Source organism: Trachurus trachurus (assembly GCF_905171665.1).
Source record: "Trachurus trachurus genome assembly, chromosome: 16".
Classification (NCBI taxonomy): Eukaryota; Metazoa; Chordata; class Actinopteri; order Carangiformes; family Carangidae; genus Trachurus; species Trachurus trachurus.
In genome coordinates, this window is record NC_139902.1 from 31,016,577 (window position 1) to 31,268,939 (window position 252,363).

The 252,363-nt window shown below is 40.7% G+C and overlaps 15 protein-coding genes and 2 pseudogenes across 18 annotated transcripts; 7 read left to right on the forward strand and 10 right to left on the reverse strand.

The window, feature by feature from the left end:
- Positions 1–15,536: 15,536 nt before the first annotated feature.
- isg20l2 (interferon stimulated exonuclease gene 20-like 2) lies at positions 15,537–22,665 on the reverse strand. The gene is made up of 4 exons (XM_083990563.1): positions 22,612–22,665; positions 20,585–21,435; positions 19,133–19,333; positions 15,537–16,532 (listed from the first exon to the last, which is right to left on the reverse strand). Exons 2-4 carry the CDS (start codon positions 21,344–21,346, stop codon positions 16,419–16,421), a joined length of 1,077 nt encoding a protein of 358 aa, XP_083846689.1. The 5' UTR covers positions 21,347–21,435; positions 22,612–22,665; the 3' UTR covers positions 15,537–16,418.
- Positions 22,666–23,592: 927 nt separating this feature from the next.
- Positions 23,593–32,276, forward strand: mettl25b (methyltransferase like 25B). The gene is made up of 9 exons (XM_083989262.1): positions 23,593–23,968; positions 24,923–25,041; positions 25,283–25,523; positions 26,302–26,364; positions 26,447–26,584; positions 28,640–28,997; positions 30,111–30,591; positions 31,109–31,293; positions 31,866–32,276. The coding sequence occupies exons 1-9, from the start codon at positions 23,822–23,824 to the stop codon at positions 31,973–31,975; spliced, it is 1,842 nt and encodes a 613-aa protein (XP_083845388.1). The 5' UTR covers positions 23,593–23,821; the 3' UTR covers positions 31,976–32,276.
- An 8,952-nt stretch (positions 32,277–41,228) lies between these two features.
- On the reverse strand, positions 41,229–103,979 carry LOC310999004 (NACHT, LRR and PYD domains-containing protein 3-like). Its single transcript, XM_083989290.1, has 9 exons — positions 103,937–103,979; positions 88,144–88,363; positions 84,239–86,033; positions 83,988–84,161; positions 75,562–75,735; positions 59,642–59,815; positions 44,080–44,253; positions 43,907–43,953; positions 41,229–42,791 (listed from the first exon to the last, which is right to left on the reverse strand). The coding sequence occupies exons 2-9, from the start codon at positions 88,307–88,309 to the stop codon at positions 42,259–42,261; spliced, it is 3,237 nt and encodes a 1,078-aa protein (XP_083845416.1). The 5' UTR covers positions 88,310–88,363; positions 103,937–103,979; the 3' UTR covers positions 41,229–42,258.
- Positions 45,207–68,134, reverse strand: LOC310999138 (protein NLRC3-like; the record flags this gene model as incomplete). The annotated part of the gene is made up of 5 exons (XM_083989464.1): positions 68,122–68,134; positions 48,845–49,073; positions 46,952–48,599; positions 46,576–46,749; positions 45,207–45,354 (listed from the first exon to the last, which is right to left on the reverse strand). The coding sequence occupies exons 2-5, from the start codon at positions 48,879–48,881 to the stop codon at positions 45,207–45,209; spliced, it is 2,007 nt and encodes a 668-aa protein (XP_083845590.1). The 5' UTR covers positions 48,882–49,073; positions 68,122–68,134.
- LOC310999139 (cathepsin L-like peptidase) lies at positions 54,718–55,976 on the forward strand (the record flags this gene model as incomplete). Its single annotated transcript, XM_083989465.1, has 5 exons — positions 54,718–54,741; positions 54,849–55,064; positions 55,327–55,492; positions 55,668–55,776; positions 55,877–55,976. The coding sequence occupies 5 exons, from the start codon at positions 54,718–54,720 to the stop codon at positions 55,974–55,976; spliced, it is 615 nt and encodes a 204-aa protein (XP_083845591.1).
- On the reverse strand, positions 92,721–142,928 carry LOC310999065 (sorcin-like). Of its 2 annotated transcripts, none has more exons than XM_083989375.1 (8): positions 142,619–142,928; positions 140,284–140,325; positions 140,003–140,072; positions 139,136–139,179; positions 138,833–138,980; positions 137,186–137,299; positions 135,015–135,073; positions 92,721–93,039 (listed from the first exon to the last, which is right to left on the reverse strand). In XM_083989375.1, the coding sequence occupies exons 1-8, from the start codon at positions 142,661–142,663 to the stop codon at positions 93,013–93,015; spliced, it is 549 nt and encodes a 182-aa protein (XP_083845501.1). In that variant the 5' UTR covers positions 142,664–142,928; the 3' UTR covers positions 92,721–93,012. The 2 variants fall into 2 exon arrangements, with proteins under 2 accessions (XP_083845501.1, XP_083845500.1); XM_083989374.1 differs by lacking the exon at positions 92,721–93,039 and adding an exon at positions 133,556–133,738.
- Positions 98,238–102,765, reverse strand: LOC310999140 (protein NLRC3-like; annotated as a pseudogene). Its single transcript has 7 exons — positions 102,752–102,765; positions 101,442–101,624; positions 99,827–101,411; positions 99,554–99,751; positions 99,217–99,504; positions 99,047–99,093; positions 98,238–98,770 (listed from the first exon to the last, which is right to left on the reverse strand). The product of its transcript is annotated as a protein NLRC3-like (transcript).
- Positions 112,579–113,608, reverse strand: LOC310999141 (stonustoxin subunit beta-like; the record flags this gene model as incomplete). The annotated part of the gene is made up of 2 exons (XM_083989466.1): positions 112,579–113,111; positions 113,533–113,608. The coding sequence occupies 2 exons, from the start codon at positions 113,606–113,608 to the stop codon at positions 112,579–112,581; spliced, it is 609 nt and encodes a 202-aa protein (XP_083845592.1).
- LOC310999142 (protein NLRC3-like) lies at positions 114,172–119,719 on the reverse strand (annotated as a pseudogene). The gene is made up of 7 exons: positions 119,676–119,719; positions 119,389–119,493; positions 118,120–118,183; positions 117,731–117,959; positions 115,184–116,966; positions 114,940–115,113; positions 114,172–114,271 (listed from the first exon to the last, which is right to left on the reverse strand). The product of its transcript is annotated as a protein NLRC3-like (transcript).
- LOC310999008 (protein NLRC3-like) lies at positions 123,641–128,124 on the reverse strand. The gene is made up of 6 exons (XM_083989296.1): positions 128,043–128,124; positions 125,979–127,776; positions 125,727–125,900; positions 124,739–124,912; positions 124,579–124,625; positions 123,641–124,233 (listed from the first exon to the last, which is right to left on the reverse strand). Exons 1-6 carry the CDS (start codon positions 128,077–128,079, stop codon positions 123,701–123,703), a joined length of 2,763 nt encoding a protein of 920 aa, XP_083845422.1. The 5' UTR covers positions 128,080–128,124; the 3' UTR covers positions 123,641–123,700.
- On the reverse strand, positions 129,349–132,305 carry LOC310999143 (uncharacterized protein; the record flags this gene model as incomplete). Its single annotated transcript, XM_083989467.1, has 5 exons — positions 132,269–132,305; positions 130,424–130,523; positions 130,031–130,138; positions 129,762–129,869; positions 129,349–129,460 (listed from the first exon to the last, which is right to left on the reverse strand). The coding sequence occupies exons 2-5, from the start codon at positions 130,507–130,509 to the stop codon at positions 129,349–129,351; spliced, it is 414 nt and encodes a 137-aa protein (XP_083845593.1). The 5' UTR covers positions 130,510–130,523; positions 132,269–132,305.
- A 6,238-nt stretch (positions 142,929–149,166) lies between the features above and the next one.
- On the forward strand, positions 149,167–157,539 carry snrnp48 (small nuclear ribonucleoprotein 48 (U11/U12)). The gene is made up of 9 exons (XM_083989346.1): positions 149,167–149,397; positions 150,143–150,256; positions 150,950–151,010; positions 151,384–151,464; positions 152,749–152,931; positions 153,098–153,219; positions 154,331–154,431; positions 155,188–155,313; positions 156,672–157,539. The coding sequence occupies exons 1-9, from the start codon at positions 149,260–149,262 to the stop codon at positions 156,760–156,762; spliced, it is 1,017 nt and encodes a 338-aa protein (XP_083845472.1). The 5' UTR covers positions 149,167–149,259; the 3' UTR covers positions 156,763–157,539.
- Positions 157,540–159,557: 2,018 nt separating this feature from the next.
- Positions 159,558–203,970, forward strand: LOC310999794 (uncharacterized protein). Its single transcript, XM_083990360.1, has 25 exons — positions 159,558–159,593; positions 165,441–165,525; positions 166,777–166,842; positions 168,041–168,222; positions 169,299–169,421; positions 172,651–172,704; positions 172,796–172,849; positions 174,032–174,085; positions 174,242–174,295; positions 174,953–175,006; positions 176,950–177,003; positions 177,111–177,164; positions 181,950–181,994; positions 188,944–188,997; positions 189,096–189,149; positions 190,725–190,778; positions 195,822–195,893; positions 197,624–197,659; positions 199,186–199,230; positions 199,376–199,408; positions 200,367–200,513; positions 201,497–201,673; positions 201,826–201,916; positions 202,865–202,942; positions 203,612–203,970. The coding sequence occupies exons 1-25, from the start codon at positions 159,573–159,575 to the stop codon at positions 203,815–203,817; spliced, it is 1,947 nt and encodes a 648-aa protein (XP_083846486.1). The 5' UTR covers positions 159,558–159,572; the 3' UTR covers positions 203,818–203,970.
- Positions 203,971–207,032: 3,062 nt separating this feature from the next.
- Positions 207,033–212,314, reverse strand: LOC310999066 (uncharacterized protein). The gene is made up of 5 exons (XM_083989376.1): positions 212,252–212,314; positions 211,371–211,489; positions 210,773–210,892; positions 209,241–209,331; positions 207,033–207,157 (listed from the first exon to the last, which is right to left on the reverse strand). Exons 1-5 carry the CDS (start codon positions 212,292–212,294, stop codon positions 207,105–207,107), a joined length of 426 nt encoding a protein of 141 aa, XP_083845502.1. The 5' UTR covers positions 212,295–212,314; the 3' UTR covers positions 207,033–207,104.
- Positions 212,315–213,190: 876 nt separating this feature from the next.
- Positions 213,191–219,256, forward strand: cd83 (CD83 molecule). The gene is made up of 5 exons (XM_083989191.1): positions 213,191–213,325; positions 213,627–213,766; positions 214,850–215,090; positions 216,932–217,026; positions 217,959–219,256. Exons 1-5 carry the CDS (start codon positions 213,292–213,294, stop codon positions 218,115–218,117), a joined length of 669 nt encoding a protein of 222 aa, XP_083845317.1. The 5' UTR covers positions 213,191–213,291; the 3' UTR covers positions 218,118–219,256.
- A 3,719-nt stretch (positions 219,257–222,975) lies between these two features.
- cfap418 (cilia and flagella associated protein 418) lies at positions 222,976–234,419 on the forward strand. Its single transcript, XM_083989370.1, has 6 exons — positions 222,976–223,126; positions 224,021–224,126; positions 225,058–225,131; positions 226,269–226,334; positions 226,476–226,571; positions 234,220–234,419. The coding sequence occupies exons 1-6, from the start codon at positions 222,981–222,983 to the stop codon at positions 234,389–234,391; spliced, it is 660 nt and encodes a 219-aa protein (XP_083845496.1). The 5' UTR covers positions 222,976–222,980; the 3' UTR covers positions 234,392–234,419.
- Positions 234,420–238,630: 4,211 nt separating this feature from the next.
- wdr73 (WD repeat domain 73) lies at positions 238,631–246,254 on the forward strand. Its single transcript, XM_083989336.1, has 8 exons — positions 238,631–238,719; positions 239,926–239,993; positions 240,173–240,258; positions 240,350–240,438; positions 241,059–241,126; positions 242,037–242,219; positions 244,739–245,152; positions 245,984–246,254. The coding sequence occupies exons 1-8, from the start codon at positions 238,658–238,660 to the stop codon at positions 246,241–246,243; spliced, it is 1,230 nt and encodes a 409-aa protein (XP_083845462.1). The 5' UTR covers positions 238,631–238,657; the 3' UTR covers positions 246,244–246,254.
- Positions 246,255–252,363: the final 6,109 nt, after the last annotated feature.

Below are 252,363 nucleotides of genomic sequence, written 5' to 3' on the forward strand. Positions count from 1 at the left end.
ACCTCCTTGACTTCTTTACCAATGAAGCTGGGGTTCACTTACTTTTTGCACATATCTGACTGTATGTTTACCTCGTACTGCTGGCTACTCACACACACCTCAAAAAACAAAGACATGGAATTGATAAACATAAGAACCAGAACCAGAACCAGAACCAGTACTGGTTCAGGAACCGGAAACAGGAGTGCACTGAGACATGAAGACATGAAATTGATAAACATAAAGTTGACATTTCATAGATAAAAACTGGTAATGATATACTGTAAGAAAATCATGGTAAAACTACAGAAAAATCTAAACTAATCAAGCAGCATTGTATATAATCCCATGAGCCTGCAGGAAACTTCAGCTCATCAAACACCTGGACCACCTCCACTGGCAGAGAAGGCAAAGAGGCAGCAGCAGATGTCTATCACTATCACTATCCATATCCAGCCACGTTCCTGAGAGATACAGATCAGTGGAGTTAGACAACAGGGTGGGTCACTGGGATCTTTGTTCTGACACCAGTAGAGTAAAGTTCAGACTAATGTGACTTTCCAACAACGTTCTAACAAAAAAGATGCACAAGAAGTGATACAGAAAGAATAATGCAACTCTTCAGTTTCTTTCTTTTGCACAATTATTAGCGCTCCAATCAATTCCCTTGTGGATTTGCACACGTAGCAGGTGTGGACTGTCTGTTCTGCAGAGATAGTTTTTAAAGCTGTACAGAAAAGAAAATTGAATTTGAGCCCACCGTGGGTCTTAACATTAGTGTAATAACTCATCTATCAGACGATGTAGGCCAAACTTTGTGCAAAATTCTATTTTTGAGTAAATCCGGGATGAAAGTGTGGTATTTTTTTTCCGCATTGGATAATGCAGGCGCACGGATTATACGTCACGTTGCTCACAATTCATCAACCACTGATATTGGATCCGTCATCTGTCAATCAAACGTCTGAGACAACACACACACACACACGGAGCTCGGTCTCGCCCCAAGCTTTGAATGTCCCGCCCGCTCGATAACGACCAATCAAATTAGTTTTCCTTACTCGGGTAAACTCGTGTTGCAGCTTGTGACAACTCGGCGCGACAAACAGGACAAACGGCCATTTCTGTACAGCTTTAACACTGTGATGAAAACTCTCCCCTCCCTTTGCAGGCCTGAGGTAACCAGCTGCTCACCTGCAGCAAAGGAAATTAGGCTGAATACAGTGAAAGTGGATGATTCTTTTCAGCCTGCGGAGACGATAGAAGATGAAAAAGACACGTCGGTCACGTCGGCGAGCGCGTCGCTCTGAGTGAAAGGAGAATTAAAGCTGCAGCGACCAAGGAAATTAAAGTTTGTTATGTGGGTCTCAGCAGAGACACATTTCCAATCAAAACAGGATTAATAAATAATCACTCAGAGGGTTTTTTTTCCTTTTTCTAATGCCTAAATTTGGCTCTGTCACTCCAAAATCAAAGCTTTGAAGAGAGAAATGCCACATGGGATAAAGCTGCCCACTCACACCACTTCACACAGCAGAGCTGAGGCCTGGTGGAAACACATCCACTGAGTTTAACAGGAAAAGGTCGAGAAAAAAACGTGTTCTAATGGAACAGACTCATGTTTCTGATGATGTTAAATCAGCTTCTTCTTTTCACAACAGAGAAACAAAGAAAAAATGTGATAAAACTAGAACATAAGTTAAATAAACTGGTGGTGGAACCCAAACCTTGGTCATTTGCCAACACACAAGAAACTCCAAACACAACAGTAAGTGTTTCTGGGGACACAATAAAGTGATGGACCCTCACTGACTTTAACAACATCAGCTCTAAGTGTGAGAGTCTAGAAGTGGGACAGAACCAAGACCAGGACCAGCAGAACTAGGAGTGAGACCAGGACCAGAAGAACTGGAACCCCACAGGACTGGAATGCTACCGGGGAAAGGATCAGAACCAGAACCAGGAACGGGACTGGGAATGTACTAGTATTTCATTATTTCCGCTACGATGGCATGTGCATGTTGAGAACTTGTGTTCTCATCTACAGCAGAGATGGTACTTTCTGCGCAGACTAGGAGTACATAAAGAAGACAAAAGTAGGTTGAGTACGTATGATTTTATTTTACCAGGCAGTGCTTGAGAGTTTAATCAGATATGGGATATCAGCATGTATGGCATATCTCTTCACAAAACACACACAGCCATGAACATTTACCTTTATGAACCCGGCAGCTGCACTGAGGACAGAGAAACGGCACCAGAGGAAAAGACGGAGACTGATGAGAGATGTCGAGTTGTTGGTGTTGCTGCGTCACTACATCATGCACTACGTACATTTGGTCCTGTGTTTAGTCCGGTGAGCTTTCACACTGCATACGAACCGCACCAGGGTTCTCTTGCAAACGAACCGAGACCCCCGTTTTCAAGCGGACCAGAGTTCGTTTGTTTGATCCGCACCAGAGTTTGTATGAGCTTTCACACCTGCCCAAACGAAGCGGACTATCTGAGGAAACGAACTCTGGTCCGTTTAAAGCGGACCAAACGAGGACAGTGTGAAAGCGCCCTAAATATCTTGGAGTTCACTTAGAGGCCACTTTTAGTTGGCATGTACATGTTGATAACTTGTGTTCTCGTCTACAGCAGAGATTGTACTTTCTTCGCAGACTAAGAGTGGGTAAAGAGAACAAAAGTATGTTGAGTATGTATTATTTTCTTTTACCAGGCAGTGCTTGAGAGTTTAGTCAGATATGGGATATCGTGGCAATCTCTTCACAAAACTCCGGCGCAGTAGACTGAGCTTGCTCATCAGTAGCCCCGCACACGGCCATGAAGGTCATTGGGAAAAGCAACAACTAGACCCTGCAGTCCATCTACGAGCAAACTGTTCCTAGGCAAGCCCAGAGGATAGTAAATAACCCCTCTCATATCCTTCACTCAGAGTTTGACCTCCTACCCTCAGGTAGACGATACAGAGTCCCTCGCTGTAAACTCAACCGTTTTAAGAATTCTTTTATCCCAACTTCCATCTAATTTCTTAACAATACTGCTTGAGTTTGTGCAATAACTCTTATAGTGCTCTTACTATGGTGAATTAATGAGGTGTATGTATGTGCTATGTTGTGGGATATGTGCAATATGTGCTATAACTTATGGGATATGTGCAATGCTGTTACTGTATGTCTTGTGTTTGCTGGGTTGGTATGGCTGAGGTGTATTGTTTTTTGTCATTGTGGCCATCAAAGCATTTATGGCGCAGCTACAGTGTCCAAGACAAATTTCCCTGAACGGGACAATAAAGTTTATCGTATTGTAACCAGTTGGTCCAGGTTTGCGTTCTCACCAGAGGGACCGCACCAGACGTTGGCATTTGGTGCGGACCCTGGTGCTTTCACACCGACGAAAACGAACCAAACTAAGAGCTTTTGGTTCGACTGCTGTTGGTGTGAAAGCGCCCTCACTTGCATTAATTCTGAATCTGTTGTGAATAAATGCAGTGGCTCATGTAAACACCAGATCAGACTAGATCATAATAAGCAGTTAATCCGAAAGACTTGTTCAGATCAAATTCAATCAAAAAGAGGAAAAAGTCTCCATGCCCACCTACTGACTATCACCATGAAAAAACCTCTTCAAAAAAAGGTTTGCACATTTACCTTTGTACATGATGGGAGCTGTAATAAAGCAGGTCCCTTGATGTCGGCTACAAAGGAACGCAGGTTAGCAACATGACGTCAGGAGAACGGCTTCTCACTCCCAAGTATGCCTGAACTGAACTGAACTCCTGATTGATCTAATCCCCATTTCACACTGTAAGTTCACCTGCTGGTCCAAGACGTAGGCTACAGTAAGTGGGTCTTGAGTTGATCATCAAGACCAAACTCAGCCACTTGTTGTGCATCTTCGTGCTACTGTAACATGTTAGTACTGTTAGCATGAGTGGCTCAGTCAGCGCCGGCCTCGCTCCGCTCACACTGGCTGAAGTGACAAATGGGCCAAACTCTCACAACAAAGCTGGAAGGTGCAGTCCTTTAAGAATGTAGTTCACACACACACACACACACACACACACACACACACACACACACACACACACCCACACACACACACACACACACTTGCAGCCTCAAATGACCTTTCCTGGCAAACGAGCGGTCAAACATTCACTCCCTTGGCCCCCACCTCCTTTTCCCTCAAGGTGAAGTCATTGACTATTCAGCCACTTGTGATGCTTGTCTTTGCACTCGTGGCGTTGCCTGGGATGCGTCCTTCGTCCGCTCGGCCTCCCCAGGGGAAAACCACCTCGTTCTCTCTCTCTCTGTGTCTAGCCCCATTTACAATCAGAAATCTGATGTATCGCCGATAAAGTGGAAATCTAGACGTGTATATAAAAGATACCACACGATTAAGATCCCACATAAACACAGTCGAGTATCTGATCTTATCTGAAAACAACTGCGATAACAGTAAAAACCTCACGCATCACTGCTGCCTCTGTACCAGGGGGAAACATGAGAGAGACTCAGTAACATGTTTGAGCCTCAGTCAGACTCAGACTCAGAGGAGGTGGTCGGTGGAGAGACCAGAACCAGAGACCAGCAGACGGATCAGAGCCATGAGCATCTTTTAGAGCCATTAGGCCTCCTGGGCTCCAGACTGACCCTAACTGGAGGCATTCTGCCCCTACATTATGAGACATTTGCATTTGCATGTAAATGTTTCATCTGCTTGCACATGTGCAACCAGCAGGGTTGGGCCTGAACAATTCTTCATGAACCCGTTCATATTTTGGGCAAAATCGATTATTTCATTTAAAAGTATGTTTTTCATTAACCAGTAATCCCCCCATCAACAAAGTGAAGTGTTCCTTTCAGCTCTGAATTAGCCGTTCATATCATTCATATCTACATGGAGCGGTTAAGCTCGGTGCTGCTGCCATGTGGTGTCTGGCACAAAGGGAGGAAAAGGACAAAAGGTAAATTCACATGTTAAAGCAGAAGTGAGTGATCCGGTCGTTTTCGCTAATGCTGCGTTCCAGGCAGGCTTTTGAAACCGTAAGTTACGGCTTCAAGTCACAACTTACGACTTTGTAGCGTTCCAGGCAACCCACTCGTGTTTTTCCGACCTGTTTTACCGGTGAAAGTCACTATAACGGCCACTCGTGTTTTTCCGACCCGTGAACTCGTACCAGATTGAACTGGTACGACTTCATGGGTCGGAAAAACACGAGTTACGGGTTGCCCTGAACCTACATGGAGCGGGTAAGCTCGGTGCTGCTGCCATGTGGTGTCGCCATGTTTTTACGCTCAGTGGCAGCGTGACGGTAGGAAACCACGGAAACTCAGCGGAGACACCGGAGCTGTCGGCTCAGGTGGAGGTGGCGTCTGTGAACAGTCACCGCGGTAACGCAGTGAGGAGGAATGGAGCGTTACACTGATGCTGCATTCACCTGCAGTCGGGCAGACGGCCGTCGCTAACAAACCAGATGTCATTTTAGTCACAGAAGTCCAGAGAAAGACGGTAAAACGTGAACAATACCACATTGCCATGACAACATATTGTCATGTGTATTGTTTTGCCTCGTGCTGACGGACCACTTGTTTACATAGAGGCTTGTTTATGCCGTTACGTGCAGCGGCTGTCGTCCGTCTGCCGTCTGCCCAATTTCAGGTGAATGCAGCATGAAAAATACGATTGAGTTGCTTGTGATCTACAACCGCAACGCTAGATGGGAGGAATTCCTACACAATGTACCTTTAAAGCAGAAGTAAGCGATCCGGTGGTTTTGTCTAACTCCCTGTCAGCAGATGGAGTTAGCAGTCCCCGCCCTCGTCCCTACGTCACCACATTCACGCGCATCCCTTGGCTGCACACACAGAGAGGACTGCCCCTTTATGCCGTTCTCTCTCCTCATTGGATAAAGGTTGTAGGATACAAGGAAAGTTTTCTCCTCGGCTTACAGCAGAGCAGAGTGACTGACAGACCCGTGTTTCAGACCAAACACTCTATGTAAGTGATTGCTGTCGGAAAATATAACTATTTAAGACTTATATAAACACAAATATTCCGCTTACTTCAGCTTTAATCACACATTAATAAACTTGTTTATTAATTATCAGTTGATCTATAATCAATAAAAGAACCACAAGGAGCCACCGTTAGTCAGATTTAAGAACCAGGTCCAAACCACTTGCTGAGCCGTCGTTGCATCAACCTGACGTCACCCCCCCCCCACCACTCTGCTTTCTCATGGCAAGAACCCTCCTCCCCGTTACCCCGCTGCTGCCCCCTCCATTATACCAGACCACCAGTCCCACGTTGCGCCACCTCGAACGACTCGGTCTGACCATCTCCAGGGGCAACCAGCACCCCCCCCCCACCCCACCCCCCTCCCCGACGGACACAATCTGACAGGAAGCAAGGAGCAAACCGGACAGAGGGAGGGAGAGAGGGAGGGAGGGGGGGGGGAGGAAGGCTGGAAACAAATGGGAGACCGCTGCAAAGAACCAGGTGGCGAGACAGGAGGAAGACGAAGAGAAAGCGGAGGAAGAGGAAGAAGAGGAGGAGGAGGAGGAAGAGCGATGCTCCAGTCGACCTGCAGCAGCAGCAACACGTCTGATTGGCTGTTAGCAAAACTTTTAATAAAGTGACAAAGGCCATAAGTTACAAGACTGTGTGTGTGTGTGTGTGTGTGTGTGTGTGTGTGTGTGTGTGTGTGTGTGTGTGTGTGAGCTGATTAAGCCGAGCTGCTGAGTTACAGCACACACATACACACACAGACACACAGACACACACACAGGGCAACACAACAACACGACAGCAGGCGACTCTCATCATTACTCAGCTGGAAACTTCTCTGCTGCTCTGAAGCCACAGACTCACTGAGCATCACTCACTGTGACCTCCACGACCCCCAACACACACACACACATATACACACACACACACACACACATACACACACACACACACACACACACACACACACACACACACACACACACACACACACACACACACACCTGCAGCCTGTACACAGATGCACCAAACACCAGCTGAACCTGGTTTATATTGAGTTTATTATAGTTGAACTGCTTTGTCCTTTTTATTCTCTGCGTATTCTTCCTTTATACAACTCTACTGTTATGTTTCACTTTCATCAGTTCTCTCTTTAGTTTTTTAAAAAATCATTTCATCTTCACTATTATGTCATTTTTATATCCCATTGATTTTACTTCACCACTTTTCATTACAGTAGTTTCCTTTCAGCCGGTACAACTTCAGTCAGAATGAATTTATTCCAGTAATTCAGTTCAGTTCTGTGGAGCAGCAGCTGAACAACTGAAGTTACGTGGAGATACTTTACAAACAGGTCTGTTCCCTCTCTTCATTATCATTAGACCCAGACTCAGTGGACAACAATGACTCAATGACTCATTGAGCATCTTCATCAAGAGGTGTTTACGTAACACAGTAGGGACATAATCTAATAACATTTATAAGAATGATAGTAGATATAGTATAAAAGCATCATAAAGCAGCCTGCAGAGGAAACAGGAAGTACTGGGTTTATATAGAGTGTCTTATATGAAGCTGCCAACGGGATGTTGAGGCTGTGTGATCAGCAGCAGACTGAGATTACATGAACCTGCTGCAGATAAACAGAGATAGAGATAGAGAGACCAGCAGCTCTGAGCTTGTTACAAAAGCTCTGTTTCCAGGTGCGAGGTTAAATGTGCAGAGTAGACCAACTTCAGCATTAAAACAAAAAAAAGTCTGCACCCTTCAGCTCCCTTTGCAGTGCATTTATTTAGCAAAACAACAAGCTATGCTCTTCTTCAGGCTTAAAACATGCCTATGACAGACGCTCTCTTTTTCTATCTGCTCCGATGATGGTCTCATTCATCGACACTGTGTTCTGGCCTGAGCAAAATAGAAACTACACAATTCACACTTTTTGTTCACCAACATCCTCTTTGATGACTTTCTTCCAAAAACCTTCATCATCCTCTTTTGATTTAGGTGTTTTTCTCCCTGACTTTGAGTTTTCTGTCTTTGTTGTGTCTCTGTGTGTTTGGACACTTCCTTAACTCTGGACGAACAGCTGCATGTGTTTCATGTTTCATCACACTCTGACTGACTGACTGACCTGAATATGTTAATCAGGGGGGAGTCGCCTACGCCTAGCATGATGAGTAGCAACAGGCTCCCATAGAGGTGGCATGTCATTCTCTCTCTCTGTTTCCCCATTTCCTGTCTCTCTCCAACTATCCTTTGCATTTGAGGCATAAAAACAAAGCCCCAAAAATACTTTTAAAAAGATAAAATTAAAAAATATATGTTCATCAGCTGAGTTATTGGTTTAATGTGATGCTCAAAATGTGAAGATTTCACTTTAGATGATTTGAAAATAAAGTTTGAATGAGTTAAACGGAGAATCTTTTTTCTTCTAGCTACTAAACTAACTTGATTATTTAGATGCTGCTACTTTAAAATCTACATGAGGATTACCTCGAACCACTTTACTTTCACTGAGTTTTCTCCTCTTGCAATCATTAACCCTGTGTTTCCTACGTAGCTCAACGTCGATGCAAATGAGACAAAACTCCATGAAGAATAAATAAGAAATAAAAAATATTCTATTTTTTCCTCTGACACCTGTAGATGTGATGCAGTTTAAACACAGAATAACTTCAAAACATGATGCAATCAGATTAAATTAAATTAGAACCAAAGAAGCTCCATTTTGATCAGCTTTAACATTAAAATGCTGTTTATATTAATGGACTACTAAAAATATATAATAACTACATAGTAACAGTTTTTTTTGCAGAATGAATATTGCACAGTTTAACTTCTGACACATCTGTTGATCATTTTTTCCTTTTTTATTGTTAATCCACTCACTTACACTTAGGCTACTGTGCTGTAATACATTAAACAGTGTTGTACAGTAGGTATAGTGGGCTATAGTGGTGAAAACGTGCAGTAGCCTACTAATGCTGCAGCAGGTGAGAATTGATGCTGTTACTTTCTAGATCCGCAGCTTTATCACGCACTTCTGCTTTTATTATTGATTATTATATTAAATTATTAAAAGTAGGCTACAGACGATGCAAACCTAACCAAGACTGATCAGAAATATCGGCTATGGGTTATTGATGAAGCCGCACCAACGGCTCACTCACGGAGGTAAATAAATGAAATAAAGCTGAATCTCATCTCATTCAGTTGTAACTCACTTCATTTTCTCCAGCTCCAGCTCCCGGTTCTCGGGTCTCTTCTCTCAACTTGTCCCCGGTGTGGGTGCGCAGCCTTCGGCCAGGTGCAGCTCTGTAAACCTCCTTCTGCTCCTCCAGCACCGACACGGCTCCAAGGCTTCAAGTCCGTCCGCCCGTCCCAGCGACCGTCGGGGAAAAGGAGGTGGAGAGAGGAGAAGGTGGACTGAACGCAGTTTTAAAAAGCACCCACACCTCCTCTTCATCCTCCCTCCTCCTCCTCTCCTCCTCCTCCTCTTCTCCTCCTCCTCCTCATGCTGCTGCCGGAACATCATAATCCAGCGGAGGTCAAGGACACCGTAGTGAGGAATAAGGAGGAGGGTGGTTATTAATTATCTCTGCAGTATCTGTCATTAATGAGCAGCTCAGGTGGCCGCGGACTAAAAACTTGCATCATTAAAAGATGTGGAGATTTGTTGTTGTTCTTTGTCCTTGAACTGCTCCAGAACAATAAATCACCATTAAAGCTGCAGCCATTAACTTTTTTCTTTTCAAATAGTCAACAGGAGGCAGAGGAGATCCACAGCCAGATGATAAGATGGCGAACTGAACAAGCTGAGTCCGAAATTAAAGCGGTCCAGGTGGGATTTTTATTGATTTAAAATGGGTAAATGTGGCTATGATTGGTCGTTAATTTAGAACAAGATGCAAACTTCTGAAACATGGAGGTTGAAGTCTGTGCATCGCAAACATTAGAAATCAGCAAATTTCGAGAGTTAAAAACTGAGTGACACTTACTATCAGAAACATGTTGGTGAGTAAAAAGTACCCCATAGCTATAGTTAAAGGGACACCGAGGAGTTTTGGAAAAGCTAAGCGTTTTCACACTACATTTATGAGCCTCCGCACCGTGAAATTCTTTGACCGGCGCAAGACAGACTCATGTTTTCATTCATCAATAATTAAAGTCAGAGGTTCGAAGACGATCACATACCGTCGTATTTCCGACCATAAACAGCGATTCGGCGGCGTTATTCTCATGACTCGCCGGGCAGCGTCCATGAAACCAAAGGTAAAGAAATGCTGGTCGGCTCGACCAGCATTTCCACCACCACTAATAATAACAAAATAACCATAGAGACAAAACTATATAACAATAATATTTATTGAAAATGGGCCCATTAACAAGTGTGGGTAGCGTAGATTCATCCACATTAATATGATACTTTTTTATTGTCGCAGAATTTTTCGTTATGCCGATGGAGAAACTCCTCGTTGTCCCTTTAAGACATTCTTCTCATAGTTTAAAATAATCATAATAATATGAAACAATGCGTTAATAGAGGAGCAGCTCCAGTCATGATGTCTATAGCCTATAGCTATTATCACAGGTACTCTTCTGCTTGGTGCTTTTATTTTGAAGGTCTGATTGCTCAAACTCTACGGATGCCACTTAAAACCAATTAAGAAACTCCGGCCCACTTATGCAAGCTGCAGCCATTACGCCGCATCTGTTAACATAGCACTGGCAGAGCCGCGAGCTGCTCATATGCTACGGAGGATCATGGGATTTCTTGGTTTCCCTCATCAAACTCATCAAATACACAATCCAACAACTCCACAACGCTCTGGTGGACAAGTTGTAACTTGCAACAGAGATGTTTTAGAGACAAGTGCAGAGACTGCACGTTCCCGTCAGCGGTTTTGCATGAATTTCCCTCTAAAACAACTCTGTCTGGTAACGTTCTGTTATCTCATAGCGTGGTGAATGTGCAGGTCACAACTTGTCCACCAGAGCGTTGTGGAGTTGTTGGATTGTGTATTTGATGAGTTTGATGAGGGAAACCAAGAAATCCCATAATGGGCCTCCGTAGCGTAGCTCTGAGCAGCTCACGGCTCTGCTCCGTCGTTCTAAAAATAGCTTGCACCGACAAAAGGTAACAAACCTACTGCTATGACTATAGGGATTATGGCAATGGGCCAATTTGCCAAAATGTTGAAATATCCCTTTAAACATCATCAGTGGGTTTGCTGTCTTCCTTCTCTGTCTGAGCTTCATTTTCATTTGGACGTTCAATTTACTGTTCGTATAAAAACATTGATAAGCAAAAACTAATCAATCCATGCACTCTATGAACCTTATGGTAGCCTAGCTACGTGCAGCTTTAACTCACACCGAAACTAATATAGTCAAACAAGATTAATACCGTTGGGTCCCTGAACGCCTCGTGGAAGTGACACAACCCCATAAACCACGAGACAGAATCAGACTTATAGTTCATTTCATTTGCATTTTTAAATATATCATGAAACATCTGTAGGTTTTAACCGAGTCCTTGAGATAATATCATTTATTGCATTGACTTCTACTCCTCTACTCGCTCCCAGCAGCTTCCATACCAACCAGTGTGAAGCTTTGATGCTGCCGCCCCGCGCCCCCCACCGAGCTCACTGTATGTACTGTATAAGGTCAACTAGCAATCTGCTCAATGGACAAATTCCTTATGGCTTGGCAGCAGGTAATAAAAACCGAATTATACACATGATGTGGTTGATGTTGTCGCTGTGTGTGTGTGTGGAGGGTAGGCTAATCTGCAGAGTCTTACTCCCAATAACTTGACCCGGGGGGGTAATAAAATCCATATTGTGTTGCCTAATGAGGCCAACGGCACTCTTTCAAGTAGTTCAAGGCCTTAATATAAATACAGCAGGTGAACACTTAATCTTCTTTAACTTCAGAACGTCCACAGTAATATTTAAATAAATCAATAACGCAGAATTATATTATTATATATAGTGTGAATGACAAGAAGAAAGAGGCAGAAGATGTTTCTGAATAAAGGTCGTCGGTTTGTTTTTCAGTCTCAGACCTGAAGCAGCAACTCTGGTTTTTGTTATTTAACAAATTAAACACGACGCGGCCGCAGAAGAAAATCCAAAGCCTCTTTTGGGGTTTTAAGCTCTGGCTTTCACTTATGGAGCTAATAAGAGGGAATAAAATCAAATTATTCACATTATTGCCCATGCACGAGGAGATTACAGAGGGATAAAGAGTATGGGATCATCTAGACTAGGAGATGGATTAAATCACATGTTGCTTTGTCATGTTTTTTGTCTGTAACCCCGAGTCACTGTACAGGTGAGTCAGCCTCATCATTCACCTGCCTTGATGCAAAATACAACCAAGTATCAACGTGAACATTTAATATATTTAATAGCATTTTATCAATCAGGTTCAGGTTTATTTGTAACTACAGATACATTATATTATAATCTATTGTTATGGCACAATTATCCTGCTTGATATTGAAACTGAAACTGTGTTAAGTTAAATGAATAACACTTTTGCAGACAGTGAAACTAAATCTGCTGTGCTAACGTCTTAGCAAAGTGTTTTAAGGGACGAGTTTTTAGTCTCCTGAGGAAAATTTGAGCTGTCAGATGTTCCACTTTCTCCACTGGAAACCGGGTTGATGAGAGTTTAAATAGAACTGGAAACCAAAACAATACAAGCTGAAGAAGAAGGTTAACACAAAGAAAAACCTCCATAAAGCTACGTGGTAGATGTTTGTATTAAAGCTCCATACAGTATAAAGGTAGATGTTTGTGTTAAAGCTCCATACAGTATAAAGGTAGATGTTTGTGTTAAAGCTCCATACAGTATAAAGGTAGATGTTTGTGTTAAAGCTCCATACAGTATAAAGGTAGATGTCCATGTGTAGTGTGATTATAAAGCAGCTCTAGGTTCTATATTAATACTGTGAAAGTATCAAAGCCTCAGTCCACAGAGAAATGCACACAGCCTGTATTCAGAAACTGAGCCTTAAAACCAGCCGTCAGGACTTCCTGTCACTTTGTGATGTCACAACTAAGCCCCGCCCCCTCACCACCTGGACCCACCATCAAATAACAACAACTTTGCAGGATTTGGTTTCTCTGAATGTTTTATTCTAAAATTAATATCAGCCAATCAGAAGAAAGACTCAGAGCCTATACTACTCCCCTCTTCTGATTGGCTGACACCGACCTGTCGTTACTAGAGCTCCAGAGAGAAGCTGAAAGAGAGAGGAGATGGAAAACTTACTACACTGAGATGGTTTTTTAGTCGGTGCCACTGAAGGAATTTGTTCTCTAAAATCTGGGTGAACTGGCCCTTTAAGCCTCCGACAGTCAGACCACAGTCGTCTGTGAACAGAGGGAAGAAGCTGCAAATCCACTAGATTTACAGTCTTTATTCACTTGGTTTCTCCTTGTTAAGAAAAAAAAAAGGCTTTTAATTATCAGCGAATTCCACTTTTCAGCTGCTTCCAGATTTCTACTGTGCAGTTTTTTTTCTCCGTCTTCTATTGAGGACCTTTAAAAAAAAACAAAAAAGAAAAAGAAAAAAGAAAAAACACAGTGGAGCTCACAGCTGAAGAATTTCCAGCCCAGGAGCCTGGTCTGCCAGCTACTTAGACTGTGACCATCGGATGCTTTGGCATCCTGCGGGGTGACACTGTGGTTTTCAGCTGCCTGTCTGAGACAAAGGACAAAGGACAGACACACAGACAGGACTGTAGGACTTCGTCTGTGAAACTCCTCCTGGCTGCAGGACGCTGCTGAGTTCATATCGCTAAGGAAGGCCGAGGAGGCGAGGCCGCACACACACACACGCTCACTGATCCCACACAAAGTTGTTGACAGCTCTAGTTGGGTACCTTGATTTAAAGGTGTACAGAAAAGAAAATTCAATTTAAGCCCACTCTGGGTCAGAAAAGTAGCGTAATAACTCATCTATCAGACGATGTAGCCCAAACTTTGTGCAAAATTCTATTTTTGAGTAAATCCGGGATGAAAGTGTGTATTTTTCTTTTCGCATTGGATAATGCATATCTGTCTGTGGAGTGAAACTTTGGAATAGCTTACCAGAAGATATTAAAGATAGTAAAAATGTTGCCCATTTAAAAACAATGTTTAAAAATAATATTTTTGAAAAGTACAAAAGTGAAAATGTTGAGAGCAACAAAGGGAAATAATTAACTTAATTTTGCAACAAACATGAAGTTTTCTTGTTTGATTCTGACTGTCTTTTAGCGTATGTTTGTAGTTGAGGATTGATATGGGTTGTATAATGTAACCTAGGAAATTTCGACCTGTTTTGTTTTTTGAGTTGTGAAGGTTTGTGGATATAGGATGGTCGGTGGGGGACGTACTGTGTAGGTATATGTATGTATTTGTGTATGCATATGTGCCATTCCGATCAGACTGCTTATGGTTTTTTATAATGAAATGAGAAACGAGGGTGCGGCAGCTATAAGCTTGGCTTCAGCCGCAACCCTTTTCGACCAGCTATATAGTATTTGTTACTACCTTGAATTTGTTTTGTTGAAATTTTGATGCTGTGATCGAAATAAACACTCATTCATTCGTTCGTTGCAGCTCGTGACAACTCGGCGCGACAAACAGGACAAACGGCCATTTCTGTACACCTTTGAGCGGAGAAGGTGGCGTGGTGGTGGAGGTCTGACTCTGCTGCAGTCCTCCCTCTGTCATCGGTGTGTGTGTGTGTGTGCTGTATAATTAATGTGCTGCTGTTGAGATGAGATCACAGTGGGGACTCGGGAGGCTCGTTTACTCACCTTTAAGGACAAACACTTCGCCAGAGGAGAGGGAAAGTGGAGCAGAGTCAGGTGGTCTGATGCTGCTGCAGCTCTGAGGAGAGCGAGGGGTTAAATCAACAGCAGACAAGTCGATTGATCCCGGTCTGGTCCGGTCTGGTCTGGTCCGATCGGACAAAACATCCTGTAAAGATCAATCACAACAGCATCTGACACTTTCACACTTTCAGAGCTGATAGGGCAACACAACACAAGCCGGAGGAGGAGGAGGAAACATCTCCAGATGATGAATCAGCAGATCAGAGTTTCTACTTCACTGGCTCAACATCTGGGACAGAGAGAGGAGGAGTTGTTGGTGTACAGATGTTCACAGCTGGGTCGTTCCCATCGGCCTCAGGCTATGATGCTAATGCTAACAGGCTGAAACACCAAACAGAGATGACACCTGCTGCTGAGCATGGAGTTAGAAATGATCCTCACATGAAAACACAGTTTAAACCCATTTACATACATTTCTATATTTTAAATATGTAGCAGAACTTCAGCACCGACAGATTCTGTGAAGATTTCACATTATAAAAATTTTAAAGTTAAATAAACTATGTTAATTTAACACAATAATAAACAGTAATGTCACCTAAATAATCTGTGATGTTTCCTCAGGTTAAATAAATACAATATTTATCAGAATGAGAATCAGAAATGATGAAAGTTGCAGCAGGTTTATTAGCAGAGAGAAGGGGATTGGATGGTTCAAGTCGTCATGAAAACAAAGAATAACTTTTTTTTTTTAAAACACATTTTTTAAAAACAATTGATAACAAATCTTTTCATTTCCACTGAGACAATAAGATTTTTTTTTGTAGAAATAACCTGTTGAAAACAACATAATTTTCAAAAATCCCAAAGATGATTATTAAACTGTTATAAAAGTGGATAAGAAGATGAGAGGATGACGTCACGGTCCTGTGTGTGACGCTGGTTACAGTCATGTGTGTTGATGTTGAAGCACCAAAACCGGCCTGATCCAGTTTGCATAGGAGGTGTGGAGCCTCGTAACGTAAACAATCAAACAGCTGATTGACAGGAGGTCGCTGCTCTGACCCTCAGTGTGTGTGTGTGTGTGTGTGTGTGTGTGTGTGTGTGGATGAGGAGTTTTTTTTATTGATCCGTTACCATGACTACATAACTGTAAGATTAAAACTCTGGGCTGAACGTCGCCCTGGAACAAGGTGATGATGAACAACATGAAACCTGCTGATTGATCTTTTCTGGAAGATTAAAAGTTTGATTTTGTTAAAAAAAAAGAAAGAAAGAAAGAGATGCACCATGTGAGCGCCCCCTGGTGGCAGCAGCACCGTATGAACACGAGACAAACCCTGAGGACGAGCTCAACTCTTCAAAGTGTGTGACCCTGCAGTGCATTGTGGTCCAGGTCCAGGTCCAGGTCCAGGTCCAGGTCCAGGTCCAGGTCCAGGTCCAGGTCCAGGTCCAGGTCCAGGTCCGGTTCTCCAGCAGCGAGTGCGACAGTTCAACCCACACAGCTGCCACAGCAACACGTTAGTTCAGGCTCTTTGTTTATTTTCACGTTGTGTCGGTGGACGCGACACGTCTCTAACTAAACTAACTAACTGGTCCTCTGGGTGGACAGCAGCCTCCTCTCCCACTCCACCTCCACCACCTTGTACAGCTCCATGGAGGCGCGGGCGTCCTCCACGGACGAGTGACCCCTCTTCCCCATCTGAGGACGCAAGAGAAGAGGATGAGTTCAGCTCAGAGTCACACTGAGACGCTTTTTAAATCACGATGAATGTTCGGCCTGAATGACTCCACACAGCTCTTTAAAACTCACTTTTATCATTTGGCCTTTTTGTTTTCTTATTCACAACACGTAAAGAAGTGGTAGCTCATCCCAAGTTCAAAGTTAAGGAGGAGGACAAAGTGCTCAAAGTTGCCTCTGTTTAACGTCTCACATCACAAAAAAACACAAACACTAATGCATTTCGGCACACGGCCTTCTTCAGAGTGTTTCAATTTCACTGCAGCTACATACATACAACAAAGTGACCCTCTGTTTTCTTTTTGTTGTGACTCTTTTGGTTTTTTATTCTCTATTCCTGTATTTTAAAGGGCCCATATTATGCAAAATCCACTTTCTACAGGTTTTGTAGTGGTCCTATGTGTTCCCGTGGACTTTCTATGACGCCTGGAGGTGAAAAAAGTCTGTTCACTCCCTTCATTGATTTCTACACTTTTTTGAGATCGTGTCTCCAAACGGGCGAATTGGAAGTGCTGGCAGACTTGACGTCAGGATGCGCTGAACTCAGGTGACTCCACCTCCCGGTACTTCCTCATACTCCCCCTGGACCAGTCTGGAAAAACGTGAGCTCCGCCCGCTGACACTTTTCCGGTACAGCGACCCCCCCCCCCCCCCCCAATCCACACACACACGCTCTCTCTCTCTCTCTCCCCGTCCGCCGTCCGTCATTTGACATGAAGCGGTCGGCCTACGGGAGGAGCGGTCGGTATTGCGGCGGCCAGATGATCATTTTGAATCACTGATTGAAAAACAGCCGCCTGTCATTAAAAATGAAATCGCGGATCAGAGAATATTGGGATGATACCGCTTCTCATCAGCGCAGCGGTCCTCATCACGGAATGAGAGATCTGAACGAGGAAGTCTCCTCTCCCGGCGCAAAACCGGGTCCATATAACAGTGCATAGTTTGTGCTGCGCTCCTCAGTTTCACTTGTTTTTTTTATTTGACAGTTTCACACAGAACTTTCTGATAGGAGTCTCTCCATGTTTCTCCTTCTGCCACAGTAAAAAAAAAAAAAAAAGAAAAGAAAGAAGGAACATTTACATTTTTTCAGACAAGATGCCAGTCTCAGATTTTTTTTTTTTTTTTTTTTCGGAAATCAATGCCCGACCCGTCCCAATGTCAACACTGGCACATGTACCTGTAGTGAAAACCACACCCTCTCCCTGTGACAGCTGTGGAGTGGACGTGGTTTACACATCTTATTTGCATTTCAAGGTGCAGACACAGAAATGGCTCGTTCTCAGGAGAGCTCTGGAGAGACACTTTTAGACTGCTGAGATGTAGAGCTGCAGATTGATTTGGGGACAATACACTAGGAATACTATATGGTTGGACAACTTAGAACCATGTGAAATAGTTGAAAAACAGCATAATATGGGACCTTTAATGGTATTATCATCTTTAATTGTTTAGCACCTTGTAACCTTGTTTTGAAAGGAGCTCTAGAAATAAAATTATCATTATTTCTAGCTGCATTTATTTTCCCATCTGACAAACTCTGGGTTTTTACCAAAGTGGATTCTACAAATCAAGGATTGATAATAACTTTGACCCTGAGCCTGAAGACGTTCCAGGTGTTTTTGTTGGGTAATGATCAGCCTTAGAGGGGGAGGGGCTTATAGGACGATTGGCTCCAGGTGTGACCACCTCGGTTCACCTGCAGCAGCAGAACTCTGAGCCGTTTGGCTGAGTGACAGGTGAGTTCCTTTGCCGCTTCTAACTTCAACATTATTACAGTAGTTAAATGTTCAGGACGCTGTTAGTTGTTTCACATTTAACTCATGATACATATTTTTTCTTTGGACATGAAATCAAGAGCAGGAAACCAGAAACAACTGAACCAAACAACAGAAACACAACCTCTGACTCTTTGTGGCGTCTTTTTCAGTTCAGTCTAGGGCTGCAACGAACGATTGTTTTCATTATCGATTAATCTGTTCATTATTTAAACGATTAATCGATTAGTTGTTTGGTCAATAAAATGTTGAAAAATATGTTTCCCAAACCACCAGATGACGTCAGATGTCTTGTTTTGCCCACAAACAGAAACTCAGTTTATTGTCATAAAGGAACAAAGAAACCAGAAATATTCACATTTAAGGAGCTGAAATCAGAGAATTTGGACTTTTTTTTTCTTTAAAAAAACGTTGAAAACCCTCAGGGGTCCCTCTGTCCTTTTTTGGACCTTTTTTCCATTTATCTTTTTTGATTTGCTGATCATTTCGGCTGTGTTACAGGTATGGATTTCTGCAAGAAACTTTCTTTTTTGTGATCTTTTTTGACATCTAGTGTCAATTACTCTTACAGGTCATTTATACACTGGTAACACTCTTGAATGTTGAACTTGAATGTTTGGTAGTTCTGAGCAGAGCTGAAGTGGTTTAAGAGATTTATGCAAAAAATATTGATATATGATTTTATAGCAGTTCTTTTGTGTCAATTTTTGGACAGGAGGGTCCCGAAAGGATGAAAACTGGAGGAACCCACAAGGGTTAGAAGCAGACCCGGAGGCCTCGTACCTGGATGTCGCGGTTGAAGATGGCCTTGGTGAGTCTCTTGAGCGAGGCGCACTCCCTCTCAGCGAAGCCGGCCTTCAGGTTGAGCAGCGGGATCCTGGACGTGTCCCGGGTCAAGGCCGCGGGGTGAGAGTAGCTCAGCACCTTGAAGTCGTTGTGGATGGCGTGGCCCACCACCACCTTCCCGTTCAGCAGCCGCAGGATCTGCACACACACACACACACAGTCATTAGGTCGACACAGACTCATCTTCTTCTCTCTGGACTTCTAAATAAAACCTGTGAAGCTCAGACTGAGGCTTTTGTTCCTCGATGCAGCAACGGTGAATAAAACATGACCCACAGGACGGAAACAGAGACGCAAGGTTAAACACAAGCTGAAGGACGAACCAGGAAACAACACACACACAGCTGATTTACATTAAACACACAAACACATCTTCCATGCCTGGACACAATCTAATGTGAAGCTGCATCTTAGTCCTTCTTATCAATTAACCTGCTGGTTGGTTATTCTTCTGATTAAACTCTGAATTTCCTGGTTACTACAGCACAACTGGAGCTGAAACTATTAGTGAATTCATAAAATCAGTTGATCAACAAAATTAATTACTTTGGTTTAATTTGTTTAAAAATAACAGAAATTTTCGGTAACCCTTTAATTTACAGGCTGTTAATTACATGATAATGTCAAGAAATAACGATTAATTACATAGTAATGTCAAGAAATAGCCTCGAAATAACAGTCAATTTCATAGTAATGTCATGTTTTTTATAAAGGCAACAGATTACACATGCTTATGCTTTGAATTTTTTGGGAAAGGCCAGAATTTTTCTCCACCAAGTCGTCGCAATTGACTGTTATTTCTGGGCTGTTTCTACGCAATCAATCGTTATTTCTCGACATTACTATGAAACTGACCGTTATTTCTAGGCTATTTCTAGACATTATAACGCAATTAATTGTTATTTACGGTTTATTTCTTGACATTATCATGTAATTAACGGTGTAAAGCAGAAGTAAGCGATTTGGTCGTTTTGGCTAACTTCGTTAGTTAGCAGCCCCCGCCCTCGTCATGGATCTATTGGTCCTCGTCCGTACGTCACCACATTCACCCTTGGCTGCACACACAGCCCTTCATGCCGTTCTCTCTCCTCATTGGATAAAGCTTGTAGGATACAAGGTAGTATACAAGACGTTTTCTCCTCGGCTCAGAGCAGAGCAGAGTGACTGACAGACCCGTGTTTCAGACCAAACACTCTATGTAAGTGATTGCCGTCGGAAGATATAACTATTTAAGACTTATATTAACACAAATATTCCGCTTACTTCTGCTTTAAACGGTTACCAGATTTTCTTTTGTTGCAGCAATAATTAGCATGACTGCTGGGCCCCTGAACGCACCACCACCACCAGCTGCTGTGAAGTCCCCCCCCTCGCCCCTCGCCCCCTCACCTCCTTGCGGGCCTCGGCGTACGGCGTGGCCCTCTCCAGGTCGGAGCGCCGGATGCCGCTCCACTTGGTCCGGTAGTCGGTGACGGGCGCCGCCGGGTTGATGAACTTGTCGAAGACGACGTCGCCGTGGTAGGACACGATGCTGCAGCGCGCCAGCTGGCTGATGCGCCCCTTCGGCCCCGTGCCCACCATCTCGCAGTCGATGGCCAGGTACTTGGTGGGGATGGCGGCGGCGGCGGCTGCTGGTGGTGCTGCGCCTGCTGGTGTGGCGGCGGCGGTGGGTTTGAGTCCGCTCGGGCCCGCTGCTGCTGCTGCTGCTGCTGGTTTCTCGTCGCCGTCCCGTCCTTTGCTGCTCGGGGCGATGGGACGTGAGACGCTGCTGCTGCTGCTGCTGAGCGCTGCAGGCGTGACGGGATGAGGAGCTGCTGATGGAGGGTGAGAGAAGTTCCTCCGCGCAGACGGGGGAGGCAGCGGAAACTTCGAGAACGTGCCGTTGTGGTGGGAAGTCTGGCCGCCTCTGAACTGACCCTGGGTCTGGTTCTGGTTCTGTTCCCTTTTACCCGTCGGCACGAGTCCCTTCTGCTCCCTCACTCGAAACCTCCTGTTGTTTTTCCTCTTCTTCTTCTTCGGCGGCGGCTGCGTTCCTGCCGTCGCCGTCACCGTCCTCTGCCCGCCCTCGCCACACGGGAGCACGTTGATGGTGATGCTCGACATGGCGGGCACAGTGATCCAGATTTCACGTGTCCTCTTCCTCTTTGGCATCCACGCACACAACGACTGTGTCGACCTGTTGTTCAGGTCCTCAGCAGGTTTCTGTCCTTCTCAACTGAAACCAATCTGACCGGCTCATCCTGCAAAACAAAACACAACGTCGTCGTCATCAAACCTTGTCACATATGTGTCGGATCGAAACTAACATTCATTTTATTTCATCTGAGTTAGATTTAGAGAATTAGATTATTCATCCCAAAGGGCAGCAGCAAATACATACAGTATGATATAAGGGTAGTGTAGAATAAAACAGAGATAAGAAAAGTAAGAAAATATTAGGGGTGGGAGAAAAAATCAATTCACATATATATCGCGATATCTGTTTTGACGATTTTTAAATCGTTTTTTTTTTTTTCAAAAATCTCAATGGAAAAGAAAAACGTTGCAAATACAGCTGTGCAAAGAGTTGTTTGTTATGATTTACTACTATGTATTGAGATGTCTTGTTATCCGTGTTTTTATCAACTGAGAATATGAAGCATCATAAAATGCTTTAAAAGTGTCGATCACAACTTCACAGCACTGAACTGCTGCTCTACTTTGCCCTGCTGTCACATCATATCTGCACTATTTTACTGTTAATATGTTTGAACTATCATGCAAGACAATAATGTCTATCCTCTGTCCATGTAGCAGGGTTGACAACTGACAGCAGTTTGTTATGGTTTGTCCAGAACAGACAGGTAAACATAAGCGTCACAAACCTGCTGACTGAGAAAGAATATAAGTCAAGTCTTGTTCTGGATTATCAAAATGGATTGTTATTGTTTTTGTCCCATGTACTGACTGTCAACTGTGTGTGTGTGTGTGTGTGTGTGTGTGTGTAAAGTCCTTGAATGCATCACCACATTTCCATCAGTTTTAGGTTGATTATTAGTCCTTTTATCGATAAATGTTATTATTACTCTGTGTGGCATGAAACAACAACACATTCGCCTTGGTTTTTGTCTCACAAACAACTGTACCACAAAGACAAAATGTCCAATTAATGTTGTGAGCAGAAAACTGATTAAAAAAAATATCGATTTTTACGCTGACAAGCCTGACTTCCCCCTTTCGCGTTCAACGCTTGTTGTTAGCTGTTGTTAGCTTTCTAGCCGTCGGTAGGTTCCCAGTGGCGGGGAATGAACTGTCCGTTAACGGGAAGTTCGGTTCAGAGAGGCCGTGACCGTCGGTGGGTCGGTACCGACAAGTTCCCTATTAGGAAATCTCTGAAAATAACTCGTGTCAAATAAAAAAACAAAACAACAACAGACCTGCTGCTGCTGTTCCTGCTGCTGCACAATGTGCGGACCACACGCTTCCGCTTCTCCCCCCAAAACAAAGCAACAACTTCCGGGTCATGCTGCATTCGCGAAAATCAGTACATTTTGGGACGTCGCTATATCAACACTATTTACCATTTTCTGTCCCACCGAAAGGGAATAAGACAAGTGCATTTTGAAACAACAAATTAGATATACCCAACTAGACAACTAATACACCACCACACATCTAATATTGATTTAAATGAATGTATATTTTGTAAAAACAAAACTGAAACACAAGAGCACCTTTTCTTCTCTTTTTTTGTCGTTGGCAAAATATTTCATACACAAATGTTAGCCCATTTTTTCCTACTTGTTTGAAAGAGCTCTCCGTATTTTGTGATTCACAAACGTACAATGTCTATATCAATATTTATTTGATCTTTCCCTTCATCATACCCCAGGAAACTATAATTGATTTATGTATAGTCATGTTTGTATTTATTTATTTACCTTCCTTGTATTTAGTAAAAAATAAATTTAAAAAAAAGTAAAATGTTTTACTTATTTCATTATTTTTTCCTGTTTCATTCGTTAAAACGCTGACGTGTTCTGCTCTGTTTTAAAGTATAATTTATGGAAATTATCCTGCTTGTAAGATTTGTATTATTATTATTTTTCTTTATTTTCTCTTTTCCTTTTAACGCTGTTTATTGGTTTAAAAGAAAGAAAGAAAATAACCTAACTTATAGGAAAACTGTTTACAAACACCATAAACAGTTCACCGCTAATTTGTACGACTTTATAACTGTCATCAAGTGTTTTCTTTTCTATTAATCAAGTATGTCTATATACAGGAAGATTATTCTTAGTTTAATATTTGAATAATGGTCTCCAGTACTCGGCCGCCGGTAAACTCCGCTGAAGACGAGGGACAGCTCGTTTGTCAGATTTACGGAGGGCACTTGAACGCCCCGTCATGTGGGAAGTTGACGGTTAGCTGCCGCGGCTAAAGGCTGAACGCAACAACCATTTCGCAAATAATACCAATAATAATAAAAAAGATAAACCTAACGTTACGACTGACTAGTATTTTAAAGAGCTCGATTTTAAGAGCGAGTTAGCATCTGTTTAGGAGCCCTTCCGTGCTACCGGGAGGAGTAGCAGGCTACCGTCGCGTTAGCATCACGTTAGGCTACATTAGCAGCATTAGCTTCGCATGTCAGTTGAGCCAACGGCAGCAGCAGCAGCACGAGATGCGGAGATGTTCGCACCGAGTTTGTCTCCAGGACAACAGAGAGAGCTGGCGGAGAGACTCACCACGTTTCTGTCTCAGTTCAGCCACTTGTCCGACTCCTTCATAATTGTGCGTATATCGATAATCATAATAATCAACCGATCGATTCTGTTGTGGTACCAGCTATTCCAATTTAAATTCAGTTTTAGCTGAGCGACCGTTTATTCTCTTTTGAACCAGAGCTGTTAAAACCTAAACAGTAACACGAACCTTCCATAGCAACGCCGGTTTCCCTGACAACAACGCGTTACTGAGTTGATATTTAGCTTTAGCTGTGTAGCTCATCTCTGACTGTAAACAATAGATTATAAGTCACTTTAAAGATAATTAAGTCAATTTAAAACTTAACAATTTGCTCCACTTATATATGATATTAACTGTAACTTTCAGAGAGTGTTTTAGCTTGTATTGAGACGTCTGTCTCTAAAATAAGTCACTTTGGGTTTCTTTTCAGAGAAAATGTAATTTCAAAACAGGAAATGAAACTAATGCATCACATTTGTCCATATTCTGGCTTTTACCACACTGCTCCTTTCTCTCTGCATTATATTAATATTTAGCTGTGATGCTATGCAATAAAGTCATGTTTATTAGTAATTGTAAAGATAATTTAGTCAATTTAAAACTTGATAACTATGACATCAACTACAACTTGCACAGAGTTTACTTGTGTTGAGACGGTCAATTTTGGTTTTCTATTAATTTGATAGAGAAAATGTAATTTAACATAGTTTCAAAACAGGAAATTCAACTAATGCATCACTAAAGTGTTCGACATGTCTATTTTATCACACTGCTTTTTCTGCTTGTCTAAACTGTAAATACCATCACTGTAAATTGTCTTTATATTTTTATCCTCAAGAAGGGTTAGGACTAGGGTCACAGCCCTGTATAAGGTGCATACCTGCTTATATGCCTTTCATATTTTATAATGAGCTTATATTCTGCATTTTGCTAAATTAAGTCGTTTTTCATGAGCTCACAGACACAGACAGATTATGTTAATGTGTTGTTTCCTGACAGGACTTCTTCACTGAGGATCTCTGGCACACGTTACCCAGGAGCTGGCAGCCGGCGCTGCAGGACCTGACCTACCCTCAGGTCGCTGACCTCCTGCTGGACGTCACACATGGAGACAGGAGGTAACAGCTGCTCATCTCATTAAGAAATCATTTACAAACAATTTTTTACGATTTACAATATTTTGGCCGCGAGGAAAATGTTAAATAATTTGGCTTCTGGTATTGTCACGTTGTCTCAACCTGTTCAACCAGACTTTTTCTCAGTTATATATAATAAATATCATCTCAAACCTGATTGTTTTTGTACTTTTGATGAACATAAAGTTGAATAAAGTCGTTGTTTTTGTGTGTGTGTTTGCAGGTATCCGTCCGTATGGCCTCTGTCTCTCCTGGCTTTCCGGGCCACAGCGCACGCTCTGGCGTTTCCCAGAGAGTGCACGGGGGGATGGGGTCGGGGTCGGGGCCAGGATCAGGATCGGGCCCCCGGCTCCATGAAGCCTGAGGAGTTCCAGGAGAACCAGAGCCAGAGCTCGCTGCTGGGCCACATCTTCAGGAAACACGTCAAACCCAAGAAACAGCACGAGATCCGCAAACTGGGCCTGGTACGGGGGCGGTTTCTCTTACCTTAAAGGAATAGTTCACCAAAATATGAAATTCAGTCATTAATAGTGACTCCCCCTCATGCTGATGAATACTCCGGAGTAGTTTTTTATTCCTCAAAGTGCATTCGTAGTCCAACGAGAACTTTATATGAGAGTAATAGGACCTGACACAAAAACGTCCATAAAACTACACAAAAACCATTTAATATTCCTCCACACTGCTCGTCCACTGCAATCCAAGTGTCCTGAACGGAGATAGTCCAGAGTTTACTGGAAAAGACGTAATTTAGGACATTTTTACAGCCTAAACAGTCCTGTATTGAATGTATCTCACGTGAACGCGAGAGCGCGCACCAGACAAATTCAATCTAAGACTGTTTAGGCTGTAAAAATGTCCTAAATGAGGTAGTTTCCAGTAAACTCTGGACTATGTCCCTTCAGGACACTTGGATTGCAGTGGACGAGCAGTGTGGAGGAATATTAAATGGTTTTTGTGTAGTTTTATGGATATTTTTGTGTCGGGCCCTACAGTATTACTCTCATATAAAGTTTTGGTTGGACTAGGAACCGGCCTCCCGGGTCTCCAGATGCACTTTGAGGAATAAAAAACTACTCCGGAGTATTCATCAGCATGAGGGGGAGTCAATAATGACTGAATTCAGTTTTTTGGTGAACTACTCCTTTAAGCTGCTACTCTGGAAATTATACTCCGGTTTTTTTTGTTTGTTTGTTTTTTATTGTGTTTGAATTGTTTTCTTTATTTGTGTTTAATCCTCAGCTGGTGAAACAACTGTGTGAGCAGACGGCCTGCAACAGAGTGGTGGATGTCGGCTCTGGACAGGTGATTATCACAACACAACTCTCATTAATCTGTATGTGGGACTATTTTCTGTGGCGGAGTTAAAACTCACCTCTCTGAACAGGGTCATCTCACTCGTTTCCTGTCGTTTGGCCTCGGCCTCTCGGTGACCGCCATCGAGGCTGATCGCACCCTGGTTGCCATGGCGTCCAGGTTTGACGGACAGCTGCTGTGGTCTCTGGAGAAGGAGAGGCAGAAGAAGGTCGGTAAAAACGTCTAACAGGATAAAATAAGATGACAGTGATGACGACGACATATCACATGCTGAAATTTTCCTCTGTCCTGAGATTCTTATTTTTCTTTCATTGTATCCAGTATACGTTTTGGAGGAAGAAGTAAAGCAATTATTTTGTTTATCATCTCAGGAGGGTTTCAGATGTTTCTCCAAGTGCTTTTGAGATTTTTTTGTTGTGGTTTCAGATTTCTTTTCTTTTTTTTCCATTTATACAAATTTTGATTTTAGTTTGTTTTGTGCACTGATTTTCTTGTGTTTATTTGTTATAAAGGGATTATTTACACAGTTTTATAACGGACCCTAAAGTTTTATACAGATACAACACAATTGATAGTTACTCTATAATTAGAAAAGTTAGAGAGCAAGTAAAAAGAAGTAAGAAGTTGATGTGAGGTTTGAAGAATATAGTTTCTCTCATCTTTAGCCACATGGGGGCAGCAGACACAAGCTGTCAACACAACAGTGATAGAATTTGGATGACACTGTAAATGCGTGAGCAAACAGATGATCTGGTGAAAACACAGAAAATGTACAGACCTTTAACCCCAAAATTATAAATTAAAAGATACTAGAGTCAAATGATTTAGATTTGATTCAAATTTAATGCATTTTTTGATACAAGAACACTGATTATAGGAGTCGGTGTGAAGGATTTAGTGGCTTTATCCATGTTGATAGCCGGCCATCTCACTCCTCATGGCTTTACAAGCGGGCACGATGAAGTACGGTGGCCTGCAGGTGACATAAAAACACATAACACCATCTCTAGAAACAGTTTGGTTTGTTATTTGTCCATTCTGAGCTACAGTAGAAAGAAACATGTTCCCTAAATGCTCATTCCCAGCTTTAGAATATAAACAGGAATTTCAAGTGTTATTATTATTATTATTAATAATCAAGTAAGGCATGTTTTCACTGCAGGAGTTCTTGGTAAAGAGAGGGGGTAGGAACTTTTACAGGAACCGTCCTCTCACTCGGTGGCATGGTCTCCAGGACCTGCCAGTCTCTGCGATGACGTGCAGCAGTTTTTTTGTGTTTTTTTTTTACTGCTTTTGTTGTTGTTTTTTCTGGCAGTATCAACGCTTTCCAAAAAAAGCAGGGGTTCATAATTGCTGTTTCGATCATCGCATAATAATAATAATCTCTTGGCATCACATCCAGCTTTGTTTTTCTGGGCCGAGGCACTTACCCCAAGGCAGGGACTCATTTTGGCCCCATAAAAGTTTCTGTAAATGGCCCTTTAGGGGAAGTTCCTGCAGTTGAAAGGCGCCTATACTGTTTTTTTTTTAAAGGGATAGTTCAACATTTTGGCAAATTGGCCCATTGCCATAATCGCTATAGTCATAGCAGTAGGTTCGTTACCTTTATTTGTCGGTGTAAGCTGTTTTTAGAACGGAGGAGCGGAGCGGCAGGCTGTTCAGAGCTACACTATGGAGGCTAATGGAATTTCTTGGTTTCCCTCATCAAACTCATCAAATACAAAATCCCAAAACTCCAAAACGCTTTCGTGGACAAGTTGTGAGCTGCACAATCACCACGCTATGAGATAATAATGGAACGTTACGAAACAGAGCCGTTTTCGAGGTAAATACAGAGTCTGCTTGCTGAAAAACTGTCCCTGAACGCAACGCGCATCAGCGGTTTTGCATGAATTTACCTCTAAAACAACTCTGTCTCGTTATTATCTCATAGCGTGGTGAATGTGCAGCTCACAACTTGTCCACGAAAGCGTTTTGGAGTTTTGGGATTTTGTATTTGATGAGTTTGATGAGGGAAACCAAGAAATTCCATTAGCCTCCATAGTGTAGCTCTGAACAGCCTGCCGCTCCGCTCCTCCGTTCTAAAAATAGCTTACACCGACAAATAAAGGTAACAAACCTACTGCTATGACTATAGGGATTATGGCAATGGGCCAATTTGCCAAAATGTTGAACTATCCCTTTAAGTAGGACATTATATTCTCATGTTGCCTCCTGCATGTAATCATAAATCTTAGTGACCGACCGTCTCTCTTCCTCGTAGAACTGTTCGTCTCGGCTGCCTCCTCTGCCACAGACGTCTCCCCGCCACGTGGCTGGATGGGTGAACCCCAAGGCATCATGGGAGTCTTTCATCCAGCAGCTGAGTTCTGCAGAAAGTTCAAGTGAAACTTCTCCGACTCCGTCCGGGCCGAGCAACAAGAGGCTGCGAGGCTCCGACCGCCGCCAGCAGCAGCAGCAGCAGCAGCAGCAGCAGCAACAAGGTCATGAGGTCACAGACTCTGATCCTGGACCTCAGGCCTCGTGTGAGGAGACGACGCCGTCCGCTGGAAGCTGCCGGTCGTGTCTGCACCCCGACGATCCTCCGGAGCCGGGTCGCCATGGAGACGACAGCCCGTCAGGTAGGCCTGAGACGAAATTATGGGCGATAAACGATATTATTGACACATTTTTTGAGAACAAATTAACCACTAATATAATAATAATATTTCATAATAATGCAAGTAGACCCTTTTAAATGCGATAAACTTTTATTTCTCATGAGTATTTTTTTTTTTAACCATTGTAATTGGAATGACAACAGTGCAGTGCTAGCCTGACTCTCGCCAGACCCTTGTAGTTCCGCAAAGCTACGCTGAGCTCCACACAAGGGTCTGGGACTGCTCCATAGGCGATTCATTTCAGAAGGCGGGGCCTTGTAAAAAAAATCTTGTATGTGATTGGATAAACCACTTGTCCGTTATCTTGAATGACGTGCTACTTCAGCCACTCACTGCGAGCCGCCATTGTTGTTTGACTCAAACAGTCGCTTCAGCGCTACGTCACACCTCAGAAAGTCCCGCCCGGCGATCCTGATTGGTTCATTATTTTTTGCTCCGGGGAAGAAGTTTGCATTGGCCTCGAGTCCAGACCCTTGTGTGAAGCTGAGCGTAGCGCCTCTGGTGGAGCTTTGTGGAACTACAAGGGTCTGGCGAGAGTCAGGCTAGTGCAGTGCAGCTCTTCTGTCCAATAACGTTACACACCTGAAGCTCCACTTTTCATTCAAACAAACTAATGTGACTTCCACAGATGTAAGATTTCATCAATGAGACTAGCATTTATCTCCTATAAAGTATTAAACCAGCCGGCGGTAAACCTCTAAAAACCTGCTGATAAGTTTTCTTAGTCGTTTTCTCCCCCAATGACGGAGGTTGACCGGCCCATGAGCTGCTGCAGACAGCTGCAGACTGTGGGAACTGTGACTTTCTCGCATGAAAAAATATTAAAACTTTTAAAAAGTGACGTGTTAACAGCGCTGCAGCGAGAATTACAGTAAAATAGCTTAAAAAACAAACAAACTGTAAAATAGCTTTTAGCTACTTAGTCCTGGACCTAGATCCTGGATAACTGACAAGAGGGTTCACTCCTTTCATTCTGCTATGAAACAAACGGCCCAGGTGCTGAGACCGATGCAAAATTATCGAGTTCATTTTCATTTATCGTGCGATTAATTGATTTATTGATTATCGTCCCAGGCCTACCGTCGGGTTACCCAGACTTCGTCCTGACGGGTCTCCATGCCTGCGGTGACCTCAGCGCCACGCTCCTCCGCCACTTCGTCAGCTGCCCGCACGTCCGCGGCATCACCTCGGTGGCGTGCTGCTACATGAAGATCACCACCAGAGAAAACCCCGCCCCCCCCGGACTGGTCGAACCGGCCGCTGCTCCTCCATCGTCGTCGGCGCCGTCGGGTCGGGACTCGGCGCCCTCGGGGTTCGGCTACCCGATGAGCCGCTGGGTCGGCGGGCTGCCGGGACATCGGCTGTCCTACAAGGCGCGGGAGGGGGCGTGTCACGCCGCGGAGGACTACGTGAGGAGGCTGAGGGAGGAGAGCGAGCTGCTGAGGACGCACTGTTACCGGGCAACGCTGGAGAGCTTCGTCAGGGACGCGAGGCCGGATCTCCGCAGGGCGGGAATCCAGACCATAAAGAAGGCTCATCTGCTACCGTTCATAGAGTGAGTGACACACGGGGAGACTCCCAGAATTAGGGATGTAACAATTCACTCAACTCACGATTCGATTCGATTCACGATTTTTTGTTCACAATTACGATTTTCTCACGATTCTTTTTAGATCAAAAATGAGCTACAGACAAATTATGACCTAATAAAATGACATTTTATTCATAAGAGAAAGATAGTCTGAAAATGTCATCTTTCATTACAGATACACACTGCACATCACCATTTTTCACCTTTTATCACAAGTAAAACTGGTCTTATTTACAAATAGTGGTTCAATTAAAAAAAAAAAATCATGGCAGACTCATGGTAAATGTAGTGTGAAAACACTTCGCTTTCCAAAACTCCTCGTTGTCCCTTTAATTTCTCAAATAAGATAATAAATATTTGAAATCTTTCAGTTTCAGTGTAATGTTTATTTCCACTCATTAACTCTGTCACCATCTGCTCCTTTGTAAAAAATCTATGTTAAAATATTTCAAAGTAAAAGCCTCTGCTTCCTTCTCCTCAGGTACGCCCGTCTGGGTCTGGCCCGGGTCGGCCTGCCTCCAGATTTGCCCCTGGACCCGGAGCGGGTGCGGGGCATGCTGGGGCAGCAGGGCCGGGTGGTGGTGTACTTCAGCCTGGCGCTGCTGCTGGCTCCGGTGGTGGAGACGCTGGTGCTGCTGGACCGGATGATCTACCTGCAGGAGAACGGTGAGCAGGAAACTCCAGTGTTGTTTTTGGCAGGCATTTTAGATTTAGTCTTAGTCTTAGTCTTTTTGACGAAAATATATATATAAAAAAATAAAAAGTCTTAACAAATTAATTCAATAAAGGAATGGTTTTACACATAATGTTTCCACCCAATGGCCAATACTTTATGGTCTAAGGATTATGCACTAGCCTACACACAGGTAAAGTGGTAACAGTAGTGCATTCAGTTTTTTTTCTGCTGGATTATATTTAAAATACTAAATGCTAAATCGTGTAAAGCTTAGAGTTATGACAATCCACAATATGAAATTTAGAGGCGTCACAGCCCTCCCACTAACATTTACGTCCGTTCTCGTCTCGTCAAGGAAAACTCACACACGTCTCGTCATGTTTTCGTCATCAGAGAGCCATGTTTATCTCGTCACCGTCTCGTTATCGTCATGAAAAAAAGGGGGCGTAAACGAAATATTTCATCATCGTCATCGTTAACGAAAACAACATTGCTCCAAACTCACTCTGTCTGTGTAGTTTGAATGGGTTTTAATGAACTCTGACCTCTCTCCCTGCTGCAGGCGTGGACAGTCAGCTGGTGGCGCTGTTCGACCCAAACTTTTCCCCCAGAAACTTTGTGCTGGTGGCTCAGAAGCCTCTAGAAGAAGGACCGAGTCTCACCTGTCTGTAGAAATGAAATGGACTTGTCTTTTATGTGATGAAAAGCACCAAAGTCTGGAGGTTTTATTGATTTTAAACCTCTGTTTTTAAAGATGTTAAGGAACGGACATCAAGGGAAGGATTTTTTTTAATGGTCTTTGAACGCCACCTGAGCGTCAGTGACACCTTCAGATGTTCACACTGCAGATCTGAGCATCTGGGATCTTCACACACTTCATCACTGTTACACCGTCCAGTTTTCTTCTTCCCATCATGCACTTCTCTCTCTGGCTCATCATGGCTCTGTCCTCCTGCTGCTTAGCACAAGAACAATCATGTGTTTGGTTTGGTTTTGTTTCCTTACATGTGTTTTTGTTTTGTTTAGTTTTGGTGTTTTCATTGTATTGTATTGCCATATTTTTATTGTGTTTTTATTTGGAGCAATAAACAAAAGCAGTGCTTTGAATTTTAGCCAAAGACGTTTGGGAACTGTTGTGCAACTGAGAAAGAGCCTGAAGTGTTTTTTCAAGGGGTTTTGGTTATTTATGGAAATGAAGCTGTTTTAAAGGATAATTTCCGTTTTTTACAACCTGGACCTTATTTCTAGCATAAAATAAGATCATTTTACTCACCCAGAAACTTTGGTGTCATTTGGAGTTGTTTTGACGAAATTAGCCCCAGTGGAGCGGCGCGTATATCCGTATAATGCGAGAACACGGGGCACCCAATGCAGCCTCTAAATAACACATTATCCGCTGCAAAACTCGTTCATTTCGCCAATATTTTGTTATGATACACTGGTGATATTCCCCTCCGAGCCCGTGGTGGCATGTTAACAACATGCTGCGCCTGTAGGTTGACTACTAACCTCCGACCTGGATGATGTCATCTCCGACCGCTGCCCGGCGCGGCTAACTTGCTACGGCTAATGCTATGGTTCGTTTCTGAGTGTTTCTGACTTGTCAGAACAAAATGAGCAGCTGGATGAAGTTCAGCTTCCACAGGCTTCCTCTCCACAACCTGGACTCACTAAAGCTCCGGCTAGTTGAGATAAAAATGGACCCGAATGCCGAAGCAGAATGATTATTATCAGAATGAGCCGGGCAGCGGTCGGAGAGATGACATCATCCAGGTCAGAGGTTAGTCAACCTACAGGCGCAGCATGTTGATAACATGCCACCACGGGGTCGGAGGGGAATATCACTAGTGTATCATAACAAAATATTGGCGAAATGAACGAGTTTTGCGGCGGATAATGTGTTATTTAGAGGCTGCATTGGGTGCCCCGTGCTCTCGCATTATACGGATATACGCGCCGCTCCACTGGGGCTAATTTCGTCAAAACAACTCCAAATGACACCAAAGTTTCTGGGTGAGTAAAATGATTGTATTTTATGCTAGAAATAAGGTCCAGGTTGTAAAAAACGGAAATTATCCTTTAATGACACTGACTAAAGCTCCACTTGTCTCCACTGGGGGGGCGGTAGATCTCCAAAACAAGCTGCCAAATATGATATCTGTTACTTATATACACAGGATAATATATTGTTTTATATTAACAACAGTAGTTAATATACAGTGTTTAGCACTGTCACCTCTAAGCATCAGGATCTGGGATTGATTCCCTGGTCTTTTTCATGTTCTCATACTGTAGTATCCAAGTGGCTTCTCTTCAGGTTCTCCAGCTTCCTCCCACAGTCCAAACCCAAACACATTATGTTAAAGCAGAAGTAAGCGGAATGTCTGTGTTAATATAAGTCTTTAATAGTTATATCTTCCGACGGCAATCACTTACATAGAGTGTTTGGTCTGAAACACGGGTCTGTCAGTCACTCTGCTCTGCTCTGAGCCGAGGAGAAAACTTTCCTTGTATCCTACAACCTTTATCCAATTAGGAGAGAGAACGGCATAAAGGGGCGGTCCTCTCTGTGTGTGCAGCCAAGGGATGCGCCTGAATGTGGTGACGTAGGGACGAGGGCGGGGACTGCTAACTCCATCGGCTGACAAGAAGTTAGCCAAAACCACCGGATCGCTTACTTCTGCTTTAACCCCCATATCAATTAGAATAAACTTTTCTAATACATTTGAGAGAGAGATTGAGATTTATTCATTTTTTTTCTTAAATGGCACATACTGAACATTTCATTTCGAGACTGTAGCCAAGGCTAATTTCCATCTCCAGTCCCACTGCCAGGTTGGTGTTCATGGAAAAAAGGCAACAACAAGATAAAGGAGCTAAAAAAAAAAAAAAAAACACAAAGGCAATACAATTGTTGAAAACAGGCCAGACATCATCTGTGTTATTGAGGAATTAGTAAAATGTTAAAATGCAAGGTGCTAAAGTGCTAGATACCTTTGCATACTGCTCGATTTCATTTGGTCTTAAAAGTGCTTCATGAATTGCTACAGCAGATACTGTTGTTACTGCACGTTGCTAGTCTAGCCTGGACTTTTTGTCTTGTCCATAGTTTCTCAGTGGTTCATTAAGTGCTGGACTTGAAGGCGACTGGACTTCTTTTCAGTTCCTGAAGACGCTTCAGTCCTCATCTAAAAGGCTTCCTCAGCTCTAAAAACCCTAAAGTCCAGTTGCCTCTGACTTCAGCACATACTCACCACCAGGACCTGGATGACCTCTAATTTTCACGGGTCACAGAAATAGTCAATGTTAGGTCATCTCTCAGCAGGAAGAGTCGACCATCGTCGTCTCGTCCTACACCAGAGGATCAGTAGAACCTCCTCATGGCTGCTTCTACTTCCACAAAACTGGAGACGTTGTTGTTTCGGAAAAACACAGAACAAACAACATGCCCCCGTCTTATTTGTGATGAAATATTTTCCATGCAGCAGTCCAGTTTCTCGGTGCCAGCTCTGTGCACAAACAGATGCTCCCTCCACACGGTACCACACACACACACACACAAAAAACCCAAATCACAACCAGATGTTGAGCTCCTCTCTCAGCTCCTGGTTCCTTGCATTCCTTGCTGTTCTGAGATCAGCTTGGCTCTCGCTTCGTGTGGAGCGTTTCATGGATGTGAGTCCTCGGCAGTGATCCGGAATCTGCGCCTTGTTTGAAGGAACTCCATTCGTGGACTGTTACTCCACCTCCAAAGAGCCGACCGGAGGAGTTGGGGGGTTAAAACCTCCATGGGCTTCGTTCTGCAGCACAGAGCAGTCTCAGAGGTCTTGAGAGTCGTTGCAGTCATGGCGTGTTTTGCTTTGTTGGTCTTGGTTTTGCTTCTGTCGTCTCCTCAGCAGGGCCACGGCGCGAGAGACGACAGGTCCAACTGCAAACCGGTCACCTCCACCTTCTGCCAAGGCGTGGGATACACCACCACCTCCCATCCCACCGGCGCCTCGGGCTTCATCCTGCAGCAGATCGGCCAGATCGTGGAGACGGCCTGTTCTCCGGGCGTCGCCACGCTCATGTGCCGCGCCGCAGTGCCCGAGTGCGGCTCGGAGGACGACAACCGGAAGAAGCCGTGCAGATCCCTCTGTGAGAAGGTCAAGTCGGACTGTGACTCTGCCATCAAGGCCAAACGTCTGTCCTGGCCCATGAGGCTCCGCTGTGAATCTTTACCCGAGTCCAACTGTGTCCAGGTGAGTCAGAGGGACATGTTTGTTTGACATTCATGGACGATGAGAAGATGAAAAGCAGTATGCGGCGGCTCATAGTGGCCTACAATGATGGACTGAGGTTGTTGCTTCAGGTGCCCAGGTGGCACAGTGCGAGCCAACTCTTTGTTAATTTAAATGTACCCAATTGTGAAGCACTTCTAAGAAATTTAATGTATCGTTTTATGTGCTGCCTGGATGACTCGGGGAACAGCATTATTGGGGCTTTGACCAGCCCTGATAGGAGCTGCTATAGGTATTCCTCCAGGCTTAGAAAACACTGGTGGGATAGCCTGCTTATGAATTATGTGGAGAATTGATTCTCTGTCTGTGTGTATGTCTTTTTCTCTCTCTCCTTCTTAAATCTGTTTTAACATGTCTGTTGTTGTTGATATGGACCGCTTGTTGTGTCTGCAATAAAGATTAATAATAATGAAAACCAAAGGTCAACCAGGAGACAAACAAATCCTGGTTGGCATTCTTCAGCAATGACCTTTAACCTCTGAGTGAGTCAAACTGTTTCTTCGTCCTCTTGTTGACTTTACTGGTTTGGAGATTTGTAGTTTTTATGTCTCCATTGTTTTCAGGTTCTCATTTCTTTTCTCTTGTTATCTTGAGAATGGAATAAAGAATAATATAAAAATGTCTAATAGGGTAAAATTAGGTAAAATGAAAACTTTTTGTCATCACATGTTGAGATTTGTTGTTTTTCCATTTGCAGTTATTTCATTTTCCGTTATCCTCACATTCTTACATGTTTTTTCTTGTTATTTCCAGAATATAAAGTAAAGAGTAATATAAAACTGTCTAACTAGGATAAAATAAGATCAAGTGTCAGCATTTAATTATGCTTAAACTTGTTTTGCCATTTTCACCGATTTCATTTTCTGTTGTCCTGAGATTCTTATTTTTCTTTCATTGTATCCAGAACAAATTTTGGAGGAAGAAGTCTTTATCGTCTTAAAGGGTTTTCAGATGTATCTCCAAGTGCTTTTGAGATTTGTTTGCTGTGGTTTCAGATTTATTTTGTGTACACTGATTTCCTTGCTGCATCCCTGGTGTTGGGATTATTTCTGTTTCCTCAGATTTCTAGATTGTTTTCAGATATGACATTTCTCTGGAGACAAAGGCAGATTGTTTATTATGCTGATGTTTCTGTTCCTCCAGGGTCAAGAGGTACGTGTTCCTCCGACTTTGCCTCCTGTCGTGTCCTGTCAGCCGATCACCGTCCCTCTCTGCGCAGACTTGACCTACACTCAGACAGTGATGCCCAATTTTCTGGGCCACAGAAATCAGGAGGACGCCGGCCTGGAGATACACGGCTTTGCACCGTTGGTGAAGGTGGGCTGTTCTCCTCAGCTGAAGCCGTTCCTCTGCTCCGTTTACGTGCCCGACTGTGTGGCAGGACAAGCTCGGACTCCCTGCAAGACGCTCTGTGAGCAGGCTCGCTCCGGCTGCGAGTCCCTGATGAACAAATTTGGCTTCCCGTGGCCTGAATCCCTCAGTTGTGACAAGTTCACCACAGAGTCGTGTCAACACGTAAGTTGGCCTTCTGGAGATAACTGGTAAAGGTAAACCCAAGGTGCTCCTGAATGTGATGTTTCTGTTGTGTTTATGGAGGCCCATGTTTGCCATGCCAATTTGTATATATTGATTGATCTTGTTGGTGTGATTCAGGCTAAGATAAACATTTCAAAGGACAATGAATCACATGAATCATATTTCTCTTCATCCAGTTTCAAGGTGCCGGTTTTTCTGATACGTCCCCGTCAACATGTGAGGCCATCACCATTCCTACCTGCAAAGATATGCCCTACACCGACACTGTGATGCCCAACGTCCTCGGCCACAAGACTCAGCGTGAAGCGGCTTTGGAAGTTCAAACGTACGCCCCACTTGTAAATTTTCAGTGTTCCCCTTACTTGAAGCCGTTCCTGTGCTCCGTCTACACCCCAGAGTGTGTGGAGGGAAGACCTCGGCCTCCCTGCAGGAAGCTCTGCGAGCAGGCTCGCTCCGGCTGCGAGTCCGTGTTGAACGAGTTTGCGGTCCCGTGGCCCGAGGCCCTGAAGTGTGACAAGTTCACCATGGAGTCATGTGAACAGGTCAGTCTGCTGTAATAGGGCAAATACATGTTGACATGGTGTTTATGTTTGTGTTTATTTAGGGTGTATTCAGATCTGGTCCAAAGATCGGTTCATTTGGTTCAGATGTGAACACAGCATGCAGAATAAAACAAGCGGGTCGAGATCGCTTAGAGGGGGTGGTCTCGGCTCGTTTCCATTCAAGCCATGGATCGGTTCATTTGCAGTGAGAACGTAATTGACTCAGCAACCATGCAACACGCTGCTGATGTCCCATAGTTGTCAATGGCCAGCGTTTTTGGGGGGAGTGTTGGGCCGAGAATATACACAAATGCCTCAGATCGGGTCTGGGCTACAACCACGGTCCAAACTGGGTCAGATTTTAATTTAATTGAGGCATCTATTCCATGTTTTTTGTTTTTCCCGGGTATCCTCCTCCTCCTTCTCTTTCCAGGCAAGATTTCTGACCATTAAGAGAACAGTTGGGTCACGTATGGCATTTGTTAACATCTTTGGAGCGCTAGGGACTGTGGACACTTAAGTAGTGGAGTGATTTTCGATCGGATCGTCTATCAGCGATCGAAGGGATGATCTGAAGATAGGGCCGATTTCCCATCCCTACACTTCAAGTCCTAGACAATCAAGTTGAGCTCACAATAAAGTGTCAGGAAGGAAAACACAATAAAATCTTTTGTGTTGTTGCAGTTTGGCGTGAGCAGCAGCGGGGGGATCTGTGAGCCCATCATCATACCCATGTGTCAGGGTCTGTCCTACAACGAGACCATCATGCCCAACCTCCTGGGACACAGGAGTCAGAGGGAGGCCGTGATGAAAATGTCCTTCCTGAACTCCATGGTGAAAACCGTGTGCTCCACAGACATACGCCTCTTCCTGTGCAGGGTGTACGCCCCCGAGTGTGCGGCGGGGGAAGTGCGGCGGCCCTGCAGGTCCTTCTGTGAGAAGGCCAAGGAGGGCTGCGAGAGCTTCATGTCCAGCTTCGGCGTTTCATGGCCACAAGAGTTGAACTGTCGCTCGTTCCCAGAGGAAGATTGTATATCAGTGAGTGATGCACATGTTTGATGACAAAATGAGAAATAAGAAGAGCTTGTTTTTGTTTTGTTGTCATCTGACATCCTCTCTTTTTCCTCTTCCTTTACAGGAGAAGAGCATGACCGAGGTATCTTATTTCATAACTTCTACGTTAAATCTTAAATCAGAAAGTTGCATCTGAACAATCACACTGTCAAAATGAAAGCTGTCATATTTTTCCATATGATTTAACTTTATCTGTTCCTGTTTCAGATGCTGAGTATTGAAAATGTTCTCGCTAAGCTGAACGCGGGCGGCCTCTCTGTTCACGGCAAATGTAAGTTTGGGTTTACAGCAGAGCGGTCTTATATATCATGCACTGTCTGAATGTTAAGTGTTTAGATTGGCAGTTAGCTAAACAGTCACTCCAATAAGGCTTCCTGGTTCAAGCCGTTTATTCGTCGCCTCCCAAAACTAATATACACAGAAAGAAAATGGTTTAACACTGCATTCAGTCATAAAACATGTTTAATCTAAAACTAAATCTAACTACTTCCAATACAGCTAGCATAACTGCTACAAGTAGGCTACAACAGAAAATACAAGACCCCGAGCTTAATGCTAACATACAGGCTAACGGAAATTAGCACAAAACAACAATAGCTATGTCCAAATTTGACACAGTGATACTTGATATGATCTTTGATAGATTTTTTTAAATCTTATTTGATTTTTTCTCTAAATCCAGCCCTGACTCTGAGGACGGCCCGACTCCTGCTGGTCCTCACGGATGTATCCTTTTACCCCTCATCAATTCAAAGCTTGTTTTTATACCAGTTTGTCTTCTCTTCGTTTGTATCTGTTAGTCTTATGCAAGTTGAATTGTCCTTTTATTTGGACACGTAAAAAGCAGAAAGAAAATTTCAGTCCAGTTCCGATCAAACCTTGATCTAGTACTATTTCTATTGAAGCCAAATCTCTGGCTGCATCAGGACGTTTTGAGCTGCACGTTGTCAGTTGATGTGAGTTCTTTAACAGCTCTCTTAGGCGGACCAAAGCGGAGACCTGGACGCTCTGGAGGTCTTCAAACTGGAGCACTACGTGGCCGTTGTCAGGAGGGAGTACGTGGAGAAGTACGAGAGGAGGAATCCACCGTCCGTCTCTCAAACCCAGCTGAAGAGGGCTCTGACCACCCACGGTAATATATTAAACATATTTTATAATGATCTCAGACAAACTATATCCAGAAGTTTCTAATGTTCTTGTTCTCTCAGACTTCGGTATAGATGATGACACCTTACAAATCGTGTGGCAAAAATACGGCTCCAGGAGTGGGATCGACTACGACGACTACGTGGCCTTGATAACAGAGCTTCAGATACTCAAAGGTTGGTGTCAGCAGCAGCAGAGGAAAAAGAAGTCCTCTACACTGTGTTTGGATGTTATTGTGTGTCACCTGTGATTCTGCATTGAGCTGAGGCTCCAAAGAAGATAATAAGAAATTTACCTGCAATATTTTTACAAGTGGGCTATGTGATTGAGAAAAATGACACTCCTTAAAGTTTTTGGCCTAAAATAGAGAAATTATTGTGCTGCAGGTGGTTTTATATCATAAAATATATTGGAAAATACTCATCAATCTACCTAAACAACCTCTATATAACTTTTGTTTTCCTATTTATGATTCACAACTGGTCCAAAATTAAGACAATTTGGTGCACGCCACTCACAGTATTCAAGGTTGAGTACACTCATCAATTAAAGCAGAAGTGAGTGGTCCGGTCGTTTTCGCTAATGCTGCGTTCCAGGCAGGATTTTGAAATCGTAAATTACAGCTTCAAGTCACAACTTATGACTTTGTAGCGTTCCAGGCAACCCACTCGTGTTTTTCCGACCTGTTTTACCGGTGAAAGTCACTATAACGGCCACTCGTAACTTCCGACCGGTGAACTCGTACCAGATCAAACTGGTACCACTTCACGGTCGGAAAAATACGAGTTTCCTTGAACGCACCATAACAGTCCTCGTCGCTACGTCACCACATTCACGGCGTTCCTTGGCTGCACACACAGCCCTGCATGCCGTTCTCTCTCCTCATTGGATAAAAACTGTAGGATACGATAAATGTTTTCTCTTCGGCTCAGAGCAGAGCAGAGTGACTGACAGACCCGTGTTTCAGTCCAAACACTCTATGTAAGTGATTGCTGTCTGAAGATATAACTATTTAAGACTTATATTAACACAAATATATCACTTACTTCTGCTTTAAGATCAATTGTGATTTCAAGGGAATGACCAATAGTAGCAGGTGTAGCACCAGAGTCAGTTTGTTATCACTGTGCAGCAAAAACTTCATTTTAAATATATTTTACACATTGTGTAAAAATCCAGTTCTCCATGTTCACATTATCAAAATATTTGCTTTTCCATCTCAGATCGTTTCAAGGCCCATCTGCTGAGTTTGCCGTGTGACTGCCAAGTGGCCAGCTTCTCTTTTAGACAGGTGAGTTGAAATGATCTGATTTATTTTTATGAGAGAAGCTTTAGACTTCCGGTAACTGTGATGTAAATGGTTTTTATTCACATGTTTGTCAAGTTACAGCAGTAAGAGTTCAAACAAACTCGGAAGAAAATGATTTTGTAGATATAGTATTAACCTTGGGTCTGTTTTCAGTGGTACAAAGTGTGAAAGAGATACACACAATCTGGAATAATTTTCTTCTTTTGAAAGTTTGAATACAAATTATTAATGGATGAAAAATCACATTGTTATATCATTAACAAAGTAACAGGTAGGCAGTATATGACTTATATTGGAAATAGATTATTGGATTATTAACTACGGTACTTACGGTAATTTTTTTTTTAACAAGTTGAAAACCAATTAAAAAGGTTTGGTATTTTCCACAATCCATTCAGTTACAATGCCAACATCTGCTGGCCAGTCTGTGGTATTACATATATAGGAAAGTAATGAAACTACAGTATCATACAACTGAATTATCCTCCATAATTAACTTAAGAATTGTTATATTCTAAAAATGACCACTTTAAAAATGTGTCTGTATGTAGTGCTTCATGTTAAGTGTGTTATTACAAGTTTTTTTCTCTCTCTTTGTCTTTTCAGTTCATGAAATCAGCCATAATCTAAGGATCCAGCAGGAGCTGAGTTCAATTATCTATTTTTTAAGAAGTTAGTGTTGTAACTGTTCAGTAGCTCAGAGCTGTACGGACAAATATTAATGTTCATGAATCCATTCATCATCTTCATTAACAAACCATTAGGACTTTCAATGGGATATTGAGTTGTTTCTTTTTCCTGCCTGAGGTTTTTGAAGTCTTCATTGTTCATGAATGTATTTTCAGCCATTTTGTGAAGTTTTTACATCTCACATTAAAACTGTTTGGCTGCAATGATCATGAAGCCTTTTCTGCATATTTCCAAATGAATATAGGTGAGAGGAGAATGGACCGACTGGTTGGAGGTGACAGAAAGGTTACTGTAGCTCTGATAACCACTCTTTATAACTGGGGTGAGGCGACAGTGTCTAACCCTGGTGAAGGTTTTTATCAATGAAAATAAGTGTCTTCATATCTCACACAAATACACTGAGGAGTTGAAGGGTTCTGTCTTAATCCTGAAAGCAGGGTAGACCGGCTCAGTGAACTTGGTGTGGTAAGTGTGGATATGGATCAGTTTGTTAGAGGAGATGGAGTAGAAAGACAGTGTGCCAGCATCCCAGTCGAGGTACACCCCAACTCTGCCAGAGTGGCGTTTACGGATGGATGATCTTTTGTTTCTGTGCAGGACAGAATAACCTTCATCAGAGCAGCTCAGACCCCAGGACTGATCGTTACGCCCAAGACAGCAGTCGTCACTCTCCCCTCTCCTACTGATCCCTTTGTACGTCACTCCTATGTAAACCTGTCCAACCCACTCAACTTCCCAGTAACAGCGACCAGTCAAACCATCTGTGCACAGCAGCTGTTCCCAGTAGTCAAATCTGTCTGGGTGATCAGGATACGGCTGCTTCTCCATCCCCATTGTCACTTTCCTGTTGTTGTCCGAGAGTATGAGTTTTTTGTTTGCTGTGTTTGGGTCCAGTGTGAGTTCACAGGCATCTGATGATGAGAACATATAATGGTATAGTGACTAGGGGTTGCACGACTTCAGGTTTTTAAAAGTCGACTCTAATGTTATGAAAGTCGAGTCGACGTCGACTAGTCGTTGATGACGTCATTCATATTTTTCCCATCATAAATCACAGGAGGAGGGAAATGCTTTGCAACAATCTGTGTTCACTGACAGAAGCTCATGCACAGAAATTAGTCCACAGAACAGCAGCTTTATAAACAACAAGCTGTAAATCAGTTTGTATTTTTGTAATATACACTCCTATACAAGTGCAAAAGATAATAGCCTACTCTCTGCTGTCCGTTAAACAATTATGGAGGAAAACGACACACAGGCCTCGTCACCATCACAGTCCTGCTCACTCACACTTTTTTCCTGGTTGGTTGTTGCTGTTGTTGGTTGTTGTTGTTGTTGTGCGCGACGTAAAGCTGTCGATATGAGCGGAGTTTTTTTTTTTTTTTAATTGCCGGCAGCCGGACACACTGCCCGCGGAAGCGCAGCGCCTCACAGGCGCGCAGCGCTTGGCGTCTCGCAGGCAGCAGTTTCTCCTGCTCTCTCTCTCCACGCCGGTCAAACATCGACCCGTCTGTAGGCTGCTCGGTTTTCCACACACAGATCTGTCTCTAGCGCTGTATGTATGGACGTGTGTCTTGTCTATAGACAGACAAGCAAACTTAATCATCATTTTATTTTATTTTGAAAATTGACCGGATTCTCTCGCCTTTTCTGTGCCCGACTTCCTGTCTGGTACGCACTCGTTCTATCCAGCTTGACGGCGCTCGTATTGTTTTCATTCAGCGCACTCAGCTGTTGTTTCAAGCCGCTACTCTTGGACTGTCACATGATCAGCGACTAGTCGACGTCAAGCTGAAAACGTCATTGTGGAGCAGTAAAGTCGACTAGTCGATTAGTCGACTAGTCTGTGCAACCCCTAATAGTGACTGTATATAGTGTATATACAATGAAAGTCATCAGTGAGGTATGCAATGGAAACATGTAGACTGTTGGCTTTCCATTAGCCAAGGCTGGCCACACATCATCCAAATAACTTCTCAAATAAAAAATTACATTACAAACTTCTTAAAAAGAAAAACACACTTACGCTTCCTCAGACCAGGTGTCATTGACTGAGAGTGACTATGGTCCAATCTGGTGCAAAAACAAAAACCAGTAACAGTAAATATATGTAAACATCCTGGTCAATCAAAACATATAGAACATAACACATAAATCTCCCACTGAGAGGAGGTAGCTGTAGAACCCATCTGTTCATACCTGAGTGTCTCCAATCTCCAGTCTGGGTCCTTCAGTCCAGCAGAGAGAGGTTTCACCCCAGAGTCTCCTGGATGGTTGTAGCTCAGGTCCAGTTCTCTCAGGTGGGAGGGGTTGGAGCTCAGAGCAGAGGCCAAGGAAGCACAGCCGTTCTCTGTTATTAGACAGCCTGACAGTCTACACACACACACACACACACACAAGCTTGTAAAGTCGTGTTTTGTAAAATTAGTACATTTGAAAGGAGTTCTAATGTATTAGTGTGACCGATGCGGTTGTTATAGGCATGCCTCAGGTGAGTCTTTAACGAGGATTGATGCAAACCGTTTCGCCAAGAGGTCAATGGCCACTGCACATTCGGGTTTGCACGTCTTTTTAATGGGAGAGTGAGTTTAACTTAAGTACCGCTAACTGCCACAAGTGGTCACTTCACTTCACTGGTCCCTGTGACTGTTACCCCCAATTCCAATCCGTTCCCTAAAGACTCAGGCCCTGAACCCTCACTGACTAAAGTGACATCAGCTCTAAGTGACAGAGTGTGAGAGTCTGTGAGGGTCCAGATGCTGTAAACATGAATGGAACAGCACTTACCCACTCTCACGACACGTTACCTTGACAACAAAATGTTTTTAACTCCGCCCTTGGACCGATAAATTTACTGTACTTTCAATACGCACAAGGTGTGCGAGGGAGGCGGACTCAAAACAAAATATTCCTGGATCAGATCTGATCAAATCATCATCAATAATCACAAACTGCACGTTAACACTGACAGTTAACTTCTTCTTTTCTTTTTATTTATTCCTTTTTTTGGCTCCTGTTCATTAACAATAAAGAGACCGACGGAGCTCTCTCTGACTACTTGTGTTAATTTCTTTTTTTTTTAACACTTGCGTTCCGACGGCATCCCCTGTGTTATGGTTTGACTTCACAACGCTATGAACTGTGGGTAATTCCCCTACCCAAAGTCAGCATCGGTGCTGACTTACGGTAAGGGGGCAGTAAGGGCTCATTCACTGACTCACTGACTTGATGATCTGACAATGGAACAGCCCTCACACACTCACGGACTTCCCGTGAACGCGCCTCTAAGTCAGTGAGTCCGTGAGGGGTCGGATTGGAATTGGGCCTTAGTGGCTATACCCTTGGACCTTTGTTACACTCACCCCCCTAAACTCACTCCACCCAGGGCACCCGGGTGGAGTGAGTTTAGGGTCACCAATGTGACCGATGTGGTTGTTATAGGCATGCCCCAGGTGAGTCTCGAACCCGGGTCTCCTGCACGATGCAAACTGTTTCACTGAGAGATCATTGACCACCTGGAAGGATCTTACTCTATCTGGATCAATCTTACTTGATCTTATGTTATGTTATGTTATGTTTATTTATTTGATATGGACATCACAAATACATTAAGACTGTTCCAGTGGACAGACCAGATGCTTTGCTTGAGTGTGTTTAGCACAAGTGCTAATTTTCAACACCAGTCCATAGGCGGCTAATCTAAAAATACAGAACATATTATCAACAGTATGAGATAAAACCAAGTGCATGACACTACATCATGATAGTAACATACTAAAAAATACAGAGCACAAGATCAGCGAGAGGAGATTGAGTAGACAGAATCATGATCGTAACAGTAAAAATAGTAACAATAAAAAAGTCCATATTTATACATGTGAGCATTGTTGTTTTGCTTTTAACCATGCTTTTAGTCCTCTATTAAACGAGTTTGTGTCAGTCTCCAGTTTCAGGTGAGTGGGTAAAGTGTGGACAGATCTTACCCTACCTAGATGGATCTTCTTTTTAAGTATAATTTTGGGGGGGGGGGTTTTACTTTTAATTGACAGGTTAGTTGAGAGACAGGACATAGGAGGGCAGAGAGATGGGGAATGACACACAGCATAGGGCCACCCAATGCGGGATTCGGAGCTGGCTGTAGAGAGGCCTATGCACATGCTCTACCCACTGAGCTAAACAGCACCCCACCTGGACGGCTCTTACCCATTCTGGATGAAACTTACTTGATCTGGAAGGATCTTACTCTAACTGGATGGATCTTTTGCTACCCAGACAGATCTTATTCCTCCTAGAGAGATCTTACTCTTTCTGGATGGATCTTACTTGATCTGGACGGATCTTACTCTATTTATATGGATCTTACTCTACAAGATGGATCTTCCTCTACCTGAACAAATCTAACCTGGACAAATCTGACTCTACCTGGATGGATCATATTCTATCTGGATGGATTGTATGCTAACTGGATGAATCTCACTCTACCTCAACTGATGTTACTCTACCTCAAACTCTATTTTGGTGGATCTTACTTTACATGGTTCCTTTCATTGGTTCACCACAGTTCTTCTGACATTTGAGTGCAGCTATTTACGACTTACAATAAACTAATGTTACTCTCATATTAGTAACTCACAGTAACTGTCCTGAGCAATGGTTTCAAAAGGTCATGAGATGAAAAAATAGATTAATCTTGACCTGAGAGTTTCCAGTTTGCAGTGTGGACTCTGCAGTCCAACACAGAGCAGCTCCACTCCTGCATCCTGCAGGTCGTTGTTGCTCAGGTCCAGTTGTCTTAGTCTGGAGGACTGGGAGCTCAGAACTGAGGCCAGAGCTTCACAGCTTTTCTCTGACAGGTTACAGCAACTCAGCCTGAAGAAGCAACAAAAATGTCATTTTTTTTCCTTTTTAAATTAAGTTAATTTATGTAGTTATTTCAACTTACAGAGCTTTAGTGCAGACTCTGACAACTGGCAGCAGCTTCAGAAGTGCCTCCTCTGTAGATGAATATTCCTTCAAGTCAAATACGTCCAGATCTTTTTCTAAAGATAGTAAGATGTGAACCAGAGCTGACCATTGAGCAGGAGACAGTTTATCTGTGGAGAGAGTTCCTGAAGTCAGGTATTGCTGGATCTCCTCCACTAGAGATTGATCTAAAAGTTCATTCAGACAGTGGAACAGATTGATGCTTTTCTCTGGAGACAGATCTTCACTGATCTTCTTCTTGATGTACTTGATTGTTTCCTCATTGATCTGTAAACTGCTTTCTGTCTTTGTCACCAGGCCACGTAGGAGAGACTGATTGGTCTCCAGTGACAGACCCAAGAGGAAGCGGAGGAACAGGTCCAGGTGTCCGTTTGGACTCTGCAAGGCCTTGTCCACAGCACTCTGGTAGAAAAGTGTCGGTCCAGAGTTGTCTTCGGACAGTCGGGACCCAAAAGCGTCTGATTGTTCCTCTGACATCAGATTGACTCCAGAGTTGATGAAGGTCAGATGAACATGAAGAGCAGCCAGAAACTCCTGAACACTCACACGGACAAAGCAGAACATCTGGTCCTGGTAAATGCCACTCTCCTTTTTAAAGATCTGTGTGAACACTCCTGAGTACATTGAGGCTTCTCTGATATCGATGCCACACTCTGTCAGGTCTGATTCATAGAAGATCCGGTTTCCTTTCTGCAGCTGCTCAAAAGCCAGTTTTCCCAGAGACTCAATCGTCTTTTTGGTCTCTGGACTCCAGTGTGGATCTGTCTCAGCTCCTCCATCATACTTGACCTTCTTCATTTTGGACTGCACCACCAGGAACGTGATGTACATCTGAGTCAGGTTCTTGGGCAGTTCTCCTGCTTCTCTGGTCTTCAACAATTCCTCCAGAACTGTAGCAGTGATCCAGCAGAAGATTGGGATGTGGCACATGATGTGGAGGCTTTGTGATGTCTTGATGTGGGAGATGATCTCTCTGGCCTGCTCCTCATCTTTAAACCTCTTCTTCAAATACTCCTCTTTCTGTGGATCAGTGAACCCTCTGATCTCTGTCACCATGTCTAAACACCTAGGAGGGATCTGATTGGCTGCTGCAGGCCTTGTGGTTATCCAGATACGAGCGGAGGGAAGGAGCATCCCCCTGATGAGGTTGATCAGAAGCACGTTCACTGAGGTGGATTCGTTAACATCAGTCAGGATCTCAGTATTGTGGAAGTCCAGAGGAAGTCGACACTCGTCCAGACGATCAAAGATGAAGACGACCTGGAACTGATCAAACCTGGAGATTCCTGCTTCTTTGGTTTCAGAGAAGAAGTGATGGACAAGTTCCACCAAGCTGAACTTTTTCTCTTTCAGCACATTCAGCTCTCTGAAAGTCAATAGAAATGTGAAGTGTATGTCCTTGTTGGCTTTGTCTTCAGCCCAGTCCAGAGTGAACTTCTGTGTTAAGATAGTTTTCCCAGTTCCAGCCTCTCCCTTTGTCATCACTGTTCTGATTGGTCGGTCTCTTCCAGGTGGGGCCTTCAAGATGTCTTCACATTTGATGAATCCTGTTTCAATGTGTCTGATCTCTTGTTCATCATTGACCTCTCCACTACCTCCCTCTGTGATGTAGAGCTCTGTGTAGATCTGGTTCAGAAGGGTTGGGTTTCCTGCTTTAGCAATGCCCTCAAACACACACTGGACTTTCTTCTTCATGTTAGATTTGAGTTTACGTTGACAAACTGCAGCCCGTGTTCCTACAAAGGCAAATACAAATAGGAACTCACAGATGTACCTCTACAACAAGATATTAATAAGAAACTGCTTACAGTGACTAAATTGGATGATTCAAGTGAACTCATCAAAGTATATCTAATTTCTACCATCTTTATTAGCTGGACAAAGAGCTCTGGACAGTTTACACAGTTAAGAAGAGGGAAATTCAAGTAGAATTTCACTGTTTTAGGGTACTTCTCTTCTGTTTCTGTAAAAAACCACCTACTGTTCTGCAGAGCGTCCGCCAGCTCCTCCTCCTTCATTGTCCTCAGGAACTGAAGTGTGATGTTCAGAAAAGCTTCTCTTCTGCTCCTCCTCTGCTCTTCCTCTTCATCATTACCCACCTCCTCATCCTCTCCTTGACTCTGGGGGTAGTCTGAGTAATCTGGACTCAGAAGCTTTTGGAAGTTATCAAGTTCTTTCTTCTCAAAAGCAAAAATCTTCTCCTGGAGAAGCTGGAAGAAAACAATATTCAGGAATTTGACTCAGATGATATACAATCAGCTGTGAAAGCTCATATGCAACACTCTGAAATTCTCTGCCGAGCTCAGGCTTTTTCCCTCTCAGTCAATACACTCCATACAACCACTCATGATGCAATGCCCCCCATACACACCAGAAACACAGAATCCAGGTGTTTTTGAGGACCAGTGGAAATCTCCAGTGTCTCCTGGTTGACCCTGTGGAGAAAACATGATGCATTATGATGACTGGACTGCTGCCCATATTGATGATGCAACCTACTACTAAATATGTGAGAGGTGGTGTCCCTCTATGTTCAACAATCTCCCGAGAGTACCTCCTCATCAAACCCCAACACTCTCACTTGCTTAACTAACAGTGTGCACTGCTTTACCTTAGACTTTTAGACTTTAGGCTATTGAACAGATATAGCGCTTGGTACTTCAGGATGCTAAAACTGGGGGAAAAAAAGGTTCACTTGACTTACTCTGAAGATGGCTCTCCCTCTTTGAAAATAGGATGCAATTCCTTGGATGTGTCACTCTTCATGGATACACAACTTGGTGAGGAAGAAACTGCTCTTTGCAGCTCAGGACTAAAATAAATTAAGAATTAACAAAATACAGATTGTGACAAATCAGAACAGATCAACAGTGAGGCTGTAAAATAAATGTGTGTGGTCATGATAGTTTTACATAATGTATTGTTTGATTGAGTATAATGATCATAATTCCATTCCATTGGAAAATTAGTGCTAAAACATGTTCTCTTGACTTACTTTGAAGATGGATCTTCCTCTTTGAAAATAGGGTGCAATTCCTTGGATGTGTTGCTCCTCATGGACACAGAGCTTGGTGAAGGAGAAACTGATCTTTTCTGCTCAGAACTGAAAGAAATGGTCGATCAACACAAGATATAAGAGAAACAAGTAAATGTCACTGTAAACAGACACTTTACTGCTTTTCACAAATGTGCACTTACTCCATCTCTGAGCCTGGAAGGTGACACAGCAATCGTGGCAGAACAACACATTCATTCTTCAATTTAAACACTTAAACACACACACACCTCTGAACATCTGCTACTTATTTACTTGTTTTATTGGTAAAAACGTTTCATATCCTTCTGACTGTCGACTTTCAGTGTATTCTCCCTCCTGGTTTTACTCTGGGCATTGAGCCAGTTCATGTCAATATAATGAAAGCAGTACATATTTATAATACTGTATCACATGTCACCTTGTCCTTTAGCTGCGGCCGGATAGAACTTAAAAACAGAGATGTACTTTGTGAGGTTTTCTTAAATAAACCAAGACAGAAATATTTGTTCCTGGAGTTGGACACAGACTTTTCTGAATTGCGTCCTTGAGGACAGGTGGACATACTGATCTTACCTGTGAGCTTCACTCTGGCTCTCCTGATCTTCAGGTAGAGGAGCGTCTCCCTCCACTCCTCCACCTTTATCCTCACACCGACTCATGTTAGGACTCAAACCTTTAGACGATGAAACCACATACACACTGTCATACAGATTGGAAACTGTTGGAAAACATGTTTTAACATTGTCTTTACAGGTGTAGAATAATGGACGATTATAGTCCATCCATGCCCAAAATGTAAAAGTCTTATTTTAAAACAAAACAACACTGTCTGAGGTCACTGTGTATTATGATCACTGTGAGTGATCACAAGTTTTAAAAACCACATAATTATCTGGGAAGTAAGTGAACATTGCACTTTAAAACAAGTAATGAGCTAAATGTACTTTTTTTATTCCTTTAAAATGTTGTTAACAAAAAAAAAAGGACATACCTCAAAGCTGAAGTTCGTATTTTGTTTCTTCAGATGTACAGAGCTCAGCTTTCAAATGTTCTTTTGTTTTCCACCAAATGAGATTGTAATAAAGAAAACTCCCCAGACACTGATGCTCTTTTATGACTTATTGCACAAAGTCCAAGCAGATCATATGATTCTGGTTTTATACAGTTAATAATTAAATCCCTCTTGTTACCATGGATTTTACTTTACTGAATATCCACATCTACACTTCTCAAGATTATCCTGTCTGTCAATCAATAATATAGAACAATAACATCACCAAATGAAGTCCCTGGACAACCTTACTGCAACCACCCAGTCAATGACACAATACAAACCTGCTCTGTTGTGTAATGTGAACCTTTTCTAAATGCACTATTTACACTGGATGCTGCTGCTAGATCTATCTATCTGTTATAAGAAGGAATGTCTTAACGGGTTCTGCAATTTTGCATGTCATATTGTATACAGGGTGAAAGAGAATTCACATCCTTTGGGTCTTGTTAGAAGCAGCACATTTTAAATGTGTGTGGATACTTGGTTGTATTAATCCTCAAATCTGTCTCAATGTTTTTTTTTCATTTTTTTTCATATTTCTGTCATTTTATGCCGTAGAAAAGCGGTTAAACTACTCCTGTGATCGAGAGACTCTCCTCTTTCAAATACGACGCCCTTGACGACCTGTCAATCAAAACAACAACTGTGAAACTTTGAAACCGCAGAGTCGTTAGGAGAGAGAGAAGCAGTGAGGAGGATGCCGGTGCATCAGAGGCTGAAAGTTTTTTTTACCCCTCAAACAGCACCACAGTGACAACACATGTAGCTAAATATTGTAAATTCTCTGTGTTTTTTGTCTATTTAGTTGATATTTTGTTTGGAGAAAAAAAAGCTCATTTCTCATTTAGGGCTACACACATCTCATGAAGTTTGAAATGTAATGTAAAGTCTATTCAGCTTATTTGATCTCACATTTGAGACATTTGGTGAAAATAGAATGACAGACAATATTTATGCTCAAAAAGCAATTTCACAAAATGTCATTTTAACTTGTTTTCTACACTTATCAGCCTTTATTCATAGCTTACATTCCACTGTTTTTGTGAAGCTAAGACTTTCGTATACCCATTACAAGCACCACAACAGGTTGTTCTCATGCAGAGACTAATTTTGTAAAATGAATGTACCGAAACTAACGCTGACTCATCTAACACTGTGGCAGCCAGGCTGTCCACGCCCTAATTTCCGCCACATCTGTGCCCTGTGCCCTGCGCCGATTCGCCCCAACATTAAGGGCGCAAGTCTTTGAAATCTCCGCCTCTGCCTCTGTGCTGGTGGTTAACAGAAAGTCAGTCGGCTGCGTCGGAGCTCCTATGCTTGGTAGTTAAACAGTGAGCTGTAACTCCTCACCACATTATCTGCCTCCACCGTCAACACCTGCATCCCGTCTCCTGGAGCCCCACATCTCCTCTCGGAGCAGACCCCCCATCCCTCCTCCCAGACAGAGACACAGACAGACAGACTTGACTGAAGTCCCAGGTACTAAGCCGTTTTTCCCCCCCTTCTTCTCGGCCTGTGGTTTTTTGTTGTTCCGGAAAGGTTTTTTTTCCTTCAGAGTTTTTTTCTCCCCCTGGGCAATATATTCACCAAAGTGGGTTGGTTTTGGTCGGGGTTGGTTGGCACACTCATGTGCCACGATTGTGTAGTCACATATTTGATAATACAGTGTTTCACTGTGTATTATCATTGAGTTATCATGTGTGTTGCTGTCATTTCAGGATGTTGCTCTGTGCCTTTTTGATGCTCATGGTGGTTTCAGATCTTGGTTTCTGTTTGGATGAAGCAGACTTGGACCTAAAGTGGGAAAACTGGAAGATCATGCATCAAAAAGAATATGTATGTACTGTATACTCTATGTGGGTAGTGTAGATTGACCATAAGCCTTTTCCTTTTGTAGACATTTCTACATGTCAAGAAAAGTACACAAGATGAGTAACATTAATGAGGATTCAGTTTAGGCATGCCACTCCCAGTGCTCTGATTAGTTGATTCTTGGTTCCTTCCACCCTCATATCAGACGGTCTCTCACAATACCAGGCACGACTGCCATTACAACGTCTGCAATAGGAACGTAGGGATTTAGGATGTAGGAAAAAATTTGAAGAAAGTGGTGTCATAAGAAACGTGTCCCACCCAAATTCAAAATATTTCTAGTCTCTATAAGGTTATGGGGTAAATATCATCATCATTCTAATGTTCATATTATATCAGTGGTTATTTTGGTACATGCATGAATGCACCTTTGTTCCTTTACAGGCCCAGATGTGTCAAAGTTTTTAGATGTGTTTTTCATTGTTATTGTTTGTTTGGGGTTTTTCTTCTCATTTATTGAATATGTGATCGATTTTGTTCAGTATTTTCTCCATGCATGTCGCTACATACAAAAGCACAGAGCACAAAACTAAATCTGTTACTTCTTCCAGCAACTTGTGGAGCAGTTCGCCTCTAGTAGCATAGCACTGCTACTAGTTGACCAAGTTGATCTCAGCCGTGGCATAAAGATGCAATACCGTATGTACATTTTTGTAATCACTTAAAAGCCAATGTAGCATTAGCAGCTACTCAGCTTTGAAGATGAACTTTTGCAAGATCAGTTTCCAAGTAAATTCCATTACCTTAAGAGTTGTATCTAGTGTGTCTTTTGTTGTTGCAAAAATGGGAGTGCAATGTAAATTTTGTTATTTGCTATGTCCATTAATGTCCAAACATTGTGACTTCACACATTAAGTGTGCATTACAAAAGTGAGTTGTCAGTCTGGACATTTAAAGAATTTGGATTTAAAATTTTGATGTTATATCGGGTTATACTATATAAAGGTTGCTGCTCCAAGTTGATTCTCTCTTAACTTTGCATGATACTCAGAGACCAACATTTTAAGTGAGAAAAGTGTATTACATTTTGTGAACATGATGTTTTAGTGTCAGCCAAAGCAAGGATTTAAAAAAAGTGACACCTGTGAGTTTGTCTGGAAGCTTGAAGCCAACTACCAAGAGAGGCAGGACAACCTGAAGCACTTTGGGGAGAACACTAGCTATTCAGTAAGTGGACTCTTCCTATTAAGGCTTAATTTAGTTTTGTGTTGCTTGTAAGTCCCTTTGAATTGTTCATCTGAGGGAGTTCTACTTGCTAAATCTCTGAGAACCTGAAATGTAACTTAAAGCAGAAGTAAGTGATATATTTGTGTTAATATAAGTCTTAAATAGTTATATCTTCCGACAGCAATCACTTACATAGAGTGTTTGGACTGAAACACGGGTCTGTCAGTCCCTCTGCTCTGCTCTGAGCCGAAGAGAAAACATTTATCGTATCCTACAGTTTTTATCCAATGAGGAGAGAGAACGGCATGCAGGGCTGTGTGTGCAGCCAAGGAACGCCGTGAATGTGGTGACGTAGCGACGAGGACTGTTATGGTGCGTTCAAGGAAACTCGTATTTTTCCGACCGTGAAGTGGTACCAGTTCGATCTGGTACGAGTTCACCGGTCGGAAGTTACGAGTGGCCGTTATAGTGACTTTCACCGGTAAAACAGGTCGGAAAAACACGAGTGGGTTGCCTGGAACGCTACAAAGTCGTAAGTTGTGACTTGAAGCTGTAATTTACGATTTCAAAAGCCTGCCTGGAACGCAGCATTAGCGAAAACGACCGGATCACTCACTTCTGCTTTAACATAATTTGTTCTCTTTGTCTCTTTACTCCAAAGCTTTACAATATGAAATGCTCATTGGAAGGACTACCAAAATGTCTTGACTACCGTGAGAGAGGGATGGTGACTCCAGTCAAACACCAGGTCAGAGGAAAGAGGGCAAGGACAATTATATAAATACCTGAGGTATCATATTTGGTAATCTTCCATCACACTGTCTTCATTAAACTACTGTACTCCACACCTTGTAGGCATTTTGTCGCTCCTGTTGGGCATTCAGTGTAGTAGGGGCCCTCGAGGGACAATTGGCCAAGAATACAGGCCAGCTGCTGGACCTCAGTCCTCAAAACCTGGTGGACTGCGTCCGAGAAAATAAAGGATGTGATGGAGGACTAATGACAAATGCCTTTGCATATGTGCAAAAACATGGTATAAACTCTGAGAAGGAATACCCATATAAGGCAAAGGTAATGTGTTAGTAGGCAGTGAACCACATTTTCTATTCTTTCATGTCAACACCTATAACATATTTTGGTATACCAAAATATGTATGTATGTATGTGTGTGTGTGTGTGTGTGTGTGTGCAGAAAACCCGATAGACAGAAATAGTTCATAAAATATGCTTATACTGTATATGTATAGCATCCTTTAAATGGGAGCAACTTTCACTGAGCAGGACAACACAGATCCATGCAAGCCAACATGTCAGACCTGTCTTGTCTCCATAGCAACAGCACTGCCACCACAAATCATCAGCCATCGCAGCCAGATGTAAATACTTTGGGAAGATTGTAGAGGGGGATGAATGTGCCCTGGCTAAAGCTTTGCATGACGTGGGTCCACTGTCTGTGGGATTTAACGCCAACCATGAAACGTTCTGGCTATACAAGAGTGGTCAGTCCTCATTCTATGTGTTGTTACTGTAATCATGTTCTTATATTATCTTGAATGTGGCATCATGTCATCTATCTCCACATGTCAGTGTTATGGTAAATTGTTTTATTCAGTGTTTCTTCTAATTAAATTTTTTTTAAGATCATTTACACTCCCTCCTATTGTATCTACATAGGTGTTTATTACAATGAACACTGTGACAAGAACAAGTTGGATCATGGCATGGTGTTAGTTGGCTATGGGGACACTGCAGAGGGAGAGAAATACTGGATTGTCAAGAACAGGTGAGACATCACTTTTAGCCTACAAACAATTGCTAATGTAGCAGCTCAAATGGGATTTAATCTGTGGTGTAATGATGATCAACACACTATTCCCTGACAGCTTTGGCATAACTTGGGGCGAGGACGGTTACATCCGGGTTGCACGTGACCGTGACAACCACTGTGGTATTGCCAGTGACGCCAGCTACTCAATCATATGAAAAGGACAAATGAAGAGCTGATGAAGGGATCCTTCCTGCATTAGACTGCTATACACATACCTCAGCCCTCAGTCAATTGAAATTATTTGCTTTTCTTTTTTAAATAAAAGAAATGTATTCAGGTAGCAGTGGAGTAAATTGTTTTTATTTGTAAAGCTACATGCAAAAAGGGGGCTGCCGCTTCACCCGGCTGGCTCTCTGCCAAGGTATCAAAAGTGCCCAAACTGAAGAAAAAGATCTCCGCACACTTGGATCTATGCAATTTCACTTCATTTGTAAAGCTACAGCATTTTAAGTTAAAACACGCTCAGTGGAAATGTTACAGAAACACACTAAAGGATAAAACTTTTTTTTTTTGCAGATTTTCACTGTGATCTCAAACAGTGTTTGTCTTTGTGTGTGTTTATGTATTTACCAAACAATTTGCGACTATGTGCATCATTTAAGTTGATCATCATGTCAAATAACCAGTAAAACCACCAGTCTGATGTGGTAGAATATATTCTATGGAGACACTTAACTGATGAGATCACAACTTTTTATTAAACTAGTTTAAAGGGATATTTCAATGTTATGGCAAATTCGCCTATTGCCATAATCCCTATAGTTTTAGGAGTACGTTCATTACCTTTAATTGTCGGTGCAAGCTGTTTTTAGATCAGCGGGGCAGAGATGTGAGCTCTGCACAGCGCGTGGTATTTCTGGGCTTTCCCTCATCAAATACACAATCCAACAACTCAACTCCAAGACGCTCTGAAATAATCATGTAACATTATGAGACGGAGTTGCTTTCGAGGCAAATACATAACCAGAACTACATCCCAGACACGGCTGCTCGGCAGAGTGATTTCAAAAGCGAAAGTAGTTCTGAGTATTTGCTTCATGTGTCATAATGTTATATAATTATAAGTTATTATCTCATAGCGTAGTGAATGTGCAGGTCACAACTTGTCCGTGAGAGCGTTTTGGAGTTGTTGGATTGTGTATTTGATGAGTTTGCCGATCTAAAAACTTGCACTGACAATTAAAGGTAACAAACCTAATTTGCCAAAATGTTGAAAAATCCCTTTAAGTAGACAAAAGGTTCTGTGTTTTCAATATTAGATTTATTTAAAATGGGGGCATCTGCTGGTTGGTCCATGCCATTGCATATATGAACAAAATGACACTCCACATCAAACAACAATTGAGTAAATATTAATATTCATATAGAAGGGCAATCAATGAAGTGGAACAAGTAATCAATCTATTTAAAAAAATTAAATAAAATCATAAGATTTATTCACTTAGACCCAAAATATAAGGAAACTATAGGCCCATGTTTAATTTGCCTGGAACTGTAATTTAAACAGATGTTGCTTATTGTATGACCATTTCTGAAATGGCTTTTCACTTACACAAATGGGAAGTTTGAACTGATTTTACAATGGATATAAAACAATAAAGCAAGTGGCAAGGCGAGGCAAATACAAATAAAATTGTACAGTCCATTTTTACAAACATTTTCTCTCCAAGGGCTTTACATAGCATCCGTACAACATCCTCTGCCCGTAGACCCTGACATCGACTGAAGAAAAACTCCCAAGAAAACCTTTAGCAGGGAAAAAGTGGAGGAACCTCAGGGTGAGCAACAGAGGAGGGATCCCTCACCCAGGACGTGCAGACGTGCAATAGATGTTGTATACAAACAAGAAAAGTGAACAGCTCTGTGGTAGAAAACATTTGAGAGATTATCAGATGACATTGGACAGGCTGGTTTGAGGTGACAGAAAAGCTAAGGAAACTCAGACAACCACTCTTTACAACTGTGGTGAGGCAACAGTGTCTAGCCCTGGTGAAGCTACTTCATATCTCATGCAAACACACTGAGGAGTTGAAAGGTTCTGTCTTAATCCTGAAAGCAGGGTAGACCGGCTCAGTAAACTTGGTGTGGTAAGTGTGGATGTGGATCAGTTTGTCAGAGGGGATGGTGTAGAAAGACAGTATGCCAGCATCCCAGTCGAGGTACACCCCAACTCTTCTAGACTGGCGTCTACGGAACGACAATGTTTCGTTTTTGTGCCGGACAGAAAAATCTTTACCAAAGCAGCTCAGACTCCAAGACTGATCGTTCTGCCCAAGACAGCAGTCGTCACTCTGCCCTCTCCTTCTGATCCCTTTGTATGTCACTCCTATGTAAACCTGTCCAACCCACTCAACTTCCCAGTAACAGCGACCAGTCAAACCATCTGTACACAGCAGCTGCTTCCAGTAGTCAAATCTGTCTGGATGATCAGGATACGGCTGCTCCTCCTTCCCCATTGTAACTTTCCTGTTGCCCTCTGAGAGTATGAGTTTTCTGTGTGCTGTGTTTGGGTCCAGTGTGAGTTCATAGGCATCTGATGGAGAGAAAATATAACTTTATAAAGCTGTTTCTAAAACGACTAACACTTATCATGCTTATAAATTTACTTCTTCTTCTTTTTATTTTTTTTTTTACGTTGCTTAGAATTTGTTGTGAAATTAGTTGTACACCAGAATTAGTGCCTCACTGTTGTTTGCCTCTGCCAACCAGCCAAGCTGCAGGGAGTATGGCAACAATCTCCCATACTGGAGATACAGCATCAAATAATGGCCAGACGCATTTTATGATACACCATGATAGCCCAGGTCCTTTGATCGTTTGGATATAATTCCATTTCATACATGCAGACATATTTGTTAAATTATGTCATAATTAGCATATGAAGTTGAGAGTTAAAATGAAGTTCAAATTTTACAACAGCAATGTTCACATAGTAGCTATAGGTTGCTAACCAAGTCTAACTAACAAACAAACTACCAGACGGAAACCAGTTAATTAACATACGTGATGTGTAGGCTTTAAAGCTGAATGAGATCAAAGAAGGGTAAGGGTAAGGATGGGTCATCAGTGGGCATTTTATGAAAACATGTTGACAGTTGGTTCTCCATTGGCCATTGCAGGCCACCCCTCATCCAAACAATTTCCTAATTAAAAAAATTAATTGTGAACTATTTTCATCATCATCTCAAAAAAGCACACTTACACTTCCTAAGCCCAGGCGACATTGACTGAGAGATATCATGGTCCAATCTGGGGCAAAAACAAAGACCATTATCAAAAAATAACGTACAAACCCCACTGAGAGGAGGCAGCTGTAGGATTTATCTGCTCATACCTGAGTTTTGCCAATCTCCATTTTCGATCCTCCCGTCCAGCAGAGAGAATTTTCTCTCCAGAGTCTCCTGGATGGTTGTAGCTCAGGTCCAGCTCTCTCAGATGGGAGGGGTTGGAGCTCAGAGCTGAGGCCAAGGAAGCACAGCCTTCCTCTGTGATTAGACAGCCTGACAGCCTACACACACACACACACACACACTTTGTGAGAGGCAAAAAAAAGCTTTCTAAGCCTGATAGATACACTCTTAACAAGCTAATTTACAAAGAGGTGTTTTGCCAGAAAAAATAGCACATTTGAAAAGATTTCTAATCTATTTAAACTTGACCTACAGAGGAAGTGGGAAATTCTTGCTCAGAAAATAAATATGCAAATAAGCATAAAGTTACTCTAATATTAGCCATTTTATTGATTTGTTTTTCCCGACACCTATCCCGTCCAATCCTGGCTTCAAATGCTCATCAGTCGAACAAAAACATGAATCCTGACCTCAACGTTTCCAGTTTGCAGTGTGGACTCTGCAGTCCACCACAGAGCAGCTCCACTCCTGCATCCTGCAGGTCGTTGTTGCTCAGGTCCAGTTCTCTAAGTCTGGAGGACTGGGAGCTCAGAACTGAGGCCAGAGCTTCACAGCTTTTCTCTGACAGGTTACAGCAACTCAGCCTGAAGAAGGAGCACAAAAATTGTCAGATTTTTAAAAAAAGAGTTAATCTATGTAGTAGGGCTGTCCCGATTATCATATTTTGATAATCGAAGCTTCGCGGACTTTCATGATCGATTACCATGGCAACGAACGAAGCTTCAAATTTTTTGGGTCAGCCCTACCATGTAGTTATTTTAACCTACAGAGCTTTAGTGCAGTCTTTGACGACTGGCAGCAGCTTCAGAAGTGCATCCTCTGTAGATGAATATTTCTTCAGGTCAAATACGTCCAGGTCTTTTTCTGAAGACAGTAAGATGAAGACCAGAGCTGACCACTGAGCAGGAGACAGTTTATCTGTGGAGAGACGTCTTGAACTCAGGTATTGCTGGATCTCCTCCACTAGATAACGATCATTGAGTTCATTCAGACAGTGGAACAAATTGATGCTTTTCTCTGGAGACAGATCTTCACTGATCTTCTTCTTGATGTACTTGATTGTTTCCTCATTGATCTGTGAACTGCTTACTGTCTTTGTTACCAGGCCACGTAGGAGAGACTGATTGGTCTCCTGTGACAAACCCAAGAGGAAGCGGAGGAACAGGTCCAGGTGTCCGTTTGGACTCTGCAAGGCCTTGTCCACAGCACTCTGGTAGAATACTGTGGTTTTGTCTACAAACAGCCAGGACCACAGAGAGGGGTATTGCTCTTTTGACATTAGATTGACTCCAGAGTTGGCGAAGGTCAGATGGACATGAAGAGCAGCCAGAAACTCCTGAACACTCAGGTGGACAAAGCAGAACACCTTGTCCTGGTACAGGCCGCTCTCCTCATTAAAGATCTGTGTGAACACTCCTGAGTACACTGAGGCTGCTCTGATATCGATGTCACACTCTGTCAGGTCTGATTCATAAAAGATCAGGTTTCCTTTCTGCAGCTGCTCAAAAGCCAGTTTTGCCAGAGACTCAGTCATCTTCTTGGTTTCTGGACTCCAGTGTGGATCTGTCTCAGCTCCTCCATCATACTTGACCTTCTTCATTTTGGACTGAACCACCAGGAACGTGATGTACATCTGAGTCAGGGTCTTGGGCAGCTCTCCTCCCTCTCTGGTCTTCAACAGCTCCTCCAGAACTGTAGCAGTGATCCAGCAGAATACTGGGATGTGGCACATGATGTGGAGGCTTCGTGATGTCTTGATGTGGGAGATGATCTCTCTGGCCTGCTCCTCATCTCTGAACCTCTTCCTGAAGTACTCCTCCTTCTGTGGGTCAATGAACCCTCTGACCTCTGTCACCATGTCAACACACTCATGAGGGATCTGATTGGCTGCTGCAGGTCGTGTGGTTATCCAGATACGAGCAGACGGAAGCAGGTTCCCCCTGATTAGGTTGATCAGAAGCACGTCCACTGAGGTGGACTCTGTCACATCAGTCAGGATCTCAGTGCTGTGGAAGTCCAGAGGAAGTCGACACTCGTCCAGACCGTCTAGGATGAAGACGACCTGGAACTGATCAAACCTGCAGATTCCTGCTTCTTTGGTTTCAGAGAAGAAGTGATGAACGAGTTCCACCAAGCTGAACCTTTTCTCTTTCAGCACATTGAGCTCTCTGAAGGTGAAGGGAAATGTAAAGTGTATGTCCTGGTTGGTTTTGTCTTCAGCCCAGTCCAGAGTGAACTTCTGCATTAAGACTGTTTTCCCAATGCCAGCCATTCCCTTTGTCATCACTGTTTTCATTGGTTCAACTTTTCCTGGTACAGGTTTAAAGATGTTCTCACATCTGATGGTTGTCTCTGGTTTGTCTGGTTTCCTGGATGCTGTTTCAATCTGTCTGATCTCATGTTCATCATTGACCACTCCACTCCCTCCCTCTGTGATGTAGAGCTCTGTGTATGTCTGGTTCAGAAATGTTGGTTTTCCTGCTTTTGCAATGCCCTCAAACACACACTCAAACTTCTTCTTCATGTTAGATTTGAGTTTACGTTGACAAACTGCAGCTTGTGTTCCTACAAAGAAAAAGGACAAATATTGTATAAGACTTCATATTGTACAGACGTACGGTGCTTGTACAACATCAAAAGATGATTCATCAAAAAAACTGCAAGGTTTACAGGAGTGCGAACAGCTAAGAGTGACTTGATGGAACCTCTTAAGGTATATCTTACTGAACATCAACTCTATTCTCTTCATTGGCTGGTTCTGCCGAGAGTCCACCAGCTCCTCCTCCTTCATTGTCCTCAGGAACTGGTTGACCCTGTGGAGAAAATATGATGCATCAGTGATGATATATACTTTATTCATCCCAAAGGAAATTCCTCATGACGACTGCACCGCTACCCAAATTAAGGGTGCAACCTAATATGAGAGAGGCAGGGTTGTTGTTCGATGATCTCCAGAGAGTACAGTACCTCCTCTCCTAACCTAACATTCTCACTTGTTTAGGTAACATTGTGCACTGCTTTACCTGATCTCACAACAAGAAGGACTCAAATGCACACCTCTGGGGTTGGTAAAACAAAATTATTTTATTCTAACAACAAAAGACACTCTCAAGGATGAAAAAAGCACAACAAAGAATGCGCACGTGGATGATTAAACGTACTCAAAACTTTGGCTTTTTATTAGCAAAAATCAAATATTGCTTTCATAAATACATGAAGTCTTATCACAATCGCATACAAATGAAAGCTTTCTTTTAGCTCAGAATGGTTTGTTTACATTTGTTTATTGGAGCCATTTCTGATACTGGTTTCGCAGAGGTTTTTTTTCTCAGGCCACCGTCACTTTGCCGACGTGAGGTGTGAGTGCGAGTGAGCGCTACAAACTAGAATATGAACGCTGAATGTCACTGTTCCCTTCCCCATTTTACACACAGATGAACAATGAGGCTGTAAAATAAAATAAAAACAGTGGAGTAATAACAGTTTTATATAATAAACTATTGTTGTTCCCATTAAAGCTATGGTCTACGATTTGGAGCATTGGTAATTATTATTAACATGGTTTATATGGCGATTATGGTCCTGTGGTCCGATATACACAATATAAATAGCAAAAAGAACGAAAAAAATCCATTCAGTCTATCAGCCGTGGGCCTGCATAGAAATTGACCAATGGGCGCCGCGCGCCCCGTCCGGCTCCCACTGGCTCGTACCCTCCATCCAATCCCCTCGTCTCGCCTGCTCCTCCTCGACCCGCCTCGTCCCCACCCCCTCTGCTTAGAAACTACAAGTAGTTGTAACCGCTCTGAGCTGCTCAGCCACAGACACATGAACCCACCAATTCAGCACCTGCTGCCCCCCACCCCCGGTCAGTCTGCCGCTGAAAGCCCCACTAGGATTCAGAAAAGCACAGTACAGAAGCACAGAATGTGTTGCTGCCGTTTGTACCAGTACCAGTGCTGCGTCGATCGAGTCTCCCTGATCCTCTCCCCGACACACAGCCGCTTCCAGCCGCAGCCGCAGCCTGACCGGGGTGCTCTGCACCCTGCACACCGCGGCCCTGCTGAGCTCCTGGTCTTCCTCCTCTCCCCGACACAGCTGCTCCCAGCCGCAGCCTGAGCGGGTCTCTGCACCGCGGCGCCGCGGAGCTCCAGGCCCCGGTCTTCCTGCTCCTCTTCCCCAGACACAGCACCCTGTGGCCGGTCACCCAGCGCGAGGAGTCTCCCTGTAGCATGAGGCTGTGCTAATGGCTGCTAATGGCGGCGCTGCTCGTACCAGCGGTCGCCGCGGTCCTGTTGCCGGGGACGGCGACTGGCATCGCCTCATTACCGGCAGCTGGTGCACAGCGGCGGCATCGGGACTGGCGCCGCTGCTATTAGTAGGCTAGCGCCGAGCACAGCCTCATGCTACAGTGAGACTCTTCGCGCTGGGTGACCCAGGACAGGGTGCTGTGTCTGGGGAAGAGGAGCAGGAAGAGTCTGGGCCTGGAGCTCCGCGGAGCCGCGGTGCAGAGAGACCCGGTCAGGCTGCTGCAGCGGCGGTGCTGAGTTTATGTTTAACAGGTAATCTTTGGTTTTATTGTGGAAGTTGTGACTGTGACATTTTACTCCGCATTCAAAGCCTCGTTTGGTTTCTGCAGGCAGCAGGCTTGTTGCTTGCTCCGCTCTGCAGTCTGCTCTGTGAGGGGAGGCGTGTCGCGAGGAGGCCCCGAGGGGCGGGCCATACGAGCTCGGAGGGGAGGGGCGGGGGTGTGTGAGAGGTGCTTTTTTCAAATTTTTCTCATCCTCTTTCAAATCGTAGACCATAGCTTTAAAAGAAGTGGTGCTAGAAAAGGTTCTCTTAACTTACTCTGAAGATGGATCTTCCTCTTTGAAAACAGGAGGGAAACGCTTGGATCTGTTGCTCCTCATTGACACGTGGCTTGGTGAAGGAGAAACTGGCCTTTCCTGCTCAGGACTGAAAGAAATGGAGAATCAACAAAGAGTGATTGTGACAAATCAGGACAGATGGACAATGAGGCTGTAAAATAAAAATAAAAACAGTGGAGTAATAACAGTTTTATATAATGTACTATAGTTGTTCCCATTAACATAAGTGGTGCTAGAAAAGGTTCTCTTGACTTACTCTGAAGATGGATCTCCATCTTTGAAAACAGGAGGGAAACGCTTGGATCTGCTGCTCCTCATGGACACGTGGCTTGGTGAAGGAGAAACTGATCTTTCCTGCTCAGGACTGAAAGAAATGAAGAATCATCAAAAGACAGAAAAGAAACAAAAAATGTCACTTTAAACAGAAACTTTACTGCTTTTCACAAATGTGCAATCATGGCAGAACATCACCTTCATACCTTCAATATAAACACTTGACCTCTGTCTGAACATCTGCTACTTATTTACTTGTTTTATTGGTAAAAACTTTTCATGTCCTTATGACTGGGGCATTGAGCCAGTTCCCCACCTTGTCTTTTAGCTGCTGCCAGATATAACTTACTTTATGAAGTTTGCTAAAATATTTGTTCCTGGAGTTGGACACAGACTTTTCTGAATCGTGTCTTTGAAGCGACTTCAGCCTAAAGAGCCGCTGAGAGGCTAAGCATGGGCATGTCGGACGCACTAACAGAAAGAAACTCACTGAGATTTCAGAACTAAAGATCAAAGTGTTTATTGACCAAACAAAAGAAGTTAACTCATAATAAAGTGTACAAAAGTAATCCCAGTAATAAACGAAAAATAACAAAAATAGCGGAGATAGCGGTCAACAACCTATCCCCCCTCTCTCAAACAAAGGTGAACATAAGTACTAGAACCCGCCCATGATCATATGACCTGCTACTAAAATAATATGATAAACTAAATCATACTAAAAAACAACAACATCAGAACAACCCTTTAACTTAACCAACAAACCCAATTCATGGCTCCTACAGTCCTTGTTGAGGACAGGTGGACATACTGATCTTACCTGTGAGCTTCACTCTGGTTCTCCTGATCTTCAGGTAGAGGAGCGTCTCCCTCTCCTCCTCCACCTTTATCCTCACACCGACTCATGTTAGGACTCAAACCTTTAGACGATAAAACCAAATACACTGTCAATAAACACATTCAGATTGGAAAAGGTCAGAAAAATATTTCCAAAAACAGGTTTTTACTTTGTCTTTTCAAGTGTAGAGTGATGGATGATTATATAAATGGACTATTATATAGGTAGTCCATCCATCCCTAATATTTAAATGGTTTACATTTAAGATCAATAAAAAACAAACATATGCAACACTGTCTAAGATCACCGTATATTCAGTACAAATTAATCACACTTTATAGAGTGATCACAAGTTTCAAAAACCACATATCTATCTGGGAAGTAACTAGACATTGCACTTTATAACAATTAGTTAGTTAAATGTACAATTTTCCCTTTGAAATGTAAATAAAAACGTGGACGTACCTCAAAGCTGAAGTTTGTAGTGTGTTTCTTCAGATGAACAGAGCTCAGCTTTCAAATGTCCTTTTGTTTTCCACCAAATGAAATTCCCCACACACTTTGTTGTATTGCACTGATGCTCTTTTATGATTTATTGCACATAGCAAAGTCCAAGCAGATCATATGATTCTGGTTTTATACAGTCCGGTTTTATACAGTCAATAGAACAATAAATCCCCTAACTGACAGTCCCCACTGCAGCCACCCGGTAACAAAGCAATACAAACCGGCTCTGTTGTTGAATTTGAACTTTTTTAAATACATTGGATGCTGCAGCTGCTGCATATTACCAGTTCACACTGGCTCGTTATCACTTATCCACTGAGGGTAGGGTTAAGTCCCCTGATTATCACAGGACAGGAAAATAAAGACAAAAATAATAACTGGTTCTACTCAGAGTATTTCAGCCTGTGTTAGACAAAGGGATGTTGACAGTAGAGTACACCCAGTTTGTTGTCACTATGCAGCAAATATTTGATTTTAAATATATTGTACATTGAGTAAAAGAATCACAGTTTCCATATTCACATCATCAGTGCAACTCTAAACTTCAGGTAGCAGTGGTATAAATGGTTTTTATTCACTTGTACATGAAGCCACAGCATTAAGAGTGCAAACACCCTAAACACTGTAACACAGGTGTTACAGAAATACATTCAAACCTTCACCGAGCTTTCAAACAGTACATGTGTTTATATGTATGTACTGTAGGTGTAGTCTAAGTGGAACATTTAAAATTGACTGTCTCAAATAGGCAGTAAAACCACAAGTCTGTTTTCTGTAGCAGAAAGTGACTAATGTATTTTATGAAAGACAATTATCTGATATTTTCACATATACAAATATCAAATACAAAAAATTGTAGTGATGTGTCAACATGAGTAGATTTCCAAATGAGTGATATAATAATACAATAAAGATACATTTCTAAATTCAGTTCAAATAATGAATTAACACTTTAAAACATTTTTTTATAAATATATCGGTAACTTTGTTGTATTGGTGACTGGATGATGGCCGATTAATATTTCAGGATTTAACTGGAGATGAAAAAAAACTAATTAAAGCAAATGAGAACGGTTCAGTGTCAACAATACATTCAGTTAAAATGGTGACACCTGCTGACTGGTGTTTGATACACTGCAGTTGAATTATCCATCATATTGTGATTGAATATATTTAGCTTAACAAATGTTATAAAAATGACTGCTACAAAAATGTGTCTGCTTACTTCTAGTGCTACATGGTAAATATTTACTCAGAGGAGACGTTACAGAAATACATTTAAAAAAGGATTACACAGATATATCATTATTTTTGTTTGATAGATAGATTAAGACCCTTCACAATCTTCTCTGTGTTTATATGTATTTACCAAACAACATCCAATGAGAATGATTCATTGCTGTCAACAATGCATTTAAGTAAAAAAGTGACACCTACTGGCTGGACTGTGGTATTGCACATATTGGAAAAATAATGTAACTACAGTATCATACATATTTTACTTTACTAACAAATGTTATATTCTAAAAATGACCACTTTTAAAACGTGTCTATATCTAGTGCTACATGTTAAACGTTAATTGTGTTCCTACACTCTCTTAGTTCATGAAATCAGCCATAATCTGAAGATCAGGCTGAGCTCAATGAACGAGAGAAGGAATGTTTTCTGAAAGTTAGTGTTGTAACTTCTCAGTAGCTCAGAGCTGCAGGCACAAATACAAATGTATAGTAATCCATTAATCATCTTCATAATAAACAATTATTGACATACAGGAGTATTAAAGTGTTACTGAGCTATTTGCTATTTCTTCTTCTTCTTATTCCTCCAAAACTTTCAATGTCTTCTTTTGTGTGTGTTTTTGTATTTTCACCCATCACATTAAAAATATTTGGCTGCAATCGTCATATGGTTACTTCCGCATATTTACAGGTGAACACTGGTGGATCCCATGGTTTATTCTAACAGGAGTCTTCATTACAAGAACTGATTCCCATACATTACAGACCAAAGTTAGGGTTACTCCTGCTGATTTGCTCCATACATCAGAAAAAATCTGATAATTCATCTTTTCTTGACTCAGTCCTCCACCCAGCTCTTGGTCCAGGTCATGGCCGACCTTCCCTTGTGCACAGTGAAACCTTCACCCACCTTCCCATCCTCGCCTGCTTGACTCACTAGGTATTGTGGGTAATCTGGACTCAGAAGCTTTGGGAACTTTTCGAGTTCTTTCTTCACAAACGTAAACATCTTCTCCTGGAGAAGCTGAAAGGAAACAAAATTCAGTAATTTGACTCAACTCGACTAGACAATATACAACCAGCTGTGAAAGCCCATATTCAACACCCTGACATGTTCTGCCTCACTCAAACACACACTTGTAATACAATACAATACAATACACACCAGAAACACAGATTCCAGGTGTTGAGGACCAGTGGAAATCTTCTGCATCTCCTGGTTGACCCTGTGGAGAAAACATGATGCATCAGTGATGATGACTGGACTGTTGCCCATAGTCATGATACAACCTACTGAATATGAGACAGGTGCTGTCCCTCTATGTTCAATGATCTCATATCTCCTCTCCAAACCCTAACATCCTCACACGCTTCACTAACAGTGAGCACTTTACCTGATCTCTATAGACTTTGAACATATACAGTGCTTGGTTCTTCAGGGTGTCTTACTGTGCTAAAGCTGAAAAAAAAAGTTTCTCATGACTTACTCTGAAGATGGGTCTTCCTCTTCCTCTTTGAAGTCAGAAGGGTAATCCATGGAGCCAATGCTTTTCATGAATACAAACCTTGATAAAGGAGCAACTGTCCCTTTCGGCTCAGGACTGAAAGAAGTGGAAAATCATTAAAAGACAGAAAATGTAACTGTAAACAGACACTTTCATTCATGTCCTTCTGACTGTGGACCTTCCTTCCTGGTTTTAATCTGGGCATTGAGCCAGTTCTTGTCAATATAATGAAAGCAGTACATATTTATAACATCACATGACACCTTGTCTTTTAGCTGCTGTCAGACAGAATTTGTCATTAAAATAGAGACGTTCTTTGTGAGGTTAAGTTAAAATAAACCAAGATAGAAATATCTGTGAAAGTGAGAGAACAGGTGGACATACTGATCTTACCTGTGAGCTCCACTCTGGTTCTCCTGGTCTTCAGGTAGAGGAGCGTCTCCCTCTCCTCCTCCAACTTTATCTTCACACCGACTCATGTTGGGACTCAAACCTTTAGACGATAAAACCAAACACACACTGTCAATAAACACGTACAGTCTGCAGAGCGTCGAATCTGTGTGTAAACGAGACCTTGCAATGTTTAAATATTTTCAAAATATGTGTTTTCAGTTCATCATCATCATGAGTATGCAGTGATGGACAAACACTTTTATTGTCAAGTGAAAACCCGCCCACAAACCTGTCCCGTCATATCAACACTGATCTGTCAGTTCCACTATCATCTCATTTATCAAAACAATATTTTCACTCCTGCCAGTCATCATCATCATCATCATTACCTGATGATTTTTCCTTTTCTTCTGATTTGTTCTCAGTCATTTGATTTAATAATTGATCCCAGTCATAATAGCACAGACTCTCTTATTATTATAATTAATTTATTATAATTATTTAGATTATTTATTACCTAGTTTTAGGTTTCTCCTGATGCCACAAGGAATGTTACAAAATAGATATACAGCCCAATGATATATAGTATCTTAACAACAAAACTAGAGAGTGATTGATATTTTCAGACGCAGTATATAATAAGTCACTTATTGTTATGAATATTGACAGTGGGATCATGTTGGAATATAACATCACATGTAAACATCTTTGTTAGATAGATGACATTTCTGATAGTTTATACATCTTACCTTAAATGAGCACAGTCAGTCTGCTGTAGCTTTCTTCTTCAAATAACAGGTCTGATGGCTGCTCGGTGGTCGAGTGTTATACAGTAAGAGCACATCCCGTGTTGGCTTTGCCCAAAACAGCAATCACTGGATCGATTCCTGACCCCTGAACCTGCAGCGAGTCATTCCCTCAGCCTCTCTCCTCTCCTGTCTGTTTCCATGATCCTGTGGAATAAAAGGCAAACATTCCCAAAAGATATTTTTTACTTTTTAAAAAGAGCCGACAGTGCAGCAGTGCAGCAGATTGACAGTCAGTTTGGACACCCAGGTCTGATTCAACCCTAAAAAACTTACACCATGCATCCGGTGTGATCCTGGCTTTACATTCTTTGTATTCAAGTATAAAACACCATAATCACCATCATGTTGGATACATTACCTTACAGCTTCCACACGTTTGTGTCGGTGCCATGTGGAAAAGACGAATGCAAAAGCGTGAGCAACTTCTGACGTATAAAGGTGGTTTGTGTTCCACCCCAAGCTGGAAATCTTGAAAGTCCGGTTCTCTAAGAGTTGTTGTTGGCAGAAAGACCGTAGAAGATAAACAGATTAAAGGAAGTAAGAACAACAAATTCAGCTCCTGTAAATGCAAATATTTCTCACAAAACAAGCTCTTAACACAAATGTAATGATTTCTTTCGCAATTAAGGCAGCGCTCTGTTCTGATATTGTGTTACATGTCAAGGTTTTAACAGGACCCAAAATACAGAAAGAAGACACAGGAGGTCAAATAAAAAGAAAACAAACAAAAACAACGAAGACAACTGGGGCATCCAGGGAAAAGCAGAGGCCTGAACATCATAATCCAAGGGGAAAATGGAAAAGTAAGTCAGGAATACTAGTGTGAAAGAACCAATGAAGACAGAGGGAAAATGCAGGGCAACGATACACAGGTGGGAATAATCATCCACAGGTAAGAAGACACATGTGGAAATCGGAGGAGGAAGACCACGGAACAAGACAGGAAACAAAATTACAAAAAAGAGAGAGAGAGAGAAAGCCTTAAGTAAAACAAACATGATAGATGAATGTTTGTGATAGGCACCGACCAGAATTCCTGATGGCTTTGTGTTCACATTCCGAACATTCGCAATCAATCAGACACTGTGAGATGTGAAATGGAACTTTCCGGTCAACATTTGGTGTCCGTTTCTTTTTATAAACTAATTTTAAAACAACAAACCACCCACACTGTCAACATGAGTAAAACAGGACCCAAACATGTGCAAGAGATATCACGTGTTAAAATTAACTTTCAGGCTAACACAGCTGTTGAGGTAGCCTAACAGGAGGGTAGGCTACAGGCTAAACGTAGGTTACTACTAATACAATAACATCAATAGTAGCTACAATCAGTGACAGTATCAACATAAAAACATTCTCCATAAACACTGCAGAGCAGATGCATAATTTTTCTCGCAAGGCAGCGTTCTGTTTAATAACTCTATAATGTGTTATCAAGGTTTTTACAGGACCCACAATGCAGAAATAAGACATAGGAGGTTGAATAAAAAGAAACTACAAAAAAAGGATAAGTGGTTCATCATGGGAAAATTTACAGTTAGAGGTAACAGGGTGGTTTCCATCAAAGCAGCAAAAGAAAGACTCACCTGAGAAAGCCAGGTTTAAGATAGCACCAAAATGAAGCCTCAAGTCGGTCCACTGGCGAAGACCAAAGTCAGACTTTTCTAATCCAGGCTGACTCAAGACAGACTTCCATAGTCTGGCTTTGTTGCACCGACCCGCAGTTTATAAAACCAAATGAAATGGATGAACGAAAATGGATGGATGAATGAAAAACGATCAAATAAGTCACAGACAACTGGGGCAGAGGCCTGATTGAACATCATAATGGGTAATCCAAAGGGGAATGGAAAAGTAAGACAGGAATACTATTGTGAAAGAACCAATGAAGACAGAGGGAAAATGAAGGATAAATACAACAATGACACACAGGTGGGAATAATCCTCCACAGGTAAGAAGACACATGTGGAAATCACAGGAGGAAGACCACGGAACAAGACAGGAGATAAAATCACAAAAAAGAGACAGAGAGAAAGCTTTAAAACAAACCATGATAGATTAATGTTCATGATAGGCACTGATAAGAATTCTTGGGTTCACATTCCAAACATTCACAATCAGATATGTGAGATGTGAAATGGAACTTTCCGGAACATTTTAAAACAATAAACCACCCACACTGTCAACGTCAGTAGCCTACAATAGTATCCACACATCTGCATCAAGTGTTTATTGACTTCTAGATTTATTTTTTAGGCTAACACAGTTACTGTTAAGGTAACAGAGGAGGGGCACTGGTTATATAGGCTATAATATTACTTTTTTTTTACTGCAAAAACAGAGCAGACATGTCATTTCTCTCGCAAGGCAGGCAGTGTTCTGTTCTCATAATGTTATGTAGCCTATCAAGGTTTTTACAGGACCTAAAATGCAGAAATAAAACACAGGAGGTTGAATAAAAAGACTACAAAAAAAAGTGGTTTATCATGAGTAAAGCAGGGGACAAAGTATAGGCTAATGATGGGTTATCCAATGAGAATGAAGACCATGAAAAACAAATGATGAGTAAAATAGGACCCAAACATCTGCAAGTGATATCACGTGTTTATTCACTTGCAGATTTTCTGACAAAAACAGTTAGGGTCTACCTGTTGAGGTAAAATAGGGTGTGTTCCATCAAAGCAGCTAAAGAAAGCCAAACTCACCTGAGAGAGAGCCAGGTTTAAGCTAGCACCATCTCCAAAATGAAGCCTCAAGTCGGTCCACTGATGAAGTCCAGAGTCAGACTTTTCTAATCCAGGCTGACTCAAAACCATGGATGTATTAACAGAGTCCCTAGTCTGGCTTTGCAGCACCAATCCGCGGTTTATGAGGAGACCAAATGAATGGAAGAACGAAAAAACGATCAAATGAGTCACAAAAGAGGTAAAGTTACGTGTCGTCTCCATTCTTCACAGCGGCTGAACAAACATTGCTGGTTTGCGTTTTCGCGGGCGAAAGAGCAACGGTAGAACTACGTCATGGCGTCACGTCACGTCATACGTTTCTGGATGCCTAGCAACGCTCGCTCGTTTCATTTTTTTTTCCAGGGGAGGAAGTGATTTCAAACGTGTCTTCTGGTTACACAAAACTGACTTACCGATGTTTCAGCCGAGTTTATTCATGTTGTTTTTTTATAATTTTATTCGTATGTTTTTGGAGATGTAAGTAAAAACAGCTGCTCCTTCAGCTGGTCATAGAATATTCTTAGTTTAACAACATAGCACATCATGCTAACATTCTTACTTTAATGTAGGCTATTGAACATTGCTTACCTGGAAAAAAAAATCTGTTGAAATCTGATCTGAGGTGAAATCCAGACTTTTTTTCGACACTAAACTAAACTAAACTAAACCAAACTTGACAGTTACGTTGATCCAGAGCAAACTAACTACCATGGTAACTCAGTGGTTCTAAATTAAGACAACTCGTTTTATTTCACTCAAAAAATTTCAGCCTAGTGTCAAGGGATGCTGAGTTTATTGTCACTGTGTTGGTTTTAAATACATTGTTAATTTTGTGTAAGAATTCTATTTGCTTTCTATCTCAGATCGTTTCAAGGCCCATCTGCTGAGTTTGCTGTGTGACGGGCGGCTAAGTGGCCAGCTTCTCTTTCAAGCAGGTAAGTTAAAATAATTTGTTTTATTTGAAGAAAGGCTATATTTCCTGTAGCAGTGGTGTAAATTGTATTTATTCACTTTTACTGTACATAAACTCACATCATTAGGAGTACAACACTTAAATGTGATTTAACAGAAGTACATTAAAATATTAACTGTGATTTCAAACAGTATGTTTGAAAGGTGATAGTGACAAATAGTTTTCAAAACATAAAGTGACTTATATCTCTTATGAAAAACACACAACTGTCAAATTATATTCAAATACAAAAACTGTACTAATGAGTTAACATGAGTAGATTTCGGGATGAGTGACAATGGAATAAAAAAAAATACATAACTGTAAAAAACTGTTTTCTAAATCCAGTTCAAAGGGTGAAAAAGCACAATTAAAAAAACATAAAATATAAAAAATATATCAGAGTAAATTTCTTGTATTGGATATAGATGATTGGATGATAATTGAAGGATAAAACGAGTTAAAGACAATGAGAACGGAGTGGCCCTTTCCTGCATTTCTTCTTCATTACAATTAATTATCATGTTAAAGACCAAAGTTCCCTGAAATTTCATTGCTGCATACTCTCATTAGGAACTGTGTTTCATCCACCTCTTACTCATCCCGATTTGCTCCATACATCCGAAAAATTCAGGCATTTCTTTACCAGTCAACCACCCAGCTCTTGGTCCAGGTCGTGGTATACCTTCATGCACATTGAAACCCTCAGATGGTCCAGACTGCAGCTGATCTTCAGTCAACCCAAAAGGTCACGCCATCACATCATTCTGCAACTCACTGACCTCGGCTCTTGTCCACTATGTGTGATGATGCGTTTCCCACTCACAAGACAGTCTCAGTCCAGACTCTGTTTTTTCATCTGTGGCTCCTATCAGTGTCCAGCTCTGCACATATGGTGCACATATTCAGCTACTGCTTACTATGAACCTTCAACGAACTTCCTCAATATAATGTCCTGCATTTATTAAACAGATGTTAGGCTACATGCCTTGTATGACCACTTTGAGCAATTCTGAAACTGCTGATCTTCTAGACTTTCCACTACCACAAGTCCGTTGTCGAGTTTTTACTCAGAATGGATCGAAAAACAAAAAACAAAGTCAGCAGCAGCAGCAATGTGGTAGAAAACACTTGAGAGATCAGAGCACACTGGACAGACTGGTTGGAGGTGACAGAAGGCTGTGGAAACTCAGACAACCACTTTTGCGGTTGAGTCGACAGTGTCCAACCCTGGTGAAGCTTCTTCATTTCCAACACAAATACACTGAGGAGTTGAAAGGTTCTATCTTAATCCTGAAAGCAGGGTAAACCGGCTCAGTGAACAGGGTTTGGGAAGTGTGGATGTGGATCAGCTTGTCAGAGGAGATGGAGTAGAAAGACAGTGTGCCAGCATGGCAGTCGAGGTACACCCCAACTCTGCCAGAAGGTTGTCTCCAGATGGATGATCTTTTGTTTCTGTGCAGAACAGAATAACCTTCATCAGAGCAGCTCAGACCCCAGGACTGATCGTTACGCCCAAGACAGCAGTCGTCACTCTCCCCTCTCCTACTGATCCCTTTGTACGTCACTCCTATGTAAACCTGTCCAACCCACTCAACTTCCCAGTAACAGCGACCAGTCAAACCATCTGTACACAGCAGCTGTTCCCAGTAGTCAAATCTGTCTGGATGATCAGGATACGGCTGCTTCTCCTTCCCCATTGTCACTTTCCTGTTGTTGTCCAAGAGTATAAGTTTTTTGTTTGCTGTATTTGGGTCGAGTGTGAGTTCACGGGCATCTGATGGAGAGAAAGTATAAAGTCTTTCTGACAAATAATTGAATGTACAATTTTACTACATTTACCTGTATTATATTGCTTAGATTTATTCTCTTGGTTTCAAACTAGAATTATTCCTCACATTACCCAAATTGAAGAAATTTGGTCAAAATGAAAACTTGTAGACTGTTGGCTCTCCATTGGTAATGGCTGGCCACCCATCATCCAAACAATTTCTCAATTAAAAACTACCTCACTCATTATCTAAAAAATAAAGCACACTTACACTTCTTCAAACCAGACGTCATGAACTGAGCATGATCATGGTCCCACCTGGTGAAAAAACAAAGACCTGTGATGCATTTAATTTTTTTTTTTCAATTAAACTTGAATATTCTGGTTTATCAAAAATAACAATCCCCACTGAGAGGAGGTAGCTGTAGGACCCATCTGTTGATACCTGAGTGTCTCCAATCTCCAGTCTGGATCCTCCAGTCCAGCAGAGAGAAGTTTCTCTCCAGAGTCTCCTGGATGGTTGTAGCTCAGGTCCAGTTCTCTCAGATGGGAGGGGTTGGATTTTAGAGCAGAGGCCAAGGAAACACAGCCTTTCTCTGTGATTAGACAGGCAGACAGCCTACACACACACACACACACACACACTTGTAAATAGGGATGTCCCGATACCACTTTTTCACTTCCGATACAATACCGATATTGCAGCCTTCAATATCGGCCCGATACCGATATTGATCCGATATTAGGGGTGGTGAAAAAAAACGATTATTTATATTTTTCAAATTCTAATACAAAGGAGATCCTCCTGTTGCTGACTTACAGGCTGCTGCTGTCATGTTCTTCTATGGGACAGACAATAGTGAGCTTACTTTTGAACTGTAAAATATTTAAAAAATAAACCTTATTTACAACTGTTATTGAATTACTGTATGTATGTACATCAATGTCAAACAAAAGGCAAAATCTTCTTGCTTCAAGGTTTTATTTGTCACTCCAAATTGAAGATTATAGCCTGCCCTACAGTAAAAATGGCATACATAAAACAAAAAGAGGAGTAAAGCAATATATTAAGCAGCAATATTTAAGCATCAAAGATGTTTAATCAAACCCACATAGTTTGAAACAACGTTCAAAACACACAGCCAGTGTCACAACTAAGCATAAAGCCCGCTAGCTTAATGCTAACGTATAATGTAAAACACCATAGACAGGCTACAGAAATTAGCATCGTTAATTTAATTCTAGCTTTAGCACTGTTACTTTAGCACTGTTACTCGCACCCGGTGTGAACGCACCGTAACACGGCACAACATGTGGACCAGCTGGTCTTCCTCCAGAAGAATCTGACCACCGACCCCGCCGGTAGTTAATTTGAACTGTACATTTACAGCAATATAGCGCATTTACCATTTATTAGCGGGCAAGCGCGACCTGTCCATGCACCCGTGTCTGTGTGTGTGTGTCACACACACGCTGTTGTTGTTGTGATCATGTGATCTCTGCATGCTGGAGCCAGTCGCTCTTCTTCTCTGGCGGCCGGCGCACGAGAGTCACCTATTCATATGGGACAGAAGTGCTGGAGCGGAATAATAAACTGCTTTTATCGGAGCGTTTATATCGGAGATTTTAGATGCAGTCCGATATAATCCGATATTCGTTTTTTGGCTGATATTGGATCGGGACATCCCTACTTGTAAACGTGAGAAGCACAACTTGCTTTCTAAAGCCCACTATACAATACTCACAACAAGCTGGTTTACAAAGAGGTTACAGGGCAGCTGCAGCGAGGGCTATAGCCTGCTCTACCCACTGGGCTAAACAACACCCTATCTGACCTAGACCTGGAAGGATCTTACTTGACTTTTATGAGATTTATTCTGTCTGGTCGGAACTTCTTGTTCTTCTGACATTTGAGTGCAGCTGTTTACCATTTAATGAACTAATGTTAGCTAGGGATGTGCACGGTTACCCGAGTACCTGGGTACCCGAGTAGGCAATCTGCTATCGGGTTATGAATTATTATCCGGTTAACCTAGGTTTTAAAAAACGGCAAGAGCGCAGTCTAGTGTCGGATCAAACTACATCATCATGCCATGGTTCGGCTTTTTGTAGTGTTAAACAGTTTCGGATCAAGCAACGTGATTTTCTGATGTGTAAAAGTGTTTTTGGATCGAGCCTCGGACTTTCAAACCTTTTACAATAATCTGTGGTGGTTCCCTCGGCGTAAGGCGTCGGGAGGGAGACGACAGGTGTCATCAAGTCTGTTAGAAAATCTGCTTTCAGTTTACAAACATTCTTAAACCTTCCCAGTTATTTCCTGAAACGATGCGAGGCAGAGAGGACCGAAGGCACCAAAATATGTGGACTAATAAGTAAGCACCACTAATGATTAAAAAAAAAATAGGGATGCACCGAATATTCGGTAACCGAATATATTCAACATTAAGCATACATAAGCAACATTCGGCCTTCGGTGGAATGAGCGCAAAGCAAGGCCGAATATTAAAAAAAAAAAAAAAGTCTGATAAAAACGGCAGCTTAAACCCCAGCTTTATTAGTAGGTGACTCCTACTGCTGGAAAAACAACAGCAACAAGAGCAGTGGGGGGGGAGCTGCACAGCGACCGCGCGCACCGCTGCACGTCGCTCCAAGAGCCCGGTGCATCCTGTCAGCGGAGACACGGCCACTGAGAGGACTGAGTGACGGAACCGTTCCTGTAGGAACGCGCCTTTTAATGAATCATTTAAAAACCAAACACCCTGAACAGCATGCTGAGTAAGGCTACGAGAGGGAGAGACGGCTGCAGCAGTTAAAACGAAAGTTCCTCGTCCCAGCATGTCGTCCACTCCGTCCGTGGCCGACGTCTTTTAAAACAGTGTTTCCCAACCTTGGGGTCGGGACCCCACGTGGGGTCGCCTGAAATTCAAATGAGGTCGCCTGAAATGTCTAGTAGCCTAATTGATGAATTTAAAAAAATCTGACCAAGAAAGGTTAGGAACCACTGTTTTAAAAGACACTTGGGTTTTTTTGGGATGTACTTGCATAGATCTTTCAGCACTCACAATGGGCCGATATAGGCCTAAATTAAAAACTTTAAACTTGTTGTGCGTTTTTGATGAGCAACGGCAACTGGAATATTCAAAAACTGTCAGAATAGTCAAAAACATTTACTTTCTTTGAAAATTAAAGCAGATATCAGTGGAATGTTTTTGTTAATATAAGTCCTAAATAGTCCTATTTTCCGTCAGCAATCACTTACATGAAGTATTTCAGCCTAAACACGAGTCTCTCCGTCACTCTGCTCTGCTGTAACCCGAGGAGAAAATTTTCCTTGTGGGATACAAGTGTTATCCAATGAGGAGAGAGAACGGCATGAAGGGCTGTGTGTGCAGCCAAGGGATGCGCGTGAATGTGGTGACGTAGCACGAGGACCAATTGATGCCTGACAAGGGCGGGGGCTGCTAACTCATGGTGCGTTCAAAGAAACTCGTACTTTGTGTTTTTCCTTCCTGTGAAGTCATACCAGTTCGATCTGGTACGAGTTCACGGGTCGGAAGTTACGAGTGGCCGTTATAGGGAACTTTCACAGACAACAGGATGGTAAAAACACGAGCTACGGGTTACCTGGAACGCTACCAAGTCGTAGTTGTGACTTGAAGCTGTAACTTACGGTTTCAAAAGCCTGCCTTGAACGCAGTATTAGCCGAAACGGCCGTGAAGCTGATATCTGCTTTAAGTTCAAAAAAATATTTTATTTAAAAACTTTATAACCACTTTCGGTATTCGGTATTATTCGGTTATTCGGCCAAGTGTTTTGATTTTATTCGGTATTCGGCTTCGGCCAAAAAATGCCATTTGGTGCACCCCTAAAAAAAAAAAGAAAAAAAGTTTTCTCCTCCGAGGCAGCCGCGGCATAAATGCGCTGCGCTCAGCGCTCAGAGCGCATGCAGCGCATTTATTCCCCGTCATAAAGATGCACATATGCCCCATATGTGCATCTTAAACTCCAGTCTCTACTCTTATTATCCACCTGATATTTTGTCTGACGACGCTGTGTGTCAGTAATGCGGACTGTCTGGCGGTCAGAGCGCATTTATGCACCGGCTGCGCTCTGTCCGCCAGACAGAAGGGAGAGAGGACTAAAGATGTTTCTGGAAGTTTTCAGACTTTTTTTTTTTTTTTTGGTGTTCCAGGTCGACATACTTGATCGTAGCCACTTCAAACTTGGTGGACATGACGATGGCTCCGCCCTGAACATTTTGATGTATTAACTTCCTGTCTTACTCATAGTGCCCCCCGGTGGTAACAGGAAGTGCACTAAAATTAATTCCCCATAGACAAATTTCACTTACTTTGTCGTACACATACGAAACTCTACACACACATGTATTATACCCAAACATACAAAAGATTGAATTGGAGCCACGCCCTAAACCCAACAACAAACCCAACGCCATTTTGGTTAGCATTTATTTTACGCAAAACGAACTCCTCCGAGGGATTTCACCCGATTGTCTTCTAATTGGGTACAGAACATCTACAGACCAAGCTGATTACAGCTTGTGCTCTGCAGGTGTGTAGGTCAAAGGGCGTGGCCGCTATGGCCGCCGCCATTTCTGATGCCTCGCCATGCATACACGAGCTGCTCTATCTCCCACGTACTTCTTCAGAACTGCTTCAAAATGTATGTGCGTGATCAGAGACCCGCCCTCTACACCTCCATTTCCTCGTATGCAAGCTCGCTCAAGTCGCCCCCTTGTGGACACAGGAAATGACATATTTTGCATTGACATTGTCCGATTCGCTCGAAACTTCACATGTGTGATCGGGGGATGACCCTGAATGCAACGGCCCACATCCCGCTACTGCTCCCTGGTGGACAAACCATAAACTTGTCGTAATTCTTACGTACTTCATCCGATTTGCTTCTAAATTCACGTGTGTGATGAGGGGACGACCCTTCACGTGCCTGTCCACGTCCGGTTGCGCACGGGGGTTTTGAAGAGCGTCCCGGGGTTAGCGGGGACCGGGAGGCGTGGGAGCGCGACGCCGAGTGCCGTGGAGCGAGGGCCCGCCACAGCCGCTTGCGGCTTTAATTCAGTTTGATATTAATCATTATTATCTTGTGAAGTACATTTACTTTGAATTAAGTAATAAGCAGTGTGTTAATGTGGTAAACCTTTAAAGGAGAGTTCCGGTCATTTTTGACCCCTAACGCCTAAATTCCACTGGATGCGGAACGGCTGCAGATCCGCTCCGGTACGGCGGCGGAGCCGTTACGTATTAATTATAATCACCGTGTGCGCGTCCACTGACTCCGGGTCCGCTGCGTCGTGGGTCCGGAACGGCACCGGCATCCGGCAGCCCTCGCCGGAGCACGGCGCGTCAAGCAGCACAGAGCAGGTCGTATATGACAGGAAATCGCGGGCAAAATACAAAATAAAACACCCGGTTAATTTTCAAAATAAAATACACCATGTTTACAGCGGAGCATATTTCCTGCTTTACACCTTGAAAACGTTGTAATGGGCAGCGACCGGCCTGAAGTCAGCAGCTCAGAGGTTTTCAGACATCATTTCACCCCGTTTACACCATGGACAAGGAGATAGTGATTGTAAAATCAAGTCAGGTCAGCACCAAGTTGTTTCTCTACTACTCCTCTGGATTAAATTAAATGTGGTTCACTTTATGGAACTACAACCCGCTTTATCGCGAGATCACATGTTCCCGCTGTGCGGCGGAGCCGCAACAATCAACATCAAGGACGGAACCGGTGTGAGTTGACGGAGTCGGAGTACGCAGCCGTTCCGTAGCGGACCCGTTTCGGAATCGTTCCGCATCCAGTGGAATCCCGGCGTAAATCGTTGTCCTGATGGGTCACCCAGTGTTGGGGGGGTGCAAAAAACGTGACTAAAATTGATGTAGGCAAACCGGAGTTACACCATGGCTACCTGGCGCTAGGGATAGCCACAACGCTACAACAAACACTCAAAAAACAATCAAATATCTATGGTACATGACTCGAATCCTTATGACACACCACTGAACTCATATAGTGTACAGTATGTTTTTGCATGTAGTCACTCACCTCAGACAGCCTAGAGCACTGGAATAAGATAGTAACGACACTTCCATTGACTCTTGTGGTAAGGGTTATGCGCCCCGAGTGGCAGGATATGGGTATTGCAAAAGTGCCCAGAAAACCCATTCACTCCAATGTATGTGTGTTGCCCACTTGTTTCTAAATTGAGGAAAACGGCCGTGTTTTTGTTTTTAGGTGTCTTGGTCATTTCAAATTACACTTATAATTTGTTTATTATAAAATGTAGATGGAAACATTCATGTAGAAAACTGTTTGTGTTAATGTTTATCTGTAAAGGGTCCTAAATGATGCTATTAACGTGGGTGATCTAGAAATGTTCTTAAATTATTGAAAATACCGCACTTCACTCATTCACCAACAATGCAGAGATGTCAGCTCTTGGGCACTTTTGCAATAGAAGGTATGCACATGACGTCACGGTACTCGGAAGTCACTGTGGAACGTTCACTGAGTGGCAAAAAGACGAGTGGCAGAGCCGCCAAAGTTTAAAAACGACGCAAATAACAAAGCGATTTTCTCCGAGCCCATACAAGTCTGACATGTCTAGCTTTGCCAGCATGTAAAGCATGCATGACCTAACAGAGCTGCCAAAAATCTTGAGGATACGTCTTACTTTGACCGAGTTACATTCAAGAACTTGTTCTCAATGACGGAAAGTAAATTCACTGGAGTGGTAATTTTTTCGATTGATCACCTGTGTTTACACAGTTTCAGGTGTCATAGTTATGATGTTTAGACAGATAAATTAGTCCTCTAACACATCCTACAGTTTGACTTGTTAGAGTTTTTCAGAATAAAAGCAGCTCGTGTTTAAGTGTCGGGAGTCACTGTCAGGACGACAGTAACAGCTGTAATCTCGTCCCTCTGCATAATAACACTGAGCCTGTCAGTCACTCTGCAGGTACCGCGGTCACACTGTGTGTTACTATGGTTACAGATGGTCAGTGTCCGTGGAGCAGACGCTTTTGGGGAGGTGGTTGTCAATTCCTTTTGACATCAATTTGTTTTGATATAACATATTTTATCCAGTTTATGAGTCCACTGCTATCCGCCAGCACGTTGAGGGAGGTTTGTTTTGCCACTCAGTCCGATCGAACGGGGCGTTGCCGAGGGCAATGTGACGTAAACGCATACCCTCTATACCCATATTCCGCCATCAGGAGGCGCTTCCATTGGATCAATGCGTGTCGCTACTCTCTTATTCCAGTGCTCTAAGACAGCCTAACTCTGAAACATCCTGGAAAGACATTACTATCCGATCACAGAGCGCCTGCTCTCCCCGCCACAGAAACAAACATTTTTTCCTTGTGATGATTTCTTTACAAAAATAAATGGTGGAGCAGTGCAGTGGTGATGTCCAAAATATCCCTGACCGTTTATTTTTGTAAATAAATCATCACAACAAGGAAAAAGGGTTTGTTTCTGTGGCGGGGAGAGCAGGCGCTCTGCGATCGGATAGTAATGTCTTTCCAGGATGTTTCAGAGTTTGGCTATCTGAGGTGAGTGGCTACATGCAAAAACACAAAGTTTATACTGTTCATACTGTACACTATATGAGTTCAGTGGTGTCTTGTAAGGACTCCAGTCATGTACCATAGATATTTGATTTTTTTTTTTTTTTAGTGTTTGTTGTGGTTGAAAAAATTGCCCCCATAGGTTAGCGTTGTGACTATCCCTAGCGCTGGGTAGCCATGGTGTAACTCCAGTTTGCCTGCATTCATTTTAGTCGTGTTTTTTGCTCCCCCCAACACTGGGTGACCATCAGGACAACGATTTAGGGGTCAAAAATGGCCAGAATTCTTCTTTAAATTACTATTGGTTATTATTACCCTTCTTGTTGTAGCAATGAAGATTTTTACAGTAGTATGGTTTTTTACTCTGTTTGCGCTGTGTAGATCGTAGAAACCACACACACAGAGCAAAGTCCCTGTAAGAGCCAACAACTTAGAAAATAAAGAACTCTCTCTGCACTCTATGGCCTGGTTATTGAGACCCACCAGAGCCCTGATCGGACTCTCCATGGTGCTCTGTGCTCTCCAACCACCCTACACCTTAAAGGTACATTGTGTAAATTCTCCTGTTATCTATTCACGAAAATCGATTATTTCGTTCAAAAGTATGTTTTTCATTCACCAGTAATCCCCCCATCAACAAACTGAAGTGTTCCTTTCAGCTCTGAATTAGCCGTTCATATCATTCATATCTACATGGAGCGGGTAAGCTCGGTGCTGGCTGCCATGTGGTGTCGCCATGTTTTTACGTTCAGTGGCAGCGTGACGGTAGGAAACCACGGAAACTCAGCGGAGACACCGGAGCTGTCGGCTCAGGTCGAGGTGGCGTCTGTGAAAAGTCACCGTGGTAAAGCAGTGAGGAGGAACGGAGCGTTACACTGATGCTGCATTCACCTGCAGTCGGGCAGACGGCCGTCGCTAACAAACCAGATGTCATTTTAGTCACAGAAGTGGAGAGAAAGCCAGTAAAACGTGGGTCAGGTCAACAATACGACATCGCCATGACAACATATTGTCACATGTATTGTTTTGCCTCGTGCTGACGGACCACTTGTTTACATAGAGGCTTGTTTAAGCCGTTACCTGCAGTGGCTGTCGTCCGTCTGCCATCTAACCGATTTCACGTGAATGCAGCATGAAAAATATGACTGAGTTGCTTGCAATCTACAACCGCACCGCTAGATGGGAGTAATTCTTACACAATATACCTTTAACACCTATGTTTTGCCAATGTTGAACAAATGGATCGGTCCTGACCTCAACGTTTCCAGTTTGCAGTGTGGACTCTGCAGTCCACCACAGAGCAGCTCCACTCCTGCATCGTGCAGGTCGTTGTTGCTCAGGTCCAGTTCTCTTAGTCTGGAGGACTGGGAACTCAGAACTGAGGCCAGAGCTTCACAGCTTTTCTCTGACAGGTTACAGCAACTCAGCCTGAAGAAGGAGCAAACAACAAAAGTCAGATATTTTCTTTTTTAATAGAGTTAATCTATGTAGTTATTTCAACTTACAGAGCTTTGGTGCAGACTTTGATGACTGGCAGCAGCTTCAGAAGTGCCTCCTCTGTAGATGAATATTCCTTCAGGTCAAATACATCCAGATCTTTTTCTGGAGACAGTAAGATGAAGACCAGAGCTGACCACTGAGCAGGAGACAGTTTATCTGTGGAGAGACGTCCTGATCTCAGGTATTGTTGAATCTCCTCCACTAGATAATGATCATTGAGTTCATTCAGACAGTGGAACAGATTGATGCTTTTCTCTGGAGACAGATCTTCACTGATCTTCTTCTTGATGTACTTGATTGTTTCCTCATTGATCTGTGAACTGCTTTCTGTCTTTGTCACCAGGCCACGTAGGAGAGACTGATTGGTCTCCAGTGACAGACCCAAGAGGAAGTGGAGGAACAGGTCCATGTGTCCGTTTGGACTCTGCAAGGCCTTGTCCACAGCACTCTGGTAGAAGAATGTGGTTTTGTCTCCAAACAGTCGGTACCACAGAGTGGGGTATTGCTCCTTTGACATTAGATTGACTCCAGATTTGATGAAGGTCAGATGGACATGAAGAGCAGCCAGAAACTCCTGAACACTCACATGGACAAAGCAGAACATCTGGTCCTGGTAAATGCCACTCTCCTCTTTAAAGATCTGTGTGAACACTCCTGAGTACACTGATGCTGCTCTGATATCGATGCCACACTCTGTCACGTCTGATTCATAGAAGATCAGGTTTCCTTTCTGCAGCTGCTCAAAAGCCAGTTTTCCCAGAGACTCAATCGTCTTCTTGGTTTCTGGACTCCAGTGTGGATCTGTCTCAGTTCCTCCATCATATTTGACCTTCTTCATTTTGGACTGCACCACCAGGTAGTGGATGTACATCTCAGTCAGGGTGGTGGGCAGCTCTCCTCCCTCTCTGGTCTTCAACAGCTCCTCCAGAACTGTAGCAGTGATCCAGCAGAAGACTGGGATGTGGCACATGATGTGGAGGCTTCGTGATGTCTTGATATGGGAGATGATCTCTCTGGCCTGCTCCTCATCTCTGAACCTCTTCTTTAAGTATTCCTCTTTCTGTGGATCAGTGAACCCTCTGATCTCTGTCACCATGACAACACACTCAGGAGGGATCTGATTGGCTGCTGCAGGTCTTGTGGTTATCCAGAGGCGAGCAGAGGGAAGCAGTTTCCCCCTGATTAAGTTGATTAGAAGCACGTTGATTGAGGTGGACTCTGTCACATCAGTCAGGATCTCAGTGTTGTGGAAGTCCAGAGGAAGTCGACACTCACCCAGACCGTCAAAGATGAAGACCACCTGGAACTGATCAAACCTGCAGATTCCTGCTTCTTTGGTTTCAGTGAAGAAGTGATGAACAAGTTCCACCAAGCTGAACCTTTTCTCTTTCAGCACATTCAGCTCTCTGAAGGTGAAGGGAAATGTGAAGTGTATGTCCTGGTTGGCTTTGTCTTCAGCCCAGTCCAGAGTGAACTTCTGTGTTAAGACTGTTTTCCCAATGCCAGCCTCTCCCTTTGTCATCACTGTTCTGATTGCTCTGTCACTTCCAGGTGGGGCCTTAAAGATGTCTTCACATTTGATGGCTGTCTCTGGTCTGTCTGGTTTCCTGGACGCTGTTTCAATGTGTCTGACCTCTTGTTCATCATTGACCTCTCCACTCCCTCCCTCTGTGATGTAGATCTCTGTGTAGATCTGGTTCAGAAGGGTTGGGTTTCCTGCTTTAGCAATGCCCTCAAACACACACTGGACTTTCTTCTTCATGTTAGATTTGAGTTTACAACAAACTGCAGTTTGTATTCCTACAAGGAAAGAGGACAAATATTGTGTAAGATTATCTTAAATTATACTGATGCACCTGTACAACATTAACTAAATGAGTGCCATTGACGTATACGTCAAACGTCCAGCAAAGAGGCTGAAGAACACCGTAACGTCTCCCTCCCTACTTAAGAGACGGACTTTTCAGACCCAGACTCTGAGGAGGGGATGCAGCAGGAGGAGAAGTAGGAGAGGGTGAAGGGTGAGGGAAGGGGTGGGTAGGAGAGGGTGAGGGGGCAGCAACTGCAGGAGAGCAGGCATCACTCTGCAGAGTAGGACTCCTACTTGTTGCATTTTAGTTGTATTTTTTTCTTTTCTCAATAACTGTGTACACAGACATGGATAGAGATCAAGCTCACTCTGATCATGGTACAAATTCAGAATTTAAATAAATACTCCATAAAAATGTCAGTGTAATATAACTGTGAAACATTATAAAAATATATATACAGTATATAGGGGTGTCGTTATTAGTAGGGCTGACCTGATTATCATATTTTGATAATCGAAGCTAGCTAGCATAAAATCGATTTTAATCGAAACTTCGACAGCCGGTGGGGTGCACGCTCGTAACGTCTGGAGGGGGGGGGGGGGGGGGGGGGGGGGGGGGGGGGGGTGCGATCGTAGCGGAAATAATGAAAGTACAAACACTGCATGTCTCCAAAATCAGGCAGGTTTCCAGGATGCCAAGTCGCCTACTCATTTTAATGTAACAATTGCCGATGAGAACCGGTGTCAAAAAGGAAGAAAAAAAAACAATCGATCATGGACTTAAAAGATCGATTACCATGGCAACGAACGAAGCTTCGAAGCCTCGATTTTTTTGGGTCAGCCCTAGTTATTAGGTTGCAGTAGTCCAGTCATCTAGTACAGCCTTTCTCAAAGTGGGTGCCGCGGCACACTGGGGTGCCGTCTGACTGTGTCAAGGGTGCCGTGAAAAAATACCTCTTCTGATATTTCATAGAATACATTCTCTTTATATGCAAAGGGGCCGTGTCCACCGGACGCCCTTTTAGCACTCTGGGCGTCTACTTTACATTCAGATCCTATGGAGCTCAGAAAAAAGCTCTCGGCGCTTCCTTTTTTTGGTCGCGCTTGTCAAGCGGTTCGGAAGTGAGGCGGCTCGTTTCGGCAGCGTTCTGAGAGAGAGAGAGAGAGAGAGAGAGAGAGAGAGAGAGAGCGAGAGACCGCTCCGTGGACACGGCAGTTGGTCACGGGCGCTCAGAGTGGTAGGGGCCGTGTCCACCGGACACCGGACGCTATGAAAAAAATGCGTAGTACCAGGCTCACGTCTCTGATGGTGAGTCTGAGTCACACACTCTCTCCAGTGGATCTGTGTCCGCTCTGTTCCGACTCCGGTGCGTTTGATATATGTATAAAAACACACTGCAGTGCACACGGTGGAAACTCTCTGATTGTTTCAGTCAGAACGGAGCGGAGACCGCCGGTGGATATTCATTTGAGCGCGTGCCTGCGCGCTGCGTGCACCTAGATCTTTCTCTCTTCCTCTCACATTGCGGATTATTGTGTGCGTGTGCATATGTAGGCTACAGAGGCACCTATGCACTTTACAGTTTGTATTATGCTCTGTTAAATACTGTAATACTGTCCCGTCTAAATAAACAGGGCATTTACATTTAGGCTATGCAGTGTCATTTTGAATTATATTTTACACAGGGGTGCCGTGAGATTTTATGCACTTTTGAAAGGTGCCGTGACTGAAAAAAGTTTGAGAAACGCTGGTCTAGTACTTTGAACCCCATTAAAGTATATCTTACTGAACATCTACTCTATTGTCTTTATTAGCTGGATAAACAGTGTGCAGTTTTTTTCTTTCAGTATATAATTTTTGGCTTTTTGGCTTTTATTTGATAGCACACAGTAGAGATAGACAGGAAAGGGGGAGGCAGAGAGAGGGGAATGACATGCAGGAAAGGTCTGCCGGACGCAGGTTTCGAACCGGGGCTGCCTGCGGTGAGGACTGTAGCCTCTATGGGGCGGCCGCTTTACCCAAAATGAAAGCAGATTTCATTGTGCTAATGTCACATTTTCACATTTTATTCTCTTCTACATCTATGAAAATCCACCTACTGTTCTGCAGAGAGTCCACCAGCTGCTCCTCCTTCATCATCCTCAGGAACTGAAGTGTGATGTTCAGAAAAGCTTCTCTTCTGCTCCTCCTCTGCTCTTGCTCTTCATCATTACCCACCTCCTCATCCTCTCCTTGACTCTGTGGGTAATCTGGACTCAGAAACATCTGGTACTTCTCAAGTTCTTTCTTCACAAAAGCAAAAATCTTCTCCTGGAGAAGCTGGAAGAAAACAATATTCAGTAATATGACTCAGATGATATACAATCAGCTGTGAAAGCTAATATGCAACATTCTGAAATTCTCTGCCTAGCTCAGACTTTTTCCCTCTCAGTCAATACACTCCATACCACTCATGATGCAACGCCCCCCATACACACCAGAAACACAGATTCCAGGTGTTTTTGAGAGCCAGTGTAAATCTCCGGTGTCTCCTGGTTGACCCTGTCAAGAAAACATGATGCATCAGTGATGACGACTGCACTGCTACAACCTACTAAATATGAGAGAGGTGGTTTCCCTCTAAGTTCAACGATCTCCTGAGAGAACCCCCTCTCCAAACCCTAACACCATCAGTTGCGTAACTAACAGTGTGCACTGCTTTACCTTAGACTTAGACAGACATTGTGCTTGGTACTTCAGGGTGCTAAAGCTGATAAAAATGTTATTTTGGGCCCTAGTTTCCTAGACCGAGTGAAGTCTAAGCGCAGCGCAGCTTCGCCACGCCAACGAGGCGTGTCCAGGTCCATTTTGCAAGTTTGGTGGGCAGCGCAGTCCGACTTAGGCCAGCGCAAGCCCTCCCCTCGTCCCTCCTACCGGCGCAAACGGCAAAGGGGGAGGAGACAGGACGGTAGGGAGACAGGAGGAGGAGAGAAAGGCGTGAGGTGGGATTAACACAGCCGATTCGGATCTTCACCAATCAAATGAGCTCCTCTCCTCACCTTTAACTGCGCCGCAGGCGATGCGCACTGCAAGTTTGTCATTTTATACTTTGACATGGATGGAGGAGACAGCGACGCCAGAGGCCGAACCTCTCCCCGGAGGAAACAGCTGTTTTGGTCCGGAGGTCCGAGCTCAGAGTGGCCGAATAATGAGTTTACTAATATACTTAACCAGGATTGATCTGATACACTGAGAACGGCTGCCCAATGTAAGAAACAACAACTAATAAACTAATAAAGAAACTCACATTTATTCAAACCATGTGTAAGAAAGATGAGAGGTGTACACTACTCACAACATAAACAAACACCATGCGCAACAGGGATATCAGCGTAAAGGACGCTCTCTCTCTCTCTCTCTCTCTGTCTCTCTCTGTCTGTCCGTCTCTCTTTTTTTTCTGTGATGAGAGATGCTGAGTATAGGCTATATACTGACTATCTGATACCGAGGCTGTTGTGGTGGACTAAGAGAGATGATGATATGTGTTTTGTTTTTCATTACGGCTGCGTGACGACGCGGTCGCTCGCCCGTAAAGTAAATAAATAAATAAAGCGGATCATCACAAGGGCACAGTGCGTATCTCAACACGGCAGCGACATGCAGTCATCCACCCTCAGTCCTGCTTGGGACATCCACAGCTGCTTTTCAGTGCCAGTTCGTCCCTGCTGTGTTAATTCAGGTGGAGTTTCCATTACGCGGCCGACAGCCTTTGATCTCTGCTTTGATCTGACGTCAGATGTGACGGGACAATCTATATAGATATAAATTCACGTGTTGATTCCGTTAGTTGCATTAAATAGTGGTTATTGTGGATATTTATTGCATTGAAATGTGCCTGGAACTGTGGAAACCTGCCTGTGAGGTCTTGGTGACGTGTGTGCACTGCAGGTCAGTCAGCCAAACTTCCACTGCACCTGCTGCGCTCCGCGCTGCGCTGAGACTAGACCTGGTTGGAGGTGGCGAGCTTTCAGCGCAACCTCGGCGAGACATTTTCGCACAAAACTTCCACTGCACCAAGCTGAATCTGTGACGCCTCCCCCTGCTGCGCGGCCACACTTATCTCAGCGCAGCGCAATCTGCCAATCTGACTTTGCGCTAGGCTGCGCTGGTCGAAACTTGCATTACACCGGCTGCGTTACCTTGCACCATCTGCGCTGCGCCACCAAACTAGGGCCCTTTGACTTACTCTGGCTCTCCCTCTTTGAAAACAGGAGGGAAATCCATGGATCTGTCGCTCCTCATGGACACATGGCTTGGTGAAGGAAAATCTGGTCTCAGCTCAGGACTGAAACAAATGAAGATCAACAAAAGGCAGATTATGACAAATCAGAACAGATCAACAGTGATGCTGTAAAATAAAATAAAAAACAATTCAGTAATCACAATTTTGTATATTTTACTGTACTTGCTTATATTCAGAATTAGTGGTAAATAAATAAAAGGTTCTCTTGACTTACTCTGAAGATGGGTCTCCCTCTTTGAAAACAGGAGGGTAATCCCTGGATCTGTCGCTCTTCATTGACACAGAGTTTAGTGAAGGAAAGACTGGTCTTTGCAGCTCAGGACTGAAACAAATGAAGAATCAAAAACGGCAGATTATGACAAATCAGAACAGATCAACAGTGAGGCTGTAAAATAAAGTAACACTATAAAAAACAGTGCAGTAATCACTTTTTTTTTAAATGGTCTTCACTTACTCTGAAGCTGGATCTTTCTCTTTGAAAACAGGAGGGTAATCCCTGGATCTGTCGCTCCTCATGGACACAGAGGTTGGTGAAGGAGAATCTGGTCTCAGCTCAGGACTGAAACAAATGAAGAATCAACACACAATGTAGAGGAAACAAGTAAACATCAATGTAAACAGAGACTTTACTGCTTTTCACAAATGTGCACTAACTCCATCTGTAAGCCTTGAAGGTGACTGAGTAATCATGACAGAACAACACCTTTATACCTTAAGTATAACCTTGACCTCTTAACATATGCAACTTATTTACTTGTTTTATTGGTAAAAAAATATATATATATATATTAATAAATAAAAAAATGTACATGTCCTTTTGTCACATATCTTATCTTTTAACTGCCCTCCAACACTGATAGTGACAGTGTCCAGTGTACTTTTGAGGACAGGTGACAGGTGGACACACTGATCTTACCTGTGAGCTTCACTCTGGTTCTCCAGATCTTCAGGTAGAGGAGCGTCTCCCTCTCCTCCTCCACCTTTATCCTCACACCGACTCATGTTAGGACTCAAACCTTTAGACCAGGGGTCTTCAGGCCAAAGACCCCCTAATTGAGAGACAAAGCAGAGACCCACTACTGTGTATTATATTAAACTGGGCCTAGTATGATGTATAAACGTAGCTAGATTCAACACTCAGCTATTCATATAATACACAGGTTTACAAATTCATGGCCGTGCCACTACCATTTATAAACAGACCTTGTCAACTGATACCAATTCCAATATTAACAATTGAATGCACTCTGCAAGCTATTCAAATTGACGTTTTTATTTTAAGCTTAAATGTGAAAGCAAATATATAGCCTACATACTGTAGCCTATAGACAACCAAAGATTTCATGATCTGCGGACCCGGTGTCACGGACCCCCTGTTGAACTTGAAGACCTCTGCTCTAGAGTCTAGACGATAAATTCATAATAAACACACATTAGGCCTACGATTGCGTGTGTGTATCCGCCCTACCGTCAACTTTACAGATCGTCAGACTGATAACAGGTTTTGTAAACCTTAAAGCTCCGACGCGTTTCTATGCGTTTTTAATGCAGACACCGAACACCAAACACCTAGGCTACTGTAACAATATGTTCTTTGTCAGCATCAAACATTCTCAAGTATTTCAATAATTACCTTTCCAAGGTCAGCAGGTGGTTTGTTGGCTGCGTCGAATGAACTGAGAACGAAAGTAAAATCTACTTCCTGTAAATAGGCAATTGTATACTGAACCGTTTCGCAATGCCCCAGGTTTACATAGCCTACAAAATAACCTGGTCCGGGTTTCCAGGAAGGTTTCGTCTGGATACGCGGAGGTAAAAAAAAAAAAGAAGAAAAAAAAAGAAAGAAAGAAAGTAAATGGAGAGTTTTTCCGAGCGGTTTTGGACAGTTCCAGTTCGGTCCGGACCTGTTGCTTTTCTGTCTGCTGCTGTGCTTAACAGGTGCAGAGTCAAACCGGTTTAACGAGAGCAGACATGGATATGACACCGGCTTGCATAATTTATCCCACTGAATACAAATTGATGTGTATGATTTTTTTTTAAGCCAATGAATATTTCTCCAGAATCTCCGGACAACCTAAAATAGCACTGTTTTCTTAAGGAAGAATTATAAGAAAACCTAAAGTCAGTGAATTAGGGAGGTACACATCAAGTGGCTGTAAGTGGTTGTTAAACAATCTGAACATTTAGGAGCACTTGAAATGTTTTTATTTGTGCAGTTTAAATGTCTGTGGATGAGTGGACGGTAGAAATGTAACTGACTTCATTAGTCTGGATGAAGCACGAGTAGGCTACAGCTACATAACCACCTGTGTGTTGTCAACTATTTAAAATAAAACAGCAGAAAAACAAACCACACGGTGATATCACATGTTTATTCATGGTTTCATACATGTTCCAGATGTTCAGGCTGACACAGTTACTGAGGTAAAACACTGTGAATGCTCATGATAATAAACTCATTCCACAGGTTGACAGGGCCCTCTAGTGGTTACTATTGGTTACTATTCTACTGTTATAACTGTTATGATGTGTTTAATGCTCATAGTAAAATGGAATGTGACAGAGACACTTTAATATTGTTTATACAAGAAAAAGTTAAAAACACAGAGTAAAAACACACAACTGGCTGACTGTTGTTAATGTGTGAGGATTTTAAAAATGTGTGGTTTGGTCGGTGTCGTCGTCTTCAGATGCTCATGGTGACCTGGATGAACTGGACACACACAAACAAACACACATTTACACACACATCAAACTGATGTGAATCATGTTGTATACTGTTGTATGAAAGCTTTACAAAAATTAAAACAAACTTACGTCGTCGTAGTGAAACGAAGCGCTGCACTCTGAGACGTGTCTCTCCTCCGGAAATGGTCTGAAACACACACACACACACACACACACACACACACACACACACACACTCAGCTGGTTCATTAACTTGACTAACCTTTTCAACCCTGACCAATATGTAATGTACATTTTATATATATATATTATTCAAATACAACGCGTTTAGAATGAGTATATCAATAATATCTAATATTCTGTAACAACACCTTGTGAAATCGTGCAACAAATGAGCAACTGACCATTTACTGTACAATAATGTGATGTTATTTTCACATCATGCAGCTCTAACATCATCTATACTTCACTCTAAACCCTCTCACATACAGATACATTACATTGATAAATACATCACATGAAACATTTCATACACTTCATATTCTTTTAATTTGTGTTGATGATTCACTTGAATATTTATTTTAACAGGTAAAAGGACAAAGAAAAGATTTCCAGTGTTTTCAATGATAAACTTAATTCACTTCAAACTTTGTTCTGTCCCCCCCCCTCCCTCCTCTTCCTCCTCCTCCTCCTCCTCCTCCTCCATCAGCTCCTTTATTTATCAACCTCTCCAGTAAAACCCAGTCAGTGTGTTGCCTCCTCTGTGTGTCTGTGTCGGTGTGGGTCTCTAACTCACCGGTCAGAGCTCGCAGTCGGACGCAGCAGCTGACGAACTCGTCGAAGGGGATGCGGCCATGGAGGCTGTAAAGCTTCATGATGCAGTTCATGGCCTGAGGGCTCAGGTTATAACCTGCAACAACAACAACAACAACAACAACAACAACAACAACAACAACAACGTTAGAGAAGTGAAACACCAGTGAATGACATGTTAGTAGAGTCTAAACCCAGTAGAGCTCTGAGATCTACTGACTCAGGACAGATAGTGGAGCTCAGAGTTCAGACCAGACATGTGCTGTGTCTCAAATCGCACACTTCTCTCAGTGCACTGCTTTACAGTACACTGTAAAGCAGTGCACTGCACTCAAATTTCGACAGGTTAGTACCGTCTCAAATCAAACACTGCTGCTGCGCACTGACCGGAAATGACTCGACAGCTGCTTCTTCTATTTTTTAAATTCTGATTGCAACCATAGCAACCGGCCGTTGTAACCCTATCGCCGGCACTTGACAACGCTTTCTGCCGATCAAAACGAGCTATTAGAAGCAGCATTTAGCTGTGATGCTGCTCACAACTGGAACAAACTACCAGCAGAACTGAGATCAGCCCCAACTTAAATCCAGGTTAAAAACATTTCTCTTTGTGCTTATGAGCTCTTTTTAAGAACTTTTAACTTTATCTATTTTCTTTTCTTTTACTTTTTTATTCTTCTTTGCTCCTGCTTTTAACTCTGTGTTTTTTGTTTTTATGCTGTTTTATGCTGTGACCTGTAGTCTTTCTGGTTACGGACTCTTCGGAATTTTATTTTACAATAGTTTTACAACAAACTGCTGATTTCAAACCACAAACACAGAGGAAAGTGAAAGGTAATACACACACACTCTCTCTACTTCTGCTACTGTAAGTGGTGTTTAAAGGGATAGTTCAACATTTTTACCTCTAAAACAACTCTGTCTGGTAACGTTCTGTTATTATCTCATAGCGTGGTGAATGTGCAGGTCACAACTTGTCCACCAGAGCGTTTTGGAGTTGTTGGATTGCGTATTTGATGAGTTTGATGAGGGAAACCAAGAAATTCCATTAGCCTCCGTAGCATAGCTCTGAGCAGCTCGCGGCTCTGCTCCGCCACTCTAAAAACAGCTTGCACCGACAATTAAAGGTAACAAACCTATGACTATAGGGATTATGGCAATGGGCCAATTTGCCAAAAATGTTGAACTATCCCTTTAAATGTGCACACAACATAGAGATATACAGCTGTGAGAGAGAGAGAGCTGCACTGAGACTTGAGGAGGAGAAGAAATAAGAGAAGTGAAAGAAGTAAAGAAAACAGGGGAAAAGGTTCATGTTGGGGTCAGATGAATGGCCGTGTGTGTGTTGAGGCTCAGTGTTTCCGTGTCTTAATTAAAGAGCCAATTAGAATCTCAGTTTAACGACAGTTGGAATCAGAGGCCATTTCCTGACTAATACACACACCCATGTATACTGTTACACACACACATGCACACACACACACACACACACACACACACCAATCCGCGGTTTATGAGCAGACCAAATGAATGGAAGAACGAAAAAACGATCAAATGAGTCACAAAAGAGAGAAAGTTACGGCTCCATTCTTCACAGCGGCTGAACAAACATTGCTGGTTTGCGTTTTCGCGGGCGAAAGAGCAACGGTAGAACTACGTCATGGCGTCACGTGACGTCATACGTTTCCGGATGCCTAGCAACGCTCGCTCGTTTCATTTTTTTTTCTCCAGGGGAGGAAGTGACCGTTAAGATTTCAGAAACGTGTCTTCTGATTACACAAAACTGACAACATGTTTCATCCGAGTTTATCCATGTTGCTTTTTTATATGTTTTTTGGAGATGTAAGTAAAAACAGCTGCTGCTTCAGCTGGTCATAGAATATTCTTAGCTTAACAACATAGCGGAGCATCATGCTAATGTAGGCTATTGTTGACTTAGCTGGAAAAAAACTCTGTTGAAATCTGATCTGAGGTGAAATCCAGACGTTTTTTGCTTTCTATCTCAGATCGTTTCAAGGCCCATCTGCTGAGTTTGCTGTGTGACGGGCAGCTAAGTGGTCAGCTTCTCTTTCATGCAGGTAAGTTGAAATGATTTAAAGAAAGACTTTCCTGTAGCAGTGGTGTAAATGGTATTTATTCACTTGTACTGTACATAAACTCACATTATTAAGAGCACAACACTTAAATTAGATTTAACAGAAGTACATTAAAATATTAACTGTGATTTCAAACAGTGTTTAAAAGGTGATAGTGACAAATAGTTTCCAAAACACAAAGTGACTTATATCTCTTGTGAAAAACACACATAACTGTCAAATTATATTCAAATACAAAAACTGTACTAATGAGTTAACATGAGTAGATTACAAATGAGTGACAATGGAATTTAAAAAATAGCCTAATTAACTGTTAAAAACTGTTTTCTAAATCCAGTTCAAAGGGTGAAAAAGCACAATTAAAAAAAAACATAAAATATAAAAAATATATCAGAGTAAATTTCTTGTATTGGATATAGATGATTGGATGATAAATTGAAGGATAAAACGAGTTAAAGTCCCCCTCCCGTGACCCTTTTTGGTTATTTTAAAACATTCTCTGTGGTCTTTAAATTGTGATTATGACGTTTTTAGCCAAAATCACAAAACCTGTGCCATTTTCCAGGGCTCTTCTTCTGCACAGCACCAGTAGTTCATTAGCAATGCACGTCTGGAGGGGGGGCGGAGACTGCGCTGCTCTGCACCCGCGCAGCCCCACCACGCTTGCTGACAGCTGGACATTGTACAATTACCGATTCAGCGCATTTAGTGTAAAACTGCACACTGGGATTCGATCCCAGACTGGTATATATAGTCCTTGCTCACAGCACAAGCTGCTCTACCAGGTGAGCTATACCTGTTATACCATGACAGCTACACCGAGCTGTGAAGCCTTTCACCTCTGAGCCAGATGCAGAGCGGGGCGGGAGCTTGTAGCACTAGTGCCCTCCCCTGGAGCTGTGTGACACGTCAGCTCCAGTCTCCCTGAAACTGCCAGTTTGCGTCTGCCATTGGTTCACAGCAGTTTGAAGGCAGAAAAACTCAGAAATGCAATTTTGCACTTCCTTTTCTGCTGATATGTCCTCTAACACAAGAAAAATGCCACAGGAACATGTGAAAAGCACGAAAAACACGATTTTCATGGGAGGGGGTCTTTAAAGACAATGAGAACGGAGTGGCCCTTTCCTGCATGCCCCCCCCTCACACACACACACACACACACACACACACACACACACACAAAAAGCCAACAAATACACTTAGCCTATTCTTACATACAAAACAAAAAAAGGTGACCTGCTGGCCGGTCTGTGGTACATAGGAAAATAACAAAACTACAGTATAATACATAATTTACTTTACTAACAAATATTCTAAAAATGACAACTTTTAATTTTTTATATATCTAGTGCTACATGTTAAATGTTGTTGTGTTATTACACTCTTCAGTTTTTTCCTCTGTCACTCGCTCTTAGTTCATGTAATCAGCCATAATCTGAAGATCAGAGTGACCTAAATGAAGGGAGAAGGAATGTTTTCTAAAACTGACTGTTGTAACTATTCCGTAGCTCAAACCCTTACGTACAAAATGTTTATGAATCTAATAGCCTAATCATCTTCATAGCAAACAGTTATTTAGTATTAAAGGGATATCAAGCTTAAATTCTTGTAGTCTTCATTACAATAATTGATTATCATGTATTAAAGACCAAAGTTCCTTGAAATTTCATCGCTGCATATACTCTCATTAGGTACTGTGCTTCATCCATCTCTTACTCATCCCGATTTGCTCCATACATCCGAAAAATTCTGGCATTTCTTGACCGAGTCTATAACCCAGCTCTTAAGCCTAGTTTATGCTTCCGTGTCGCGTCGATGGCGTACCTACTGCGTAGACCCAACGCTGTCGTTGAGCGTCTGAAGTTCTGCGTCGAGGGAACGCGTTGCTCGGGTGGTGTGGCTGTGTCTTTGGGTGGATTCGGGGGGTTCATATCGGATTCCTTGGTTTTCTTCCGGTCACAGTTAACAGTAAACAAATGTTTTTCAGCTACCGCTTACTATGAACCTTCGACGAAATTCCTCAATATAATGTCCTGCATTTATTAAACAGATGTTAGGCTACATGTTTTGTCAGTTCTGAAACTGCTGATCTTCTAGACGTTCCACTACCACGAGCCTGTTGTCGAGTTTTTACTCAGAATGGATCCAAAACAAAAAACAGAGTGAGCAGCAGCAATGTGGTAGGAAACACTTGAGAGATGAGAGAGATCAGAGGACACTGGACAGACTGGCTGGAGGTTACAGAAGGCTGTGGAAACTCAGACAGCCACTTAACTGTGGTGAGTCGACAGTGTCTAACCCTGGTGAAGCTTCTTCATTTCCAACACAAATACACTGAGGAGTTGAAGGGTTCTGTCTTAATCCTGAAAGCAGGGTAGACCGGCTCAGTGAACTTGGTTTGGAAAGTGTGGATATGGATCAGCTTGTCAGAGGAGATGGAGTAGAAAGACAGTGTGCTAGCATCCCAGTCAAGGTATACCCCAACTCTGCAGGAGCTCTGTCTACGGATGGATGATATTTTGTTTCTGTGCCGAACAGAATAACCTTCATCAGAGCAGCTCAGACTCCAAGACTGTTTATTATGCCCAAGACAGCAGTCGTCACTGACCCCTCTCCTTCTGATCCCTTTGTAAGTCACTCCTATGTAAACCTGTCCAACCCACTCAACTTCCCAGTAACAGCGACCAGTCAAACCATCTGTGCACAGCAGCTGTTTCCAGTAGTCAAATCTGTCTGGATGATCAGGATACAGCTGCTCTTCTCTCCCCATTGTCACTTTTCTGTTGTTGTCCAACAGTATGAGTTTTTTGTTTGCTGTGTTTGGGTCCAGTGTGAGTTCACAGGCATCTGGTGGAGAGAAAACAACTGTTTTTAATCCAACACATTTAATACAAACATTTTCCTTTATTAAAATCCTTTGACATATTATGTTATGTAAGCTTCAGGGTTGAATGAGATCAAGAAAGTGAAAGGAGCAGTCACCAGTTAGGTATGGTATGAAAACTTGTAAACTGTTGGCTCTCCTTTGGCCATGGCTGGTCGCCGGTCATCCAAACAACTTATCAATTAAAAAATTACTTGTGAACTATAAAAGTCATCATCTCAAAAATAAAGCACACTTACACTTCCTCAGACCAGGCGTTATTGACTGAGAGTCACCATGGTCCCAACTGGTGCAAAAAGAAAAGAGCAGTAACAATAAACTTTAATAAAACTGGACTATTCTGTTTCATCAAAAAATAATATACAAGGCCCATTGAGAAGAGGTAGCTGTAGGATTTATCTCCTCATACCTGAGTTTTTCCAATCTCCATTTTTGATCCTCCCGTCCAGCAGAGAGAAGTTTCTCCCCAGAGTCTCCTGGATGGTTGTAGCTCAGGTCCAGTTTCCTCAGGTGGGAGGGGTTGGAGGTCAAAGCTGAGGCCAAGGAAGCACAGCCTTTCTCTGTGATTAGACAGCCTGACAGCCTACACACACACAGAGAGAGAGAAAAGATTTCTATTAAAACTCAACCTACAGATCTTATTATGTCTGGTAGGTATGTCTTGCTCAGAAAATATGCAAATAAGCATAAAGTTACTCTAATGTTAGCCATTTTATTGATTTATCCTGGCTTCAAATGGTCATGACTTGAACAAATAGATGAATCCTGACCGCAGAGTTTCCAGTTTGCAGTGTGGACTCTGCAGTCCACCACAGATCACATCCACTCCTGTATCCTGCAGGTCGTTGTTACTCAGGTCCAGTTCTCTTAGTCTGGAGGACTGGGAGCTTAGAACTGAAGCCAGAGCTTCACAGCTTTTCTCTGACAGGTTACAGCAACTCAGCCTGAAGAAGCAACAAACAAAAAGTCAGATTTTTTTATGTAGTTTATAATTAATGTATGCAGTTATTTTAACCTACAGAGCTTTCGTGCAGGCTCTGACGACTGGCAGCAGCTTCAGAAGTGCGTCCTCTGTAGATGAATATTCCTTCAGGTCAAATACGTCCAGATCTTTTTCTGGAGACAGTAAGATGAAGACCAGAGCTGACCACTGAGCAGGAGACAGTTTATCTGTGGAGAGAGTTCCTGAACTCAGGTATTGCTGGATCTCTTCCACTAGAGAACAATCATTGAGTTCATTCAGACAGTGGAACAGATTGATGCTTTTCTCTGGAGACAGATCTTCACTGATCTTCTTCTTGATGTACTTGATTGTTTCCTCACTGATCTGTGAACTGTTTACTGTCTTTGTCACCAGTCCACATAGGAGAGACTGATTGGTCTCCAGTGACAGACCCAAGAGGAAGCGGAGGAACAGGTCCAGGTGTCCGTTTGGACTCTGCAAGGCCTTGTCCACAGCACTCTGGTAGAATAATGTGGTTTTGTCTACAAACAGTCGGGACCACAGAGAGGGGTATTGCTCCTTTGACATTAGATCGACCCCAGAGTTGATGAATGTCAAATGGACATGAAGAGCAGCCAGAAACTCCTGAACACTCAGATGGACGAAGCAGAACACCTTGTCCTGGTACAGGCCTCTCTCCTCTTTAAAGATCTGTGTGAAGACTCCTGAGTTCACTGAGGCTGCTGTGATATCGATGCCACACTCTGTCACATCTAATTCGTAGAAGAACAGGTTTCCTTTCTGCAGCTGCTCAAAAGCCAGTTTTGCCAGAGACTCAATCATCTTCCTGGTCTCTAGACTCCAGTGTGGATCTGTCGCAACTCCTCCATCATACTTGATCTTCTTCACTTTGGACTGAACCACCAGGAAGTGGATGTACATCTGAGTCAGGTTCTTGGGCAGCTCTCCTCCCTCTCTGGTGTCCAACAGCTTCTCCAGAACTGTAGCAGTGATCCAGCAGAAGACTGGGATGTGGCACATGATGTGGAGGCTTCGTGATCTCTTGATGTGGGAGATGATCCCTCTGGCCTGCTCCTCATCTCTGAACCTCTTCTTCAAGTATTCCTCCTTCTGTGGGTCAGTGAACCCTCTGACCTCTGTCACCATGTCAACAAACTCAGAAGGGATTTGATTGGCTGCTGCAGGTCGTGTGGTTATCCAGATACGAGCAGAGGGAAGCAGTTTCCCTCTGATGAGGTTTACCAGCAGCACATTCACTGAGGTGGACTCTGTCACATCAGTCAGGATCTCAGTGTTGTGGAAGTCCAGAGGAAGTCGACACTCATCCAGACCGTCTAAGACGAAGACGACCTGGAACTGAGCAAATGTGGTGATTGCTACTTCTTTGGTTTCATTGAAGAAGACATGAACAAGTTCTACCAAGCTGAACCTCTTGTCTTTCAAGACATTTAGCTCTCTAAAAGAAAATGGCAATGTGAATAGTATGTCCTTGTTGGCTTTGTCGTCAGCCCAGTCCAGAGTGAACTTTTGTGTTAAGACTGTTTTCCCAATGCCAGCCACTCCCTTTGTCATCACTGTTCTGATTGGTTGGTCTCTTCCAGGTGGGGCTTTAAAGATGTCTTCACATTTGATGTTTCTCTCTGGTCTGTCTGGTCTCCTGGACGCTGTTTCAATCAGTCTGACCTCATGTTCGTTGTTCACCTCTCCAGTCCTTCCCTCTGTGATGTAGAGCTCTGTGTAGATCTGGTTCAGAAGGGTTGGGTTTCCTGCTTTTGCAATGCCCTCAAACACACACTGGAATTTGTTCTTCATGCTAAATTTGAGTTTATGTCCACAAACTGCAGCTCGAGTTCCTACAAGAAAAAAATGAACAAATACTGTATAAGATTATCTTAAATTATATGGATGTACCTGTGGTGTGACATAAGAGATGGCAGCATGAAATTAATACTAATACTTTTTAATAATTTTGGCCGCCGCCTTGGTTGTGTAGACGTGCGTCATATGCACTCACTAACCCTAACCCAAAGGGATGCCATCGGCACACATTCGATGCACACAATTGTTTTTCATGCACGTCCGTGGGTGTGGGGCACAGCTCCATGGTGTGTGTGTGTGGCTGTGTTGTTTCACTGCTGACTTCCAAGCAGCTGTTGTTGTTTATGTTTAGGTGCTACCTGGAGCAACAACTCTTTCTACTGAGAACTGAAGTCAGACTGAAGTCAGAAATGAAGTCAGACGTAACACATGTGAGACAGACACATGGAACGACTGCGCAGATGTCGCGGACACCATTAAACAGTGTTGGGAAAGTTCACTTTCTACATTAACTAGTTCAAAGTTCAGTTCACAAATTTTAAAATGAATTATAGCTGCTGCGCAGCGATGGGTCGGGTCCGGATCAAGGCCAGCATCATCCATAACATCAAAGCTGTGTCAGACCATTGTGGTGAAGAGGGACCTGCCTGGTGAATTAAGATCTCAATTAACAGTTGATCTTCATTCCTACCCTCACCTGTGCTGAATGGCTTTGGTTAGTGACTGCAATAATGAGATCATGAATACATGCTGAGTATAGCTGCTCAAGGTCATTTTGGCATCTGATCGGGATGCTTTCTGGGTGCCTCCCTTTAGATGTTTTCCAGGCAATTCAGACTAGGAGGAGATCACAGAGCAGACCCAAACCTCATTGGAGGGATTATGTCTCTCCTCTGGCTTGGGAACACCTTATGACCACCAAGGTGGAACTAGAAAGTGTAACCCGGGAAAGGGATGTCTGGAACCCCCTGCTAACCCAATGCAACTGTAACCTGACCATGCATAAGTAGAAGATAATTGTTAGAAGATAACCATAAAGCAGCTGTATGGTCACATTCCACTCTCATATCCAATTTATTACTATAGTACTATTTTAAAAAAGTGTCCTCCCCTGGAGAACTCTTTTGGCTCAACACTCCGGAGTCTATTTAAAACCACTTACTGTGCTGCAGAGAGTCCGCCAGCTTATCCTCCTTCATGTCTCTCAGAAACTGAAGGATGATGTTCAAAAAAGCCTCTCTTCTGCTCCTCTGCCGCTCTTTCTCTTCATCGTTACCCACCTCCTCATCCTTACCTTGACTGTCTAGGCATAGTGGGTATTCTGGACTCAGAAACCTCTGGAACCTCTCAAGTTCATTATTTACAAAATCAAAACTTTTCTCTTGAAGAAGCTGGAAGAAAGCAATATTCAGGAACATTTTCAGTCAATACACTCCATACATACATACTACTATTGTAGCAATGATTTTCTGGCTAATTTTGTCATCATTCGTAATTGGCTTGGTGAGACATTTTCAGAGAGGCCTGTATCCTTCAGAGGATGTGATCTACAGTACAAAGGGGGGCCCTCTGTAGCCGTTGTACTTTTGCACTTTTAAATGCTTTACAAATATTTAAACGTGACTCTTGGGTCTATATAGTTTATTTTTACTACTGTTGTGCAATGAATCTTGGGAAGGCTACTTTTTTAGCCACATCCTGAGACAGTCTAATGGTGACACTGATGGATACAACCTCTGAATTAGGGCACAGCTAGTGATGCTAGCAGATCTGTGAGGCCTTACTCACAACTATCGGAACACTAACATGCTCAAGATAAGTATGCTAACATATTTATGTTTTTTTTAATTTACAAAAGACTGCCTGTCGCAAGACATAGTGTTCTGCTTGGTTGCAGTTAGTTATGTTGCTAACAGCTAGAAGTTTAAGAAATACATTGACTAAACAGACAGTAGTCTGTGTGTAGAAATGTGCGTCTGATACAAAAGTGCACGTGAATATGTTAATTGCTCCAGGTTAAGTTTGACAGAATTGTTGATTTAAGATCAGTGCAAGCAATTAGTGTGCTAGCCAAGAAGCTGCTTCATGGGAGTTCATACTGACACCACCTGAAGAAGAACACTGCCGAACCTGACCTGTCACTATCTTAGAAGCCACTTAATACCTCAATCCAGTTGAGTAAGTACCTTTGATCTGAGACTGACTGTTTTACACCCCAAAATGACCTCTTTTCTGTTTCTGCATGGATTCATTATGGACAGTGTGTCAGCTTAATTTGAAAGCAGTATTCTGAGTTTTTAAAGAGACACTGGACTTTTTTCTGAAAAGTGAACTTGTAGGTACTCACCAGAAACACAGAGTCCAGGTGTTTTTGAGAACCAGTAGGAACCTGTGGCATCTCCAGGTTGACGCTGTGGAGAAAATGTGATGCTTTAGTGATAACTTGATTGTGCAAGCTGTTCTAGTATTGGCGCACAATGTGCCAGACTGAACAATGTGCCAGACTAGGGGCATGTGATATGTAGTATGAGGAGTTTCTGCCCCAGTGTGCAAAATACTTGGAGGATAAAATACAAATGGGTTGATAAATATGTTGAAAGAAGTCTTCACAGGACATGTGTCTGCCAATTCAGGTCACACAGGATTGGGAGACACATAGGGCCCTAGTTTGCTGGCGCAGCGCAGGTGGCGCAAGGTAGCGCAGCCGGTCTAATGCAAGTTTCGACCAGCGCAGCCTAGCGCAAAGTCAGATTGGAAGATTGGCAGATCGCGCTGCGCTGAGATAGGCGTGGCCGCGCAGCAGGGGGAGGCGTCACAGATTCAGCTTGGTGCAGTGGAAGTTTCGTCCGAAAATGTCCCGCCGAAGTTGCACTGAAAGCTCGCCACCTCCAACCAGGTCTAGTCTCAGCGCAGCGCGGAGCGCAGCAGGTGCAGTGCAAGTTTGGCTGACTGACCTGCAGTGCACACACGTCACCAAGACCTCACAGGCAGATCTCCACAGTTCCAGACACATTTCAATGCAATAAATATCCACAATAACCACTATTTAATGCAACTAACGGAATCAACACGTGAATTTATATCTATATAGATTGTCCCGTCACATCTGACGTCAGATCAAAGCAGAGATCAAAGGCTGTGGCACGCGTAATGGAAACTCCACCTGAATTAACACAGCAGGGACGAACTGGCACTGAAAAGCAGCTGTGGATGTCCCAAAAGCAGGACTGAGGGTGGATGACTGCATGTCGCTGCCGTGTTGAGATACCACTCTGCCCTTGTGATGATCGCTTTATTTATTTATTTATTTACTTATTAATTCATTAACGCCAGCGACCGCATCAGGCAGCCGTAATGAAAAACAAAACACAAATCTTCATCTCTCTTAGTCCACCACCACTGCCTCGGTATCAGATAGTCAGTATATAGCCTACTACAGTATACTCTCTATCACAGAAAAAAAAGAGAAAAAAAGAGACGGACAGAGAGAGAGAGAGAGAGAGAGAGAGAGAGAGAGAGAGAGAGAGAGAGAGAGAGCGTCCTTTACGCGGATTTCATCCGTTACGCATGGTGTTTGTTTATCTTTGTCTCATCATCTTGCACAGGGTTTGAATAAATGTGAGTTTCTTTATTAGTTTATTAGTTGTTGTTTCTTATACTATTGGGCAGGGGTTCTCAGTGTATCAGATCAAACCTGATTAAGGATATTTGTATTATTATTAGTAAACTCATTGTTGGTCACTCTGAGCTCGGACCTCCGGGGAAACAGCTGTTTCCTCCGGGGAGAGGTTCGGCCTCTGGCGTCGCTGTTTCCTCCGTCCATGTCAAAGTATAAAATGACAAACTTGCAGCGCGCATCACCCGCCGCGCAGTTAAAGGTGAGGAGAGGAGCTCCTTTGATTGGTGAAGATCTGACTCGGCTGTGTCAAACCCACTCCACGCCTTTCTCTCCTCCTCCTGTCTCCCTTCCGCCCTCTCTCCTCCCTCTTTGCCGTTTGCGCCGGTGGGAGGGACGAGGGGAGGGATTGCGCTGGCGTAAGTCTGACTGCGCGGCCCACCAAACTTGCGAAATGGACCTGGGCCACACCCCGTTGACGTGGCGAAGCTGCGCTGACGTTAGACTTCACCTGGTCGACGAAACTAGGGCCCATAAGGTCCCTTTGCACAGAATGAAACCAAACATGTTCTTCATGGGTTTTGGCATACAGTAGGTGAGTAAATTGAAGAAATGAGGAAACAACAAAAGACAGATTGTGACGAGCCACAGATGCATATTGAGACTTTTAATTAAAATTAAATAGTTAAGTAATGTTCCAATGCAAAAATGGAATTTGACACATACGTCCCCTAATTATCCGTTCTGTTATCACATAAAATTAATAAATTGTATGTTTTCTTAGCTTACTCTGAGGATGGATCCTGTGGTTTGAAGACCAGAGGCATATCTAAGGATCTGTCACTCCCTATGGAATCCCAACTTGCTGAAGAAGAAACATATCTTTCCATCACAGGACTGAAAGAAATGAAAAATCACTGTAAACAGACACTTAACTGATTTTCACAAATGTGCTCTAACTCCATCTCTAAGCCTTGGATGTGGCACAGCAATCATGGCAGAAGAACACCTTCATTCATGCAGTAATAATAGTTTTACATGATCAACCAGTCCTCACTCAGAGGATTTTTGCAAAGAAAAAAAAATTGACTCACTTTGAAGATTGATCCTGTTGTTTGAAGACCAGAGGCATGTCTAAGGATCTGTTGCTCTTCATGGACTCACAACTTGGTGAAGGAGAAACTGATCTTTTATGCTCAAGACTGAAAGAAATTAAGAAACAACAAAAGACAGATTGTGACGAACCACAGATGCATATTGAGGCTTTTAATTAAAATTAAATAGTTCAGTAATGTTCCAATGCAAAAATGGACACATACTGTATGTCCCTATATCAATATGTCCCCTAATTATCTGTTCTGTTATCACATCAAGTTAATAAATTGTATATTTTCTTAGCTTACTCTGAGGATGGATCCTGTGTTTTGAAAACCAGAGGCATATCTAAGGATCTGTCACTCCTCATGGACACACAACTGGGTGAAGGAGAAACAGCTGTTTCCTGCTCAGGACTGAAAGAAATGGAGAAACAACAAGATCAAGAAAAGGTAATTGAAATTAGACACTTTTCTACTTTTCAAAAATGTGCACTAACTCGATTTCTAAGCCTTGAAGGTGTCACAGCAATCATGGAGGTTATTATTATTATATTATTATAGTTTTATCTACTAAAATTGTTCCCACTAAGAGAATTTATGCAAACAAACAAACAAAAAATGTTGACTTACTTTGAAGATTGATCTTGCTGTTTGAAGACCAGAGGCATGTCTAAGGATCTGTCACACCCCATGGACACAGAGCTTGCTGTAGGAGAAACTGCTGTTTCCGGCTCAGGACTGAAAGAATTGGAGAATTAACAAAAGAGGGAAAAGTGTCACTGAAAACAGACATTTTACTGCTTTTCACAAATGTGCACTAACTTCATCTAACCACTAACTCCTGAGCTGAGGTGTCACAGCAATTATGGCAGAAGAAAAAAAGAGAGAGAAAGACATGACACTTGAGAAAGACTGTGCACTAATTCTATCTCAAAAGGAACCCGACTCAACTTATAGTCAGCTCACAACAATCATGGTGGAAGAACACCTTGGTTCAATAGCTTTGCTCTCATTTGTTTTCATGGTAATACTTTAAGAGGCACTTTGTTTCCTTGTGACTGACAACCTGTTTGATTGGCATTGAGCCAGTTCTAGATCATGTAATGAAAACCAAACATATTTCTAGGAATAGAAAAAAAAGAAAAAAAAATTGACTCACTTTGAAGATTGATCCTGTTGTTTGAAGACCAGAGGCATGTCTAAGGATCTGTTGCTCTTCATGGACTCACAACTTGGTGAAGGAGAAACTGATCTTTTATGCTCAAGACTGAAAGAAATTAAGAAACAACAAAAGACAGATTGTGACGAACCACAGATGCATATTGAGGCTTTTAATTAAAATTAAATAGTTCAGTAATGTTCCAATGCAAAAATGGACACATACTGTATGTCCCTATATCAATATGTCCCCTAATTATCTGTTCTGTTATCACATCAAGTTAATAAATTGTATATTTTCTTAGCTTACTCTGAGGATGGATCCTGTGTTTTGAAAACCAGAGGCATATCTAAGGATCTGTCACTCCTCATGGACACACAACTGGGTGAAGGAGAAACAGCTGTTTCCTGCTCAGGACTGAAAGAAATGGAGAAACAACAAGATCAAGAAAAGGTAATTGAAATTAGACACTTTTCTACTTTTCAAAAATGTGCACTAACTCGATTTCTAAGCCTTGAAGGTGTCACAGCAATCATGGAGGTTATTATTATTATATTATTATAGTTTTATCTACTAAAATTGTTCCCACTAAGAGAATTTATGCAAACAAACAAACAAAAAATGTTGACTTACTTTGAAGATTGATCTTGCTGTTTGAAGACCAGAGGCATGTCTAAGGATCTGTCACACCCCATGGACACAGAGCTTGCTGTAGGAGAAACTGCTGTTTCCGGCTCAGGACTGAAAGAATTGGAGAATTAACAAAAGAGGGAAAAGTGTCACTGAAAACAGACATTTTACTGCTTTTCACAAATGTGCACTAACTTCATCTAACCACTAACTCCTGAGCTGAGGTGTCACAGCAATTATGGCAGAAGAAAAAAAGAGAGAGAAAGACATGACACTTGAGAAAGACTGTGCACTAATTCTATCTCAAAAGGAACCCGACTCAACTTATAGTCAGCTCACAACAATCATGGTGGAAGAACACCTTGGTTCAATAGCTTTGCTCTCATTTGTTTTCATGGTAATACTTTAAGAGGCACTTTGTTTCCTTGTGACTGACAACCTGTTTGATTGGCATTGAGCCAGTTCTAGATCATGTAATGAAAACCAAACATATTTCTAGGAATAGAAAAAAAAGAAAAAAAAATTGACTCACTTTGAAGATTGATCCTGTTGTTTGAAGACCAGAGGCATGTCTAAGGATCTGTTGCTCTTCATGGACTCACAACTTGGTGAAGGAGAAACTGATCTTTTATGCTCAAGACTGAAAGAAATTAAGAAACAACAAAAGACAGATTGTGACGAACCACAGATGCATATTGAGGCTTTTAATTAAAATTAAATAGTTCAGTAATGTTCCAATGCAAAAATGGACACATACTGTATGTCCCTATATCAATATGTCCCCTAATTATCTGTTCTGTTATCACATCAAGTTAATAAATTGTATATTTTCTTAGCTTACTCTGAGGATGGATCCTGTGTTTTGAAAACCAGAGGCATATCTAAGGATCTGTCACTCCTCATGGACACACAACTGGGTGAAGGAGAAACAGCTGTTTCCTGCTCAGGACTGAAAGAAATGGAGAAACAACAAGATCAAGAAAAGGTAATTGAAATTAGACACTTTTCTACTTTTCAAAAATGTGCACTAACTCGATTTCTAAGCCTTGAAGGTGTCACAGCAATCATGGAGGTTATTATTATTATATTATTATAGTTTTATCTACTAAAATTGTTCCCACTAAGAGAATTTATGCAAACAAACAAACAAAAAATGTTGACTTACTTTGAAGATTGATCTTGCTGTTTGAAGACCAGAGGCATGTCTAAGGATCTGTCACACCCCATGGACACAGAGCTTGCTGTAGGAGAAACTGCTGTTTCCGGCTCAGGACTGAAAGAATTGGAGAATTAACAAAAGAGGGAAAAGTGTCACTGAAAACAGACATTTTACTGCTTTTCACAAATGTGCACTAACTTCATCTAACCACTAACTCCTGAGCTGAGGTGTCACAGCAATTATGGCAGAAGAAAAAAAGAGAGAGAAAGACATGACACTTGAGAAAGACTGTGCACTAATTCTATCTCAAAAGGAACCCGACTCAACTTATAGTCAGCTCACAACAATCATGGTGGAAGAACACCTTGGTTCAATAGCTTTGCTCTCATTTGTTTTCATGGTAATACTTTAAGAGGCACTTTGTTTCCTTGTGACTGACAACCTGTTTGATTGGCATTGAGCCAGTTCTAGATCATGTAATGAAAACCAAACATATTTCTAGGATTACGTGACATGACTTCCTGGAGCTGCACACAGACTTTTCTGAATCAGGACTGTGTCCTTGTTTATTTTTTTGTTTTTGTTTTTTAAAGTATATTTTTTGGCTTGTTGAGGACAGGTGGACATGCTGATCTTACCTGTGAGCTTCACTCTGGTTCTCCTGATCTTCAGGTAGAGGAGCGTCTCCCTCTCCTTCACCACCTTTATCCCCACACTGACTCATGTTAGGACTCAAACCTTAGACGTTAAAACCCAAATACACACTGTGAACACATTCGGTTTGAAAAGCTTTGAATCTGAAAGAGTTTTCAGTGTCCACAGTTTGTCTCCTATCATGCTTTTGGGGTTCTGGTTTTCAGTTTGATATACATTGTTTTTGTTTTGTTTTCAGACAGCCCAGAGCATACAGCATAAGATATGAACAGATATAGCCATATTTATATGGCAAGGCAAGGCAATTTTATTTGTATAGCCCGTTTTTACAAACAGTTTGTCTCAAAGGGCTTTACATGGCATCGTAACAACATCCTCTGTCCTTAGACCCTCACATCGACTGAGGAAAAACTCCATGGAAACCCTTTTAACAGGGAAAAATCGGAGAAACCTCAGGGTGAGCAACAGAGGAGGGATCCCTCACCCAGGACGGGCAGACGTGCAATAGATGTTGTTACAGACAAGAAAACAGTTTACAGTTGGCTATAATATAAGAACTTAAATACAATAAGTTAGTTAATGTTATGTTACGAATATTCACCGTGGGACCATCTTGGAATATAATATCACATAAACTTAAAGTTAGCTCAAATGAGCGTTGTTAGTGTGCTGTAGGTTACTTCTTCAAAAAAAAGGTCTGATAAGAAGTTAATCTCTTACAGACATGTTTGCGTTAACCATTTGTTCACATGTTCATGCATTAAAATGGATACATGTTGGATATAACATCACATGTAAACATCTCCAAGTTAGTTCACCGTAGAAAATTACATTTCAATTTTTTGTGTGTGTTTTGTTTTACCTCAAATAAGCACAGTCAGTCTGCTATAGCTTACTTCTTCAAATTACAGCTCTAATGGGTGCTCAGTGGTCGAGTGGTTAAAAGCATTGGTTTTGCCCAGAGCATCGATCACTGGATAGATTCCTGACCTTGATGATCCTGCAGCGAGTCATTCCCTCAGCCTCTCTCCACTCCTGTCTGTTTTCACGATCCTGTCAAATAAAGGCAAACATTCCCAAAAAATAACTTCAAAAAAAGAGCCGACGGTGCAGCAATGGAGCAGATTCACAGTGTAAACACCCCGGTCTGATTCAACCCTAAAACCTGGACCATGCATCCAGTGTGATCCTGGCTCTCCATTAGAAAATATCACAAGTTCCTTGTATTCAAGTATAAAACACCATAATATGTTTAATACATTACCTTACAGCTTCCCCATTTGTTTCAGTGCCATGTAGAAACAACAGAGAATATAAAGTAACTTCCTCTAACATATTAAGATGGTTTCTGCCCCGCCCCAAGCCAGAAATCCTGAAAGTCCAGTTCTCTTCAAAGGGTTGTTGTTGGCACAGAGACCATATAGAAGTAATCAGAACTAAGAAAGTAAAAACTAAAGTACAGTATCAGCTCCTGCAAATATTATAATACTCTAAACACAAAAAAGTGTTAAAGTTTACCATACATTTTTTCGGAAGTGATATGTCAGTGTGGATTGTTCTGTAGCTTTCTGTCTTACAAGATAACTTTATTTGTCATTGCACAAATGTACATCAAAAATGAAATACTGTTCCCCCAACAAGTGCCAGTACCACAGAGATTGTGAATCAAGAACGTATTACTAATACAATAAAATCACTTAAAAGCAAAAACACTTCAGCTTAAAAACATTTTACATTTACATTTACAAGCACATCTAAAATCATGGACTGAGAGACCTGTAGTTCAAATGTAAACAAAGTTATTTAGTCTACATAAGAAAAACCCAAATGTCTGTCTTGGTGTTAACCTTTACAACAACATTATTCCTTTACCCAAGAACATGAATAACAGGTGAAAAATAGCTGCTGCAGTCTGAGGCACAGATGCGTAAACATCGGTGACATACAAAGAGGGGCTATTTATTTCACTAATATCACACTTAAAGAGACCCCGAGGAGTTTTCTTTTGGTTCTAAAAGAGTCTCATATTAATGTGGATGAATCTACGTTACCCACTTTTTAATGGGTCCATTTTCGCTAATTTTGTCTTTATAGTTATTTTGTCTTTATAGTTATTTTGTTATTATTATTTAGTGGTCGGCTTGCCCAGCATTTCCTACTTTCGGTTTCCCGGATGCTGCCCGGCGGGCCGTGGGAATAACGCCACCGGATCGCCGTTTATGGTCTGAACTATGACGGTATCTGATTGTCTTTGAACCTCCGACTTTCATTCTTGATTTGATAACATTCTTAGCAAATGTATTCACTTTTGTCCATCTTGCACCGGTCCAAGAATTTCGCCATGCGCGCTCATGAGGAATGTAATGTGAAAACACTTCGCTTTCCAAAACTCCTCGTTGTCCCTTCAACTACTGACAAACACAGAGAAACACCATGTACCAATCCACCCCACTGTGTGGAATAAGAGCACCTTCATATTCCTGAGACCCAAAATTCACAAGTCATGTTTTCTATTATTGTAATTCTGATTAAAAATATGACTATTGCATCGAAATTAGTGTGTAAAATTGAGTAGCTATGTGCAACAACCCCTCGGCACCACTGAACAGAAGGCTATGGAAACTCAGACAGCCACTGCACTTAGACCACAGTGTCCAACCCTGGTGAAGCGTCTTCATTTCCAACACAAATGCACTGAGGACTTGAAAGCTTCTGTCCTAATCCTGAAAGCAGGGTAGACCGGCTCAGTGAAAGTGGTTTGGTAAGTGTGGATGTGGATCAGCATGTCAGAGGAGATGGTGTAGAAAGACAGTGTTCCAGCATCCCAGTCGAGATACACCCCAACTCTGCTATTGCGGCGTCCACGGAATGATGATCTTTTGTTTTTGAACCGGAAAGAATAACCTTTGTTAGAGAATCTCCAGCCCCAGGACTGATCGTTAGACTCAAGACAACAGTCGTCACTCTCCCCTCTCCTTTTGATCCCTTTGGATGTCACTCCTATGTAAATCTGTCCAACCCACTCAACTTCCCAGTAACAGCGACCAGTCAAACCATCTGTACACAGCAGCTGCTTCCAGTAGTCAAATCTGTCTGGATGATCAGGATACGGCTGCTCCTCTCTCCCCATTGTCACTTTCCTGTTGCCCTCTGAGAGTATACGTTTTCTGTGTGCTGTGTTTGGGTCCAATGTGAGTTCACAGCCATCTGATGGAGAGAAAACATAACAGTTGTTTTTAATCTGAAACTATTACAACTATTGTAAAGCACATTGAGTTTGCCTTGTGCATGAAATGTGCTTTATACAAATTGATTGATTGATTCTGTGCTAGTCACAGTCTGTCCATAACGAACACCATGTTCGAGCATATGTGTGTCCATCAGTGCACATGGCACCAGGACACCCTAGGCCAGATGTCAGTGATTGACTTTGTAGTTGTGTCATCTGACCTCTGGCCGTATGTCTTGGACACTCGGGTGAAGAGAGGGGCTGAGTTGTCAACTGGTGTTAAGTTGGATCCGCTGGTAGGGGAGGAAGCTGGACAGACATGGCAGACCCAAACGTACTGTGAGGGTCTGCTGGGAACATCTGGCAGAATCCCCTGTCAGGCAGGTCTTCAACTCCCACCTCCAGGAGAGCTTTGACCGGATCCTGAGGGAGGCTGGAGACATGAGTCCGAGTGGACCATGTTTTCTGCTTCCATTGTTGACGCGGCCGTATGAAGCTGCGGCCATAAGGTAACTGGTGCCTGTCGTGGCGGCAATCCCCGGGTATCCCACCGGACGTAAGGGATGCCGTCAAACTGAAGAAGAAGTCCTATCAAGTCTGGTTGGCTCGGGGGACTCCTGAGGCAGCTGACGGGTACCGGCAGGCCAAGCGTGCGGCAGCTCGGGCAGTCGCGGAAGCAAAAACTCAGGTCTGGGAAAGGTCATGGCCATGGAGGAGGACTACCGGTCGGCCTCGGGGAAATTCTGGCAAACCATCCGACGCCTCAGAAGGGGGAAGCAGTGCTCCACCAACACTGTTTACAGTGGAGGTGGGGAGCTGTTGACCTCGACTGGGGACACTGTCGGACGGTGGAAGGAATACTTTGAGGATCTCCTCAATCCCACTGACACCTTCCGTCGAGGAAGCAGAGGCTGGGGACTCAGAGGTTGATTCATTCATTACCCAAGCTGAAGTCACTGAGGTAGTTTGGAAGCTCCTCAGTGGCAAGGCACCGGGGGTGGATAAGATCCACCCTGAGTACCTCAAGTCTCCTCAACCTCAAGATGTTGTGGGGCTGTCGTGGCTGACACGCCTCTGCAACATTGCATGGCAGTTGGGGACAGTGCCTCTAGACTGGTAGACCGGGGTGGTGGTCCTTCTATTCAAAAAGGGGGATCACATTCCTCAGCCTCCCAGGGAAAGTCTATTCCAGGATACTGGAGAGGAGAATTAATCCGATAGTCGAACCTCGGATTCAGGAGGAACAATGCGGTTTTCATCCTGGTCCTGGAGCGCTGGACCAGCTCTATACCTTCCACAGGGTGCTTGAGCGTTCGTGGGAGTTTGCCCAGTTTGACCAGTCCACCTGTGTTCTGAGGACTTGGAGAAGGCATTTGACCGTGTCCCTTGTGGCATTCTGTGGGAGGTGCTCCGGGAGTATGGGGTTGGAAGCACTGTTCGCATTGCCGGCAGTAAGTCAGACCTGTTCCCAGTGCTTGTTGGGTCAGGTCAGGAAGGGATTGCATTCTGTACGTTTACTCAAACAATTTGTTCCTTTGAAAAACTATGATTGGGTTTTTCCAAACTGAGCTCAGCTTCAAATGTGTGTTGATATTAATGTGTCATTACCAGTGGTGACCAATAGAGGGGGCTGTTGATTGTGAATGACATGTAGATACACTTCCTGTAGAGGTTATTCGGTATTTGTATGAAGAAGTAAATAAACGTGGTGAGCTAGTTAGCTCACATGAAAGACAAAAGACTATTCATTTTAAAAGATGAACAAGACAAAATGCTCATCAGTTGAACAAATATATGAATCCTGACCTGAGAGTTTCCAATGTGCAGTGTGGACTCTGGAGTCCACCACAGAGCAGAGCCACTCCTGCATCCTGCAGATCGTTGTTACTCAGGTCCAGTTCTCTTAGTCTAGAGGACCGGGAACCCAGAACTGAGGCCAGTGCTTCACAGCTTTTCTCTGACAGGTTACAGCAACTCAGCCTGAAGAAGGAACAAAAAAAGTCAGATTTTTTCATTTTTAATAGAGTTAATTTATGTAGTTTCAACTTACAGAGCTTTAGTGCAGACTTTGACAACTGGCAGCAGCTTCAGAAGTGCCTCCTCTGTAGATGAATATTCCTTCAGGTCAAATACGTCCAGATCTTTTTCTGGAGACAGTAAGATGAAGACCAGAGCTGACCACTGAGCAGGAGACAGATTATCTGTGGAGAGATCTCCTGAAGTCAGATACTGCTGGATCTCCTCCACTAGAGAATGATCATTGAGTTCATTCAGACAGTGGAACAGATTGATGCTTTTCTCTGGAGACGGATTTTCACTGATCTTCTTCTTGATGTACTCGATTGTTTGCTCACTGATCTGTGAACTGTTTACGGTGTTTGTTACCAGGCCACGTAGAAGAGACTGATTGGTCTCCAGTGACAGACCCATGAGGAAGCGGAGGAACAGGTCCAGGTGTCCATTTGGACTCTGCAAGGCCTTGTCCACAGCACTCTGGTAGAATAGTTCAGTTTTGTCTAAAACCAGAATGCTTGATTGTTCCTCTGACATAAGATCGACTTCAGAGTTGGCGAAGGTCAAATGGACATGAAGAGCAGCCAGAAACTCCTGAACACTCAGATGGACGAAGCAGAACACCTTGTCCTGGTACAGGCCACTCTCCTATTTAAAGATCTGTGTGAACACTCCTGAGTACACTGAGGCTGCTCTGATATCAGTGCCACACTCTGTCAGGTCTGATTCATAAAAGAACAGGTTTCCTTTCTGCAGCTGCTCAAAAGCCAGTTTTGCCAGAGACTCAATCGTCTTCTTGGTCTCTGTACTCCAGTGTGAATCTGTCTCAGCTCCTCCATCATACTTGACCTTCTTCATTTTGGACTGAACCACCAGGAAGTGGATGTACATCTCAGTCAGGTTCTTGGGCAGCTCTCCTCCCTCTCTGGTCTTCAACAGCTCCTTCAGAACTGTAGCAGTGATCCAGCAGAAGACTGGGATGTGGCACATGATGTGGAGGCTTTGTGATGTCTTGATGTGGGAGATGATCTCTCTGGCCTGCTCCTCATCTCTGAACCTCTTCCTGAAGTACTCCTCCTTCTGTGGATCAGTGAACCCTCTGATCTCTGTCACCATGTCAACACACTCAGGAGGGATCTGATTGGCTGCTGCAGGCCGTGTCGTTATCCAGAGGCGAGCATAGTGAAGCAGTTTCCCCCTGATGAGGTTGATCAGAAGCACGTTGACTGAGGTGGACTCTGTCACATCAGTCAGGATCTCAGTGTTGTGGAAGTCCAGAGGAAGTCGACACTCGTCCAGACCGTCTAGGATGAAGACGACCTGGAACTGATCAAACCTGCAGATTCCTGCTTCTTTGGTTTCAAAGAACAAGTGATGGACAAGTTCCACCAAGCTGAACTTTTTATCTTTAAGCACATTCAGCTCTCTGAAAGTCAATAGAAATATGAAGTGTATGTCCCGGTTGGTTTTGTCTTCAGCCCAGTCCAGTGTGAACTTCTGTGTTAAGACTGTTTTCCCAATGCCAGCCACTCCCTTTGTCATCATTGTTCTGATTGGTCTGTCACTTCCAGGTGGGGCCTTCAAGATGTCTTTACATCTGATGGTTATTTCAGGTCTGTCTGGTTTTCTTGACGCTTTTTCAATCTGTCTGACCTCATGTTCATCATTGACTTCTCCACTCCCTCCTTCTGTGATGTAGAGCTCTGTGTAGATCTGGTTCGGAAAGGTTGGGTTTTCTGCTTTAGCTATGCCCTCAAACACACTCTGGAATTTCTTCTTCATGTTAGATTTGAGTTTACAACAAACTGCATTTTGTATTCCTACAAGGAAAAAGGACAAGATTATTTTAAATTATACTGATGCACCTTTACAACATTAAGAGATGATTGCAGGGGTACTAATGGGGTATGGAGTTTGGCTGGTCAATCTTTTGTGTGGACTTGGAAAAGGTTTATGGCCATGCCCCCCAAGGAACTTGGTCAGGGGTTACAGTTAGACCATACCAGAGAGGCCAGGCTCCTCACTATCAGCTATTGGATCCTTGTAGAACCAAAGTACAGTACTAAGAGCTGTGTCTTGAGACTTATAATGTACAAATGTATCAATTTAACATCACATGAAACTGTCAAGAAACTGAAAGGTTTACAGCAGGACCAACTGCTGCCAGTGACCAGATGATTTAACCAAACCCAGGTCAACTTCATTAATACCTGTAGGTAGATTTGTTTTGCAGTAGGACAACATGTAAAAAGATAGAACAAAGGACACATCAAACAATCAGGGAGCTTGATCATGGTTCAAAATCTGAATTGAAATAAATACTCTACTCTATAAAAATGCCAGTGTAAAATAACTGTGAAACATAAAAATAAAATAAAAAATAGGGGTGTCGTTATTAGGTTGCAGTAGTCCAGTCATCTAGTACTTTAAACCCCATTAAAGTATATCTTACTGAACATCTACTTTATTGTCTTTATTAGCTGGATAAAAAGTGTGCAGTTTAGAAGATGAAGATGCATATTTTCATTGTGCTAATGCAACATTTTTACATTTTATTCTCTTCTACATATGAAAATCCACATACTGTTCTGCAGAGAGTCCGCCAGCTGCTCCTCCTTAATTGTCCTCAGGAACTGAAGTGTGATGTTCAGAAAAGCTTCTCTTCTGCTCCTCCTCTGCTCTTGCTCTTCATCATTACCCACCTCCTCTTCCTCTCCTTGACTCTGGGGGTAGTCCGAGTAATCTGGACTCAGAAGCTTCTGGAACTTCTCAAGTTCTTTCTTCACAAAAGCAAAAATCTTCTCCTGGAGAAGCTGGAAGAAAACAATATTCAGTAATTTGACTCAGACGATATACAATCAGCTGTGAAAGCTAATCTGCAACACTCTGAAATTCTCTGCCTAGCTCAGACTTTTTCCCTCTCGGTCAATACACTCCATACAACCACTCATGATGCAACGCCCTCATACACACCAGAAACACAAATTCCAGGTGTTTTTGAGGGCCAGTGGAAATCTCCGGTGTCTCCTGGTTGACCCTGTGGAGAAAACATGATGCATCAGTGATGACGACTGCACTGCTACAACCTACTAAATATGAGAGAGGTGGTGTCCCTCTAAGTTCATTGATCTCTTGAGAGAACCCCCTCTCCAAACCCTAACACCATCAGTTGCTTAAAGGAGAATTCCGGTCCCTAAATCGTTTTCCTGATGGATTAATGTATTGTGTTATCGAACAGACATGGCCAACGTTTCGACCTGGAGGTCTTCAGGGTTAAAGAACAAAGCAAAGTAACGGAGTTTAAATAGATGCGGGTGGGGAGTTGATGCGGTGGTTGTGTCCTCAGCCGGGTTGGTTTATGTGACTAGAGGGGACATTTTGGAGCGTGGATGCGAGGAAGTCTCCTTCAACCATGCACAGTAAAGGGGAATGATAGGAAAGGTTTTTCTAATTTATTGAGAAACAATGCCCAGGTCAGCAATGCAATGCCAAAAAACATGTGGTGGATTCGTCCCCACCAGTCACATAAACCAACCCATCTGTGGACACACACAACTCCGGTGACGCCGGTGATGTGAAAATGCAAAATAAGTGTTTCCATAGCACTGTTGCGATACACGTTTATATCGATACATCTGAAAAACCACCTCATGAGAGCGTAAAAATGTTTTTGCGATATTTGAGAGGTTTTTCGAAATTAAGGTGTTTCCATTTCCTGTTTTTTATTACGATATTTAGGTTTTGCGCATTTCTAGGGGTAATGGAAACGCACCTATTGATGCAGGCAAACCGGAGTTACACCATGGCTACCCGACGCTAGGGATAGTGACAATGCTAACCGATGGGGGCATTTTTTTCAACCACAACAAACACTCAAAAAACAATCAAATATCTATAGTACATGACTGGAATCCTTACGAGACACCACTGAACTCATAGTGAACAGTACAGTATAAACTTTGTGTTTTTGCATGTACGGTAGTCACTCACCCCAGACAGCCGAACTCTGAAACATCCTGGAAAGACATTACTATCTGATTTGAAACGAACATTTTTTCGTTTCAAATCGAAATTTTTTCCCTTATTGTGATGATTTCTTTACAAAAGTAAACGGTCGAGCAATGCAGTGGTAATGTCCATAATATCTCTGCACTTCTTTACCTTAGACTTAGACTTACTGAAGAGATATTATGCTTGGTACTTCAGGGGGCTAAAGCTGAGAAAAAGGTTCTCTTGACTTACTCTGAAGATGGATCTCCCTCTTTGAAAACAGGAGGGTGCTCAATGGATCTGTCGCTCCTCATGGACACAGGGTTTGGTGAAGGAGAAACTGGTCTCAGCTCCAGACTGAAACAAATGAAGAATCAACAAGAGGCAGATTATGACAAATCAAAACAGATCAACAGTGACGCTGTAAAATAAAATAAAAAACAGTGCAGTAATCACAATTTTGTATATTTTACTGTGGTTACATATATTCAGAATTAGTGGTAAAAAATAAAATAAAATAAAGGGTTCTCTTGACTTACCCTGAAGATTGATCTTCCTCTTTAAAAACAGGAGGGTCTTCCATGGATCTGTTCTTCATAGACACACAGCTTGTTGGAGGGGAAACTGATCCTTTCTGCTCAGGACTGAAAGAAATGGAGAATCAACCTACAATGTCAAGGAAATAAGTGCACTAACTTCATCTCACAGCAATCATGGCAGAACAACACCTTCATACCTGCAATATAAAGACTTGACCTCTGACCTCTGAACTGAACATCTGCTACTTATTTACTAGTTTTATTGGTGAAAACTTTTAATGTCCAACTGATTGTCGACCTTCAGCCCTGGTTTTACTCTAGGCATTGAGCCAGTTTATGTTAATATAATGAAAGCAGTGTAATAGAATAAAAAATAATCTCAGCATACTTTATCGCTCCATAAACTGTTTCACTCTTCAAGTAAGGAAAATAATCTCCACCCAACGTCTAATACCAATAATTGACTATGCCAATACCATTTACCAAAACACACCAGTGAAATATCTTCATTCTCTTGATGTTGCTTTTAACAGTATCTGTAGATTTGTTTTAAGATGTACATATTAGCACCCATCACTGTATCATGCATCGAACTCTTGATTGGCTGCCTTGCAACCTTAGGCAATGTTTCCATTAGCTCCAGTTTATTTATAAATGTCCACTTTAATTATCCCTTCTAGCTAAAACAATACCTAGTCCCCTACCAACCTTCTCATTCTGTCAGAAATTCTCATCAACAGTTTTTTTCCGTCCCAAGAATTTCATTAGACGTGCTTTCAAACACAAACCGGTAAATTCATATTTATTCTCCCCACAACCAGGTCCTGTCTGGTCCGGACATGTTGCTATATCTGCTTGCTGCGGTGCTTAACAAGTGCACAGAGTTAGAACAGCTTAATCAGAGCAGACATGGAAGACGCAGCTTGCACAATTCATCTCATTGAATACGAAGTGATGTGATTGTGTATAATTGTAATTGCTAATTTTAAGCCAATTAATATTTTTGCAAATGCTCTGTTCAACTTAATGTTTCCTTGAAAAAGAATGTTGACAGGAAAACCTAGATGCAATTTTGGAGGTAGGCTACATGAAGTTGAGAGGTGTTTGCTTTTTTTTTTTGCAGGTTATATTTCTATGGAAGGTAGAAATGAAATGTAACTGAGTTCAGTCTGGACAAAGCAGGAATCTGGTTCCAATCATCTGTGTATTTGTCAAATATTCAAAATAAAACACCACAAAAAGAAACCAACCACTGTGATATCACATGTTCGTTTATTCAATCTTTTACACAAATGTATTTACAGTTGAGCATCAATCACAGACAGTCAACCTTCCATAAAACCATCATTAGTTCAACTAGTTCATAAATAGATCGAAAAGGTGTAGGCTGAAGCTATCTACCTTATAGATGCCTACCCTTTAATTCAATTTTCCATTACATCCACTAGAGCTCTTCATGATTTCAGAGTCATAGAAAGAAACAAGTATCCAATAATTAACAAATGTAGCCAAAAATAACATAAATAATGAAACAATATTACAGTTGCAATCAGAATCATAGAAAGAAATAATTATCCAATAATTAACAAGTGTAGCCAAAAAAATAAAAGAAACAAATAATACAAAACAGCATTACAGTTGCAATCAATGCCCAATTATTCAATCCTGTTTATAGCTTTCTATCATACTATGTTTTAATCTGTTTTTAAATTGTGTTATGTTTTTGCATTGTTTGAGGTCCTTTGACAAGCTATTCCACAGTTTTACTCCCGCCACCTTTTTTAATGTAGTATTTATTCTTGGTTGTTTTAAGTTAAAGCAGAAGTAAGCGATCCGGTCGTTTTCGCTAATGCTGCGTTCCAGGCAGGCTTTTGAAATCGTAAATTACAGCTTCAAGTCACAACTTATGATTTTGTAGCGTTCCAGGCAACCCACTCGTGTTTTTCAGACCTGTTTTACCTGTGAAAGTCACTATAACGGCCACTCGTAACTTCCGACCGGTGAACTCGTACCAGATCAAACTGGTACAACTTCACAGGTCGGAAAAACAGGAGTTACGAGTTGCCTTGAACGCACCATAACAGTCCTCGTCCCTACGTCACCACATTCAGGCGCATCCCTTGGCTGCACACACAGCCCTGCATGCCGTTCTCTCTCCTCATTGGATAAAAACTGTAGGATACGATAAATGTTTTCTCCTCGACTCAGAGCAGAGCAGAGTGACTGAGAGACCCGTGTTTCGGTCCAAACACTCTATGTAAGTGATTGCTGTCGGAAGATATAACTATTTAAGACTTATATTAACACAAATATATCACTTACTTCTGCTTTAAGTTTCCCTCTTAGCTCATATCTCTCCTCTCTTTCCTTGAACTTTTTTTGAATATTATTAGGGAATACATTTTTCTTAGCTTTGTATATTATCTGTGCAGTTTTAATTTTTACTACAAACTTGAATACTCTCCATTTGATAAACAGATTATTGGTGTGGTGGTTGTATCCTGCATGATTTACTATCGTTATGGCCCTTTTTTGCATGATGTAAATAGGTTGGAAGTTAGTTTTATAGGTGTTTCCCCATATCTCTACACAGTATGACAGATATGGTAATATGAGCGTGTTGTAGCGTTTTTTGATTCAATATATGTCATGTTTTACCCAGTATGCCTATACTCCTTGCCAGTTTCAACCTCACATTATTTATTTGGGGTTTCCAACTTAGATTTTGGTCAATTATCACCCCCAAAAAGGTATTTTGATAGACCCGTTCCAGCCTGATGTCGTCGATGCTTACTTCGTCCAGCGTCTCATCTGTGGTTTTCATAAATGTTAGTATTACAGTTATAGTTGAGGTAAAATGCTGTAAATATGAGTGTTCATGGTAATAATAATAATAAACCCTCAGCCCACAGGGCCCTCTAGTGGTTACTATTCTGTACTGTTACTATCATGTGTTTACATGTGATGCCATCCAGAGTCTCAATCCAAACTATCCTCATCTGTGGTTCCCTGATGGCAGAGCGAATCCTAATCTGTTCAACATTTATCTGTTCTGGTGGTTCCTCTTCCTAAAATGTAGATATGTTCAACAAACACTTCCTATGTACTTTCACTTGACTTGTTAAAGGTATATTATGTAAGAATTACTCCCATCTAGCGGTGCTGTTTTAGATCACAAGCAACTCAATCGTATTTTTCATGCCGCATTCACATGAAATCGGTTAGATGGCAGACGGACGACAGTCGCTGCAGGTAACGGCATAAACAAGCCTCTATGTAAACAAGTGGCCCGTCAGCACGAGGCAAAACAATACACGTGACAATATGTTGTCATGGCGATGTCGTATTGTTTACCTGACCCACGTTTTACCGGCTTTCTCTGGACTTCTGTGACTAAAATGACATCCGGTTTGTTACCGACGGCCGTCTGCCCGACTGCAGGTGAATGCAGCATCAGTGTAACGCTCCATTCCTCCTCACTGCGTTACCGCGGTGACTTTTCACAGACGCCACCTCGACCTGAGCTGACAGCTCCGGTGTCTCCGCTGAGTTTCCGTGGTTTCCTACCGTCACGCTGCCACTGAACGTAAAAACATGGCGACACCACATGGCAGCAGCACCGAGCTTACCCGCTCCATGTAGATATGAATGATGTGAACGGCTCATTCAGAGCTGAAAGGAACACTTCAGTTTGTTGATGGGGGGGGTTACTGATAAATGAAAAACATACTTTTGAACCAAATAATCGATTTTCGTGAATAGATAACAGGAGAACTTACACAATGTCCCTTTAAAATAATCTCCTGCACTTAGTAAACAGATTTTGCACTTATTGTGTAACGATTTCTGAATTGGCTGATCACTTAGTAAAGTGAACAGCATCTCTGTGGTAGGAAACACTATGTGAATAAGAGAGATGGGAGGACATTGGACCGATTGGTTGGAGGTGACAGAATTATGGCTATATAAACTCAGACAACCACTCTTGTGGTGAGTCGACGGTGTCTTACACTGGTGAAACTTTTTCATATCTCACACAAATACACTGAGGAGTTGAAAGCTTCTGTCTTAATCCTGAAAGCAGGGTAGACTGCTTCAGTGAACTTGGTTTGGTTAGTGTGGATGTGGACCCTTTTGTTAGAGGAGATGGCATAGAAGGACAGTGTGCCAGCATCCCAGTCGAGGTACACCCCAACTCTGCCAGAGCGGCGTCTACGGAGTGATGAACTTTTGTTTCTGTGCAGGACAAAGTAACCTTTGCTCGAGCAGCTCAGACTCCAAGACTGATCGTTATGCCCAAGACAGCAGTCCTCATTCTCCCCTTTCCTACTGATCCCTTTGTAAGTCACTCCTATGTAAACCTGTCCAACCCACTCAACTTCCCAGTAACAGCGACCAGTCAAACTATCTGTACACAGCAGCTGTTCCCAGTAGTCAAATCTGTCTGGATGATCAGGATACCACTGCCTATGTTTCCCAATCGTCACTTTTCTGTTGTTTTCTGAGAGTATTAGTTTTCTGTTTGCTGTGTTTGGGTCCAGTGTGAGTTCACGGGCATCTGATGGAGAGAAAATATAAAGTCCATTTCTGACAAATAATTGAATACACACAATTTTACTACATTTACCTGTATTATATTGCTTAGACTTAGTTCTTTTGGTTCCAAACTAGAATTACTTCCTCACATTAGCCAAGTTGAAGAAATATGGTTAAAAAAAGAAAAGAAAGTCAATGAGGTTGAATGAGATCAAGAGAGGAAAAGGAAAAGTCATCAGTGAGCTATGCAATGAAAACTTGTAGACTGTTGGCTCTCCATATTGGTAATGGCTGGCCACCCATCATCCAAACCATTTCTCAATTAAAAACTACCTCAGTCATTATCTCAAAAATTAAGCACACTTACACTTCTTCAAACCAGGCTTCATGAACTGAGCATGATCAGGGTCCAATCTGGTGAAAAAAGACAATAAATCTTTTCCCCATAAAACTTTAATATTCTGGTTTTATCAAAAATAACAATCCCCACTGAGAGGAGGTAGCTGTAGGACCCATCTGTTACTTACTTGAGTGTCTCCAATCTCCAGTCTGGGTCCTCCAGTCCAGCAGAGAGAAGTTTCACCCCAGAGTCTCCTGGATGGTTGTAGCTCAGGTGCAGTTCTCTCAGATGGGAGGGGTTGGAGCTCAGAGCAGAGGCCAAGAAAGCACAGCCTTTCTCTGTTATTAGACAGCCTGACAGCCTACACACACACACACACACACTTGTAAACGAGAGTTTTGTGAGAAGCAAAAACGTAGTTTGACCGGTTAACGAGCACTGCAGGCGGGTTGCTGACAGTCACTCCTCCGCTCCTCCGGTGCTCGCTGCAGCTCGCTGGAGCTTCACTTCTCCCAACTCAGAGCAAACTTCTAAACAGCCGTCATTTGGATAAACTGGACGGGATCTAAACCCTTACTTTCTTGCATGAAAAATTATTAAAACTTAATAAAGTGACGAAATAACAGCGCTACAGTGGGAAATAAAACAATAAGTAATGGCGGCGCGGCGGAAGTCGGGGTGGTGGAAGAGAGGTGTGTTCATGAAAGCAGGCTCCACGGTGACGTCACTATTAGGAGCAGAATCAAAATCTCGTAATTTTGCGGTGTGCAGCCTCATGAGCTACTCTGGCTTAAACAAAGAGCCAAAACGAAAAAACTCAGCCTCTTTCAAACCCCAGGTTTTCAGGCAAGTTTCCACTGAGGTCCAACACCAGTATACATGTTTTAACAAGGAAAAATACGATTTCCGGGTGATAACTCCTTTAATCTTGTGAGGTGCATTTACTTTGACTTAAGTAATAAGCAGTGTGTTAATGTGGTAAACCTTTAAGCTACTATTGGTTATTATTACCCTTCTTGTTGTTGTAGCTATGAAGATGTTTACAGTAGTATGGGTTTTCACTCTGTTTGTTTTGTGTAAATCAGAGCCCCGACCGGGCTCTCCTAGCAATCCGTGCTCTCCAACCACCCTACACCTATTTTTCACCAATGCTGAACAAATAGATGAATCCTGACCTGAGAGTTTCCAGTTTGCAGTGTGGACTCTGCAGTCCACCACAGAGCAGCTCCACTCCTGTATCCTGCAGGTTGTTGTTACTCAGGTCCAGTTCTCTTAGTCTGGAGGACTGGGAGCTCAGAACTGAGGCCAGAGCTTCACAGCTTTTCTCTGACAGGTTACAGCAACTCAGCCTGAAGAAGGAACAAAAAAAAAAAGTCAGATTTTTTTCATTTTTAATATAGTTAATTTATGTAGTTATTTCAACTTACAGAGCTTTGGTGCAGGCTTTGACGACTGGCAGCAGCTTCAGAAGTGCCTCCTCTGTAGATGAATATTCCTTCAGGTCAAATACTGTCAGATCTTTTTCTGGAGACAGTAAGATGAAGACCAGAGCTGACCACTGAGCAGGAGACAGTTTATCTGTGGAGAGACGTCTTGAACTCAGGTATTGCTGGATCTCCTCCACTAGATAACGATCATTGAGTTCATTCAGACAGTGGAACAGATTGATGCTTTTCTCTGGAGACAGATCTTCACTGATCTTCTTCTTGATGTACTCGATTGTTTGCTCATTGATCTGTGAGCTGCTTTCTGTCTTTGTGACCAGGCCACATAGGAGAGACTGATTGGTCTCCAGTGACAGACCCATGAGGAAGCGGAGGAACAGGTCCAGGTGTCCGTTTGGACTCTGCAAGGCCTTGTCCACAGCACTCTGGTAGAAGAATGTGGTTTTGTCTAAAAACAGTTGGGACCACATAGAAGGTGGTTGTTCCTCTGAGAACAGATTGACTCCAGATTTGATTAAGGTCAGATGGACATGAAGAGCAGCCAGAAACTCCTGAACACTCAGATGGACGAAGCAGAACACCTTGTTCTGGTACAGGCTGCTCTCCTCTTTAAAGATCTGTGTGAACACTCCTGAGTACACTGAGGCTGCTCTGATATCGATGCCACACTCTGTCAGGTCTGATTCATAGAAGAACAGGTTTCCTTTCTGCAGCTGCTCAAAAGCCAGTTTTCCCAGAGACTCAATCATCTTCTTGGTTTCTGGACTCCAGTGTGGATCTGTCTCAGTTCCTCCATCATACTTAACCTTCTTCACTTTGGACTGAACCACTAGGAAGTGGATGTACATCTGAGTCAGGTTCTTGGGCAGCTCTCCTCCCTCTCTGGTCTTCAACAGCTCCTCCAGAACTGTAGCAGTGATCCAGCAGAAGACTGGGATGTGGCACATGATGTGGAGGCTTCGTGAGGTCTTGATGTGGGAGATGATCTCTCTGGCCTGCTCCTCATCTCTGAACCTCTTCTTGAAGTACTCCTCCTTTTGTGGGTCAGTGAACCCTCTGACCTCTGTCACCATGTCAACACACTCAGGAGGGATCTGATTGGCTGCTGCAGGTCGTGTGGTTATCCAGATACGAGCAGAGGGAAGTAGTTCTCTCTTGATGAGGTTGATCAGCAGCACGTTGACTGAGGTGGACTTGTTAACATCAGTCAGGATCTCAGTGTTGTGGAAGTCCAGAGGAAGTCGACACTCGTCCAGACCGTCTAGGATGAAGACGACCTGGAACTGATCAAACCTGCAGATTCCTGCTTCTTTGATTTCAGAGAAGAAGTGATGAACAAGTTCCACCAAGCTGAACCTTTTCTCTTTCAGCACATTGAGCTCTCTGAAGGAAAAGGGAAATGTGAACTGTATGTCTTTGTTGGCTTTGTCTTCAGCCCAGTCCAGAGTGAACTTCTGCACTAAGACTGTTTTCCCAATGCCAGCCACTCCCTTTGTGATCACTGTTTTCATTGGTTCAACTTTTCCTAGTGCAGATTTAAAGATGTTCTCACATCTGATGATTGTCTCTGGCCTGTCTGGTTTCCTGGAAGTTATTTCAATCTGTCGGATCTCATGTTCATCATTGACCGCTCCACTCCCTCCCTCTGTGATGTAGAGCTCTGTGTAGGTCTGGTTCAGAAAGGTTGGGTTTCCTGCTTTTGCAATGCCCTCAAACACACACTCAAACTTCTTCTTCATGTTAGATTTGAGTTTACGCCGGCAAACAGCAGCTTGTGTTCCTACAAAGAAAAAGGACAAATATTGTATAAGACTTAATTTTGTACAGATGTACAGTGCTTGTACAACATCAAAAGATGATTCATCAAAAAAACTGCAAGGTTTACAGGAGTGTGAACAGCTAAGGGTGACTTGATGGAAGCTTTTAAAGCATATCTTTGGACTTTGCACAGTATGTAGTCAAGAGGAGGAAAATTAAAGCATATTTCACTGTTAATGTAACATTTTAAAATGTTCTTCTCCTCTACATCTGTTAAAAGACACATACTGTTCTGCAGAGAGTCCGCCAGCTCCTCCTCCTTCATTGTCCTCAGGAACTGCAGAGTGATGTTCAGAAAAGCTTCTCTTCTGCTCCTCCTCCGTGCTTCCTCTTCATTATTAACCACCTCTTCGTCTTCTCCTTGACTCTCTAGGTATTGTAGGTAAATTGGACTCAGAATCTTCCGGAGATTCTCAAGTTCTTCCTTCACAAAATCAGAAACTTTCTCCTGGAGAAGCTGGAAGGAAACAATATTCAGTCATTTGACTCGGACAATATACAATCAACTGTAAAAGCCCATATTCAACAGCCTGCCATTTTCTGCCTCACTCAGACTTTTTCCTGTACAACCCATACACCCCTTACAACCACTCACAAAACCCTCATGATGCAATGCCCCCATACACACCAAAAACACAGAATCCAGATGTTTTTGAGGACCAGTGGAAATCTCTGGCGTTTCCTGGTTGACCCTGTGGAGAAAACATGATGCATCAGTGATGATACTTTATTCATCCCAAAGGAAATTCATCATCATGACTGCACTGATACCCAAATTAAGGGTGCAACCTACTAAATATGAGAAAGGCAGGGCCTCTCTATGTTCAATGATCTCCAGAGAGTACAGTACCTCCTCTCCAAACCCTAACACTCTCACTTGTTTAGCTAACAGTGTGCACTGCTTTACCAACAAGGAGGACTCAAATACACAACTCTGGGGGTGGTAAAACAAAATTAATTTATTCTAACAACAAAAGTCACTCTCAAGGAGGATGAAAAAAGCACAACCAAAAATGCTCATGTGAAGGACTGGCAACAAGACAAGGGACAATGCCTATTTGTAAACATGAGGTAAGGGGACTCAGGCAGGGTTGACAATCACAACGGAGGGAAAATCACACAAAAGGAATAGGTCAGGATTTCAAGCAGGAGGGAAATATGAGTACAAAATAAAACAAGAAGTGTAAGACAAGACTGGGCTTAAAGCTATAGGGCTCTAATTAATTTCGTGGCGCAACTCAGGGTGGCACAGCGTGGCGAAGCAGTGGTAATCAGTGGTAATTTCCTCCGGCGCAGCACCGTGCGCAGTGGATTTGGTAAACTGGTAGACTGCGGTGCGCCAAGATGGGTGTGGCGGTGCAGCAGGGGGAGGTGTCGACAGATTCACTGTCTTTTTTTTTTTTACCACAACATAGGATTCACGTCATGATAACTTCTGCCCGCCCGGACGTTTTACGTTACGATGCAGAGTTTTATATAATGTACTATAGTTGTTCCCATTAACAGAAGTGGTGCTAGAAAATGTTCTCTTGACTTACTCTGAAGATGGATCTTCCTCTTTGAAAACAATAGGTAAACCCTTGGATCTGTCGCTCCTCATGGACACGTGGCTTGGTGAAGGAGAAACTGATCTTTCCTGCTCAGGACTGAAAGAAATGGAGAATCAACAATGACAGAAAAGAAATAAGTAAATGCCGCTTTAAACAGAAACAAATGTGCACTAACTAATCTCACAGCATTCATGGCAGAACAACACCTTCATACTTTCAGTGTAAAGACTTGACCTCTGACCATCTGCCACTTATTTACTTGTTTTATTGGTAAAAACTTTTAGTTTCCTTCTGACTGTCATGACTAAACAGGAACGCAATTAACATATTTGACCAGACACAACATTCAGGGTGTCGTACTGTGCTAAAGCTGAAAAAAAAACTTCTCTTAACTTACTCTGAAGATGGATCTCCCTCTTTGAAAACAATAGGTAAACCCTTGGATCTGTCGCTCCTCATGGACATGTGGCTTGGTGAAGGAGAAACAGATCTTTCCTGCTCAGGACTGAAAGAAATGGAGAATCATCAAAGAGAGATTGTAACAAATCAGAATAGATCAACAATGAGGCTCTAATAAAAATAGTGGAGAAATAACAGTTATAATGTACAGTACTATACTTGTTCCCATTAACAAAAGTTGTGCTAGAAAAGGTTCTCTTAACTTACTCTGAAGATGGATTTCCATCTTTGAAAACAATAGGTAAACCCTTGGATCTGTTGCTCCTCATGGACACGTGGCTTGGTGAAGGAGAAACTGGCCTTTGCTGCTCAGGCCTGAAAGAAATGAAGAACCATCAAAAGACAGAAAAGAAACAAAAAATGTCACTTTAAACAGAAACTTTACTGCTTTTCACAAATGCACTTTATCCATCTCTGAGCCTTGACAGGGACACGACAATCACAGAACAACACCTTCATACAATCAGTATTAACACTTGACCTCTGAACATCTGCTACTTATTTACTTTAAATACTTGCAGCTTCCCTTTGACTGCTGACCTTCATGTGTTCTCCCTACTGGTTTTAATTTTCATGCCAGCCTGGACATACTGATCTTACCTGTGAGCTTCACTCTGGTTCTCCTGATCTTCAGGTAGAGGAGCGTCTCCCTCTCCTCCTCCAACTTTATCCTCACACCGACTCATGTTAGGACTTAAACCTTTAGACAAAAAAAAAACCAAAATACACACTGTCAATTACATTATGAATCAATCACTATCAATTTGTAGACTGATTACAGGAATGATATAAACCACATATTTATCTGGGAAGGAGGGGTGGAACAGTTTGCAAAGTCCATGGTTCAGTTCATATCATGGTTTTGCTAATCTTAATAACGAGCATTCGGAGTATAGAGGATGTTGTTATGATGCCATGTGAAGCCCTTTGAGACAAACTGTTTGTAAAAACAGGCTATACAAATGAAATTGCCTTGCCTTGCCTGGCCTGGCCTGGCCTGGCCTGGCCTGGCCTGGCCTGGCCTTGTGACAACAGTTTTTGGTGTGGTTCAGTGTTGGTTTTCCTTTCTGTTTTTTTTTTTACACTCAAGAAATATCAGCATAATAAATTAATTAAAAAAATTAATTGAATTGGGTGAGACTGTCAAACTATGAAATTTATCTAGGCCAGACATTCTCAGCGGCAGGTAATGACAAATTTTAAACTAACACAAATGTATGTATTGAAAAACAAGTGATGTTAGCAAAGAAAAAGCAAATAAAAAAGCTTTAACTGAACAGAAACAGAGGTAGAGGTTGTAGAAGTTAAGCCAACACTTTGAGCCACTTGAATATCTCGATGAGAAACCTTTGGTGCTCTCATAATCTGCTTTTACAGTAGCAATAACTAACTCCACTTTTGAAAAATAAATATAGGCTACTGTGTCCCTCAGGAGTGGCCTCTGACACTCATGTGGCCCTGAACACCATTTGAGTAGGCCTGCCAGAGGTAGATAGAGTTACGGTAATGAGACACTAAAACATGTCATCTTTTAGACTAGTGGAAAGAAATTGTAGAAAATACACATTAAGGTGGTTATTTTACTTAAATGTTGTGGGTTCCAAAAAATGTCATTCCCTCTGTGTCAGCAACAAATCATACAAGTATCATTGGCAATAACAATCTTTGGAATTTTACTATACAAATCTTAAAAGGCTGTTTTCTCAAAAATAGTTTTCCCTCATACTCGCAGTACTTACAGACACCAAACTTTCCAGTTTGATCCCTTTCTATATTCTGAAGGTTTTTACTGAGGGGTTTGTTGATATATCATTCACAACCTAATGTACACAACATTTTACTCCTAAAAACATGGCTAAATTTTATGTATTTAATTTAGAGACAGTATTTTCTGATTTATGGAGTGAGAAAAAAGATATCAAAATCCTTTTGACTTTCTCTAATATGTCAACAAAATAAAACAAGTAGCTTTATCCAATGTTAGATATTGCGTCATTTATTTAAACTTTTACACCCTTTTAATGTCATATCTTATCATACAGTCTATTGTCTTGTAACAATAGAGTCATTATACTCCGCCCAACAGCCTTTGCACCCGACACTGAACGCTGGCTCCAAGCCAGCGAAGAACTGGAGAAGAACATTTCCCCCTCTTCTTCGTCCCACCACTCCACTTTCTCATAGGTAGAGAGTCTTTTGGAGGGTCGACCATGTTTAGGCCCTCCCAAAAATAAATAAATAAATAAATAAAAAACAAATAAGAGGAAAAAGATCGCGCTCTCACTACAGTGCAGGCCTCACTACTAACTCCGCAGTTATACGCTCCGATGCGTTTATACACGTTTTTATCCTCAGTACCAGACACTGAACAGCAAAGACCATCATTACATATGTAGCCTACTGACATTCTGTCCTAAGTATAACACAGTGTGTTTGAATAATTACCTTTTCGTGATCACAGAGTGGTGCTGGCGGTGTGATGGCCATGTCGACTGGAAAGAATGAAAGCGAAAGTAAAAAAAAAAAAAAAAAAATCTCCTAAATGAGTCAACAGGATCCAGGTCCGCAATAAAAGGCGTGGTTGAAGGTTCAAGGTTTCTTTATTAGTACCAGACTGTAGCTAAATTGCAGAAAGGAACTCATTAATCCCACTACCTATAAAATAACAGCTGACAAATCACACAATAGTAGAACAATACAATCATCCCCAAAAAATAAATAGAAAAGTGATAAAAGATAATACAGACTCAATAAAAGCTCGATGAAATAGGGTAAGCATAGTTTTGTCAATATTAAAAGGTAAAACAAAGCTGATGTCCTTCACAATTCTTGTTAAAAGTCAGTTTGGCATCAATGACAGTCCCAAGATATTTGTAGCTCTCAACGCATTCTACAGGTTGACCCAATGACCCTTAATGACTGTGGGATCACGGTTTGGAGTCTGTGTCCTAAAACCAATAATCATGTCCTTCATTTTGATCCATTTCATCAATTCAGAGAGGTGAGGGCGACTGGTCTAACATCATTCAGAGTTTTAGGTCAGTTGACTTTAAGGAACAACCTGGGCACCTTTTGCTGACTCAGTGACACATTCAAAATGTGATGAAAGATAGGACTCTATTGTTTTGTTTGGATCCGTGCAGCGTCTTGACAAAGGGTAAAATAAATAGCAAAGTAAATTAACATTCAAGATCCTTACCATTATCAGATCATTATCATTTTATACTGTGACTATAGGCCTATATCATGCGTTAATACGTCATGCATCATGCATTTACATCATACAAATTGATGTAAATGTGTATGTTTTTTTGAAAGAAGACTGATGTCAGGAAAACCTAAAGTTACTGGATTAGGGAGGTACATATTAAGTTAAGAGGTTTCTGCTTTAATTAAGTGGTTGTTAAACCAATCTGAACATTTAAAAGCAGCTTTAATGTTGTGCAGGTTATATTTCTATGGAGGAATATAAATGTAACTATATAACTGAGTTTATTATTTGGATGAAACATGAGTATGTCTAACAATCTCTGTGTGTGGTCAGATATGTCAAATAAAACAGCAGAAAAACAAACCAACCACACTGTGATATCACATGTTTATTCATGGTTTCATACATGTTCCAGATGTTCAGGCTGATACAGTTACTGAGGTAAAACACTGTAAATGCTCATGATAAACTCATTCCACAGGTTCACAGGCTCTAGTGGTTACTGGTTACTATTCTCTACTGTTATAACTCATGATGTGTTTAATGCTCATAATAAAATGGAATGTGACAAAGACACTTTAATATTGTTTATACAAGAAAAAGTTAAAAACACACAACTGGCTGACTGTTGTTAATGTGTGAGGATTTTAAAAATGTGTGGTTTGGTGTCGTCGTCTTCAGATGCTCATGGTGACCTGGATGAACTGGACACAGAAACAAACAGATTACACACTGATGTTTGTTCATATGAAACACAAACTGATGCATCTTTAAAAGCCTCACAGCTGCAAACTGACTGAGACCAGGACAGAACTTTCTTTTTTAGAAACATTAGCTGAAGAGGTTTTTATTTACACTATGAGATAATAACAGAACGTTACCAGACAGAGTTGTTTTAGAGGGAAATTCATGCAAAACCGTTGATGCGCGTTGCCTTCAGGGACAGTTTTTCATCAAGCAGTCTCTGTATTTCCCTCTAAAACAACTCTGTCTGGTAACGTTGTGTTATTATCTCATAGCGTGGTGAATGTGCAGGTCACAACTTGTCCAGCAGAGCGTTGTGGAGTTGTTGGATTGTGTATTTGATGAGTTTGATGAGGGAAACCAAGAAATCCCATAATGAGCCTCCGTAGCGTAGCTCTGAGCAGCTCACGGCTCTGCTCCGCCGTTCTAAAAATAGCTTGCACTGACAATTAAAGGTAACAAACAGGGTTCCTACGCAAGTATGGAAAGTATGGAAAAGTATGGAATTTGATTTTATACATTTCCAGGTCTGGAAAAGTATTGAAAATTGAAATTATTGTATGGAAATATATTCAAATCTATATATATTTTATCTTAATACTTATCTGGGTTTGGTCTGAAGTTATCTGGGTTAATTATTTTTGTATGCGCTATTGTACCTATAGCTACAATCTCCTGGAAATTGTTTGGTTACATAATAACATACAGAATAATGAAAACAAATGATTAATTGCATGATTTTTTAATATAATGCACAACTATTTACCCAAATATCACAAATTATTTCAATTTCTTTACTGAGAAGTCTGGAAATTAGGGTCTGGAAAAAGTATGGAATTTGGAAATTTCAAATGTGTAGGAACCCTGAACAAACCTACTGCTATGACTGTGGCAATTGGCCAATTTGATAAAATGTTGAACTATCCCTTTAACCTGTTACACTGGACATCTGAGCTCCTGTATTTATATGTTTTTGCTCTAAAGCTTTGACCTGAGTCAGAACGAAAGCTGATAACAACAGCAGCTGCAGAAGAACTGAACTCAAAACACTTTCACTTTTACATGGTACAAACTGTGGGTGTTATGTAACCTCAGAGGTTTCCCGCCTGCATGGTGGTGGAGTTTTCTACCTCTGCTGCAGCTGTTGTTGTCGTCTTCAGCTGTTCAACGCCACTGCTCAGCTGCTGTTTCTGAGTCGCTGTCAAAGTTTAAAAAAAAGAAAGAAAACAAACTTACGTCGTCGTATTGAAACGAAGCGCTGCCGCTCTGAGACGTGTCTCTCCTCCGGAAATGGTCTGAAATAAAGACACACACACGATTCATTAACTCATTTAACTTTTTCAAACCTGACCAACTTGACGTGAACACTGCTCACTATGTCTATACATGATTAAAATATGACATATATCTAGACTTATTATACTGTATCTAACATATCTACTATTCTGTATCAGCACCACATGAACTGGTGCAACATCAGTAACAACATCTGCTCATTTAAAACCATAATAATCACTCATGTTATTTTCATTAGAGCTGCAACAATTAATTGATTAATTGAACAATAATCAGTTATTAAATTAATCGTCAACTATTTTGATAATCTAATAATCAGTTTGAGTAGTTTTTTTTAGAAAAAAAGTCAAAATTCTCTGATTACAGCTTCTTAAATGTGAATATTTCTGGTTTCTTTGTTCCTTTATGACAATAAACTGAGTCTCTCTTTGGTTTGGGGACAAAACAAGACATTTGAGGACGTCATCTGGTGGTTTGAGAAACACTGATTGACATTTCTCAATATTTTTTAACATTTTATTGACAACAACTAATCAATTAATCATTTAAATAATCAACAGGTTAATGGATAATGATAATAATCGTTAGTTGCAGCCTTAATTTTCATATCATGCAGCTCTAACATCTTCTACACTTGTTGTATTGTCATTTGCATGTCTGTAAATGTGTGACGGTTGTTTCTGTTCTGATTTTGATTGTTCTGACTGTTGATTCCTGCAGCACAGACGTCAGTAGTTTGTCCTCAGTGTGAACAACAGTAAAGTTTGTCTTTATAAGCTGCCTCCTCTGTTTTCTCTCTGTCTGTTGAGCCTCCTTCCTCCCTTCAGTCAAGCGCCTGGTGAACGTCAGTAAATGAGCTGTGACCTCCATCTAGTGGCCGGTCTGTATGTGGACCTCAGTTTCTGTGTTGGTGTTTTAAATCCTCGGGATGTTCAGGATTTATTTTATCTCTTCAGTGATGCTGCTCACTATACTTCGACAATGAATGGATTGATCAAGTTTTAATTATTGGTAACTACACTGTCTAATGAATGTATTTTTTTTTATTTTTCTATTGAATGGGGATTTGCATTGATGGATTTTAGTATTTGGAATATGAATGCAAGCTCCTCTTCTTCCACCTCCCTCCTCTTCCTTCCTCCTCCTGCTCCCTTCTCCTCCCTCCTCTCTCATCTTCCTCCCTCCTCCTCTTCCTCCTCCTCCTCCTCTCTCATCTTCCTCCCTCCTCTTCCTCCTCCTCCTCTCTCCCTCCGCTTCCTCCTCCTGCTCCCTTCTCCTCCCTCCTCTCTCATCTTCCTCCTCCTCCCCCTCCTCTTTCTCCTTCCTCCTCTCCCCTCCTGCTCCCTTCTCCTCTTCCTCCTCCCTCATCTTCCTCCCTCCTCCTCCTCCTCCTCCTCCTCCTCCTCATCCCTTCTCCTCTTCCTCCTCCTCCCTCCTCTTTCTCCTCCCTTCTCCTCCTCCTTCCTCCTCCTCATCCCTCCTCTTCTTCCTTCTCCTCTTTTCCTTTTCCCCCCTCCTCTTCCTCTTTCTCCTCCACCCTCCTCCTCCCTCCTCTTTCTCCTTCCTCCTCTCCCCTCCTGCTCCTTTCTCCTCTTCCTCCTCCTCCCTTCTCCTCCTCCTTCCTCCTCCTCATCCCTCCTCTTCTTCCTTCGCCTCTTTTCCTTTTCCTCCCTCCTCTTCCTGCTCCTCTCCTCTCTCATCTTCCTCCCTCCTCCTCCTCATCCACCCTCTTCCTCCTCCTCCTCCTCCTCCCCTCTCCTCTTCCTCCTCCCTCATCTACCTCCCTCCTCCTCCTCTCCCCCTCCTCCTCATCCCTCCTCTTCTTCCTTCTCATCTCTTCCTTTTCCTCCCTCCTCTTCCTCCTCCTCCTTCTCTCTCCTCTTCCTCCTCCTCATCCCTCCTCTTCCTCTTCCTCCTCCTCCTCTTCCTCCAGTGTGTTGCCTCCTCTCTGTGTTGGTGTCGGTCTTCTCCTCCTCCCTCCTCTTCCTCCTCCTCTCTCCTCCCTCATCCTCCCTTCTCCTCCTCCTCCTCCCCTCTATGTATTAACTCCTCCAGTAAAACCCAGTCAGTGTGTTGCCTCCTCTGTGTGTCGGTGTGGGTCTCTAACTCACCGGTCAGAGCTCGCAGTCGGACGCAGCAGCTGACGAACTCGTCGAAGGGGATGCGGCCGTGGAGGCTGTAACGCTTCATGATGCAGTTCATGGCCTGAGGGCTCAGGTTATAACCTGCAACAACAACAACAACAACAACAACGTTAGAGAAGTGAAACACCAGTGAATGACATGTTAGTAGAGTATAAACCCAGTAGAGCTCTGAGATCTCAGGGTTTATACAGGAATCTTGAAGTTAATTTTAAAACCTTTTTAAGACTTTTTCAAGACCTTCTCAACATTTTTTAACACCTCACCGCCACTTCAAGCTGTAACCATTTACACTAGTGACACTTTTATCTGAACAGTTTTAGTTTTTGTGATAAAGACTATAGACCACTATGATACAACAGAATTCAAAAAAGGCTGGGATAATAAATCAAAGGCAAAGTTTATCGAAAAAAACATTGCTCAACTCTCAAAAAAACAAAAACAACAATCTTCTTTTCTTTTTCATGAACCGGTTCATCTTTGTTTTTTAATAAAACAAATAAATTCACACACTTCCGCAATGTTTTTTACAACTCAAACTCTTGGACAGCTAATTCAGAAAAAATACCTTCAATATTTAAGACTTTATAAAGTCGTGAAAAGACTTTTTAATACGTTTGAAGGGTCTTAATTTTCCCAAAATTGATTTATCACCTTTTAATACTTTTCAAGACCCCGCGGATATCCTGGATCTACTGACTCAGGTCAGATAGTGGAGCTCAGAGTTCAGACCAGACATGGTGAAGCAGCATTTAGCTGTGATGCTGCTCACAACTGGATCAAAATACCAGCAGACCTGAGATCAGCCCCAACTTAAATCCAGGTTAAAAACATTTATCTTTTCATGTGCTTATAGCTGAGAACTTAAAACTTTATCTATTTTCTTTTATTTTACTTTTTTATTCTTCTTTGCTCCTGCTTTTAACTCTGTGTTTTTTTGTTTTTATGCTGTTTTACGCTGTTCTTTAACCCTCCTGCTCTCCTTCTGGGTCAAATTGACCCAATCTGTTCTCTTCCTCCATCCTTCCTTCTTTCCTTCCTTCCTTCCTTCCCTTCATCCTTACTTCTTCTTCCTTCCTCTTTTAATCCAATTGACCTGATCTGTTTCCTCCCTCCATCTTTCTTTCCTTCCTTCTTTCGTCCCTTCTTCCTTCCTTGAACGAATCTGTTGCCTCCTTCCATCTTTCTTTCCTTCCTTTTTTTCCACAATCCATCCATCCCTCCTTCCTTCTTCTTTCTTCCTTGAACAAATCTGTTCCCTCCCTCAATCTTTCTTTGCTTCCTTTTTCCCTCCCTCCCTCCCTCACTTCCTTCCTTCCTTTTATACCCAATTGACCCAATCTGTTCCCTCTTTCCTTCCTTTTTCCCCTCCCTTCTTTCCTCCCATCTTTCCCTTTCTCCTTCCTGCCGTCCTTCCCTCCTTCTTTCCCTTCGTCCTTCCTTCTTTGACCCAGGAGGACAACAGGAGGGTTAAAAAATAAAAAAAAGTTTTGTCTTTATGTAAAGCGCATTGAGTTGCCTTGGTATGAAATGTGCTATATAAATAAAGATGCCTTGCCTTACCAGTGTGTGTGTGTGTGTGTGTGTGTGTGTGTGTGTGTGTGTGTGTGTGTGTACCCATGGTGGTGATGGCCTGCTGCAGCTCGTGAGCCTCCACCGTGCCGCTGCGGTCGCGGTCGTAGGAGGCGAAGGTGTTCTTCCAGCCGTTGAGAACCTGCGACAGCTCCCTGAACTCGGTGAAGCCCATGGAGCCGGACATGTCCGTCTGAGACGCAGCAGTCAGGGAGAAAACACACACTCACACACACACTCACACACACACTGGGGAGGTCTGAGGGGAACTAGCTGTGTCTGTGTGTAGAGGTTTGTGTCATTGGACCTGTGTGGTGTGTGATGTCAGTGTGTTAGTGTGAAGGATACGTCCAACATGCCGATCATCAGCCGACAGGTTTCCAGGCTGAAAGCTGCAGAAGGAAAAAAACAAACAGATCAGCTCACACTCAGGAGGAAGAGACAGAGCTGCAGCAAAGTAAAGAAGTACATGAACAAAAATAAAGACAAATAAAAAGGAAAATGTAATTATATTTCTGTATTTTCAGGTTTAAAGGGATAGTTCAACATTTTGGCAAATTGGCCCATTGCCATAATCCCTATAGTCATAGCAGTAGGTTCGTTACCTTTAATTGTCAGTGCAAGCTATTTTTAGAACGGCGGAGCAGAGCCGTGAGCTGCTCAGAGCTACGCTACGGAGGCTCATTATGGGATTTCTTGGTTTCCCTCATCAAACTCATCAAATACACAATCCAACAACTCCACAACGCTCTGGTGGACAAGTTGTGACCTGCACATTCACCACACTATGAGATAATAACACAACGTTACCACACAGAGTTGTTTTAGAGGGAAATACAGAGACTGTTGATGAAAAACTGTCCCTGAAGGCAACGCGCATCAGCAGTTTTGCATGAATTTTCCTCTAAAACAACTCTGTCTGGTAACGTTGTGTTATTATCTCATAGCGTGGTGAATGTGCAGGTCACAACTTGTCCACCAGAGCGTTGTGGAGTTGTTGGATTGTGTATTTGATGAGTTTGATGAGGGAAACCAAGAAATCCCATGAGCCTCCGTAGCGTTGCTCTGAGCAGCTCACGGCTCTGCTCCGCCGTTCTAAAAATAGCTTGCACCGACAAATAAAGGTAACGAACCTACTGCTATGACTATAGGGATTATGGCAATGGGCCAATTTGCCGAAATGTTGAACTATCTCTTTAAGTGTGCGTCTCTTACGTTGGTAGGAGCCGGAGATCCCCGACTGTGTGAGGCAGCGCTGCAGCTCGTCTGCTGAGATCTGTCCGTCCTGTCACAGACACACACACAGACACAACAACAGATATTGATCAGATATCGATCAGCTGACTGGAGCTAAGTGATCCGGCTCAGTAGCTCCAAAGGTGAACGATGTGCAGTAAATAAAGATGCCTTGCCTTACCTGTGTGTGTGTGTGTGTGTGTGTGTGTGTGTGTGTGTGTGTGTGTGTGTGTGTGTGTGTGTGTGTGTAGGTGAGTTACCTGTCCTGCTACAGCTTGGAAGTATCCGTACAGAGGATCCTGCTGCACAGACACAAAACACAAAGTCAATATTATAGTGTACATGGTGGTTGTTTGACTGTTAGCTACTGAAATCCTCACTAAATCATCAGCTGTGAAATCTATTAACGAGCTTGAATAATTTAATTTACTTTAGAAAATCAATTTGAGTTTTTTTTTACGCCGGAGTATTAGGGCCACATTGAGAAAAAAAAAAAACAAACACAGACTTTGAGAATAAAGTCTTAAATTTACGAGATAAAGTTGTACATTTCCTACGAGGAAAAAGTCGTACATTTACGAGAATAAAGTCATAATATTACGAGAATAAAGTCGTAATTTACGAGATTAAAGTCGTACATTTGCAACTTTATTCTCGAAGTCTGTGATTTCTTTATTTGTCAATGTGGCCCTAATACTCCGTCGTATTTTTTTTTTTTATTAAAACGTTGTAAACTTGTGTAAAACGCCACAGAATCTGAGGTTTGTTTTAATAAACAATTTGAATCCAAACAAATATAATTTAATTATCATATAAGTAAAAAAAAAAACAAGATTCTCTTTGAATCAAAATGGTCAATCATCTGGTTTTCATTCATTAATTGGCATCAACTGAACAATATCTTACGTGAATGTCCCATTAAAAATCTATTCTATCCAAAAGTATTAACAAAAGTGTTATTAACAGTTTTGGTATTGGTTTATTATTGATTACCCCTACATCAATATATCTATTAAAGAAAAACTCAACCTTCACACATTTACATTCCTGTGAGCAGCTCATCGTGTTGTTACTAGAGTTTCCATAAAGTTTCATTCAAATGATGACGAAGCTTTGTCGCCTGTTCATAATAATCAGATTTTAACACACAACACATCAACAGTGCAGCGTGTGAGTCTGTTAAACGTCACAAGAAGAACAGCAACAACAGTCATTGATAATGACAGTCAGCTGAGTGTGTGTGTGTGTTTAAGGTGGAAGTAGCTACAGTAAATGGGGGTGAGGATGGGTGGGGTCTTTCCTATACGACTGTTATCAGTGGACATTCCTCTCACTGCTTCTGTGAAAAGTCTAAAAAATAAAAGAGTTTCCTACAAAATAAGATTCTGCACCAACATCCTCAACAAGTGTCTGTTTTAATACTGTAGTGTACAGACTCTTATTTTGAAAGGTCACCACCAGCTGTTACAGTTAAAAGTTAAATATTAAGGACATTTGTTTAACTCAGATATGACTTTAAGAGCTGTATTCTTTGTTTTATTTTATGCAACTTTAACGGCACTAACGATAAAAAAAAAAAAGTGAAACATTATCACTACTTTGACTTTAGTTAGTGTGATGTTTAATATTTTACAGCTGATACCTCTGACCCAGAGGGCGGGGAGGGGCAAGAGGAGGCCAGAGGTTATGTACAAGTTTGTTTAACTTCACACACACTCTTGAATGAGAAGCCACTCATTAATTAACAAAGGAAATAATTCAATAAAACAGATAGTTCACATGTTACAATTCATTTGATAGCAATATGACTGATCAAAACAGAACAGGACCAAAGTCAATAAACACATTTCACTGTATTTCTTCAACACACTGCTGTTAATTGTTGATGTGTGTTTTTTTTCCAATATATATATATATAAAGTTAATTAAATATTCTTTTAACTTTCCATTAGTCGGTTCAGACTTGTTTTTTTCAAGTTATAAATGATTAAATACAAAAGTTTCTTTATTATGAGCTTTGTCCAGGATGTGCAGAAAACTTAATTCATTCAGTTAATGGATCTGTATCGACCTCTGCTGTTGAGTCTTTTTCATGCAAAATAAAAAAAAGTGATAAAGTAACTTGGTGTTTTTGCAAAAACTCCTGCACAGCTCAAACTCTTTCTGAGGCTGCTGAGGTTTGAAGAGATGAAGACAGTAGTGAAACCTGAACAGAAACAACATGTGGTTTCATACTATAAAGACTCTCTGCAGGTATGGGCCCTGTTTCAGTTTTTAGACCTTTTTTTTAACCTCATTTTAACCACAAACAAACTGTTTCTGGTTTTGTTTCCCTTTCATTTACAGTGAAAGGTGAAGTGCATTAGATTATTAGCCTACACTGTGAAAATATAACTACTATATCATCATAATAAAGTGGATTAACCATTAACCTTTACACACATATCAACACACCTGCAGCTTTGTGTCTTTCTAAGAATAAAAAAAAACACAGTTTGAATGGTTTCCCACCGACTTCCGGGACACAGGTTGGGACAACACACCGAGCTTTAAGCCGGTGTGTCGTCATCATTTAACGGGTTAACGGGGTCTTACCACTGGGGCTCCACCGGGACCGGCGCCGTATCCTGGATAGGCCATCTTTCTTTTATTATTAGGTATTTATTTATTTAATTCTAAGGAGGAATGTCCCGTCAACTCCGAGCGAGGGTGTGCCCCTGGTCCGATGGGATGTCCACAAAAAACAAAAACCACGGAGACACGGTGAGAGGAGAACCGGAAGCACCGAGGAGGGTTAAATCCGTTTAGAAATCCGAAACCGATCAGTTATTGTGGAGAGGAATTTGAGGAAACGTCCGGAAGAGCGTGAGAAAGCTTCTGCAGGACGGTCAGTGCGTGTGTTATGGTGTTATATAGACTTCCCAGCAGCAGCGACCACGTGACGTCGTGTCGACCAATAGGATCGCAGCGCTGGTTACTACCGGAAGAGCAGGATGCTTGTAAACACGCACACCAGACCTCACGGGAAAAACGAGTAAAATCCGTTTAAACTGATCGGATATGTCCCAAATTTGAGTATGTTCTTCCCTGGTCCAGACCACGTGTCTCCAGAAAATTCGGTTCAAATCGGCTCAGTGTTTTTATGAGTAATTATGCTTAAAATACAAAGCTCTATGGCATGAGGTAATAAAACCCAGATGTGCAACTCAACACTCAGATTTCAGTTTAATTGGTACAAGACATGAGCTAATGCAAGAACCTCCTTCCTCCTGTCACTTACTGTTCACTGTTTTAAAGAAGCGTTATATACACACTGGTAGTTCTGTTATTTTGCCTGGCCTCACTGGTAGCCTATATTATAGGCTATAGAGAGGATGAAATAAAAGAAACACTAATTAGATGAAGGGAATATAATTCAACAGGTTCTATTAAAGGTCAAAGTACACTGCCTATACATGTTTAAACCTGATAAACTGGTTACAGGAAACAACCTACAACCACATGTGTAACTTCTTACACAATCTGCGGAATAATAATTAACTGTGAATATGTTTTTTAACAGTTTCAACAAATACATTTGGTTTAATAAAGAAACATCTACATAGCATGTGTTGTGTTGCTGTTATACATCACATTTTTATCAATAATAAAGCCCCATCTACAGGCTCCTATAAACTGTGCTCTCATATAGCCTAGAGATGGCAATAACCACAAAAACTACTAATAACAGCTCCACCACAAAACTGAAAGACTAATGGAGCTGATTCATATTCTTTAATACATAATTCATTGATGACTTTTGATGCTGTTAGGAGTTTATTGACATTATGCTTTTCGTTTTACAGACAGGCATCAGTCCTGCAGAGAGGAAACTGAGTAAAGAGCTGGTAGTGCTCTACAACCAACAAGTCAGACTGCAATAATATGAAATCCCATAGGTATTTTTGCACCAAAACATGTCTTATAATAATAAAATAAGAGCAATTGCTTCTATTAAAGTAACACTTTTCTATACAAGTCAGTGGTTTTCTTCTGCAAAGCACAGGTATGATTCATTCTTACTGCATTACATCATTGTTTATAAGAATCGCTGTCCAATCAGCTCCGTCCCTCACACTCGCACCTGCTGTGTCCGTGTCCTGTCCTCTGAGCGTCCATGTTTCATTTCAGAGGTGGAGCTGGGAGCGAGAGAGACAGAGAGGACGGGACGGAGACTCCTCACCTCACCACCTGGACCACACACACACACTCACTCATACTTACACACATTCACATTCACACACACACACACACACCAGTGAAGATGCACAGAGTGAATTCTGACTGTTGGGTTTGGTCGCCCAGACCTTCTCCTTCGAGCCTCGGTTCAACGCTGAGGAGCCACCAGGAGGAAGAGGAGGAGGAGGAAGAGGAGTCAGGAGAGCATCCTGCTGTCTGCTGCTACACACACACAGGTCAGAGCACGATGACATCATTGATTCACATGTTGACAAAATGATGATTTCATGGAATAACAATTATTTATTACAATAATGACTAAAATGAAAACTGCAAATCAGTAGTGTGCATGTGGTTGAGTGTAAGTGTGTGTTTATGAGTGGCTGGGGTGAGTTTATGAGTTTATTAGGATCAACATTAGCCATTACTTCATTGTATAAGCAATGATTATTCTTCCTGGGGCCCAGCACATTACAAATATAGTAAAAAATATATACAGAGTAAAAAGAAGAAACATGAAAAAACACACTAAAACCACACGACTATCATCCAGATACAGAAAGAAATAGTTAAACAGTTTAAAGATTTGCAGATACAACACAATACTTAAGCTTATGGGAAAAAACAAAGCAAAAAACGTCAGACACTATTATCTCATTACGACGAAGTATTAGGGCCACATTGACAAATAAAAAAATCACAAACTTCGAGAATAAAGTCGTACATTTACGAGATAAAGTCGTAAATTTATGACTTTATTCTCGAAGTCTGTGTTTTTTTTCTCAATGTGGCCCTAATACTCCGTCGTATCTTTCTAAAAACACATTTTTAAATGTATTTTTTAAAACATCTGAGAGTGTGTGTGTGTGTGTGTGTGTGTGTGTGTGTGTGTGTGTGTGTGTGTGTGTGTGTGTGTGTGTGTGTGTGTGTGTGTGTGTGTGTGTGTGTGTGTGTGTGTGTGTGAGAGAGAGAGAGTGAGAGAGCAAACAATGGGGAGTCTGTGTTTATTCAACCTAGGATCACACAACTCTGCTGCGTTGGCCATCTAATGCACGGGAAGAGGAGAGCAATCCTAGAATATAACGAACACCCATCACACCAAACAAATTGTTGCTGCAGTAAAAACAGCAGAATTGACTGATTATTGATTCACCAAAACTTATAGGAAAACGCTTTTTCCACAGGTGAACAAAATGTGCTATATCAATTTCATCTCATGGGATGAATATGAACCTTTAATCTGGACCTTTTCAAGCAGAGATGTCTGTGACTGTTTCAGATGCCGTTTGGCTTTCATTTGTTTTTTGTGTTAGAATAAAAAATCTGTTGTTCAGCCGCAGCTCCTACATCAAAACCATCCCTGAATGCTTGTTTTTGTCTGCACTACCTCCTCTTTGTGCATGCATTTCGTGTGTGTGTGTGTGTGTGTGTGTGTGTGTGTGTGTGTGTGTGTGTGTGTGTGTGTGTGTGTGTGCGTGCGTGTGTGTGTGTGTGTGTGTTTGCCTGTGTAAGCAGTTGTATAAGCAGTTGACTGGTGACCACAGTCCCTGTCCAAACCCAGCAGGGTCTAAATCAGCAGGTACAGGAAACAGAAGGATTAGACGCATGATTCAGCCGTAACAGCCAACAACACCCTGCATCAAGCAGCCATGCACAGTGGAAAATTATCAATAAACATAACCTGCACTAATAGATCTACATCTTTTTGTCTGTTATTGGAGGATTTATAAGACAAAAAACTCAACAACTCTGAGATGAAGGGAGTTACAGCTCATGGATTTCTTTATAGCAAAAATAAAGATATTAACAGTTCATACAACTCAGAGTAAGTTTATTTGGCATTTGTAGAAAAGAAACCGCATTGGAAAATGATTTGCAAGAGCTCAGCAGAACACTTAGGACAGTAGGACAGTAGACAACATTGTTAAAGCAGAAGTAAGCGGAATATTTATGTTAATATAAGTCTTAAATAGTTCTATCTTCCGACAGCAATCACTTCTATAGAGTGTTTGGTCTGAAACACGGGTTTGTCAGTCACTCTGCTCTGCTCTGAGCCGAGGAGAAAACTTTCCTTGTATCCTACAACCTTTATCCAATGAGGAGAGAGAACGACATAAAGGGGCGGTCCTCTCTGTGTGTGCACTCCATCGGCTGACAAGAAGTTAGCCACAACGACCGGATCGCTTACTTCTGCTTTAAAACCTAATAAAAAGATAGAGTAAATAAATACGATCAATAAAAGGCAATAAAAAAAAGAGAATTTGCCACCATGGATAGGCCGACAATCACCTGACTGAAAGATACAGGAGTGTAAAATATAATATGAAGTGCCTATAACAACATTGGTACTATCAGGCGAAAGTCACTTGACAAAGTACAAGAGCATAACTTAAAGGGATAGTCCAGCTTTTTTGAAATGGGGTTGTATGAGGTACAAATGGCAGATCACCCTGTACCGAGACACAGGCAGTAACACTGTTGTGACTGGGGGACAATTAATCAGCAGATATTATACTTAAAGGCTACTTGTACCTCATACAACCCCACTTCAAAAAAACTGAACTATCCCTTTAACTTACGTAAAAATTAAGTGCACAATTTAAAAGTTTTAAAGTTGTTGCACGGCACAAGGAAAAAAACTAGCCCTGCTTGACCTCCTTTTGTACCTGCAAACATGAATATGACATTTTTGTAATGCAAGAAAAAAATTAGTTGAGAGGTCAACAAGCGACAGTACAGAAGTATAACTTAAAGGGATAGTTCAGCTTTTTTGAAGTGGAGTTGCATGAGCTACAAATGTCTATTAAGTATAATATCTGCAGTAGAAAGGTCTCTGCTCCTCCCCAATGAGAAACACCGGCGCATCGCGCTGCACCGAGACACAGGGACAACTAATCAGCAGATATTATACTTAGTGGCTTTTTGTACCTCATACAACCCCACTTCAAAAAAACTGAACTATCCCTTTAACTTACATAAAAATTAAGTGCACGATTTAAAAGTTTTGAAGCTGTTCAGGAGCAAACTAGTCCTGCTTGACCTCCTTTTGTACCTGCAAACATGAATATAAATATAAAATTTTGGTAATGCAAGAAAATCCCAGCTCCATCCCATAATAACTCTGCTTCTCTGCACCTGTGCAGGTGAGGTCATCAGTCAGGAGTCAGCTGAAGCCCAGTGGTCCATCTCCGGTGTCCCCGTCCACTCTGGGATGTCCTGCAGAGGGCCCGGTCCTCCTCCTCCTCCTCCTCCTCCTCTTCCTCCCTCGGAGCAGCCGCTGGTTGTCTGTAACCATGGAGACGTGTCCCAGCGGGTTGTCGTTGGCGGCTGCTGCTGGGAGGCTCCGGTCGTCGACACCCAGGGATGTGTGTGTGTTTATGGGCAGAGGGAGCCAGAAGCCCCGGGTCCCTGCTGGCCTGGGTCTCCTTATGTTTACTATGGATGTGAGTGTTGCTCTGATGCTTTTATGTTTGGGATTAAAGGGATAGTTCAACATTTTGGCAAATTGGCCCATTGCCATAATCCCTATAGTCATAGGAGTAGGTTTATTAGGAGTAAGTTTGGAGTTGTTTTCGAGGTTTGATTAGTGGTACACTGTCCCTATGAAATAAACTAATAAATGAAATGAAATGAGGTAAATTCATGCAAAACCCTTGATGCGCATTGCCTTCAGGGACAGTTTTTCATCAAGCAGTCTCTGTATTTCCCTCTAAAACAACTCTGTGTGGTAACGTTGTGTTATTATCTCATAGTGTGGTGAATGTGCAGGTCACAACTTGTCCACCAGAGCGTTGTGGAGTTGTTGGATTGTGTATTTGATGAGTTTGATGGAGGGAAACCAAGAAATCCCATGAGCCTCCGTAGCGTAGCTCTGAGCAGCTCACGGCTCTGCTCCGCCGTTCTAAAAATAGCTTGCACCGACAATTAAAGGTAACGAACCTACTGCTATGACTATAGGGATTATGGCAATGGGCCAATTTGCCAAAATGTTGAACTTTCTCTTTAAACACAATATGCACTCCAGTAATATTACAAGTAGGGCCTAACATAATAATATTCTTTCTCTGATGTAGTGAGGACAAACATGGTGGTGGGAGTGGAGGTGGTGGAGGAAGTTGCTGTTGAAGACACTGTGGAAATAATGTAAGTAATGAATAAGCCTGTACCTTTAATACAATGTGTTCTTTCAACACTTTTAATATATATCTATTAATTGTACAGATTATAGAGATAAAGTGCGACCACAATCATACAAACACGTGTGGTTTTACAAAACATGTGTGTTTTCTGTTCTCTCCTCAGAACAGAGGACATATATACAGAAGATCTGCTGCATCCTGACGACCATCTGTACCCGACATGAACCTTGGCTGCGTGATTTGCCTAAGTGTGTCCAGTTCAGACCGTATAAACTGTAAACAAAGATATTGTAAACATTATTGTCAGATTTGCTTGTGCTTTATCTGTTTACCCTATATGACTGTTATATGCGTGTCTTTCCTATGCTTCTTTTTGTAAATAAAAGCCTCTATACCAAATAAGATATAATATGATATAATATAACTGAAAGGAAGTAAAAAAAAAACAGTAAGTGAACTTCAACTACCAGCTGTTATGTGTGTCTTTCATATGCTTCTTTTTTTGTAAATAAAAGCCACTACCAAATTAGATATATAGGCTAATATACGGTAATATAATGTAATGTAATATAATAGGCTATAATATAATCAAAAGAAGGTAAAACAAAAACATTAAGTAGTGAACTAATATAATATAATATAATATAATATAATATAATATAATATAATATAATATAATATAACCGAAAGAAGGTAAAAAAAAAAAAAAACATTAGATAGTGAACTTCAACTCCCAGCATGCATCACTTCCGTTCTACCGCCGTCGCTTCGGCCTACGTCATCATTTCGCGCAGTGAATGGAGTCGTGAAAACAAACCACAGATGATTTGGGGCTAAAATCTCCGTCGTTTTGGCTTTAAAACGATTAAAAAAACAATAATGGAGGACCCTCCGCCTCCAACTACAACCGAGGGTCGTGTGGAGTTTTTGAAGGAGTTGACAGAGTTCACGGAAAACTGCAGGAAACAGTTGAACGAGATCATTGAAACGCTGGGATGGTCGTCCGACTACAAGCAGGTATGGTAACTACCGTTAACGTTAGCTTAGCATGTAGCCTTCGGTCGGAATAATATAAATACGAGTCAACCATTTGAAAGATAAACTAATAATAATTATAACGACTGTAATTTTGAGGAAGGTTGTTGCTTAACTTTTCGCTGAAATGTAACGTTAAATGAGCGTTAACGTTAACCGTTAAACCGGCTACCTCTGGTTTTCTGACGTTAACGTTGATGCTAACAGTTAGCATACGTTAGAAAACTGTTGACGTTACGTTACTTTACTTACATTTACTTACTGTTACGTGTTTTAACCCCCACGATATCTATGCATGTGTTCTCAGTGAGCACTGCTAACTCTGAAGTCATACATTTACTCAAGTGGCTTCATAGTTTTCTCCTCCACTTATGTTATAGCCTAATTCATAGAGTGAGAGTGGGACAGTTGTGGTTTTGTTGGATTCTTAAAGCCCAACACACAAATTAATTAAAAATATTGCTAGAAAACCTGATAATATGAACATTACATGTCTGTAAGTTTAAGATATTATGCATGCATGTTCTTACAGGCAATGCTGTCCTGGTTTTACCCAGTCATAGTAGCAGTAATTCATAAACAGTTGAACAAAGAAACAATATCGTTTCATGTATCAAGAGGGATGTTAGTCTTTACTTGAACAGGAACAGTCATTTTTTAAGAAATATGTTTGAATGTGCACAGTTACCAAAAGCCTACGGCTGTTGTTGCTGTGGTGTTTTCCCAGGAGGCCATGGAGCAGTGTCCCTACGACTCCAACCACATGGTCCCGGTGAGGAGCATGGAGAGACACAAAGCCTCCTGCAGCCTCAGAAGGATGGGATACACCGCTGAGGAGCAGGTATGAGGAGGATGTTGAGACCGTGAACACTAAACTATAAATATTTGTGCATCGTGTTTGACTCGCAGCTTAAATTTGGTTCCAAACACCGGATCAACTCCTTTGGCGACTAAAAACCCATTCTGTGTGTATTTGTCCAACATTGAGAACCTCCTTACTTTTTCATTCATCTGCTGGTTCAACAGCTCGGTGGCAGTGAAGGACGGGAACTGTCTAAATAAAACTGTAAACATCTGCTCCAAAATTATTGGAACGCAAATGACGGATTTGAGAGAAACGTGTCCTCAAAAAGGCAAAATGGATCATCATCTGGAGAGTTGAACTTGAAATTAGCAAATTAGATGAAGATGCAAATTAGTTTAAAGCTATAATCTGGTACAGTGCATTAAATGGCAACATTTATGTTTGAACTGTACGTTGTCCCTTTTAAATAAATTAAAATTGAATTAATTGAATTGAAAATTAGTGCAATACAGGAGCCGAGCAATAAAAGTAATCTATGGTGCAATTTATTTCTGTATTTATGATATGTGCAGATTTTATTTTATGTATGTTTGTTTTTATGAATTTATGTCGTGTGAATGGCTCTATGGTGATGAACTGTAGTTGCCCTTCAGGGATAATGAAGATGCCTGTATCTGTACAGTGCAGGGAGATGAATAAAACCTAAAGCTTTTGTCTTTTTCTTTGCAGGCGAACATGTACGACACGTCTGTGTGTTATGAGAACACAAGTGTCAGAAGCTTTGCAATGGGTGAGTCATTAGTGATTACAAATCCTCTCATATTCAACAAGCTCAATTTGATTTGAAGTGTGTTATTTCTAATATGCAAGTACATGACACAAATGTATAAAAAAACAAAAACAAAGGACATGCCAGATACAACATGACAGACAATATTCAAACTATACACAAACAAATAAGTTGCATATTCGAAAAGGAGTGAGTAGAAGTAAAACAAGCTCAGTGACATGTCTTTTTCATTTTAGATTTTAACAGAATGTCTTTTAGATACATTAAGTCTTTTCAAAGTGCCATAATTCAGACATTTAAAGTTTGGATGTTCTGTAACTTAGTTTTTATTTCTCATATTATATTCCCTTTTTGTTTGTTTCTGTTGCTTCAGACAAGTCCACCCAGCACCAGGTGATCCTCCAGGCCCGGTCTGCTGCTCCGCTGATGAGGATGGAGGGAGTCTTCTGGCAAGGTACCAGCTTGCTTTATATCAGATTACTACACGTGTGTGTGTGTGTGTCAGTCACCCTGATGCAGTAGTTTACATTATGTAGAAGCAAAATACACAGTTAGAATTCTTCACTCCAGATGCATCAACAGACCAGTAGGTGTCAGTAGAGCGCTACAGAGTCTTCTGCTAAAACCTATAAACTCATCACTCAGCTGTTTGGTGTTTCTAGGTATTGGTGTAATACCTCCTCTCTGCTGATACACCTGTGTAATGTGTGTGTGTGTGTGTTTATGTGCTCTGTTTGCAGCGACAGGGGTGAGTATTAGAGACGCTGGGCTCTAGACAGGTCTGCTGCTCTGGTTCAGGCAGTATCCTTTAATGTCATATCCTTTGTAATGACAGGGCTGGGCCATACACACACACACACACACACAGACATATGCACACACACACTTTTCCCTTTACGTGTTGGGGGAAAGTCCAGACCATAAATGAAAACCTGTCAGTTAACATTAATAAACATGTTTTATTATTATTAATTACCCTCTGTGTGCAGAAATAGATGTACATAACTTCCTGTTTCCATGAAATCCACCGCTAAATTGATTTCAGTTAAAATCACTTCCTGTTCTCTCTCATTAGCTCTGAGCAGAAATAAAGCAGGAAGCTGTTGAATTAAAACAAACTGTGGAACCTGTTGAACATCTTTGTTTTATTTTTCTTCTGATCCGTAAACTGGATCCATTTTAATAGAAGAAATTGAAATGTGAAATTTTTTTCATAAAATATGATGTCTGGGTTAAAGGGATAGTTCAACATTTTGGCAAATTGGCCCATTGCCATAATCCCTATAGTCATAGCAGTAGGTTCGTTACCTTTAATTGTCGGTGCAAGCTGTTTTTAGAACGGCGGAGCAGAGCCGTGAGCTGCTCAGAGCTACACTACGGAGGCTCATGGGATTTCTTGGTTTCCCTCATCAAACTCATCAAATACACAATCCAACAACCCCACAACGCTCTGGTGGACAAGTTGTGACCTGCACATTCACCACGCTATGAGATAATAACACAACGTTACCAGACAGAGTTGTTTTAGAGGGAAATTCATGCAAAACCGCTGATGTGCGTTTCCGTCGGGGGCAGTTTTTCAGCAAGAAGTCTCTGTATTTGTATTTATTCTGTTAACAAACCTACTGCTATGACTATAGGGATTATGGCAATGGCCCAATCTTGCCAAAATGTTGAACTATCCCTTTAAGTTTGGTGTGTTTGGAGCTGCACTCATTCCTCTCTGCCTCTCCGTCAGGTCAGTACTCCGGCCAGCCCGTCGACGTCCCTCAGAACCACAAGCGAGCCGTGTGTGACCTCAGCGTGGCCGATCGACTCGCTCTGTACGATCACGTGGTCGGAGTCATGGGCCAACAGAAGGACGGCGCGACAACCAGCAACGAAGATCTCTACGTAGATCTGGTGTCCAAACTGCAGAAAAGTGAGAGCTGAACGACCTCAGAAACTATCGAATAAATCCAACATCATCAAACATAAGAATGATAAATCTTTTCAGAGGAACTCTTAGAAATAAAACAAGAAAGAAATAACCTTTTCCTTCACTTCTCTGGTTTAATATGTGTACGTTTCCTTTCCTGTGCGAACAGATGACCAACAGAACGAACCGAAGACTCACCTGGAGCTGATGGCGGAGATGAGGGACTACAAGAGGCGGCGTCAGTCCTACCGAGCCAAGAACGTCCACATCACCAAGAAGTCGTACACCGAGGTTAACGACCAACAAATGTTCTGTTTGTCATTACTGTTTTTTTTTAATGTCATCTTGAAAACAGACCTGATGCTCAACACCGACTTCCTGAAGCACAAAAACACTTCAGCTGCTCATTTAGGACCAGTTAACCCTTTAGGGGTCTGAGCCTACTTTGTTTTTTGAATACTTTTGATTTTACTTTTATATACCACACAAAAACGTTCAACATGTCCATGCTTGGTATCTTTTTTTTTTTTCAGCACAACTTCATCCAGAGTATCTCATCTGACAGTTATTTTTTCACTTTCACCTACTTTATTAACACATCCAGAGCTCCAGACTAACTTTTTTTTTTTACTCGGAGCACAGTCGCCCCCTAATTTAAAATTTTAGGAGCGCAAGCTGAAAATTCAGGAGCGTACACCGTAAATTAACTTGCAAAGATATTCATATTTCCTCTTCGTTCATGATCCTCACATTCTGTAATGATAGATTCTAGATTCTTTGAGTCGTCCGTTCCACATTTCACCAGTGTTAGAAAAAACAACCTAACCCAAAAGCCTGCAAAATTAACTGGTTGCACACATGCAAGTAGATGAAACATCTCAAATTTTAGGGGCTGAATGCCTCCATTTAGGGTCAGTGAGTCTGGAGCCCAAACATACACAGAAATCATCCAATCTGAATTGAAAAAAACACTTTTCCCCTACTATATGAAAAGAAATGCAGCGCCTGCTCCTTCCACTCCCAGGAAAAATATTTTTTGTACGATCAGATTAAAACAATCATATTTCCGTTTCTACATGGTCGATCAAAGTCAAATAAAAACTGGGAGAGAGTTTTAAAACCACACTTTCAAAGTTGACGGCAGCGCTCGGGGTGTTTTTACGGCGCTTTGAAGACGTACCAGAGGCTTAATGTTAAGACCAGAGGGTAAATGTAGTAGAATTAAATACACTGACACATTTATTTTAGTAGATGCTGCCAGTTTAAAGCTCAGGTGTGTGTGTCTGTCTGAGAGAATCTGTTGTGTTTTTTTTGTGAGTAACTGTAAAAAACCTGAATCAGAAAAGGGTTTCCTGTTTAAATAAAGTTAAAGAAGCTGATTGATTATTGGTCCTGGCTGCAGGTGATCAGAGAGGTGATCAGCGTCCACTCGGAGGAGCTGTCCAGACAGTGGAGAGAGGACGAGGAGGAGTCGGCTCGGCCTGAACCCGCGTCATCCCACAGGTACGAGACACACGCCGACCTCTGACCTACTGACGAGCTGCTTCCTGTCACGTCGATGATTGAAGGGATAGTTCAACATTTTGGCAAATTGGCCCATTGCCATAATCGCTATAGTCATAGCGGCGGAACGGCGGAGCAGAGCCGTGAGCTGCTCAGAGCTACGCTACAGAGGCTCATTATGGGATTTCTTGGTTTCTCTCATCAAACTCATCAAATACACAATCCAACAACTCCACAACGCTCTGGTGGACAAGTTGTGACCTGCACATTCACCACGCTATGAGATAATAACACAACGTTACCAGACAGAGTTGTTTTAGAGGGAAATTCATGCAAAACCGCTGATGCGCGTTGCCTTCAGGGACAGTTTTTCATAATCAGTCTCTGTATTTACCTCTAAAACAACTCTGTGTGGTAACGTTGTGTTATTATCTCATAGCGTGGTGAATGTGCAGGTCACAACTTGTCCACCAGAGCGTTGTGGAGTTGTTGGATTGTGTATTTGATGAGTTTGATGAGGGAAACCAAGAAATCCCATAATGAGCCTCCGTAGCGTAGCTCTGAGCAGCTCACGGCTCTGCTCCACCGTTCTAAAAAATAGCTTGCACCGACAATTAAAGGTAACGAACCTACTGCTATGACTATAGGGATTATGGCAATGGGCCAATTTGCCAAAATGTTGAACTATCCCTTTAAGGAAATGAAAATGAATGATCTTTAATGTCTTGATATATATTTTTTCTTTCGGTGGTTAAGGCGCCGGGTGGACGAACGGAGGTCGCCGTCATCGGAGTCTCGTCACGGACCGAGCAGCAGACGCCACCGCAGCCGAGAGCGAAGCCACGACAAGGAGAGCAAGAAGAAGAAGAGGAAGAGAGAAAGGTGTCAAATGTTTTTTTAGTAGAGCACGCTGTTGTTATGCAGTCACATATTTACAGAATACACATCTGTGTGTGTAGTGTACATCCAGAAAGACAGATGTGCAGTTAGGAAAAACTAGAGAATGCTAAAAACCTGAACGCAATGCTGAATGAGCTGAAGAAATCGTTGAAACAATTCTGAATTAAGATAAGAAACTGCTGAAGCAATGTTTGTTTGATTGATTGATATCTTTATTTCGATCATGTAAACAACAATGTAAAAAAATTTAATAAATAAGATAAAATAATAATATAATAAGGAAATAAGTGAACAGCAAAAATATATACAGGAAAAAGTAACATCTCATAAGCAACCCAGTTTACATGAGCGAAAAGGAGTAGGAAGAAGTACAAACTTATCTAATCCTACCCCTATCATGTTGAAAAGGCTGACACTAAAGCTGAAACATAAAACTTGTAAGCAGAGAGATGAATGCCTCCTAAAGGTAGTAAAAGCAGCAGAAATGTTTAAAAAAGGGTAGAAGAAAATGTAGACATCCTGAATGTTTTAAGTGTAAGTTGAAGAGTTTGAAGAGTTGAAATCTGCAGCTAACCTGAAAGTAAAGAAAACCGAATAACCAATGCTAACATAGCTGAGAATAGATTAAAAAGTAAAACGTGTAAGAAGGAGATGCTGATTTTGTATGAAATGGTTGGAAATTAGTTGAATTGTTGATGATTAGTATGAAGAATTTGAAATGCTGAAGTGCTCTCAAATATATTTAAAGCTGACCGTTTGGAAACAATGTTGAACCGTTACTAATCTCTTCAGATAGATTAAACAATATCTGAAGAGTAAAAGTAGAACATGTAAGCAGGAGGCTGAATGACATGGCATGGTGGAAAAATACCTGAACTATTTCAGATTCATACATTACCCCAAAAAGTTGGAATTTTTGGGCAGAGCCAAACTATATGGGAGTGGTCTGCGTTCATGTTTCCGCACTGTTGTGATTAAGATAATTTGCTTTTTATAGCAGATCTGTTCTTAAATAGTCTCTTATTTGCAAATATCTAAAGAAACTACTTCCTGGTATAGTCTATATTTACTCTGTAACATGTAAAGAACACAAATATGCCTTTAATGCATAAGTCTCCCATTGTATGGATGCCTACATTCTTCAAGAGATTAAAAATACTATCCAGGTTGGATGGTGGAAAGGTATAAGGGTTGAGAGATGTTAAAGAGGTCAAACAGAAATAACCTCTCTGTTCCTCTATCAGACATTTAAGACAAGTTACGAACCCTGGCATTTTTTCATCGACTAAAAATGTTGTGGTAGTAATTCTAATTCTTGTTTCTGTATTTGTCTCGGGCAGGGATTCCCGATCGCCCAGCGAGCACCACCACGACCGAAAGAAGAAGAAAAAGAAGAAGAAGGACGACAGGGAGAAGGAAAAGGAGAAGTGAAAGTCCTGGATCGGCAACAACAGAAAAGTCAAAGGTGGTCGGTCGTCGTGACCTCCACAGGTCAATAAACCTCAGATTTAAACCGACGGGGATTTCAGAAACTGAACTGGGAACTGTATCAACACTTTGGACTCTTTGTGCTTCTGATTCTGTGGAGTTCATCAATTCAGTAGTTTTTTTTTTGTTTTGTTTTTTTACAGTGAAACTGCTGAACACACTCGTCCTGCCTCCATCTGATTGGCTCAAAATAGCTGGAATTTTTTAGACATGAGTGTGACAACTGGCAGGGTCAAAGGTCACTCTGGTTCACACAGGCTCTCTACTGTCTGAAGGAAAAAAAAACAATGGATTTCTAAATTTTGTTTTGGAGAAGTAACAAACAATAAACAAAGAAGATGTTAATTTAAATGCATGTGTTGCCTTTTGAAAGTTCTTTCTTTGACATGAGGGGGAAAAATGTCCATGAAAGTTTGATGTTACAGTTAAAGGCAGGTTTTTCTCTGTTCACAGAAAAACTGGGTCCTTGAATTAGAGGAAACGTGTCCTGGAAACTCCTTGAGAAGTCTGGAGAGAAAGTGTGGGAACTGTTTAATGTGGAAGCTGCAGCAAACCACAAAAAAGCAGTGAGACTTTGAAAACCACTTCATGAGAATCAGCTGGATTCTTCTCAGGGTCAGTGACGTAATGCAACCCAATGTCAAGTGGTGTCACTGGTGTTTTTTCTTGAAAATCTGACTTCTGAGTCAAATGTGGAATAAATGCAATTCATTTTAACAAAGCAACATTTTGTTTTTTGACGAATTTGACATAATTTGACTCATTATTCAGAAAATAAATGCTGTTTTTAGGATATGTCCTGCGAAAATGCATTAAAATTCATCTATACAGTAGAAACACAGCAACCAATTTTCAAATTAATGTTTTCAGAAGAAAGTATATCTTCTATAAATTCACTTTAATCCACTATAGGTGGATAAAATATTGAATATTTATCTTTTTTGGGGGGGTTACACCACTTGACATTTTCAGAGCTTCAGTCTCAATTTGTTAAAGGTTCAAATCTCATAAAACCAACATGAATACAAAATTTATATTTTAACAAATCCGATGATTTTAAAACAATTTTTATTCATATATTTTCATTTATTTAAAACATTTTGTTATTTGTCAGTGACCCTTTAATGAAATCTCATCAGTTTCACACAGTGTGTTTTCATTTCCGGTCGTAAATCCCACTTCAGTCAAAACGGGAGCGAAAGAGCGACTCCGGAAATGAATTTTAAACCAAATGAAAGTTGTTACTCATTTAGAAAAACCACTCATTCACCGCTGAAATCAAAGTTCAGTCATATTGTAAAGTTTTCAGTCTGTCGTTGTGCGGTCAGATCTGTCATGTGGAAAGTGGTTTTCTTAAAGGCACAGATACAGATACAGTGTCATGCAAAAGTTAGTTTGGCAGCAAGTGAAAGACTAAATGATCTCCAAAAGGCATAAAGTTACAAATTACATTTTAAACTATATCATTTTTTTCATCTTTTCTATTTTAAAACTGACCGAAAAGGTTTGGGCCCCCTGCATAGTTAGTAGCTCGTAGCCCCCGCATTGGAAACTGTCACAGTGGGTAAATAGTAAATATCTTGTCTGATACCTTGATTGACATTGAAAAAGAGTGTTTCATGTTTAACTTTATGTCTTTTGGAGATCATTTCATCTTCCACTTGCTGAACACATTGTAATGTAATAGTTCACATTAACAGACATTTAAATCATGGGGGTGGTCAAACTTTTCCATGACGCCACTGTAAATATATATATATTTTTTTATTTTTTTATTTATTAATTTAGCACAAACAATATCATATAAAAAAAACAACATGAACAATCAGCATTACTGGGATGTGCAAAGGGGAGGTATGAAACCCAGGAGGGCTTATATGAAAACCTCACCCACATATTCAAAGATCAAATTTGTTACAGTTTAAAAACAATAACATAGGAAAATAATTATACAATAATGAAAAATAAGTAGAAAAGTAAGAGATTAAACAGTAAATATAAGGAAGTAAGGAAAAAGATACGTACATAAATGAATAATGCAAAACAGTAATAATGAATGAGATGATAAGGAAAGAATAAGAAGTGAGAGAGAGAGAGACAAAAGAAAAACATGACAATAATTGTCTTATGTTTGATGGTACATGGTTTGACTGATGAGGTACTTTTTGAGAGCCTTTTTAAATGATGTTAAATGAATAATTTTTTTCAGATAGTCAGGTAGCTGATTCCTGAGACGTGGACCTTGATAACGAATTGAAAATTGCCCAAGAGCAGCTCTAAAGAAGTAAAGGCAGTGTGGAGGTTGGAAGAGTTTTGTGTCTGGTAGCTATGGACTTGGTTGTTGGACATAAATATATGAGAGAAACTATGAGGTAAAATATTTATATTTTAATTGTGAAACTTCTGCAGAAATCCATGCATCTGTGTGTCTCACCCTCTTTCTCTCCTTCTCTCTCTCTGTGATGATGATGATGATGATGATGATGATGCTGGGCGCTGGTTCAGGTATTTCTCACCCCGTTGAGAGTCAGAGTTTGAGGGCGAGACGCCGTCAGAGCCTGGGAACCTGAGGGATCAGAGACCGAGGCAGGGAGAGAGAGAGAGACAGAGGACCGTCGGTGTGATGAAGCTGTGAGGAGCTGCTCAGGGAAAGAAAAGATAAAGTTATAATCCGGCTGTTTGTGTCCTCGTCTGTTTCCTGAACGCATCCCGGTCCCTCAGGATCTGGATCAGGACTCTGGATCTGCAGAACCATGGGAGCCTCCAGCCATCAGGTAAACTGGGAGTTGACGGGACAGATGTAGATGAAGTTTTATTGATTCAGATAAACTGTGATAAATCTGGATTTGGTTTGTTTAATGTGTTGCGTTCAGGTGGTGGCGAAAAAGTCACGTAAAAAACAGCCGCTGTGTGCAATGTCAAACCAAATTCATTATGAGTTGTGTTACGTAAACAGAACTGACTGCAGATGGAAAGTAAAATTGATAAAAGCAACGTTTTAACTTTACTGTCTTTGGTTGAATTTTTAATCCAAAGTTCTTCACGACCAGCGTGTGCCAATAAGGCGCCATGGAAACCACAAATAAATGATAGAAAAAAGGAGATTTATCTGCACACTTGGATTAGATGCAAGTTTCAGTATCTTTAATAGACCAAACTATTGGTCTAAATCAGAGTAATCCACAGTTCTTCAAATACGTTATGATGTAAAAACAGTTTTTTCTTAATTTCCATATTTGAAGTATTTTCTTGTTGCCGCAGGATGTTTAATAGTCTGTCAAACACCTTGGAAAGGTCTGTCTCTGATAAATCTAACGACTGAAAACAACTCATCTCATCATTTTAAATGTTATACACAATGGTGTTGTGGCAAAGGTTGCAAAGACACTTGAAATTAAGACTTTTCATGTGATACCTTCAGGTGTGCTGGGTTCTGTTGGACAAGCTGATCCATCTGTTTGTTTTTGAGTCGTGTTAAAAGCTGAACATTTCTGAGATATTCAGCATAAAACAGATTTTATTTAGTTGTTTTCTTTTGTCTTGAAACTGTAACAAAGCATGTGTTTTACTGGAGTTTATTTCTCAAAAGTGATTGGTTTGTTTTCTCTCCAGATCATGTGACCTCACCTGAGGCATTTATTTATTTGTTAATCCTGGTGAAAATAAAAAATTGGAAACTTAAAATCAATGCTGCACAATGCAAAACTTAGAGTTGTTTGATGTTGAAGACACAGATATCCAGGTTAGTGAAGCTGTGTGTGTGTGTGTGTGTGTGTGTCACCTCTCTGGCCCAGAGGTCCTGCAGGTCGACATCACTGCTTCATGCTCCCTGCAGCCAGTTACAGACGATCTTTGGATTTACAGTCTGTAGTGAGAGTTAATTACATCAATTATCATGTTATTTTAGCCTGTTTATTATTGGTAGTATAGTTAGAAATCCACAAAGACAGGAAACAAGAATCAGAATAGTTGGTAACCCTTTTAAGTTACAGGCCGTCAATTGCGTCATAATGTAGAAGAAATAAAATAAAGAAATAACGGTCAGTTTCATAATGATGTTGAGAAATAACGATTGATTGCGTAGAAACAGCCCAGTGCAGCTTGGTGGAGATAAATGTCTGGCCTTTCCCAAAAAAATCAAGTAATCTTTTACCTTTCTGAAAAACATGACATTACTATGAAATTGACCGTTATGTCTAGGCTATTTCTAGACATTACTACGCAATTTTTTGTTATTTCTTGGCTATTTCTAGACATTATCACATCATTAATGGCCTGTAAGTTTAAGAGTTACCTATTTCAGCACTAAAGGGGAATAAATGAGCAATTGAGCAACCCATTTGGATTTTGGGGATTTCTAAAGTTGTCAGGTTGAATCTACTCCGCCTGAATCAGAAATAAATGCAGGACTCGTGGTCGTGGTGAGTTTTTATCCAGTCAGCTCAGAGTCTCTGGACCTCAGTGGGTCAGTAAGTTGCTCAGGTTTTTTCCTGCGTCGGTCGGTGTTCAGCCTCAGGAATGTGAGAGGAGTCTGAGAAAAGCTCGGTGGTTTTCATCCTGACGCCGGACAAAGAAACTTCTGAGTCTGAGTCACACAGCAGCGTTCAGAGAGAGGTCAGAGGTCAAAGGTCAGAGGTCAGGAGCTGTGATGGATAATAATAATAACACATCTGATTACAGAGGTTTGTTAATGATCTGCTCTGATTCATCACGAACCCTCCTGACATTGCTGCGTTTCGCCTTTTTAATACATTTTTTTTGCAAGTTTCTGCAGCAAAGAATTGTGGGATAGCATTAACTTCTTATCTGTTCATGAAGGGAGATCTACTGTTCACTGTGGTGAAAGAAAAGAGAAAAAAGAAAAGAAGAAAAGGAGTCCCACCGCCTCCCTCAAGTGTCGCATCAGTCACCCTATACACATACTGTACCTTCTCTCATACATGTAGTGGAAGTAAATTAGCCTACATGAGACAGTAACAGGGTGGATGACATTGATAAAAAAATTAATGAGTAAAATACTCATAAACAATAACATTTAACTTAAAATACCTAAATAAAAAAAATAATAAATAAAAAGAACTTTCATCTTTAGTATAGATGCTGGTGTTGATGTATAATTAATTCAAATATCATGACAAGGAGAGTTTGAAGGTGATCCCCGTGACTAAATCTGACGTTAATTCCCATCTACTGATTACCTTGTTTTAACCAGTCAATGACAGGCCTCTTGAGGTGTGTGTATATTAACCTACACCTGAAATACACAGCATCATAAAATATGTATGCACTTAAACTTTTATATGAAATAACAGGGTATCCGTGGGGTCTTAAAGTCTAAAATTTGAAAATCAAAATTTTAGGCCTTAAAATGTCTAAAATTTGTTGAATTATTGTGTTCAAGTCTTAAATAATTTTAGACAGGTCTTAAATTTTCTTATGTCCACCATGGGCGAGCTTTTCACTCGCATTTGCCCCTAAAAATGTGTGAACCGGGACAATCACAAAACTTGCGATTGGTCAAAAACTACAAATCCCACAATTATCTGGCCTCAACAATAACAGTAGTTAGTGTAAGTAAGGGAGAGTGGAGCTGTCAGTGAAAAGAGGAAACAACGCCACGTCTGGTCCTGTTCTATGTTGTTCGTTCACACCGTCACCGTTTATTCGTTACGTCCGCGGTGTAAAAGGCCGTGACGCAAAGACGCGATTAGGCGCGAGACGCGATTAGGCGCGAGACGCGGTATACGCGACTTTTTTTTTTTTTGCGACGCTACACCCGATTCTTTTATGGCGACGGGACCCTCGCGTCTTCGTCTTTTTCATCGTGTTTGGTGGGAAGACCCACGAGGGGCTTCCCACCAAACACGAGGAACGCTTTTTTTTCGCTCGAGTTGTGACGCGCGACCAAACGCGAGATACGCGAGAAATGCGATTTATCGCTCGTTTTGACTCGAGCGTAAATTCGCGTCTTCACGAGCCCGCCCATTTTCACTACAACAACAATTTCTGCTCTCACCAACCATGGTTGAGGTCACAACGCTGCGCTGTAACCTGCTCTGGAAGTCCGAGACTCGTCTGAGGGCCTGAGTGAGTAACAGAGTTACACAGAACTAGACGCACGTAGGGTGAATTTAGCCGTCAAACGGCGATATTAACGACAACACTCCTCTCTCGTCTCCTCTCTTTTTCTCTGCTGTCTGCCTGCCTGCACGTGTGTGTGTTGTGAGAGAGGAGGGAGGGGGGAGCTCCGCCCGTCAGAGGAGAGGAGATGCCTTGTAATGAATGTAATGAAACAATAGCAACAGGCTGGAATTGCACAACTCTTAGTTAGCTTTTCATTTAATTAAAAAAAAACACATCTGTTCTAAGTCCTTTTAATTATAATAAAATATAAAATAATGGAACAATAATAAGCAGGGAGACACTGCTGCTGTACTGAATATGATGTCATATTCAATATGAGATTGATTTTGAGATTGATTTTATTTAATTCCACTGAAAAACTGCAGAACTTTACAAAAACATTTAAAAAGAAGACAAACAAACACATAATTTCAGAGTTAAAAGAAAATATTTCAGGGCAGTGAGCAAAGACAGTTAGCTATCATTTGTAGCCACTATTGTATAACCTGACTGCAGTGTGCAGGGTTGAGTTTCTTAGCCTGCTGGTCTTGGCCATCGGTTCAGCCAGCTTGTGCTGGTTCCTCAGCGTCTTAGCTGTGCAGTTGCCTCGTGTTGGAGGTAGCAGGTCATGCAGAGGGTGTTTCTCATCGTGCATGTCCCTGACCAACTTCACTGCAGCCTCCTCCCTCCTGGTCTGGAGTGGTGGTATAGGGGTTGTGACATTTAGTCCTCCCATTAAGCTGGTCTGCTCTCCCTTCCTCCCTTGCCTACCAGAAGCAGAAAACAGTTTATAGTTTATGACACAGAATGTGGAACTGGCAGGGTTTTGTTTTGTCATGTCTTTGTACAAATTGAAGAGAGAAATTGAAATGATTTTCGTTACTTAATCAGTTGTGTTACGTTATGACCACTTTTGGAGAATCATCAACACATATGAGGGAGGGGGTACTTGTGGTATGGCAAAACGGCTCAGGGGGTACGCAAGACAAAAAAGTTTGGGAACCACTGTGCTACTGTGATTTAACTAGCCTAGTTAAATAAAAAGATGTAGTTTAATACCATAATATATAGGGGTGACCAAAGGCCAATGCATTTACTTAATGTGTCCAATATTGTTTTGGGCATAATACAGAACAGGTTGTGGCTCGTGTCTGTTGATTAAAGAAGTTGAAATATTTCCATGTTTGTCTATTCTGGGTCACATTAGAAGTCCTCACATTACAGGCCAAAGGTGAAGTGTTGGTGTTTTTACTGTTCTCCAATGTAAAACTGGGTCACGTTTGACCCTTAACATTATTCAAGGCTTAAAGCCATCTGCCTGTTGGTTGCCAGTGAATTAAATAAATAATATGTTCCATAAACATTTTTAATTTCGCTCCCCAATTTCTTTTTGTGCCCCCAAATAGTTCACTTTAGGCGTGCTCCTTGGGAAAAATGTTATGGTAGAGCCCTCCCTACCGCAAATGCTCCTACGACACTTCATTGTGCTTTATTGAATGTATTTTCAACTACAAACAAGCCTAACACGCAACTTATTGCAATCAATTTTTAATTTTGTGACTCTGCATTTCTTTTGTATGTTTTTTATTTGTCATGATAGGTCTTAAATTTCATCCATAATGGTCTTAAAAAGGTCTTTAAAAGTCTTAAATTTGAGCTGGTGAAACCTGCAGAGACCCTGTGATAACATTTTTGAACTGAAGTTGTCGTGGCTTTCCTTCGTGGTGTCAAAGCCACATGTGAGGCATGATGAGAGGTTGGGTTTCTTACAAGAATGAATAACGAGATGTATCCGTTTTCAAAAACAAAAGTTTACTAAAAGAAAAATCAATTAACATCCATCACTCCATAGAAAAATGATGTGCTCCGTTACAGCTCCAATGTCCAATTAAAGCTGTCGGTGATGTAATTTCCACTCAAAAAGACCAAAAAACAAACTATGAAATAATGAAATTCAAAATCTCAACATCTATAAGTTATGGCTCTTACAGATGTTAATTCTCCTGCAGATAAGTTCTTATATTTTTAGGTTAAAGAAAGAAAGAAACAGATTCATCCAGGTAGTTTCACTTCTGCTGGAGTTCAAATGTCCTGATTCTGACAAACACAAGTTCAAGTGTTTTTATTCTGAACGAACAAAGCCGACGAAACGACTCTGTGGTTTTATTTTGTTCAGTAACAAACCGCAGTGACCGATCTCACTGCACAGTTTAGTTTAGTTCAGGTTGGGGGGGATGATAAAGAAAAGAGTGAAACTGTCCTTTAAACAACTGAAACCAGGAAATGACTGAAAGTGATTACTCATTTTTGATTTGATTCTTTGATTTTGTGTCGAGTCATTTTGACTTTTGTGAGTGAGAGACGCTGTGATTTGGTTTGTGGTTTGTTTTTTCTTTTGTGTTAATTGTCCTTTTACACTGACTGGGCTTTTATTTTGTTTTTAGGCTCCATTCATGTCTGTAGTTTTATTATAATGAACTGTTGGTTTCCTCTTGCAGGTGTCTCTGCTCTCCGGGCTGCTGGTGTTCACACTGTGTGTCGTCTTCTCTCTCTGTCAGGATCAATACTCTGGATACCACTCAGGTCAGACATACACATACACACACTGATTTGAACAAACTAACTACACAATTACACAAAAAATGTGCCACACAACTTGCAAAAAAATATTTTAAATGATTTGATCGATCAGAATTTGTCCCACTAGACGGAAAAACTGTCAAATATCAAAGAAAAATCTGAATAAAAATATGTTTTTAAAAATCAAAGGGGCAGCTGCAGTTCCCCTCCTGTCCACTAGAGTGAGTCTAACGCACCTGTTTACGTTTTTATCAAGGCTTAAAGTGGGGTCGTGGCCTCTTTGAGTGACAGGTGGGTGAACATATACTTGCTGTCACAAATCAGCATGCAGCACTGAAGTCTTAGCTCCACACAGGCCCCGCCCCCTTTTACCATATTTGGATTAGCTGAGAATCAGGGGGCGGAGTCAGTTGCTGCCAAGATGGCGACCGTGCAGCAGCAGCAGCAACAACCATCTGTATTTACTTCTTATTCATAAATGTAAACTTACACAAAGAAAACCATTATTTGTTGCTTTTCACAGTGAGCTCAGGCGATTACGTTTTCTGAAAACCAGAAGACAATTAAAACTGTTTATATGTGAACAATTAAATATACTTGTGTAAGCTCTTTTACCTCCTGGTGTAGAATACATATGTGAAATGGAAATGCATATTGATTTGTAAGCTTATTATGTATGTGAAACTATATTCTAATAAAAAAAACATCTATATTTACATTTTATGGTTTAAATAACTCAAAATAATTGTCAGATATCCAGCAAAATTAACTAGAATTTGTGGATTTATTAAAAAAAAAAAATTCTTTGTCAGATTTGTCATGATGAATAATTTAAAAAAAAGTTATAAATCACTTAATCTGACATGTTTGGTGTTTTAACTTCATAATAGATCTAAAAAATGAGCTGCTTTGTTGCAAAATTTAGATGTTTTTGTGTTTTATATTTGACATGTGAGACAGGAAGACAGGACTCTGCTGAGTTTCCTGTTGACTGACATACGGTTACGTGTTGTTTTCATTTTACAACAAAGCCAGAGTTACGTATTGTAACAGTTTTAATGTTAATTTGACTCCATGTTTACATTATGTAATATTTATCACTGAGATTCACCGTCTCAAATTTTGGGCTCGTCCGGGATTTGAACCCGGGACCTCTCGCACCCGAAGCGAGAATCATACCCCTAGACCAACGAGCCGCTCATGTGAAGCCTCAAGCCTGAGTGTGTGTCTATGTGTGTGTCTGTGTGTGTTCAGGTGAAGACCACACCTCGGAGGGCTCAGTCATCGACCCCTACGACCCCCTGGCCGCCCCACATCCAGGTGAGACTCACACTGATGGGAATTATTGGCAAATTTATGGGAATTAACTTGAAATTGTGGGTAATTTAAACAAACTGTATCATATCCAAACATGAATGTAAAAATAAACTGCTCAAAAAAATAAAGGGAACACTTAAACAACACATTGTAACTCCAAGTATATCACACCCATGTGAAATCAACCTGGGATGATAGTTTTGATTTACATTGATCATTTTTATGTTACGTTGTTCTCAACACACTCTACTATATATTGAATAACGATTTTAAACTGCAATATTTCATTAATTGAGATCTAAGATGTGTTGTTCAAGTGTTTGAGCAGTGTATATTGTTTTGTCATAAGCAGACGTCCATGCAAAATAATACAATTAAAAAACATGACATTTCAACAGATTTATTTGTAAGTAGAACTTTATCAAGTTTTAATTCTTGTATGAACAATCAATTCTTTTACTGAACAACAAAAACATAAATGTTGAGTAAAATGCACAGTGCATGTCGTAGGGGGCGTGGCCTCAGTAGCCCTGCAGTAAACACCAGTGTGCTGTGTGCATGTGATGGAGGAATAGCATGTACTGTAGATATTCAAGTGTTTGCATTAAATCTGCTTGTTTTAGCCAAGATTATGCTACAATATGTTTTCCCCAACTATATTTAAATTCCCTGTTAAGAGCCAAACTTCAATTTTGTAAATTTGGGACTGGATGTAAAAATCCTGAAGACGGTGTCAAACCTATTTTTAATACCACACACGATGCCGATCGATGCAGGAAGCAACAATAATCCTTCCTGACCATATTCAATACAAACGTTTATTCCTCATCCTGTTCATGTAAAGTGTAAATATATTTATAAAACTAAACTACAGACATGAATGGAGCCTAAAAACAAAATAAAAGCCCAGTGTAAAAGGACGATTGACACAAAAGAAAAAACAAACCACAAACCAAATCACAGTGTCTCAAATGACTCGACACAAAATAAAAAAAAAGTAATTTCAAGGTCAGCTGTAAATAATCATTTAATATGAGTAAGCACTTTCAGTCATTTCCTGGTTTCAGTTGTTTAAAGGACAGTTTCACTCTTTTCTTTCTCCAACCCTATACTCCTCACTCTCACCTGTTCATGTCAACACAAAACACAAACTGTGAGTGTGTATGTGTGTGTGTTTGTGTGTGTGTGTGTGTGACCTCAGAGTATCCACCTGAGCCGACTCACAGCTACGACCAGGAGCAGCGCCTCCCCCACCCGGAGGGGGAGGAGGGGGAGGAGGACTACTACGGCCCCACGCAGGTCACCATGCTCACAGAGGAGTCGTATCCCTACGCCACCACCAGCGAGGCGCACTACGCCAAGGAGGACCAGGAGACCATGGAGGTGGGAGGAGCTTTTGACCACATCACATGAGCTTCATCTTTAGCGCAGAAGTTGTTGTTCAGATTCCTGTTCTTCTGCTCCAAATTCAAATTCAAAACAACTTTATTAATCCCACAGGGGGCAATTCATTTTGAGCAGCAGGTTGTCGTGGTTTGTATGGCCTACATGGCCCACAATAAATAGACAATAAATACATAATCAGTACAACACACATCAGACAACAACAATAACACGAAGCTTGAAATGGGTATAGTATAACAAAAATAAAAAATAAAATAGAGAAACCCTATGAGGAATTTAAAAGTCTGAGTGCAGAGGGGACAAATGATTTAGAGAAGCGGTTCGTTCTACACATAGGAAGGGCATAACGGCGCCCTGAAGGCAACAGAGCGAATTCACCCGCAAGGACATGGCTCGGGGAGGCTAAGATGCTCTCTGCTTTTCTGAGAATTTGCTGGTTGCAGAAGGAACTAAAATCTCTTAGTTTTACTCCGGTAATCTTAGAGCAGGACTTAACAATACTAGTCAGGCTGTTTCTGTCCTTGACTGAGAGACAGTGAGTGAAACCAACAAATGAACGAAAAACACATAAGGCTCTCAATAAATGCTTGATAAAAACGACAGCCCCAGACAAACATGAGTTTAACGCCTCACTTACTTTCTCAAGAAATGAACATTTCATTTGGGAGCTGCCCAGAAACTTAACTGCATCACTGATCATAATCTTTAATTTCCTAAATTTCCCTTCAGGCTTCTGGTTAAACCAAACTTATCATCCTCCTTATGAGTCGCAAACAAGTTCAACAGACTCATTGACTTTACTCTGAAGGATTTTATCTGAATCTTATTGTTGCAGCTCTACAGACAAACACGATCAGACTTGTCAAACTTCCTGCTGTTTTTTTAGTCATTCTTTCTGTTTCCATTCATCCCCTGTTGATTTTGCTTTTTATTGATCCCTAAACAATAACTATTGCCAAAATAAAGGGGGAAAAACCCTCTTAGTTAGTCGTTGTTAACCCACTAAAAACACATCTTCTTCTCCCTGTGTGGTTGTGGTTGTTGTTATGTTTCAGCTGCCGTACGACGCCGGCTCCTCGGAGGAGTCTGGAGGCGACGCTGCACTGGGGGAGGAGGCGCCTACGGACTGTAACTGTGAACCTGGAGAACCCGGCTTCGCAGGCTTCGCTGGACCGAAGGTACCAACACGTCAACATCAATATCAACATCAATACTACAAGGCTCCAAACTAACAGATTACAGATTCTTTTGAGTCGTCCCTTCCATGTTTCACCAGTGTATGGCTGTAACAGCATCACTTTCCCCAATAAGAGATAACATTAGAGTTAAAGGACAATTCCGGGCAAATTCAACTCGGGGGTGTATTTTCCTAACATTTTAGGTCTAAAAGAAGGAATCATGTCGGCTTGCTTGAAGTAAATAAACTTCTGGGTGCATGTTTGAGTCGCCATCTGACGCTGTCTGTGGCTTTGAGGGATGTAAACAGCCTAAGCAGCAGAACTTGCATCCGCTCCCATTCATCGCTGCCGTGGCGATGCGGGGACAGACACAACTACCGCAAAAATGGAGACATTAAACTGAAAATCTTCAGATTCCTTCTTTTAGACCTAAAATGTTAGGAACATACAGCCCCGAGTTGAATTTGCCCGGAATTGTCCTTTAAGTCAGCGGTCCCCAACCTTTTTATCTCCGCGGACCGGTCACCGGTGGAAAATTTTACCGCGGCCCGGGGAGGGAGGGGGTGGGGTGGCGGTCGTTCTCTTCGGGGGCGGGGGCGGGGGGTAGCATGTTCTCCTGTTTACATTACATGTAGGCCTACTGTATAAACAGGACTACACGTGCACATAGCCTAGTTTTCTCTTACGTTTACGTTCTTTGTTACAACTCACCATAATATAGTATCACAATAATAATGTCAGTCATCTGGGGGTGATGCTCCGTCTGTCATCTCGGGTCCTGTCTACTCTGTCATTTCGTTTTGCTGCTGAAACTGCAGAAAACTCCGTTTCACAAACATAATATGTTTGTAATGGAAGCAGGTTTTCCGTGCTTTTGTGGCGATCTCAGGATATTCTGCTTAAATCCAGAACGCAGGGAGAGAAGTTTTCTGTGAAGTGATGAAGCGGCAGAGCCGGCCGGGTCCCGCACACACATTGCGGAGCTTGGAGCATGTGAATCACCTGTTGCAATGAACCCGTAATTTAAACAGGACTCGTGCTTTTTCTTTTAGAACAGCTTTCTTCTTGTTGGAAGGCGTCGGGTCTTCTGTCGTCTCATTATTGAGTTTTTCCCGGCCCGGCGACGTGTGTTTTTCACTCTTTTACGTTTGTGCCTGCCTGTCAATTGCGCAGCACTGGGGAGATGCACAAACGGAAGTGGCAACATTTTCAAAATAAAACGACCGGAAGTGTGAAATAGATGAAACAAACGATTTTTTTTTTTTTTTTTCATTTTCATTTCATCTTTCTGCGGCCCGGTACCAAATGATCCACGGACCGGTACCGGTCCGCGGCCCGGTGGTTGGGGACCACTGCTTTAAGTGATCAATATCATGTGTACCCACTCCTTCACTAACCTTGCATGTGAAGTTTGAATTAGGTAACTTGTTCTTAGGTAAAATGTGACTCATTTCAAACCACCATGCTGGTACGGCTAATCAAACAATGGCTGATAGGGGTGGAGATGGTTGTCGCACCTTTAACCGTTGTTTTTATTAACTTTCAAACATCTTTCCTGGAATATTACATGAACTATGAGCTGCTTCTGACCTCCTGCTGAAGGTTTCTATTCATACATGTTCACCATTCAGAATATGTTCTTTAAGACAGCTTTCTGATGTTAGGATACACACCACTGTCACTGTTCTTCATTTAACCATCAGTGATGAGTTCTTTTTGTTCTTACTGAACCACAGGAAGATGCTTTAGTGTTGGAACATGCACAATAATAAACTTACATAGATGTATGTTTTGTGGTGCGGTCTCTTGTTTTAGTTTTCAGTCTCATTGTTACAACCTGCTCTGGTAGTGTGGGGTATATAGGTTGTAACAGTGGCACTCCTTGCATGTGACATCAGATAATTAATTCTGATAGATAGATAGATAGATAGATAGATAGATAGATAGATAGATAGATAGATAGATAGATAGATAGATAGATAGATAGATAGATAGATGATTTATTCGTCACATACAACAACACAAGATCATTGCAGTGAAATGACATTTCACTTATATATTGTATACTTAAAGAAGGTTAAGGCATTACTATTTGTAGTGGACAAATGAGGGGACTTTGTGTCATAATTTGAGAGCCCTACCATGAACACTCTGCAAGTTATAGGAGCTGAGTGTTACAACCATCCCTGGGCTCCCCTAAAAAAAACAAAAAAAAACAGCAAATTTACTGGTTGCACATGTGCAAGTAGAAGAAAATTTACTTGCACTGTCTCAGATTTTAAGGGCAACGTGCCTCCATTTAGGGGCAGTCTCATCATGAGTCACAATGATATTAGCAGGAAGAGTGAAAGTGATTCTCTTGCTTCCGGCCTGATGGGGGCGCTGTCATTGCACTCAGCACTCGGCTTTCAGCACGGTTTGTCAGAAACATGTGGGCAGAATTTCTCCTGGAGATAAATACTGTATAGTGTAGTTCAGCCTGTTGGAGTCTGGTTGTTATAATTAAGAAATAAAAGCAGTTTTGTTGTCAGTCATGAGTCATTTTCAAGTGTTAATCAGCCTCGGTGTGTGATCTCCAGTTTTAATTACACTCTGTATTTGTTGAAAAAATCTGATGAACAAACACCTGTATGACACATCATTCATATAATGAGCAAACGTCAGTAGAATATATATGCCCATGACACAAGATGTCATGATGTTGCAACAGCTTATGCAGATATGTTGTTGTTTTTCTAATGATTTGTAATGTAACATGCATTGTGTTGTGTTATTTAAATACTATACTTCAGTTTAGTTTAACTTTAATTTATTTGACAAGGGACAATGTACATTAATAAAACATTGTAAAAAAACAAATGTAAATGCACCCGAGTTAGCTAAAAAAGCTAGTTTTCATCGCCAGTCCCTCTGCCTGATGATAAAAGGCAACCTTTTAAAAAAAAAAAAAGCAACAATGAGGTAAAATACCAAAGACATATTAATAAATATACATTTGTAAGACAATACACACATTTGCGATGGCACTTGTTGGTCTCACACACTGTTTTCACATTGATGATGCTGCAGAATCACCTGCAAGATCACTTTAAAATCCTCTCATTCTATCAGATGATTGTCAGTTTCAGTAAAGTTAAAGCTTGTAAAAAAGAAACTGATGTTTGCTGCACATTCACAGCTGTGGTGCTGAATAATAAACACTGTATGTCTGTTTGTCTTGTATTTTCAGGGCTTCAGAGGTCTGCAGGGTAAAGGCGGTGAACCAGGGGCTCAGGGCAGAGAGGTGAGAGTCTGAACCTGCTGCATCTTCATTTATATTGAGGAAACCTGAATGAAATCAGATTGTAACAGAAGCCACATGTCCAAACTCTCAGGGATACAAAGGAACCAAAGGAGTTCTGGGAAGAGGAGGAGACACCGGGCCTGTGGTGAGTTAATCACTATTATAGTCAGTGAACATAAGTGAAAGTGAAAGTTAAATTGTGCAAGAGTAAAACATGCCACAACATGCCCCCATATGGCTGTGCAATGTTGTATAGTAAATATGCAATAAACTCAAACGTGAAAGTAAAAGTGAAATGAAAATGAAAGTACAAAGGTATGTTTGTGTTAATGATGTCTAAATTTAAACAAGATCAGATAAGAGAAAGTGAAAGTTCAGACAGGGTCTGCAGAACAGGAATGAGGGGTGAATTCCAACTCCTATTTTAACCCTCAAGCTCAACCCTTAATCTTTGTAGCCCTCAAAACCAAGTGTTAAGGGCTATTTTATGACTTAGAAATGGGACACCCCTTAAATGCAGATACAGTATGTCTTCAGACGTGGGCATTAGTTTATTATTTTTTTTATATTTGCACTGTTAACCCTGCCAGTTTAATCATAAGCCACAAACATAACATACGTCACCGCATACCACAGCTTATTGAAAGGTGAACACCAGCTGTAACTATCAATAGATAACTCTGCTTAGAACATTATTGGCGCAAACATTTTACATTATAGGCTGTATCTTGATAAAACAACTTAACAACTACATTACCACTGAGAAAAAAGACCATTTTGTAACTAAACAACAGCAACATGGCTTGTCCGCAAAAGATCGTAGAATAAAAAATAAATGTTATGCAACAATGAGGTAAATAATCCATAAATGAGCCTAAACTAAGATGGTTTTCATAATATTTATATCTCTATTAACAAAGAAAACACTGCATTCTGGGTAGCCCTTTGCTCCCAAGGGTGGTGTCGGAGAATCTCAATAGTATTGAGGCTAAACAGCCCTTAAACTTGTCTCAGTCTCAACTTAACATCCTGAGAATCGGGACAGCACCAGCACTACGCGGGAATGAGCATTTTTGAGATTGAAGGTTAAAATAGGAATTGGAATTCACCCTAAAACTCAGAATTTCAATGATTTCACCAGTGATCAACATATTAAAACCTTCATCATAGCAGATTCAGATATCAACCAGTGATCAGTTATGAAGTTATAAATATCATCAGCCCTGAAATAAACGAGACAAAACCAAATAAAACTGCTGCAAAAAGCTACAAAATCTAACATATAGAAATAAAAAAACATCAAAACTCATATCTGTTTGTCCTACAGGGTGACGTTGGGTCTGAAGGCGACGACGGAGGGTCTGGTTTCTCTGGCGCCATGGTGAGTTCAAAACCTTCTTCCATCCTTCAACCTTCAACAGGTTCAGAGGTCGAGGATCCACTGACTCTGCAGCAGTGCTCGCATTTTATTTTGAAAGTCTGAAAATTAAAAGCACAATATGACTTGTTAACATAACATTTGTTTTGTGTTGAACAGGGAGAACCTGGACTTCCTGGAGACCCGGGAGTGTCTGGAGAGCTGGGACTGAAGGTACACACACACACACACACACACACACACACACACACACACACACACACACACACGCACACGCACACGCACACACACACACACACAAACTCTCTCAGATGTTTTAAAAATACATTTAAAAATGTGTTTTTAGAAAGGTACGACGGAGTATTTGGGCCACATTGAGAAAAAAAACACAGACTTCGAGAATAAAGTCGTACATTTCCTACGAGAAAAAAGTCATAACATTACGAAAATAAAGTCGTAAATTTACGAGACAAGTTTGTGATTTTTTTTATTTGTCAATGTGGCCCTAATACTCCGTCGTAAGGAGATAATAGTGTCTGACATTTTTAGTTTTGTTTTTGATTTTTGTTTTGCTTTTTTTTCATAAGCTTAAGTGTTGTGTTGTATCTGCAAATCTTTAAACTGTTTAACTATTTATTTCTGTATCTGGATAATTAGCAAATTTTCCTAGAATGTGAAACTTTTTATAGTTTTGCTTAATTTCAGTTCTACTTCTGCTTCCCTTTCCACTTTTTCCTCTTTTTCTTTTCTTTTTTAAATTTTCTTTTTCCAGATAATCGATGACGTTATTTTGTTTTCTGTATAATAAAATATAAGACATGATTTTTCAGCACATTCTCTCTCTCTGTCTCTCTTTGTCTCTGTGTACAGGGCGACATCGGGATGGAGGGGCCCCGTGGGGGGGTCGGGGGTACCGGTGAAACTGTAAGGAAACAGTGAACAGGAAACAGAAACTCTCAACGTCTCTTTGGTTTCATATCCAAACTGATACTTCAGTCATTTACTGCAGAAAAAAAAAAAAAATCAACGACATGTCTTTAAAGGGATAGTTCACCCAAAATTCAAATTTCACTCATTATCTTACTCACCCTCATGTCGACTAAGGGCTGGGAGAAGTTTCAGAGTCCTCCGTGGCTTCTCTGAGTTACAGGGGGTCTCGGCGTAGCAGTGCATGTCCATATAACGGTTGTCAATGGATACCAACTGTCTTCGTAACAAAAAGACACACCAAAAAACATCAAAATACCTCCATGCTGCTCGTATGTAATGTCCGTCTTGTATTGAAGCCCTGAAATGCGAAATTGTTACAAAAAAAATTAAATAGGCCCCAAATCTATATGTCAAGCTTGTCTCGCGAAATTTGCTCCGGCGTCAGTAATCGCACTGATGCCGGCGCAAATCTCGCAATTTGGACGAACCGGGAAGAGGAGCTTCAAGAAGCTTCCGCTACAAAACAAGCTTGAAATATAGACTCATTTAATTTTTTTCGGGACAATTTCGCATTTCGGGGCTTCAATACAAGACGGACATTACATACGAGCAGCATGGAGGTATTTGGATGTTTTTTGGTGTGTCTTTTTGTTACGAAGACAGTTGGTATCCATTTGTAACCGTTATATGGACATGCACTGCTACGCCGAGACCCCCTGTAACTCAGAGAAGCCACGGAGGACTCTGAAACTTCTCCCAGCCCTTAGTCCACATGAGGGGGAGGAGATAATGAGTGCAATTTCAATTTCGGGTGAACTATCCCTTTGCTTTCATTTCAGCAAGAGCACGAGCTAAAAAAAAACAAAAGAATAATATCCCCTATCATGATGAAAATATGATGAAATATTAATCACAATATTTTTAGAAGGCCGCCTGCAGTCATATTTTCCTAATACAGAGTTTCACTGTTGTTGATGCAAAACATGGAAACCACCCAGAAGAAACCACTTGAAGCCGGTTGCAGAGGGAGGGGTGGAGGCGAGGGTGTGGTTGTGATGATATTATATTATTTTTCCAGTATTAAATTATCTCCTCGTCTCCAGATAACAGAGACGTTGTCATGTGAAGAACTGTGTTTATAGAAACCATTGGTTGCTAAACTATTAGTGACAGGAAACCGATCCTGTTGGGGAGGAGGATGCAGGTGGAGTTCGTCTGTCAGCTTAACTCTTTAGCCTTGAATCCAGGTGTTGTCGCTTCACACGCATGGAAATCACCCAGAGTTTCTGTTTCTCCGTCTCCAACGTCCAATCGCCAACCAGCAGACGGATGGATCAAGCGATGAGGAGGAGGAGGAGGCGGGAAACAAAAGCTTGTGGTGATTTTGGGGGTTTACCAAAAGACCACCTGTAGACGCTGTTAGAAAAACATGGGAACCACTGGATTAAACTGCAACCGTTTGTTTTTATCTAGTTCTGTTTCCCGTAAAAAAGCATTTGACAATTCCAGTTTTGTGTTCGGACCTCAACGCAACACTACATTTCTACAGTGATTATCTAATGTTTGTCTGTTTTAGGCCCCTGTGTGTTTTTTATATCATGTTTCTATCAGTTTTTTTAATAAAAAAAAAGTTTTATTTCAGGGCCCTCGAGGTGATGTGGGCACCGCAGGCAAACGAGGAGGTAAAGGTATCAAGGTAATGAAAAAAATGAAATATACACACACAATTATTTACACTTGATATACAGTATAAAAACAAAATAAATCTGTGGACACAAAGTACTAACAAAATATTTGAATGTAATTTAGCATAATTAGATTTTTATTTTCTTCGACGTGTAAAAGACGTTTTGTTTTGTTTCCGTTTTTGTTTAAATCATTAGTTTTGACTCTTTGCTTCATTTTTCTGACTCTGCTGATGCTGTTTTTCTGTTCAGGGCTCTCGTGGTGATGAAGGTAAAGAGGGTCCAGAGGGTCGAGAAGGACTGAAGGTACAGAGATCATCAGAGATCTGAACCGTCTCAGTCTGGCTGTTGTTGCAGTTCCCTCTCCTGACCAGCAGGGGGCGACTCTCTAACCTCCTCTTCTTCTCCCACAGGGCCAGATCGGAGCGCCTGGGTTTCCAGGTGACCTTGGCGAGATGGGATACATGGTAAGGAAGGTCTCCACTCACCATCATCATCACCACCACAACCTTTTCTTCTTAAAGGAATAGTTCACTCAAAATTGAAATTTCTTCATCATTATCTCCTCCCCCTCATGTGGACTAAGGGCTGGGAGAAGTTTCAGAGTCCTCCGTGGCTTCTCTGAGTTACAGGGGGTCTCGACGTAGCAGTGCATGTCCATATAACGGTTGCAAATGGATACCAACTGTCTTCGTAACAAAAAGACACACCAAAAAACATCCAAATACCTCCATGCTGCTCGTATGTAATGTCCGTCTTGTATTGAAGCCCCAACAGGAGAAATTGTTCCGAAAAAATTAAATAAGTCTATAATTCAAGCTTGTTTGCAGCGGAAGCTCCTCTTCTTGGTCCCTCCAAATCTTGCGATTTGCGCCGGCGTCAGTAAAAAACACCGTCAAACACCGTATCCCTGTGTATTTCAAACCCAGCAACACACTCAGACACAGAGACTGGTACATCCCAAAGACAGAACACCACACACCCACAAAAGCAATCTGGTGTATGCAGTCCAATGCAGCGAGGAATGCAAAGACCTCTACATTGGAGAAACAAAACAAAACAACCACTGCATAAACGCATGGCCCAACACAGGAGAGCAAACTCCTCAGGCCTGGACTCTGCTGTCCATTTACATCTCAAGGAGAAAGCCCACTCCTTTGAGGACAGCAATGTCCACATCCTAGACAGAGAGGACAGATGAAAGAGGAGTTAAAGAAGCCATATTTGTAAAAGTAGAAAAACCTTCCCTCAACAGGGGAGGAGGTCTGAGACACCACCTATCTCCAATTTACAATGCTGCCCTTTCATCCCTTCCCAGGAGACTCAACCATCTAGCCTCAAAGAACAACCACTGTTCACAAGTGGCAAGTGACTCCAACGACTGTCGTTATAACAACATAGGGCACTAACGAAGTCAAAACCAACTTTCCATCAAATACAGTCATTTTAACGACTGTCTTAGCACAAAAGGGAACCAGTGACATCATCAGCCTTGTGAACGCCCACACAGAGGTTAAATACTGGGTCTCTCCACACCAGTTAGTTGGACCAGTCCCAGCCTGGTCAGATGCTACATGAACTGATGAAGCCTCTTGGATGAGAGGTGAAACGTCTTCCTAGACAAATAACTAAGTCCAGTTGCTTTCGATTTAACCTCCTTTGAAATACTATGACCTGGACAAATGAGAATATGCACAGGCCCACGGAGAACTCTGAAACTTCTCCCAGCCCTTAGTCGACATGAGGGTGAGTAGATAAGGAGTGCAATTTGAATTTTGGGTGAACTATTCTTTTAATGACCTACCTACCTACTTACCTTCCTGCATGTACCTATCCGCTTGTGAAGTCTTGATGTCCACACGCTCCGGGTCCAAAAAAAAAATCAAACAAGACTTTCAAACATGCTGCAGTGGCAGTGCTGTGTCCTTCGCTGTATTAACAGATCCAAGTTCAAAAGGACGTTTTTCTTGTTCTATGTGAGATATAATTTTTGTTCGGTTTGAAATTAATATCAATCAATCAATCAATCAATCAATTTGTTTATTTCGGGCATGTCAATTTAAATCATCATCATCACACTTCATCTTAGTTCGAGTAATACATACACATGGCCGAAAGGGAAAGCGGGAGAAGCAAAAGCTTATCTAGTCCCGCCCCCATTACCCACAGAATAAAATCTTTTTCATAATCAGATCATATCATAATCTTTTTCTTTTGTTTTTGCTTTTTTACATTTTGATATAACATTCTTTTACTTATGACATTTGACATAACATGTTACAGCAGTAGGTAGTGTGCAGATCATATCATAATATTTTCGTTTGTTTTTTCTTTTTTTACATTTTGATATAGCATTCTTTTACTTATGACATTTTGACATAACATGTTACAGCAGTAGGTAGCACAATATGATCAATCAATCAATCAATCAATCAATCAAACCTCGCAATTGTCCTTCTACCGCTTTCCTTCTGATAAGAGGTAGAAGAGGAAATCGCTGCATTTGAGTTGGACTAGTCCCAGCCTGGTCAGATGCGAGCATGAACTGATGAGAGGTTTAACGTCTTCCGAGACAAATAACCAAGTCCAGTTGCTTTCGATTGAAAATTCCTTTGAGATACTGCGACCTGGACGAATGAGAATATGCACAGGCTGATATTCCGAAAAACAAAACTCTCCCACCAGTGGCGGCTGATGATCTTTCAAAGAGGGGAAGCCCTAGCCTCGTAAACCAGCCTCTCGCGGAAATGCATTTCATTTCATTTCTCGGAGAGTCTGGCCTCATTCCCCCTGTAAGCGTTTGGGCTGGGCGGGAGCTGGGTGGGAGTAGTAGCGTTGACAGACAACCCCATTCAGCCAATCAGCAAGTTGGTGTAGTGACGGGGCTTTGCACCATGTTGGTCCCTGATTGGCCAACGTGCTGTGTCAATCACAGCGGCGACGCAGATTGGCTCGGCCTTCTGAGGGTTTCAGGCCAAACGCTTACAACGGGGATGAGGCCAGACTCTCCTGAGAAATGAAATGAATTGCATTTCCGGGAGCGGCTGGTTTACGAGGCTAGGGAAGCCCATGTTTTGGCCTACATCAAAAAATTGGCCCATTTATTTATGGCCCATCCCACGACCTATCCTGCAGTATGAAAGAATGCGATCTAACGAAACTACATCAAACTTGAACAAAGATATGTGAGAATTATGTTAAACTGAAAGAAATCTATGCTATGATTGTGTTTATTTACAGTGAATGATATGTACAATGGAAATGTTCTATATCGTCAAGCAAATACCATGAAATTAGCTGCAGTTTGTCTCTCGACTTCACTCACAAAATCCGCAATGGGACTGAACTCGACAATCCTTTGGTGCCAGTGTAATGTTTCAAAACCATTGTCAATCAAAAAGGGGATTCAGCCTTTAGATGGATTCTCCAATCATCATGCAGAAGCCCAGCGTCCACTGCTCCATTCCCTCCAAGAGACGCTGACAACATCGCAGAGTTAATCCAATGACTGTCTAGTTTCTCTGCTGCCCCATTGAAGCCCATGGACATTGAGCTTCAACAGGTCTAATGCACTGAGACATTACAGGAACGTATGAGCTGATTCTCAACAAACTCGTTTTTAATGCATTTTTAGTCAATGAAATGTAAACACAACAGTTCATATTCAATTTATTTTTGGATGTTTTAGAGGAAGCAGCTTTTCTTGCAGTCTTAGAGCAATCGCCCCTGCCTCCCAAACACTTTAGTAGCTACCTAGCAACCTACCTGTCTACCTGCCTACAGACTTTACAAACGAATGACCTACCTATCTACTTTTCTGACTACCTACCTGGCTCCCAGCTTACTTAAATACCTACCTACTTACCCATCTAGCTACCCACCTACCTAATGACCTACCTACATATCTGCAGTATCTATCTGCCCGTCTACTTACTTTCCTACATGTCTACCAATGGTCTATCTACCTAGCAGCATACCTACCTATCTACCTGCCTACTGACTTACCACCTACCTTCCTAGCTGCCCATCTACCCAATGACCTATCTACTTAGCTACGTAACTACTAATATACCTGTTTACCTACCTACCTACCTACCACCTACCTAGCAACCTACCCAATGACCTACCTATTACTTATCTACTTAGCTACCTAACTACTAATCTATTTGCTTACCTACGTACCTACCAAATTACCTACATATTGCTTAGGCTATCTATAGCTACCTACCTGCTAACCTACCTACTGCTTGGATGTAGGTATCTAATTTGTGAATTAATTCTTTGTAACAAGGGGTAGACAATATAAGTTCGCTTCTTTCTACCCCCTTTCATTCAAGAGTTACAGTATTGTCACTGTTTATTTTATTTTTTGTTTTTATGCTTGATAAATGAATGAAATAAATAAATAAACTAAAACTAAACTAAACCTACTTACTGACCGATCTACCTACCTACCTATCTACCTGCCTACCAATTTACCTACTTATCTACAGTACCTATCTACTTAGATGCTATTTAAAGCCCTTTGAGACAAACTGATTCTTTAAAATGGGCTATACAAATAAACTTGCCATCCCTTGCATACCTATCTACCTACTTTCCTACACCTACCTGCCTAGCAACATACCTAACTACCAATTTACTCACTTGCCTACCAACCTACCTGGCCACTCCCTTGTTTACCTAACTACCTTGCTACTAACCTACTTATCTATCTATCTATCTATCTATCTATCTATCTATCTATCTATCTATCTATCTATCTATCTATCTATCTATCTATCTATCTATCTATCTATCTATCTATCTATCTATCTATCTATCTATCTATCTATCTATCTATCTATCTATCTAGCTTCCTACCTACCAACCAACCAACCTACCTGGTTACCCATCTACCTGACATGACCTATTTTACCAATCTGCCCACCTACCTACGTTACAAGACAAACCATGACATTAGCAGAACTATTCAGTGACGTTATTTTATCATTTTTGTTCCATCTACGTACCAGTGGATGACATCACTCTGAACCTGTCCCATAGTGAACTGAAAGCTTCAATATGAGGAAGTGAAAGGAGTGTCACTTCCTTCCTCTGTACTTTTACTCTGGGATTACAATAATAACTCGTGCAGTTTCCAAAGTTGCTGCTTCAACAAATTTTTCCAGAGACATGTTGGTTTTTTTTTTCCCTCTGATAATAATCTGACCAGATTATAATCTCTGTTTTTCTGTTTTTGTCTCGTGCAGGGTTATCCAGGACAACAGGGAGGCTTCGGACCAACCGGTGGAAAGGTACTGATGATGATGCTTCATGGGGGGGAGTGTGGGGGAGTTCTCAGTTCACATACCTCAGTGTATGAGTGGGTGTGTGGGTGTATGAGTATCACTTTAGTTTCCCAATGATGAACACCCCACACACACACACACACACACACACACACACACACACTTGCTCATTTATCCTAAAATGTGAGACTTTTTAATAATGGGTTAGGGAGATAGGGAGATAGGGAGATAGATAGATAGATAGATAGATAGATAGATAGATAGATAGATAGATAGATAGATAGATAGATAGATAGATAGATAGATAGATAGATAGATAGATAGATAGATAGAAAGAAAGAAAGAAAGAAAGAAAGAAAGAAAGAAAGAAGGAAGTAAAAAGACAGAGAAAGAGAAAGAAGAAGAAGAGAGAGAGAGAGGGGTAGAAAGAAAGAAAGAAAGAAAGAAAGAAAGAAAGAAAGAAAGAAAGAAAGAAAGACACAGAGAGGGGGATGGATAGATAGATAGATAGATAGATAGATAGATAGATAGATAGATAGATAGATAGATAGATAGATAGATAGATAGATAGATAGATAGATAGATAGATAGATAAACTTTATTGTCCCCAAAAGGGGAAATTTGTCTTGGGCAAAAGTGCGCATAGAGCCGTATAGCAACAATACAATAAGTACCGTTACATTTCAGTTCACACACACACTATAAATGGAGGTTTTACATTCCAGTGATCTCCAGTGAAGTACTTGGGAATGTTGTATGAGTCAGTGTAACAGTCATCACAGCTCTATGGTTTCTCTGGAAATGAAATCAGACATCAGAAAGTCCTAATGTGGGTTGCATCACACAACGAGTCTATGAATGAAAGAATGAACATAGGTAAACAATACAATAAAAAAAGAAAAGTCACATCAAAACAGTTAAGACAACAGAAAATAATATAAATAACAAAGGAGAAGGAAGAAGCATAAACTTATTTAATTCTCCCCCATTCTCCACTGATCGGGAACTATATTCACCATCAAATACTACATAAATGCTTACAAACATATTTACAATGTAATACACTTAAGATAGGCTATAGGGTTAGGGTTATGATATATTGCTTTTATAAAACGGTTACCAATAATGACAATATGAAAGAGGGATACGCAATCCATTTCATGTAGTTTTATTCAACCAGAAATACATAGGCCTATTATCCAATAAAATAGCCTCACTGTGAAAAAATAGTCCCACCCAAGTTAGCTCTGCATCTCGTCTTTTCCTCAGCTTTTTTTCAGGTGAAAGTCACTGCTCAGTCCCCTCTACCATTGTTAACCCTCTACTGAGGTGAAAGTTCACCTTAAACATGTGAATTCAACTACTTTAGTCCATTTTTTAACAGTGTAAAAACACAGACTGTCTCAATACATGAATACATGACAACAACTTCCAACGTGGAGTGATAGCCTACGCTGTGATAAGCCTTTAGAATAGTAGCCGTGGTATATGCTCAATACAACCAATCAGATTGCCGGATTTCACCTTTCCGTTTTATAAAAGTAAATAAACAATCTGTGAGAACACCCGGTGATTGTCAAAGCTCTTCTTCCACCATGTTTTTCTACCAACTTTTACATCATAAATAAAATAACACAAAGACATGAATCCACTGGACATACAACAGATTTATAATTATAACGGTAACACTTTACAATAAGGGTCCCTTAATTAATGTTAGTTAGTACATTATTAAGCATGAATTAACTGTTTACAGATATATTAACAATCAATATTATGTATTACTTAGGATTAGGAAACACATTAATTAATGTAGCCTATTAGTAAGCAGTTAATTAATGTTTACTACTAAAAGTTAGTTAATAAATTATTAAGTAATAATAAAAGTTGAATAATGTAATTAGTTATTATTATGTATGCATTACTCAGCATTAATTAACACATTAGTTTATATATTAATGCTTAATAATGTACTAACTAAGGGACCCTTATTGTAAAGTGTTACCATTATAACAACTAACGGTGAGGTATGAAGCACTCAACATTGTTAATCATAATCACATCCAGGCCAATGACCTGTTTGAAAACTGACCTCAAATACAGTACCAGAGCGAGAGTTCACCTCCGCCCTCACAGGATGAGCTCACACTCCACATGAGGGAGATGTGGTGGATTTTAAAACAGTCCTGTGACACATATTTGTTGTTGTGCGCCACAAACAGATAAAAACACTCCCTCGTACACAGGAAAAACCAAAATCTACCAAGTGGGTTACCATGAAGTTTCCTGGTCTGTGTTTACACCACAGAGGTTGTTCCAGTTTGGGTATTTCATTTTCTCTGTAGGTTCTCTGCAGGTTCTCCAGCTTCCTCCTTCAGTCCAAACACATGCACGTTTATTGTTGCAGTGTGAGGTTAGTTGTTGATCTGAGGCGTGTCGCTAATAATAGTTGGTCCAAATAATTCTCAAGTGTGTTGTGGAGGCAGCTGGATTATTCATGAGTACAGAACATCAGTAGGCTACTCAACTGTAACCAGGTCTTTGTTTAATGTCTGAATACTTTTACCCTCAAGTAAAGTTTTTAGTAAAAAAAATAAGCTCATGCTTTTATTTTGGAATTGTGTCTAGGAATTTTTCTATGCTGGACCTCGTCATGGTACGGAAGCCCAGACAGGACAAGCATGTTATTTTATTTGTTCACCCCCCGCCCCTTGTGTTAAAAGGAAAAACAGTTTGTTTCAGACCCGGACAGAACGAGCTTAGATTTATTAATAATTATTTAATGATCATTGTCATATGAAATACACATCACTTGGTTTTGAGTTTGAGTTTTGATCAGCAGATGAACCTGTGACTCTTATAAAAACATGACACATCTGACCTTCCATATCAACAGGAAGAGTCACTGTGAGTGTCATATGTCACTGATTCATGGTGCAGTTTTAAAATTGCAAGACTTTTTTTTTTCTTTATCAACATTCACCACATGATTTCTTGATTTTAACTTTCACAATTAAGAATTCCCCAATTTCCCCAATTGAACTTTCAGTTATAAGAAAAGAAAACACCTAAAGATCATTCACACGTTCACCACTGGGTCGTTGCCACAACCAGGAAGTGAAAGTGATAGAGCAGAGTGTGAGTCATGGCGCGAGTGAGTTAAATCATGCACAACACAGATACTGAATGATGAACTACAAGGATTAGTTTCTGACATTTTCTGAAGTTTTCTGTCTCATTTAGGTCTGTGGGAAAATATGTAGTATAGTCATCTGAATGTTTCACACTGAGTTTTACTTTTCAGAAATGTCTTACTTATCTTAAAGTAACTCACATTTCTTTTCTTTCTTTTCTTCTTACTGTAAATGTATGTCAAAGTTCAGACATGTTTAGTTTATGGCCCAGTTATGTTATGTCTCAAATCAAAAACCTGAGATAAATATACTGAGTTAATAAGTGACAGAAGTGCAATACAATGAAAGTAGATAGAGCAGAGCATGGTTTCACTCTTACACTGTCATTCTTTGCACACTTTTAGACAAAACCATTCAAAGTCTGATGCAGAATGAATTATCTGTTGCATCACCTGGGTCTAAAGCTGCTGCATGAAACAATCCTGATAAACCTGTGATACAGGTGCACAAATTCACTTTTTTTTTTTGTCAAAATTGATTCAAAAGGATTCTTAATTTGAAATAGATTTGATCTGATTTATCTGTAACCTAATTTAAACCCAACATTTTTGTCTGTTATTATCAATAAAGTAATAAACGATGTTGTATTGTGACACAAAATTGTATTAGGATCCCCCCCCCCCCCAAAAAAAAAAAACAAACAGATTACAACACTTTAAGATCAAAAATATACTTTGGATCTTTAGTCCAATAAAATTAAACAAAATCCCACTTGGATTTGCACATCTGATCAAATGTATTCAAAACTAATTCGACTAAGTGCAATAAAAAAAGAATAAAACAAATCGGCTTTATACACATTAGCTTAGCATTTGGCTAAAATATAAAATAAACATTTTTAAAAAGTACATTCAGTGTGAACCAATCAACAAAGACCTGATGGCTGGGACAAGAAAAAAACACGTTTAAAAAAAATTGTTTTTTTAGGAGTTTTGCATTAATTTTGAATCATAGAAAACTAGAATCTAGATTCTAGATATCATATGTGCATTGGTTATTCCACTTCTTCTCATTGACTGGTCAAAGATCTGACACATCCACAGTTACTGATACTTCTGATTGTCACGCCTCATTAGTTATATTAAATTGATTTGGATTTTGACTTTATAAACTTCCTCATCGAAAACAAAAAGTGGTAATTTGTTCCATGCCACCATTGTCTGTTTTAAGGTCGTTCTGCAAAATCGACCTTCTGACATCTGTCTCGTGAAAGGATTATGTGTATCTGAAAAACATGATAATCTTCTGTACAATATTTCTTGTTTTTTAGTCATTACTTTTTTTTTTGTTGAGACTAGGTATCTCACGGTATTGCAATTACATCTCTAAAATGTTTTCAGGCTTTTATTTAATTTAGAACAAATCTTATGCTCAGGGCCGGCCGCTGGCATAAACACTCTCTATGCGGTTGTTTAGGTCCACAGCCGTTAGGTGGGGGGCCACATGATCAGAAAGGTACCGGGGTTCATTCAAGTCATTTAAACATCCTGAGGTCTGAACGCACGCTATGAGCTTTATATGTAATGTGAAGTCAATATTCAGCTTCTTTTATCTCACATTTGAGACATTTGGTGACAATAGAACGGCAGAATGACAACATTTGTGCTCAAAAAACAATCTTTTTCATTTTAGACTGGTTTTCTACACTTATATCTATTACTGTATTCATATCCTATTTCAAGCACCAAAACAGTTCATTCTCATGACTGAAGGAGTGTTTTCACAAGGGATTTTACATTTTTCAAAAAGCAGACCTCAAATTTCCAGCATTTGGCCTAAATTATTTCTTTCTACAGTGTTCTAGGACAAACTGGCCTCAGTGTGCTTACAGCGGAGGTTCTAATATTTAGACAAAACACTTGAGTATTGTTACATCTGCAAGTATCTTAAAAAGATACATTTAAGAAAATATGTAAAAGTCGAGAAAATGGCCTCAAACCTCAGAGGGCATAAACATCCTGTCTGTATTCAGTTTTAACCAGTGATTTGGTGTTTGCGCTTAGAGTGCAGGGCCACAAACAAAAATCTTGTTTAGGGGGCCACCAACATCCTAGGGCCGGCCCTGCTTATGCTCAGCAAAGATGGAAAATCCTCTCCAATGGTTCTGTTGTTACTGTTTAAAAGAGTAGGGTTAGGGTTTTGTACATTCACAACACAACTTTGCAGAAAATAGAAAGAAGCTTCTAATAATTGAGACTCTTGAGCTTTTATTTGCTCAAACCTGTAGCCAGACCCGGCCCAGTACAGGAGACTGGAGTCTGTTTGAGACTCTGCTTTTTTCAAGAATTTACGATATGTCAAGTCAACACTAATGCTTTACTACTTGTTTGTTACTGTAAAGCTACAAAAGGGGAGCTTTTTGTCCGTTAGTCCAGTCCAGACCAGATCGGTGTGAAAGTGCTCCTTAAAACACACAAGTCAAGTCAGGTCGTTCTTATTTATATAGAACTGACTCAGAACGTGACACACCCCACCAACAGTAGCATGAACAATTAATCCACCATAAAGGAAGTGGAAGTGACTCATTGGACAAGTTTGTGTTTGTTGAGTGAAAAGTAAACCAAGGAAACCACAAAAAAAAGAAGCGGTTAGATTTTATCTCACAGGAAACAATTAGTTTGAGTACAATTAATGTTTGTTTTGTGAATTCTTTCATTTTCAGTCAAATCCCGTTTCAGAACAGCTGATCGGATGTAGTTTAATCAACTCTGACCATGTTGAGCACAAAAAGCACAGATGACATGATTTACAATGACATATAACCATTCCTGGTAACCCTTTAATTTACAGGCCGTTAATTATGATGTGATAATGTCAAGAAATAGCCTAGAAATAACAATAAATTTTGTCTTAATAAATAGAAATACCCTAGAAATAACGGTCAATTTCGTAGTAATGTTGAGAAATATAGCCAAAGAATTGTAGAAATAGCCCAGAAATAACGGTCAATTACAACAAGAAAAATTCTGGCCTTTCCCAAAAAAGTCGATGAAACTGACTGTTATTTCTTGACATCAATACTAGGTAATTAATTGTTATTTCTAGGCTATTTCTTTACATTATTACATAATAAACTACCTGTAAATTAAAGGGTTACCCAATTTCTGCTCCCATTGTCCCACATTAAAATCTGCATGGTTTTGTCTTATAATGGAGCACTTAATACGGCCAACAAGCTGTTGTCTTGCTGATGCGTTCTCTGATGTAAAGAAGAAAAAAAAAAAAAATAAAATAAAATAAATAATTTTTAAAATCTGTATGGGCTAAATAAATCAAAATGCTAGCAACTTCAGTAGCTATTATTATTCCCCTCGATTCATCATTTATAAAGTATTCATCCATACATTGATATGAAATCTGTAGTTTTCATTCATTCATTTCTTTATTTCAGACCCAAGGGGGATCCATATCGCAATAAAAGCACAATTTTTAGATTAATACAATAATCTATAATGTGTTTTCAAACCCCGTTGCAGACAAGTAATAAAGGTTAATAAATGATGGATTTAGCATTTATAAATGAAGTATTATCAATTTAGCAGATGTGTTGACAGATGTTTTTATTAGTTTTCACTGAAACATAGAGTGACTGTGACTCACACTAACACGATGGTGCCGATCAGGAGGAAAATATCACACATTTCACGTTTTCACAAGAGATCACAAGAAAAACACACAAAACACATGATGACTTTATTATAGTGAACTTCCTAATGCCCTTTCTTTGTGTGTGTGTGTGTGTTTCTGTCTTTCTCTCTCAGGGCGGTAAAGGATTCGACGGCGAGCCCGGCAGCGATGGCGACCCTGGAGAAGATGTAAACTGATTTATAGATTTATTATTATTGTACAACAAACTCAGTGATTATCTGTATTTAACCGTCCGCGTGTCCTCGCTGTTTGTTCGTCTCCTCAGGGTCCAATAGGAGTCCCGGGGCTGATGGGAGAACCGGGGCTGTTTGGACCCAAGGTAACACAAACACAAACACAAACAGATGTGTAGATAAAACATTTATTAGTAAAACATTTCTCTTTTCACGTGCTTATAGCTGAGAACTTAAAAAACTTTATCTATTTTCTTTTATTTTACTTTTATTTGCTCTTGCTTTTAACTCTTTTTTTAATGTTTTGTTTGTTTTTATTCTGTCTTATGCTTCTTTTTTTAATGTTTTGTCTTTATGTAAAGCACATTGAGTTGCTTTGGTATGAAATCCGCTATATAAATAAAGATGCCTTGCCTTGCCTAGTATTAAACAAAGGTTTGTTGAATATTATAGTTCAGTTTTAATGTCTGATGTCTGTGGAATAGCACTGAATACTACATTACCCATGAGCCTCAGCTGCTGCATTGAGTTGCATCAGATGATAAGTCAGATTTCAAAATGAAACAAATTCAGAGCTCCCTGATTGGACGTTTAGTTCTGGGACTTTTTCTTCATCTGATAACACCCCACCCACTTCAGTTGTCAGTTGTGCTTCTTGTGAACATTGTAGGCCTATACTCCTGGGAAATGAAATGAATCGTGGGAAATGAGTCAATTATAGACATTGATTGTAGTCCAAACAAAGATAAAAATGTTTCTGTGGAAAGACACATCCGTTGATTTTCTGTTTATCCTGGTTCTGTTTAATCTGGATGTGACTCATGGGGAAGTAGGCCCTACTGTACAATATAAATGTTTTACAACTGTCACAAGCCGGGGTTTTTTTTTCATACAATGGCTTAACATCTCTGCCGACATTTAGATCTATAAAACTATAAAAACTATACAGTACATTTCCGGGTTCAGGGTCCAGGAATATTGAAACTAATTAATAATAAACGAACTGCACCTTTAAATAATAATAATAAATCACTGCCTCTCTATCAAACAGACAGTGAGCAAACATCAGTTCAGTTTCATTTTTGCCCTTGCTGTTAATAGTAATACACACTGCACTGTAAAAAATATCATAAAAAACATTAAATGTTTGTTAAAAAAATGAAAAACTCTTCTAAGATTAAAAACATTCTTTACATTTAAATAAACTACACATTTTTAAAAAACGAAAAAACGTTTGAATTTTACTTAATAGTGTTTCCTCTGTATTTTAAGATGACAGAATTATTGTATTAAAATTGCCAAAAAAATAAGGCGACAGAGCCGTTTAATTTTAACAAAGAAAACCTGTAAAAAAAAAAATGATAATAATAATAATTAGTTTATAATTTTACAGGATTTTTCACTTTTTTAATGAACATTTTCCAGCATTCCTGCAGCCAGAAAATTTTTTACACAATTTTTTTTTACAGTGTGATGTTGCCTTTTTCTTGTCCTTTTGCTGCTTTTATTATAAAGGCTTTTTTTTCCAGTCCTATTTACTTTATAATCTAAGATTTAAAGGTGCAATATCGAAAAAGCTTTTATTATACACAGAAATAAAACGTACATAACAGTTCATTCGAGGTTCAACCACCGACCTCCTGCTCTACCTCGTCTACCACAGCCGCTGAAACATCTGTATCACATGTGTGTGACATCTGTTTTTTATTTTATTTCTGCAGGGCGGCAAAGGCGACCGTGGTGTGAAAGGTCCTCGGGGCAGAGTGGGCGCTGTGGTGAGTGTTTCATCATGTTTAATCACAGGTTTGATTCCTGAGAAAGCGTAGGAGGACAAGGAGGAAGAAGCTGATTGGCTGAAGATGTGATGATGAAACTCTTTGCTGTAAGAAGATTATAAAGGCTTTGATGAACCAAACCCTTCTGATGTTTATTATCCTCATTCTGAATCAGTTCCAGAGAAAGTTTTTATTGAATCATTCTGACAGACAGTCCCATCCACATAACAAGCAGATGAATGAGAAACTGAGCAAAAACACAGAAACAAAAAGAAAAACAAAACAGTATGGATAAAGCAGTAATCAATAGAAGAATATATACACAGTCAAAATACCATAAATGGCAAGGTCCTGCAGATCACATGGTAATCGTGGTTACAGCCCTGTTTATTGTATGATTTGAGTTGAATTATGGGAGATCACACAGTATTTATTTACATTAAATTATTGTGTATTACTAAATATTATTTTCATAGCTAAACATATATGGCTCTAAAATGTTGATTTCTCTTAATATTGCATTGCAAAGTTAGAATATTTCAACTTTGGACGGCATTGTCGTTTACGTTGCTCTCGTCCACTAAAATGACATCCAGTTTGCCGTCCGCCTGATTCCACGTGAATGCAGCATTAGTGTTTCCATGTCGGTCAGAAATGGCTGCCGTGTTTTAAAAAAAATTATCTACAGAGCCACTCAACATGAATCTTATTTTCTCCATGTATGAAACTAATAAATTCACTAAACCGGTCCAGTGGTTCTGCAGGATCGATTAGGAACAAGCAAAACAAAACATCTCAAAACATTCTCTCTGTAAATTATATATAATTCTTTCTAGTTTTATCTCATGATCAACTGATTATCATCATGGCCAATTATATTTTGCATTTTAACGATAATCAGCATCAGTGGTTTTTATCCAATAAAATAAATGTGAGGTATTTTTAATCACAGATTTTTTACAGTGTACAAAAACAAACCAACAGTATCTAGTGTATAATCTCAGGTGTAATTTTTACATTTTTACACCAAAATGTTAATTTTTATTGCAAATGAATATCTGTTTCCTTGATTAGTTACTAATAACTATCGGTATCTTTCCTGAAAAAAAAAAAAAAAACTCCAGACAGGAAACAGGAAACAAATTATGAATCAGATTCCTGAGGTGTGTAAAAATAGAAACTAAACGGTTTGGATGAATAAAGTTTTTCCTGTTTTTGTAACGTCTCTCTCTTCCGCACTCTAGAGGAGCTGCATCATTCCAGATGTTGATGTTTGCTTCTTAAACAGTCTCTGGAAAGTCCCATGAGGCTTAGTTTGCATCTGCACATGGGGGTTTTTTCATGTGGTGCGACACATAGTAGTAAAGTTAACCAGACAGTAAATCACCGCTTTTTTATCAAGAACAAAGTCTGGTTAAGAGGGAATCCCCGGTAATCCAATACGGTAATAAAAGCATGAGTGAGAAAAAAATGGAACAATGTTTCACTTAACAGTTTAAACAAAGAGGCAGCTGTGTGGTTTCAGTGGAAAGCACACTGTAACACTTTGATGTAAATTTACAGTTAAATCTGAACAGTATTTTACTGTAAAACTGTTATACAGTATCATACTGTAAACTGCAATGCAATCTGGGAGAAAAAAAATTGTTTTACAGGTAATTACCGCACTTTAAGAGAATGCCATTTTTACAGGATTATACTGTAAACTTTACTGTAAACAGCTGAGCATCATGGGAAGGTGAAAGGAAAGTGCGGGAACTAAAATTTGAAAATCAACTGACACAGCAAGACAGGACAACCTGCTCAGCCTTTTGTCACAGATGTCCGGAGCTGCCTGACGTCCTCCACTGAGTAAGTTTGCATTAATTCATCTTTTTTTTTTTGACTAGGAGGAGGATTTGAGGATTTCTCCATTTTAATTTTCTGCCATTTAGAACGGTGTTAGAACAAAACTGTTGAAATGTTTTTGCAAGCTAGCTAAACTTAGAACATGTCAGCAGCATTTTGTCTCAGCTTATAGCAGCATTAAAACAACACTTGCTTTTGCTGGAAGATAACGTAGTAACGTAGCATAGTGCTTTGTGTGCCTATGTCCAGATAAAAAGAGCCATGAAAAGTTTTGTATTTGCAATGTTCTAGTTAGCTAAAATTAGTGAGTCTCAGCATTGTGTATTGGTTTACATTAACATTAAAACAACACTGTTGCATTTGCTGGTAGATATTTTAACTACTAATTTAGAAATGTAGTAAGTCTAACTTAGTCCTTTGTGTTTTCTGCATTAACTGTTTCTAACTTGTAATCCTTTTCTTAGGTCCAGTGAGCATAGAAAGAGGTGCTATGTGAAGGAACATCCTTTGGGCTTCTTCTCCTCCTACAACTTCAACCTTCAGTATCAACATGATGCAGTGAGCACGCTGGAATTCATTCAGAGGTAGCTTCTTTTTCACATACTGTACCACAGAGCTTGACTTGATTGACTTTTCTTCACACAACACCGTTCGACTGATATCAGCTAAAAGAAAAATATTGTTGTCTCTCTATATTGTTTTTCAGAAGCTGCATTGACATCAATCCTGAGAGAGGGACAAAAGCAAGCTGTGAGAAGGTACAAAGCAAGAAGAGCGGCAAGATGGTCCAAAAGAAGCCAACATCAGTGAATCCGCATGTCAGCACACTCATCAAGAAGATCAGTGGCTTCAAGTGGGACTTTGTCTGATCTTACACACACACACACACACACACACACACACACACACACACACACACACACACACACACACACACACACACACGACCCTTTCTCACCCCTCCACTCTACACTACACTGTGTAGTATTACTTGTGTTGCACTGTTTTTATTTTTAATAAATATTTGAAAAGGAGCTGCATAATGAATATTGTCCTGTTGTCATTTCTTTATCATTATTATTTTTTTATTTTAGTAGTAGTAGTATTACAGTAACATTCTGTAATTATCATTAAATACAGGATACATACTGTAGATTCAAATACAGTTAAAATACTGTAAATATACAGTAATTTACTGGAAAATATCAGTATCATGTTGTAAATTTACAGCAAATAACTGTAGAATTATTTACAGTAATATACTGTAATTCTAAAATACAGTACTACTACTGTAATTTTACAGTAGTTTACTGGCGAAGCTGCTGCCAGTAGATTACTGTAAATTTACAGTGAAAAGGTTAACAGTGCACTCAATAAGGTTTTAGTGTTGACAAAGCAGGGCAAAAGAACAATGAATAACGTATTAAATGTAAATAATAACCTTCTTGTCTCAGCATGAAATTAAAAGCTCAGTTCTGGGCTGCAGGGGATCTGATCAGACCCTGAATATGAATCATCATGTCGGAGGAGGACAGAAAAATGAGACTGAGTCAAGATTCATGACTGCTGTCCTGTCATTCACACTGAAAAAAAACAGCACAAATACTACATAATACAGCACATAGATAATAAACTAGAGAAACTATGTAAGTATAAATATAATTTAAATGCATTGAATAAATGATTATAAATACATGAGGTTGTTGAATATTCCACAGCATAAAGAGTCTGAAATGAAGTAATGAGTTTGTTTTTATGGGAATTTACATTTTGAGACAAAAGTCAATGAATATTTTTCTCGGGGTTGTCCTCGTTTCCTCGGTGAAACTGACTGTTGACTGTTTCCGCTCTTTCTTTTTCCGTTTCCTGACAAATATCTGAGTCGTGCAGAGTCATCATTTTGTTTTTGTAAGTCTCATCATGCAAACGTTTTTTACCGCTGCAGCAGCAGAATGATTATGAGAAGGAGAAGCACGGTTACTCCCCAACCTGCCGCTGTGGTTTAACTGTTTAACAACTGGTTTTCACCGATAACTGTTGAACTGACACAGAGACACTGTTCACACTTTGACAGAGTTTTTTTCTGTGTCTTTGCAAACTTTTATTATAAGACACTCTGAAATTGACCTGACAATCTGTCTGCTTTTATAAAATAGAAACAGATCTCTCTTAGACTCTTAGAAATCATATACAACAATAATCAAAAAGTAAAATGATGTGTTATGTGTGATTTTTCATATGATTTAAGATGTTGTGACCATATATATTAATGATATATTAAATAAAATACACGTGTTATATTTAGTTTGTTTACAATTTTCAACAACAAACTGTTTTTGATATGGAGATATATTTATGTAATATAGACCTGCATAAACAGAAACATGCAGATTTACATGGACTAAACATATATGGGTCAATGACAAATAAAGCTTCTAAAAAGGTATTTTTTAAAAGTATTTTCAGTATAGATGTAATGCATATTTTTGAGTCCAGAACAATGTGAACAAGTCTCATTTATTGAACACGTTTTCTAACTGTTTAACTAATTTTTTAACAGTATTTTTAACTTCACGGCAAAAAAAATGTCAGGTGGCGCAACCAAATATTTATAAAAATATATAGACATTCCTAATCTTTATTTTAAGGTTATTTCTTTGGTATCTATCCCTTAGGGTGTCTATAAACACATTCTTATTTTATCATTGTGTTTTGTTTTTGTTTTTTTTTACAATAATTTAAGATTTTTGCATTCTGTAGGTCAGGTTTTAAGTATCGTTAACATCCAATTTTACATTTAAAGACAGGAAAATAATAACACAAATACACAAATTCATATATTCAGTATAATAACTACACACATTACATATAGAAACCATTTGGTTAATTTAACCTATCATTTTTTGGTTTAAATTCGTTGTACCACCTGACAACATTAGTTATGACATGAAATATTCTAAAAAAACATGCATTTTCATTTCAAATAGTAACATGTGTTTAGTCATCATCAGTCTCTATTTAAGTTAAATAATATATGTTAATATATTGAATTGTTACAGTTTCTAACAGGTGAAATCTTAAATTTTTATATATGTAAAAAAAAAAAAAGAATTACATTAGTCAATAATGATTTTATATGAACATTTATATCATAAATAAATCAAAATTGTGATTTTCCATCTGTTTGCTCCACAGGGAGGAGAAGGAGAGCAAGGAGACGCTGGAGTACCGGGGAAACCGGGAGTGAAGGGTCTGCAGGCCTCAAAGGTTTGTGCACACAACATGAAGTTATCAATCAATACCTCTGATTGTCCAACCTGGCAACACTGAGCTGCCAGGAGTAAAACATTAACATTTATCGATTTATTTCTGTGCAGGTCGTCAATATATAACATATTGTTATGTAACTCAGACTGTTTTTAGTTTAACGAATAATTAGAAATTTCCCCTGTTGAAATGTCAAACATTGTTTTGTTTTTTGACATTTTCGTGGTCAGATAAGTTCCTCTTCTTTAACACGAGGGGACGGCCCTGAAGAGATAGAGAGAAATACATAAATAACACTTTGTTCAGCTGAGAAGGAACTGAAAAAACAGAGTATCAATGTTTTCATGGGGACATCATTATTACAATTAAATAAGTGCTGAAAATGAATAAGTGTTAATCTGCTCTTAGTCAGAAGTAAAAGTCTGACTCAGTGTAAGATGTGTGACATCCTCTTTTTCTTTCTTAGTCAAATATGATTCATTTTTATTTCCCATTTATTGTAAAAGGTTCAATATGTGAGAAACATGAGGGTATTTTTTGAAGTGCAAAGAATTTTAATACTGAATAATTGTCTAAATGATACAATTTCTACATTTCTTCTCTTCATTTCCACTTCTGGAAATCTTAATCATCTTGAGTTTATAATAAATAAATATCCATTTTATTCACATCGCACCAACAGACAAGAATATTCATGGGTCAAATAGGGCATTTTTATTTAAAAAACATTTTTAAGAGAAGTCTAGATTTATCATCATCTCCTGCAAATCTTATATTTAATTTAATTTATATTGTGTAAATACAGCATGTCAAAATAAAATAAAAATACATTTAAAAACAATAGGGCCTTCGCCGACATCGTCGCTCGGGCCCTAAAAATTGGTAAAATAGGTGATGTAATAATAAGACAAAATTCTAAAGAGTCCAACCAGCCCTGAGACGTCTAGATAGAAGTCTAGATTTATGATCAGATTTAGAAAACTCAGATTTAAAGACCTTTGGACACCAAGTCCGCTTTTTTTTTTTCATCCGTAATTGCTGCACATACAGAAATAAATTCAACCTCATGTTGAGTCGATCATGTTTATACTTGTTGTAATTTGTAAATGTTTATACCGTTTGTATAATTCTATGTGGTGTTGTTTTGTGCACTACTTTCTTAGCCAGGTCGCTCTTATAAAAGAGTTTTTTTTTAATCTCAATGAGTTTTACCTGGATAAATAAAGGATACATATAATAATTGTACACATAATAATTTTATCGGTAGAGATTACATTTTTTTTGTCTCTTTTGCATCCGAGTCTGACCACTCACATCAGTGTCCTGGACTTCCTGTCGGCCGTTTGTTCAGCATCATGGGAATTGGTCGTCTTCTTTTTAATGTGTCGCTCCCATAAGTCCCTCGCTCTCTCCTGTCGTCCTCTCAGGACTGGATGGACATGGACACAATATTTCCTTTTTCTCTTTGTATTTTTCGATGAGAGAGGAGAAACACAATCGTCTTCGTCCTGCATGACGACTTTTGTCTCCTCCTTTTTCTGCAGTTTGGTTTGAAGCGTGGTGATAAAACGCATCAGACTCAGTGTGTTAAGGAGTCTGTGCGTAACTACTTTTGATGGGTGACGGATTAGAAAAACGCCTACGAAAAATTGGATTTGGTGTGTAAAGAAAGTCTAGATTCATCGATTCATCCTTATGATGTAATGTTGATGTTTTGTTTTTATCTCTAGGGGGCCAAAGGTGAGACAGGACCTGATGGAGACAAGGTGAGTTCATTAACACTGAGAAACCCAGTGATTCATTTGAACCCAGACTGATTGAAGCTGCAGATTTCACCATTTTACTGCAACAACCTCCAATTCAGAGAAACAGGAGAGATGACTAATGAGAAGACTGGTTGAGTCGTTCAACCACAAAAAAACAAAAACAACTATAATGAGTTTGCAGCAGACACATTACTATACTACACCCACACTTACATACTTACAAAGTCTCGATGTGTGCAAACTGCAAAGCATTAACATTTACCGTAATATTTAAACTAACTCTGTGTAACAGAGCTGAGTATTGACATTACCATTCATCCATATCTTGATCCACAGGCTCCTGATTAGATTAGATTGGATTTAATTCATCTTTTAATTTGTTATTTATTAGCTGAGAGCAGACACTGTAAACTGATGAGTATTATAGATATAAAACCATCATGAATGGAGCAGCTCTGTCTGTGTTCAGTCAGTTACATTTCAGACAGTGTCAGATATCAAACATTACACTGATGGTTTCCCTTCATCTCTTTGCTGTAACGTAATAATAAAGATAACAGTATAATAATAATATTATTATCACTGAGTCCCACTTTATAAACTTAAAGGGATAGTTCACCCAAAATTGAAATTTCGTTTTGTGGACTAAGGGCTGGGAGAAGTTTCAGAGTCCTCCGTGACTTCTCTGAGTTACAGGGGGTCTCGGCGTAGCAGTGCATGTCCATATAACGGTTGTGAATGGATACCAACTGTCTTCGTAAAACAAAAAGACACACCAAAAAACATCCAAATACCTCCATAGTGCTTGTCTGTAATGTCCGTCTTGTACTGAAGCCCCGACATGAGAAATTGTTGAGAAAAAAATTAAATAAGTCTATATTTTAAGCTTGTTTGTAGCAGAAGCTCCCAGTGTTGCTCTGCCGAAATCTCGCGTGATTTGCGCTGACACAGGCAAAGCAGTGAACTGAGACACTGGGAGCTTCTGCTACAAACAAGCTTAAAATATAGACTTATTTAATTTTTTTCAGAACAATTTCTCATGTTGGGGCTTCAATACAAGAGGGACATTACATACGAGCAGCATGGAGGTATTTGGATGTTTTTGGTGTGTCTTTTTGTTACGAAGAAAAGTGAGCTCCGTTCGCTACCGTCATATGGACATGCAGTGCTGCACGGAATTTTGGGTGAACTGTCCCTTTAATGTCTGTTGATTATTGCTGCTTCTTGTAATTCAATAACCTTCTGTTCTGTTGTTGTTGTTCTGTTAACATCAAAACATCCTTTGACCGACATTAACCCCTGAATGGGAGTTTCCTGTTTTTACAGCCAAGACTTCCTTTAATCTTCTAGTTTGTCCAGTTCAGTGACTTGTTTATTAGAAGGCATCAAGGCGTTTATTTAGAAAAACTCTGGAGTCACACAACACGCCATCACCTGTTATTATTGTGGTGAATGACAGTGACTCAGAGACCGCAGTTCCTCCTTCATCACATGTCTGGGTTTTTGTTTTGTTTTTCTCTCTGTAGGGGGCGACAGGGAAGACGGGCACGAAGGGAGGAAAAGGCCAAAAGGTAAATTCACATGTTTACAAACAAAAGTGCAACGAAACTGTGATTTCCATCATTTCCTCTTTCAGTTCTGTTGGGATTTACACACGGGTTATTCCTTCCTCTTTTTCTCCTTCTTCCTTTTTCTTTATGTTGTTGTCTTTATCAGGGCGGCTTTGGCGATCGTGGAGACAAAGGACAGGTATTTATTTACATTTTTCCCACCGTGACGTCACAGAAATCCACACTCACAATCATTTTTGTTGAGTATCAAACTTCAAGTTCAGATTTAAAGGGACATTGTGTAACTTCTCCTGTTATCTATTCATGAAAATCGATTATTTGGTTCTTCAGTCTGTTTTTCATTAACCAGTAATCATGGAATGGAGCGTTACACTGATGCTGCATTCACCTGCAGTCGGGCAGACGGCCGTCGGTAACAAACCAGATGTCATTTTAGTCACAGAAATGTAGAGAAAGCCGGTAAAACGTGGGTCAGGTAGACAATACGATATCACCATGACAACATATTGTATATGCCGTTATGTGTAGCGACTGTCGTCCGTCTGCCCAATTTCACGTGAATGCAGCATGAAAAATACGATTGAGTTGCTTGCGATATACAACCACAACGCTAGATGGGAGGAATTCCTACACAATGTAGGCTACCTTTAATCAATTGTTAAAGTATCTGAATAATCCTCTGTAGACTTATCAATTAATCTCTCCCATGACCACTAATGTTAATATATTACATTTAGTTTTGCATTCATTTGGCCACATGTTGATATTCACAGAAGTGGAGAGAAAGCCGGTAAAACGTGGGTCAGGTAAACAATACGACATCGCTGTGACAACATATTGTCACGTGTATTGTTTTGCCTCGTGCTGACGGACCACTTGTTTACATAGAGGCTTGTTTATGCCGTTACGTGCAGCGGCTGTCGTCCGTCTGCCGTCTGCCCAATTTCACGTGAATGCAGCATGAAAAATACGATTGAGTTGGTTGCGATCTACAACCGCAACGCTAGATGGGAGTAATTCCTACACAATGTACCTTTAAGTTGTAAAATAAAGATGAAGATTTTTGGTTTTAACGAAATAAACATCAACTTATTTTCTCATCAATCATGTTCACACTCGTCTTCCTCCCCCGCCAGCGTGGACCCAAAGGCGGACTCGGCCGAGACGGCGTCGCCGGTCCCGTGGGTTCGCCCGGCGTCCCGGGGACCAGAGGAGAGCGCGGTCCGCTCGGAGACGCGGGCATCAAAGGTCGACCAGGACCCAAAGGAGCCTCAGGTCCCTCTGTGAGTCTGACACCTTAAAGATGGCCGACAGAGATCTGAAAACATCCAGGTTAACGTGGAAACAATCAGCTAATTAATTATGCAGCAGATAAATGTATTGATCTAATAAGGATCATTGGTGTGTGTTTTTTTCCCTTTGTGGTCATCAATTCCCACTTGACATTTTAAAGAGCCACCATTTTCCAAGATGGCCACCGTTTCCACCATAGGATTGATGTTGATTTTGCAAAGGAATCTTGTTTTAATGTTTTGTTTCTTTGATATGAAAAGCTATAGTCAATAATAAATATTATTTAAAATAATTGAATTTTAACTTTTCAATTTCAACTTGACAGTGACAAAGTTTTGGACTTGTTCCCCACTTTGATTGTTCTGTTTCAGCAGGGCTTTTAATTTGAAAAAAATTGAAGTAAACAGTTTACATCTTTGCAGGTTTCATTTTTTACAGTGTATTTTTTTGTTTTTCAAATATTTGTTGATTATTTATAGAGGCTGTGAGTGAATTTATTGTGGAAAACACCACACCACCACCACCACCCAAAAAAAGTCAGCCATCTTGGAAATGGCGGCCATATTTAATCTTTTTTAGTGAATAAGTGAAATCCAAGCAGAATTTACACCAACTTTAGAACTTGTATTATCCACATACGTATATGCAGCTTCCTTCTGATCAACAATCAATCATTTCATTGAAGAAAAAATAACCAACAAGTCAAAGTGATTTTTTTCCAAACATTTGATGAAATATCATTGTTTGTCTTTGTCGTTTGTAAAAACTGATTTACACCCTGAACATCTTTTGTTTTTGGACATTAGACAGTTGTTGACATTGTCATGTGACTCACTGACACAGTTTTCTGATGTTTTATGAACCAGACAATCAATAGATGAACTGATAATGAAAGTAAATGTTATCTGAAGCTGTAAATGTGTTGATCATTGTCGAGACTGTCTCTTATCGTCTGATTTGATCTCATTTCCAGGGTCCGGGTCTGACTGATGAGCAGGTCCTGCAGCTCTGTAAAGGTGTAGTGACGGCCCAGATCTCCCAGTACGCCGCCTCCATCCGGGCCAAGTGTTCCCAGGGCTGCCCCGTCAACAACCGCACCCTCATCGGGCCCCCAGGAGCCCCGGGACAGTCAGGACCAACAGGCAAAACCGTAAGCTTCACCGAAACACTGCAAAACAGAAAATATGACGTCCTGCTTTCTAAAAATAGAAAATTTGATGAAGAGATCTGATAAAAAAAACAGAATAACAATCTCACAGACGCAGCACAGATAAATTCTTACATTATCTCATCGTCTCTCAGGGTAAAGCAGGAAAAGCTGGAGCTAAAGGACCGAGAGGTGTTCAAGGTGACAGAGGCCTTGATGGACAAGAAGGAGCGCCAGGTGACCGAGGTAAGACCAGAACAACATGGAGGTAAATTATCAGAATAATAAACCTCCTCCTGATGTGATACAACATCTGTGTCGTTACATTAACATGACATGCAAAATCATGTTTTGAAATAAATTAATTATCTGTCTCAAATTAACACAATGAAGTCAATTTACTTTTTCTCAACAGGCTCATTACACTTTTAATTATTCAATAGTTTATATTTGTTTCGCCTTCAGATACAGAAGAATGTCACGGAAATGTTTATTTATGTCAGTAATTCAATTCAAAAAATGAAACTAATACATTATATACTGTAGATCCATTACACACAGAATGAAACATTTAATGTCTTTATTTATTTATTTTATTTATTTTAAATGTAATGATAATGGCTTACATTTAATGAAGAACTAAAATGCAGTATCTCAAAACATTTAAATATTACAAAAGACCAATTTTTAAAAAAGCATTTTCTAAATATGGAAATGTTGGCCTTCTGAAAAGTATGTCCATATATGCACTCAATACTTGTTTGGGGCTATTTGACTTGATTTACTTTTACATTTTATTTTAATCTATTGATGCAACTGTATACCACAGACACAGAGAGAAGGAGTCTGAAGTCATCCAGAACAAAAATTAAGAATTTAAACTCAATAACTCAAGAAAAGAAAGAATGAAATTGGAGGGAAAAAAGAATCTAAGATTATCTGTGATCTGACCGGATTTATTCAAAATTTCCAACTTTCAACCTTAACGTCAGTCAAGTTAAAAACAAATACGAGCTTTTTTCATAATAATCATATAATAATTATTCTTTATTTATGGGATTTGGTTACAAAGTGCTTCACAGCAGCAGAAATAAAGAATTGGTAAAATCTATGTATTACAAACAAAATAGATTCAAACAATCAGAACATCTCAAAGGATGATAAAGAGTTTTCTCTTTGTGCTTTCCCCATCAGGTCAAAAGGGAGCTAAAGGCGTGGCGGGTGCTCCGGGTAAAGGTCTGCCGGGACCCGACGGACCACAAGGCTTCAGAGGTACGAAAGTCTTCAGGGTTTTATGACCTTAGATGATGAATTAAAGGGACAACAAGGAGTTTCTATTTGGTTATAAAAAAGTCTCACGTTAATGTGGATGAATCTACGTTACCACTTGTTAATGGGCCCATTTTAGATAAATATATCGTTTTGTCTCTATCGTTATTTTGTTATTTTAATTAATGGTGGAAATGCTGGGTGAGCCGACCAGCGTTTCTTTACTTTCGGTTTTGCGGACGCTGCCCGGCGGGTCATGAGAATAACGCAGCCGAATTGCCGTTAATGGTCGGAGCTACGACGGTATGTGATCGTCTTTGAACCTCTGACTTTAATTCTTGATGAATGAAAACATTCTTGGCAAGACATCCGTCTTACCGTCTCATGGTAAATGTAGTATGAAAACACTTCGCTTTCCAAAACTCCTCGTTGTCCCTTTAAAAGTCTGAGGACAGTATATTTAAGAAAAGTGCAGGTCTTGACAGGCGATGATTTCCAATGAAAATCAGTGAACAATTATGTTAAAATATCATAATAACATTTTAATTTTATATAAAAACTTGTAATTATTACAATTTATGAAGTGACTGAAAGATTGTATGCGTGATATAAACTCAAATATCCAAAGTAACTCTTTTTTTTAATCATGCTGTTATAATCTCCTCTCTGCAGGTTTTCCCGGTCACGCGGCCGAGCCCAAAGACGGCATGGAGGGTCCCCGTGGTGCTCGTGGTTTCCCCGGTGCGGTGGGTATTCCCGGCATGGTGGGGAACGCTGGCGTGCCGGGAATTTGCGAGGCACGGGACTGCAGCATTCACGCGCCGGTGATGCGCAAAGAGCAGGGTCTGGTCAAAGGACCCAGCAGCTCCAACATCTGAATCTGAACCTGAACCTGAACTTGAGCGCTATAGAGAGCGCTGCGAGATTATAGACGGTCTGAGATTCACTTGGTGGCGATTTTAAAGTTTCAGTAATCCAGCTTTTACCAGAAACTGTTTTTAATATGAAGGTTTTTAGAGCTGTGACTGAAAACGTCAGTGGGCCCAGTATAAAACCGTGGGGAACTCCGCCACAAAGAGACTTCGTACTCAGACCAGCAAAGACTTTTCCCTCTGAGCCACACAAAGCTACCAGTGGACATCCAACATTTTTAAGGTTTTATATTCAAAAAATGTTTTAAACCCTACTAGGTTTTTTTTTTCCAGGTCAAATGTAACTTGATAAAACAAAAAAAGGAAAAGTTTTACCATTGAGTCTTACAGTTAAGTTTTTTTTTCTTCTTTTGATTCACTATAAAAATAAACAACAGATGCAATGTAAATATTTTGTAAAGTATCTCAAATACATGTACTGTACTCTGAAATATGTTTCAGATAAATTTATGTTTTCTTTTTTTAAAGCTGAGTCTTCAGTTTGTCAGTTGTCACATTTTTCCAACTGTTTTTTTGCTTCATTATGATAATTAAGTCATTAAAAGCTAAAAGCCTTTACATTCACGTTTTACAATCCCGAACTCTTAATTTTAGCAAGTTTAAAACATCTCAGAAGAAACTGAAAATGTTTTTCCTCAAAGAAACACTTAGGAAACTGTAAAAACTGTAAAAAAAAAAAAAATAAAATAAAATAAAAAAGGTGTGAAAATTTAAAAAAAAACTACAGGCATTTGAACATTCTTCGATAAATTCATCCGCTTAGTTCTTCGTTGTTGTTTTTTACTATTTTTATTTAAAAAATAAACTTTATTAATAGCCTAAATAATAATTTATTACTCAAATAGAAAACATGTCATTCTAGACAATAAAGAAACAGATTTGAAGGCAGATTTGCAAGAGCGTTTAATGGCCATGTTGCATTGTTAGAGTACAGTATGTGATTTCACATTTACAAAGAGACTTGACCAAGTATTTGCGAATGTGGAGAAGAAGATCACAACACGGAGCATCTGTCTTCTACTACCCAACCTGTGTAGCTAGAAAGACCTTGCAGAGTTCAACACGGATGCAAAGATCTGTGTCGAGACATCACTTTGAGGAAACGAAAAGAAGAAGATTTAAAGCTGATATACATTCATGAAGTCATGATTACAGATACAGTACATGAAGGCTACAGTTTGAGATACAGCATAGAGATGAAATACAGCACTGCTCTTTTACAAGTGTTTCACAGTTTTCAGTCAGCAGAAGTGACTTGATGCTGAATACTCAAGGTCAAACAAACAGCACCCTCATAGTCAGTAGATGGAAGCACTGAGGATATGTGTCACTACTTGGTGTCTTTTTACTAAATGTCCCTTTGAGTGTTTGTAATGGCCTTTTTCCCTTTTCTTTACTGCTACTAAATCATTTTTATTCTTTAAGAAAAAAGAGGTCAGATGAGACTTAGAGTATGATTTTAGTCAGAAGCAGGAAAGAGCATCGTTAGAGCTTATTCAGGGTTAGGGGTTAGGGGTTAGGGTTTAGGGTTTAGAGATGTCCAAACATACCGACAGATTTAACACTGGACATAATACTATTAGAGACTGTCAGTTAGGAAAGGGCTTGAAATTAGAACTATATAAATATTATTTTTTATATTATTATATATTATATTATTATATTATATATATATTTTTTGCACAAACTGAGGTAGAAAAAGGTGTAGACAAACAAAAACATAAAACACATTCTAATTCAAGCTTATTCATGTCGTGACCTTCTGTGAGTTAAGTGTTTTAATATACTGTACAATGCTGCAGGTAGGCATAATTTATATTTATAATAATTTACTCTGGCTTAACTTAAATTTCTCTTTATATTGTCATAATTTATTAAATTGTTGAAGATTACTTTCCTGCATTGTACATACATATAAATACTTAGAAATGTATAATAAATAAGAAGTGGTTCAAAAGAAGTTATAATACATTTTTTGGCTGAAATTTGTGATGAATCAATCGATTAATGTTTGAGTTTGAATGTGAAGATGAAGATGAGGTTGTCAGGCGTACCAAATCTGAGAACGTGTTATAGACAATGCTCTTTCCTGCTGCAAAGCTCTTTGACCTTCTTTCAAGTCGAAATGACCTTTGACCTCATGTGTAGTGACTGGGACATTTTCTAGTAGAAAAACTAAGCTCTGTGTGATTTTTTTTTTTTAAGCCTAAACCTGAGAAATGAAATCTGCTACACTTAGGGAATGTAAACTTGTTGGAGCTAGTACTGACCACCGTCGTGTCATCCTGATTGGTTTGGTTTGGTATCCTGAGTTAACTTGTCCCTAGTTTATAAACTGTTTTTCCAATCTTCCAATCCCATTTGTTCCTATGACACTAAAAAAAATCCTTTCTTCTCTTATTCTGAACATTTTTTGATTATTACAAAGATTTAATGCCACAATTCAATGACAAAACTACATGTTAAAAAAGAAATCTTAAAAATGAGTGCCCCTTAAAAAAAAACTAACTTGTTAAAAAGGGGATTTCTATAAATCTGTAAAAACACTATTTTCCTATTATTGGCACAGATTTGTTCCCTTGGCTAGTGTGTGTGTTCAGTCATCTCAAAATGAGCACACACTTGTGTAAACATGCTGTAAAGGACCAGTGTAATACATTCAGGTAGGTTGGCTGTTGGGAAAAAAGGGAATATGATTTCATTTACTACTAAAATATATATTACTAAAATTTACTAATGCTGCAAATGGTAGATGAGCTGTCAGAGAAACGAATTTCCCTTTGGGGATTAATAGCCCTACAGTAATTCATATTCATTAAGGGAACTCTAAATTATTGCTATTCATCTGTTTGTCTTCACTATTGTTTTTCCTGAATCTGCTGGTAACAGGAAGTGTTAGTGCAGAATCTACAGTAAATCTCACAGTTTATAATAAAGTTAGAGACAAAAATATGGAAAGCATATGCCCTTACATAACAATCTAGGCTATCAAAACGTAGTTAATCTAGTTTTCTTTTAAACCGGAGTGTTTCCTTCGGTGTTTGTCAGTGCACAATTTATGTTATTGTCTTGATTTGAATTATTTTTTCCTTCATGTTTTCCTTGGTTCACACTCCTATTTGTAAGCTACTTGAAGCAAGGCAGGTAAAGAGTATAAAGTGCTGAAGAAGCAAAAAGAAAATTAAAAAAAAAAAAAACGTAGGGGTCAGTCCATGGATGACGAGGTAAAAGGTTCATCTGATCAGCACCAGCACCAGAGCAGCCAGCAGCAGCAGAGGAACGCATCCTGCAGAGGAATCACAACATCATCATCATCATCACCTACAGGCTACTCTCAAGATATTTGTACAGTGCAATTAATGACCATATAATAAAAAAAATAAAAAAAGAGAAAAGAAACTGCAGGATAAAGATAAATAAATGTATTGTAATAAGAAGAGTTCAAACATAAATAGAAGGAAGGATTTTAAAAATCAATGAAAAATGAGAGAAATAATAACAAAATACTATAAAAGAGGCAGAAAGGTTTGAATGTGAGTAAAAACAGACATAACTGTAAAAGTAAGATTTAAAAAAAAGATAGGATATTAAACGTCCCACTGTTTTTACTGTTTTATCGTATTGTATTTATTTATTAATTGTTTGTTATTCTGTATTTTATATAACCTTGTTTTTACTTTAGACACCCCCCTGCCCCCTCAAAGAGCCTTTGCGGATGGAAGTTCTGCTGCTTAGGCTGTTTACATCCCTCAAAGCCGCAATTTTTTTCCACAGACAGCGTCAGATGGAGACTCAAACATGCACCGAGAAGTTTATTTACTTCAAGGCCATCCAGTTCGTGAAGGAAGGACAGAAGCCAGAGAGAACATCAAAGAACATCTCAGCTGTAGGGTTGTATATCTCCACCACTGAGGCCGATTCGATACGCATCTCGATACGCTGCCACCGATACGATAGCCTACATTAACGATACACTGAAGCTCCTGTCGATACGATGCGATACGATTCAGGGGATGTTTTTAAAAACCAAGCAAGCCGACATGTTTGTAAAACTAGATCTAATTCAAAGTCCCGCGCGAAAAAATGGCGGCTTTGAGGGATGTAAACAGCCTAAGCAGCAGAACTTCAATCCGCTCCCATTCATTGCTGCGGGGACAGACACAACTACTGCAAAACAGGAGCAATTAAACTGAAAATCTTCAGATTCCTTCTTTTAGACCTAAAATGTTAGGAACATACAGCCCCGAGTTGAATTTGCCCGGAATTGTCCTTAAATTATCACTGCTGCTGGACCATAGTTCATGAACCAGTCATTCATTTCAAACTTCACACTGAGGCTGTTTTCGAAACCGCATACTACCGTACTGCCTACTACATACTGCGTTAGTATGTACTGTATACTGCATATTGAATGTGGGATTCAGTATACTGCTTCAACAGACCGACACCGTTCACACCGCAGTATACGAGTTTCCCAGAATGAATTTTGCGGCAACCAGTAGCAGTAGCTGTAAAACAGGCGAAAAGCTGTTTTATTTCCTGCTCTAGCGCTGTTATTATGTAACTTTATTAAGTTTTAATATTTTTCATACGAGAAAGTAACTGTTTAGATCCCAAATATACGACTAGTTTATCCAAATGACGGCTGTTTAGAAGTTTGCTCCGATGTTTTTCGGAAAAGTGAAGCTACGCAACAACCATGACATCACAGAGACAGGAGCCGGTCTGCAGAGCTGCTCGGCCGGCCAACCTCCGTCGTCATCCCGGGGGGAGAAAACGATCGCTAATTAACTTATCCGCAGGTTTTTAGAGGTTTACCACCGGCTGGTTAAATTATTTTTAGGAGGTAAATGTTGGTCTCATTGATGAAATCTAACACCTGTATCAGTAGCATTAGTTAGTTTGAATGAAAAGTGAAGCTTCATGTGTGTAACGTTATTGGACAGAAGAGCAGCGCTGCCTCGGGGCTCTGTAGCCTAACGTTACGTACAGAAATCACCACATTTACAAAAATGAATAAATGTTTTATGATGAACCAATCAGTCTGCATTAAGTTTTATTTGATTAAACTATAGTTACGGTCCACGCCACGGCAAAGGTACTTCACTACCGTCTTTGGTTACAGTTAGACGTCAGGGAAGCATTGCATTGTGGGATACAGTACGCAATGTAGACTGGTCAGATACTGGAGATATTTCCCGAATCAGAACGACATCCAGGAATTTTTCGCATACTGCAGATTTAGCTTTTGTTTGCATACGGCATACTGCATTTTGGCCAAATCAGTACGTACTAGCAGTATAGTATGCGGTTTCGAATACAGCCTGATGCTCTGATGGTGCGTTAGTGCGTCAGGCTGAAGGACTCACCCTGGTTCCCTGGAGCCATGTTGCCTGAGATCGGGGTAGGACACGGGTCACCACGGTAACGGATCCTCTGCTCCTCTGCCTCACCGTTGTTCTGCATGGACGAGATTTACAGAATATGATGAGCTCAGTCAAAGTTATTACATGTATTTTTTTTAAAGGGGGTTTGTACGGTGTCCCTGAAGGGTCAACACAGCATCTGCAGCTTAAAGGTGTACTACAGAAATGGCCGTTTGTCCTGTTTGTCGCGCCGAGTTGTCACGAGTTGCCGCAGGAGTTTACCCGAGTAAGGAAAACGAATTTGATTGGTTGTTATCGAGCGGGCGAGATATTCAAAGCTTGGGGCGAGACCGAGCTCCGTGTGTGTGTGTGTGTCTCAGACGTTTGAATGATGGATGACGGATCCAATATCAGTGGCTGTGAGCAACGTGACGTATAATCCGTGCACCTGCATTATCCAATGTGAAAAAAAACTACCACACTTTCATCCCAGATTTACTCAAAAATAGAATTTTGCACAAAGTTTGGGCTCCATTGTCTGATAGATGAGTTATTACACAAATGTTATGACCCAGAGTGGGCTTAAATTCAATTTTCTTTTCTGTACAGCTTTAAGAAAACACCTGCAAAGAGAAAAAAAGTGCTGCAAATACAGGAAACAGGCAAACACAACAGGAAGTGTTCTGGCGACACAATAAAGTCAGCGTCCAGGTCGGGGACAAATTTATAATGAGCTTGATGACACTCTAAAATGGCTGTTGTGTGTCTGTCCTACACAGTATGTTGTTGTATCTAATGTCTGGCCAATATCCTGTCTGTTGTGTGTGTGTGTGTGTGTGTGTGTGTGTGTGTGTGTGTGTGTGTGTGTGTGTGTGTGTGTGTGTGTGTGTGTGTGTGTGTGTGTGTGTGTGTGTGTGTGTGTGTGTGTCTGTGTCTGTGAGGTCTGTGACATCTGACAGGGGGGGGGGGGGGTGCGCGATCGTAGCGGAAATAATGAAAGTAACGGCAAACAAACACTGTATATCTCCAAAATCAGGCAGGTTTCCAGGATGCCAAGTAGCCTACTCATTTTAATGTAACAATTGCCGATGAGAACCGGTGTCAAAAAGGAAAAAAGGAGAGAAAAAAAAACAATCGATCGCGGACTTCATGATCGATTACCATGGCAACGAACGAAGCTTCGAAGCTTCGATTTTTTGGGGTTAGCCCTAATGGTCACCATACTTTTGAACCCTCAGCAGGTGCTTACTACAGTAGTCTCCCGCCTCAGTAAACACTGATTACAGTTGGATTATTAAATACAATTACAAATGCAAGTACGAATAGCAAATAGTATTTCATGCTAACTCTTTAATAAAACCAAAAAGAAGGAGTTAGCATGGGGTTAGCATCTTAGCTAATGTGGGGCCTGGACGCTATATTGGAAACTGAATAAGTCACAGATGTAGCAGCAATCAGAGCTGCAACTGAGAGATGAACTCCTAGACAACAACAGACAATGTTCATCTAAATGTGAAAAACAGCAGGCGACATACGTTCGTACAGGTGATGGTGACGTTCACGTCAACACACTGGTCCAACATCACCCGGTCGTCTTTGAGCTCCTTGATTGGAGCGATGAAGTTCTTCATCTCTCCCTTGGACAAGGCGATGGTCTGTAACAACAAACAACCACTGAGAATTAATTCACTCGTACACAAAGATAAGAAGCCAAAAAACTAAATGAATATAAATACATGGAGCTCTGCTCTAGTAGTTTTTAAGCTGCTTCAGTCTGATGACAGAGAGTTAGCGTAATCGTCATTGAAAATAAAGAATATAGTTATTACGGCATATAATAAGAATACAATTGTAATACAGTGAGAATAAAGTCATAATAGATCCGAATAACATAATGTTATTGATGGAAGTGTTGCAATGTGACAAAAAAGGGACAAACTTGGATGAACCAATTAGATTTTAGGGTCAAAGGTCATGGCCATGAATGTGGATGTGTTGTGTTTTGTGTTGAGGTTTTGCAGCTCATGTGTTGTAGGATGTTTGTGACTTCAGGGCCACCGTACACTGGTTTGGTGTTTGGTTGGGACATCATTTCACTTTGCAGTTATCATTATTATGAATTATTATTATTACCGTGTCATCAATGACCCACAGGTGCTCACATCTTTGGTCAAATCTGATTTGTGGGCTCGGGCAGCAGGAGTAGGAGGACGTTGTCTCCTCTGAGCGGCTGCTGACCGACTGCACAAAGACTGGAGAAGAAGAGAACAATACATTTATTTGTCTTCATGATCAGTGTCAACTCACAGATCTCAGGTCAGTATCTGACCATGATGAGTGAGTGAGGGGACAGCACCTACAATAAACTATATAAACGACGTCATGTTTGCACTTTAGCGACAATAGACTATGTTTAGTTTTGTAAATTCATTGTGTGTTTTGAACTCTAGTGTGTGTGTGTCATCTATTCATGTGGGAATTCCCCTTATGACCACTTCCTAGTGTAAACTTAACTACAGCCACACAGTTTCTGGAAAGCTCGGGGACTCCCAAGTTACTTTCACTTTTGGCCATAATAAGATCCGAATTATATAAAGTTACACAGTTACATATAATAAGATATATATCTACCTTGCAGAACCGCAAACGCCTAAAAAGTCTGTTAGTGTAAAAACGCAGGTTATATACGTATATTCAAAATGAAAAACGAAACCTCATTGGAATCTCGATCGATTTAATCTTGTCGACCTGGCTGCATCTGTCTTCAGAAAGCGAAGTCAACATTTGATGGTATTTTATAAATCTGCGACACCTTATCTACTATTCGGCTTGTTCAGATCGTCCACAGTGACACGCGCGTGACTGATTTTCGCATTATTTCTGCCGCACGTGCGTCTAACTATAATAAAGGCTGAGTTGCAACTTTTTTTTTTTTTCATGGAGTTTGCCGGTAGCACGTGCACATTAATAATGCAGACGGTAAGTATTTGTAAAGTAACAGGTTGCCCACTCACCACCACAATATGTAACTAAAGCGAGGAAAGAGAGAGGCGTCATTGTGTTTGTTCCCTCCAGCGTCGCTTCTCCGTGTGAATGGCATCAAATCAAAACTTCCGTGTTGAAATGAAATGATGTAATATCTAATAGAAACGTAACCGACGTGTGCCCACCCATCTTAAAGACGAACCACCTATCAACGGACACCTACAATTACACACGTAAAAATAGAAATACATAAATAACAGAAATATTAAATGGGCTTATATGCAAATGACTTGATAAGACACTTAATTATAACACTATAATATTAGGCCTTTCCATACGTTGAAAACGAGACCATGATTTATCTATCTATATATCTTTGGTTGTATACATACATACAACAAAGAGATTACCTTATCATTTATAAATATTTTATTTGTCCATGTGCCCTAGTTGAAGTCCCTTTCACATGTTGAAATGCCTTTTAAATTAGATCAATATCATATTTTATTTTATAAAACACATTAAAATTCACCCAGTCCTTCCCACCCACTGAAATACCTTTAATATGCCTATATTATGGATACTACCCTATATTTTTTATTATGTAGCATAAAAATCCTTCTGGCTATATGGACATTTATATAAAATGTGTTTTTGTTCATACATTGTTGTTGTTTTTCATATAGCCTACATCAAGACTATATGTTAACAACATATTCAATTAGCCTATAGCCTATAATAATCTACATGAATTTTATTCAAATTAATTTACCTTTGGGGATTAATAAAGATATTTTTTATTATTATTCTTATTCTTATCATTCTCTCAAATGTACTGTATGTCACAAGTGAGGGGAAACACATGACAAACTCCGCCCACTCTTGTCACGTGAGTAAATGAGAAATGGAAACTAACCCACGCACACAGCACATATAAGAGCTGCAGCGCAGAAACTACTTACGGGAAATCGTACTTGACTGCGTGTGAGTCTCTCTCTGACTTTGTCTGTGTCCGTTGGCGTGGGCGTTATTACTCACCGAGACTATCTGAACAACCATCACTGGCAAAATGATCACAACTGTCACCCTGCTGCTCATTCTGTGTAAGTAGCCTACAATAAACTACCTCTGCACTTTTGAAAGTCGCACTGCACTTTTTCCACGATGTTTCACCTCTAAGACACAAAAAGACAACATTATAAATCACATGATTGTTATTATAGTTAATGTTAATCATGTTTAAAGCAAATTTCTCTGTGTTTTTACTCTTTTTAAACCGTGCAGCTCTAGTGAAGTGAGACGAGCTTCCGTCTTTATATTTGATCTGATCTCGCTCCTGTTCTATGTGCATGCATTTTATACAGTATATTCATGTTGTTGTTGCTGTTGTTGTTGTTATTGCAGGTGTGTGTGACTTTGCTGTGCACGGTGCTGCAGTGCAAACTGTGCATGAGGTGAAGGTTCAGTCCGGGGAAGATGTTGTTCTGCCCTGCACCGCGGTCAGAGAACCAGGGGTCCAATACCTGGCTGAGAGGTGGTACCAGGTAAACACACACACACACACACACACACATACTGCACTATGGAGAACAATAGAAATACAATAGAAAACAGTAAAGGAGGAGGAGAGAGGTGGCTCACTCCGATTGGCTATTTTAAATAAAGCTCCAGTCTTTACTTTTACTTTCGATGAGTAATAAACGATACCATTCATTGCTGAACACGAGCTGAATTAGCAGCTGTTATTCATTATTCATTTGAAGAAAAACAACCACAAAGTTTTCAGATGTATCTGTTTTTTATAAGTTGTTATAAGAATCTGTTTTATTATAAGAAAATATCATAATTAAAAGATCAGAGGAAAGTTTATTGATAAAAAGAATAAAAAATCTGTAGCAAAATGCCATTTAACATGAAAAACAGTTAGAGTGAATCTGTTACACATAAAAAATAAAATAAATTAAATTATATAGAAAGAAAAACAAGAAAATATAGTATATATTAGACCCAGAGTCTTTAACCACTATAATCAATAATCATTTCACTGTTTCAGCCCAGGTTATTGATCTTTACACACTGACACTGTTTGTTTAAATGATTGATATAAATCAATATTTTTTAAAAACAACACCTGGCTGATCTTCATCCATCAGTGGGAGGAAGCTGTGCCGTTGCCCTGGCAACAAATTGGCATCACATGATGACTTACATGTTGTCACGTGACGAGTCCAAATCAGATGTTTTATTGAATCAATGACATCTTGATACAGAATATGATGAGAAATAAAGATGAATGTAACATAAATATGTTGTAATACGATAAAATATGACATAAAATAGAATATAATAATACAAATGATAACATATTTTATATGTAGGCGCCTTTAAAGGACACTCAAGGTCACGTTTAAATATATTTAAATGTAAATATGAGTTTCATGTTATTTGTATGAGTCAAATAACTATAATAATATGATAATTAATACAAAAAATAACAAAATCTACTTACTAAATGACTTAATTCAGTTTATTTCTGTGAGTTTTATTGAATAATTGATATTATTGATGTCTGGAGTGTTCTGGTTGGCTGACTGACAGTTTATTGATTATTGATTGTCTGTTTAAAGGTGGTGCAGCCTCCTGAGTCCCAGCTGAGCGGCCTGCTGACCAGAGATCTGCCCAACGGGACGACGCGCTACTACGAGGGCGTGGACCGTGAGGTGACGCTGCTGGGGGAGGGGGGCAGCGGGGGCAACAGCCTCTTCCTGCCCCGGGCCGCCTGCAGCGACGAGGGCTGGTACATGTGTCACCTCGACGCTCCGGTGGGAGAGCAGAACCGGGACGGAGCTGTCGTCCTCATCGTCACAGGTACACACACACTGTAACACACTGTAACACAAACACACAGTAACACACACTGTAACACACTGTAACACAAACACACTGTAACACACACTGTAACACACTGTAACACAAACACACTGTAACACACACTGTAACACACTGCAAAAACTCAAAATCTTACCAAGAATATTTGTCTCATTTCCAGTCAAAAATGTCATTTCTAGTCAAAACAAATCTCATTATACTTAAAATAAGACTTATCACATTTAAAAAGTAGCTTGTTTTTAGACACTTTTTGCTTCTTTCAAGCAGATTTTCACATTAAAATAATCTGATAGTGGAGCAAGTTTTTCTTTCTTATTACAAGCACAAAAAAACCTACTTTCACTGACAGACTTTTCTACTTATTTCAAGTGAAAATTAGTTTGAAACAAGTGAAAATGATCTAAAAACAAGTTCATTTTTAGGTGATGAGTCTTATTTTAAGTGAAAAGAGTTTAGTATTGACTAGAAATGAGACATTTTGACAAGAAATAAGACAAATATTCTTGGAAAGATTTTGAGTTTTTGCAGTGCACTGTAACACACACACACACACACTATAACACACACACTGTAACACACACACACACACACACACACACACACACACACAGACTGTGATGTCATCGTCTCAGGTGTGAAATTACATCAGGGGACTTTTTACTCTCAGTACAAGAAGGAAGGAGGAAGAAAAGAAAGGAAGCTCATATATATATATATAGTGATAGTGATATGTTCTCTATATAACTATATATATATATGTTCCTAATATATCCAGTGATGTCACTTATTATTATAATCACATATAAAACAAACGTCCTCTGGTTTTATAAGGATGTGATGTATTAGTGTTATGTTTAATATTGTTTTTCATTTATCAAATCCTCAATTGTGAGCACTTTGTGTTTAGAAAAGTGTTATTTTATTATTATAACATATACAAAAAAGAATATCAACAATATATTTTATTATACATGACAATATCATACATATAAAACATCATTTCTACTTATATACTATCACATTTGAAAGAAAAAAACACATCTTTTCTAAAAATAGACAAGGGGACAAACTTCTTTTAGTCAGAACTTCCCACACAGAACTTCCCACACGTGGGAAAAGGAAAACATTTATATTTGTGACGTTTCGGTCCTCGACCTTTTATCAGATGAACTATTAGTTTAATAAGGAAGTGGTTCCACACGCGTCACGCTGACTTCACAGTTTCAATCATAAGATAAACCAAAAAAAACAAGAAGAGTTATATAAAGACAACCTTTTTTTTTTAAGTATAAGTACCAAAGAGGCACATTACAATATCTAATTATATCATTTTTAAAGTCTTTATTTCTTTTAATTGAACATGTAATGATTCTGTCTTACATTTTATAATGAAAACCCATAGTTCAATATCTCAAAAATCAGAATATACATGAACATAGAAACATACAGATTTATATGGAGTAGCTGAATTGTTCTAGTTCTTGTTACATTGTGTTATTATCTATCTCTGTTTTATTTGCATTAGTTATTTGCATAGCCTAACTGAGTTTAGCATCAGTGCGTCAGTCACATTTCCATTTCACGGTACGATACGCTCGGTGGTTTGACAGCAGCAGGCGACACTGTAAAAAATACACGTCCTCTTTTTTTGACGCTGTCAGAGTGGAAACAGGAAGTTGTAACTGGTTTAAACAAGTGAGAATAATCTGCTTTATCACTGTAGGAGGCGGTTGTCTAGACTTTAATCTGGAAAAAAACTCACACAAACACAAATTAAACTGTGACTCAGCGTTTTTTTTTTTACTCTGTATTTCCCTCAGACTGTCCCACGGCCAGAGAGACGACAGACCACTACCTGGTCATCTTCGCCATAGTGGTAATGGCGTTTGCACTGATGATCTTCCTCGTCAGCTATGTGAGTAATACACACACACACACACACACACACACACACACACACACACACACACACACACACACACACACACACACACACACACAGACCTGAAACAAGCTGAGTGAAGCTGACTCGTCATTTAAAAGCACAAAAGCAGCATTAATGTGGTTTACTCAGCTTCACTTAATCATCACTTTTGCAGCACAGACACAGAAACACAGCTATTAAAATACACACACATCACGTTAAAAGCACAAAATGAAATAAAAACTGTCACAGGAAGCAGAAGATAAAACCTCAACCTACATAGAAATATAATGTATAACAAATATAGAGTTATGAACATGACATATAACATCCTGATCTGGAAATATAAAGATACAAGTTTATTAAAGCATCAAACATATAAAGCATTAATATTGCACTGCAAAAACTCAAAATCTTTCCAAGAATATTTGTCTTATTTCTTGTCAAAATGTCTAATTTCTAGTCAAAACTAATCTCTTCCCACTTAAAATAAGACTCATCACCTAAAAATTTACTTGTTTTTAGATCATTTTCACTTGTTTCAAACTAATTTTCAATTGGAATAAGTAGAAAAATCTGCCAGTGAAAGCAAGTTTTTTGTGCTTGTAATAAGAAAGAAAAACTTGCTCTACTATCAGATTTTTCTACTTATTTCAAGTGAAAATCTGCTTGAAAGAAGTAAAAAGTGTCTAAAAACAAGCTACTTTTTAAATCTGATGAGTTTTATTTTAAGTATAATGAGATTTGTTTTGACTAGAAATGAAATGAAAGTTTTTACAGTGTAACATTAAAGACTGCAACGTCTTGTATGCATCGCATTTTCCATTTTTTGTGGCAGTGTTGTATGTATTGTCCCTGTTAAATAAACATTAAAATAAAATAAATGAAAGTAAATAAAGTTCCTCCTGTGTCTCCCCCTGCAGGCGAGTCTGAAGAACGTGGTCAAAGGGAAAAAAAACAAGACGCCGCTGCATAAAGAGGTTTTACTGAACGCAGCAGCGAAGCCTCTGGAGAAGAAGGAGTTGGAGCTGATCTACACGCTGGGGCCGAGGCCTCAGACTCTGAAACACGTTTGTGTCTGAAGGCCGAAGCTGCACCGCTTCGTCGGATTAAAACGGCCTGAGCTCCGACTCCTGTGGCTCTTCGAGGACACTGAGGATTATTGAAAATTACAAAAGCAAAAGGAGGAGAAGGAGGAGGAGGAGGAGTCTTCACCTTCATCCTGAAGCACCTGGCTGGAGGAAACCACTCAGGAAGTTAACAACACAGAGAGAAAGAGAGAGAAAGATCCTCCGTTTGTTCTCCCTCCCGGGCCCTGGTTCAGAGAGCAGGTTTAGTAGAAACTCTGAGTTCGTTGACTGCAGGTTTAGAGGAAAACTCAGGTTTCACAAAGTCAATTCAGTTTGACTGTTCGGGGTTCAGTTTAATCCAGAGTTCAGGTTTTAACTCAGAGTTTGTTAAACCTGCTCTCTGAAACAGGGACCTAGACACATGCTCGGCTCGCGCTGGTCGACTGCTAATAGACAAAGACAAATAGATAAATGCGCTAATTGTAGTGTTGAAATTACCACGATCAACCCTATATGTTGGAAAAAGTAGTTTTGTTCCAGTGGTCTCTTTGCATAATGGTCCTGACTGAGATGAAGGAGAGCCATGTGTTTACAAAAAACACACACAAAATTGTCTGTGAGTGTGAACCTCATGTAAATGTCAGGGTTGTGTTGCTCTTTGCCTCACTACAAACACAGACAGTGTTTTCATGCCGGACAGACCAAGCGAGCAGGCCATTTTTGCAAATAATGTAAGTAATATACAGTATTTTATGCCATAATTAGAGGCCTTGATTGTTTTTCCCCTAATCCCAAAGACCTAAAAGCACAGCTACATTATATAACATTTAAAAACAACTTAATTTCAAGTTTCTGTTTTTCTAGTACTGTTATTATGTAGGTAGAGATATACTGCCACTCTCCTGGCAAAGGTTTCTGCCCACCCACTTTAATGCATGCCCATTGCCCACCCACCAGCTGATTTCTAGCTACGCTGCTGCTGGTGGGTAGCTGTGTGTGTTATCATTTGATGGTGAACATCAGTTGATGACCAGTTTGTTTTAATATCTATCGACCTCCATAATTATATATTGACAAGAAGCTAATTGGAAAAGTAGCAATGTCTTGTGTTTCCGTATGCAAATATGTAAGTTTATATATACATTTATTATACAATACTATAAATATTTATAACAACAAATGAATCTATACATTATATAAATATATATCCTCATACAGCGTGTTACATGTGTGTAACCATTCATTAATAAGATAAGATAAGATTACACTTTATTGTCAGATCACTCTGAAATTTGTCTTGCGTCCCATGACGTCCAAGGTTTCACACAAATAATAACAAAATACCAAAAAATGTATGTAATGTACTGTGTGATAAAGTCCATAAACATCTGATTTTTAAAAGCTAAGCTAAACTAAACAGGGATTTAAAAGTAGGATATTTTAGTCCTTTGTACAAACTCCTGTCTTGCACCAGCGCTGCCCCATGTGGCTGTATGCAGCAATAACAACAACAAACTACCAATCTCTGTAAGTTAGCTCCAGTGCTAATTAATAGGCTAATATAAATACTTAGTTGGACCATATACTATGTTTTTTTAATACACTTAAAAGGTACTGAAAGTGACGACTAGTTGTAGAATGTAGATGATCGAACCAGAAATCTCGACAAGCGTCACGCAAAACTGTGAAAAAAACCACATGACAACCAACGTAACCAATCATTCATGTAGCAGGATCTTATGAATGTTAAAAAAAAGGAAGAAAAGATGGAAACCTTGTAATACTTTTCTTTGTGTATACACCGAGATATACAGAAGATAATCTGTATCTAGTTTTATGTGAAATGAATCTTGTACTAGGATTTTAAACCGCAGCATTAGTCAAAGTGGCTTCAACAGAACTCCAGCCTGTGTTTTCATCTGTGTGATGTTGATGTTGTTGGTGTAGGTGTAAAGTTCAGCCCAACAGCATGTGTTTGTGTTTGTGTAGGTGTAAAGTTCGACACCACATGTGTTTGTGTGTGTGTAGGTGTGTGTGTGTGTAGGTGTGTGTGTAGGTGGGGTGGAAGTTTAAGACCTTTTGAATTTCCCTTTAGAAAGGAGAAGTCTGGAGTGAAAAGGTCTATTGTATTGTTGGACTTTCTAGAGTAGACTTTAGGGAAACCCCCGACATAAAGGCTGAACAACATCTGGAACATCTTGTTTCTGTGTTTGATGGTAGAATCGATTTTGTTCTTGTATTGTATTTAGTTGCTTTTGTTTGTCTGAGGTTTAACTCTGAAAGTCTGCGGCTTAGGTTTTAATGACAGAGTTTTAGTCACAATTGTATTTCCTCTCACTTTGAGTTTACTTTTAACGTCACTATAGCTAGCCTACCTCTGTGCACTTGAGTTACAGATGAATAACTGTATTTTTTGTGTGTTTTTTGCATTTATTTGATAGAGACGTGCTGAGCCAAAAAGCCTAAAGTCATATGCCAACATGGGAACATATTGTCAACACTGTATTGTTAATAAAAAACATTAATAACATCTCTATTGAATAGTTTTTTATTTGCAGGATGAGGGTGAATTAGTTTTCAGCTTTAAAAACATAAAAAGGTTTTAACATCATCATAGTGAACAAACATTAGAAAATAATAATAATTCAAATTGTACAATACAGCGACTGTTTGAGTCGGAGCTTCACCTGTTCCACCTGCACCAACATGACACCCACCTACAGACCATAATAACCCACTTTGACCCACACTGAAGCCACGTTGGGATTTCCCATGATACTTTTATTTCCTGTTTTATTGTGTTATGTGTTATGACCTGTATTCACCTTTTAGTTTAATGACACAACAACTTCAGAGTTCACCTGTTCACCTGTTGTCGACTGTTTGGAGGCAAAGAGCATGATGATAATGATCATAACAAACTTTATTGGCAACACTTTTGTTTACAAAGAAAGAAGAAATACAGCAATCCATTCATTTATTGCTACTTAATCATATAAGTGGTTTTATTTCACGTTGTAAATTCAGATTAAACACAAATCTGGATGTTTTTATATGAGTTAAAATGTTCTCTTAGGCTGTATTGTGTTTTGATCATAATACATTTTAGGTGTGTAAAATGTAAAACAGATCTTGTTATGGTGATGTACTATAGCAGAGAACACTAATCTTGTTGATGCTAATGTTTGTTTCTCCTGTTCAGACTTATCATGTTATTCTGATCACAACTCTTTATGTGTGTAATAATAAACCTTTGTACCAAATAAAAACAACATTGCATATGATTATCTCTGCATGTTTATTCTGCCAGTTAAATCATTAGGCTATGTTAAATTGGGGTCAGGGGTTATGCAGCGCTCAGCACGTTTATAATCCAACATAAAATATAATTTAATACCTGTTTTTCTGCAAAGCAAAGTGTGGGAGAAACCAACACACGGGATGTTTATAGACTGAAAAAATGACAAATGACTAACTAACTCACTTCATCAGCTCATTTTGCTCCAGGAAAATAAGCATTTAATACAAATGTTAAGATGTTTTTACATCATGTTTCCAGTCATATTCTCCCCCCGGGCTTTGTTTCAGTTTTCTTAGTAATGAAACCATGAAAATTAACAAAACCTGTGAAGTCAAGCTTCATGTGTCAAAGCACACACATGTAGGAGGACTCGGTTTTGTGATTAAAATATGTAGATTAGTAGTTTCACTTCATATACATAACTGCAGCAGGTGTGAAAAAAAAACAAAGGCAGTGGTGCATTGTCAAAAATAATACACTGTACTGTTATATATTAAGTACACTTTTTATTTACACTTATGTAATAGATGTGGCTTTTTCACTTTATACATGTAACTACAACGTAATAACAAGTCATATTCATATTTATTTTACTTAAATTGGGACGATACATCCCTACAGTACCATCTGGTTGTCGTGGCCGAGTGGTTAAGGCGATGGACTAGAAATCCATTGGGGTCTCCCCGCGCAGGTTCGAATCCTGCCGACAACGATTCGTTTTCGCTTTTCTTGAAACTAAATTAAAAGTTTAGTTTTACCTCCACTGAATCCTGAAGCTTGCATGTTCCTTTTTTTTGACATGTTTAGCTTTGCAGTTTACTCGTTACCTCGCGCTATCGTAAGACCAAACACCAGCGGGTGACCTACTTCCTGTCCTATTTTTCAAAATAAAACCCAACTATCTCTGGCAACAGGCTATAAACCTTTTTTACAGTCTATGCTATAAACTGGTATCAGAATCAGATTCTTTATTAATCCCCTGCTGCGAGACTCTTTGTAGTGCTCCATTTCATATGTAAATGCATTAAAAATAAAAAAAATAATCATATAACTACCCATTTTCAAAATAAAAATAAAAATAAAGATGTGGACTGTCAGTGATCTTAAAAAAAAGTTATACTTAACATAACAGTACACACATAACATTTCTTCAACCAGAGAGAAAAGCTAATCTTTTCCATAACATAATGACCTTAACTACTCTATCTATCCCTTTTACAGTCTATGATCTATCCCTGTATCGCTGGGGGTATCGGGGAGTACCTAACCAAATTTACTATTTTTATTTAATAAGCAACAACTACAAACAGCATGGATACAGAATCTAAACTGTTATTTTACACAAATTAAATCACGTCTTCAAGCCATAAAAAGACATTTCACATAAAATGTGTGCTCTTAACACATTCTCCCAGAGGGGGGCGATAAATTATCATCACTAACGACGTTTATTTTGAAGGCAGCAGCTTACACTTCCGCTCTTGTTACCAGGCAACGCCGAACGCTCTGACTGATGAGCGGTGCTGAGCTAAGCTAACGGAGCTAAGCTAACGGGGGTCAGACCAGAAAACACGATGGAAGAAGACGACGACCTGGACGAACTGTTGGACGAAGTGGAGAAAAAGTTTTGTCGCAACGTTTCTGTCGCGTGCTCAGCTCGTGGAGACTCGCGCGAGGCCGGAAAACACGGAAAAGAGAGCGACGTAGCGGGAAAACACAGGTAAACAAACGGAGCTAATGTGGCTAACTGGCTAATAACTCCAAGCTGCTGTCTGTGTTTATAACGTGTTTAAAACCTTAAATGGTTCAACAGCTGGTTTAGTATAATCTGTCAGAGTCATATTACAATATATCTTGATTATATTTCTATATATTTCTGCATTTAGACATGTAGAAAGCTGTAGTTTGTTTATTAATGCACAATATTGGGGCTTGTAGCAGGAGTTATAGCAGAGGACTGCTGGTTATTTAAGATGTTTGTGTGTTTTCTTATTATTTTGACTTTGTATATTTCATTTATCATTCATACATATTCTAAATGAAAGTGTCAAAGCCTTGTGTTTATAATGATCCTTGTCTTGTGTGAGAATTCAGCTTATGAATGAACAAGGCAGAGGATGCCTCGTAAACACACTGCCAGAAGTATACATTGATCTTCTTTTTTGTGGGTGATGAAATATTTTAAGAAAAGAATATAAAAAACATAAAAAAAAGAGAAGAAGGAGAAGAAAAAAGCAGGTAGGCTATATGCACATATTACACAAATAGAGCACAAGATATATTTCACATACACACATCGAGGCCTACATCTGAATATTCACACACATATAAAAAACGAAACTAAAATAATAAACAATTAAATAAATAAATAGATACCGTAAGATAAGATATAATAAAATCAAAGCAAAGCATCCCAAATATAACTCACCCAGATCCAGGTCCGATAAATCATCCAAAATAAATGAGTGTGGCAGGCGAGTAGGGCAACTTGATTTTAAACAACTTTTAGAGAGGTTAAAGGCAACCGTCTTCCAAAATGTATTGATATTTTTAATGATATTTGTCACATTGTAAAGCCGTTAATTGTGTTTTTGTTACACCTTGATTTATTTAGGGCCATAAAACCTGAGGAGCCCATAATAAGCAGCATCTCAAAGGATATCGATGACCTTCTGGAGGAACTGCTGGAGGAAGACCACCTAGATTTCCCTCAACCAAAGGTAAACATGGACCTGAGACATCATGTGAGATACGTGCACGAGTGCAGGGAAAAGTACTGAACTAAAAACATCCATTTCTATTTCCATTTATTCGTTTATTTGTAATGGGACTCTGCATATTCATGAACATACAAAAAAAAAACCTTGTTGTAAATGTGCCAGATTTAGCTCTGGAGCTAATTTCCATCTGTAGTGACATGGTCCACAAATATAATAACAGTAAAACAAGTATCAAGTGCAATACAAATAGATTACATCACACAGTGGTTGCATCAGTAGAAGGAAACACAAACTGGTGAAGAATTAAAGTGCATGTATCAGACAGTAAATGTCATAAAGTGCTATTAGAGATTCTCTAAAGTGTGTTGTCAGGCAGCATCCGTCATAACGTGGTGTTCCTATAGTGCATGGAGTGACTGTGTTTTTAGCTGTTCCCTAAATGCAACATATGTTGTGCTTTCTCTTATGACCAGCGCTAGTTCAAACATAAATCGATAAAACTTTCTGTGCAAATGTGGTTTTCCCGAACTGCACCTGACAGTCGCCCCCTTTCTAAAGTTTATTTACATTAAAACAGTGAAGAATCGATGAAATGTTGCAGCTACAAGTGCAGTATGTGAAGTATGGCATTGCGATTATTATCACTTGGTGGATCTGTAAATTCCTCCTACTCTCCTTCTGTAAAGTACAAGCTTTTCAGAGTTGTACTTGAACCGATTTACTTCTCACCTCTTTTTCTTCTACTTCTTCTACTTCTGCCAAACACTATAATCACGCAGCTGCCTCATCTCCTCGTCGGCGCCTGCTGTGTCATTAAAAAGGATGAATAATGAGAGCCGTCGCCGACACCTGGGTTTGTTAAAGTGCCTGAACAGCCTGTCTGTCAATCTGCTCTCTTTACCTTTTTTCTTGTCATTTCTTTTCACTTCAGACTCAGCCGTTCTCTAAAGAACAGCAACAACAAGTGGAGAGGAAGCCGGCGTCGTCTCAGCCTGGAGGCAGGAAGTAGGTCAAGTAGTTTACACCTGAATTAAACGTGCAGCTGTGATTCATAATTACAGGATACAGGAGCTTCAGTCCTTTTTTACAAAGCTTTTCTTACAGTTTGGTGAAGAAGTTTTGTTTCTAAATGAACCCAGTGTGACGTCCAGACACATTTTACCTCAATCAGCATCTACAGGTTGATTCATTACTGACCTAAATATTCACTTTTATTTTGGTGGATTTTTGTGTTCAGGGGAAAAAAAATAAAGTCCACGATATCATTGTTGAATCTAGAGCAGCAAATAAAAGAGGCGCTTGTGTCCTCGGTGTGTACGTGTGATAATAAGAGCTGGGTTTGTTCAGTTTGTAATCATTTTTCTTAAAGGGATAGTTCAACATTTTGGCAAGTTGGCCCATTGCCATAATCCCTATAGTCATAGCAGTAGGTTCGTTACCTTTAATTGTCGGTGCAAGCTATTTTTAGAGCAGCGGAGCAGAGCCGTGAGCTGCTCAGAGCTACGCTACGGAGGCTCATGGGATTTCTTGGTTTCCCTCATCAAACTCATCAAATACACAATCCAACAACTCCACAACGCTCTGGTGGACAAGTTGTGAGCTGCACATTCACCACACTATGAGATAATAACACAACGTTACCAGACAGAGTTGTTTTAGAGGGAAATTCATGCAAAACCACTGATGTGCGTTGCCTTCAGGGACAGTTCTTCATCATCAGTCTCTGCATTTCCCTCTAAAACAACTCTGTCTGGTAACGTTGTGTTATTATCTCATAGCGTGGTGAATGTGCAGCTCACAACTTGTCCACCAGAGCGTTGTGGAGTTGTTGGATTGTGTATTTGATGAGTTTGATGAGGGAAACCAAGAAATCCCATAATGAGCCTCCGTAGCGTAGCTCTGAGCAGCTCACGGCTCTGCTCTGCCGTTCTAAAAATAGCTTGCACCGACAATTAAAGGTAACGAACCTACTGCTATGACTATAGGGATTATGGCAATGGGCCAGTTTGCCAAAATGTTGAACTATCCCTTTAAGTTCTGCGATGAAAAGAAAATGTTTTTATTACAGTTTCTCCATCTGACTGCTCTGAATCTGTCCTGTGTTTCCATGTGTGTGTCTGTCTGGACGTGTTCTTCCTCCAGGTGCTGTCCCGTGTTCGTTGGCGGCAGCTCCGTCGCAAATGGCGTTGGAACAGCCACATCCAAGAGGTGTGAAAAAATGAAAAAAATAAATAAAAAATGAAAGTCCTCCCTGCTGTGATGGTCTGTCGTGTCCTGTCTGTCTGTGATGAGACAGGAAACCGGTGTAGATTATCTCTCAGTAACACTGACGCTGTATCGACTCAACAGGTGCTGCGACCAGCTCAGGTGTGTGTCCTGTGACTTCAGGGTGCTGATGTTCGACGACTGTGAGTGGGACGCTTCCTGTGATTACCTGTTCCTCAGGTGAGTGCTTAAAGGGATAGTTCACTCAAAATTGAAATTTCTATTTCATTTTCTCCTCCTCCTCATGTGGACTACGGGCTGGGAGAAGTTTCAGAGTCCTCCGTGGCTTCTCTGAGTTACAGGGGGTCTCGGCGTAGCAGTGCATGTCCATATAACGGTTGCAAATGGATACCAACTGTCTTCGTGACAAAAAGACACACCAAAAAACATCCAAATACCTCCATGCTGCTCGTATGTAATGTCCGTCTTGTATTGAAGCCCCAAAATGCGAAATTGTCCTGAAAAAAAGTTAAATAAGTCTATATTTCAAGCTTGTTTTGTAGCAGAAGCTTCTCGAAGCTCCTCTTCGTCAAATTTGGACGAACTGGGAAGAGGAGCTTCGAGAAGCTTCTGCTACAAAACAAGCTTGAAATATAGACTTATTTAACTTTTTTTCAGGACAATTTCGCATTTCGGGGCTTCAATACAAGACGGACATTACATACGAGCAGCATGGAGGTATTTGGATGTTTTTTTGGTGTGTCTTTTTGTCAGTCAAAAACAATGACAAAACTTAGTTCAATATTATTAATAAAACCTCCAAAATAATGAAAATATCATCAAATTAACAAAATAAGTTACATTAAAGTCCTTAAACAATAGCGATGGTCCAAAAAAATTTTTCCGACCACAGCCTCCACATTGTTCAGACTGACGACTCAACACTCGGTGACATGTGACCAAGTCATGTGATGTTCATGTACGTATGTTAACATACTGTTAGTGTTTATCTGTTACTATTTCTGTTAACTTTCCCCTCTGCCTGTGTGTGTGTCTGTGTGTGAGAACAAAAGGTCAGGATTAATAGATTAACTTGTTGTTGCCAACCTGACGTCAGACATGTTGGATTCCTTCTGTGTTTCCTGTTTCTTTTGTAAACAACACAACCAAAGATGTAAATGAGAGGATTTAAAAGAGTCGGTCAATATTTAGAAAGCTTGTTCTCTGTGTCACTGATCCTTAAAATAACAAACACTCACCACAGAAATATGACTCAGGAAATTCCTCTGCACAGATTTATAAATAAGAGAGTTTCACAACAACAAACTACTTAACTTTGTTGTTTAAGTTTTGTTATGATAAATGTGATCCAGATTTCACAGCAGGAAGTTGTGAAGTTTCTCCAACAGGAACTAATGTCGTCAGATCAGACTCAGCTATGTGAAGCATTTTCCTTTATACAATTTCTTACGTCATTGTAGCATCACTTAGTGTAGTTGTGTATCACAGTATTAATTTATAATAAGTAATTACAGGAGCAGAAATCAGTCTTTACATGAAGTTTCAGTCTTATATTTTCCATTTTGTCTATCAGTCTCTGTCTCTTCATTCACAGAAGCTCCTTTCCGTTTCTTTCTTTTTTTAATTTAAAGTTTTTTTAAATCATATTTTCATTATTGCAAACAGAAAAAACAAACATAAACAGACAGAACAAACAGAAGTAAAACAATAAAGCAAAAGGGTTGTGTCATTTTGCATGCAACAGTTTCCATCACTGAGTTTCCACAGATTCAGCGCTGACTGAACCTGAGGCTCCTTCCAGCACCTTAGATCTAGATCTAGATTTAGACTGATTTGCACAGTTAAAAATACACAAGTAAAGGGAATAATTGGATAATTTACAGAGCTGGAAGAGGCCAAAACTCAAAGAGCTTCTTAGACGCCTCCACCTATAGTTGACAATGAAATATAATGTCGTACAAAAAAGAAAGCAGAACACACAAATGAACAAACAGAAATACTATAGACCCTTTCAGAGAGTATAAACAAAGACAGGTGTGGCTCATTAGAAAACGCTCTGGTACACTAAATGGAATGGAGCCTTAATTAGTATCCTTGGTAACACCTGTATTTGTTTATACTCTCTGAAAGGGTCTATATGAATGTTTTAGTTGTGGACGTTGTGCTGTTCTCAGTGTGGCCAGCAGGTGGCAGTGTGGAGGTGTGGAGATCTCACACTGAGACCCTCGTCCAGGATACAAGTGACACACCAAGTTAAAATCATCATGTTTCTATATAAACTACAGGCCGAATGTTTGGAAGTAAGATCAGATTTGTACAAAAAAGATGCTAGTTTCATTGGTTGCAGCTTCTCAGGACACACACAGTATTATCAGTTGTACTTGCTTAAAGACTTTTCTTTCTTCAACGTAACCTCCTCTGGCTTTAACAGCAGCATGGCATAAACAGTACGAGGCATCTGTTGCACAAGTTTTTTGAAACAAGCTGATTTGAGGGATGCACTTTTTGACTGATCAGTCCAATCCATCCCATCCCACACAAGCTCAAGCATCTTTCAAAGTACACCTCCCTCCTCCCTTTCTGACCTTTTTCTATCATCATAACTTCCAGTTTCTTCTCAGGGTGTAGTGAACTTCACCATTAGGCTTTCTCTTTCACTGTATCCTTCTTTCCTCAATCTACTAATCTGTACACTTGTTTCTTTACTCGGCTGTTTCTTTCTAGCTGTTATTGTGGTAGTTTGTCACAGATATGAACACATTTGAGATTTATTGGGATTTTTTATCTGCAAACTCTCAAAAGCCAAAGAGCTGAAGTGAATTATGTGAACAGTGATTTTTTTAAACTTTTGCACTTCAGTTGTGACTCTTGCACATCTTCTCAGCCCTCTTTTCTCTTGGTAACATTTATTCAGCAACGTTCTGGTAACATCAATGTATTATCTAAAGGTAAATTGAGGCAATGTGAACACGATTATATATGGTAAGCCTCACGCTGCTTGAATAGCTTTTATTCTTAAATTTGAGAGTAGGACTACTAAAAATTCCCCAAATTCTCAGAACTTGAGACTAAAATGGCGCTCTAAGACGCTCCACGATCTTCAAGATGAGGAGTTCCCCTTTGGTTCTTGGTTCGTGAGGCCAGATCTTCTCCATATCTGTTTAATCTGTTGATGTGAACAGAAACCAGCTCTTCCTGTTGTTGAGGTTTACCAACGGGGTTTTTTTTTTTCTTCTCTTCTCACCGGGTTGTGAACCCTCTGAAGTCGTCTTCTCTAGAAAACACCAGGAAGTACCATTCATTTGAAATCATACAGTACAGTACATGGGTTTTTTTCCGATCCTCCCTTCGTCTCTGCTCGTTTCCCGTCAACACGTGCTTTTCCAGAAACTTCCCATCTGTTGATTTTGACACACCAGCGACCTCTGACCTCTCTGTGATTGGTTTTTGATTTATTTTCTGTCCCCCCCCCCCCCCCCCCATCTCTGTTATTATCTGCTCTGCTCACATGGTCACGTCTTCACTCCTCATGTGAACAGAAAACTCCTCCTGAGTCTGAGAAGCTGCAACCAGCAGGAGATGTTTCTGTCCAGATGTTTATGAACCATTAAGATAAAACCTGCTGAGATTAAAGCTGTGAAGGGGAGGCACTACAGGTGAATAGGGAAAGAAAAAAAACTAACAGACATCACCATGAAACTTCCCAAGTTTATCACTTACATTAAGACAAATATTTTTTGTATTACAAGTTTTGTAAAATTTTATGTTTAAATATGTAAATGAGGCAATATCTAATGAAATATGCGCTAATTTGCATACATTTCCAAAACCGAAATCTGAACAATGGATAAAGCTACTTTCAAAATTCTTTTAGTTTTTATTTTGTTGACGTGTTAGAGTCAGAAGTTTTTACAGTGGAGGGTTTTTGATATCTCTTTTTATCACTTTGTAAATGAGAAAATACTGACACCAGCCCTAAAAAAAAAATCTAATTTCTCCATGTTTTTAGTAATAAAATGTTGTATAAATGAGGCTGTGAATGATATATCAACAAACCCCTCTGTAAAAACCTTCAGGATATAGAAAGGGATCAAAGTGGAAGGTTTGGTGTCTGTAAGTGCTGCTGAAGTGGAGATTTCTAGCTCAGAGTCTGAGTCTGAAAAACTCTTTCTGAGAAAACGACCTTTAAAGACTTGGACTGTAAAATAATTACATAGATTGTTATTGTATAAATCGTACTTTTACGATTGGTTGCAGATACAGAGGAAACAACATTTTTTGTAGCCTACATCATTGTTCGGGAGAGAGAGAGCCACAATAGCTGCTATAACTTTTATTAAATTTAGGAGAAATCTACAGACAAAAGAGACAAAATGAAGTAAAATAAAAACCTTAATGTGGATTTTCTACCATTTCTTTCGACTTTTCTGAAAGAAGACATGTTCAGGAAGAAAAATAGCCCCAAATCTCAAAATTGATCAGTGCATGAAACGCCTTAAATAAATAAATAAATGAATAAAGTTCCTCAGAACAGAAACACAGACCTGTAGAAACATATTCACAGTCTCATTCTTCAGGTGTTTTAATTTGTAATTTCTCTCTCCAACGTTTGACCTTGTTTCATCAACATCTGGAGCTTCAGTCTGACTCACATCTGTCCTTCACCGTGGACATACAGATGTGACAGATGTGGACGCGTGCTCCTCCGTCCTTTGTTGCTCAGCAGCAGTCGTCGCGCATCAGTCACCTGTCAATCAAACAGAGTGGGGGCGGGACCAGTGGCGTTTGCACAGCTGCAGTTAATGACTCGGACTGTTTCTGTTTCTGTTTGTTTATTAATTAGCAGGATCACGCAAGAAAAACCACCAAACTGGTCCCCGACCCCGAGATCAGACTGAACCAAAACTTATTTTAGATTTCTTTTAGAGGAGAATAGAATAAATCTTTATTGTCCATCGAGGTGGAAAATTGTCTTTGACTCCCCAATAACAACAATATTAATAATATATTTTATTAATAGGCGTCTTTCAGGACACTGAAGGTCAACGTACCAAAAGACAAACCCATCAACATGATCTGTCAAATACTGGAGGTTTAATATTTCAATGTTAAAGGGATATGCCAACATTTTTTTTTTTTTACGTGTCTTGTCTCACTCTCGAGTCCATGACCAGCAGATAGCATCTTGAGCGGTCAAATGCCGCTAACGGGACGAGATCGGTCAAAACGGAGGGTTCAAGCAAATACGCTTTATTTTGGTTCAAGCTAGCTACATCGAGGGTAGGTTAGCTTCCTATTTCAAAGTAAAAGCACAAATTCCATCGTCATGGTTTTCTGTATGTAAAGGGCAACGGGTGTTTTATTTTGTGAAAGTAACCGGAAGTGCGTTGGTCACAACGGCTAGCTTGAGTAGCGCCGAATTCGTCCAAACAAAATTGTAAACAGCTGGTATTTAGACAAATTAACGACACACTGCTGATCTAAACGGCTACTTTCTCACCTAAACATGTTTGAAATGTGGATAAAGTGATATATTTACAGAGTTTAGAGCTAAAATGAAACCAGCTTCTGACTGCTGATTTCGGCTCAGGTAGGAGGCAGGCTAACACTACCCATACACTTCCAGTGTTTGAGCTAAGCTAATTAGCTACGGGTGATACGTCTCTATCTCCCTTGTTACTGCACGCACAGTCGAAAGTCTATCTGCTGGTCATGGACTCGGGAGTGAGGCAAGACATGAAAAAAAAATGTTGGCGTATCCCTTTAAACAATAAATAATGAGTCAGAAACAGCAGCAGTTTAAAGTTTATCATCTGAGTCCGTGCACATGATGTAAACACACAAACAGGAAAATTAAACATTTACAGAAAGAAAAGACGGAAGATAGAAGAAAGATGCTTTTAATATCAAGCGTTTTTATAAAATATTCCAGCTTCCATCTTCCTTTACAGATTTCATTAAAGTCTTTGTGTGTTGACTTCAGTCAGAGTTTTCAGGCCGTGTCGTCTGTGACACATTAAACTGCAGCTCCGTCGTTATTTAATGATATTTAAAGTCTTCAGCTCTGCGAATGTCCTGTTACATTTCTGACAAGTTCCCAGGAACATAATCTCTGGGTGTTGATGTAACAGATCAGATCTGACAGACGGGAGCGAGTCTGTGGAAATATTATTATAATAATAATAATGATAATAATGATGATAGTATAAAAGTGTTGAGCTGCAGCACAGACGACGTGTCAGTGTCAGTGTCAGACGACAGATGAAGAGCAGAACGGTGTGTTGACTAATCACTGGTACAGAGAAACAAAACCATCTCTATGAAAAATGATTTTAATGAATCAAATCTTTTAATTCACAATAACTAATGATTGATATTTACATTATTCCTCCTCAACTACAAAGAAAAGACTGGACTTACATGGTTCCTCCTTAAAATAATTTGAATTCTGTTCAAATAGTGAAGTTTGTTCTGACAGCACTAACACAGCAGTCGGTGTTTCAGTCCAGTCAAGGTTTTTTTCCGAGCACTTTTCCTAAAAAAAACCACTCAGGAACTCTCAGTTTGATGAGTTTGGCCTTTAAAAGTCTCACATCAGAGTCATCGACTTCACGTCCGGAGAGTTTCTGCTGCAGGAGGTGAAGCTCAGAGAGACCAGACGCTGCTGCTGCTGCTGCTCAGTTCACATCAGCCTCATTAAACTCTGGATTTTAATCAAATTGAGTCGAACGAGTTGTTAAAGGGATAGTTCAACATTTTCTGCAAATTGGCCCATTGCTATAATCGCTGTAGTCATAGCAGTAGGTTCGTTACCTTTAATTGTCGGTGCAAGCTATTTTTAGAACGGCGTAGCAGAGCCGTGAGCTGCTCAGAGCTACGCTACGGAGGCTCATTATGGGATTTCTTGGTTTCTCATCAAATACACAATCCAACAACTCCACAACGCTCTGGTGGACAAGTTGTGACCTGCACATTCACCACGCTATGAGATAATAACACAACGTTACCAGACAGAGTTGTTGTAGAGGGAAATTCATGCAAAACCGCTGATGCACGTTGCCTTCAGGGACAGTTTTTCATCAAGCAGTCTCTGTATTTACCTCTAAAAGGCAAGGCAATTTTATTTGTATAGCCCGTTTTTACAAACAGTTTGTCTCAAAGGGCTTTACATGGCATCACAACAACATCCTCTGACCTTAGACCCTCACATCCACTGAGGAAAAACTCCCTCCCACCCGTCCTTGGTGAGGGATCCCTCCTCTGTTGCTCACCCTGAGGTTTCTCCAATTTTTCCCTGTTAAAAGGGTTTCCATGGAGTTTTTCCTCAGTCGATGTGAGGGTCTAAGGACAGAGGATGTTGTTATGATGCCATGTAAAGCCCTTTGAGACAAACTGGTGGTAAAAACGGGCTATACAAATAAAATTGCCTTGCCTTGCCTTGCCTTTTAGAGGTAAATACGGACACTACCTGATGAAAAACTGTCCCTGAAGGCAACGCGCATCAGCGGTTTTGCATGAATTTCCCTCTAAAACAACTCTGTGTGGTAACGTTGTGTTATTATCTCATAGCGTGGTGAATGTGCAGGTCACAACTTGTCCACCAGAGCGTTGTGGAGTTGTTGGATTGTGTATTTGATGAGTTTGATGAGGGAAACCAAGAAATCCCATAATGAGCCTCCGTAGTGTAGCTCTGAGCAGCTCACGGCTCTGCTCCGCCATTCTAAAAACAGCTTGCACCGACAATTAAAGGTAACGAACCTACTGCTATGACTATAGGGATTATGGTAATGGACCAATTTGCCAAAATGTTGAACTATCCCTTGAAGAGACAAACGATGAGGTCATGTTTTGGTGTCTCTCTGTGCAGGAACAACATGCCGGACCGTCAGAAGCTGCGAGCCCGGCTGAAGAGGAGGCGCGGCTTCAGGGCCTACGGCTGCCAGTGCAGCTGGTTCTCCTCCTCCTCGTCCTCCTCGGAGCCCGTGGACCTCAGGGACCGGACGCAGCTCCACTGGGTCTGTGGGAAACACCAGGACTGACGGGGACTCTTCATCCTCATCCTCATCCTCATCCTCATCCTCACTGCTGCTGCTGCTGCTGCTGCCAAAACACGACTGCTGCAAAGTGTGACTCTCTGCAGCTCATCATGATCGCTGCCCGTCAGCTCGTCTAGTGGATCTAAGACGCAGGATGGAGTTTGTATAGAACATACCAATCACACGATGCTCACTCACAAACTCTTAAAGGGGACGTATTATTATAATATCTTGAAGGCTCTTTAACATTTATCTGGGTGTTTTTTCTTGCTTTCCGGCCCCCAAAATGTGAGAATTGACCAATAAATCAGTATTTTTCAGGCTCCTGAGGTTAAAATCCATGTGGTTTTACCGGCTGTTCCCTCAGTTGTCTGACAATGATGTCGTTAGTTTTAAAATTTGCATAATCCCAACCCCTACCTGTGAGTACAGGCATAGATATATATAAGAAGACTAGATGACTCACCCACTGCTGCTGCCCAATGACACGGCGTAGCCAGTACGGCGGCCATCGTGGGACGGGCAACTCTCTCCCTCAGAGCATTAAGCCTATGGTGCATGTTCTGCTATAATGACCATAACTTGCTCAGTTTTTGTTCGATTTCCAAACGGTTTGATGAACGTTTATGCAGTTATGATGCAGCATATTTAGAATCACGGATAATTTTAATCATGTACTGTTTTTTGTAAAAGTAACATTATAGTGACATTATGCAAATAGTTAAAGTAATAGCTACATACTGATTTATTTTTCACAGAGTTATGAATAGTTTTTTTTAGTGCAGATGACTGGATCACCTATCTACTGCACTGTAACTGCAGCCAGAGTCAGAGCAAGTTGCCCGTTCAAATATGGCCGACTGTGAGCTACGCCTGCGTGTAGTCCGATCTACCCCCTTGAGTACAGGTACCTGTAGAAGTGGGCGGGGCCTGGTGAGCAGTGGCTCATTTACATTTAAAGGGACAGACACACAAACCAGTCGTTCTGAACAGAAAGTGCTGTGATGTTTGATCCTTGGGGGGTTTTGACCGAAGCAGGTCACAGACGTTTCTTTAAGAACCTGGGAACTATATGTTAAAGATTCCCCGATGAGTTTGCTTCTGGTTCTAAAAGAGTCTCATATTAATGTGGATGAATCTACGTTACACACTTGTTAATGGGTCCATTTTTGATAAATATATCGTGTCTCCGCTGAGTTTCCATGGTTTCCTACCGTCACGCTGCCACTGAACGTAAAAACATGGCGACACCACATGGCAGCCAGCACCGAGCTTACCCGCTCCATGGAGATATGAATGATATGAACGGCTCATTCAGAGCTGATGGGGGGGATTATTGATGAATGAAAAACAGACTTTTGAACCAAATCATCGATTTTCATGAATAGATAACAGGAGAACTTACACAATGTCCCTTTAAATGAACATAAACGTGTAGGTTTGTCCTGTCTAAACTCTGGTTCATGTTGTCGCTGCAGCAGAGAGAGTTTCTGTTGAACAGGCTCGTCGTCACTGCGTTGTTTGTGATGTTGTGTGGTTGATGTTAATCTGTCTGAGCTGTGAGAAGTGGAGTGAGATTAAAAACCTGCTGTTCACACACAAACAAACACACAGACAGACAGAGAGAGAGAAAGAAGCAGCAGCTGTGTGATTATTCACTAAGTGAGGAGAGAGACGGAGAGAGACGAGCTTTCTGACTCTGAGGGTCAACGAGCTGCAGTCGACTGAAAACCCCCTCACACATCATCACACATCGCTGCTCATTTTCATCCTGCTGCTCCTTTCTAAAGCTCTGACTGACTCCAAGAAACCACGGCAACAAGATTCATTTATCCTCACTGATTGTTTTGGTTGTTTCACTATGACGCCCACACACACACAAATGTAACATGAGAACAAACTGAATTTTTTATTTTTGTTGCAGAAATGAAAATATAGAATAAAAACCTCTGCATATATGAAGATTTAAGTTAATAACAGAAACAAAAGAAACAGAAGTAGAGTGTCTATGTACATTTATTGAACAAAAAATATATATATTATGATTTTTTAATATGTTATCAAATTTTGGTGACCATATTGAATATATTTAATTCATGTTTGCAAGTTTTTTAAAACAGAAAACATATAAAAACTAAATTCTATTGATAGATATATATATTATGTAACATGTGATAATATATGTGTATGGATGAGACATATTTATGTGTCAATACATGGAATTGTTCCAGTTTCTAACAGCTGCAATGTTTCATTTTTACTCCTGTGTTTTTACTCATATATATATGTTTGTTAGGGATGTCACGATTACTTGGTTTCACTATTAATTGCGGTATTAAACGCCACAATTAATTGATCATAAAGTTTCCTAAATACCGTCACTTTCCAAAAAAAGATTATGTCAGAACCGTATCTGCAGATGTTGCGCCAGAGTAAAGGAAGATATCTAACGAAACACTGAATTGGTAGGAGTTTAAATGTTAGCATGTCATTTGTAATTTTAAAAAATGGCTAAAATAAACTTAAACATTTGGTATAAATGACAATTAATGACTTAAATATTTCAAACACCTCCCTCGGGGGATTAATAACTGGTCCTATATTAAGAGATTACTTAATGTAATTATATTTTGACTATATTTGAATTTAAACATTCATAGTGTTGTGAAATTCATTGTTGCATAATAATCGTAATACCGTGATCTCTGGCAATAATCGTACCAATAAAATCTACTGTATAATCGTGACAATCCCTAATTCTGTTGTGTTGTGAGTTGAGCCTTCAGGGCCACCGTACTTTCCTAAATCTGAGGGTTTTTAACTGGAGAGAGATGGTTTAACTGGTCAAAAGCTGCTTGTGTTTTGTTGATTTACCAGTTTAATGACCATGAACTACACACTCATGTTGTGTTCACTGACCTCGTGTTAAAATCAGTGTTTTTTCTTGTATTATCTGCAGATTCTGTCTCTGTCTAAACTAAAATCTGCTCCCAATGGATGCAAAAAGTCTTTTATATATAGTCTACATGTGTCCTGTTGCTGTGTGTGTTGTGTGTTGATTGAATGGACAGTAGTCAGCACTTGTGTGTGTTTTGTTGTGCGACTCGGAACTGACTCAGCTGGGACTCTGAGAAGAGACGAGTGACGGACGGAGGGAAGACGACAGACGAGTGAGTCAGAGTCTCTGCTGTCAGAGCAGAACGACAGAGGAGGAGGAGGAAGAGAACAACAGACGGAGAGGATGAAGTGTGTGTGTGTGTGTGTGTGTGTGTGTGGGCTGTTGTCACCTGCTGTTTAAAAAACACAGGAAGAGACAGGAACACACCTGTGAACGTTTGACCTGTGACACACACACACACACACGTTAAACTGAAGCAACACGTTCATCTGTTCATTTCATTAACTGCTCATTTTAACTGTATGTGCAACAATATTTAGACAGTGAAGGCAACACACGGCCTCTAACGCTTGTTTCTTTGATACATTTTCATGCTGCATTAATGTTTAAATTTAAAAAAATCTGAAATTATGTTTTTTCTCGGGTATTAACTTTTGTACTGTTTAAGTTAAATTTGTATTAGTGATTTTGTGATTAATTTATATGGAAAATAAGTCGGATCGGTTACTATTTTACATAATGGCAGATAAAAATAGAAATCAACAGTTTTTTTGTCACATTAAATCTTTTTTCGCCTGAAACACACAGAGAACACTGTTTAGAGACATTTTAAATAAAAAATAAATCTATAAATCAACTTGAGGAAAACACAATGTGCCTTTTTTTTGTCTTTCTTTCTTTCTTAGTCTAATCAATATGCACACATGCTATGAGCACTTTCAAAATAATAGTCAGAAAATAAAATCTATGAAGCAAAGTTTTCTAAATGTCCTAACTCTATGAATATATTTATTTTGTATTTAAATTATAGGAATGATTAATTAATTAATTGAATGCAAATTCTACCTGTTTATGTGTAGACTATTATTTTCTACTATACACAAATGTCTGTCAGTTAAAATATTGTTATTTGGAAAGTACAGTTCCCTTTATAAAGAAATATATATATATTAAAAAAAAAAAAACGATACAATTTAAAGTTTTTGGTAAATAAATAAATAAAAAGTAAACTTTCCCACCGCCTGTTCCTGTGGTGTCCTGAAGGGGGCGCTGTGACGTCACCGCCCATTGAACCAACCAGAGAGAGGCGCGCGAGTGAGACGATGCGGAAGTGAAACATCAACAACAGAGCGGAGCCAGGTGGTGGAGAGATGATGGAGCACGAAGAGTTGGAGGATGTTTTAGACGACTGGTTCATCGAGTCTCTGACAGCGTGAGGAAACTTTATATCTACTTTTTGTTGTAACAGTTTAAAAGTTTATTTTATTTTATTTTATCACAAGTTTCATTCATTTATTCAGAGACGGAGGCGGTTTAAACACTGTGAGGAGAAGAGATCAGCTTAAAAACCTGCAGTTTTATCTTCTCTTACTCACACACAGGGTTATATGTGTTAAATCTAATATTATAAATCATTTTCTGTAACAGATTAAACCGGTTTTTAATTCGGCTTCTCTCTTGTGACACCAAACAACCGCTAAAATAAGCTTTAGACGCGAGAACTCACTGAAAAACATTGAACGCCACAAACTGAACTAGCCTATTAATGAAACAGAGTTCAAACTTATTCTCCATTTATTATGTTAATGCCGAAAGGAAGAGGGATTTGTCCTGATAAAAAGAATGAATCATATCATATTTATATTAAATATAAGGTTTATTAGAGCCAAAGTTTATATGTTTTTTAATCTCTGGTGTGAGCGATCCAGTTTGTTTTTTAGGCTGTGTTGTTGTTTGTGCTTGTTTTTTTTTGTTTTATTGTTTTATATGGACCTAATTGTGTCTGAATGACATAAAGCTCATCATCATAATTATATTTACAGAGGCTGGTTTCAGTCTAAAATACAGAAAGAAGCTAGAAAATCCTACACATAATGCAAACTTGAACACCTCATTGGGATTTTAGATTATTTGTGGAAAAGTAAAGGAGATAAATTCATTTTAGCCCATGTGGCTGAAAGTCTGAAGGTTTGTGTAAAGAGACTCACCTGTTTATAAATAGTCCAGGCAAAATAGCGTTTTACGACAGACTAATTGTCACAGAAGGTTTTTCACCATACATCATTTCTATGAGGTGTCCAGAACAACATACTAAAAATCCTAAGAAATTCTAGTTGGAGAAATATGTTTAATCTGCATCATTATTTACTGTATAAAGTCTATGGTGCCGACAACAATACACCCCAATGGGGCTATTTGTTCCCTTTACTCCTATCACAATGAAACTTTACACAATGAAAGCAGACATTAAAAGTAAAAATTTTTGTATTACAAGTTTCTTGAAAAGTGAATTTGAATATGCAAATGAGCATCTATTTTTGGGTCCAAAATGAGCTAAATTGCCTGGACTAAAAATGAAATGATGATGATGATGATGATAATGAGGTCATACATTAACACCTGGTCGTCTGTTCCTCAGGTACACAGATCTTCACCTGTATCAGCTGGAACATCCCACTCAGGTCATCGAGTGGACGTCAGGGAAGAGTGAGTCCATTCATGTTTTTATTAGAAATAAATGAGTGATACTGTATTATTCTAGATAAAATGTAGTTTCAGTTTTATGTTTTGCTTTTGCTTTAAAATGTTGACAGTTGACTTTATTTCATCTGTTTTTATTGAATTGAAGTCAATAATCAATCTTTTTTTCCCTCTGTGTTTTGCAGCCGTCTGTGTTGCAGGAAACACTTCGTCTAGGAATGAAATCCTGGAGCTTCGTCTTCCTCCGAAACTCTTCGCCGATGAAAATAAGGTGACAAACCAAAACAAACCAAATACAGTATATCTGAAGTTTGTTGTTTCTGTTTATAATAATAATAAAAGTGTCACTGTGATGTGTTCAGGGTCTCTGTGCAGAGCGGGACTTTAAAGTTGTCCACGGTGGGTTCACTGTCACTCCGGTCCGCAGCCTCGCACACGTCCCAGGAAGCAGGTGAGCTGACGATGGAGAAAAACTGTGGTTCAGTTTTCAGTGAATATTTAAACAGATGAAAAAGTCACAACGATTAATTATTTTTGCATCAAAACTCTCAGATAATTAAACTTTTTTTTGTTTTTGTTTTAAAAATGTGACAAATCATAATTTTACAAAGTTCAGTTTGTTCTCATCAAAGCAACATTGAAACAGTTTTCAATCAGAACATTTTCATATTATTTTCATTCAAATAAACTTTTATTTTCATCATCAGTTGATTTGATTTGTTTTGTGCACAACAAATCAGATTAAATTAATTTTTTCCTGTTATTATTATTTCTGTGTTGTTGCTTTTTTTTCACTGTCATTGTTCTGCTGCTGTTTCTGCTCTGACTCTGGTTCATGCATCTTAGACCAGAGGAGATCAATACTTAGATCGATCTCTTAATTTTGAAAAAGACAGTGACAGTGAAAAGAAAAGATGAACAGGACGATCAATTTCACTTTCAAGCTCAAACACCGACTGATCTCTGGTTCCAACATTGATTTCAGTTTTTTTTTCAGTTTTACATCGTTAAAACCTGAATATTTTTGTGGTTGACGTCAATAATCGTATTTTAATATCTTTGTTTCTGGAGGTTTGTTGTGACCAGTGAAGGACGGAGCGCCGACCTGCAGGTTTGGAACCTGGGAGGAGACGACAGTGGTGAGTTTATACAGAGAGAAAGAGATAAAGGAGGTTTGATATTAGTAAAGCTCCTTCAAAATAAAGGTAGATATTTGTATTAAAGCTCCATACAGTATAAAGGTAGATGTTTGTATTAAAGCTCCTTCAGTATAAAGGTAGATGTTTGTATTAAAGCTCCTTCAAAATAAAGGTAGATGTTTGTATTAAAGCTCCTTCAAAATAAAGGTAGACGTTTGTGTTAAAGCTCCTTCAAAATAAAGGTAGATGTTTGTGTTAAAGCTCCTTCAGTATAAAGGTAGATGTTTGTATTAAAGCTCCTTCAAAATAAAGGTAGATGTTTGTATTAAAGCTCCTTCAAAATAAAGGTAGATGTTTATATTAAAGCTCCATACAGTATAAAGGTAGATGTTTGTGTTAAAGCTCCTTCAAAATAAAGGTAGATGTTTGTGTTAAAGCTCCTTCAAAATAAAGGTAGATGTTTATATTAAAGCTCCATACAGTATAAAGGTAGATGTTTGTATTAAAGCTCCTTCAAAATAAAGGTAGATGTTTGTGTTAAAGCTCCATACAGTATAAAGGTAGATGTTTGTGTTAAAGCTCCATACAGTATAAAGGTAGATGTTTGTATTAAAGCTCCATACAGTATAAAGGTAGATGTCCATGTGTAGTGTGATTATAAAGCAGCTCTAGGTTCTATATTAATACTGTGAAAGTATCAAAGCCTCAGTCCACAGAAAAAAAGCACACAGCCTGTATTCAGAAACTGAGCCTTAAAACCAGCCGTCAGGACTTCCTGTCACTTTGTGATGTCACAACTAAGCCCCGCCCCCTCACCACCTGGACTCACCACCATCCAACAACAACTTTGTAGGATTTAGTTTCTCTGAGTGTTTTATTCTGAAGTGTGTGTGTGTCGTTTTGCCGTCAGATGTGATCAAGAGAACAGGAAGTGTGGCGGTCAGGGGGCGGGGCTTGTCAGGAGGAGGAAGTCGAAGTCGTCGTTGTCGTCTCGCAGCTCGTCTCTCGTCGCAGCCTCAGATTCTTCACGGAGCTCAGAGCGACGACATCGAGCTGACGGAGCTGACCTCAGGACAGACGCTGTTCACCCTGGGTAACAACACTCACAACTTCACTTCACAGCTCCAATCCTGTTCTTTTTACCGGTCTCTCTCTGACTCCGCCCCCTTTCTCTCTCTGGCTGTGTCCTAAATCCCCCCCTACTCACTATATAGTGACCAGGCTATTCTGTAGTGGTGTCTGAATGTTTAGTGATTATTAATGTTCAGTAGGGGTGTAACGGTACACAAAAGTCACGGTTCGGTACGTACCTCGGTTCAGGGGTCACGGTTCGGTACGGTTTCGGTACAACAGACACTAATTGAATGTAAAACTAAAATCTGTCTTGTGTTATAAAAGTTAAAAGAAAAAAGAATACAAAATAAAACAAGTGCATTAGGAGTGTTATCATGCCATTCATTAATTCTATAGGAAAAAAAACGTGCACTTGACAACTGGCAACTATTATTCGAATTATTAAATTATTATTATTAAAAAAATATTATTAAAAAAACAAAACAATAAACTGACATCAATGTTGGTTTACACAGTTAAATTAGACTAGCAGTTACTTTGGTGATGTTTCTGGTCCTGCCTGTGTTCATAAAACATTAGGCAGCTACACGCACATCCCCCAAAAAACTGAAGACTAGGTGCTGGACCACCAAGAAAGACACAGGTAAGGAAAAAAGGAGACCGCACACTAAAGCTCCCGTGACAGTTTAATGTCACACACGTTTCGGGCGTCAGCCCTTCATCAGACAAAATGTGTCTGATTATGTATAGTGTTCGGTCTCCTTTTCTCCTCACCTGTCTGTGTTCATGTCAAGAGGCTTAAAAGCAGCGGGATAAGTTGTTGCACACAACTAGTCTTTTGACTTGCACCAGTGATTGACATATCGGGTTGAACATGCGCTACGTGTTTGATGCGTTTCTAGCGACGCACCGCGCATCCGTGAAACATCGCCGACGGACTTTGTCCGGTGGACCAGTCGCGAGCATGGATGTATTATGGTCGCGAGCCGCCGCCGCCGCCGCCGTTTGTTTCATTGAGAAGCCACAGTGACATGAATGAAGCAGACAGCTCTCCTCCTCTAACTTCACTCATCACTTCTCTTCTTCGTCTGCTATGACGGCTGCAGGCAGCTTCGAGGCGCATTACCGCCACCTGAATTCGAGTGAGGACTCAACTTTTTTTTTTTTTTTAAATATTCATTCAGACGTATTCGTCGTGTGACTGTGTGCACCGAACCGTGACCCCCGTACCGTGACGGCACGGGACGAATACATATACCGTTACACCCCTAATGTTCAGTATATAGTGACTGAATCTATCCCACAATTCACCGCGAAATGTAGTGAACATCCGATGGTCACCAACCGGAGCAAGATATCCCATCATGCATTGCGGTAACGGATCGCCGTTACCACACCAGCCCAGAGCGACCGGTGTAGCTACCAAATAAATGAAGTAGTGACCGGTGTAGCTACCAAATAAATGCAGTAGTGACCGGTGTAGCTACCAAATAAATGCAAGTAGTGACCGGTGTAGCTACCAAATAAATGAAGTAGTGACCGGTGTAGCTACCAAATAAATGCTGTAGTGACCGGTGTAGCTGCCAAATAAATGCAAGTAGTGACCGGCGTAGCTACCAAATAAATGCAAGTAGTGACCGGTGTAGCTTCCAAATAAATGCAGTAGTGACCGGTGTAGCTACCAAATAAATTAAGTAGTGACCGGTGTAGCTACCAAATAAATGCTGTAGTGACCGGTGTAGCTACCAAATAAATGCAAGTAGTGACCGGTGTAGCTACCAAATAAATGCAAGTAATGACCGGTGTAGCTACCAAATAAATGCAAGTAGTGACCGGTGTAGCTACCAAATAAATGCAGTAGTGACCGGTGTAGCTACCAAATAAATGCAAGTAGTGACCGGTGTAGCTACCAAATAAATGCAAGTAGTGACCGGTGTAGCTACCAAATAAATGCAAGTAGTGACCGGTGTAGCTACCAAATAAATGCAAGTAATGACCGGTGTAGCTACCAAATAAATGCAAGTAGTGACCGGTGTAGCTACCAAATAAATGCAAGTAGTGACCGGTGTAGCTACCAAATAAATGCAAGTAGTGACCGGTGTAGCTACCAAATAAATGAAGTAGTGCAGCAGCCTCAATAAATGTGTCCAGGCTGCCAGAGTTGTCCGGTCGCAGCTTCCACAGACTCCCAAAACAAACGTCAGAGCAAATTTTCTAACAACTGTTATAAACTGACCACAGACTCTTAGCCCATCTATGGTGTTTTACATTATACGTTAGCATTAAGCTAGCAGACTTTATGCTTAGTTGTGACACTAGTTGTAATACGTCATTAACTGTGCGGCGGAGTTGTGTCCGAAAGTTTTTTTTTATTTGACCAGTGAGTCCACTATATAGTCACTATATTGAATTCACTATATGAGTAGGGAATGAGGGAGGGATTTCGGACACAACCTCTGACTCCGCCCCCTTCGTCTCTCTGACTCCGCCCCCCCTTTCTCGCTCTCTCTCTCTGACTCCGCCCCTTTCTCTCCACAGACTCCGCCTCCTCCTCTGACGCTCTGACCTCACTACAGTTCATCAGTGACAGCGTTTTCCTTGCCGGCTGCTCCAACGGGAACGTCCTCCTCGCAGACACTCGGACGCCGTCGTCTCCTCCTCAGCTCTTGGCTCCGCCTCCAGGTCCAGGTCCAGGTCCAGGTCCAGGTCTAGGAGAGTCCGTCCTCTGGTGGGCCGACGCCTCCTCAGGTCCAGAGGTGTCCAGCTGCAGGGTCTTCAGACTGTCCTCCTCTGGACAGGCGCTGGTCTCAGACCTGAGGAGCCCGGGAGGAGGCGCCGTGAGTCGGGCTCAGCTGGACCTGCAGACCCGAGACCGCCAAGACCTGGACCTGGACCTGGACCGGGTCAAAGTGTCGTGGGCTCCGGCGCTGGACCAGTGTGTCGCCGTGTCAGGTGAGAAGAACAATCAATACTTCAACAATTAAAACAACTATACAGGTGGAGAGGTGGTCTACAAGTGGTCTACAAGTGGTCTACATGTGGTCTATATGTGGTCTACAGGTCTACAGGTAGTTTACAAGTGGTCTACAAGTCTTCGGGTGGTCTACAGGTAGTTTACAAGTGGTCTGCAAGTCTTCAGGTGGTCTACATGTAGTTTACAAGTAGTTTACAAGTAGTCTACAGGTGGTCTACAAGTCTACAGGTAGTTTACAAGTGGTCTGTAAGTCTTCAGGTGGTCTACAAGTGGTTTACAAGTGGCCAACAAGTCTACAGGTAGTTTACAGGTGGTCTACAGGTCTACAGGTAGTTTACAAGTGGTCTACAGGTAGTTTACAAGTCTACAGGTAGTTTACAAGTGGTCTACAGGTAGTTTACAAGTGGTCTGCAAGTCTTCAGGTGGTCTACAGGTAGTTTACAAGTCTACAGGTAGTTTACAGGTGGTCTACAGGTCTACAGGTAGTTTACAAGTGGTCTGCAAGTCTTCAGGTGGTCTACAGGTAGTTTACAAGTCTACAGGTAGTTTACAAGTGGTCTGTAAGTCTTCAGGTGGTCTACAGGTAGTTTACAAGTGGTCTACAAGTGGTTTACAAGTCTACAGGTAGTTTACAAGTGGTCTGCAAGTCTTCAGGTAGTTTACAAATGTCTACAGGTAATTTACAAGTGGTCTATAGGTAGTTTTCAAGAGGTCTACAGGTAGTTTAAAGTGGTTTACAGGTGGTTCCAAATTTGATGAAAGAATAAAAACCTTCACTGATATGACCTCTGACCTCTGACCTCTGACAGGTTTCGGTGCAGCGGTCCAGATCTACAGCGTCTCGTCCTGGGGGGCGGAGCTTCAGGAGGTTCGGCCGCTGTTCGAGCACCGAGGTCACGCCGTCTCATCCCGACCGTCCGGAGACCACGACGACCGCCACCGTCTCCTCGTCACCTCTCACCTGTGGCACCCGGAGCGGCCGAGGACGCTGCTGTCGGCGGCGACGGACGGCTCGGTTCACCTGTGGGACTGGGTCGACCAATCAGCTGCAGGAACGGAGAGGAAGTGACGTTCAGGGTCATCGGGGCAAAAAGACGACTCACTCGCATCAAGAGAAAACGTTGGAACTGATTCAGTGTAGTTGAGACATTATGAGGAAAATCTGCTTTTTAAAAAATCTTCATTAAACAATTTTTTAATTAAAAACCTGTCGTTGACTCATTGTTGAGATATTAAAGGGATAGTTCAACCAAAATTGAAATTTCACTCATTATCTACTCACCCTCATGTCGACTAAGGGCTGGGAGAAGTTTCAGAGTCCTCCGTGGCTTCTCTGGTGACAATTTCGGGGCATTTTGGGGCTTCAATACAAGACGGACATTACATACGAGCAGCATGGAGGTATTTGGATGTTTTTTGGTGTGTCTTTTTGTTACGAAGACAGTTGGTATCCATTTGCAACCGTTATATGGACATGCACTGCTACGCCGAGACCCCCTGTAACTCAGAGAAGCCACGGAGGACTCTGAAACTTCTCCCAGCCCTTAGTCCACATGAGGGGGAGGAGATAATGAGTGAAATTTCAATTTTGGGTGAACTATCCCTTTAATATGTGCATTGACACAAGTATGGAAGCCCTGAGCAGCCAAACATTCATATGGTTTGTTTTTCCCACCATTTTCTTGAGAGAAGGGAATACATCTCTGCAGATCTTGAAAGTTAATCTTTTTTTCCCCTGAGATAACGACGTAATTAATTATAGATTTCTGGCCTTGATTGATGATGCTCTGATCAGTATCTATACTCAATATGTTTCCTTCAGTGAACACTAGCCCATATATAGACCTTTGGTTTGTTTATCTCCAATTATTTATGTCATTAAAACCATTTACTGAGAAGGTTCACTTGTTATCTCAGGAAAACAGAGGAAATTAAAAATGTACTTAAAGGGATAGTTCAACATTTCGGCAAACTGGCCCATCACCATAATCCCTATAGTCATAGCAGTAGGTTCGTTACCTTTAATTGTCGGTGCAAGCTGTTTTTAGAACGGTGGAGCAGAGCCGTGAGCTGCTCAGAGCTACGCTACGGAGGCTCATGGGATTTCGAGGTAAATACAGAGACTGCTTGATGAAAAACTGTCCCTGAAGGCAACGCGCATCAGTGGTTTTGCATGAATTTCCCTCTAAAACAACTCTGTCTGGTAACGTTGTGTTATTATCTCATAGCGTGGTGAATGTGCAGGTCACAACTTGTCCACCAGAGCGTTGTGGAGTTGTTGGATTGTGTATTTGATGAGTTTGATGAGGGAAACCAAGAAATCCCATGAGCCTCTGCTCCGCCATTCTAAAAATAGCTTGCACTGACAATTAAAGTTGCCAAAATGTTGAACTATCCCTTTAATGTTTGGCAGCTGAGGGCTTCCAAAGGAATAAACAAAAAACAAACAAACCTGGATTCTCTGATTAAAAATGATACATGTAATAATAATAATTACAGTGTGACATCATGATGACAACAATAACGACATCAGTCTGGTCTGGTGTCAGTGATGCAGCGTTCACTGACACACGTAAACTCCGCTACTCCTGCTTCTGTCTGAGTTTGTCCAGTTTCACATTTTAAAAATCAAATCCTCCATAAATAAAAACGTAATAATATAAATAATTTCTTATTTCTGTCTGAATGAGGCTGAAGAACCAGCTCCTAAGAAACTTTTCTTCACCTTCACTTTAAACAACGACCTACAGACTTAATGTGAGATAATGAGCCACTAAATGATTAATATGAAGTGACCTTCACAGAGAATTTCAACCGTCTTCACACATTTACAATAATAAAAACCATCACACACACAGTTCAGACTCAGTGTTTCTCCACATAAGGAATAAAACCCTTTAGATCTTGTGTGTTTTACCTGAAGTGTTGATTCATTAGTTTATATTTGTAGCTAAAAGAAGCAGATCTTCCTCCTCCGGTGCTCTGAGATGAAACAAAACAAATAAAAGTAAATGAGCAACAGAAGTCAAAGTGGTGAACAGAGTCTGATCAGTGAAAACAAAACTTCATTTCACACTTTGCTGCTTCCACTCGTCACCAGACACAAACACCGACGTCAGCAAACAAAGACAAACGGCAGCTCGGCTACACACACACACACACACACACACACACTAGTGTTAAAATACACACTTTGCAGCTCTGTCTCTAAGAATCTAAAGCAGCACAAAGGCAGTAACTCTACACACACTCATGATATGAAATAAAACTATACCGTGATGATAGATAGATAGATAGATAGATAGATAGATAGATAGATAGATAGATAGATAGATAGATAGATAGATAGATAGATAGATAGATAGATAGATAGATAGATATAACATACAAACACAACTCAGAGTGATGTCATCTAAATGATTATACATTACAAAACAATTGACTGCATGTGAGGCATTCAAGGAACAACTTTAGATCTCTACAGCCTGGAAATGACCTTTGAACACCTATAATGCAGGCTGTCAGTAGACGCTACACTTTGCAGATGTCTCCTGAACGCCTCACATACAGTCCATCAATAAACACTACAATTCCTGTTCCTTGAACGCCTCACACTCACATGCTAGATAGATAGATATACTGTATATACTTTATTGATCCCAAGCTGGGGAATTACAGGTAGATACCACAAGTCATAGACGTTCCCTAAACGCAGCTCCACAGGCTCCTCCCCTTTGACCATATTTGGAGCAACTGAGAGTTAGTGGGCGGAGTCAGACACTGCCAAGATGGCGGCCGTCCAGCAACGAGCTGTTCAGTTGCTGTTGTTTGTTTGTTGTTACGCCCCAGAACTTTGTTGGCCTGGAGGGCCATAACAATGGACCCACCAATGACCTCAAACACAAACACATAGACACTAAATTAACTAAAAGAAGATTTAATATAAAACATAAGGGTGACACCAACAAAATAAGACATAAACTACAAACAAAAGTCAAGTTGGGAGCTGTGGGGGAGAAGGGACACATGCACAAGGCCGAACCCCTATCGGCTGTAATATTTGTAAACAGCTGTTGTTTGTTCAAGTTTTTTTTTTTTTTACTTCACAGAGTCAAACTGAGACCAAAGAGAGAGACAGAGAGAGCTGCAGTGTGTGTGTGTGTGTGTGTGTGTGTGTTGATCAGAGTGTGAACACAGATCTGAGCTGTGGGTGATAACTGCTCATTAAACACAGAGCAGCTTCAATATGTGTGTGTGTGTGTGTGTGTGTGTGTGTTCTCACAGTTCAGTGACAGCTCATTGTTCACCCATCAGACCCCCTCCTCCTCCTCCTCCTCCTCCCCCCTTCTTCTTCATTTTCTTCTCCTCTTCCTTCCTCCTCCTCCTTTTTATTCTCCTCCTCCCCTTCTTCATCTCCTTTTCCTTCTCTTTTTTTTTTATCTGATATGGTTTTGTTTGTGTTACAGTTTACACACACACACACACACACACACACACACACACACACACACACACACACACACACACACACACACACACACACACACACACACACACACACACACACACACACCTCCTCTGACAGTTTGTCTCTCCTTCATCATCATCTCCTCCTCCTCCTCCTCCTCCTTCTTCTCTTGTTAAATTCATGTTAAACTGACTTTATAACATTTATGCTAATGAGCTCCTATTAATTATGCTAATTTATTCAGCAGCTAAATTAAACATCGACTCTGAAGCTTGATGATTGATTGATCCATCAGTTATTGATCAGAGCGGAGCTGCAGGTGTCAACGTTCATTATGAACTATAGATCCTGTTGTTGTTGTCTGAGTTTGTTTATTAAATAAAGTTTTTAACATTTTATCTTGTGGTGTTGTTTATTGTTTATCAACCAGCTGCTGCTCTAGAGGTCGTGACCTCACTAACTCCTGTTACCGAGCTCACGTTGTTGTGACTGGAGGAGTAAAATATATAAAATAAAATAATAATAAAACTCTGATCAGGTCTCCTCCAAGTTTTAACTCAACGAGAAGATGGAGGAGAAGAGGAAGAAGACGAAGAGGAAGAAAAGGAGGAGGAAAGAGAAGAAAATGATGAAGGAGAAGGAAAGGGAAGAAGGAGTAGAAGATGAGGATGAAGGAGGAGTAGGGGAAGAATAAGAAAGAGAAGTAGAAGAAAAAGAAGGAGTATGAGAACAAAAAGGAAGAAAATAAAGAGGAGGAGGAGAAGATGGAGAAGAAAAAAAAGATGTAGGAGGAGAAGAATCGATGCAGTCCGAGGACACAGAGATACGAGGTTTCCACTCACCTGTCCCTTCCAGATGTGTCAGCTGCTCTCACATCTGTCCAGATGTTGGTCATAGGCTGAATCTATCTATCTATCTATCTATCTATCTATCTATCTATCTATCTATCTATCTATCTATCTATCTATCTATCTATCTATCTATCTATCTATCTATCCATCCATCCATCCATCCATCCATCCATCCATCCATCCATCCATCCATCCATCCATCCATCCATCCATCCATCCATCCATCATGTTAAACACATATTGATAATCGATCAGCCATCTATCCATGTCCTTCTCTCCTCGGTCCAGATGTGACGTAGTAGAACTGAACTCACCTGCATCAACAACAACAACAACAACAGGTGTTTCACGGCGCCGCCTCCTGACGTCACCGCCTGTGATTCCCGCCAAAGGCTCGCGCCCAATCCAGAGGCTGCAGCGCCGCCTGTCGGCCACAGTCCGTGTCTGCACCCACTGGGGTTTCACTTTGAGGAAAAACTAACTACATTTACACTGTTTTTTATTTTATTTTTTACTCGAGTAAGAGTAAAAAAGTACTTGCTTCTAAAGGTACTTAAAGCAGAAGTGAGTGATCCGGTCGTTTTCGCTAATGCTGCGTTCCAGGCAGGCTTTTGAAATCGTAAATTACAGCTTCAAGTCACAACTTACGACTTTGTAGCGTTCCAGGCAACCCACTCGTGTTTTTCCGACCTGTTTTACCGGTGAAAGTCACTATAACGGCCACTCGTAACTTCCGACCCGTGAACTCGTACCAGATCGAACTGGTACCACTTCACGGTCGGAAAAATACGAGTTTCCTTGAACGCACCATAACAGTCCTCGTCGCTACGTCACCACATTCACGGCGTCCCTTGGCTGCACACACAGCCCTGCATGCCGTTCTCTCTCCTCATTGGATAAAAACTGTAGGATACGATAAATGTTTTCTCTTCGGCTCAGAGCAGAGCAGAGTGACTGACAGACCCGTGTTTCAGTCCAAACACTCTATGTAAGTGACTGCTGTCGGAAGATACAACTATTTAAGACTTATATTAACACAAATATATCACTTACTTTTGCTTTAAATATCCAAAAGTACATGCTTTTTAATTTACTTTAAGTAAGAGTAAGAGTAAATTTCTTATTTTTCACATCAATGAATTACTATAATTTTTTCTAAATGAATGTAAGGAGCTTTTAACTCTTGTTAGTGAGAATGAACTCTTTGAAAGCAGCTGCACTGATGTGCTGCTTTTAGGGGTTAGGGTTTCCTTCTCTGACAAACACAGCTTGTGTCCAATAGGATTTTAGGAAAAAAAAAGATCAGACCTGAAAGTAACGAGTACTTTTCAGCCTTCCTAAATTAACTCGAGTAAAAGTAAAAATATTTGTCTTGGAAATGTATTCAAGTAAGAGTAATAAGTACCAAAGAAATCTAATACTCAAGTCAAGTACAAATCCTCTGTATATGTAGCCTACTTAAGTACAGTACTCAAGTAAATTTACTCCATTACCGTCCACCACTGATAAATAATCAATTTCAGTTGATTATGAAACATTATTTCTACTTTTGAAAACACAAAGTAGGTGATTTTTCTGTTTCTATTTTGTTTTATTTGTATTTAGAATCTAAATGAGATTATTTCAGATATAGAAAGTTTCTTAAAATCACTTATATATAAAATGTTAATAATAATTATAATGATCACACTGTATAAAAAAAATGAATAAAATCTGCACATCAGTGGCGTTACAGTTCATTACGGACTTCCTGAAAACTTCCACTTAATGAAGCACAACTGCACTTGAATGCATCACTGCATAAAAAACTGTATAATTTCATCACGTCGTTAATTAAAGATCCTGTGATCAATCACCTTAAAGAAGAAGA

Coding starts and splice junctions, on each gene's coding strand:
- isg20l2 (XM_083990563.1), bottom strand. CDS start 21,346: ATGCCAAAGAGGAAGAGGACACGTGAAATCTGGATCACTGTGCCCGCC. Junction 19,334..20,584: donor ACGCCGAGGCCCGCAAGGAG/GTGAGGGGGCGA, acceptor GTGTGTGTGCAG/ATCCTGCGGCTGCTGAACGG. Junction 16,533..19,132: donor TCTTCAACCGCGACATCCAG/GTACGAGGCCTC, acceptor TTGCGTCCTCAG/ATGGGGAAGAGGGGTCACTC.
- mettl25b (XM_083989262.1), top strand. CDS start 23,822: ATGTCAGTTGAGCCAACGGCAGCAGCAGCAGCACGAGATGCGGAGATG. Junction 28,998..30,110: donor TGGAGACGACAGCCCGTCAG/GTAGGCCTGAGA, acceptor TTATCGTCCCAG/GCCTACCGTCGGGTTACCCA. Junction 30,592..31,108: donor CATCTGCTACCGTTCATAGA/GTGAGTGACACA, acceptor CCTTCTCCTCAG/GTACGCCCGTCTGGGTCTGG.
- LOC310999004 (XM_083989290.1), bottom strand. CDS start 88,309: ATGTTTCTGAGTCCAGATTACCCACAGAGTCAAGGAGAGGATGAGGAG. Junction 86,034..88,143: donor GGTGGACTCTCTGCAGAACA/GTAGGTGGATTT, acceptor CTTTCCTTGTAG/GAATACAAACTGCAGTTTGT. Junction 42,792..43,906: donor GACACCTGGTCTGAGGAAGC/GTAAGTGTGTTT, acceptor TCTCATCATCAG/ATGCCTGTGAACTCACACTG.
- LOC310999008 (XM_083989296.1), bottom strand. CDS start 128,079: ATGAAGGAGGAGGAGCTGGCGGACTCTCTGCAGAACA. Junction 125,901..125,978: donor AAAGCCTGCACCAAAGCTCT/GTAAGTTGAAAT, acceptor TTCCTTCTTCAG/GCTGAGTTGCTGTAACCTGT. Junction 124,234..124,578: donor GAAGCCTGGTTTGAAGAAGT/GTAAGTGTGCTT, acceptor TCTCTCCATCAG/ATGCCCGTGAACTCACACTG.
- LOC310999065 (XM_083989375.1), bottom strand. CDS start 142,663: ATGGCCTATCCAGGATACGGCGCCGGTCCCGGTGGAGCCCCAGTG. Junction 139,180..140,002: donor GATCTCCGGCTCCTACCAAC/GTAAGAGACGCA, acceptor TTCCTTCTGCAG/CTTTCAGCCTGGAAACCTGT. Junction 135,074..137,185: donor CCGACTGCGAGCTCTGACCG/GTGAGTTAGAGA, acceptor TCTTTATTTCAG/ACCATTTCCGGAGGAGAGAC.
- snrnp48 (XM_083989346.1), top strand. CDS start 149,260: ATGGAGGACCCTCCGCCTCCAACTACAACCGAGGGTCGTGTGGAGTTT. Junction 150,257..150,949: donor GATACACCGCTGAGGAGCAG/GTATGAGGAGGA, acceptor TTTTCTTTGCAG/GCGAACATGTACGACACGTC. Junction 155,314..156,671: donor AAGAAGAGGAAGAGAGAAAG/GTGTCAAATGTT, acceptor TGTCTCGGGCAG/GGATTCCCGATCGCCCAGCG.
- LOC310999794 (XM_083990360.1), top strand. CDS start 159,573: ATGGGAGCCTCCAGCCATCAG. Junction 169,422..172,650: donor CAGGCTTCGCTGGACCGAAG/GTACCAACACGT, acceptor TTGTATTTTCAG/GGCTTCAGAGGTCTGCAGGG. Junction 189,150..190,724: donor CGGGGCTGTTTGGACCCAAG/GTAACACAAACA, acceptor TTATTTCTGCAG/GGCGGCAAAGGCGACCGTGG.
- LOC310999066 (XM_083989376.1), bottom strand. CDS start 212,294: ATGACGCCTCTCTCTTTCCTCGCTTTAGTTACATATTGTGGTG. Junction 210,893..211,370: donor TGTGGGTCATTGATGACACG/GTAATAATAATA, acceptor TTGTTGTTACAG/ACCATCGCCTTGTCCAAGGG. Junction 209,332..210,772: donor TCACCATCACCTGTACGAAC/GTATGTCGCCTG, acceptor TCGTCCATGCAG/AACAACGGTGAGGCAGAGGA.
- cd83 (XM_083989191.1), top strand. CDS start 213,292: ATGATCACAACTGTCACCCTGCTGCTCATTCTGT. Junction 215,091..216,931: donor TGTCGTCCTCATCGTCACAG/GTACACACACAC, acceptor TATTTCCCTCAG/ACTGTCCCACGGCCAGAGAG. Junction 217,027..217,958: donor TGATCTTCCTCGTCAGCTAT/GTGAGTAATACA, acceptor CTCCCCCTGCAG/GCGAGTCTGAAGAACGTGGT.
- cfap418 (XM_083989370.1), top strand. CDS start 222,981: ATGGAAGAAGACGACGACCTGGACGAACTGTTGGACGAAGTGGAGAAA. Junction 225,132..226,268: donor TCTCAGCCTGGAGGCAGGAA/GTAGGTCAAGTA, acceptor TTCTTCCTCCAG/GTGCTGTCCCGTGTTCGTTG. Junction 226,572..234,219: donor TGTGATTACCTGTTCCTCAG/GTGAGTGCTTAA, acceptor CTCTCTGTGCAG/GAACAACATGCCGGACCGTC.
- wdr73 (XM_083989336.1), top strand. CDS start 238,658: ATGATGGAGCACGAAGAGTTGGAGGATGTTTTAGACGACTGGTTCATC. Junction 240,259..240,349: donor TCTTCGCCGATGAAAATAAG/GTGACAAACCAA, acceptor TGATGTGTTCAG/GGTCTCTGTGCAGAGCGGGA. Junction 242,220..244,738: donor ACAGACGCTGTTCACCCTGG/GTAACAACACTC, acceptor TTCTCTCCACAG/ACTCCGCCTCCTCCTCTGAC.